Source organism: Bactrocera oleae, chromosome 2 (genome assembly GCF_042242935.1).
Source record: "Bactrocera oleae isolate idBacOlea1 chromosome 2, idBacOlea1, whole genome shotgun sequence".
In the NCBI taxonomy this organism is placed as follows: Eukaryota; Metazoa; Arthropoda; class Insecta; order Diptera; family Tephritidae; genus Bactrocera; species Bactrocera oleae.
The window spans coordinates 70,365,951-70,629,972 of NC_091536.1; the positions used below are offsets into that span (position 1 = coordinate 70,365,951).

A 264,022-nucleotide genomic window follows, 5' to 3' on the forward strand; every position below is an offset into this window, starting at 1 on the left:
ACCTCTTAAAACAACCTGAACAAAGGGAGTTCGATTTAATGTTAAAGATCTGTCTATAACGAAACGTTTGTTCTCAGAAAAATACTTACTGCTTTGTCTACTGGTGGAAAAATTTCTCCAAAAGTAAACTTGAAATGTTCCCTCTCTTTGGTTCTAAAGTTATCGGATGGTTAACGTTTCACTTTAGTCTTTAAAAATACCTAAGGGGTTAGGACAGTTAATGGTCATAGAAAAAGGTCTAATTTAAGAAAATTATGAAAGTAAGGGAAAAGATTCATAATTATTTATTTCAGGTTTAATAAAACATATATTTGGATGCAATAAGATATTTTATACTAGCGTATCGATAAAAAATAACGGTTAATGATCTAATCTTCGGAATCACATTGTTCAAGAAGACCTCGACGGACGACGCTGATTCTAGGGACTCGGTATTTTTGAAAACAAATAAAAATTCGATCTTAAACTAGACAATTTTAGGTAAAAAAAAATTTATATTCTTTGTTCTTATATTATTTATTATAGAAAATGCTAAATTTTTTACTGAAGAAATAACAGCAAATGGTTTATAAAAAATTGCAATAGCACTATGCAGCAAAATCAATTTTTTTTTGGTTTTTGGACCAGACACATTTTTTCGAGTCCAAGTGATTTCCTCGAAGCTGTTATACTCATATAAGTTTGGCTAAAAATAGTTTACTAGATAATGTTATTGTAGTTACAATAATAATAAAATTAAAATGCATCGAATTGGAGAGGTAAAAATTTCTATAGTCCTGACACCAATTGAATAATGTGCTTGGAACACTAAAGTGTACTTTAAGCCAAAATATTTAAATTTTCTCTTAAACTGGACTAAAGTGATTTTACTTTCTTTAACTCAGTTCTAATTTTTTTTTCAGCGGACTCGAAATTATTTTATCTAGGTTTAAAGAAACCGATATTTTTGGAAAATTGTATTTCGTATAAAAATAAATTTTATATTTTTAAATTATAGGCGTTAACTAGAAAAATATTATAATTAAAAAAAAAGAAATATATAAATATTCTGTAAAACATAAAAGACGGTTTGAAAAAAGTTCACAAGTTGAGTATTTTATTTTACTTCTTATTTTTTTCATGTTTACGCGTTTATTTTATTTTAATTTATTATATGAAAATACTATTTTTTTTCTAAATAACGGTGTTTATAAATGCAAAAGCTTTGGCTCATTAAGCAACTTTACAGGAATATATAGAAAATATTATTTCTTCTTTAGTGCACTACACTACACTACAGTCTTATTTAATTTTAGTATTTAGAAAAAATTTTAATGAAATGAAAACCATGATAGTATGTAGGAAGGATATATATCTGTCGGTCTATACATCTCACTTCAAGGATATTAATAAGAAGTTGTCTTGCTCGTACTTAAAATATTTTTATTTTGTAATTTTCTTCAGTGGTTATATAGATATATCATGCATTCTCTTATACACTTAAAAAGAATTTCCACGCAGCGACTGATGCTTGCAAGTCGCTCTCACGCCCACATATCGATAATGAGGTTAATAATTCAAAAGGCAAACATACAAGTTAACACAATTAAAACCTCTGTACGTAAACTTAATTAAAGAAAGTTCGTTATTTGTCAACGTCGAACGATTACAACGGCACATAATTTGATTTGGTAACGGTAACACCAACCAATCCCACTGGCTGAGCGCCAAGGTAAAGGATCTTCGCAAAATCGTCAGTTGATGACAGTACATCAAAGCTGTCGCTAGGCTATAAGAATCCTTTACGGGATAACAAACTATAATTTGAAGACTCTGTGATTGAGTGGCAACAGTTTGGAGAAACTCAAAATATTTGTAGTTATTCGCATGTAAGTGCGTACATACGAGTAAGAGGTTTTAATATCCCCCGGGTTTACAAAGGATAATGCAGAACGCAATGTACGAGTATACACCTTAAACCAGATATGTCTAGTGTGAGTGTGTGTCTGTTGCATGTGTGTATGCGTTGAGTACTTGAACTGGTTAACAACCCGCACTATTTATTCCTTTGTGTATATTTGTTTAAGACTTTGGCCAAGCGCCTTAAATCAACAACGGAGCAGCGCACCAACAAAAACATCACATGAAACTATTTTAATGTGTTGCAATTAAATTAACATACGAAATAGTGCTCAAACACATACAAACCGACATATGTATCCTGTACCCACACAAAACTATTTTAATCCTTTGGGCGTGCGGCGCCACCCCTAAAATCGAACTAAAAAGCAAACGCTTTTAACCAAAAAAGGCACATTTCCATATCCTGCCTGATGAAATGCTGATGGATTGCTGCTTAAATGTCTCAAAGCAACAACCGCTAAGCCATCACCTCGGAGGCGTTTCATAACACAAATAGCATGTTGCATGGCGTACACCCATGCAATTATCGCCAAGTCGCTGGTCTTGATAAACTCACGCATCACATAATTTGATAATAGTTTCATTATAGCTATGTACCATACATGTGCACATATGTATGAGTGTTTGTGTGAATGAAGCCGCACAAGAGGCGGAGAATATTTGATGTTTATTGGCGCATGTTTTTGGCAGAATAAACACAATTTCGTAGTTAATTATTAGTTGCCACGGTGAGTTTAAAACAATCGCACACAAGTGTGTGTATTGCATATAAGTATGTATATATGGTATGCCTGCTTTTTTACAAACAAAGTGACATGCAAGCGACGGAAACGGAAGTGTACAGTTTTCTAGACACCGTTGGCAAATAACTGATTACATAGTAAATTTCAGTTTATTTTATTAAGAAAGAATATTGAAAACCTCACATTAAACCGTTTTCACTGACTCAGTTACTTAATTTAACCATTTATGTTTCACTTATTGGTTTCACTAATTACACTAACCTAAGATAAAAAATTGCCTATTTATTAAACGGTTTTTTTTGACATGTTATGCTAGAAATTCTGATGTCAACACGTTAACAACATTTCCATTAAATTAAAATTTTAGGTTAATGAAACGTAGGAACTGATTTTATCAATTTTTAGCAGTAAAGAATGTTTAGTTTCCCCGCTTAAACAAGGGGTTAAGGATAGACGGATCAAAAAATGTGTTTTGTATTTTATAAATTCTTAGTAAAACTATTAGATATAATAATTTAGTTTTTAACAAAAATTTCTACTCGTTCTTTCGTTGCACGCCATTAAAGCCATTAAATTTTTTTCAACACATTTTTTCAAAATGACTATTTTTCAACTTGCGTACACGCTAGTTTGAAAAGCTTTCCACCAATCATTTTGATTTGATAATTGGCTGTTACTTTCTTCATAGTATTGCGCTCTATATACACTAAAAATCGTAAATATCATAATCATTATTTAAAATGTTTTGTTTTGCAAAAAGTTGTTGAAAAGACGGCAAAATTTCAATTTTTTTAGTTTGTGCGCCTCTAAAAATATTTATATTTTTATTTTTATATCCTGAACAAGATATACTAAGTTAAGTTTGTAACACCCAGAAGAAAAGTCGGAGACCCTATAAAGTATATATATATATGTAAATGATCAATGTGGCGAACTGCGTCGATTTAGCCATGCCCGTCTGTCTCTTTGAATATACGCTAACTAGTCCCTCCGTTTTTGAGATAACAATTTGAAGGTTTGCACACGTCTTTTTCTTACCAAGAAACCGCTCATTTGTCGAAAATGCCGATATCGGATCAATATAACATATAGCTACCATACAAATCAACTTATACAAATGCCCATTGTTATAGTCTCATTGTGAACCTCAATATGGCGTCGCGTATTATTTCGGTTGGTGTTGTTTTCAAAGAAATTCTTCCAAAATTTTATAGTCCATATGTATGTATGTATTTAAATATATCGCCCACTAACTACAAACGATTTACAACTCAAAAATTTTTCAAAATCAATTTTTTGCAATAAATCAAGTCGTAATACTATCTTGGAAAACCTTGTCTAGTATCAACTAAAGAGCACTATTTATAGTTGTGTCGCCATTGCTAAAATAAATCGTAAATTTTCTGAAGTTCTGTCTCTTTATCCGATAAAAAGGAGTTTAATCTTCTGTATTATTCGAAATTGGTCAATTTCGTTGAATTAATTGTGATTATCACACTGTTTTTCGATGTCTTAACTCAAAAATGTCTCGTTAACTTCTCTTATAAACTTGAAAATCAATCATATTTGATTAAGACGCTCTTTGAAGAAGATATTCTACATTATGGACGACGGTTTGACTGTAAACTTTTAATAGTTTTTACATGAAGGGTTTTTTACTCTTTCTGAATATTTGTCACTTTTCGAGTTGTGACTCTTTTTTGGGCACACAAACGCCCTATATAAAATATTTTTCATATATAATATAATATTTTTTCAGTAGATTATATTCACTTTTTTTATATTACAAATTTCCTAATCGGGTATATAGAGAATGTACCAAAGTCCACTAATTCACTTAATTTCGTTATCATGTCTCACATATTGACTAATCTATAAAAGAGTTTTGGGGGACAAAAAAATATATGAATATTAGTTAGGGCAAAGTTATAACTTACTATAGACACTTTTTGGGTTAAGTTCTATTCCGATATCTTCATTAATGATTAATTTATCCTGTGTAAAGCGACAAAATCTATCTATGTATATAAAAATGAAACCCGTTTCCCGTTGTCACGCCATAACTTGAGAACGGCTAGACCGATTTGGTTTTTTTTTTTATAGTTTTCTAATACTCTGTAGAAAATGTCTCAGAAAGATTGAAAAAATACATTTAATTTTGCATATTTTAAAAAATGCGCGTAACGAATGTCATCGTCATTCACAGCCATAGACTATATTGAAAGGGCATCGTTTGTACGGAAATATGGTTCTCTAATCAAATTCTATCGCACTAATTTACTAATTATAATAAATGTACCGACTTTGACGGTAATATTAATAATAGCAGTGATGATTTCATTTTAATGTAAGTACGAACCAAATACGAAATGCCCTAAACTTCCAGCCAATTTCAGCACTATTGTACACGGACAAAATTAATTAATTGTCCGTATTTTCCCAGTCGCACAAAATAATTATTTAGATCTTAACTGGCTCGGTATTCGAGCTATATAGGCAGAAAAAAATGCTGAAATTAGTTTTAATAATAACTTTATATATATTACTAAATTAAACTGCTTACTCTATATAATTTAATTATACCTTAGCCACTACACGGCGTGGATTGCGTAATTTTTTAAGTTGTAATAAGGATATCAAGAGATTGCTATATAAAAAATTCGCTTTAGATTGGTTCTAAAATTGCTAATTTATGGGACTCAATACGAATCTCCAGTTCTTTAACAGATTATTATGAAGCTAAGTTTGGTTAACATAGCTTTAGGAGTTTCTTTAGATATATTAATTAACCCTGTTAGAGGGCGGGATCAAACTGTGATTCCCTGTACTGAATTAAAGTTTGGTAGCTCAGCTTATGTCTTGTAACTTAGCTTGTAGCAAGTTTTTATGAAGAAGTCTCAATTTTTACTAAAGTTATCGTTTTTTAAAATATTGTATATACAAATCCATAGCTCTTAATCTATCTCGATTAGTTTTAGGTGTTACAAAATCTTGCAGTTAGCAAGGAAATTCATGCATTATAATCTTTATTATTTAAGATACATTTATATATACTCGTATCTAATTATATCTTTATACATTATAAGCATACTAGTCGTAAGAAGATTTAACTATTTGACTTTCCTATTTAACCCTTGCTAAAAATTTGCGAGCTTTTATACATACAAGTATATAATACACATACGAGTATATACATCTATGGTAGCTTTTGGGGCATATTTTACATAACAGCATACTTTACCAACACTTCTCTGAAAAAAATTCCCCTGGTTACTCCCATTTCTATTGGTCCAAGCTTTGACATATTTTCCAATGTTAACATTTTGTTTACACACATTTACAAATATCAGTGTCAAACATGGTAAAATCCATTCGCAAAACAAAATTACCAGTCGCCTGGTGTCTTCCCACATTTATAGGCTGTATCTTTGATTTATAGCCAAAGTCTGTTTGTAGGTTGGCTACTCACGGACGATTTACGACACGCATACAAAGGCAAAGTGCAGAGGATGGATCAATGCAAATGCGGAGAAGTTGGCTTGCTTTGTGTGGAAGATAGAGGGGGTGGGCATTATATTTTGTTTACTTGGCCATATTTGCATTGGGTGACACTCACGTGTGCGCACCGAAGAAAGGGCGAATCGGACAAAGGAAAGGCAGATGTTAATACTGCACCCTTTCGAAGCTGTCCGATTATTGTATAAATATTGTTAGCCCCTTATACGAGTATACGTGGTTATGTATGCATGTAGATTGAAGCATTTACACTGTTCACTTTCTTGCTCGGCCTGAAGGTAGTAAAGCTGAATGGTTTATGTGGAAGAAAGCATAATATGGGGGAGCAATTGAAAAGCCTGTCCGCAAAGACATTAGCCGCTGGCGACTTCTGTGAAGTTTTTAGTTTTATTGCCACTTGCCACAGCCTAGTTACTCTACTCGTTTATTTATTGGCAATATTAGAAGAAGACGACCACGAGCTCCATCTTTGTACTAATTTCAGCGCTCACGGAACTATGTAGTGTCTTAAGCAGCTATATGTACAAGTGCGGTCTGATAGGTACTTAATCGACAGACCATAATATCTCGATAAACTTGACAAAGTAATGCTCTAACGTCCTTAATCCTTCCGAAAAATACGTTTTCTGTAGGTCTCCAAAGTAGTGGTGTCAGAACCAACCGGGCCATTATTAATTCGACAGACCGTAGACCGTTTTGTCCTTCGTCAAATAGTCGATGTAAAAGTGTTTAACAGTTGCGCTTGTCATCCGAAGAGAGAAAGCGCGACACCCACCGCGCCGACAGTTTTCTCTAAACCAATATTTCATGCAATATATTATACACGCGGTATTTTGAGATGACTACTGTCGCAGCAGTATCGCACATCTACAATTGGTGGTTTGCCAATACAAGATCTTAGAGCTCTATGATGTTATTATCTGTGGTAACAGTCTTCAGGTCACTTGGCGTCATTAAAAACTAACGTACGGCTAGTGGCGCTATCGGCGGGAGCGGCTAAGTATTTATCGAACCGTCCTCGTAAATTTGAAAGACAGTCCTTCTCACTTGCGATCCTCTTAGAATCGTTTCATTCACTTAACTAAATGAGTTGTCGTAATTATAAGAATGTTACACTCCACTTAGAGATTTATGATTGTTCAGTTGTTTTCAGTTTCTTGCACTTCTAATGGCACTTTTTTCAGTTGATTTAGCTTTCATAGTTTCTTAAGTTTATTTCTCGTATTCCCTATTGCTTAATTTGTTATTAGCTTCGTTATAACTTTTGTGGAGTTTTGATTAAGTATTGGTAAAGTCCAGTTTAAGCGAAAGTACTTCATACTCACACCTCTTCTTCTTCGGCTGTCCACTTTTGGGTCAAAGTGTGTGTATTTTGGTTTTTGATTAATTGTTGCACATGTGTTGTTGGTCATTTCTGGGATTAATTTAACGGTTAAATTCGTGGTCACAAAGCCGTTATTTAGTCTTGAAATCTTCTGCATTTTATAAATATATATTTGCTCTTAGTAATTATACATTTGGATCACCATTAACCGAGCCAAGTAATTGGTAATTTCAGTGTCACTTGTGAATATTGCGCATCGTGACTGGCATTTTCATATCTTAATTTCTTTAAAAGGCATTTGCGTTTAAAGAATTTCAAAAATGTTTATTGTTTAATTTCGAAAGTACAGCTTTTGGCTTCCCAAACCATAAATATCGACCCTTTCCGTTATCGCCGGTTATTTTACGGAATTTCAACCCTTTCATAGTTCAAATGATATAACGGTAATTAAATACCAGAAAAAAGCGAAAACTTGGACGCAGTTGACCATTACAATTACACTTACTTCAATACCATTTGAATATATGGTATATTTGTATGTGTGCACACATCGATGTGTGAAATTCGCTTGAAGGCCGAAAAAGGCGGCAGTTGCCAACGCAATTTTCTGGACGCGTGAATTTTTAATTAGTATTCGCCAGAGGCATCTCATAAAATTCAAGAGTCAACAAAAAACATCTTAGATATACATATATGTATGAATATGCTATTTGTTTGATGTTTCCGAAAATAGCTGACCTAAGGCTCAATAAATAACACCCTTTAAAATCAAAACGCTTCATGGTTTGATTAACTAATTGTCAGCATATCTTAAAATTTCCCATTCTCACCTATTGCGTCTTTGGTTTATGGTATAGAGATCTTCCACAAGCTTCAAAATAGCTGAGATATTCGAAGTATGACTAATTTGTATGTAGAAAAAGGTAGAAAACAATTTCATGATTACTAATTTTCTATGGTTTGCTGATTTTAATTGAAAATTCATTTTTGGGAAAAGGGGTAATATTTTTTGAGGTCGCGTGGCACGATTGCCAAAACAAAAGTGTTACCAATTGTTCAATTTTTTTTTATTTAAAGCATTTCATGGTGTGCAATTGTGAGTCCTTTTTTATTCTTCATGACATTTGATTTATGCTGAAGGTGTGTGAATTTATGACTTTGTAACTAAAACCTCATAAATAAAATTTATTCAGGAGCTAAATTATTGTAGCCAATGCATGAAATTTTTTTACTACAATTTTTTATGACTTTTATATACTACGATATAAGTCTTCTAGTCACTATCCATCTGAGCTGAAGCGAAACGAAATCAAATGAAACAGTTAAGTTGTTTTCAGAAATTATCTTAAAGACAATTTCGAAACATTGGCATCGTTTTTGTTAACATATATTGAATATTGGCGGTTCATTATGAAAGGGTAACAGAAATGGTATGAATTGCTTACAAACTTATCAAAGACATAAAATAATAAAGTAAGAAGAAAGCATAGGAACTTTGAATACCACTAAGAACAGTCACTAACCGGTAAATACTACGTCGAGGACGCCGTGTCAGTACTCTTGTATGTTCATAAAATATAAAATGAGTAACAATATGTTCATAGACCATGTCGGATTGTGGTATGTCAGCCTCATCTATAAAACAGAAAGGCGAGGTCTTTACAGGTTGATAGCTATAACAGTAATATCTAACAGACTACGTTCAAATATTATATGATTATACGATATATATTACGCGATCCAGTTTATTGACAGATTTACAAAAAGGAAAATATCAGTAAAAATTCCATGAGCCCATAAAATTGTACAGTTAGTTAACTTCAGCACTTCATAACTTCAACTGATAAGTTTGCTCCCTCATGTGCTTGCTTTAATCTTATAGAATAGATCAATCAGCCCAATTCGAAACAAGAGCATAATAAGTTTTTTGACAGATCAATACTGAGACCTTATTTACCTAAACCGGGTATTTCGAAAGTTATTTAAGAAAAATATATTAAAAGTATTTCAATTTCATAAGAAAATTATTGAATCATGTACTTTGGTGAAAATCTGTTTCATGTGTTAACAAGACACAATTTTTTGGTGAAAACTAGTTACTGATACCAAAAAATGGCTTGGCTATCGGGGCTCTGTGCCAAAGGAAAGAAGAGAGGTAAGTCCTTTGCCAAATTCCGTATAAGCATCGAATACGATCAACCAAATAATCGCCAATATGGAAAAATTCACCAAATTATTTTGGCAAACATAAAAGTGAGAAATGTTAAAGGTATCGTTGGAAATTTCAGATTGCGAAAAAACGGTGCAAATGGGTACCGTGTGAACTCACAATCGACCAATTTACACAAAGTTGGAATGAAAATGGAAGCAAATCCTAACAATCGTATCAGAAAAATGTTATCTGTTGAAAGATCGCTAGAATCAGTTTCACCTACATATGTTGAATGATAAAATCGGATTTTGACAACAAAATATGCTTTGTTTTAAAACGCTTTGAACTTCAGGAAGTGTATGAAGTGTTTTTCTTTTGATCTACTTAAGAATCAACAGCAAACTATTTTGCTTAGCGAATCCTACAATTTGTAGTTATAGAAAGAGTAAATGAGAGATGACTTATTCGAAAGCAACTGCGGCTGATAAAATTATAAGCTTTTCTCCAAGTATTTAATAAAGTGTTTAATAACTTAACATAGAGTGATTTTTTTCAAAGAAAAAACTCTTAGTAATCGATTTGCTATTTACGTACTAGTTGCGGTGAATACAAAAATTCTTCAAAGCCGTATTATTAAACCTTTTTAATCCACGTTCGCTACTATTTTGATATTATTTGCTTTTCGAGAAAATCTGACGAGAAGCGCTATTTTCATAGATATTTTCGAAAATTTTATAAACCCAAAAAAAAATTACCACATTTCGTTACGATTAGCTTGTTAAAGTCCTAAAAAATTGTTTGTAATTTTAAACCCAATTATATGAAAATGGTAATGGCATCCCATCTGGAACATACACCTCCCTCAAAATACATGTATACATCTGTGCTTACATACGGATCCACTGAAATGACTGTTGCGGATTGTGTAAAATGAATCCAATCCGAAAATTTTGACACATGCAGTAAATATTGGAAAATTTGTCAATTTTCAATTGGGGTTAGCAAATAATGCGATTACAGAAATTTTTTTTTGCCAAAAAATAGATGAAAAATGGTGAAATCAGACGAACGGCAACCAAGGGAAGCCAATATGTACGATGACAGCAAGGCGAGCTATAAAGGGAAATAAGTAAATATCACCCTAAATGCGTACACCTCATATGTGACACTTCGTTGTACACAAAGGGCAAAAAAATTTATTAAATTTAAGTATTTTACGAATTTTTACTACACTTGTCCGAGCAGTGCGGGTTTTTTGATTTTTTGGTGGAAATTATTTTTAGTGCTGTCATATTTGGCACATTTTTGACGAACTGACAAATTAAAGGAAGGTAACTTAAAATGTAAAGCGACCACAAAGTATAGAAAAATGCACGCATAAATATACTAAAATACAAGTATGTATGTATATACAAACATGAATATGTTGAACCTTTGATGTTGCATCTGCCCACAGGCCATTTCGCCTATAATAAAATTGATTTATTGTGAGAGAATAAATGCCTGCGTGCGGTTGTGTACTTTACATCACATAAAGCTCATCAAAACAAAAGTTATTTGAAAACAAAAAACACGTAAGGCATGCTGTGCGAAGGGTGGGGCACACTTTTTGCTCATTACTACGAAATTCCGCTTATAACGCAAACGTAATTGAAATTGTCGTATGGTCACTTTAATTTTTGAATTATTAACAACAAAAGTCTATGCGAACAACAACAGCATTGACAACAGGAAGTGCCATAAATGCGGCAGAAATGTGAGAAAAGGGATGTCCAACAGCCGCCACAAACACACAAGCACACTACCAACTTTTTTGCCACACAACATTGCATGTGAGCATGTGAATTTGAGTTCGTGCTGAAGTGTTGCAAGGAGGTGGGTTGAAGGATGACACCCAGCAGCATGTGTTGGCGGAAGTGAATTATGTCATTCGAATATGAGGCATTGAGGTGGTGTAATGATGTCAATGGTACGAACTCACATAACACACACACACTCACCAATCACTACACAAATGAGGGTATGCAGGTATGTGTGTGCTAGCTTTCACTTTCGCTGTACAGTTACAGTTTCACTTTAGCCCCATGGTGTGCTGGCTTGCCACGCTGACTGTACTTTTGACCGCGCACACGCGCTTCGGACGGAAGCTGGAACCAGTGACGCAACGCCGCACACACGTGTCCAACAATAAAGCTCAAGCTAAAGCATTGCTTACCTGCACATTGAAAAATCAACCCTCTATATCGCTTCTGCAATTTGGTGAGGAGCGCGATTTTTAAATTCTGATTCTAAGCAGCGGGAAGCAATCGCACACACTTACAGGCATAGATATGTATGCGTATAGAGATGTGCTAGGATTTTCATGGACATGCTATTGGATTGCTTGAGCTGCCCTTTTGATTTGTCGTTACGTTGAGGAATTTCTGAAGTGGATTTAGTGTCAGATTATAGTTGACATTTGTAAGAGGCTGTGTAGTCGAGTAAGTGCGAATGTTGAGTAATGTACGATCTCACTATATTGACAGCAGTTATCTATTGAAAATTTAGAAAAGCTTTTATGCTCGTATGTTATGTACATATATATGTATGCATGTAAAACATTCTAAATAAGTTACAAAATTTTTTATTTGGAAATGCTAAAAATACCAATCAGCACCATACGATTTGTCCCCGGCTTTTTTACAACCTAACAATTTCTGGCACTGTAAAGAAAAAATTGTAAAAATATTTAGAATTTTAGTTGAAAAATGCCATTGTTAAAAAGTTTAATGAAATTTTTAATATACATAGATTTCTAAGGTACTGAGGTGCTATTTAAGATAATAATGAAAAGAATGAGAAAATCAGAGTAGTGCAATGACAATGATGATTTCATTCGATTATTATTTGTAGTTTCCCTTTCGTTACTAAAGTTTTCTTTTCCTACTCCAGTGGAGCCAAAAAAATATGCGGAAGCAGATTCGCTGAAGTAAGAGATCATAGCTATAGCAATATATATGTATGTCTCTCGGATCTATTTCACGACTAATCCATGAAAACCTGAATTAGGTGACTTTACGAAGGTGCACTGAACGGAACGCAAGATGACAATGACATTATGAACGAGACATGAGTACCTTCACATACTAGCCCATCAGCTTTGCAGTCACCCGCAATTCCACAACTACCAGGCAACCAAAGAGGTCTGATGCTATTTTTAGTGAGGACAGGCACTCCTTGTCTAACTTTGAGCGTACAGTTAGCGAGGTCAGCGCTAGTATTGCTGTTCTGCGGTTGAAGTGAATGATCACCTTCCTGAAAGAGGTTGCATTTCGTAGCAGTACGTCTACTGCTACCTAAATAGCAGCCACTTTTGCCTGAAAAATATAATATTACAGTGGTCTGGTAACCTAAAGCTAAGCTTGACGAAGAGCTTCTTACAGAAAACTTCCCCTCCAACCTTTTCTCCTAGCTTCGCAAAGGCATACAGCGGCTCTTCTCCACATTTGGTATCAAACAAATTTTGCATTATATTCGAATTGAAATAGAAATTATTACAGCAATAAGTATATATATATTTGACTCTAAGTATATAAATAAGTATTTATAAATAGTGATTTTCAATCGTCATACTAATAATTAATGCCTCTCCCAGAGACTTCGAATGCTCGTAAAAGTTATTTGGCTGCTAAGTTTTAACCTACTCGGGTCAATATCAATACTTATCCTTTTATTTTTATTGAGAAAGCTTTATAACTGGAAATAAATTACATAAAGTCAAGAAATATGCCAACATTCTTTCATTTTTTTATAAAGACTAGAGAACACTAATTGTGATCTACTTTTGGAACAAAGTTGCCATATATTTGAAATAGTGATTTGTGCAAGTTTCCTTGAAACATTTTTTGGTAAAGTAAAAGAAGTTGACGGGATTCAAATTGGAGTTAATGGAAAGATTATATGCGCTTATTTTTAAACTTTGCGAAGAGATCGTAAAGTAAAGATCTAGAAATATGTTTAAAAGATATTGATACGACTTTTTAACATTAACTATAACATTCCAACAGGAGTAAAGGAAAATTTGTAGAAAACTACGTAGTTTAATACAAATAATTTTACGATAAAAAAGCAGTTTCAGGCTAATACATTCATCCATTTCTTGGATAACATAACTTACACACCATTAATTGAATAGGAAGTTAAAGCATCTAACGGTTAGCTATAGCCAGTTTATAATTTTTGTTGCTAGACGTCATGAAAGTAAATAGAAATATATTGCTTCATGCAAATATAGTGACTTTCAAAGTTTGAAATCTTGTACTTAATTCTTCACTAAACTACAACACATCAAATCCCAGCAAACACTGAACACTTTGCGGATCTATCAACGTCATAATTATGCACATCAAACTTTGATGCTTACCTCAACCACTCATTTAACAAGTGATTCAAACAACCATCGAACGACACCACAAAACCACCGAAAAGGATGCAATAAAAACAAAAACGCCAAACTAACCCCAAAAAAAAATCAAGTGGCGCGAACAGTCGCCGTCAACATAACAATTACTCTGAAATGAAGTGAGCACTTAAAATTAATGTAAAAATTCTACGACTTTGTAACTAATTAGTGAAAACCATAAAATTCAGAACGCGCTTTCGCTTTCCGTTTGCCGTTCACCATTCAACATGGCAGAGCGAGACTTTTCCGGCGGAAAAACAAAACTGCCAAGCCAACCGAGCCAGTCAACCAACTGATAAGGCTGAGGTTGAGGTTAAAGATAAGTGCGGGGCAACAAGTTGGTTTAGTGTTAGTTCGGGGAGGGTGGGAACCGCATTATGACAACTAACTGTTTGAGTGGAAACGTCAAGTTGAGTGGCGCTCTAACGAGACGTTTGAAGTTATGTGGTCGGAGGTGAAAGGCTATAAAATCAACATAGAAATTAAAAATGTTTGCGCGTATAATCATAAAGTTAACAAAAATGAAGAACGTGTGAAAATGTTCACCAATTCTTCTAATTATTGTGTTTGTGTGTGTGTGTGTGTTTCAAATTACTGCCCATTTGATGAAGTTCGTGCAGCCTCATTAAAATTACTGCCGAAATTAATTCGCAGCATATTTGCCCCGCTCTAAACCGGTTCCACCAGAAATTTAATTAGAAACAAACAATTCTTAAATAATTTTTAATAAAGCAAACAAATTCTTTTTTTTTATAGTACTCACACCACCAATTTTCCGAGCGCGCAAAGCCGTCACGGCCTATTATTTCAAAAATTGTTTAAAAAAATCGTAAATTATGCCAAAAGATTTGTGAAATTAAAAAAAAAAAAAATAATGTGTATTAAAGCAGCGTGGCGTTCGACATATGCCCGGTGACGTAAGGTGGTTGTAATTTATGCAAATTAATAGGAAAATGTATCAGACGTCAAAAATCTGTAATAAGGGTAAAAAGTCACACGCCACCTTCGCGCTATAACAAACACACAAACGAAAGCGAGATACGGATATGTTGCCAGGGGTCAAATGGCCAACCAACAGCGTAACGGTGGCAACAGTAGCCACCAGTGAACAAATATTAGGGGGAGGGGTGCATCATGCTCTATTAAAAAAGCGACTGCCCGGCGCAGCTTCTCAACTACGCGCACCCAAATTGTAGGCGTGCCCAAAATTTAGTGCCTTTTTCGCTTTTTTTTCTGTTTTTTTTTTCATTATGTATTTTTTGTTGCCTCTTATTATTTTTGGTCATGTAAATGGGTCGTAAACAATAAAGTGTAACATTTTTGGGTGGATTATTAGAAAAATATTGTTATGTTTTGATGTTTTATTGGTAGCCCAACAGCAGTGGTTCGGAATAGTAGGGGTTGGGCTATTAAAGAAGCAACATGTTTGTGATTTGGAAACAAATGGCAAATTTATTTGTTTTGGCGCACTTTTTTTGTAATTTCAAAACGTACCCAGCTGTGCCGTCTGTCATCGAAAGACGCTAAATTTTAATATAAATATCCGTGTGCCAACACCTTTACGTTAGAAGCTAGAAAATTTAAAAAATTATTAGTAAATGTAAAACAAGTTGAATTACATCTACAAGCAAAAGTTCAAAAGAGAGAGAGAGAGAGGAAGAGACTAAGAACTCAGTAAGGATAAATTTCGGAAAAAGAGTTGGTATGAGGTTGACTTTGCACGTAACAGTATCCTTCGCAGACCTAAACTTTCCGAAATTTCTATCATTACTTGAGCTCCGTAATATACAGGATTCAACTGATCCAGAAGCTTAAAGTTACAAGCGACAGCGACAGTTATGTATACTTTAGAGTCTTCAGGGATTCAATAAACTCGTATTTAGGGACTAAGACTATAAGTACCAAGGAGTCCGATAAGTTTTGCTCTTTGCTGTAGTTAAGAGATCACTGCTAGATGTTTGCCTGTTGTAAAAAAGGCGAACAACTGCTGGTATTTATGGTTAGAAGATTATCTTTTGAATTTACGTCGTACTCTTCCTATATCCACAAGAACTCGTACCAGTCTCGTCAAAGGATTGCTATTTGATTTCAAAATCATATATTATCAAACGGTAAAACCCGAGCTCGAGTTTGGTTCCAAGTTTGTCAAAAAATTATTTGACAGCATCAAGCTTTGAGCTAAAGTTAGCAATATAAAATAAAGTGGTATCAAAGAAGTGGGGATCGCAAATAAAGCTGCAAGGCTTTTCAACAATTTTTGAAGATTTATTGGGCTCAAAGCAGGAAGCTCTTCACGACGAGCTAGCGTGAATAGGCTTTATGTGCATGTAAAATGCATAGAAATGAACTCGACGTTTGGACATACTCCTAGGGACCAGCTCTTGCTACTGATATGAAAGCACATAAAAGCGTCTCGGTCACAGGAAGCATTTAAATGTTGAATGAGCAGCAGTAGAATGTGAAAACTGGCTAGACCCTTAGTTTACCTATCCTCTGGAAATTACATGAGTATCTCTTAATTGTACAGGCGATCAAGAGTTATTCCACCATTCCCAACTATCAACACCGCAATTCTATCGACATATAGACGCTTTTTTTAGTTAAGCTGAGAAACTTATATTTCCTTGCTGCCAAATTTGAGCTAAGCATTAACGACTTTAACACCAATTCCCATTTTACAGTAATCAAAGTCGCCGTAATCACTATCAACAACCAAAAAAAGCATACCTCACACCCACTTGCCATTGTGTTGGCAGCAGTCTGACCTAATCGAAATTACGTGCTCTGTTTGTCTTCGTGTGAATATCAACAGGACAACGCCGAAACGCAATGCAGCATAACAAGAGAAATAATCACACAATCACTTACTTGTAATGAGGACTCGTTAACACATTTGATTGATTGAAAATGAAGGCGACGCATGAGACCCATACATAACTAACATTGAGCTGGGGGCACAGACGCAATGCCCGAAAAACACTTATCACTCCCCTGATTGCTGCATTGCGACAATGTACCTGCTGCAGTGCACAAACAAGCAAAACTCATACACACACATGTGTGCATGCGGACATGCGGACATACACCTACATACATACATATGCGTACTTGCTACTTAGTAATGCTTCGTAAACAGACAGCGAAATGTCATCGTCATCTCAATTTTGCGCACCACGCACACACATTAGTGGCGAATTTCAAGCGCCCTCGCGCAACAACAACAATAGTTAGTGTTACATGTGAATTGAATTTAGTTTTTTCAACTTTTGTTTGTTGTTCGTTTGCTTTTTGCTGCAATGTCCGGAACATGTGTGACGATCCCTAGCGGATTAAAGAATTACAAGCTCATCTTCCACATCCTTTGCTTTGGAGCGACAGCAACACCAAATGGCCACACATTAATGGTTTTACAGCAGTGGCGATTTAAGGTGACTTTAAAGCCTTTTATTGTTCTGCTTGAACTGTGTGCTGGAAAGCAAACGCCGGTGACAAGCGATTTTACTCAAGATTGCGCTTTCAATCGGGGACTGCGGCACCATGGCTGTTTTTTCACTTTTCTCAATAGTCTAACCAATTATAATATTAAATGCAGATGTTGCGAAAATTCAACTTTCCTTTCAAGGAAATGTGCTTTTGTCTTTTGGAGCAAGCTGAAAAGTTCGCGACGCATTTCGGCTAAGCTGCCTTTGCTGCGCAGAATTCCGTCCGCCATAAAAATTGCCTTGTCATTGTTTTCTTTTTTGTTTTTTTTAAAGACATTTTGCTTTGCCAGTTATGCTGCGGAGAAAGGCCGTCAGATCCGTCGCTGCTCGGACAAAATTGCAAGCAGTATACAATTTGTATGTATGAGTGTGTGTGTGTTGAAAGGATTGAAATCTGAAAGCAAAATATGCGGCCGCGATGCAACCTTCAACACAACGCATTGTGCTCTTAGATTCTCACTTTTTCTTTGTAAGTGCCTGCATCAGTTGGCATTTGTAATATGTACAAAAACAAAAAAAAGTGAAAAATGCAAATTTTATTGCCACTTCGCTGTTATATTCTGTGCACACACGCACACATACGTATTTATTGTTCTTCTATAGCTATCCAAACGTCCGTTATTTGGTCGGTTTCGGTGCTCGTGCGACTAATCCGAATTTGTGCTACAGCAATAAATTTCAAAGGAATTAAAAATTAAACACAAATTAACTTGGCTTATAAAGACTGGCTCTCAGAGGCTTATTCCATGGCATACTTAAGGGCGTTTAGCTATTTGTTGGATTAGAAACCATTTCTTTCTTAAATTTACCTCGTTTATTCATTCTTACAAAAAAAGCTAATAAATTTTACCTGTAAGTATGGTCGTATGACTATGTAACAACGACGCTCGTGTAGATTTATAGCGCCGTCTTCACTTTATTTTCATGATAAACTGACTGTATGAGCATGGCGAAGTTAATTAGTGAGATTAGAAAATATTCTGTGAAATTGTGGAAATGACTACAAATTTTTACAGTTTATAAATACATGGTTCACCATCCTTTTTTGCAAGGTAAATTTTTGAATAATTTTTACACTTTTTATAAAACTGAGTTTTCATTTTCGAACCGTGTATTCAGAGCAATTATAAATGAATCGTTTCATATCGTAACAACGCGCCGAAATAGTGATTGTTTACATCACGTTAATTTAAAGTGCAGGCACAGTCGTGCACCACTACCGTTATTTTGGTGTAGAATTTTTTGAGCACGAAAGAAAGAGAGATCGTCAACATACAAGTTTGTAATTTCAAATACGTCCAGAAATTGATGCTGGAAGAGGGATTGTTGCCAAAGATCCAAGGAGAGCAATAGATCCACCCTGCTCAGCACTTTAACAACAAATGTCGGAGATCCTTGGAAGTATATATGTAATGAGCAGCGCGATAAGCTGAGCCGATTCCGCCATTACCATTTGTCCGTATACACGCGAACTAGTAACTCAACTTATCGGTGCAAAGAAATGTTGGCAATAAACACAAATCTCTTCTCTTTAGTACCCTACTCAGAACGGGTGGATGTTTACCTGACCTTTAGACTTGGACAGTGTACGCCAAGAAAGTCTTGAGTCTTTATTTAGTTAAACGAGATTTAACGGATCATTGTTTTATTGACACTCATAAGATTCGGCAAATAATTCTACCAAACGAGGTTACAGTAAGGAAAATTTTGCAGTTATTAGTAATGTAAGAAATTGTGGAATCAAAAAATAAACACTAACGCGAACCATAAGCATTAAAGTAGTTTCATACTTAGTTTTATTGAGTAATATCAGTTGATACCTGAAATATGCATCTTCAAAGTCCACTGGACATGCTGTACGCCACTTTTATATACATATAACTTTTAACAAGCACTTTTCTTTTAATTCCAAAAAGCGTATTCAATATGTAGATGAGCGAAAGTGAGTCAAATATTATTCGTTTACATCATTTCCCATACACATTTGTACACAAAAAAGGCACAGCGAGTCAAGGAAGCTGAATAAAATACCTTTAGCTAACTCCTTGGAGAGTATTATGCCAAAGTAAAGCAAACAATGCGAACCAACCACAAATATGGTATATACTATTCTATAAGGACAATTCAATTAACTTGGCATACATTAAGCGTTTTACACGATTCTTACTTATGATATTCATACATTCCGATTGTTTTGTATACAAAGTAGCTACGCAGCTTCTCCGATATGTTGTCACGACTCCTTTTGTCTTTCCGTTGCCAGCAACGAATCAACTTTTGACAGAATGAAAATAAATTCGATATGCTTTTCCAGCGTTGCTCATTACAAAAGTACACTTAACAAATACGCTTATGAATATTTTACATTTGCACGCCTGAGTGGCGAAGATTGTCATTGAAGCATCAACTTTTCGAGATTAGTCAGTCAAACATACAAATATACGAGGGTATACTCTTACATTTCCGGACATACTTAGTCAGCTTACTGTCAGTTGTCTATTTGTCAGCTACGCCGTTGTATTTGTACTTGTATTATAGCTGTGTGACAACTGTTATTGTTAGGATTAGACGGCTTGACTAGGCAAGCGATGCTTCAGTGATGACAAACCGCTCATCTGCTATTTATTTCTAATGCCGAGCACTCATAAAGCCAAATCTTTTGTATATTTGTTATTTGTGTAGCGTTTATTTTTTCTCTTCGTTGGTTAGGTTGTATATATTACCACGCCTCCAAACAGTTTGGCGGTAGTTTCTCAATCGTTTTGAAAGGTTTCGGTACCCGCGAGAATGCCCGCCAATGCGTCGTAAATCTTTCACAGATGTCAGAAGTAACCATAATTTCCACAGTCTAATATTCACTCCATTTTTGGTGGCTGTAAAATGCAAATCGAACTAAACAAGCGAGGAAAATTAAAATGTTCGCATGTGATTAAGCGTGGAAGTGGCAGAAAAGTGAAAACGTACAATGGTTGGGAAGGGTGTGGGGAAACGAAATGCGTACACTTCACACCACCACTCTTAGCTATCCGTCTTCGCTCGTAGTGCTCCTCTTAAAACTGTATAGCGTATCCGGTAGGTGTGTCTGTATTGGCTTTGTTGCTGGGAGACTTCGTTTCAAGTCGCGCGTGTTTTTAAATTATGACTTTTTCATAAAAAAAACAAACGTTCGCGCTTTCGGATTAGCCTCGGTGTGAGCTGATAATTTACATGTACTTTTAAAGCATCTTGAATTTCAAAGCAATAAAATTTTTTTTCCGTGTGGAAAATGGGGAAAATTAGGTGTTGGCCACTGAAATTAACGACATGTTGCCATGTTGCATGCAATTGACCTGCTGTAACATAGCAAAGATTTGTGTATGGACCGTGCGCTCAATTGCTATTAAGAATGCTAATAGGGTATTAGGAAGCCGTTTATTAAAAAATCGAAAGGACGAAATGCGACATACATAAAAGAAATAGATGAAAACCGAAAGCCAAAATACATTTGTAAGTGTGTGTGAAATTTTGTATCTTCTAGGTATAAGTATGTTAGGGAGAAAATACCAATTTCAAGACTAGAAATTTTGAAGCACGATAGTTTGGTAGAAACAGTGTTATTTCGCCAAATTGTCATTAATGAATTTTGCTATATTAAAAAAATTGGTATTAAGATATATTAATTGCAAAATGTAGATACCTAACTGCAATTGTCATCAGTAGGGTCGTTGCTCTTATTAATAAAAATGCTTATATCGTCGTCCAGAAAAAAATTCAGCAGTTTTAAGAAACCCCGTTTCCAACAGGAATAATGGAGGGCTTATCTTTAGCAGAATCCTACAATACAATGTCAACGAATGATACCAGATTTATATATTATAATATATGCCATCATTCCACTAAGAGTACTGGATTTGACAGCTTGAAAGAAGCAAAAATATTAAGATTTCATAACGAGAAAGCAGCTGTTTCCAATTGCGCAACTAAAATCTTAGTAATAACAATCGCCTCTAGCGCTTAAAAAGAAAATTCATGACTTCATGATGTTTGTCAAAACTGAAATTCTCCAAATTTTTCTTAGAGCAAATCTCGTAAAAATTTTAAACTTCAACTTAAATGAACCTCTTGTATACAGTGTTTCTAGAGGAGCAGCTTTAGTTTAAAGAACACTGGAACAATAAATTGGAACCTTTTGAAAATAATGCTGAACAGGCGAGGCTAAAGATAATGCACATTATTCTAAATTAAATATAATTGCATGACTTATATTATATATATTATATTCAAAAATGTAAACGACTATGCAAGAAGTAAAGGCTGTAGGCAAGAGGTAAGATTATTATAGTGGCTCGTTCCCACGATAGTCGGATAGATTTTCATACGACTAAGCGCGGCACATTCCTCAAAATTGTTAGGGACTTGTTCTGCAACTTCAACAGCTGCAAAAACAGCAATATAGAGATCGTGTGTCTTAAAAATTTGCCTTGTGTTTGTTGTGTTGGTATCTAGAACTCTTCTGTATTTAAGGTGTAATAACTCTATTGTTTTTGAATTAAATAGAAAGTTTTATTTAACATAAATAGAATGACCTAATTTATGTCAAAGATGCAGCATTTTGTTCGATAACTTGAATATAATCTCATAATGCCACTCTCATAGAAACCCTCGTCCATATTGACCAAAAGCTGGGATATTCGTCATTGAGAGAAACTGGTAGTAATTAGCAGGACCTGACTATGAGATGGATACATAAAACCATCCCAACTTAGCTCTCGGAGCTTTTGCGCTGTCACTTTCGATGTGTGTGCCTGATAAAACAAAATGCCTGTCCTATTAGTCAAAGCTAGTCGCTTTTGGGCTATTACTTTCATCGAACGGCACAGTTCCTACAAATACAGGACTTGTCGGACCGTAAATCCTGCCGCGATTCATCGAGCTTCTTTTGGTATCCAGCCTTATTTAAATGGTTCTAAATGGTCTTTAGTGCAAGATTCAGCTCCTGTACAATCGAAACAGTACTCACATGACGGTCAGACCAGAACGGAATCGATGAAACCAAAACTGCAAATGATCGACCATAAACACTATTCATATTATCAACTACCTGCCTTGCGCTTTCACTTTTATTCAAGGAAAACTGCAATATGACGTATTTTCTCGACATGCACTTGAATCATACTGCGTTAAGCAATCGACAAATTCTCTGAAAAGTTTTTACTACGAAATCTTATCTTTCTACTGCCATAGAGAAATTTTTATTGATGAAGAAGCAAAACGACAAAATATACGCAAAAACTTCCTAAGGCGCAAAAAATGTTGTTACAATAGTTCTACGTCGCCAACATCTTTTTCTACCTACTTCTGTGAATAGAGGGTTACAACTGTGGCAAAAGTGTACTAGCATAATGTTTTAGAAGGCGTGGTAAAGTAATTAAGCAATTCGCTCTTGGATAGAGAGCATTGGATGTTGTTGTTGTTGTAGCGACAGAATTCTGCCGAGTTGACAGTCCTTGGCCGGAATAAATCCGGGTCCGTTCCGGTTACGTAGACCCGACTGTCGTGGGAACGGATCTTTCAGCAAGACTCCAGCAAGCTGCAGTGCACAATGCACAAACTACACAGCAGTGGCTTACAAGCAACTTTCATAGTTTTATAGCCGTCTGGAAGTCTAAATTAGAGTCTATTGTACATATACAGTTTGTAGGGGAACATGGCCTGTTGAATTCCATACAGAAAGAGGAGAGTCTCAAAAACGCTTTGGTTCGAGCAGCGTCGGCAATACCAATAGAAACTGTTGATCAATGGCTGCATCGTTTAAGGGGTTGTGTGAAAGCAAAAGATCACAATTTCGAATAAAATTTTGTACATCGCTCATTTAATATATGCATTATTAAATACAATTAACTTTATTAAATAATGTATTATAGTTTCATCTTTATAACGGCCTACACTTCTAACAGAACCTATGGCAGGACTAAGTATATTACGGATAACATCAAAAGTAAAGTAATAAAAAGTCTTCCACCTTAATTACTATCTGCATTATTACAATTAGTTAGTTTTAAATAATAAACCATCCTCTGGCTTGCTTTTAATATAAAATTCCTCAACATTCAATATAAATCATTCTCTGTTTTAAATACAATATTATAAAAACAATTAAATATAATTTATGTATTCAAATGATATTATATATTTTCCCACCGACTTTGCTTTGAACTAGCTTGTTGCCTTAATAAGTCAAGCACACTTTATTTAATTATCAAAAAGACTTGAAGCCTTATCATCGCTCATAAATATGTATTAATACAATTAACGGCTTCCTGGCAACGATATTGACATTAAAATATCAAAGCCATTTAATAATTAAAATATGTTGGATTAAAAATGCACGACATGAAGGTGGAGAAAGGCGGAGCGCAAACGAACCCCTTCAATAGAAGAATAACAACAACATCTAAACCGGCGCTATTGGTCTACTGCACTGTCCCTCTGCCGCCAAAAACAATCAACCTCACTCCCTAAAGACAACTTAAACGCGAATTTGCCACTGTGCTGAGTGAAAGTTTCCATTCCGTCCGATGAGATATTAACACCACGGGATATAGACGCATACGGATGCCAGTTACTGGATAGATAGAAGTAAGCTCAAGTGTTGTCTTACCCAAAGAACGCCTGATTCCCTATCTCTCACCCGCGCACCAATCCATGGGGAGATGATTTTGAATTTTTCCAACAGGCCATTAAAATTATCGCGCACACTTTCAATGCGTGTACATAAACACGCAAACATACATACGTATTGTATATGCAAGGCAGATGGCGGTGGACCGTCATTTATGTATATTTCGTTGGCAAAAACACAGCGTTCGCTCATTTGCATAAACCAACAGAACGTCCTTAATTTCATACTAACCAAAATTCATACAACAAAGTCACTGTGTGTTAATATCTATAAACATATGTATGTACATATGAAGCTGCGTCTGCAGTATTTTCCGCCTCACTGTACGTGTAAACGCTGCTACATTTCAGGGCCATTTTTATGGATCTTAATGAATTTTCGACGAAGATATTGTTTATCGTTATTACGCGTTGAGAACTTAGCCCAAAGGGTTTCACCCACACAACACAAACACACATCCTTTGCCAAATATGTTTATATATTTTACATAGATATATAATATTTTGGTGCGCTGATATGTTACAGCGTGTTGCGCCATTTCAATTTGCATATGGCTTCTACGCATATGACATAATAATTTAAAAATTATATCCTTAATTGCAACCACACGTACACCCACATGTACACATACACATATTTGACAGTGGGTAGATAAATTTATACTTAAATAGAATGGTTTGGGTAACCACAAAACTGTTCCAAACGATTGCGGTCGTTTTTGTTAATAATGGAAAATGAACATCGGAACAGCAGATAATGTTGGGTTGATGTTTAAATATTGTATAGAACAAAATACTAAGTATATGGTAAAGTTTAAATAAATATTTGCAATTACAATATATGGAAGTAGCTAGAACGGATTGAGACTGATAGTCGAAGACTTCTATATGACCTTGTAATACGGTCAAACCAGGCTGTCGACAAATTAGCCAGAAAACAAAACAGTTATAACTAATTTTTCTTGCCGGAAATTGAACTAATCTGAAAAGTATTAGATATAAGCCATTTATTTGAAAGTTGGTTCAGAAACACGATAAAGTGCCGTCGGCAAATTATTATTTTTTCAATAAAACGACGGTTAACATGATAAAAATCCAAATTAATATTATTCCTGATTATAGAAAATGACCTAGACACTTATTTATATGTTTTTAACTCGTACTTAATACAGTGATTAAAGATTACTCATTTATCAAATTGAACTCTATATAAAACAAGTTTTTACCATAGGATGGAATATCATGTCATTTGCTTTTATCGCGTTCGCTTTACAGGTGTGGTGAAGAAATTCGCACAAGGTCATCATATTGCATTTAGCATGTCGGTTCCTCAGAAGACTCAGAAGACAACTCACGACAATCTTGCCACATTTGCAATTTTCCACACATTTTGCCATCTTGGTATTTCGAAAGAATTTTTGTAAAGGCGTTCATAAAAGTGAAGATCGAACAAACCTCTGCGCAAAATATCCTTGTATACTGTTTAAAATTAATTGTGTTAATTCTGGCAAAAATGTACATAACTTCATAGTCTTTTCTTTTACTAAATATTTTATTTTTATGTTAATCAAATGAGTAAAAATTTCGTGTTTTTAAAGAACATTTCGTATTCAAAGTATAACTCTAACTTTAGAAATCATGTCGCATCTAGCAAACTCATTTCTCAGGATTTACAAAGTCCAACATCGTTTGCATTATTTTTACTGCACGAGGTGAAAAGCCCTTAGCCAAACTTTGATGTTTAAGCACCCAAAAGGGCAATATAATATTGCTTAGTTGAGGAAATCAATGAAAATATGTTATATCTTTATGATTTCTGCAAAAAACTGGCTAAGCTCTCACCTACCGACGATTGCCTTTCCGCGCACTTTGGAGAACTGGTGCCTATGTAAATAGGTACAATCTTTTTTTATGTTCGTGTGAAGTTTGATCTCCATATGTCAATTAGTTTGTATTTGTCAGATATTTGTTTACGAAAGGTTTTTGCAGAAATGTTTTGGGGAGTGTACTTTATCACGAAGATAAGTATTTGAGTGGCACAAAGCATTCAGTGAAGGTCGTGAAACCGTCGAAACCTCTGTTCATGATGATAACATCGAAAAACTTAAAGAAGAAGTGCTTTAAAATCGTACTGTTAGTATCAGAGAGATAGCAGAGATCTCCACGTCTGTTTTGGAGCGACTCAACCGATTTTGTTTAATTATTTGAGTATGAAGCTTGTCAGTAGTAAACCAAAAGATCTCAATAATTTACAAAAACGACCTCTACTCAAAGGTCAACAACGTAGTTTAGGACCCTTCATTAATCAAACGCATCTTTGGTGCCCCAAAATTTTGTTTTGTTTTTTTCTTAGTCCGTGTTAAATTCGTTTTTATTGCGTTTTATCTGTATCAGAGGTAACGTTACTTTGAGACCAATAAATATTATAATTGTTATAAATTGGATGAAACGTCATGAAACTTCGATAGTACTCTAGCTTTGGTTAGTACTCCAAGACAATGGTAGACAATTTTGTTTGGCGCTTAACAAAACTAATTAATTTTGCCAGCAAAAGTAAGTGAAGAAATCTTTAAGCTTATTCATGTCAGAAATACATACATAAGAAAATAAAAAGAAGTAGTTTTTTTTATATTTTCGAAGTAGTTATTTTATATTATACATTTCAGTTTGAATGCATTTATGCAGAAAATTAATTACTTGCTAGAAATCTCTTCTGTTAACAAAAAATTTAAAAAAAAATCAGTTTGCGTTAAAGCTGCTTGAGGATCTCTCTTAAAACAATTTAAACATATTAACACCAGTATAAGAAAACAAAAAATATTTAATGTACATGTAGCACAATTGGTGGAAGACAAAATCAAACTAAAATAAATCAACAAAAGTTGATTGTGTGATTTAAAAATATAAATTTCTTACACACGATTAAATCGTTGGATGGAAGCTGTTAGCAAGCGCAAATTTGAAATGTTTTGTGCGTATAAAAACATTAATGGCTGAGCCACCCCAATAAAAACGAAAAATCATCCTTTCGATGAACAAAATGGAAAGCAATACAATAAATGATGTGAACGAATACAAATAAATCATATAATGCGCATTTAAAATAGTAAAGTGTCCTGACAATGGCAGGAATGAGCTATATTAAGATGTGTATATATATGTATGGGAGTGCGCGAGTAACACTTTTGCAATATGAAGTCTTATCAAAGCACTTACACACACGTATACTTACATACACAGATATACAAATAATTCGACTATCAAATAATATATACTAATTTTTATATATATCGACTAGTGGCAAATATATATTAACCATATTCATATACAAATACGTACACACATACATATGTGTCAATAGCAATTTGGGCAAAAATTACTGTAATTTATAAAGCTTTGCAAACAAATTCCTGACAAACGTACGTCACCCCTTCACTTCGCCATTGTCTCAATAATATAGTCCGTCATAAACACCCTAATGTGTGGAATTAATTTCAGCCCAAAAGCGTTAGCCTAAACACAGAGAAATATTTGCTCCAATCAAATGGAATCAAATATTGTTGTTTACACAAAAAAAGAAAAAACAAAAAAAATGCAATATTGCGATTTTTGTCAAACAAAACGCCACGAGTGCACAAATTGCTTGTAATGATGAGCGTCGGTTTCTATTTTGACATATTTTCGGGCGTGAAGAAAGGACGAAATATTGTTATCAATCGCTCAGTGGATGAAGCGTGAAGAAATACACAAATTGTGCGCAAATATCAACATATATTGAAACGAACTACAAAGTAAGAAAAGCTCGTAAAATATGTGCATACATACAGACATTAGTTCTTGGTACTAATATGAGACTGTTGTAGTTTGATTTCTATATTTTGTTGAATAATAAAAATAGCCATTGTCTTGCTTGTTTTCCATTTGGACAGCTTTTGATGTGCCATTTGTTTTTTATTGCACTTTACTTGCCAGTTATAGTGTTTTGTATTTGGTAAAAGTTGCGTAATGGCTCAGCACCGAAGACGATTGTTACGGACAAAAATAGTATTACTAGAATCCATGTAAATTATTTTGGATTCACAGTAAATGAGGTTGTTCGAGAAACCTGTCTGTAACTGTAACGATATCAAGTCAACGTGTTAGACATAGCTTTCGTCAATACTTAGATATACGAAAGCTCCATCCAAGTGGTTACCATACGAGATTACTATCGATGGATTCACCATGCTACAAATGAAAGAAAGCGATTGTAAAATTGCTAAACTGGACTTCAAATTGCTTCTGCCTCGTATTATATTATATAATATTCTCTAGACCTAGCCACCACCAGACTTTTATTGTTCTCAGACCTCAAAAAAATGGTCGCTGAAAAAAAATCGCCGACATGTGTAATATTTTAGATCGATATCTCAAAAACTGAAGGACTAGTTTGCGTATATATAGACAGACGGACGGACATGGCTAAATTTACTCAGCTTGTCACGTCGATCATTTAGATATATATTTTATAGGGTCTTCGACGTTCCCTTCTGGGAGTTACAAAAATCGTGGCATACTTAATATACCCTGTTCAGGGTGTAAAAGTGGAGAATTGCAATAATCGATCATGAAAACACTTCTCCTTAAACACAGAAGGTCTTCGAAATCGACTGGTAGAAGCTTATACAGTAAGATTTGGGTCAATCTTCATGGAGATAAACTCTCATTAGCCCCAACTAATTGCGGTTAGACTCGATAAACAGGCTGATATTCATAAGACCACGAATAGTCCCACTTGAAAAACTATAGACGCCTGTCCGTTGAGATGCCAAGAACTCCTAATTCGTCTGGTTCGTAGAAGGCATGACAATCGACATGCTTCAACCATAACCTGGCGAAATTTGGGCAATGAAGGAGAGAGTGTCTAGATGTTTCCACATTATTTTCTTTCATGCTTTACAGTTTCCAGCGATCTGCTGTGACTAGCTACCAGACAAGTCTAATATGGAAGTATCTCGATGCTACTGCTAATGTGGTCTTGCACTCTTTTCTTATTTTCCGTTGTCGAATTAATATTTAGTTCGACGCTACAAAACGCAGGAATGCTTTAAAAAAACTAAAAACAATTAGTTACCCTTAACTTTAGAACTTACACTATCTTTCCTTACTTAGTTTAGTGCGAATTTTCATACACTTCTTGCTCTCACTACACCACTGTGCGGCAATAATCGAGACAAATAGTGTACTGAAGTAATAAGTAAAATAGTGATATTACAAAATGAGGTGTGTAATGTGCTGAGTGAGATATAAATATTATTATCATTTTGCATGAGCATTTTTGGAATACAATTTCGTATGTCTTTACTACGAATATTTGCATTCATTCGTCATCATGAGCATTTCGAACACATATTACATTGCTTTCATCCCCTTATGCATTTTTAAATTTGCACTTAACCTAACATTTTATTAAAAAATCACTTTTATTTCACATTGAATGCCTCAATATCGACACACATAAATTTCTAATAAACCACTCAAAAGTTGGCTAATAGAATTTGTACCTACTTGAAGCCAGTTTTATTAAATTATGTGACAATGTGCAGTCGAGCAACAATAATTTCCAAAGTAGGAATAATGCATAAAATTCATAATAAACAACAATCACTGCGTAAACAAAACATAAAAATCATATTCAAAAAGGCATTGAAATAATTGAAATCGCATGTCGACATATCCCTAATATCCCAAATCGCACGTTATCCACACCATAATGCATATCGCTTCAACTATTGATGCTGGCATTATTGTACGCTTGCATTGTAATCGCACCCAACCACGATTCAAATGCCCATAACTATTCATTATTGGGTCATTCAATGGGTGCGGCGACAAAACGTGCGTAAAAAGGTCACCATCGAGCCAAGCGACGCGATAGCAGCAGCAACAAAATGCCCAAAAATGTGAAAATATGAAAGAAGATGGCACTCAACACGCTCATAACTTCAGATTTTCATTTTAACTGGCTTTTTTTCCATAAAATACTTGCATTGTTTTTGTAGCCGCTAGTCTCCAGCGAAGGGATTCTCACAAAAGAAAGGGATGATATGCAGTGAAAGGGTTTGTGTTCGGTGTGTCACAACGCACAACTATCAATTTCTAAAGCAATGATATTTGCAATAATTTAATATTGAAACTATCAAAGATTTATGGAGGTGCGAGCGTTTCCGTTGTTGGCTGACAGCCGCACGACCACGGTTTGGTGAAGTGTGAACGCTGCGGATGCGCTGGACCGATGCAACATCTTTTCTGCTTAGACCAACTATAAGTATTTTGATACGCACATTTATGTATGTATGGTATATACAAGTACATACATACGTATTTATAAATTTGTGTGGCTAAAAGCACTTTGGTAACGTTTATTATTTATTTATTCATTTATTGGCACTACAGTTTTCTCTCAGTAACCTTAAAATGTCAGTTAAATGGATTTTGTAGACCACATGTTGATTATCAATAATATTGTTTATTATAATTTCAGTATTCTGCGAAAGCCGAGTATGAATATCAAGTTTACCGAAATAAAGCTTTTGATTTATATATTTATAGAATGAATATATATATTTATAAGAATGTAAAAAAATGGAGAACTCCAGCTGCAAGAAACATTGCATATGTGTTACAAGTTTAAAAATTAGACTGTTGCTTAGCAAAAAAATATAGTAAATGAATTTAAAACTAGATTTTGAGAAAAAGTGCGAGAAGTCCAGTACTCAAGTTTTCTCGTTAAACGTATATGTACATGAATACAAACAATGTAGTTTCTATGGCTTTCTGGCATTTTCAACACGCTTTTACTGCGTATATAACGCTAAAATATATATGTAAATATATTTGCTTACCGCTTTCTTAGAATCACGAACTTATAGGTTTGGACTTCAACACTTTGAGATTGAGATTCGCTTTTTCACTTCAAACCTTTTTATTTATACTGTGACATGTGGAGAAGTAAAAACTGCCACGATTACCATTGCCAACAACGTACAAAGATTCTAAAAAAAATTGGGCCAATTGCTAAAAGCGCCAATGCTAATGAAATTAACCAAAATGACAGCGAAAAGATTTATTGTATTTCCAACAATTAAAATAGTCCGCTCAGGGAATTCTGAGCTTAAGAGTCAACAATAACCGCATTCACGACGGCAGAGCAAGGCGCAGAAATGGAACACAATAGAATGTGACTGACAGTTCACCCCGCACAAACCAAATGCCGTCAAGCATTCGCGATATGAAGGAAGCACAACAATGTGCTATCATTTCCTATTGACAAGCGGAAACGGAAGACGGCGAAAAGTCACAGCGCCTTATACCTCTCTATGTGGCATAAAACTTTATTATTATAGAAAAAGTTAAGTTTTGAGTTAGAGAAAAGTATAAAATATTTTCCCGTTTATACTTCAGCACTTTTTCACTAAAGTACACTCACATACACATATAAAAGTACAGACCTGACTACATACATATGTGTACATGTTCACATGTGCATTTATAACAATGCATAAATTTCATTGCAAACAAATTGCGTCACTTTCGATACACCAGAGACCTAGCTGATGAGCCCATTGATAGGCCAAAGGTTTGAGTAACCCAATCGATGTTGACGTCGCGAAGGTGAGCGTATGTACAATACATACATATTTACATACTTACAATATATGGAGTGCAGCGTTAATAAACATGATTTTTTATAAGCTGTATAGGGTTAACGCGAAATTTGCATAACGCGACCGCGTGTAACAACTCGACAAGGATAACACCAAAAACTTGGCAATTTTAAAGGAGTATGTTCAAATTGATAAAGAAAAAAAAACATTAGCAAAGCTATAGAAGGGGGAGTTGATGTGTTGCTTGTTACTTTCGAGGCATAGAAATTTATTGCAGATTCTATTAAATTTGATTCGAGTAGGAAACGCTGCGTTGAGGGTGCGTGTGCTTGTTCTACGTGTTGTGTTAGAGTATATAGTCGACAGTTTAGAAGCAATTTTGTTAAAGTAGCTGTGATAAGAATACAATAATGATAAGCTTAATGTAATTTTGTTAGAACTTTAATATATGGAATTTGAATGGATTTTATTGTAACTACGATGTGAATTTGCTTAAACCTGTTCACATAGTGCCTCTTTTTAAGTATTATATTTGTGAAATAATAAAATATCACAATTAGCTTGTTAGCGATTTTGTGTTTGACTTACCTTAAAACTGATTGCCTTTTAAAGGCACCTGCATCTAATATAATGGATCCTTCAAGTATTATCGGCGCTTGAAAGTATCTTCACCGCACAACCTTAAAGTGGTCCAGTAAGGCGACCTGAAAAAAAAAAACGTCTCCAATGTTCGGGTTTATGTAAGCGGCCGAAGCTCTGATTTATTTCCGGCCAAGGGCTGTAAACCCGGCGGCATTTCTTAAAATTTTGTGGGGAATTGGGAGCTCTCTGTCGGCTTTCCCGTTCCTCAGTTGTGTGGCTTTTCAATGAACATACTATTTTGACTACAAATAATCATATGGAATCAGCCACAATGAAATTCCCACAAACAATTCTCACAACAGCCGGTTAACAGAATTGACCCAGATTTTATCCGGCCAAGGGCTGCTATTTCGACGATATAACCCTGTTTGGACCGGTTAGTTTTAGTTTAAGTTTGTTGTCATTAGAGCAACGCTTAGCAGCAGGGTTGCTCCGCATCCTCCTGACCCGTGCTGGCATCGAGTCCAACCCCGGCCTTCTTCTTCTGCTGTATTTGCGCTAAAAGGCTCCATCCAAACTCCACCTCAGTTAGATGCAACACATGTAATGGATGGAGCCATCTTAAGACCTTCTCAGGCCTTAAGATTCATAGAGAGTAGACCACGATTACGTGGCGCCATGCTGCCAACGCACTACTGCGACACCTGCCTCAACGGCTATGCAACCTGTACCATGTTCACCCATTGCGCGCCACTCCAGTCGAGTGGCCAAGAAAGGACCTCCACTGGTCTAAGGAGCTCCGACAGGCAGCATGACTCCCAGTCTGACCAATCCCCCCCAAACCTTCATCCCGCTCCAGTCCTCGTGCGAGAACCACTCAGCAACTCCTGTTTCCTCGCACAGTCTCTGGTGTGGTGAGATAATGTTAATAAATAGAGAAGGCGCAAATGTTAAAAAGTACTAAATTGAGATTTTCACAAGAGGGAACATCGAAAAATACAACCTCGAATCTTTTGAAATACACCACACAATGTGCGAAATGCTATAAATAGACACAACGAATATTAATAAATGAAAAATCGTTGCGCATACCTATTTTGATTTATGTTTTCAATTTCTATGATATGACTATATTTATAATTATGAAAAGCCTTCTGAATTAAAAAGCTGTATTACCGGTAAAAACCCCAGAATTCATAATAAAATAAACATGTAACAGGCAATTTTTCCAACTTATGTATGTGTGTTGCGTGAGCAATTGCTTACTGAGCAAAAGATAACAATAAAACGGTGGCTAAACGGCTGCGTTTCCACTTTTGTGGTGGGGGCCCTTAAATAGCCCAGTCTCGCACGGAGCTTACGGATACCTGGCGTCAATAAAAACAAAAAGGAGTCCGGACCTCCTTCAAAAAGACCGGAGGGAGCGAGTTGTTCTCAGAGGAGAGCAGCGTTTGGCACGTGGTCGACAACAGCCAAAGCGAGGACAGGAGCGAAGCTTGGTCCTGGAGCAAAGGCAAATACTAAGGGGGCAGAAGCCAAGACTGGCGCCAAAAAGCAGCAGCGCTGGAGGCAGCCCATACCAACCCCTGTAGCCAAGGCTTGGCAGCTAAGCAGGAGAAGGAGGGAGACGCCAAAAGCGATGCTGCCAGTAGTGGGTCAGCCAGAGATTGGCCTTCCTTTAAGATTGACGACCCAGCAAAAGCGAAGTATGCAGAGAGGCGACGCGCTGCATACCTGCTGAAGAAGGTGAAGCTGCAACCGCCAACCAATGAGGAGCTCCAGGAATCTATTGATTGCGCGAGAGCTGTTCTACCTAACTTCAAGCTAGAAGCGCCGGTAGTGGCAGCTAAAAGACAAAGGTCAGCTGAAGAGGCTAAGCCGTCAGCTAAGAGACCGAAAACTAAGGGCGTGACGCCCGCAAGATCTTTTGCTGATGTGGCCCGGAACCGCATTGTCATTGGGGTGCTGGATGAGGGTGACACCGAAGGAAAAATCCCCAGAGCCCAATCGAAATGGGTGCAAGCCGCACTGACGAATGTGGCTTGGAAGTGCTACTAAGCAATCCAGGTCCACCCCCGTCATGTTTGGATGCCGAATGGTATCAAGGGCAGATAAAGATGATAGCGTGTGACGACGAGAGATCGGTCCAGCTATATAAGGCAGCAATAGCTAAGGTGGGGGAGGTCTACCCCGGAGCCAAGTTAGTAGCGGTAGACAGAAAAGACATCCCATCCCGACCGAGGGCAAGGGTATGGATCCCGGCTACACCATCGCAGCCGGACCAAATAATGCAGCTCATAAGAGCCTGCAACCCGAATCTGCCTACTAGGGGATGGAGATTCGTCAAGGCCTTTGACGACCCCACAGCGGAATCTGGTGTGGAGACGAAACGAGCCACAATGCAGATTCTGTTGCTTCTAACAAAAGAATCCGTAGAACCGCTAGCAAAAAGTGGCGGAGAGATCAACTACGGATTCACAAAAGTGAAGGTCAGGACCTACAAGTCAAACGCCGATGCAGGAGAAAACTTGGCATCGGAATCGGAGTGCGAAGTCGAGGAAGATCCAGTGGAGTCCTCCAGAGTGAGCTTTTAAGCGACTCTCATGGTGATGCAGAGAATAACTAATGCGTCTTCTCCAAATTAATCTACACCACAGCACACTAGCGTCTCTAACCCTAGTTAACCGCATGGCAGAAGAACGGCCTGACTTCGTCCTCATTCAGGAGCCATGGGTTAATGGAGGGCGTATTTGCGGTCTGAGGACACCAGGATATAATTTATACGCGAATGGTTGTGTAGGTAAGCCTAGGACATGTATATTGGCTAGCAAAAAGCTTAATGTCTTTTTATTACACAGTTATAGTAGTAACGACACTGCAGTAATAAGCTGGGAGACGGGTGACACATGCCGTACGACGAGGTAGCAGTACCATCGCAGCTGTTCAAAGAGCTGGTACGAGACACCGAAGAATCCAAGTGTTCGATTATACTTGAGTGCGACTCCAATGCGCACCACACACTATGGGGAAGCAATAGGAAGTAAGCTTTTGCTATGTAAGAAAGGTAGTACGCCAACATTTATAACCAGAAACCGACAGGAAGTATAAGATATAACACTGGTATCGGAAGAACTGGTGAATAAAATAACACATGGGAGGGTATTGGAGGAACATTCCTTCTCAGATCACCGCTACATTGAGTGTATAATTGAAGAAAATATAGTTAGGAAAGAGAAATTTAGGAATCATAGGAAAACGAACTGGCAGATGCACATGCAGGAGCTAAAAAAGCGTATTCCTATGATTCCACCATTCCAACCGGAAAAGAACGAGGACCTAGACATCCTCGTTAAACGATTCACAGATTCTTGTTGTCAAGCACTAGAGGTAGCTTGTCCATTAACGTACAGTAGGGGAAGAAATATACCTCCTTGGTGGTCTCCCATACTTAAGAACATGCAGAAAAATTGCAGGAAGCAATTCAATTTTGCCAAATTATCCCAAAAAGATATAGAGTGGGATAACTACCATAACCACCTACGGACATACAAAAAGGAGGTAAGAAAAGCAAAAAGAAATTCGTGGAAATCTTTTTGTAATGACATCGAGAATACGGCAGAAGCGACTGAGAAAGATAATGACACAGTCGAAACATAGCATCGGATACCTTTAGAAGCCAGATCACAGCTGGACGGTATCCAGTAAAGAGACTCTAGGCCGACTAATGGATACTCACTTCCAAGACAAGTCCGAGAACCTCATAGGGGAACATATAATCGAGAGTGAAGTGGGCTCAGAGTCTCCTCCGCTAGACATAGTGTCAGATAGCAATGTTTATTGGGCAATAGGCAGCTTCAAGCCTTATAAAACGCCGGGACCAGACGGGCTATTCCCGGCTTACAGCAGTCCCTGAGCTACACAATAAACTGGTCAACAACCATGTTTAGAGGGGCACTGAAATTAAACTATATTCCCTCGATATGGAGGGAAGTCATATATATATATATATATACCAAAGGCTGGCAAAAGCTCACACATTAATCCATTTTAGACCAATTAGTCTTTCATCATTTCTTTTAAAAATGCTGGAGAGACTAATAGAAATACATATAAGGGTCATACTAAACCCAGGAAAAATGGCAGTTTCGCAGCATTCGTACTCGAAGGGTAGATCCACAGAAACGGCATTAAGCTCAGTGGTAACAGAGATTGAAAAGTCTCTGGAAATAAAAGAATACACCCTCGTAGCCTTCCTAGACATAGAAGGTGCCTTCAACAACATTCAGCCGAAGGTCATATTGAGCGCGCTTAAAGATCTGGGCATCTCTGAGCCTTTCCGGAAATTAATTGAACAGATGCTCTTGGGCAGGTCAATTATTTCAACGCTGGGAGCTTCAACGATGCACAGATCTGTTCGAAGGGGTACACCACAAGGAGGCGTGTTATCCCCACTTCTCTGGATCCTGACAATGAATAAAATGCTTGTGGGTCTAGAAAATAAGGGGTACATGTTGTGGCCTACGCTGATGATGTGGCAGTCTCGGTTAGGGGCAAGTTCCCGAACACCCTCGCTAGCCTTATGCAGACAATATTAAACGATATTAATCGATGGGCCGTATCATGCGGACTGAATTTAAATGCTAGCAAGACGGAACTAGTATTGTTCACTAAGAAACACAGTACTCCAGAAATCACGCCGCCATTTTTAAATGGCACCAGGCTAACGATAGGAGATAAAGCAAGCTACTTGGGACTAATTTTGGACAGGAAGCTTTCTTGGAAACAAAACTTGGAAGCGAGGGTAAAGAAAGCAGCTACAGCGCTTTACATATGTAAAAGAATGGTGGGGCCCAGATGGGGACTGACACCTCGGGTGGCTCACTGGCTGTACACAGCAATTGTAATTGCCGATCATGACCTACGGTATAGTAGTATGGTGGCCAATTACAGAAAAGAAATATGCGATTAGAAGCACGGAAAGTATACAAAGAGCAGCTAGTATTTGCTTCAGCGGAGCTCTCAGAACTACGCCAAGCCAGGCACTCAACATAATTTTACACTTGCTGCCAACAGATGTGTATTGCAAGCAGATGGCAGCGAAGTCAGCTCTGAGACTGAGGGAATCCTCCCTACTAGTCGCCAGCAACAAGGGGCATGCTATGATACTCAGAAAGTTCCCGTTTCTTCCCATAACTACGGATTTTCGCAATCCTATGGAGCTGAACCTAAATCCGGTCCTCAATATTGACTTCTCCTCCAGAGATTAGTGGGAAAAGGAATGTAGTGGACAAGGAAACAGGGATAAGCTTCTATACGGATGATTCCAAACTGGATAACCGAGTAGGCGGCGGTGTCTTCTCGACTAAACTAGATACCAAAATCGCCTTCCGGTTACCAGACCACTGCAGTGTCTTCCAAGCGGAGGTCACTGCAATTAAATAAAGCCTCTTGTACTAACAAAAAGTGTAATCACAACAAGAAGTGTATTTATATATACAGACAGCCAGGCGGCTTTGAAATCTCTGATGTCTCATAGGATTTCGTGGAGGACAGTGAAAGATTGCTATGATCTTCTAGCGGATCTGTCATTCTATTTCACGGTAAATCTGCAATGGGTCCCAAGACACAGTGACATCCCTGGGAACTGCCTAGCAGATGAACTTGCCAGAACAGGCACCACCCTACAACTAGATCCTGATAAAGAGCACATAAATATGCCTCTGGCTACTTGTAGATACTTAATCGAGTGTCAGTGGAATCAGTCCCTGACCTGCTCAACTAGCAGGCAAACGTTTCAAGAATGGAATAGGAGCCGCACATGCCGACTGTTAAAATTCAAGAGGAATGATATAAGAACTCTAGTAGGAGTACTAACAGGCCACTGTCTAATAGGCAGACATGCAAGTAGACTTGGCACGCCATATAACGACTATTGTAGAAGCTGTCAGGAAGTATAAGAAGAGGAGACCATTAAACATCTTCTATGCGATTGCGCAGCACTATATAGGAAAAGAATCGCAACCATCCGTCGTGGGTTTCTTGACGACGGCTCGGAGGTTGCACGGATAAAACTTGTCTCACTGGTGAAGTTCATCAGAAGTACGGGGTGGTTCAGAGAGGAACCAATAGAGTGAGGGGATCACAGTCCCAGTGGGGCCTCCTAAAGGCCTAAGTGTGTCGAATGACAGCCACTTTACCTACCTACCTAGTTTAAAAACGATTGTAGGTATGAATTTATGTGTATTTATATTTTTACGTATCTATTAATTATATTACGTCAATAAGTCATTAATGCATTCGTATTTTTCAATACAAATTAAGCAACATATTAATATATTATGAGCCCTCACTTGACACGCCTCTGTGTATGGTGGCAAGCCAACGAAATAACGGCGAGTTCGCGCGGACATTGTGTTGTTGAAAAAACCGAATGACGACTTTGTCGACAAACATACATACGTATCAGAGAACGTAAATGAATAGAGAAGGAGCAAATGCTAAATGAAATCGTTTTGAGTACTAATTTCAGAGAACGTAAATGAATAGAGAAGGAGCAAATGTTAAATGAAATCTTTTTGAGTACTAATTTGTAATTCCAAATGAGGGAACATCGGAAAATATAATTTCGAAAAAGGAAAATACACCAACGAATATTCCTAAATGAAAAATCGTTGCGCATACCTATTTAGACTTATGTTTTCAATTTCTGAATTAAAAATCTGTATTACCGGTAAAAACCCCAGAATTCATAATAAAATAAACATATAATAGCAGAGAACGTAAATTAATAATTAATCATTTACGTTCTCTGATAAAGAGCATAAAAATGAAAATGTACAGCGCCATCTCATCGTCAAATTTTACATTTTTAATGTGGACAGAAACAAAAACTCAAATCAGAGAACGTATATTATAATATAGTGCCATAATATACGTTCTCTGCTCAAATGGTTATTACGAAAAAAATAAATCTTAAAGGATAGATCTGGTAAGCCTAAACAAACAGCTGATTTATTAAATTAAAATTCAGCCCACACCACACAGTTCGCGTAATACAGATATTTATGAATAAAGTGCTTTAGCAAAGCCAAAAAATGTTACAATTTGCTAGAATTGCTATAAGAAGTGGTAAATAACAATTAAACACTTGTGTAAAAGAATAGTTTTCATTGATATTAATTGCAGTTGCTGTCAACCACCGGACGGCCGTAACCCCACTTTTAAACAGTTCAATAACTCGGCGAAATTTTAGTGCACCTGTGGAAAATAAAGATGAACCCATTGATATACCTAACCCATTCGAAAAAGAGCGCCGTATATGCATTCTTTGCAAACACAATATAGTTCCAGATTATAAAAATGTTAAACTACTATCCCAGTTCCAGTCACCTTACACAGGTCGTATATATGGTCGGCATATTACTGGCTTGTGTAAACAAAAACAAGAACAAGTAGAGAAAGCAATTATTCGTGCACAAAATTGCGCTATGATGCCGACGTACCACAAGGAAATGGACTTTATGCAAGATCCGCGTTTGTTTGATCCTGAAAAACCGATACGCCCCCATAAATACTAAATGACGTAAAGCAATTCTTAGGTATTTAATTTTAAAAGTTTTAATTTTCGCTAACCGCATTAGGAAATAAACATCTTGTTAATTCTGAAAATGTGTGTAACTTTGTATGTATTTATGTAATCTTGTTTTATTTAACGAATGCAAATGTATCTTGTATTTTTTCCAGAGCTCTTGCAAAATCTGCCTTCCACTCTTCTACAGCCCGATTAAGTTCCGCAATACGTTGTGTGTGTTGCTTACGACGTTCAAGTTCCTCTTGTACGATTTTTATTTGCTCCAGTAAAGATTCCTTTGAAACTTGCAAATCTCCATCTTGTTGGGATTGCACTATACTTTCCTCGTCTTTATCACAAAATTCTGTCGGAATATTCAGTTTTACAACCAATTTTGATCCAGGTGTCTGAATGTGTTTAGACTTATCTTTCATGGATGTATTAAGTTTTATATCTTCCATTTTTAAAAAAGGAGTTCGGTTTTTCGTAAGCCGTTTACCGATTTTTTTTTAAATAGAAATTAAAAAATACTAAAATTTTTCCGTTGAAATTTAGCAAATATTGTTTGGAAAATAATTAGGAATTGATTGAAATTAGTTACTTTGATTTCTCTAGCGTTGCGTTTAATGTCCTTTTATTCTATCAAAAGAAAGATACATGAAGTATATATAAACAAAACTTTACGTTTTTTTTGCTGTTGATGTACAATATCGTTTTTTACGAAACCGATTAAAATTTTAGTTTGTTTTTTCTTCATTTTTCTTTTGTCGACTTTTGTGAAAAAACTGAAAAAAAGAAAGAAAAATGCAAAACTTGTATAAATATAAATAGAAATTCTTGCCATAAACCAAGAAAATGAAGTCGATATTCAATATAATTGACTGGCAGGTATTTATATTTCGTGTACACCCTTTATTACAGGTTCCATATTGTCATTCAGCAAAACTGCTGAGTTTCAGAGATAAACTAGTCATCTGTCAAAATAGCACCTGACAAGCGAAGATAACAGAATAACTAACAAATTTTAACATAAATTGAAGGAATGGTGCGGTGTGTGGAACAGTAAATTCTTAACACTATTTCCTTGTTACTAAATATTTCTGTTTATTTGCGTTTATTTATTAATTTTGCGGATATTGTAGAGTATTTTTGTGCACGAATTAACAGAATAAGCAAAAAACAAGGGTGAGGTCGAGCAAGCATAATTCGTGACGCGAATACCAAAGTGACGGCAATATTCGACGCCATTTTTTAACATATGTATGTAAGACTAATTACCTAAAAAAGTGGTTGGTAAAGCAAAGTGCTGGTGTGATCAGAAGAAAAGCTAAATGAGCTTAATTAATTTCCTGAATTCCAAACTAAAGCCTTCCGTAGAATGCGAAGCTCTATGTGAAGATGGTTTTTCTGCAAACAATTTGATTGCAGACGATGCAGAACAACTTACACGGGGCTTCTTGGCGTATGCTGTTTCTAAACCGCCTGTGGAGATTGTTTTCGACTTCCCCAAAGCTGTTGAAGTGAAGGTAATCAAGTTATGGAATAGCAATGGTGCTCTACGTTCGACCGCTTTTGAGCTACATGGCAAGTTCGAGGGTATTTGGGAACGTGTTGCTTATGCTCGTGACCTTGCTGAGGGCGTCGATTCTGTAACGTTTTGCTATCAAAGTGATTATAATTCGCGTAGTAATGCGGAAAGTGCAGCTACTCAAGCTCAAAGCAAAAAGGCATTTTTCTTTAAGACAGCGCACCGATTACTCGCCAACGCCAGTAGTTTAAAAATAATAATTTGTGCTACGAAGCGATGTCCACCAGTGCTGCGAAAAATCGAAGTATGGGGTTTGCCTTCACGATCATTGGAGAAAGCCGATCGTGAACTTGTTAAAACAATCTGGAGTGAGATAGTCAACCCGCATGGTTTTCAAACGCCACAAGACAGGAATCGTCGCTCACCAACACGTAGCATACCAGAATTAAATGAATACTCAACATTGAAAATACCAGAAGAGTTTCTGGATGAGATCACCTGGGAGCTAATGGTTGGTATTATAATCTTTTGCTATGAGTTTTTAATGTCATATTTTTTATTTTCCTTTCAGATTTTTCCTACTGTACTTCCCTCAGGTAAAATCGTGGACCAATCCACAATAGATAAGCATTCTGAAGTGGAGTCTAAATGGGGCCGTCTGCCATCGGATCCTTTTACTGGCCTTGAATTTACCTCACAACGCAAAGCAATTCTCAACCTCGCCCTGAAGGCACGCATAGAAAAGTTCCTTATGGAAAATTCCGAGCACTTTAAAACAGTACCACGTTCACTAGGGAGTTCCTTTGTTCGACGCAGCAAAAATCGACATGCCTCACAGTTTGCAAGCTTTTGCCAACGTCACAATTCCAGTATCGGTACTTACTCATCATTATCGGCGGCATTTTACAAGTCTTCTTCACAAGCTTCCGCAACAGCTACATCATCATCAATACCGCCGCCAAAACGAGCCAGACTTACTGATAACGCTACATATCGGCTGGAAACATCCCTTACCTCTACAACAACACACACCACATCCAGTACTCCGTTGTCACTTTCCTCAAAGTCAATGCCATTTTCAATGGCAGCTTCATCAGCCTTATCGACAGCATCTTCCACCACAATTCCAACAGGCATCGATCAAGCCATTCAAGAAGCATTAAAAAATGTCACACGCTATACATGTACGCCCGCAGAAACGAAGCCACCAGTCACATGTATAAGTTGTAAAACGGAACATTTCTCATATGAAATTATTACATGTGGGCATCTGGTATGTCGTGCTTGCTTAGTACAGTTAACAAAGGACGAAATGTGCACATGTAAAGCGAGCTTTCGCACGATCGATGTTGAACGTTACCATAAATTGTAAGCGTTCACGTATTTGGCGGTGTTAACGTTAGAACTGATTAATGAGCATAAATGAAGTCATTAAAGTGCTAGTTTGGTTTTATAATTTGCCTCATGTTTGTTCGGTCACTGTTATGAATCGTTGGCAAGGTTAACTGTGCGGTTTAGCGACACAGAGGCTTGTACAATTTTTGTTAACGTTGTCCAAGTGAAAGAAATTAAATATTGTTGCAAAGTATTTCAAAATGCTCATTTAGAGTATTATTAAAAGGCTTTAATGAAACAGATTTTGTGATTCATATGATTCATACGCTTATGTTCATAAATACATTGATATTTTTTATTATTTTGTAGTTTTTATTTTCCAACGATTTGTAACAGAGCTACTGAATAGTTATTTAGTCTCAGGCTAGTTTTTAATAATACTTAATCACATAAAAATAAACATGAAAATAATAAAAAAAAACTGGATTTCATTACACAATGACTAACGCGTTATAGCGATACATTTAGCGTTGGTTAAATATATGAACTTGAAATTAGCATTTACATACATGCATTAGAATGTATGTAGCTCTGTTCCATTTGTGTTTTAAAAGTTATTTGAATTATCGAAAATTTGGTTTATGAATCCAATATATATTCTCGGCTTATATATAATTGGACATACAATAATAAATATATGATAAGACAAAAACATATGTATATGGACTATAACATTTGCAAACATAAAAATATATACTCCACATTAAGAGGTAAATATGTGCGTATACTAATCTGGAATTAAACCCCATAAAAATATCCAAATAAAAATATTTACATTGAATAAAATATTTCAAATTAATAAAACATGTTTTTGTTTCAATGAAGGGCTTGAAGATAATTGTAATACTATTTACATTAACACATTTCATGTAATTATTTATACTTTTAATACTTTATTGGTAAACATGTTCTCGAACAAGTACAAGATTACCTCAATTTAGTTTCCACTTAGTGATTTTTCGTATTCATACTTCAGCAAACGAATTTTGCGTGTTTTTCCACCTCCATATTTAATATCACCATTCTTTGACACCACACGATGACAAGGTATTACTATAGATATTTCATTACTACCAACAGCTGTACCTACTGCTCGCACTGCATTAGGGTTTCCAATTCGGTTAGCGATATCTCCATATGTACATGTCTGACCAGAGGGTATTTTTAACAATTCATTCCACACAGCCTCTTGAAACGGAGTACCAGATACGACAACATTGAGAATCATTTCTTCTTCACTAAATATTCTATTCGCCAGAACTCGCGCTTGACTCAAGTCTTCCAAGAGCAGAGCATTTGGCCAACGTTTCTGCAGGAGCGACTCATAATTGTTTGTTATATTTTCCTTGTCTTCACTTTTAGCAAAGTGTAAATAGCAAATAGCGTCATTCGCATCTTTAAGGAAACCCAATACGATGTCGCCAAATTGACTGTCAACAATGCCATATGATATTCTAACAGGTTTTTTATTACCAAAGGATTTAAGAATAACTTGTTTAGATCCTAGCATTCCGATGATATCATTAGTGAAGTAATTGAATAGGTTGTTTTGTTATGATATTTGCGTTTTTTTTTGCTTCTGCCTGTTTGGTGGAGTTGCCGGACATTAATTTAAATACTTTTTATATATACATAGATATCAATTATTACAAAGCATATGATTAAGTACAACAATTTTCATATACTCAACATCCATTATTTAAAAGTTCAAATGAGTAAACAAATTTTATTGAAACATCCGGGTGTCAAGAACTTACCTTCTTAATGAAAGCCTTTTGAATATATAAAACAAAATAAAATACTATAACATAAATTTTAACACGCATATTAAAACGCTTCTGCCATTATTGATGGAAATTGGTAAGTCTCATTCTTTTGCATTCAAAAATTTGCATGATGAATGTTACAACAGTTTTCCATTAAAAAAAAAATTGTTTGAATATGTAGTGAAATTTTACAAGTATGTTAGGAATTACCACCGCCTTGTAAAGCTTGTTGTTCTTTAAAAATAAAAATAATAATATTTAACTATTGCAGCACCAATAATAGTAAGTAAAATCCATCTCCTTGTGGCAACTTTATTAATAACGGGTATTGTTTCATTTCCTATGGCGGACGATTTATTCCACTTAGTTGTTTCTAACACAAAGTGGAGAAAACATCATTAATTGTCAACATGTTTATATTTTTTTGCAATAAATGTTTTTGGTCAAAGACTGCGGAAAATTCAAGCAAATTCTATTTTTCGAACTGCGGTCACGTCTTCTGTCAGTCCTGCACGCCAACGGGGCTATGCCATATTTGCAAGGCACCCTACGTAGCCAGGACAATCGACGCCAATATGACCAAATCTATGGCCGTATATTTTGAGTCGACGGTAAATGCATTTCGTCGGTTTCAAAAAATCGTTCAATTTCAAATCATGCAGGATTCTTTAAACGCGCATTACTACGTCAATTGCTTGCCGCTTCAGATCAAAGCTGCGCAAAAGAAACTTAAAGGCATGTTGCGAATCGATGCACATCTGGATGAGAAATTAGCGCACGAAACCACACGCATTGAGAAATTAAAGGCTTATTTAGCTTATAATAAGCGAAGTTTACATGAGCGACATCAGCGTCCGACACGCGGTCGCTCTGCAACGTCGTCCGCATACAGCAGAGTTAGTAGTCAGAATTCACGCCCTGAGACACCAACAATAAGCACTTTATCGGACGTTACAATGTCCAGCGCCAATTGCACAAAAAGTACAAATTTAAGCGATCAAAGTGACTCATTCTTAGATCATGTTCGGAACGATTTCACTATATAAAGTTTGAAATGAAATTGCTTGAATATTAATGAATAAAACTCAAAAAACTGCAAAATAGCTTTATCTTACCAACTGAATATATAACTTTGTGTGTAAACTTAATTTAATTATAAGTAACTGTATGAAGTTACACTGGTCTACAGTGTTTTTTTTAACCGTAGATATATACTCGATTTTGGATATATATATTTGTGCTCACAATTTATGAAACTATTAATGATATTTTAAAATTTGCTCTCGTTTATTTTTAAATCTTCATTACAACCTGAGCAGGGTATACTAAGTTTGCCACGAAGTTTGTAACACCGAGAGGAAAATTTTCTAGAAATTTTTTAACTTGATCATTTATTCAACCACTCAGTTTGTTTTGAGAAAATATGGCAAATGGTATAGATGTTTCATCTTCCCATTCACTTCCACGAGTAGAGTGTACCGTTTTCTAGAAATTTGGTACATCATATTTTCTGAGGGCGTGTGAATTACATTGTGAATTACATACTTTTGAAACGAAACCAAGATTTTCATTGAGTAAAACAGGACATTTTGTAAACCTTTGTAAAACCTTAAAACCTTCCACATAAACCATTTGCTCTCGCAACATAATGCTAGTTTTCGCATATATCATATTTGGTAAGGAGCCTAAGGGTGGGGATCACGATAGGTGCGCACGACTGGAAAAATAAATGTTATCACTAACAAGCCGGTAATTGTTCAAAGAATTACAAGTATATATGCATCCATCATAAAAACAAGAACTCATTCAATACTTTTGTGCATAAATCCGTAATTTGGAAACATCAAAATTTGCTAACATATCCAGGGCAACAAAATACAATTTTTTTGTAGAGCTGCGTTATAATTATGCTTAAGGTTGAATTGAATAACGCTTTAAATTCAATTAAAATTAGTAGCGGCTCTTTGAATATCTTTAGCTAATAGCTGGTATAGCGTAAGATTAATATTAATACTCATGCTTTGGAGTATTAAATTTGTAAATATTAATAGGGTATTAAGATTCTAAATTTTTTACAAGCTTTTTTGTTTTAAATGAATGCATACTACTTCAAGAATGTCGTATATAAATTTCGCTCCTAGCAAAGTTGTGGAAGTTATGGACATTTTATGATCGGATCAGATTTCAAAACTTTAAGCCGTTTTCCTCACAATTCACGTTTTGTATTTGGAAAACTATTTCTATACATAATTTCCGAGGTAACGCTGTTTTGCTTTTTTAATTTGTTAATTTTTTAATATACTTAATTTTTTAATAACAAATTCACCGATTTTTTCGCAAAATATCGCGTTTGTTAGTTCAAAGTGTACCTAAAAAGTAAAAAGTTTAAATTTCGAAAAACCTCCCAGCATTACTTGAGCAAAGCGATTATCTAACGATCTAATTTTGATTTTACGAGTTAAGCGGGGCACCACAATTAAACTTTTTTTTCGAAACGCTCTAGTATAACTGCTGCTTATTAAACAAAAAAACAGGCATTTTTTTCACGAATTAACCCTACTCTCCCCTTGAGTAACACGTGAACACTTCTACACCTGATTGTTCGGCATGTACCCAACTTCTCAGATTCAGCGACACCTAATAAAAGCTAATCAATGTGCCAGGCGTAAAACTCGTGTATGACAGAGCTAATACAATAATAACATATAGAGAATATTTTTTAATTGATAACATCCATAGATCCTTTATAAGCGAAAAAAGTAAAACGTTTTAATAAATGTATTAGATTAGCTCAGCGATAACAAGTTCAACGTATACTACTTGTATATAGGCTATAAAATAAGCTTACTTCTTTTGGAAAATTTAAAATAAATTCGGTAATTGCAGCGATTTGTTGATTAGTTGTGGTCAAACGTGTAATTGAGAGGTATTCAATATTGAAGTGAAAATGTGGCGGCTTTTACCAGTAGCTTTCCTTGCTGTTTGTGCGGCGGTGCTTATTCCAGGAGTGCCACCGGAACTCGCCTCTAACGACATTGTGCTCTCTGCCATTTCGAGTTGGTGACTATTCGGCAATAAATTGAATTGTTATAAAACATTTTTTTATTCCATTGTTAAATTTAAACATTCAAGAAGTAAATTAAACTAAATTTAAAATTTTTATTAAAAATTTAATTGCAATATGAGCACTTTTATTTGAATACTTGTTTTTTTTTGTATTAAATTTAAACATTTAATAATTAAATTTAATATGAGCTCTTTAAGTTAATTTTTTTTTGTTAAGTAAGTTGGCTAAAATCGTACGGAACCGTGGCTTACAACACGTGACGGAAAGCTCAAAGTACTTTCGGTCTTTAATAATCATTCAAAAATGTATACCATATACGAGTATGTGTGAGTGTTTAACAATGCGCACGTTTTACCGATAATGACTGATCAGCATTCAGAAACAAAGCAATTATAAAATTAAAACAATAAAAAAAGTTCTCAAATTCACACGCATATAAAAACATGCTTTTCGATAAGCTGTAAATTCAAATTTTATTTTACTTTTAGATGAGATTGCACAAAAGTTATCGGATGAATACATAAAATACCTCAAGACTGGAGTGGAAACAGCAGCACTACGGCAAATCAGTGCACAGCTGGCAAATGCGCACAGTAAAAAGGACCTTTTCACCAAAGAGCTGGATCAATTGTCTTTAGCTGATCAATTTGTTGCTTGCACCACCTGTCGTGCAACGGTTAATGTTATCGCGCGTTCGGTTCGAGAGGAAGATGGTCCGGAAGCTGATGAGAAGCTGAAAGGCATTACTTTGGACGCATGTAATAGGCTGAAATTACAAACTCCAGAAGTGTGTGAAAACCTGATTGATTTTAATCTTGCAAGTGTTATCTACATAGTCAAGAATACGAGGATCGATTCTAATACATTTTGTTCGTTATTTATGCAATTCAATTTCTGTAATGTGCAAAATGCCGATTATAATTGGACGCTCACAATTGATGGCGATGGCGCGGCTGTTACGGCCCCGAAATCGGATTTACCCGCCAAGAATGGCGATGAATTGAAAATCTTGCATTTAACTGACATTCACTATGATCCGCTGTATGTACCTGGTGCTTTGGCCGAGTGCGATGAGCCACAATGTTGTCAGCGCCACGTCGGCAATACAACGAGTGACAAGGCGGCGGGTTATTGGGGCGATTACCGTGGTTGCGATGCACCTTGGCATATGATTGACGATGCATTGAATCATATCAAGAATACACACACTGAATTCGATTACATTTATCAAACCGGTGATGTTGTTGATCATATGGTTTGGGGTACTTCTGTTGCGAAGAATAATGACAGTTTGTGGAAATTCAGCAATCGCTTAGCTGAGGTTTTCCCCGGTGTACCAGTATATCCCTGTATTGGCAACCATGAACCACATCCAATGAATCTGTAAGTTGCAACGTGAATATTTCCAATCAATAGTAAAGTAATTGTAACGTTTAAACCTAGTTTCAGTCCAGACGATGTGCCGGAGAATATCAATACCCGTTGGCTTTATGAACAATTATATGAACAATGGTCTACTTGGTTGCCAGCCGATACAAAAGAAACCATTCTAAAGGGTGGTTACTACACAGTTTCACCAAAAGCCGGTTTTCGTGTGATTGCGTTGAATAACAACGATTGTTACACCTCAAACTGGTGGTTATACTACGAGGGCACGAATAAGATACCACAACTGCAATGGCTTCATGATACCTTGTTAGCCGCTGAAAAGGCAGGCGAATATCTACATATACTGGGGCATATTCCCTCAGGGGATGGTAGTTGTTGGTCCGTATGGGGTATAATCGGGTAGGTCACGCGATTGGTGTTGCTTGGAATGGTGGCGCACTAACGACATATTCGGATAAAAATCCGAATTACCGCCTATATTATGTGGAAGCGAAAAGCATGGTAAAGTAGTTATACGACGTTAAGACGCATACGTGTTAATAAAAAAAATGTATATTTTTTTAATTAAGCAAGTTGTAGATCACGAAACATGGATCTTCAATTTAACAGAAGCCAACGCTAATGGTGACAGTCAAACACCAAAATGGTTTAAAGAATATGAGTTCTCCGCTGAGTTTACGGAAAATCTAAGCCCAGCGGGCATCAATACTTTGCTTGATGAAATGGCTGAGAACCCAGACATTCTTAGAAAGGTACAAAACGTATATTTTAATAACATTTTCATACGCAATATTAAATATTCTCTTTTCCGTCGCTTCCATCCTAGTTTTGGACGTATAAAATGACTACTGCCGATCCGAAAATGAAAGAGGGTTGTGATAGACTTTGCCTGCTCTCCACGATCTGCCGCATAGCGATACCTGTGAATACTCAGAAAGCGCGTTGTGAAGAGCTGCAAGCCAAACTGAATATTGCTGTAAATTAATCCATTAACAAAGTGTAATTGCGGTCCTAAATATATTACAATTCCATTTTCAGTTGGACAATGAAACTACTACTACAAGTACCACCACTACATCGCCTGCCGCAACGGCATCGCCCGGTACAACGACAACCACTACCAAAAGTCCTGGTGGTGGCGGTGCGGCTTCCTTAGGCATCTCAATGGTTAGTCTTGCACTAGCGGCGGTTTTGTCAATCATTCACTATGTTTGAAAACCAAAAAATGGATGTTTGACAAATTATATTTTCTCCTTACGTATTTATTAACATTTTACTACAATCAAAGCATATTAGAAAGTATTAAGTTCGTGCGGCCTGGATGTTAGAAATAAATTAAAAAAAAAACAGTATCAATAAATCAAAATAGTTAAGTATTGTGTTTCATTTGCATTCCTGAATTCAAATCCTTGGTCGTCAGTGTCAATATTCGACAGAATACGGTACGTCTTGAATACGTAAGAATTTTTCACTAGTTTTCGTTTAAAAGCTTTGGCTGAAATGTTGGTAACTCATGAATTTTATTACTTTTAAATTTAAAGTTCTGCTTTGCTAATCCCATTTAGCCAAGTCCGTGTAATTTTCCTCTCTTTTATTGCAAATAAAATGAAATCCTTCGAAGGTCAGCTGTCACTTTTATTCTAACTTATTCCTCTTGCTGTATAATCATTAATGAGCTTTAGTAAAATTTCGTAATTTGCATTCAATTGTAATACGCTAAGGATGATTTCTTGGTTACAAAAAGATGCGCATATGCAATGTGAAAATTATAAATTGGACCCCAACAATTTATGAGGCGAAGGTTGCACACTAAAAATATAAAATGTTAATGTGGTATCTTATTATGCTAGCCTTTGCTGTGCGTCTCTGCATGCGTTTGAATTTCCACTGGACTTCATCTGATTTAGTTGCAATGTTCACGGTGAATTATTTCTGGTGTAATTAAATAAGATCCGTTTTATTTCTAAAAACTTGGCTCAAAATAGTTAAATTAATTTCTATCCACATTTTTCGTGATATTTTTAGACAAAACTTGTTTTGTTTTTTATGTACTATATATTGCGACAATTCTTATTTATTTATATACTAAGATAATTACTTGCAATTTGTTATAAATCATGAGCTTTTATATGTGTATGAGCACAATAAAAACCAAGCTTTTAAAAACAATCCGTTTGAGAATCTTAACCTATTATAAATCAAATCAAGTACCAATACTTCAATACATAAGTATATACATATATGACTATTATAAACAATAACAGAAATATTTCTTTTATTCGAAAAAAGTGATAAGAAAAGTACATCGAACCGGTAAACAGAGCCGAAATAATATAGCGTTAGTCTATATCTGTACTTACCGTATATATGTAATAGGGTTGATACTCAGAAAAATAGGTCCTTAGTCATCTCTTAGAAAGTCTCTCAAAGTATCAGCTGAGTAAAAACACGTCAAGTGGACCTCCCATTTTCCACTTGATCATCCAATTTGAATGTGAGTATTTTTCATAAATCAGTCACCATGAACAAGGAATCCCTCACTCAGTTTTTTTAAATTTTAGTTTTAACAACAATTTTTTTTAATTGAATTTTTTTTAAAAAATTAATAATTAGAAAACTATTGGTGATTTTTTAATGAAATTTTCAGAAAGTTTAATACTTGTACTTTGAGAAAATATGTATGAATTAAATTTTTTTTTTTCATATTGATGAAAATTTTCTCAAAACATTAAAAAAAATTTTTTCAGTATTTGGCAATAAACATTAAAGTAACGAAATCTGCAAAAAAATTTGATTGATCGCGATTAGATTAAGCAAAAAAAAATTTATGACGGGCGGTCAGAGCTACCGGTATAGCGCGCTACTGCGTGTCAATGACTTATCTTTAGAGTTACTTAGTAAATATAAATAAGGAATACTACTTAATATTTTGATTAAAAATATTGTTATTTCATGACGATTGTTATATTATGAATATTGTTATTTATACGTATTTTTTTCCAGTTGTCACCATTCGTTTGGAAACTTTAAACTCTCTCCTTATCATTTTAATCGACCAATCTGTAGGAAGCGTAGTCAAAACCGGAATTTTATCAGCTCTAGTAGTTTTACCATTGAAAGCAGATTTAAGGTTATTAAGTAAAAGCTCTTTTGGATCAATTTTACTATTTATATTGTTGATATTATCCGTAAATTTATACACAACATTTGTTAAAACTTTTTGACATTCTTTATCACTTGAGACTCTCTTCATTTTGATTGGAGGTTAACCAATTTCCGTTAAAAATTTATTAACCTTATCAATTTTTAATTGGTTATCTACCGGTTTGCAATGGAAAGTAGGATCTTTTTCTTCGTCATCTTCAATCACATCATTTGACTTCTCAGGCTTCAGGATATTTATTCACCGATAATTCACCAAGAATTTCAGGTTTTCGGCCTGAATAAATAGTCCGTTCACATGAATTGCACATATAATTCCCAATAAATTCTTTAAAATCATGAATGGCTCGAGATAATCCTTTGTTGTTCACATAGACACTGGGACATAAAATATTAAGATGCTATCATATTTATTTCTTTTAACCGCAAAGGATTTAGTTCGAATATCATTTTATTTAAAAAAAGAATTGAAATAATTCAAGGATGTTTTATAATGAATAGAAAAAAATAAAGGTTTTTAATACTTAAAGAATAGGAAATTCCAGTTATAAATTTGGCCTTGAAATATTAGTAGCGGGTATTCAATACATTCTGGTGGATTAAGGAATTCCCGTCTTTATTATTTCTCTGAAAGCATTAAGTTGCATATTGTTTTACCACAGTCATGGTAATTCATTGCAAGCAAAATGTGAGACCATCATCCCAACATACAAGTGAAATATGCAACACACTCTAAGTGTCGCGTTGCCGAACCGCACAAACCTTTGCGAAAATTTTATAAAAAGGAACGACAGAAAAACTCGATTCGAGTTGCACAGAGCGACACCAAAAGAGAATTTGCCGATAATGAGGGTCAAAAGAGTCCCCATGTAAACGCAGTATGTACGCGCGGCAGCGCTGACCGCCCGTCATAAAATTTTGTTTGCTTAATCTAATTGCGATCAGTCATTTTTTTTTTGCGGATTACCTTACTTTAATGTTTATTGCAAAATACTGAACATTTTTTTTTAATTTAAGTCATTAAAATTTTCATTAGTTACCTTAAAAGTTTATTAACAATATGAAACAAGTAAGGAAGGGCTAAGTTCGGATGTAACCGAACATTTTATACTCTCGAAAAGTCAAATGGTATACTCGTTTGATGCCCATCTGCAATACCAACCGTCTCACGGTACCAAGAAACATGTCTACCAAGTTTCATAAAGATATCTCAATTTTTACTCAAGTTACAGCTTGCACAGAGGACAGTCACCCGGATATAAACTCGTCTCTTCATCCTGATCATTTATATATACCTATATAACCCTATATCTAACTCGATTAGTTTTAGGTGATACAAACAACCGTTAGGTGAATAAAACTATTACACTCTGTAGCAACAGGTTGCGAGAGTGTAAAAAAACTGAGTGAGGGATTACTTGTTCATGGTGACTGATTTATGAAAAAATACTCACATTCAAATTCGATGATCAAGTGGAAAATGGGAGGTCCACTTGACGTGTTTTTACGCAGCTCTTAATTGTAATGGCAAAGTCCTGCCTTAGAGTTTTCTATCTTTTTCTTCTTATCAGATAGAAAAATTCATATCTTGCTTCCAACTACTTGAAAAAATATCTCGTTTCATAAATTGTAACTTTCATTGAATGAAAATGTCCTACAAATCTATGAGTTTTGCAATTTAAAATGACTTTTTCAATTCAAGTAGTTGGAAGCGAAATATTAAGTTTTCTATCACTATACACTTGGATTAACATTAAAATGCTTAATTTTAATGAAGGTTGGTATAAATGACCAAAAGCTCAAAATTTTTAATCCGTGGTTCGGATCGAAAGACATTAACTGCAGTCTTGCTACTCCCCATCTAGATTCTCTGTACTACCAGTACAGTAAGACCTCGCTTAACGCTGTTACGGTTGAGTGCTCTTTTATTTCAAATCGGTGATCACCGAAATTGTGCATCTGCGAAAAAGCGTTATATAAAATTTTAAGGCTTATTACTTGCGGCTAACACGAAAACAGATGTTTGAAAAAATAAAAGTAGATGTAGATGAGAAGCAATTTCAGAGAATTTTGGAAAAACTACAATACCATGAATGATGTAGAAAACAAAAACCTTTCTAGTAATGAGATAACAGAAAGATATTTAAAAGTATTATGACAGGACATTTAAGTAAGAGCCAAGACATTAGACACTCTGTCGATATGGATGAAATAGTGGAATTAGCAAAACAAACCAGCCTAAAACAGTCTTAGTTGAGGAAGATGAAAACAAAAATATTGACAGTAGCGATTTAGAAGAAGAGCAAAGAAACTTTCCATTGCGTTTGTCAAAAGGAGTTTTACCACTCTAGCTGAAATTATGCACCAATTTATTGAAAATGGGGTGTTATATACCATATATTTTATCTACTTATCAACAACTTCGAATGGAATGCAAAAGGAAAACACAAACTACATTAAACGCTTTCTTGACAAAAAGGTAGAAAATTAGAAACACAAAATAGACTGAATGATCTGACTGACGTAGAATTATATTTGTTTTGTAAGTATATTCGTTTATATTGTTTTTATTTTGGTTTTAATACCTAACCAATTTTCTATCAATCTTCTCCTTTCTTCTCTACTTCGAGGAAACGTATCCTACACATTAAACTGGCCTTACTTGATTTTCGATATTTTGAAAAACGATGAGTTTAATGTTTGGCCTTGCTGTCTTTTCATTGTGGAGTCTCATTATCAGATTTGCGTTGTACTTTGGCACATGTTTAACGACGCTTTGTATCACATTAACATTACATATGTCAATCACATAGTTTGGAGCACCTTTGATGCGAAAAATAGTGATATTTTGAAGAAGGTTATAAAGATCGCTTAGCTTTAGTATTTCCAGGTGTATCAAAACATCCTTGCATTGGTAACCACGAACCACATCCATTAAGGCTGTTAAGTGAAATGGTATTAAAACGCCTTTCCATCTGAATAAATGCTTACTACTTGGTTTTCAGGTCCAGGCGATGTTCCGGAAGAGGTTATACTAGCATTTATACAATAATTGGTTCGCTTGACTGCCAGCGGATAGTTTCGCCAAAGTGGGGTTCCGGGTAATAGCGTTGTACAATAACGATTGGTATAGGGAGAATTATTTTAAGATATCAAACTACAGTGGCTACTTGATGGCTAGTGAGCCGCTGAAAAGGCAAGTGAGGATGTAATACTGGGGCATATTCCCTCAGGGGATAGTAGTTCTTGATCAGTATGGGCGCGTGAATTTAGCAGTTTGGTTGAACGCTTCAGGAACACAATTAGATTCTTTATCAATAAACATTCACAATGCTTTTGTATTACTCCGCTAATGGACGTGCGGTTGATCGGTTCAGAATCCAAATTACCCTCAAGTTCCACCGCTAAGTCTGCAACAGGTACCAAATCGAGTTGGATAATAAAGTAGCTTGATGATATTTGTAGTGAGGAGAGACATTCCTGAGCAATATGCGAAACTGTACAAATAAAAATGAATTGCTATACCTCCAAATAACTCTGCATATAGGGTATTAAATACACTCAAAAGGCCCGATAGTCACAGCAACCTATTGAGAAACGTCTGCCATCGATTAAGCTTATCAAGTGGAAAAAGCCTTAAACAAAACAATGCGTACTAATTGCGACTGATTATTAATAAAAAAGTTTAATCAATAGTAAATTTAAAGAAAGGTGCTCATTACAAAGTGCTTTGAGGGAGTTACTTCTAGTTCACGGATAACTTTTAACGAACACTATACGTGCATCTATTTAGCTGACGATAATACGACATTATATTGTTTCAGTGTCTTGAATACTTAAGATTAAAACTGTTGTTTTTACTGAATATTTATATGAACTCATAAAAGCTCCGAAGCACAAACTTTGGTTCGAATTTAAGTAAACCGCTTTAGGATCCGTGAGTTAGTACGTTCTTTGTCAGGGTCAACAATCGTCGAAACCAGCTCCGGAATGAGATTTCTGTTATTATTTACAGGACTTTTGGCTCTTTGCAGTGCCTTAAATTTGACAGGTGTGCCATTAAGTTTTACCGAAGAGGATGAAGTGCTTTCATTGATATCAGGTGCGTAAAAATACCGACGTAAAAAGTGTGAATTTTAAGACTGTTATTTAGTGAGACACCTTATATTCCAGGATAATTTTTTAACTTTATCGTACAGTAAAATGTTTAAATAATTTCCAAAACATTTTTTTTGTGGCTATTGAATAAATTATTCCACATTACAGCCATTAACTAGATTATATATTTATAGGTATATTTTACTTATCTGCCCACGAAACCGTTATACAAATTATGTGATTTCGAACAGTAGCTTCCAAGAAATACAAACTCATATCCCATATGTGGTTATCTGTTCATAGCAGTGATAAAGTGCTCCCCCAAGGCCTTCCCTCTTACCAGAAAAAGGTTTTATTTTTACTCATAGTTATCGAATACTAGGGCTTATCAACAATTGCGAATTTAGTGGTTGATATTTGCTCCTGCAGTAAAATGAAATTTATTGACCCAATAAAAACCAATTAAGCAAGTAAATTTATTATTACGAAAGCTTAAGTATTTAGTAATAGCATGTCAATGTCGCTAAAGTTCTACGGTTATCGATGGTATATTATGCATTGATACATGTACATATGTTATAACATAACATAAAATTAAAAAAATAATGTTTGAACTTGAAATTTTTATTCAGAGTATGTATGCCTTTAATATATGCATCCGCATTTATGTACTCTCCACAGATGAAGTCGCCCGCAAATATGCCAAAGAGTTTAAAGCTTACCTGAAAAGTGGCGTCGAGTCGGAAGTGTTTCAACAGATGTCCAAGCAATTGGCAGCCACACACTCACAGAAAGAAATTTTCACACGCAATATCGCAGATTTGCGTGCCGCCGATCAATTTATCGTTTGCACGACTTGTCGCGCCACTTTGTCGGTGTTGGGCGATATGTTTCGTGAACCCGAGGGTGAGTTAAACGGACCAACAGCGGATCAGATAGCGAAGAAAGTAATGCTTCACATTTGCAATCGTCTAAATTTACAAACTGAAGAAGTTTGTTCAGGACTATTCGACTTAAATTGGCCCATCTTGAATTATACCATTCACAATACTGTGGCTGAGACCCGCAGCTTATGTGGCATATTACCAATCAGTTTTTGTCAAGTGAAACAGAACGAATACAATTTCACGCTGACGATCGATGGGAATTCTGTTGGCGTTGATGGCCCTAAAAGCAATATACCCGTCAAGAGTGATGCAGATTGGAAAATATTGCAGTTGACCGATATACATTATGATCCTGAGTATGCACCTGGTTCGTTAGCTGATTGTCTAGAGCCAATGTGCTGTCAGCGTAGCTCCGCATCCGGTACGATTGAAGTTAGTAAACAGGCTGGTTACTGGGGTGATTATCGTGACTGTGATACACCTTTACATCTGATCGAAAATGCTTTCGAACATATTCGGGAGACGCACGAGAAAATTGATTATATTTATCAGACCGGCGATATTGTGTCGCATATATATTGGGCCACAACTAAGAATGGTAATAAGGATGTATTGTCGAAACTCAATCAATTGATTGCAGAAAAGTTCGATGGTATACCCGTATATCCGAATGTAGGCAACCACGAATCGCATCCCTCTAATGTGTAAGAGAGTTCATTAAGATTATATTTAGGAATTTATATTGTACAAATATTATCTTCGCATAGATTTGGCGCTATCGATGCTCCGGCCGAATTCAACGTTAGGTGGCTCTATGAACATCTGTGGTCGATTTGGTATCGTTGGTTGCCGACTGATGCCGAACAGACAGTGCTCAAAGGCGGTTATTATACCGCTTCACCCAAACAAGGTTTCCGTGTAATATCAATAAACAGCAATGAATGTTTTCTCTACAATTGGTGGGTCTATCATAACGGTAGCATTGCGGTTGAACAACTGCAATGGTTGCACGATACTTTGCTCGCTGCCGAGAAGGCTGGTGAATATGTTCATATATTGACCCATATACCGTCAGGTGATGCGGACTGTTGGACCGTGTGGGCACGTGAATTTAATCGCATTATAGAACGTTTCAATCAAATAATTGGCGGCATCTTTACTGGACATACTCATGTGGATGAGTTGAATGTGCACTATACGTCGAAGGGTCATGCAGTGGGTGTGTCTTGGAATGGAGGTAGTTTAACGACTTACTCCAACAAGAATCCAAACTATGTCGTATATCAGGTCGAACCAGAGAGTCTGGTATGTAGATATATATTTTAGTCTAAAACAATATGATTATATATTTTTATTTCCTCATAGCAAGTAGTTGATTATGAAACATGGATTTTCGACTTGGAGATAGCAAACTCACGAGGCTCGGGCGCCAAACCTGAGTGGTTTAAAGAATACAGCATCACTGAATTTACAAGTGATCTTAGTCCAGCTGGTTTAGATGCGCTATTGGATCAACTAGCGGAAAACCCAAAACTCTTAGAAACGGTAATAATAAATAATTGTGTCAGAAATAATCGATTTTTGGGCTCTTCATACATTTCTACCTAGTTTTGGCAGTACAAGCACACTTCAGCTAATCCACGTGTAAATAACGGTTGCGATAATAAGTGCTTGTCTAAAACGCTATGTCGCATGGCAGTAACTGTCTTTGATCAGAAAACGCGCTGCAATCAATTGAAAGCGAAGTTGGAAAGCAATGTGAGTATTTGAAAAGCTATCTAAATATGTAGTAGGATTTTTCGAGATTTTTCTTATACCTTATCTTATTTTAAGACTTAAAAACTTTTCAAATATCGCTATCTCGGAAGAACTTGGAAATTTTAAATTTCTACTTTTATTTTATATTACAAAGCTACCGGCGATCACCACTGAAAGCCCAACAGCTGGACCAAGTACTGGAACACCAACAACACAAGATCCAATTACCACAGAGAAACCTGGGGGCGGTACAGCTTCTTTAATTTTTGGCGTGCAACTAACAACGATGACATTTATTTTGCTTTTTGCTCGATTTCTTTAATAAAGTTCCTATGCACCAAATTGATTACAATATTTTCAGGTTAGATTCAATAAATATTTTATAACAAGCAGTGACGTTTTTCTGAAAAGTATTTTTATACTCTCGCAACCTGTTGCTACAGAGTATAATAGTTTTGTTCACCTAACGGTTGTTTGTATCACCTAAAACTAATCGAGTTAGATATAGTTTTATATATACAATATATAAATGATCTGGATGAAGAGACGAGTTGAAATCCGGGTGACTGTCTGTCTCTCCGTCTGTGCAAGCTGTAACTTGAGTAAAAATTGAGATATCTTTATGAAACTTGGTACACATGTTTCTTGGTACCGTAAGACGGTTGATATTGCATATGATTGCGTAATCGGACCACTGCCACGCCCACAAAACGCCATTAATCAAAAACAAATAAATTGCCATAACTAAGCTCCGCAATAAGATACAAGACTGTTATTTGGTACACAGGATCGCATTAAGGAGGGGCATCTGCAGTTAAAAATTTTTTTAAAGTGGGCGTGGTTTAATGTACATATTTCCTAAGCCGCTAAAGCTATAATAACAAAATTCACTGGAAGCAAATGTTTTTAGAACCTCTACCTATAGTGTGAAAATAGTTGAAATCGGGTGGCAACTCCGCCCACTCCCCATATAACGGTACTGTTAAAAACTACTAAAAGCGCGATAAATCAAGCACGAAACACGTCAGAGACATTAAATTTTATCTCTGGGATGGTATGAGATAACTTTATAGGAACCGCGTTCAAAGTTAGACAGTAGGCGTGGCACCGCCCACGTTTAGGTGAAAACCCATATCTTGGGATCTGCTTAACCGATTTCAACCTAAATTCGGTGTATAACGTTCTTTTTATATTTCTATGTACGGTTACATCCGAACTTATCCATTCCTTACTTGTTATTCTTATGGTATGTATAATCGGTTATTTAAACACCTGTTTCGGGTAACTCCCGTTGTATTACTAATAAATAACTAAACTTTGATATAGGAGCCTCAACAACACACGTGGGATTATGGAACTGATCCATTTGTGGACACGTTATGCCGTTGACTTTGATACCTCTTTTTGTAATTGATGCAAAAATATATGATCAGGGATCTCCGCTAGTCGCCGAACCAAATGCACATTTTTGGCATATAACACCTTAGCCTACTGTGGCAAATATTCCCAATTTGCCTCTGGATAGGTTACTGCCTTATAGGGTCACTTATATTTATATATTTTTGTCCATAGTGCTCAAATAGAATAAAGGGTCTTAACAAACAAATTATAATCAGATTTATTTATTTATTTGCTAGAAATTTAATTTCTCCCCACGAATGACCGCTTTTCTGCGTTTTGTTTCGACTTCCCGCCTCCTTGAGTTGGCTGGTCTCTCGCTTACTTGAGGACTTCAGCTTAGCGCTGTTCTAGTAATGTGAAAATGTAATTTTTGCAAAATGTGGCCGATCCATTTCCAATTATGGCCAGAATACCCGAATTATCATTCGCAGACATCGGTTGAGAAAAGATTAGAGCAGTACAAGGTGTGTTCAAAGGAACAGGTGAATTTTGATTTTTTTTTAAGTATTTATTTATTCATAAATATCTAATTTGTCACCTTCAAAGTAATTCACCTCGGATATAATACACTTGTACCAACGCTCTAAATGTGACATTGCTTTTGCTCAAAATTTAGCAATTTCGGAACAAACTTCACTGTCACACAATTAATGCCCAAAACATTCGAGAAAATTAAATTGTGAATTTGTAGAAATGGGGTTTCAGTAGTGTTGATGAAAACAATTTTTGGGTTATACTATGAGTAGGTTATATCCTTCCAAAAATAGTTTCACTTGAAGTCCAGACAGCTAGAACTTATTTCCTATGCCATAACACTATAACAATTTCCGCTGAGACTCTTCATGTGAAAGTTGCGATGAGCTATAGGAGCTTTGAGAAAAAATGAATAATATTACAGACTCGTCTTAAAACCAATTGTTTGGTAAAAACACTAATGTAAAATGGAATACTATTTTAAAAATGTGGATTGTTTGAAGACTGGAGTGCGTAAAGCTGTAGACTTTTTAGAAAAGGAATTGTTAGTGGTAGTCATTTGTAGTTCAAATGAGTGAAATACAATAAACGATACACATTAGAATGATCGAAAATTCGATTTTTAGTAATCTAACTACTGACGTTCTAAAATGAAGTGGTTTCTAGACCAAACAGTGGTCTATTTATATGGTTATTATATAAAAATAGCTTGAAAAAGCTAATTTAGAATTTTAACCTTAATTTTTTATATAGTTCCACATGGCATCCACATATGTCATATACAAGTATATAAGTAGTGCAATGCAGTCCCAACGAAAAGGATTATTTACGGCTTCAAGCGTCATTCTACGAACAAATTCAATCAATAAGTGGTAAAACCCTGTATATAAAACGAAAAATGAGTTAAGTCTTTTATTTATATTGAATTGCATTTTTCTTCTTGCTTTACTATGAATATTTTTTTACTAACTTTACATTTAAGTACATACAAGTACATATGTAATATACAGGCGCTGAATGTCTCCAAATTTTCGGAAGCAAGCTGTTAGCACGGTTACTACACACAATTACGCAAAATACATTAATAAATTGAAACTTTCGAAAGTAAGTATGCATATGTACAATAGCTTCTAAGTACTAAGTACTAAGATGTGTAAACAATTAAAATTTCGAGCAAACAACTTATTTTGACTGATTCTATAATTTATTTTATTATTGTATTTTACTTTTTGAAATTTTTGTTTTTTACTTTTTCTGTAGACAGAGCTCAACAAATACCCCAATTGAAACAGGCAAGCTTATTATATATTATATATGTATAATTGAGTGTCGCATTCTATTACTTAAAAAGCTGGTCGTAATTATTTCCCGCAAAATCTTTACTTTTTATCAGATTTTTTCCCTTTATATTGAAATTTATAGCGCACAAACAAGTGTGGCGATGTCCAGATCGGTTTCGTCAGCTTTGCGTAGCATTACGGCTGCATGGTTCTGATATCGGCCAGTGGAGATCAAACGCACCGTGGTTACACCGCAGAAGATTGCCTGCTCGGGACCTGATATAATAAAAAGATAAAAGCAGTTATGAAAATTGAAATATTTATTTTGTTGCAAGTATATATATTTTTTATTATTATTATTATAAAGTACCTTGCTGATCGGAGTAGCCGCAAACATCTGAAGACTTCTCCATTGCGTACGCATCCAGTCCGGAAGAGCCACCGATCTCTAAGCGATCCTCATACATGCCACACTGTGAATTAGGCACGAGTTATTTCAAAAACCACTTAAATATAAAGTGCTAGCTTGCTTTACTAACGTCATAATTAACTTTCTCGCCACGCATGTTCTTGCCGCCAATTTTCAAACTGGCCACTGAGACAGCGGCCGGGAAGAGTGCTGAGAGTGTGCAATTGCGTTGCTTACCGAAATTAGCCATATTGAAGATGGCGGTCGTGTCTTGCGCCAGCACGTTGCAAGCTGCCTCAGGTGAAACGCAAACAGAAAATAGCAATAATTACTTACCATTAGAATAATAAGTAAATATATTTGTGGGTGCGTAATACATAAGTGGCATGCCACACACACACACTTACGCTGTGTTATCTTGTGAAATCGAATGTGTGCAATGAAGGAGCCGCGGAATGGTATGCGATACTGCAGCAGCGCTGCATTTTGACTCGAACGGAAGAATTTCTTATTCGCAACACGTGGCCTGCAAGCGTACAAATGTTAACTTATGTGTTGCAATCGTTGTACGACGCTTGCCACAATGCCTTGTGGCACGACCAACCAAATACGTACCATTGTTTATAATTGTTGCAAAACTCGATGACACGCTCTTCTAGCTCGCGATGATGATCCTTGATGCCCGGAAAATATTCACCATTCAACTCCCAGCCATCGACAAACTGTAAATGAGAAAAGTGTATAGTGAAAGCCGATATGAAAATTGCAAATTGCATTAAGCGTTGGCGAAAATTCAATTTAGCGAATAATTTATTCACTTCATCGATGCAACTTTTTGCTATTTTCTTGTCATCACTTTCTTCTAACTTATTTTTTTACTTACAGCCATTAGACCGCCGGTCGCACAATTGACATCGTAGTGCTTCATTGTTATTTCAACAATCGTGTCGGGCTCGCCAATCACATAGAGGCCACACACCTCCGACGTAGACTCTTCTACAGCAGCTTCAACCAGTGTCGTTTCCTTTGTGTTGGCCACCAACTGTGGTATCTTTTTAAATACATATTCGCCGGGTTCGGATGTCACATGCATACAATCTATATGAAGTACGAAATGTAGGAGAAACAAAAGTTTTACAATGATTTAGTATCTTGAATATTGAATTAAAATGTTTTTAACAATACGAGAGAGCTCCGATAACAACTTAGCCCACAAAAGGAGGACCGAAAATTTTGGAAAAATCTGGGTCTATTTCTTAACATGATCTTCTTTTAGCGTGACCTGACACAGCGATGCTCCACATTTTTAACTCGTTTGAAAACTACGTTTTCTGGAGGGTTTCGAGGTAGACCTCCGTGGAGCGACGTTCCAAATTTTTAACTCGTTTGAAATGCAAGTCGAATTTCTGCGAGTAAATTTTTCATTTTTGGTAATAAATATCTTTAGGATACGGTAGTTCGGGCTTCAGTTCGTAATTTATTTCGACCAATTTGTCCGCGGTGACGGCGAAAGTGTGAATCCTTGACATGGTGGAATAATATTTTTCTCATCGTCAAATTGGGTCGTTGAATATTCTTAATATTTAAATGCAGGACTTTCCTATGAGTTCGTTTGAAATGCGGTCTGTCAATACAAGATAATGGACTTGAAATTTTTAATTAATTTTTTAGTTCGAACGAAGGGTAAGAGTCACCCAAAATCAGCATCTAAGCGCCCGATAAATTCACTATGTGATTCCCCTTACTACAAGTAAAACAAGAATCAAAGCCCTTACTGTAGTTGTTCTTTTTCGATTTTCTAAAATCAGCGGACACGCGATATCTGGCGATAAAGGAAGCCGCCGGGCTTTGAGGTTAAGTATTTATCCGACTGTCCTCGTATACATATAAATAATTGACCAAGTATGTTTGAAATCGGCTTTCTACCGCTCTCTGAAAACCAAACTGTTAGAAAACTGTGATTGCATACTAAGTATAATATTATATATAGGTATATAAGTAGATGTGTGCATAAAATATGAAGAGGCATATACATATATAATATATGCATACAAATCTGCACTCTTTCTCCTTGAGCACGTTTCTTTTGTTCTCTTCAAATATATAGTAACATATATATGTGTATATTCATGTATACAAGCTCTATCTTTATCTAGTTTTATTAACAAACATTCACACGAAACACAATTTTATTGTTGATTTATGGCTTCTAATTTTATTGCAATTTCGGCGACAAACTTTAGCTTCCCGTTTCTATTTCTATGCTTATTGCTATTTGTGTACACATGTGGGTGCTTTATTAGTTTTTGACCAATTAAATACAATCATTTTATGCTTATCACATATTGTGACGTCATAATATTAGTGTGAAAATGGCAAGGGATTATTAATAAAACCCGGGGAAAACTCAAATAGATTCATCATATGCTCCACTTACACTAAAAAAGGACAAGTAAGGTATGTACGAGTTCGGAAGATACCAATGTTAGATGCTACACGTGCTGAAAAGTCTTTAGCATAAAAGTAAATGAACGTTTTGTTTTTGAATGAAAAAATAACTCTATTCCTCGACATTAACTACATCTAGAGTAATACATTTGTTGTAAAGGCTCTCCAACATTTCAACACCAGTTCGACAGTGTGAAGCTCCCGAGGACTTCAAAATAAGCGTTTTTCATCTTGACTTGCTCATTTCAGAGAAACTCTTTTCCGAAAAGCTACTTTTTGAGTCCGGAGAAGAGAAAATAGTCACAAATCCGAAAAATACGTCAGGTGAGAAACTAGTTCGTATTTCAGGAAATAATGTTGTATCAAAGCGCGAAATTCATTTTTTGCCATTGTTAACAAAAATAGCAGAGGTAGCGTCACATTGAGACCAATCACTTGAGAACTACAACTTTTCTATATTTTTGTACGATGATGTAAAATTACTTATTTCTACAGATATTTAATTCAGCTTTATACCTACTTGCGATGTGAATCTTGAAATTATTCGATAAACGTAGAAACTTTTTGTTTTTGTTTTTAATACATTTGTGAATTTTAATACATTAATTATCTATATGGCAGAGTATGGTTAGATATCCAACTTTTTACTTGAGCTTTCGTGCATACTAGTTCGTGAGCGGACATCTTTGCCTCTTAATATATTGTATAAATATAAGTTATAAATACTACATGCCACATGTTGCAGGGGTATAAAAATGAAATTATCAACAGCTGTTCATTGCCACCTCGTCTGATACCCTCGTGACTGAAAATACACTTCATCAAATCATACATTTCATCTCACGCAGTTTTCACGTGCTGTTTGCGTTTTCGCTTACTGTGGCTTTTTCACTGGTTGAAGGCCACATTCGATGTGTTAACGGTAGAAGTGGAGCGTTAGCAAGAAGGCGGTTGAATCACTTTTTATGACCAGTCCGTCCTGAATTCCACTTACATATATGTATGTACAATATTACTGCGAATTTATAGACGCTCTAACAAATATCCATACGAATGTGTAGTTTACTAAATTATTTGGGATTAAGTTTGTCACTGTGTTGATTAAAGCTTTATGTATCACTTAGCATTAGTGATTTGTAAATACTACCTCATGCGTGATGCCATAATTGACTTTGCCTGTTGGCTATTTGTTATTTCAATTGAAAATGCTCTTCAAAATCATATAATAAATGTTCGTTACAGTAGCACTTTTGTGGCCGTATGTTGCTTTTATTAACTTAGCAAATGCTTTGAAGGATTAAAAGTGAATAAAATCAATATAGGGTTCACCAAGATTATTCCAATGAAAAATAATATATAGGCTTGGCGAAAAATTTCTGGAATCATAGCTTTAGAGCCTTCTAGAAAATCGTTACATTGTACGAATTTCTAGTGTAATATAGTTGAATGAATAATTCTGAGAAAAATCGAATAATTAAAATATTTTGCATTTCAGGCCAAGAATAAACATTTTACAATAAATGAAATCTTGATTAGAGATATGTTCAGCAGAAAGTAACGGATCGGAACGGTTTAAGTAGAGAGCAGGTACAGGTTCTATGGATCCAATATCCGGAAAAACCTCCTCATTCTCCATTAAGGCTTGAACGGTTACATTATAGTTAGCTTTTAAACTGCCACTTGTCACTAAGATCTCTCCAATAGAACCTTGAATTTGTTGGGAAGACAGGTGAAGACAAGTTTAGAAATAGTGTATTAGGAAAGAGGGAACTTATAAAAAAGCAGAGCAGGAAATATTTTAAGGAACCAATGTTTTATGTTGGTACAGTTGGTTTTCTTCGCTGCGATTACCGACTGGATAAGTATTGAGATTGTAAAGCAGAAGAGACTCATTCGTTAGAAAGAACAATCTAATATCTAACAGTATGGATATAAAATAAGTTATTTTTACCTGAACTACTACAATTGTCTACACTATCATATGCACTAACTTAATCTTTCGTTTGAGTTTTTTATCGAACCGTCTCTATAGAATCGTTCAGAGTAGCTATAGGTGTAGAAACCACCTTTTTATACTCTCGCAACCTGTTGCTACAGAGTATAATAATGTTGTTCACCTAACAGTTGTTTGTATCACCTAAAACTAATCGAGTTAGATATAGTTTTATATATACAATATATAAATGATCAGGATGAAGAGACGAGTTGCAAGCTGTAACTTGAGTAAAAATTGAGATATCTTTATGAAACTTGGTACACATGTTTCTTGGTACCGTAAGACGGTTGGTATTGCAGATGGGCGTAATCCGGCCACTGTCACGCCCACAAAACGCCATTAATCAAAAACAAATAAATTGCCATAACTAAGCTCCACAATAAGATACAAGACTGTTATTTTATACAAAAGATCACATTAGGGAGGGGCATCTGCAGTTAAATTTTTTTCATATTTCTATGTTATATAATACTTGTAGTGCTAAAATTTTAAATTCCATCTGATTCTTTCACTTTCCTTATGCAAATTAAGCAAAAATGATTGTATCGGGGTAAAACTTGCGTGAATAATGCATTTAAAGTGTGCCACCTTGTGACTAAAAATTGTCTAAATCGAACTTAAACTGTTCAAGCTCCTAGGTACTGAATATGTGGACCCCAGTGCCTTTAGTTGACTTTTTACCGAAAATATCGGTCAATGTGTAAGATATATAATTGAAATTCATATAATTAAATAAATAAATGAAACCTTTGATAATAGTATGTTTTGTGTCAAGAATGGGATGAATCGGAGCAATACTTTCTTTAATATAAAATTTTGCCAACACCTGAAGTAATTACCGGGCTTTGATCCTTGCAAGTTGCGAGAGTATAAAATGTTTGGTTATACCCAAACTTAGGACTTCCTCACTTTTTTTTTTTTTTTGTCATTTTCAGTTTATCTTCGAATAATTCGTAACTAGCCTACTCACTTAATTCCTGCTTTCATAAAGTCGATGTAGATTACATCGTGGAAATTTAACACCGATCATGTTGAGATCTTAAAATTTTACATCGATTATTTTAGAAGGATACAATTGTACTCAAACCTAGAACGTTTATAAAGTAGATTATCGCAGACTGAAAAACTGTGAGTATTTTGTTTTAATATTGTGACTACCCCTTGTTTATCCTCGGTATAAACTTTGGTTTTCTTTTTATAGTGGCCAGTCGTGGCGGCTAATTGCTTGTAGAATCAGAAATTGGAACTTTAGTTTCCTTCTAGTGCGCACAGACAATTTTTTTAAAGCCCAGCAATAACAGCAAGAGACTTGATAGAAAGAATAAACGACCAATGTTGCGAATAAACGACCAATGATACAAAATTCAAACCTTGAATTGGAATGAATTTCAAAGTCCTAAGAAAAGCCAATGATACCAAATTTATACCTTGAATTGGAAATGAGCCGATAATTTGTGAAGATCAAAATTATTACTTTCCTTTCCCTCTCCTTATAGTTATTGAAATTAGTTGGCTCAGCTTGGAGAGAGCACTAAAATATCAGTATAGGGTTTTAGAGTTGTTACTAGTGGTCTCGCAAAAAATATTCTTTCAATACTATACATAGGCCTCCCTCTACTTCGTACAAAGTTACACTATCTATATAAGTATCTGTCTGGGTGCCTGGCCACAGTGGAATCGCCAGAAATTGCAAATCCGATGAGCTTGTAAGAAAATACATTTATACTCAAATTCCATCAGCATGGGAACGAGCAGGGGTTCCCCTGTCTTCGTGCTCTTGGGAGCTGAATCTATGGGCTTTGCGCCAGCTCAGCAAGCTTTGGTCAGCAACCAGCACTTTTGGGGTTGCGAAAGCCTTCTAGAAGAGAGTGGGACGTACAAGGTCCATTGAACTGCTAGCCCTTAGCCATGCTCACGTTGCCGCAATGATAGGCGTCCTAACTGGATACAGTCTCATTGTCACTCACGCGGGTAGGCTAAAGATGTTGGAGGACGCAATTTGTCAAAGCTGCAATGAGAAAGATGAGCTGGAAACATCTAGACACTTTCGCCTCCACTGTTCGGCTTTCGCTATCATAGCTGCCATACTTTGTACGAACCCGGCGAATTGGCTGGAATTGATATTAGCGGCCTCAATAAATTTGTGGCAGGCTCTAGGCGTTTTGTCGATATGCGATGGTCTTTTTGGTCCAAACCTAGAAATTCTGGGCATCACAACGGACAAGCGTCTCTAGCAGTCCAAGTGGAGTTTTTCGTGGCTTCTCGAGAAATCATTTATCTAACCTAACCTTACCTAACCCAACGCTATGTAACTATTAGAATAGATATATGCATATATTTTCTATACAATAATTTTAAACTGTATTCCCTGTATCCTACACGGAACTATTCTCTTACAAACTTATGCACATACGTACAGATGTATGTACCTATAAATATATGACGTTTTATGATTGACAACGGAAGAGTTTTAGAATACAAATTTGAAGAGTTATTTGTTACTGTTGTAACTTGAAGCTCTTGAGACAGTTTAAATAGAAAGAAGGTGAGATGAAAGCTTAATACATATATCATATTTATACATAAATGTAACTGTATATGTGTGCTTATGCTTACAAGAATGTTTACTTTAGAACTTTTAATTGCTTGTTTTCACAAAACCTCAAAACCAAGGGAAAGAAAGGAAAACGTTATCGAAAAATTGCTTTAATTAAATCACTCAAAGCCAACGCATGAATACTGAAGCGAAAACAATGAATCAAGTTGACTTACCTGAAATTACATGAATGTTATTGAAAGCTTCATTGGCAAAAAGGTCGAAAGATTTCTTCACCATTGGCCAAGCCTGCAAAAAAGCAACAACAAAGATTAAAGCTGAAAGAATAAGCTGAAGAGTATAAGAAATGCTGCAAGATTTCACTTCAATCTGTTTGCTTCACAAGCAATTTGATGAAATTTACAGAATAATATGTGCAAATTTAAGTGCCTTCCCATAATTTATGTAAGCAAGTTTGTATATCGTCGTATCTGAAGACATCTGCTTTACAAAAAGCCTTTAATATCACTCGAACTCGCTGTATTTGGCTTATGTAGTACTTGTGTAGTGTGTGTGTAGTTCAAGTGGTTGCTGTACTGCCGTTAGTTATTTGTTTTAGCGCGACTGCCAAAGCAACTTTGCCAATGGCGAAGCCGGAAGTCAATAAAAGAATCATAAACTGTACACGAAATATCTGGTAACACATACATACTCATACCAACACAAGCATATCCTCTCTTTTGGCACTGGCTGCGGTCGCGATGACTTGAAGTGGTGTGATTCGCAGCGTGAGTTTTGAATATTGACCTTTTAACTGTTGCTCTTGTACAAGCAAATATGTACATACATATACATATAACATATAGTACCTAAGGATCTCAGTATTTTTAAGTATACATATATTTATAGGTATACTTATGTACGTCGCATTATATTCAGCGAGAGTATTGCCTATAATGTCATTAATGCTTTGTATATTAAAAATATGCTCTCATGAAATTGTATATGCTTTCCAACAAAGACGTCGTTATTTTTTTTTAAATCTGTCGTATCTATTCATTCATTGATTGAATAAGCCAATTGAATGCAACGCAACAAGGTCCTTAGTGACCATTATAACGGAAAAGTTTTGTGTAGTTCTAATCTCTTTACTGCTAATGTGCTAGATTTTCTTACGGAAATAGCTGCATGTGTCATATTTTCAAAGCGTATTCAAATTTTAAAACATTATAAGCATTTTTGTCGGGATATTTGAAAACAAGTGCCGATTGTGTTAATGTATATGTATATCACAGATACTAAAAGTTCCAGTTCAACTTTCAGCAAGCAATATTGCTTTGTTGATTGATTGACGAAGCAAAAAAGCTGAATGAAAAGTATCTTCTCGCGATCAGCCGCATTCCAATCATCAGTATTAAATTTGCTCAAGATTCAAGAATAGAGCGTTATGGACAATGCTTCATCTTAGTCGATTTAAGTCAAACCAATCGCAATGCATTCGGTTTCCATTGCCAGGTAAATATATTTGTACACGGTATTAACATGCTTTTTAAGGATAATATTTATATATCGTACTAGTCCATCATCCATTAAAGTAAATTCAATTCTTATCCTAAATAAGTATTATTTGAAAGCGTTAAAAGTTCGAAGCGTACTGTTAAACCAGGAATGATTTATAGCATGATATTTTATCGGACAATAAAATAGTATGAAGCGAATGGCACAAAGTCTCTTCAGTTGAATAGAATGGCTTCACATTAAAACAAAGCACCGATAAAGTGACTCATTAAATTGAAAGTTGTGATTCAGTTGCGGTAACTTGGAAAGTAATGTGGCCTATTCTACATTGTCTCACAACGTTAATAAGCAAAATTATCGTATTTTTGGGTAGAGGAAATAAAATCGAGATAAACAAAAGATCAAACCATAGCTGTTTGAGACAGTGTTTTCGGTGAAAATCGATATTATGTCAAACGCCACAAAATGTATTGGTTGGTATTGTCTTCAACATTACGTCGTGTGATGTCATCCTGTGAATAGAAACTGTCTTTTTGCAACATATATTCTTTTAAAAGCTGATTTCAGAAAGGAATGACATTGATATACGTCTCCTCTGACTTCTTTTTGGGTTAATTAATTGACGTCACATTATATGTATATTCCATAGATATACCTAAATACAGATAGTATATTTTAAATACAGAAAGTCATATAAAGCAGAAATATCTCATATTTATATATTATATATTATATATAAATATTTTTCAAATTAATCAATGTTTAAATACCGTCTATTATACCCTAATCAGATTATATACTGTTTGGCGTGAAATGATGGACATGAGGAGCTGAGTCGATTTAGCCATGTCCGTCTTACGGTTCGACTGTATATCCGCGAACTAGTCCCCAATAGAGTATAGCTGCAATATAAACTAAACGATCAAAATCAAGTTCCTGCTTAGAAAACTTTTTAATTTATTGGGATATTTTCACGAAATTCGGTATAAATTATTATTAACAAAGTCAACGCTACAATCATCATACAAATTTTTCAGATCGACCAACTATAGTATATAGCTGCCATACAAACGGACTAATGAAAGTTAAGTTCTTTAACGTTTTTTCTTATATAAAATATATCGATTCAGATCCTTCCTGTTGAAAAGGCTAGTCACATCCCTCAATTGCAGCAAATGTATACTCAGAATAAGCAAACATAAAAAAAACATATACATAAGAAAACGCAAAAGCAAAAACTCCTTGGCAAACTTTTATCAGCTATGAGCAAACAATATTTTAATAAAAATGTTTCAATATCTTACGACACTCAAATGCTTAACGATCAACAGTGTTGCCATAACAATTTAATTATAGATTTATTGCATAACTCAAGTGGCGGGGAAAATAGGGTAAATGCAAATGAGTGAAAAATGAAAAGAAAAAAACAGACCAAAAGCGAGACACTTTCCGTAGTAGTTTACATTTCTGTACTTAAAGCAATTAAAAGCAAAGTTTGTGGAAAAAGAAGGTGGCAAGAGGATAATTCTGCCAAGAAAACGTTTGTTTTGATTACTCTCAGCCGCAGCAGTTGCTAAGTGTTGTAAAAAGAGTTGCATAGTATTTGTGGAATATAAATGCGTGTAATCTGGTTATGTAATATTCCGACTTTTCATAAAGCCACAGCAGAAAGTAAATTCGCTGCAAACTTTTCGCTTAAAGTGTTTATTGCAAATTCAAGACAAATTATCTTACAAACTGTAACCATGCATTATAACACTTTATTTAACATAATGTGAAAGGTGACTAGGTGATAATGGCAAAAGTTGAAAATTCAAGAAATTATATGCACTGGTTGCCATAAATCACGCCAGCGAGACGCGGACTTTTGGTAAAAAAAATAAGAGGAATGAGAATAAGTTACGAATTACTTTAAAATGAAATTAATATAAATTACAATAATTTTGTTGTAATTTAAATTTTATTAGAGCGACCTCTTAACGACGAAAGTTTTAAAAAAGTTTGCCTACAACTTTCCTTTGCTTAACTCAAAAATATGCGGTTTAATTACAAATCGATTGAAAGAAATTGTAAATGTAAACAAATCGAACGGTTAATTGAGTTGTCGGCACAAAACTTTGTCCATAACTAATAAACCTCAATAGCAGTACATGGCGTATACGAAACATATAGTAAGATAAGTATGTAAGAAAGATAGACACAAAATATAGGTACATATAAATCTATAATGCCGGAATAATTTTATATTAATTAGCACATAAAATGCAATGATTTCAATGCTTTATTTGTCTAATAATTGGTTACATATATTTGATACTTTGTTGGATATCTAATGAATTGGGATAGACATTTCTATTTAATTGGCTATAAATGCCATTATAATTCACAAATAACAACTATAATAAGATATCGCCTGCGGCCTTGACAATGCAATTGTAATTCAATTATAGTTAACTGCGACCAATAAAACCACAGGAATATAATATATATGTCTGCATACTCTTAAATACGTACATACATACAGATGATTACTGACACAAAAATACTTTCATTGCACTGTTGACATCGGAATGAAAACGTAAAAAAAAGCCATGCACACTGTTATCTGAGTGCAGCGGTGACCACTTTGGTTTGTTTGGCAGCTTTTTTTGACTGTCACATCTGATTGTCATTCAAATCTGAAATGACTGGCTTATGGAGTGATAAAATAATTCCAACTTGACTATAAATATAGGTACAGTGCCTGGGCTTGCAGTTCATTTTTATACGAAAGGGTTGAGGTTTGCGATAATGCAAGCAAAAAGTTCTTTGGAATTCAATAAAAGGTCAAAGGTGAAAATCGCGGTTTTGTTGTATCATGTATCATGTGTACAAATATGCTTATTACTTTAGCGCGTAAATTAGGCGTTTAAGTATTTAAGAAAATTATATAAAAGGGAATGCAGAAAATTGCAGAGCAACTGGAGTCGCCCGTGCAATGGGTGACACCAAAAGATAATTTGCCGATTATAATCATTAAAAATTTCCGTATATAAACCCAGACTAATACCTTTCTGGTGATCTATGTGTATTAAGAACAGAATTCTCACTAATTTTTACTGGTGAAATGAATCGACTACTCTACTGTAATTCGTATAATAAAAATATACCCTATTCATTTCATTCAATTTAAGAGACGGCTTTTAGAAAAATTTCTTATACTATTAATACAGGTATTATTAATATTCATATCGTAATTTTTTAAGTTACTGCAAAGTGATAATTGGTGTTAATCCGATGATTTCTGATATACCTCTATTCTACATTCTTATATAAAAATTGCTTTAGGCAACAAAAATCATTCCATAAATTTCCACTTTAAAATTAAAATTTTGCACAAAGCTAGATAAACTAGTAACACTGTAACCCGCCTGGAGTCAATAATGCGCTCCGCTGTTTTGGTCACTACTTCACAACAATATTTGCATAACAATGTTTACAAGAACACAATATATTCAATTTTCTACTAAAAAACAAAAAAATACAAAGAATTTCTCTTTCAAAAAAAGGACTCAAATATTTGTGGGGAGTGTGAGTACTCGCCGGTATTGATTACATTTTTTATTAAATTTACATTTCGACGACACTTCATTCCGTTGTACCATCATATTTCTTGAGTGAGTGTTTTTCATTTAACCTTTTCCGTGCACTCAATAAGTGGCATAAGCGGGAGTAGTGGTTAGCTATTAAACGTATATACTTATTAAGGGCATAAATGCGCGTTAATGAAGCTTCGACCCCGACTGTGATCATAAATTTCAGTACAAAGTATTATTATTACCCCTATAAGTAAACGATAATTGCCGCTTGATTTTTTAGCTATTTTTCTTGTTACTATATTTCTTTAAATAATTTAGAAAAAAATTCTCCAATTAGAAAGGCTTATAACCTATAAAATAAATAAAGAAAAAAATTTAATAAAAGATAACAAAAATTATTTTATATAATTTTTTTTTTTGTAGCAACTTTTTGATAATTCTTGGTTATTAGGTGGCACATCTTAAAGGCACCATTCGTCCAAAATTTTTATCTCGATGTATTCTTTGGTGTTTGATTTGTTTACTGGAAAGTGAAAAACTCAGATGGAATTTTAAATTTTGCTATATGGAAAGTTGGCGTGATTTTTCTCAGATTTTTCCCATTTTCACACTGTGACATGGAAATATCAAAATAATGTTATTTATTAAATTTGGTTGAAATTAATCTAGTAGATCCGAGATATGGGTTTTATTGTCCGATTTTGATATGCACTCTTGAAAGGCTTTTTTGCATCATCTCGGGTGCATGATTTTGTATCCCTGGTTCTTTTATTTACTGAGTTATGCCACCTTTAGTAGTTTTTAACATAATCGTTATATGGGAAGTGAGCGGGGTTCTAACCCGATGTCAACCATTTTTACACTGCCAAAGAAGATACTAAAATGATTTACTCTGAGTAAGTTTCGTTGATTTAGCTTAGATGGTTTGGGAGATATGTACAATAGATTAAATCTATTAAAGCGCGGGATATAACCCACTTTTTTTAAATTGGTTTATAAACAATTATAATACAGCTGCAACAAATTACAGTTTTGAATTGTTTAATTTGAAACTTATTTATAGTACTTTATATGTTTTGGATTAATGGCGTTTTGTGGGCATGACAATGGACAGATTTCGTCCATCAATCGTCCGTCCAGCAATACCAACACTGCTTGGGCGCCAAGGTACAAACGGACGGACAGGTAGTCATCGGATTTCAACACGTCTTGTCATCCTGATTTTTAATATATATAAAACCCTATATTTATTTCGATTAGTTTTAGGTGATATAAACAACCGTTAGGTGAAAAAAACTATTATATTATACTTTGTAGTAACATGTTGCAAGAGTAAAAATTAGACGGTTTGTTCTCATTATCAATCTCAAGTAAATCTATTAATTAGAACCTGAGATAAAGTAAAGACCGTATTGAAAAAAATATTGACGAGGCCGGTTTGGTTTTAGTGAGATAATATATCTAAATTATCGACATAATAAAAATTCTTGTCCATAATACCTCTATAATTCTTATATTAATATTTCAATGCTTGAGAATCACATACTTGCTATATTTTATTAAAACGATTTTTTCAAACATTCAAAATAACCTTTTTGCCGTTTCATAATAAATTTGAAATTTATTTGCTTCATTATCCGCTATTTTTAACGACACTATAACTCAACAAATTTTTAATGTTTCCAAGTTTGTTATTTACAAATCATTGTATGACATTCACTGACAGCTGACGTATTGAATATAGCTTGTTTACAATGATGATGATTTCCCTTGGCAGATAAAGCTAATGACAATCTGATGATGGCAATACGACTGTTGCTGTTTTGATTGCCGAAATCCCTTCATATTTTGCATATATTTAGGCGCAATGGCGTATGCAAAGTGGTAAATATACACACAAATACATATTGGTGCAAAAAGGAAATTCCGGATGTATGATGTAAACATACAAAACTATATATACATATATTTGTCTACGGTCTACAATATGCATTGGAATTCTAATGCAATATATAATCATTCTAACATAGGAATCTGCTACACAGCAATTTACGTCTTCACCTTAGGCCACATTGTATATGCAATTTAATTTTCTTGATTGTCCAACGGTCTACAATATTGGTAAACACGAACGCCTATGGAAAACAATTAATCGAGCATAATATAGCAATTAAATGACAAAACTAAATTTATTTGCTTTAGAGATTTTGGAATTATACCAAACTAATATGAATAAGTAGATTGGGAGTTTAATAATCTAGTGCTGTTCATGGTTGCCTTCCTAGATTGCCTTAAAAGTACAATAAATTAATTGCATAAGTGATTTAAGAATAACATGGCATTTGGAACATTGTAAGTAGTCTTTTAATATGAGTTATCTTAAAGTTGACTAATAAAACTACCTGTCTATTTAAAATTAGAAATACTATGAAAGTTAACAAAAGTTCATGCTGTTTTTTTTTGTTTGGAAAAAAGTATTTTTGTTATTTTTACAATCCTCAACAACTTGTTAAGTTCAAAGTATATACAGTTATACATATTTACCCGCTTAGTTAAAACAGCTTAGTACTACATGTACTTGACAACGTTGCTAATAATACAGTTAAGTATCTAAGCATTAGCATATTTTAAAGTAAAATGCTTTTTAAGTCATAACGAAAATAGAATCTTGTTTGCCATTTTAGGAAAAGCATAATTCAAATTTTTCATTTGTGTGTGTGTAATGAGTTTATCTTGAATCTATATTAATTAAATCCGAAAAAGCTAACAGCGTAAAGTCAACAAACCAAATGTAAAATATACGGAAAATGCACACCTGTTGGAGCTTTGCAAATTTCAACACAACTTTATACAAGTGAAATTGGGACATTTTAATTTCCTAAAGTCGATGTTACTAAGGAAATGGAACATAACTTGAAAGTGATAAATTACGAAGCAGTTGGAGTAGAGCAGAGTTTATGTGGATATCTATTTTAAATTACGTTTTACATTTAAGTAATATATTTTTATGTAATTGTGAATTTATTAATAGTTTCTTCTATTCTATTTTTAAGTCATGGTAGAGAGATACGTATGTACAAAATCTCGTCAGGTGTTTTGTGAGATATCTAATAAGATATTTCTTTATAACATTAAATTCAGTATCTTCAAACGCTCGCCCGTTTTTTACTTTGATCTTGATGGTTAATGTAGATGGTTCTGAAGAAAATCATGCATATATCTTATTAGATAGGAAAGGGAAGGAAGTTATCAGCACCCAGAACTTTTCTTATATTCTACAAAATATTCTAAAACCAAAACAGGCCGTTTCAGTAATTTCATTAACATTGTCTGAAAAATTTTTGCTACTCCTGACCAGTTAGAGTTAATGGAATTTACATTTTCCAATAAAAAACTATTTAAGTGGCTCACTTCAAATAGCATACTATAATTCTAAATCGATATATATCTCGTTTTTCTGAAAACCATTTTTTAAATTTTCTTCAATTATTATTTACCATCAAATACGATTAGTAAAATGGGTTTGAAAGTCATTCGGGTGGACAAAAATCACTATAGACGGTATAAAATATAATCGTACTTTTTGTTTACTTTTGATCGCTTGTGGAAACGGCTGTGCCCGCCAATTTTAGAAAAATGAACAAAGATCAAAATCGCTCGATAATTTGATTCTTCTTTTTGGAAGGTAAAATGAAAAGACGGCCGCCAAAAATTGGTTTTGATTTTTGATGAAACTGGCTACAACGGAGTATAACATGACAAAATATATTTATTATATTGGCAGATTCGGCGGTCTTTATTAAAAGAGTCCCACCTGAGATTTTGAAAAAGTACACTCCTCAAGGTATTAATTGGCAATTTAGCTGGAACCTATAAATTTAATTATGAAGAATTCATAACATTATTAATTCCAATTGAAGCCGTTCTCAATTCACGGCCACTCATTTCACTTTCGCAAGTTCCATCATGGTTTCAGCCGCCGACGGAAAGAGGAGTATTTAAAGGACCTCCATAAGAGGTACCGATGGAAAACTCATGAATGTGTAAGAATGTGCCCATATTCATGACGATTGGCCAATGGCATTATGTTAAGTGACATTACGGCAGCTGGTGCGCGGGATAGCTGAGCCTACGTTGGCTATATCCTCTATACAATATTAGACATGAAACAGCTGAGCGTTTTTTCACTCCAGACAACTGGCGCAATCCGAAAGAGTTCATGCATTACATTCTAACCTAGCATACACAAGAGACAAAGGAATAGTGGACTTGAACTTTACGGTGACTACAGTAATATCGGGACGAAATGCTACGGTAATTGCTTTCTGTGGTTCACGAGACTACCTGGAGAAAGGCAAAACAAGTATAGAGTCTACCTTGCCAAAACGGCCCCATTTGCCAAAAAAATAGGGATCGTTCACCATAAAAAAACATATTTAAAAAAAATTTTTTCTTAATTTCCTATTCTTTTATGCTTAAACTATTTTTGTCCCAGAATATTCTAATTTGGGAATATAAAATTTTAATTTATACGTATTAATTAAACAAATTTTTGTTCGGAAATTTTATGCTTTTCCAAGAATATTTGATCCTTAAAAATTTAAGAAATTGAATTGTGAACCATTTTATTAGATGATGTTTGCACAAAAATTAAATTTCCTTTACAAATCTTGCGTCACGAAAATATTACTATAATTTTGTTACTAGTTGTAAGCAATAACTTGATATTTACTTTGTCTAAGCACAAATTCAATAACCCATATTTCGCATTATTAAATTTTGTTGCACATAATTGGTCAACATTTGATCAAACCAGCTTAGTTGTTGGTGTACACACATATGCTAAATAATCAACGAAAAAAACTAATAAGCGAGGTACTCTTATAACAAGAACGTATTACGGCTTATCCTCCACATAGAACCGCACAATATGTAGATATGTATGAGTTTGATACATGAGCACCTTGTCCGATGGTTTTCTTTGCGTACCCACTATCTGTATCGAAATGTTGCTTTGTCGTCAGCGGAGTACTTTCGGCCATAATGACGTGTACTCGCAGTTAGAGATATTTATACACACAAGACTGTGCTTGTCAGCTTGTACTCTGTTAGCAATTTGTATTGTAATATATTTAATATTAAATCCTCCAATATATTATATTTTCGAGCTCCGAAGCATGCATATTTTATTTGCTTAGTATGAGTATGAGTAAAAATGGCGATTTGGCGAGCAAGCAAATAAAAAAGTTAAAGAGAATGAGTGTGTGAGTGTATGTATACTTTACAAGGTGCAGGTAAATAATGTTGTTCAAAAGCAACTGTATGTTTTGGTGCATACTTAAGTATGTGAGCAGCTGTTTGTTGACACAAGAATCTGCTCGTGAGGTTATGAGAACATGCATGCATATGTAAGCGTGAGTAAATATGAGCACATATGATAAATTTTCAAAAATGTTTTTCGTATTCCTTTGTTATATTTCGGAGAAGTTTAAAATTAATTTCTAATGAAAATTCCACTATTCTTGTTTGTGTATTTTTATAATAACATATTTTCACATACTTATGAAATTCAATAAACTTCTTATAAACTTTAATGTTTTTATTACAATGCATATTTAATTTTTATACTCTCGCAACCTGTTGCTACAGAGTATAATAGTTTTGTTCACCTAACGGTTGTTTGTATCACCTAAAACTAATCGAGTTAGATATAGGGTTATATATATATAAAGGATCAGGATGAAGAGACGAGTTGAAATCCGGGTGACTGTCTGTCCGTCCGTCCGTCCGTGCAAGCTCTAACTTGAGTAAAAATTGAGATATCTTTATGAAACTTGGTAGACATGTTTCTTGGTACCGTGAGACGGTTGGTATTGCAGATGGGCGTAATCGGACCACTGCCACGCCCACAAAACGCCATTAATCAAAAACAAATAACTTGCCATAACTAAGCTCCGCAATAAGATACAAGACTGTTATTTGGTACACAGGATCACATTAGGGAGAGGCATCTGCAGTTAAAACTTTTTTTAAAAAGTGGGCGTGGTCCCGCCTCTAATAAGTTTAATGTGCATATCTCCTAAACCGCTAATGCTATAATAACAAAATTCACTAGAAGCAAATGTTTTTAGCACTTCTATTGACGGTGTGGAAATAGTTGAAATCTGGTGGCAACTCCGCCCACTCCCCATATAACGGTACTGTTAAAAACTACTAAAAGCGCGATAAATCAAGCACTAAACACGCCAGAGACATTAAATTTTATCTCTGGGATGGTATAAATTGGCTTTATAGGAACCGCCTTCAATATTAGACAGTGGGCGTGGCACAGCCCACTTTTAGGTGAAAACCCATATCTTGAGATCTGCTTAACCGATTTCAACCAAATTCGGTGCGTAACGTTCTTTTCTTGTTTCTATGTTAAAGTGCGAAAATGGGCGAAATCGGACTACAATCACGTCTATTTACCATATAACACCATTTTCAATTCCATCTGATTCTTTCACTTTCCACTATGCATATCAAGCAACAATGATTATATCGGGGTAAAACTTTGCGTGATTAATGCAATTGAAGTGCGCCAGCTTGCGGCCAAAAATTGTCTAAATCGAACCAAAACTGTTCAAACCCCTAAGTACTAAATATGTGGACCCCAGTGCCTATAGTTGACCTTCTACCGAAAATATCAGTCAATCCACAAAGAAATCTCAAACGAGTATACCATTTGACTTTGCGAGAGTATAAAATGTTCGGTTACATCCGAACTTAGCCCTTCCTTACTTGTTCATATTGAATTTTTTACACTCTACATTTATAACTGGGTGATATATATATATATATATATATATATATGTCGATAGAGTGTGAAAAATTCACATACATACATATATCACTTAGTTTATACACTCTTAATCTATTATGCTCAAGTAAATGAATAGAAGGTGATTGTTTGTGGTGGCTCTTGCATGAAACCCTTATTAAAATTTTGTCTTACCAGAAGGCAAAACTTTGTGAAAAGGGTTTGTCACGGACAATGAAGGTTTTACATCGAACAAATACATGGATTCAGATCCCCAGATTCACTGCAACTATTTCTGATCATTAAAACTATTTTGGTAGTATCAGTCGCGGCGATTACCCCATAATTGACGCTAAATTCTCTATATAATGAGCATTCTCTTGAGGTCTGCAAATAGGAAAAGTCGCCAAGAGCCGGATTTAGAAAGAAGGTCGACGTTAATTTCATGACCTATCCATGCAATCCTATCATCATTGTTTCTTTTGTGACGCCGTGAGAAACACCCACCACATTCGTTTAATACCTTTAGAGTATCGATTATCTCGCCTAACCTCATTTTATTGTCATCCAAAATCAATTATGGATTTATTGATGTTTTCTATGGTAACAGTCTTCTTCGGACATTCATTGGAATGATTATCTTTACGATGTCATGAACCAATTGTTCGAAAGCTGAAAATTTTTTAAAAACATCTTTTCAAGGATATATTATATTGGGTTCTTTCTCACACCAAAAAGTAACGACTGCTGTGGGTGCCGGTCTATTGTGAGTCCCAAAACTTTTAGATATGTATCAACAGACCCTTATAGATAGAGTAAGTGTTTTAAGCTTACCACATATTTATTAAAATGTATAATATCAGTACCAGCCACTTCGCCATGTTCGCCAAAGTTGTGTCCACCGAGATGTTTCAACCTCAGTCTTAAATTAGCTGGACATTTGAGAAGAAGATGCCTAGTTGATTCCATATATCTTTGAAAATTTCCTCCCAACAAAATATACAGCCTTAAGTCATATGAGCCTAATGGACAGTGTCCAGCCAAAGAACCTACCGTTGCGGCGAGATGAACCTTACTAAGATCAAGTACTTCAAAGGACCTCTTGTGTTCGACCTTGAGCCAGAACCATCACGCAGCCGCACAACTTCTGCTTGTTGATAAGCGCTTTCCCAGACCGCGGATGCCAATAGTCCAAATCTAAATCTAGAACGTGTGACAAGCGGAGTATCAACGCGTTCTCAATCTGATTAGATCATCGACTTTACAATTTTCATAGATATAACTGCAAATACAGGGATTTAACACTAGTAACGCCCCTCATAGAAACGATACGAGCTCTCAGTCAGTTTGATACCACCTGGTGGACTGTGGGTTAAATTCAAAGCCGACATAATCTCATATTAATGAAAAACAAATAATTCGACCAAAAACTACATATATTTCTGCTGAACTAACAAAAAAGTAACCAATGTCGGCCAGCATCGAATGAATGACGATTATTTCGAAAGTTTCGAGTGAGCCAGCGCAAGCCAGAATGAGCCATTGTGATGCTGTTAAAAGTCAAAGTGGGCCAAGTGAGCTACGGCGTCAGTATCCTATAATAAATGGCTTTTATTCGGGATACTCTTGAATTCTTCGATTCTTTTTTTAGAATATGAACTAAACTAAACAATGACGAAGTGTTGGTAAAAAAGAATATAATTAGAGCTCCAAGCGTCCATAACAATCAGTTATTTGAACTCGCCGAAATCTCTACCACAATTTCCAATTCGTTTGCCGTTTATAAATCGAGGCGATTAGTATTTGGCTACATTATAAAAAAATTGATATAATACTATATAATTAAACCCTTTTTTTAACAAAGTAATTCTTATGGAATATGCTGTCAAGAGCTAAACGTTTAGGACATTTTATTTTTGGTCCTAAATAATAAGGAATCATGGTATGAATGCTTGCAGGTCTGTGTCCGTAGAAAGTTTGTACAAACCGCATAAAACAATCAAAATACTTCCGTGTTAAATGTGCTCCGTTGAAGTAATTAAATTTACGCTGAAACTTCCGCCGCAAATCAAAGCGAACGGTCACTTACTTCTCTGCGTTTAATTGAAATTGAGCTTTACCGCAAATACTTTTTTTAAGTTTGCCGGTTAAAATTAGTTGAAACCTTTTCTGTTGTTGTGTTTTTTTTCTTTTTGCGAATAAGCCATATGGCGAGTGATCCCTTCATACGAAGCTGCATTACCATTTCAAAGTTCATTGAAGCCAACTAAATTATATTTGCATAAAGCCTTTGCTGTTGGCGGGCCACTCGCATTACATACTGTACTTGGCGCTCTACATCACTCATACGCACTGTTGGCCACCATTGAACTTGTCTGCGTGCTTGTATGTGGGTATGCATATACAATGCAAGTATAACAATTGACGTCGATCTCGTTGACACTTCAAATAAAAAATTAAGTCTGCAGTGCAATGTGTTACTTAAATACATGCTGTTATATGTCTATGCGATTGTTTGATTACAATTAAATTGGCTTTATTTGTATAATAAAATGAAATAAGGGCGCACAACGGTGTGGATGTCTATTACTTATAAAAATTAACGGTTTAAATAGGTGTTAAAAAAAAAAAAAATAAAATCCCCTAAGTTTTTCTCCATAATTTCATTATTATTTTCTATCGCTTATGTACTCATCTGGTTATATTTATGTAAAGGTAAGATGTGTCTATATGTTCGCCCTATTTTTACATTGTAAACAGTTATCTTGTTTTCAAGTATTGTGCTCAAAATGTGTTTTTGAATTGCTCTTTAGCGGTAACCCTCTTTATGTTCTTATCAACATTAACAACAGATGCACCTCTGTTGCGCTTTTAATGCGCTTTTACAGAATTCATTTTTATATGTTACCAAGGGTCAACTGTTTTTTCATGATTTAAGTACTTCAAGTACACGTAAATATAAATATTTACTTTACGGTCACATACTATTATATAGCGCCCATTTGAACTCATATAGCACACCAAGATCATGATGAAATATGTGATTAGTTGCACTTGTGACAGGAAATTAGCTACACCTGTTAGGCTGCCATTGCGGTTAATAAGCCATGTCATGCATTGCGTTCAATTGACTTCATGCTCACGTCTTACATGATTATATATATATATATATATATTATATTAACCTTATTTAAGGTATACACATAATCAAATATTTTCTTATTATCTTTAAACTCGCACGTATTTCAAAATATACAACAATAATTGTAGTTCAAAGCTAGCCAATTTCTTGCCACTTCCAATTATACGAGTGATATTTAAAGTTACTACAAAATGCTTCTACCTAGAACAATGAAACCAATATTCTTCCATAATCCTTCGAAAAGTTTGCAATATTATTACTTAATATAAAATGTAGCATATGAGCTCTTTGATGTTATAAAAAATATTTGAAATCTAATCCGAAAGGATAATAGTTTTTATGATAAGATTTCCTTTATCGGTTTTCGAGGAGCGCTAGTAGAAGAAACTCTTATAAAAAGATGACACTAGGATCTGCGCCAATTACCCAGAGCTGAGTTTGGTGGCCAACGCGTACAAGATCCTGCTAATAAATTGTGTAAAAGATTGAAACCACTTACTAGCAACCTTATTGGATCTTATCAGAGCGGTCTTAGACCTGGTCGTTGCGAAATGGGTCTGGCGGTTAAGAGGAAATATACTCGTATGCCGGCTACCAGCAGGATGTGAAGGAGAATTGCGCCACCAACAACAGTAATAATGATGCCAGCCTGGAGATCCAGCGAAGGTTCAAATATTGCGATTCGCTGCCATACAGACTCAATAAGCAATTAGAATGTAGAGCTCTCTCTCGACAGAGGTTTAGTTACGCTGCTTCTATGCGGCGCTGTTCAAATGTAATGATTTGGCGGTTGGAGTGTTCGAGACAAAATTCCTTTGTAAGATTTGTTGATCATGTTGTGATTTATTGGTTTCGATGCAAGAGTCGGTGGTAAAAGACATAGAGATAGACCACACCTCCGGTGGAGTAACCAAGTAGCAGAAGAACTGAAGAAACTTGGTGTGCGAAATTGGAGGTGGAATGCTTCAGACCGAATCCCATTATGGTTGAAGGTTAATTAAAGAAGAAAAACGTCGTATATATCATAAGACTTGATGTCTCCCGCGCGTCACCTATGATTTTTGGGTTAGCGCCATTTCTTCCAAAGACCATGGAGAACTTCTCTTCAAGAAATCTCGAATACTTTCATGAATTAGAATTTTTAGAACCTTCCTAAACTCTCACCGTGAGTAACATCTAGAAAGTTATTTCACAAATTATCGCAGATAAAGAATACGAGTTGCCTTGCGATATGACGGCCGTAACAGCCAGTTTTGTGAAACTTCACTTTGCTGGCGTAAATAGCAACTACTTTTTCCTTACCCTTAAACAGGGTTTACATTGCCGTTGCAACCGCAATAATCACTTTTTTTTAGTTATAATATGCAATCCTCTACAGAAATTTTCATGATCTCAACTGAACTAATTATGCGTAAAAAGCGGTACTAGAATTATCATTTTACTGTTTTTCTGGAAATCAGTTTACAGAAGAATAAGAGAGGTCAACTAAGTTGGCAAAAGCGGAAAATCACTAACGAAAACCTTCATTGTTTTTAATTTCAAGCACAATCAAAGTCTTGCTAAGAAAGGGAGCTAAAACGTGTTATATGAAGTTATATAGTATATACATACATATGTTAGTACAAAGTTTTCACAAAAACACTCGGAGCTGCTATTAATATAATGACATAAGTTGACAATTCACTTATAAAAAGCGAAAACTTCTTCTAAGTTCTCACTGACTTGTTGCAAGCATTTCAAGTGCGGTGGCTTCTAAGCAGCGTTAGATGAAATTGAATTGATCGTATTAGCGGAGCACTACAAGCGTTGAATCCATGAGAACGTCAATTAATTTCCGGTGAAAATTTCTAACAAACAAATAACTACAAACTATAGCATTTTGTGGGGAAAGTATTTTTTTGGTGTCGACACGAAATTTTCTTTGATTATTTCATGGAGTGTGGGTGTGGAGGTGAGTGTGGGTGTGGGCGTGCGAGATAATATAATATTAGAAAGATGATAAACGGTGGAGGTGCTGGATGAATGAGTTTCTGCAAAGGTTGCGCAAAGCATACATATTAGCGCTAGAAAGCATATACTTATGTATGCATATATGTTTGTGTATGTATGTATGTATGTGTGTGTATATAGCACATGTGTGCATGTCAATTTAACTTTTGTTAGTGCGAGGAAAGTTATTGTAGGCAGAGTCACACTTGACTACCGTCTGATTGTTTCAAATGAGAATCTGTACAGAAGAACAGCCATACAAATATATATATGCGTGTGGCACAAAGCGTTGCTCGCTCAAGCTACGTATTTGGCTGACATTTCGTCATGGTTTCTGATTTTAATTTCCTTCGTGGAAAATCCAAGTCAATAATTCAAAGTTCATTGATGCGTGGAAGCTGAAATATAAATAGTGTAAGCTCGTGCACTCACCAAGCTAATGTAGTTAAAATGCATAGCACTAATTTAACGGTGTTTAAGTATTACATACAAAAACTTGCATACTTGCTATGTGTGTGTATGTCCACACTTTAGTCTGTCAATTTGTCACATTTGCCACACTTGTTGTTGTTACAGCAAATCTTTACACCGGCACAGAGCAAACATGAGCGGAAGCAGCTATGCATACTAACTAACAGCGTTTGCTGACTGGCTGTCATCAACTGCAAGGGTCTCACTTTGGCTGCTGCATCAGGGCGACCCAACACTGCGGCAGAAATCGTATTTGATATGCACCGAAGGTGACATTTGATTTGTTGCATTCCTAATGACACTTGTCCGTCATCCGCTTCCGCCCGCTTTAACTCCACTTAACGCCCGCTCAGCGGATGATAGCAACTAGTACCATACATTTGAGAAACTCGTAGACAAGCAGGCCTCTTGTGTGCGATTTATGTTAAATTTAGCCGCAATGCTGCGACGAACTGTCATGAATGTTCGTGCTTTAAGAACACAATTGTGAAGACTTGTGACTAATGTGGTGCTTTTATCCATACCAGTGTATCCGGCTGTATGATCTAATGTAAGGTGAAATTATTGCCTTGTGGCACAGAACTGGCAGAATTCTGAAGAGGTCTTGCAAATAAGTGTTGTCATTAAGTTTGAGACATACTCATTTATTTTTGTGAGTTCTTTAACAAACATAGCTCTCTTACAAGCAAATTGTTGGAGTGATTTGTGGGTTCAAATCTGAAATTACGGAATTCAAATTCTTTGTTGAGTTTATCTCGACAGGTGTTGTTAACATTTCACAGTATTTCTTACATGCAGGTTTCTTCTGGTGTCAGATATCATAAAAACATATCCCTCAGCTGCGAGAAGTAGCTCGGTCAAACATTTATTTTAAGTGTAAGTCTGTCAATTAATGTACCTAATGCTTTTCATATATGGTAAAGAGCTTCAATACTCAAAAGTTTTTTTATTTTTTTGTGAGGAAAATATATAGCAACTAGCGGACCCGACAGACGTGTTAGGATAATTATGTAGGTTTGAAAAATTTTATGAAGAATTATATAAAATATATACTTCAAAACAGTAAGAAATTTCAAAATAAATAGTTTTAAGAAATATCCGTAAGAAGAAAGAATGGATATACCAAAAAGTATGTGTTCAGCCAAACTACACCATACACATGTCTATAGTCTTCATAGTTTAAACTATACTTATGCTATCTTAGAATCTGATATCTGCGTCATCTACCATACTCAAATATACTTTTGAATACCTGACACGACTGCAGCGCAGTCTGTGGGAATTCTATTTAAAACGTTCTAACGTGAACAACAATAAATAAATAAATTCATTATTAAAGCGTTATCTAGTTAATCGAATTGTGAATCTAAACCATTCTCAAACCCCCATGAATGCACACAAAAATTTTCATCAGAATCGGTCAAGCCGTTTAGAAGAACTTCAAATACAAACACACGTGCAGAAAATTTATATATATAAAGATTTGTGGTAACAAATATATTTCGTTTTGAGAAATTTTGTATACCATTTTTACAATTGAAAATAGTAATAATATTAATTTGTTGTTCTGAAAACTTGCACCCACAACCCAGTTGTACTTTAAGTTGATTTTAGCGATTGTTTCTTAAGGCGATACTCGTATACGAGGTGTGTTCAAAGGAAAAAGTGAATTTTGAACTTTTTTTTAAAAGTACTTAGTACTTTGTCCCCTACAAAATAATCCACCTCGGATTTAATACATTTGTGAAAATGCTTTTTCTACAATCCTCGAAGAACTTCTGAAGTGCGCCTTTCGGTATGGCCATCAGCTCTTTCTTCGATTAAGACTTGATCTCAGCAATTGTGATAAAACGCATTTCATTGGTTTCTTCAGTTTTGGGAATAGAAAAATGTCACATGGAGCCAAAATGAGCCGTTTAAGCAAACCCGAGTCGTTGTTGACGTCATCCAACAACTCCTGAGCGATACTAATTCGACATTGCTTTTGCTCAAAATTTAGCAATTTCGGAACAAACTTCGCTGCCACACGTTTTATGCCCAAAACATTCGAGAAAATTGAATGGCATGAGCCGATTGCCAATTTTTCTCATTGATTCTATGTTTTCTTTGCTTGTTGACGTGGTCGCACCTCCAGGATGTTCATCGTCATCAACATCTTCTCGGCCTCGTACATATATACCGTGTATTATATTCGGTCTGGAGGCCAGCTGGCAGCCCCAGCTTAGGATAGGGATTACCCAATGTGGCCATATACCCCTTTCAGGAGTAACAGCAATAAATATTAAAAGAAATACATATTTTATTTGCAACTTATTAAAATTATAAAAATATGTCTCAAACCGAATTCGAATGCCCGAAGTATGAATCTTAATTGCGAAATTTATTTTATCATAGTTGGAAAAATCTACCCAATAATATATTTACTTCAAACTAAAATATCTTTAAACCCATTATTTATCCAGCATGCATACTTACTCCATCACAGTATTTTTATATCTCTTGATGTCAGTATTTGTGGCAGCTATATGCTATAGTAGTCCGATCTGAACAATTTTTTGGACAATAATCTTTGCCAAATTTTGTGAAGATATCTCCTTAAATAAAAAAGTCGTACAAGGGCATGATTTTGATCGTTAAGTTTGTATGCTATAGTGGTGCGATGCCGGTGAAGTCAAATCGCACCATTTTCGTAGCTAATTCAATATAATTCAAATCTAATATAATATAAATATTCAGAGCTCTCAGTATATATGATTAAAAAATTGTAAACGAAGTACGAACGACAGAAATGTGACAAATCTATGTTTCGTAGCAACTTCATGGATATTCATTTTATATTGCATATCATTTGCTAAAGTGTGACACGAAATTAGCTATTTTAAAGAGCTGTTTTATCACAAATATTAATTAAATTTCGTAAAACCATAAATAACAAACAGGAAAATGACCAACTGATGTACTCTACTCATAAAGCCTTTCACAACCGCACTTATTTATTACTTACCTTAGCGCTGAGCACAATCAGAGAGAGTGACAGGAAGACGGTCGCCTTCATTTTCTTGTTCACGGCGAAAGGGCGATTGAGAATACGTAAGGACGAGCAAAAAAAAAATAATAAAGATGCACGGCGGCAATCAGCGTTTATTGTTACGACGTGTTAAAAGCGTATAAATTGAGTTATGGAAAATCAGCAGGACTGAGGAGAGTGGAAAATTATTATATTTTTTACATACAAAATTCGACCATTATAACTCACTGAGCGCGGCACTTCACTTACTCGTTGCTCTTATGGGGTTTTGAGTACCCTTGCGTGGGTGACTCTGGTGCGTCCGGTGCTTAAAAGCGGGACAAGCGCTGCAGTGGCGGGCGTTAAGAAACGTGTTAGGTTTCTAAACTGTTACAACTTTTAAGTGCTTGGTAGCTGATTGCAACGGCTGGAGGTAGAATGTGGAGAAAAAGTTCAAAAATGAAAGCAATGTAATACGAGCGAATGCCTAAAGAAGGAAATATGAAGGAAGTTAGTGTTGCCGAGGCGAGGCGGTTTAGTGAAAACTGACACCGAAATAAAAACTGAGTTGGCACATGTATGCCAGTCGGCAGGCAAGCACACAGCCTACACCATAATGTATATTTTATTAAATAAAATTAACTGAAATTATAAAAAATTTAAAAGAACCCCAAGAGAAGAGCGTACTGTTTTTCAATGATTTACCGGCGATTTTTTGTTTCCAAATAAAATTACTGTCACTTCACTATTTTCAAACAAATGATTTCTGAGATATTTTTTCAAACGAAAAACCGTTACAATACGCGATTGCTGGAAAGTCACTGTTGAGTTGGCTAACTTTTGACGACAACCGTTAACTTTGCTAACCGTCCGTACAATGAATACGTTATCAGCGCGACATATCCTTTTATAGCGCCATCGGGAAGTATGCAAAGCCGATGCTGTTGCCGAAGTATGCGGTGTTGTCCGCTTTAACGACATAACTTTGTATGCATATGTGTGCACTTAACTGTTTTGCGGAGTTTTCATAACAGTTATTTGGATAACGTATACAACACTTGTTGCCGAAGCGGCATTTATGCTTGCATGTATGTTTGCGTGTATATGGATATTCAAATATGCGAGAATGTTTGTAAATTCATAAAAAAGGAATATTATAATATTGCCACAGGTTGAATACTAATACGAGAATGGCGAATAACAAAAAATAATTAAAATTAAAGAAATACATTTTTTATATTTTATTTATTTTTTTTCTTACTCCTTAGCGTTAGTAAGCATATTTCTACCGGCTTTCAGAGAAAGCTCATAAAAGCTCCACCATTATTGCTCACTACAGTGCTTTTCTATGAACTTCTACTCGCTGAGAATAGTTCGAAAGCTTTTAAAACTTTGGATTATAGCACCTAAGTGCTTCGATATTACCACAGTTAATATTATTACTCTTGTATTTTAAAGCTGTTTACCGTAGTTAAATAGAACGAAGAGTTATTCATGTAACTTTTTCTTATTTCAGAGACTCAGCTTTGTAGCTTAGATATGAGTGCAAATTTCAATCACGCTTTCTCTAGAACCACGTTTTCGGAGAAAAAGTTTAGTAAGTAAGTAATTGTAAGAGATTTAACCGCATTACTATAATCGAAAAAACTGGTAAGATACCAATTGGCTTTCTTTGTAAGATTATTTTCTTTGAGAATTTAGATCAGTTCGATCTTCTCTGAATCCACGTGTTCGGAAAAAAAATTGCCAATACAAAAACCTTTTAAAACCTGGTAAGCGGCCAATTGGCTTTTTTTAAGGCACTTTGAGTTCTTAGATCAGTTATTTAAAGGAGTAATCGAAGTATGATCGGTGTCGAATGATCAAAGTTTCGACGAAAATACTTCAAACCAAAATGTGCTCTAGGAAGAACTTTTGCGCATAACGAATAATTGTCAATCCCAAACCTGGCCGGCTTGGCGCGATAAAGAGAATGATTATATATGTATGTATGTATCTAATTTGTATAATTTAAAATAAATAATTTTCTAGTGTTTATTTTTTAATATTTTTATTCTAAGTCACAAAAACTTATGCTATTATACTCCTACTATATATTTTGTGAAATGAATTCATTAAAAAACTAATTTACATTTATACTTATTTACTTAATTTTATAAAATTATCTAATCAATTCTAAAAAACTTGCAATGTTTTTATTATTTCTTTAAGCCCAGTTCCTCGGTAACTGGTGGGGCTATAGCAAAACTTGCCACTTGTCTCGGATGATGTGGAGCATCGCCGCGATCGTAATAGCCGTAATGTTCGCCCGGCACATGGTAGAGACCGTAATGTATGCCGCTATTGGCGACCTGTGGCAATGAATTGGAAGGATGAGAAAGCTACCAATCAAATTTTTATTAATTTTATTTCTTAATCGAAGGAAAATTAATAATCAAATTAAAGATATTTTGCTCTAAAGAAAATTTTGGAAAATAAAATTCAAAACATTCGTTTCACCTTCTTGAGGCCATTGATGGAAGCTAATAGCAGCGCCATTTTCGCCAAAAGCAAAGCTTTACCGCTCACAATGGAGAGCATCTGAAAGCCCATGGGTACAAGCACAGCACCTAAAGCGGTGACACCGAACATCATCGTTATCATCATATTGTAGCGTTGGCGACGATGGCGGGCGGTGCCCAGTTCATCGGCAACCAACTTCTTATTATTTGCTATGTACAAATACACATAAAACACAGACCAATAATAAACACAATTTAAGTTTCACTTAAATTTCAACTGACCATTCTTTTCTAAAGCTCCAATATAAGCGTCGGTTAGCTCCTGCAAGTTCACTTGCAAAAAATGTGTGCTCAACGTTTGTGCCAGCCGCATGGCGAGTTGATCGAACCAGGTGAGATGTTGTAGATCCTTGCGCTCATAATACTCGCTGAGGCCTTTCGCCTCACTAAAGTAAATCAGTATATTAGTATATGAAACTTTTCGTGTGCGATATTTTAAATTTAATTTACATTTCGTTCGTTACATTCAGCGTTGTGAGCGCGCGCACCAGGCGAACTCCGGGCCACAGGGATATAATATTGGAGGACAGGATGTCATCGAAAACACGTACACTACTCGTTTTAAAGCAGTTCCACATAGAGTCGCTGGTTTGCTGTTTTTTTTTTTTTTATAAGCATTAAAACTACTCTTCACTTGTTTTCGTACTTTTTATTCTCACCTGAACGCAGTGCTTGATGTGCTGCCGCAGTTGCTTCATCTCCTGCACCCACATAATGCGCTCATTGTTTACTTCTTCATTGGACCCATCAATTCCGGCACTAAATTTGTGATTTTTATGCAAATTTAACTGGAAAGACCCTCCTTTAGCACTTGTGAACCATATCACGCAGAGTAGTAGTGCACACCACAATACATTTGACTTAAAGGACATTTTTTTAAAATTTGTATATAAATTTTTTTTATTGTTTCATACACTTCCTCTAATATTATCCTCTATATTTTCACAAATATTTTCGCACTGAGTTTATTTGACCCGCAAGTTCGATTTTGCTATATTTTATGTACGCACCGTCACGTCAACCGTCACTGAGAACTTCACTGCGCCGATACAGCGATATTTATACGACATAGTGCACTCTTGTGCCAGCTCAGTGACTACTTTCAAATAGTCCATTTTATTAGCGAACGCTATAATTATTCGGCTCCATTGCATTGAACGTTGAATTGCGGTTTCGGTTCAAACGATGCATTCATGCAGCTGCATATGTACATAAATACATATGTATATGGCTAGGTGCACAGTCGTTGTAAGTTTGGGAACCACTGCCTTGAACTTGGCAGTTGTTTTGTTTGTATATGTATTTGAATAGTTGTTTACGGGTGACCCAATACACTCATTATAGTTAGCGGAGAATTGTCATCAATGAGGTTGAAATCGAATGTAATCGATTCACATATTTATGAAAATTTGTAAAAAAGGGAAAGAATTATTATTATAATTATTATGATAGTAGTTAAACCTTTTGAGCATATATATTTTCGACCATTATGCATTCAAAAGGTATGTTTGCAAAGTTTTAAGCTTCTAAGTTCGATTTGCTCTATAATCAATACTACCGCAAGGTAATTTCGTGGTATGCTTTGTATTGTTGGTGTTCCAAGATCTGAGATTTTGTTTTAGCAACCATTTTTAGGGTATTTTAAGTTTGACACGAAGTTTGTAACACTCAGAAGGAAATGTCGAGGACTCTATAAATGATGAGCGTGACGTAGCGATGTCCATCTGTCTGTTTGTCTCAATTTTTGAGATATCGATCTGAAATTTCATACACGTACCCAAGAAGCTGCTAATTTTCCGTAACCACTAACATCGAATTAGATCAAAATCAAGTCCTAGTATAGAAAACTTCTTTATTTTACAAGATATCTTTACGAAATTTGGCATAGATTGTATGTGGCGAAATACTTCATTCTACGCTAAATTGAAGAAAATGATTATACCACTTTTATGAAAGGTCCGCCTAGTCTCTTGTAATACAACTCGCTAATTTAGTTGCTGCTTTTACATGTCAATTTTTGACAAGAGAACAGCGCCCAAAGATAACGTGCAGAGAAAAGGCAAATCCAAGAGTGCCAACATATTTTAGTTAACTTGGAAAGGCTTAACGAAATTTTGGGTGTTTTAAATTACATATGACCCTCTTCCAGTGGAGAAGTTTTAGTCAAATATACTTGCTATTGAATTATTTTATAAGCAATATGTTCATACACTTATTCTTCCAACAAACTACTCTCCACTGTGATATTGTTAAATGATCTAGAGGAATGAGAGAAATGTTTTCGAAGTTCGCGCCTGCAATATGAACAAACGAAAAAAACAATAAGGAAAGAAGTGAAGGGCTATCACAGTACCAATTTGTGAGGTTAATTTGTCCCATAAAAACATAAAAGAATTAAAATTAAATGTCGATTTATTCCCGCAATTTTCTTTCTTTTGCGAATAAAATTAAATTAAATTTTTCTTATGGATTGAAAAATTGTAATATTACATTTTCTTCATTGATATTGCTGTGTGATACGAATACCTCTTATGGGGAATCGTTTTTGGAAATATATAAACTTCTAGCATACCAAGACACGTCGTGAGCCAAAGATTGAGAAGGTATAACATAGAAATACCAAAGTATATACATATCTCTAAAACGGACTCTAAAGAAATTAAGAAATTGAAACTATTATAATATTTATTTCTAACATTCTAAGGTATATATGCCTATACAGATTTTTACCATTTTGTACTCACATTTTTGGTTCTCACAGTATGAGAATAGTAGTGCTTCACTACCGTCAGGTAATTTGTCGAATGTAACGTTTGAAAAAAATCCTCATAAGGAAAAAGCAATTTGTTTACTGTTTTTAAAAGGTTTTACATTTGTTCTAATAAATTATTTTATTCTTTATTTATTTTTCCACTTTTAATTTATTAAATTTACTATTTATCATAATTTCATATTATATATGTCTATATGTATGTATATATTAATTTGATTTATAACAATTCATTGAAGTTTTAAAGAACTTCTTAAAAGAGTGCAAAGTTCGTATAATTTTCTAACCTGTGATTTATTTCTATTTATGTTTCATTATTTATTAGTTCAAAAAATCTAGTTTTTATTTATTTATTTTTTTTTTTTCTTACATAGATTCGCACATAGCGAGAGGTCACTCAAGAATTGTACGAAAACAATTTTACGGACAGTATTTTATAGCTCTTCTCTACACAATTAATAAATAAGTTACACTGTATGCTATATCTTTTTGAGTTTGTTGTTGTTTTTTTGTTTTTCGTTTTTTCTGCATTTGATTTCACTTCGTCCTGTATGTGTAGGTGTGTATGATTTTCTGAAAAGTTGGCAAAAGTGTCTTCTCTAAAATACACATTTACTTATTTGATTTTGTTTGTTATTTTTTGCGTGTATCTCCTGCTTCTTTAAATATATACTTATACTTTTCATATATAAAATGTGTACTGTTTCGTTTTATCGCCTTTGAAAATCGTTGAAATATAATATATGTTTTCATAGCAAAAAATATATGTATTTATGTATATTTGTGTATGTGTCTTCTTTAATATTTGCTCAATTGGTTTATTTTGTATAATTTTTTATTTGCATGTTTTGGTTTAATTTTTTTTTGTAATAATTGCTAACAACAAATGTTTTATTTTATAAATATTTATTAATTAAAATTTATTTAACGATATACTTATTTGAGAGCAACTACTTTTCGACCGCTAAAGGCAATGCCAACTCCAACTGCTTTATCACGAGCCTGGTGTGGTCGTTGTGCTTGTCGTTCCTCGTCCGAAACGTGGCAAATAGAGGCCGAATTTCGATTCAATACCATTGAGCAGCGGCACAGCAGCACGATAGCCACCAATGTGGTCTGAGTTTAATCTTTGTGTGGTCTCGTCGAGAACCTTTGGCTTGGTCACCACCGAACCGGTTGGGTGTGAGCCGCCGAAATCGACATAGAAGAGACGCTGCAGCAACTCATAAGTGACCAAGGTTACACCGAATTGTGGCGAAGAACGGAAGACACGAGCTGCAATGAAAGTGTGAAGATTTTTTAATACATTTCTCCACATAGCTGTGCTTAATTTATGCACAGTTTCAAAACTTACCAGCAGTTCCCTTCCAGAAGGCGCGTGGTCCCTCTTCGGCCATGATTTTCTTTGTGGCATCCCACACGCCCGTGTAAGTGGTCTGACCTGAACGCGCCACGACCTGCAGACGAGTTTTGATCACATCCGCAGGCGTTACGAGCGAAGCAGCGGGTACACCAGCAATAGCACCAGCCGCCAGCAAGGTTAATGGATGATTATAGCTAATTAGTGAGATAGAAAAAACAAAAACAAGTTTTATTTCCGAAACGCCTTACAATTAATGCCCGACATGACTCACCCATCTTCGTCGGCGAACAGTGATTTTGTGTGCGCATAAGCGGGGAAGTAGATAGCAGAGAATGGCACATCGCGCAGCAAGCAGGCGCGTGCACCTTTGTACAAGCCAAACAAACCCAGATCACGAACAACAGATAAGGCACGTACTTTAGCTCCGCCTGCGATTTCACCGGCAACTTGGAGACGAATTTTGACGATTTCCAAAGGATTGGTGAACACCACTTGTGAGCCACCGGCCTGAAAGCAAGCATATAAAGTAACAGTTAGCCAAGTTAATATTTTCCTAAGTAGTACGGTCAAAAAAAGCTCGCCTGAGTACGCATTCCGTGCAAGCGCTAAGTAAGCTTAGGTAAGCTCTTATCTCTGCATGTGGAAATTATGAAAAAATGCTTTGCAAAACTCTACGCGTTGTATTGAGACAAGATTTTTCGACTACTTACACAAGCGCCGGACATAATTTCGGACCACAACGGTATCACACCCTGTTTATCGGTAAACTTGTCACGCACTAAATCATTCACAGTCAGCTTGATAGCTTTCTCCGGAGCCACGCCCATCAGCTGGGGCAACAAGCCACGATACAAGCCGAGTACACCCTCGTGACGTATAACCTATAACGGTATATTAAATAAATAGAACAAAAGTCCTCAAAACACAAATCTCAAATTATTCATTTACCTTCTTAAAGCAATCCCATGAGTTTCTGTAAGCGATTTCTCCAATAAAAGAGCCTGTGCGTTGATTTTGCATGCGTGTCTTTACCAAATCAATAGGGTACACCACAGTAGCACCAACAGCTAATTGGATAGAGAAATTTTATAAGTTTCATATATGATATGTTTAATAAAAAGTATTGCTCACCGCCGGCCAGCGAACCGAGCGTGAAACGATAAGTGCTCTCCAAAATCTGTATGCCCAGCGAACGATCCGCAGGACTCTCAACGGCCTTGATCTCCGCCAAACGGGTCGTGATATGCTTTGTATAATGCTCTGGCGAAATGTTGTTCAGATCATTATACACGATGCGCCTGAAGATAAATAGGGTGTTATTGATTGTTTTTCGAAGTGTTTTGAGAAAACATATTTTAAGTTAAATAACAGTGAATAAGCGTAGAGGTATGATATATACATTTTAATAAAAAACGGTCAATATTAGAGGGGAAAAAATTGCGGAAAGGGAAATTGTATATTAAAAAGTTTAACGATCAAATTATATATATGTATGTATATCTGCAATTATTGTGAATTGTACAAAAACTATATTAAAGATATTGCAAAGCTCCACTTGTTTTCAAAACTTATGATGACAAATGTGTCTGACATATCTAAGTATGTGTGATATTAGAAATAAAATATATTTTTTTCAATATAAATACATACATACAAACACATATACATGTATATGACGTCATAATAGGAAAGAAACCATTTTTGAAAATAACTAGCAAAGGGAAAACGTAAAAAGAACACGCACAAATAAACACCACAATTGCAACCGTTCACTTGCCTATTGGGATCAATCTTTTTGCGTCGCCACCAACTATTTTTTATAACAATACACAATATGGTTATAACATAATTGATGTTAACATTTGAAGAGAGGACGAGAAAATAGAGAGACAACACGGGATAGTTAATAATATTTCAATCAGAGAAATAAATTTACGTTTTTAATTCTAATGTGAGAATGCGATGGACACAAATGTAAATCCTGAATAATTGATGGACTTGTATATGTAAATATTTATGTATGTGTGCAAATAAAAAGATAACTACCTGATGTACCTTATGCCCACAAATTTCCTACTATTATATTTAAATACAGAGTTCCAGTAAAAATTTTGAATTATTCAATTTCATAGCACCCAGACTCTTCTGTCGCTTACCGTGACGGAAGGCGCAAAATAAAGTTTAAGAGTTTCCCGACTCACTTTTTCTTAGTAGAACATGAGTACAATCTCCGTTCGCCTGTCCGTCTGTATATACGCGAACAATTCTTACAGTTTTAGAGATATCGATATTAAATTTTGAATACGTCCTTTTGTCACCAAGAAGCTGCTCATTTAAAATATATTTTTATCCAAGTCATCGCTACAATCTCCGAACAAGTTGTTCAGATCGAACAATTATAGCATATAACTGCCGTACAACTGACCAATCAAGTTCAAGTCCTTGTACGGAAAACTTTTAATTGACAACATATTATATATTCACGAAATTGGGCATAGATTATTACTTAAAGCATCGCTACATTCCCTGAACAAATTGTTCAGATCGAATCTCTATAGCAAATATTTGCTATTGAACCTGACCGATCAAAATCAAGATAAAAATCTTTTTATACCCTTTTATGCTATAATAAATGCAGTTGTGAAGTGTATTATAGCTTCGGTGCAGCAGAAGTTAACTTTTTTTTTTGATCTTCATCTAAACATTTTTCGTTGGACAAATTTGAATGTTGATCAATATACTTAGGTTGAATGATGTGGAATAACTTTATTTTTTCCAAAATTCGCTCTTGTATTGCATATAGAAAGTTATAACAAAAAAGAACATTTAGAATTCTGGCTTTCCTTGACAACTTTTATATTGTTAAATTTCTAGACAACAGATATAGCGAACAAACAACTAGCATAAATCAAATAAGTATAAAATATAAAGAAATTATACCATTTTCAATTGGCATCCATACGATAAGGCTTAATATCTTACTGGACACAAATTGTCAAAGTTATATGGGGAAAGGTGAGGTAGAAACATCCAAACACTTTCTACTTAATTGTCTAGTTTTTGCTAAAACATCTGGGCAGTCATACTTTGGCGAAACAGGAGAGATACTAGAAACTGATATTAACAGCCTCAGAAATTTGTGATAAGCTCAAACAGCTTTGTTTAATTATGAGGCCTTTATGATCATTATATAGGAGTTTTGGGTGTCACTATAACAGGATTGGCTTTTTTATCACTTTAAGGCCATATTCACATACAGTTCCATAATAAATTTCTATCGATTTTAATCAAATCTAACCTAACTAATACCACCTTAAGGTGTTACTCACATATAGTTCTATAATAAATTCAACAAGACAATTTTCTTGTTACTATCACAAACAATATTTATGGGGGAAGAGCACAAATAATTTAAGATCAGGCTGGCAAGCAGACAACGGACATGCCTACTGATCTCCCACAACAGCCGGTTCTACGCTACCGGAACTGACCCGGATTTTATTCGACCAAAGGCTGTAATTTCGAGTATCTAACTATGTTTGGATCTTACTACCGATCCATATGTATAATATTTGAAAATAAATGTTATTTCTTATTATTATTAATGAAGAATATAAAAATCAGTGCTGGGAATTTTCTAGAAAGCTGCTACATTGAATTATTAACAATAGGAAATTGAAGAACACCTACCACTATATCCTGTTTAGTGCAGATAAATAAACGGAGAGATGATTACAACTATTACTATTTATCTAATTTCTCTAATATATTTGGATACTGAGTCTTCATATGTATGAGTAAATATGTTTAAATACAAGTTTAATTGGTGGTGGTGTTAACTAAATAAAGTGGCTTATTCCCTTATTTATTGACCGTGGAGCTTACCCGGTTTGATGCAGCGCACCGGTTAATTGAAAGAGTATATCAATTTCTAATGGCGTTATTTGACTCATTGTTTGTGCGGCGTAAAGTAGTTCGTCCTTTGTCACGGGTTCGTTGCGATTACCTTGAGTGGCGTGCAAATAGATGCGTTTAATCAATTCCATATTATTGAGCAGCGAAGTAAATGCGATGAAGTAGGGGAAGCTCACTTTGTGACCTTCGGTGACCTATTGATGCGAACGAAGCGTAAGGGAGGAAATAATTAAAATTAGTTTATTGCAAAACTTGTATTGTTGCTTTGCATGTCACTCACCGCTACTAGATTATCCTTGACGACGGGTGTGAGTAAATGCCTTTTCACTTTAACAATAACATCCTGAAAATCTAAGGGTGAGATGTATCCAGAACCAGCTGGATCCTTACTACGGAATGCTTCCATTGCATATTCCTCATGGAAATCATGGAGTAATTGTGTGAATTCCGCATAACTTATGGTGCGGTTTTTTTTCTAGACAATAACAGCAACAATTAGATTTAGTAATTATTATATATTTTTGAGAGGTTATACTCACTTCACCAAAATACCGCTTGATAAAGGAACTATCTAAATTAAAAGGTATCTTAGAATGCAATTCAGTTTTTTGTACGATATCGACGAAATCGGCTGCAAGTTATGTAATGAAAAATTGATAAAGTGGTTAATGAAAGTTTTCCAGTGTTATTATTATGTTTCATACTCACAATAATGAATTGTGCCATTGCCTTTGCGGTCGAATAGTTGGAAAGCGGTTTTGTAGAGCGCATCTGGCGTGCAGAGCAGCCCCTCAAAGGCTTGGAATTCGACAAATGAGATCAACCCATCTTTGCTGGTGTCCGCTATGCTGGCTAACAAACGCACAGATTCCTGCAATATACACATACATATATTATCATGTAACGGATTACTAAGTACGAGGTCAAATGATGTTACTCGACTCACTGAAATCACACTACAATGATTAGCGTCAAGTGACAGAGCACTTCATCAAATATTTGCAAATACGTCACGGCGTTTGTGAAAATTTGTATACAAACAATAGAAACATACTTGTAGCTACATACAGACATATGTATTGGCCAGTGTGCATTAGGTTTTTACTCGTGCATACTTGTTTAGAACGACGCTATTTATAGCTTGATTATAATTTAAATTTCTTTCACAAATTTTTGTTTTAGTAATAATTTTTGTACGTATTGTTCTATAACTGAAATTCAAATAGACCACTTGCCGGCTAAATAAGTTTGAAATATTTTGAATGATAAGCGTATATTATAGCATATATACGAGTATATGTTCATATGTATGTAGCTGGGTTTATGTGTGAGCAAAGTCAAGTTGCCGCACTCTTTCGCTATCTCCGCACTCCACAGATGGTTTGGGTCGTTGAGATAAACACGTGATGACCAAGTGATTGCTTAGTCGGTTTGTTTTAGTGTGCCACTGTGTGTTGGTTGTCAATATTAATAGAGTCTTTTTGGTCGCATAGAAATTTAGATAAGTTAATTTGAAGTAATCAAGTAAGGTTTTTATGCAATGCCTTAACATTTATTAAAATATAATTTTCTGAAATTGAAAAAAATTTAAACAAAACGGTGTGCTATTTTAGATTGAGACTTAAGATAACAATTAATTAAAAGATGTGGTAAAATATTTTGTACCATAGATTTCAGTAGTATTATATTATCAAAGCTTTATATTAATATTTAGACCACTTTTACGGTTTTCACACTGTATGGACCCAGCAGTAAAATAAGATAAGATAAGATAAAAGATAAGGGCTAGTAATTAACTAATTTATTTCGATAAAGTACTTATATTGGAACTACAAATCTTTGAGGAGTTCCTAACGGTTTAAATATTGCAATTAGCTGCATTAGAACAAACTATTTTTCAATAGAAGCTAAAACTAAGAAAAAACGGTTGCACAGCAGCTATAATACCCTTAACATTCAAAAAAAATTTCCATACAAGAACTTGATTTTGATCGGTCAGTTTATGTGAACAATTTCTTCGGAGATTTTACCATTGTTTTGAATAAAAATCCATGCCAAATTTTGTGAAGATATCTTGTCAAATAAAAAAGTTTTGCATACAAGGACGATTTGTTTGAATGGCAACTATATGCTATAGGGGTTCCTTAACGGCGGGTATAATGAAAATTAAATATTTTCATTTATATCCATGAAAAATAGTAAACTAACACTTTATTTACGAATTTACATTATTGACTTTAATAAGAATAATTTTTCATAGCAGTAAAACATTGGAAAGTTTCCTACATCTTGGAAATGGCAACCGCCATTGAAAAATCAATTTTTTAACAACAACTGTCAACGTAATGCTCCTAGATGCTTATACGCTGGATACTGGGTTATATCAAGTCTCAAAACCTAAATATTTGGCTTCCCTTTTGCCAAAATAAACAGGTCGCCACTCTCGGTTTAAATATATAAGCGAAAATTTCCATTATTGTATGAAAACGGCTATAATTAAGCAATGTTTCTCTTCTCACTAGTCTGCAACTAAATTCTTTGAGTTCACTGATGGAAATGATGGAAAATAATTGAACAAGTGAAAATGTGAGGGACTTGCGAGTATATGTCTGCAATACTCCGTATAGGATGCATAGCTGTGTTCCTATGGAAGAATATCTTAAGTCGGATCATGTAAATTAGAAATAGTTCTGGTGCTAAAATCCTTTTCCAAAAGTAGTATTTTGCAAAGAAAATTTGAAAATTTTATCACACAGTTAATTCTCCTTTTCACTTCCTAAGACCACAAATATTTATATGTATGAATAATATATAAGTTGTTAATGTTCATAATGCTCGTATTATTTAACATTTTATTTACATAACGACAAATTTTTATTTTTAAATGCTATTTGCTCCACAAAAAAGTTATTTACTTTTTTCAAAGTTTCATTTGTACTTTTGCATATGTGTGGGAGTATGACAAAGATTAAAAGGAAAAAAAATTAAAATAAATTAAAAACAAACATGAAAGTTTGACGTGCAAAAAATTTGTATATGTATATGTACCAGTACAGAGACAGCGAAATTTGGTATAATCTTTTCCACATATGAGGTGTGTTAAAAAAATAACGGCAATTAAAAAAAAAATTTCGCTGATTTGGATAGTCCAATTGTCAATTTTTTTTATGATGTTGATATATAAAATTTTCAACTGTTTCCACTGCTTAAGATTAGACGTGTTTATATGAGCTTGGCGATTTTTATTTGTTAATAAACCGTGTGACTTTTTCCTATTTCCCGAAAAAAAGGGAACCTTAAAGGGTAGATGACATTAAAAGCGCAGCGCTGCAAGAGCTAAAAGTTATCCCAAAAATCGAGTGGTTCATCGATTGAAACAAGCGCTGGCATGGGAATTATTTTGAAGGCGATAACATTAATGTAGATGAAATTAATAAATATTCTTTTCCAAAAAGCGAAAATTCTCTTACTTTTTGAACAAACTTCGTACATAAGTGATTATGTATGTCTACACTTATTTTATTGGTTTGGCATCTTCGATGACGCACATCATAAACCAAATGATGATTATATTTATTTTGTAATAGTATTTCTTATCAATTAAAGCCGGAATACTATTTAAATTATTAATGACTTTAGCCCTTCTGTAATAATTAATTGATCTGTATATACTATATAAGTGTATATGTACAAGTATACTCACATCATTGAATGTAGCATCGGTGAAGAGTCCAAGAAATTTTCGAACGAAATCCTCGCTGGTCATGTAGTAGTCGCCATCCTTTTGTAATGAGGCATATTTTAGGAAGACTTCGCGGAGTTTATCGGTGCTGGCACGTTTTAGAAACGAAGATCCCTGCAACAACAATAAAAAAGCAGTTTATATAATTTTTATAAATTAAATATTAATTAATTAATTTGTATAAATTAAATAGTAATTAATTAATTTATATAAATTAAATAGCGGCAAGCGAGTTGTATTTTTTTGCAATATGACATTGAAATACTTATGTACATATCTAAATGAGCAAGAGAGTCTTCTTATGAACACAAATAAAGTGTGCTCACTCGCATTTTTAGTATCTCAACTACTCATATCTCTTCTAGATATACTTATATGTACTTTTGTTTATTCGCACATAAGAAAAATGCCAACGCTTCCAACTGGCAAGCTCTTCATGAGCTTATGCCTGCCTAGATATACTTATGTATATTTATGTAGATATTAAATGTACATATATACATATGTATTTTTATTATTATATATATATTGTATTAATATGTAAAAAGTCACGTACAGACTGTGGCATTTTGCTTTACTTAGAGAGTTACTTCTTCCTGTTCTCGTAGTATTAATATTTATTTCTGAACTTGGCAATTACTTGCGCTATTTTACTATCGCACTGGTTAACTCTCACGCGCTTTTCTTACTCTTTCTTTGCAAAGCGTTTCAATTTCACTACCGCATCAGTCGTTCGAAAAATAGCAACTGAAATGTATAAAACATCATCGATGCTTTTGATCGTCACTACAGCCGGCTCAACTACGTTGTCGTTGGTCGGAATTTGCAAGTAACTCAATTTGAACATTTAAGCGTGTGTACAGAGTAGGAGACTACAACACTACAACACTAAAATGTACGAAAAGTTAGGGTGTTCACGTGATAAAAAAAAATTCAATTGGTTAATTTATTCTTCTAAATTGTTGGTATTACACATATTTTGAGTAAAAAAATAAAAAATATTATACTCGCAGCTTTCCGAATCGAAGTACATTTCCAAGACGAACTTCATAAAAGTTCGTATCTTTCTCAGGATTTTATGCTTTTTTTGCAATTATAAAGTTTAATTAATTATTCTAATTAATTATTTAAACGAAAGAAATATTAATTAATAATTAGATAATTAATCAAAAAAAGTAAAGTAAACGTAAACATAAAAAAGTAAAAGTAAAATCAATATTTAAATAAAATATATAATTAATATTTAAGTAAGATATTTTCTCAATAATTACTTAAATAAAAATTTTGTTTGACGTTCCTTAAATTTTTTAATTAATTTGAATTATTATTTGAATTTATTTTATATCTATCTAATTTGTTATAGAATTCTTATTTTTGTTATCAGTAAATATGATGATAAAAGGTTATGGTTTTAATAATGTTTTCTAATATATATTCACAAAACTAATACAAACTCGGAAATTATTCGCAAAAATTCAGCAGGGTTAACATCTTTGTTTGTACGCCAAAAAAGTCGTAAAAATGCTGAGAATGGCACGTAATCCAGTGGAAGAGTCTTTGGGGTACATATGTATATCAATATAACTTCCCCACTTTTATCTATAGGAGATATCATATCAACAACAATGCTATTGAAGAAATTTTTTTGATTAATTATGATTGATTTTAATAACTTATTTTTCATATTTCTCCGATATTCTCTCGCCCCATTCACATTCTCATTATGTGCTTTCACAAGACGGATCGTCAGCGTGACCCACTGCCATTGAGGCTTTCGGCATAAACATATATACATATATGCATCGTTAAATGCATCGGTTGGTTCACTTAATCTTCACGTGCTCCAAAGTTATTGAAACTTTTTTCTGGTAGAGCAGTAAAGAGCTTGAAAGAGCGATTTCATACACATAAGAGTCCACATTTAGTTGAAACGCCAAAATCAGTTGACTCAACCAGAGCGCGAAGTATGGTATATAAATAATTAATGAATAAATGAGTGTTGAGAGTAAGCATATTACTATAATAGCAACCGGAGTGAAAAGTTTTGCTTATACGTATTTGTTTCAATTATTTTCCAGGGTTTCCAACATTTCAATTTTATAGTATACTCCTATTATGAAAATGTATGTGTAGAAGCTATAGCTTTTGACATTTTCTCGATCGGCCAATATACATAAGTATAATTCCAGCGTTTATAATTGTTACGCCATAATTATTATACTTCCTTTTAGTATACTTCTTGAAAAGTACACTGTCGTTTTAAAAAATGCTACTTCTCTCCGCACTGTGTTGGTATATTTATATCAGCTGTTCGTATGATTCACCAACTTTTACAACTCTCATGTGAAAGCAAGAACAATCAGGATATGATTTCTAATCTCACTCTTCTACTTGATTATGCCAGTTTAATAAATATATATCAGTTCCTCATTTAACTAATCACTCTCCAAGTTTGGTTAAAGGAAAATATATACATATATGAATATACATATGTTATGTATACCGTCTCTCAAAACTGTTTCAAAACTGAGACAGATACTATTGCTAATAATAATGATAGTACTCAAATTAGTTCTTTATATGTCATGACAAAGTCGTGGAGCAGTGAGCAGATGTCTCTCGCAAGATCTTGGCTCAGAGTACTATAATAGAATTGTACAACAAACTGTAAGCTTTTAGGCGAAATCAACCAAACTTGCTGAAAAAAAAATCCTTCAACAACTCCTCTTACTCTTGGTAAATAGATGAAATCAGATAACAACCACGCCCACTCACCATATAACGGAAATCTACAAAATGGTGCGGGAGGGTTGCATAATACCCTGTGTAAAAGTTGGATAGTGGGCATGGTACCGCACACTTTTATGGAAAATTGAATACCTCAGAAACTAATCAACTAATATCAACCAAATTGTCACGGTGTGTAAATGGGCGAAATCGGCTTACAACCTCGCCTACTTCCAATATAAGAAATATGTTAATTCCATCTAATTATTTCACTTTACAGCATGTAAATTAAACACCAATTAAACTTCGCTACAAAGCTTTTCAAAAGTGGTACCTTGAAAGTATGCCATTTTTTATTCAAAATGGTCAAAGTCGGACCATAAATTTTCTAGCCTGAAATACCGTATATGTAGACCTCAGTGTCCACGTCTGATTTTATACCGTTAATATCGGTCAATCTGTGAGATATATGAATGAAATTCAGAGAGCATTTAAAAAATTTTCGAACTTCCGATTGAAATTTAAAAAATACTCCAATAAAAATTCAATATTTTGCCTTTAGCCTAAAATTTATTTTATTTTGTCTGCAACTGTATTTAGTAAATAATGTCCACTATGTTTGTGAAATAATTATGGAAACACTTTGTAAGATGATTAACTTACTTTACTGATAGTTATAATCTTCAACTATATAAGATCCAATATAGTAAGTTTTTCTAAATATATAATATTTAATATTTTATTTTAAATTGTGTGAAAATAACCCCTATCCTTATACATACATAACTTAAGTACACACTTGCACACTTCATATTAGTATTAATGTGATTCTAATTCGTGTGTTTTCTAGTATACTAAAATATTATCTAATAGCAAATAGCAAACTAATCAGCAAATGTTTATATTTATGTAAATAGCAACAGCTGTGAAATGCAAATATATGCACATATTTTTTATTGTTGAATATATTTTAAATACATTTATTCGGATATTTCAATTTAAGATTAAAATAAAACGAGCAAAAAGTTGAAGAACTTGAACTTAAAACAAGCAACTCTTGTTAAATATTTAAATATTAAAATTATTACGTTTTTGTGATACATTATTGTGCAACGTACAGCTATTTGAATAATATGTAGAATTTTGTTTTATACAGGAAGTTTAATCGATTGACACATTCATTGCTGTCAAAATTTTGTGGAATGAACCCCTGTTGCCAGCTCAACGCCAATATGTACCTATGTGGAAAATATAATATAACCTTGCAGTAAAAACAACTAGTCATAAAATACTTTACAACTATAATGAACCACTAGTTTAATAACTAAGTACTTCACTAAGTAATTAATAAGCTGACAGCATTTTTTCCATGTAAGCAACAGATCGATTTTACTTGCTGATGTTAGCGAGCAGTCAATTGTCAGTTTATCAGTCAGATATATAGCAGTTCCATACCAGTTACAAATTACAAAACAAATACAAATGTTTACCTTATTTTGTACACTCAGAATTAAATTAAAATTATTTTTATTGAATAAAAGAACTATGCTCTCTCTCTGTATAAAATTTCGAAAAACAAATTATATAAATTTTGTGCTTTTCTGACTCATTTGCAGACTACCGTTTTTCCTGACTAGTTGACTCTTTCATTGGCCACATGTTAGTATGTTTTACATACTTGTACATACATACTTATTATATGTACATACATTTATGTATTTATATACAAATAGAGTACTGCAGTTTCAGAAAATATTTATTGATGATTTTGGTGTGAATTTCCGCTGACGTAGAAAATATTGCGTAAGCAATGGCATAGTCAAAGAAAATATGATGAGCAGTTTTGTAAGTATAAACACACGCATACGAGATAATAATCTATTGGTGGTCTCGGTATATTGTTTGCATATGGTATATACTTATTCATGAACGAGTATATATGTAGGTATAAAGTGTATAGAGATGTCGGTAATGTGACTAAGAGGGCAGTGCACTGCGAGACGTTCATTGTGATAATGCGAAATGATGAAATCGGAGACACTAAAAACAAATTCAGTAAGCGAAATTATATGTTACATTTAAAAACAACAACAGGTTGTTTACACGAAGTAAGTGGTGTGTAAAATGTTGTATGTGTGCAATTGTAAAATATATGGTGTGTTTCTAGGCAGAAGGTTGGAATGCCCTGATGAGATGTTGTTTATAGACCTTTAAATAATACATTTCTACATTATAGCTATAATAGGAAATATATAATGAATACCTAAATATATTATTAAATATATGTATATAATTTAAAATGTTTATATTCTAAGATCTTACATTATGATATAGGTACATACATTTTTTCTTTGTATTTGGATTATTAGTAAAAAATATTTTTTTTTATTTGGAGTACCCATAATATTGGGCAACAAGTGCGGTCTTTGGCTCTGCGATTTAACGTTTGATCGATGTTTTTAAAAAATACCTAACCCTCTAATACAGCAGCGCTAAGGGCACTGAGTTACTGACCATGCTCAATATTATTTAAACTTTTAAATAAATATACTCAGAGTGCTTTCACCTTTGTATATGGACATATATATTTCAATAATTTATTACTGTAGTATTTTTATTAAAATATTTATAGGCGTTGAATTAGTTGGTAAATATATTGCTAATAAAAAAAACTAACTTTATAAGCAACACTGTGTATTTGTCTCATAACTGATTTTCTTTTACGGTTCGATGAGTACTTAACTTCACTGCCTGATGGCACCACTATCACAAGAGAAATTTACTATCAATATTTAGAATATCGGACTAGTATTTTTTTTTAGACCGCGTATGGAAAAGAGAGAGAAAAAGAGAGAGTCGGTGAATTTAGAAAAAATTAAAAAAGAGCAATATCGGTCTATGATTCGATTCTTTTTTTTTTTTTGAAAAAAAGATATGGTAGTGAAATCAAAGAACTTTGGATGCTGTTACCCAGCACCCTTTTTTTTTGTTTACGACAGGTTTAAGGTCAGTCGGTCAGCTGATGATCACCGTTTTCAAGGATTCACATGGGCAAAGTGAACACATGGCTCTGCTATACCGATTCGACGGCGAACCATAGAAATAAGTGGCGTAGCAACAAGTTATTATAATCAACTGCAACCGCACTTGGCGCTTATTTGTCGCTATAAACAATTGAGTTTTCACTCAAACGAGATCTTTATGTAGGTGTAAATGATATAAACTTATTTAGAAGGCGCGAATAAACTGGATATAAGAGGTTGTTCCTTCATTTAGCTTATCTAAATATGCACAACTTGTTAGATTTGCTAAATTTGCAGAAGCGCCTAAATTCACCTGCACTAAGCCGTCACTCCGCTATGTATTATCAGATTTATCTACGAGTATCTCAACATGTATGTATGTATATATAGCTGTAAACCAAAAGTAAATAACACAAATGAGCGAATATGCATATCTGCGGTATTTATATATGTACATTAGGGTATGTCCGTTATTTTCCAAGTAGATTTTTTTTGCAGACGCCATGGCGTATAAGCAACAAATAATTGGTATGGTGCTTGTACATTTGATGAATAACTTAGTTATGTATAACTAGAGGAATATTTTTATGAAAAAAAATACAATAACTAAGACCTGTTTTGTAGATTAAAAATGTAGTAATATAATATCTTTCTTTCAAAGCTGTAGGTTTACTTGCCTAATGCAAAATTTACAAAAAACTGCCATTTTAGATATATAGGAAAGAAACATGATTTAGGTACGGATTAAATTGAACTCATTATATTCAAGTTGGATAATTTTTTACCGCAAAAATTGGAGCTTCATAGCGCGTTTGCAAAAAATAAATCAACTAAGGAAATAAAAAGCACCCTAATGCACATACACATCCATACATATTGGCCAACGTGGAAGGGCACACGTTGTTGTTTTTGCATGTTGCATTTTGCACGCCAAAATGTATTTTGCTTAAAATATTCAGACTGTGTCAGCTGTTTGCAAATACACGTTTGCAATTTATTATTGTTGTATTTTATTCTTGTTGTTACGCCGTGCGTGTCGGTATGTTTCTTTTTTGTTATTGTTGGCATGTCTTACTGCAATTGTGATTCTAGCGGCATTTTGTTGCTATTGTTGTTGTTATTGTAACAGGCGACATAACATTATTACACAACAATAACAACGACAACGACCTTCACAGCGCGGAGAGCGGGTTGCGCGAACAGGAACTTGTAAATAAAGAGAAGCAAGTGTGTAAATGTGTGTGTTTGAGTGCATCAAAGCCGACATTGGATATAATAAATACATACATACATACACATGAGTGTAGCGAATGCGCTCGGAAAATAATATCGTCGAGCTTTTAAGCAAAGCAAGCGCTGAACAGACACAGCGAGTTAACAAATGTACACACCGAGTTACTACCGGTTGCACCAATTCCTAGTGAAACAAGAGGTTGGTGGGAAAATATGGATATAATATGGAGGGGTCAGTTGATGGAGATATGATGAAATTTAAAAATACTGAATAATGTTTTTCATGACATAATTATTTTGAGTGGAAAAAGTAGCGGTAAACTTTTTTGAAAAATTATTTAAGACGATCTTATAGAAACTATAAAATATTCTCCTGATGATTATCGACACACTTTTTCGTTTAAACTATTTTTCGAGACACTTTTTCATTTTTAATTGAGGTATGGGATTTGACAAATTAAATTAAAAATCGGAAGTACTCGGTCCACACACAACTGTTGCTCGTGAAGTATAGAAACGTATCTCACTTCGTTATTCAAACGACTATTTCAAGTACAGAGAATTATCGGCTATGTATAAGCATTGAAGAAGTAAATAACCTTCGCAACATACATATATATATAATATACATATATTATATAATATATAAACTTTTCGGGCCTAAGAGACCAAGTTTCATCATCGTCGGGTTAAATATACGAATCTCATGAAAGTAAAGTGATTAAATGGTTATATATTATATCTGGATAGGTATAAATTGAAACGAAATGGATACAAAAAAAATAATGAAGAGTAGATTACTTGTAAAAGGATCTCCGGCCCTGCTTAAGCAATATTAAACCTATAAGAGTGAAAATGTATGGTCTATCTGTAACAAAAGGGGTTTTGTGACCCCCTAAGTCAGACCGATTTTATATTGCAGTAAAATTGTATTTATACCATAAGCCCACATATGTAAGTATATATGTAGCTATATATATGTGATGTATACTAATTCAATGTAAGTATGTATCTGTATGCCGGTGGCAAAAACTGCTGAGCTCTTTCACTGCAACAGCAGGTGGTACACACCCATTTTACTTGTCAGCGGGTTTGTCTCGTGTGACTTTCGCAAAAGAATAGACACACAAACACATGTGTTTTTATGTATATACTATATACATATATACATAGTATATTGTCTGCTCTGCTCTGCATATACTCGTATCTGATTTATTAACGTTGTGGTAGTGGTGGTTTGAGTATGAGGGTGTGTGTATTTGCTAATTTAAATGTTTGTATGGTGTATGCGTCTTTGATATATGGCGATCCCCTGCAGTAACGCTGCAGATATGCAGGGACCATGCAACTGTCGCATTTAGCACAATTTCTACATCCGCCAAACCAATTTTTATGCAAAAACAAATTCAAGTTCAGCAAAGTGTACCAACACACAAGGACATTGTTAGGTGCGATTGCTATAAATTTATTAACCACTTTTCACAAACTTTTAAATAAGGATAGATATAGGTCATTATTTTTTTCAAATTAAAGTGGTAAAAAGATGGATTATGATTACAAACTGGTCAGATAAAATAAGATATCGAAAAAAGTGAATAAAATATTTTTTGCAAAAATTCTTGTGACTATTATAAATATTACTAAGTATCTTTTATCTTTGAACAAGCTAGCAGAAAGGATCAAATGACTCATCATGTAATGGCTCCCACCTACGCAACGGTCTTAGAATAAATTTTTATAAAACAAAATTTAATTGCTATGAAATTCCCTGTGAAGCGTGAATTGTTTGGCTCCCAAATGTGTGCTTCATCAGCCACCAAGAGCGATTATCCACTACGCAATTTTACCTTTTTTGAACGAGTTACAAAGATAGTTTTTTCAAATTTGTATTAGTACGAGTAACAGTGCAAATCGTTAAAATGTGTGGTATTGCTGTGCAAAATTGGGAAAGTTGGCAGATTTGTGATATCTTCAAAGCAGTGTAGCGAAGCATGAGGTTCTTTTGATTCACGTCTAGGCGTCTCTTGGTATCAAAAAGGATCGGTGTTTCAATTATTTATGTTGGATCGTTGTGGAACAACCCCGATATCTAACCTGACATATTCTTTCTATGAAATTGCTTTTACGGATTGTGCGGACAATAAAATATTAACAGCTTTTTAGCTTACTGAATCCATAAGTAATAATCTCTAGCATAGAATTGGTTAGTATGAAAATGGATATCTTACTAAACATTCTGTATTGTTTGGCACCGTACAAATAGGAGTGAATAAGAGAAATGTTTCGATTTATTTGCTTTGGAATGGAAATGTATGAAAATATATAACGTACACGATCGTAGAGTTTCCCAAAAAGAAAAGTAAATGATCTTTTGGGGACAATTAACCATGAAACTACTGGTTTGATTCAGATAATGTAGAAAATAGCACATGTAATTGCACTTTGTACAGCATATCCTCCGATCAAACTGGTCCTGACCTGGACGGTCCATTTATACTGCACGCGTCAAACGAGTCTATACATTTTTTTTCCAAAACTGGTCTTATGTTCATATGAAGTTTGATCTCCATATGTTAATTAATGTTTGTTTGGCAGCTGTTTGTTTACGACGCATTAACTTTGTGTGACGATTTTTAGCAAAAAATTAACAATGAGTTTGTTTAAAATTGTATGTTTCCAATGGAGCCATGGCTACGGAACCATTGAATATGTTGCAGAAGCATTTTGGGGAGTCTACTTTATCATGAATACAAGTACGAGTGGTACGAAGCATTTAGTGAAAAAATATATAAAAAGTGCTTGAAAATCAGGGTGTTGGCATCAGAGAGATGCAGATGATCATAAGACCTCTTATGGATCGACTACGCACTATTGTTTAATGTTTTGGGTAAGAGGCATGACAATATTAGACTCTTATTAAAAGAATTGAATCTTTTGCAAATACAACGTCGAGTAGAGGTCGCAAAACAGTTGCTCGATGACTATGATGTAGCTGAGGACTGGTGCGTTCGAGTTACGTAATAATTGCAGCAGTACAGCTACTGTGTTGCATATTTGCTGATATTCTCCTGATGTGCAGACAAAAATTTAGTATTGCCGATTATTTGCAACACTGCTGTCGCGATTACCATCTCGAACGCAACCGACCTTACATTCATCAATGTCATTACTACTGGTGCCAAGATGTGGTTGTATCAATATGACGTCGAAACTATCCAACAATCTAGCGAAAGACGAATATAGTTTTTTGTTTTGTCAATCCAGGTCAAATTTGATAGTAGTTATGTACGTCATTGTAAATGACACAGTCTGCTGAATAAAGTACGAACAAAAAAGTACGTTGTTGCCCATTTAATTTAAAGAATATAATTTAAAAATGAACTACTATATATTAAAAGAACTTTGGATGCTGTTACCCAGCACCCTTTTTTTTTGTTTACGACAGGTTTAAGGTCAGTCGGTCAGCTGATGATCACCGTTTTCAAGGATTCACATGGGCAAAGTGAACACATGGCTCTGCTATACCGATTCGACGGCGAACCATAGAAATAAGTGGCGTAGCAACAAGTTATTATAATCAACTGCAACCGCACTTGGCGCTTATTTGTCGCTATAAACAATTGAGTTTTCACTCAAACGAGATCTTTATGTAGGTGTAAATGATATAAACTTATTTAGAAGGCGCGAATAAACTGGATATAAGAGGTTGTTCCTTCATTTAGCTTATCTAAATATGCACAACTTGTTAGATTTGCTAAATTTGCAGAAGCGCCTAAATTCACCTGCACTAAGCCGTCACTCCGCTATGTATTATCAGATTTATCTACGAGTATCTCAACATGTATGTATGTATATATAGCTGTAAACCAAAAGTAAATAACACAAATGAGCGAATATGCATATCTGCGGTATTTATATATGTACATTAGGGTATGTCCGTTATTTTCCAGGTAGATTTTTTTTGCAGACGCCATGGCGTATAAGCAACAAATAATTGGTATGGTGCTTGTACATTTGATGAATAACTTAGTTATGTATAACTAGAGGAATATTTTTATGAAAAAAAATACAATAACTAAGACCTGTTTTGTAGATTAAAAATGTAGTAATATAATATCTTTCTTTCAAAGCTGTAGGTTTACTTGCCTAATGCAAAATTTACAAAAAACTGCCATTTTAGATATATAGGAAAGAAACATGATTTAGGTACGGATTAAATTGAACTCATTATATTCAAGTTGGATAATTTTTTACCGCAAAAATTGGAGCTTCATAGCGCGTTTGCAAAAAATAAATCAACTAAGGAAATAAAAAGCACCCTAATGCACATACACATCCATACATATTGGCCAACGTGGAAGGGCACACGTTGTTGTTTTTGCATGTTGCATTTTGCACGCCAAAATGTATTTTGCTTAAAATATTCAGACTGTGTCAGCTGTTTGCAAATACACGTTTGCAATTTATTATTGTTGTATTTTATTCTTGTTGTTACGCCGTGCGTGTCGGTATGTTTCTTTTTTGTTATTGTTGGCATGTCTTACTGCAATTGTGATTCTAGCGGCATTTTGTTGCTATTGTTGTTGTTATTGTAACAGGCGACATAACATTATTACACAACAATAACAACGACAACGACCTTCACAGCGCGGAGAGCGGGTTGCGCGAACAGGAACTTGTAAATAAAGAGAAGCAAGTGTGTAAATGTGTGTGTTTGAGTGCATCAAAGCCGACATTGGATATAATAAATACATACATACATACACATGAGTGTAGCGAATGCGCTCGGAAAATAATATCGTCGAGCTTTTAAGCAAAGCAAGCGCTGAACAGACACAGCGAGTTAACAAATGTACACACCGAGTTACTACCGGTTGCACCAATTCCTAGTGAAACAAGAGGTTGGTGGGAAAATATGGATATAATATGGAGGGGTCAGTTGATGGAGATATGATGAAATTTAAAAATACTGAATAATGTTTTTCATGACATAATTATTTTGAGTGGAAAAAGTAGCGGTAAACTTTTTTGAAAAATTATTTAAGACGATCTTATAGAAACTATAAAATATTCTCCTGATGATTATCGACACACTTTTTCGTTTAAACTATTTTTCGAGACACTTTTTCATTTTTAATTGAGGTATGGGATTTGACAAATTAAATTAAAAATCGGAAGTACTCGGTCCACACACAACTGTTGCTCGTGAAGTATAGAAACGTATCTCACTTCGTTATTCAAACGACTATTTCAAGTACAGAGAATTATCGGCTATGTATAAGCATTGAAGAAGTAAATAACCTTCGCAACATACATATATATATATAATATACATATATTATATAATATATAAACTTTTCGGGCCTAAGAGACCAAGTTTCATCATCGTCGGGTTAAATATACGAATCTCATGAAAGTAAAGTGATTAAATGGTTATATATTATATCTGGATAGGTATAAATTGAAACGAAATGGATACAAAAAAAATAATGAAGAGTAGATTACTTGTAAAAGGATCTCCGGCCCTGCTTAAGCAATATTAAACCTATAAGAGTGAAAATGTATGGTCTATCTGTAACAAAAGGGGTTTTGTGACCCCCTAAGTCAGACCGATTTTATATTGCAGTAAAATTGTATTTATACCATAAGCCCACATATGTAAGTATATATGTAGCTATATATATGTGATGTATACTAATTCAATGTAAGTATGTATCTGTATGCCGGTGGCAAAAACTGCTGAGCTCTTTCACTGCAACAGCAGGTGGTACACACCCATTTTACTTGTCAGCGGGTTTGTCTCGTGTGACTTTCGCAAAAGAATAGACACACAAACACATGTGTTTTTATGTATATACTATATACATATATACATAGTATATTGTCTGCTCTGCTCTGCATATACTCGTATCTGATTTATTAACGTTGTGGTAGTGGTGGTTTGAGTATGAGGGTGTGTGTATTTGCTAATTTAAATGTTTGTATGGTGTATGCGTCTTTGATATATGGCGATCCCCTGCAGTAACGCTGCAGATATGCAGGGACCATGCAACTGTCGCATTTAGCACAATTTCTACATCCGCCAAACCAATTTTTATGCAAAAACAAATTCAAGTTCAGCAAAGTGTACCAACACACAAGGACATTGTTAGGTGCGATTGCTATAAATTTATTAACCACTTTTCACAAACTTTTAAATAAGGATAGATATAGGTCATTATTTTTTTCAAATTAAAGTGGTAAAAAGATGGATTATGATTACAAACTGGTCAGATAAAATAAGATATCGAAAAAAGTGAATAAAATATTTTTTGCAAAAATTCTTGTGACTATTATAAATATTACTAAGTATCTTTTATCTTTGAACAAGCTAGCAGAAAGGATCAAATGACTCATCATGTAATGGCTCCCACCTACGCAACGGTCTTAGAATAAATTTTTATAAAACAAAATTTAATTGCTATGAAATTCCCTGTGAAGCGTGAATTGTTTGGCTCCCAAATGTGTGCTTCATCAGCCACCAAGAGCGATTATCCACTACGCAATTTTACCTTTTTTGAACGAGTTACAAAGATAGTTTTTTCAAATTTGTATTAGTACGAGTAACAGTGCAAATCGTTAAAATGTGTGGTATTGCTGTGCAAAATTGGGAAAGTTGGCAGATTTGTGATATCTTCAAAGCAGTGTAGCGAAGCATGAGGTTCTTTTGATTCACGTCTAGGCGTCTCTTGGTATCAAAAAGGATCGGTGTTTCAATTATTTATGTTGGATCGTTGTGGAACAACCCCGATATCTAACCTGACATATTCTTTCTATGAAATTGCTTTTACGGATTGTGCGGACAATAAAATATTAACAGCTTTTTAGCTTACTGAATCCATAAGTAATAATCTCTAGCATAGAATTGGTTAGTATGAAAATGGATATCTTACTAAACATTCTGTATTGTTTGGCACCGTACAAATAGGAGTGAATAAGAGAAATGTTTCGATTTATTTGCTTTGGAATGGAAATGTATGAAAATATATAACGTACACGATCGTAGAGTTTCCCAAAAAGAAAAGTAAATGATCTTTTGGGGACAATTAACCATGAAACTACTGGTTTGATTCAGATAATGTAGAAAATAGCACATGTAATTGCACTTTGTACAGCATATCCTCCGATCAAACTGGTCCTGACCTGGACGGTCCATTTATACTGCACGCGTCAAACGAGTCGATACATTTTTTTTCCAAAACTGGTCTTATGTTCATATGAAGTTTGATCTCCATATGTTAATTAATGTTTGTTTGGCAGCTGTTTGTTTACGACGCAATAACTTTGTGTGACGATTTTTAGCAAAAAATTAACAATGAGTTTGTTTAAAATTGTATGTTTCCAATGGAGCCATGGCTACGGAACCATTGAATATGTTGCAGAAGCGTTTTGGGGAGTCTACTTTATCATGAATACAAGTACGAGTGGTACGAAGCATTTAGTGAAACTAAATATATAAAAAGTGCTTGAAAATCGGGGTGTTGGCATCAGAGAGATGCAGATGATCTCAAGACCTCTTATGGATCGACTACGCACTAATTGTTTAATGTTTTGGGTAAGGGGCATGACAATATTAGACTCTTATTAAAAGAATTGAATCTTTTGCAAATACAACGTCGAGTAGAGGTCGCAAAACAGTTGCTCGATGACGATGATGTAGCTGAGGACTGGTGCGTTCGAGTTACGTAATAATTGCAGCAGTACAGCTACTGTTTTGCATATTTGCTGATACTCTGCTGATGTGCAGACAAAAATTTAGTATTGCCGATTATTTGCATAAATTGCGTGTAAAAAGTGACAGTAGAATGTGATGCTGTCGCAATTGTTGCCAAAAATTAACGCAGAATGTAATACTTTGACAAATTTGCAACACTGCTGTCGCGATTACCATCTCGAACGCAACCGACCTTACATTCATCAATGTCATTACTACTGGTGCAAAGATGTGGTTGTATGAATATGACGTCGAAACTATCCAACAATCTAGCGAAAGACGAATATAGTTTTTTGTTTTGTCAATCCAGGTCAAATTTGATAGTAGTTATGTACGTCATTGTAAATGACAAAGTCTGCTGAATAAAGTACGAACAAAAATGAACTACTATATATTACATCTTTAAAACACAAAATATTTCAATTTTGTCAACTGTTCCACAAACTTATATATGTTATAAAAGGGGCTACAAATTGTGAAATAAATAAAAGCTTCATGAAAAAAATCGAGAAAAGTGAAATTATTTTTTAAATTATGAAAAGTAATCATATAAAATTGGTTAATAATCACATTGGAATTTTAATAATTGACTCACCCATAGCCCTAGATAGGTATATAACTGTGTATGTATATACAAATATTATTATAAATATTGTACTTAATATATACTCATATATATGCACATATATTATATAGAATTGCATTAAAGAAAAGGCGTTGTCTTAAGTGATCAATTGGGGTTCTATAATATACGATATAATATCATTAAAATCTTAATACAATGTTAGATAATAACTTGTTAAAAATATTGTAGTTGTATAGAATATAAATTTAAAATTTGAATAAGCTCGTTTAACACTCGTCTAAGTACTTAGCTTCCCATTTTCCAAGTACTTTGAGATTAGTAATTGCACATGCTCCTATTTATGCAACTTTGTGCAATTAGACAGTGCAATGAATAGCTAAAAAGTTATGTTTGAAAATAGAAGAGTTTTTTATTATATATTTTTCATTGTTGTAACGGATACGGTAATGATTACATAAAGTGGTTAACTACATGTGCATCTAACTTAGCAATCACCCCACTGTCAAAGGGGAAAGCAATTAACTGGAAAAACGCTAATTAAAACCGCACCGGTATCGTTTAGCAACAATGATTTGTATTTTAAAGTGTTTGGTTTGGCATGCGTTTATGTGTGCGTGTAAATATATATATATGGATGTCTCTTTGGTTGTAATACCATTATTTCCGGCCAAATGGAGCAGAAAACGATAACATGACTTTTATCGAATACAATTTTTTTTCACTGTTCCGATAACACGATTAAGTCGATCATTATTTACGATCTATCGAACCCCACGAAATTTCTAGTAAAATACTTGCTGTCTCGATATAACCGAAAAATGGTTCAGTTCATGTGAAGAATATAATATTTTGGAACTTCAAATTAAACATTATCAGTGCCAAAAAATATTTCCTTTTAAAACTCTTCAGATACATATAACTATTCTCCCAAATATGTTAATCAGCCCGCAGGTAATACAGTGTTAATACCGAAAATTCCAAAATACAAAGTTCTACACCACTAATTTTGAGTAAAGGCCTGAACTGCTGGACTTCTAAGTAAGAAATTTTTGAAATATAAAATGACGGAGATATAATGGAAACTATGGGAAAAGAGCCCTAAGCTGATAAAACAAGATGCTCAAACCCTCAAAAAGTTGGGTACTCGATTTGATCTAATGGTCGTGTCTGATACCCAATTTACACTAAATTTCCTATTCCGTAAACATCGGAACTCCTTTTCCGCCTGTTAATGTAGAAAGCGTGGCATTATTCCAGTTTATATCATATATTATACTTCCTTTATTTTAAATAAAGAGCCCATATAAAAAATTACACCGAATTGGAAATACAAAACGAATCGCGGTACTAAGGATTGTGAGAAAAATCAAAAGTTAATAAAAAAACATTTTAATGGCAATCTTCTCTCGATTAGACTCAATGATCTCAACTCTGACGTTCATCACATAGTGGTTTATATATTTATCTATGAGAGACAAAAAAAAAACAGAAAACAAAAAAACGGTGATTACTACATTCACATGCCATTAACTCAAATACAATTTCATAACACCTTCATCATAGCATGGCTCATCCGCTCCGAACTAGTAACCGTTAACTGTCAACATGTGAACAATTATTAATTTTTTATTCAGGTTTTACATCGGTTTACAAAAGGTGAGATGCTGTAAACACTTTTGATAGCATGTAACACATATAAATTGATAAGATGAGATATTTTTTTTGAATTTTTTATTGTTATCAGCGAGTTTGAATGTATGAATTGAGGAGTAAAAGTCAAAAATTGCATGTTTTAAGACACAAAATTATATCAAACTTGATTTAATTAAAATGAATTCACAAAATTATATAAAATAAAAAAATAATTTCGCATAAAAATAATTTTTTTTTAAATAATGTACATTTAGATTTTATTTTTTTTTTAACCAAAAGAAAAAGAAAAATCATTTTCTTCGCCTACCTCATTCAATTCCTTCTTTTCCACCATTTTTTTCGACTAGCACTTTTTGTTGTTCTAGGTATGTGTGTATGCAAAAAGGAAGAATACGTATTTATTTATAATTTTTAAATTGCTTTAACAAAAATCGACGCACAAATATCTTTCAATTTTGCAAAATTCTATATTTTTGCCAAATTTCCGATTTTCGCACAACACACCCACGTCAATTGCAAAACACTATAATATATGTACTCCCTAATATGCATGTACCGTATGTACATAAAGGTGTAGAGTAATATATAAGTATGTAGCTATATAGATTCGTCTGCACACTTTTCACTTCTACACCGAGCTCCACACATACGAGTCAACGCTGAATGCTATGTTTCTAGCGTCGCGTTAATGTCAAATACCGAATTACGACTGAGGATCGTTGGACTAGCCAAACACCCGCAATGTGGCGATTTTGTGAGGATTGACGGCATGCTACTAGAACAAATTGCGCCGGTATATGTGAGCAGATTATTTTCGATTGTGCGTCAAAGAGCCAAGGAGCGTAGGCAAAAATGTCTATGTACGATTATTATATGTACATGTATGTATGTATGTATATATATGTTGAGCATTAAGTTAATTTGAAAGCTTATTTAAAAATTATGCGGAGTATACATTTTAATCAAATGCAATTATATTTACTTAGCATTCATTATTTTTTGATTTGCAATTACACACACAAGAATTGTCACACATTTTCCTCATTCATATGTGTTTTCATTTAAAAGTCGCTCTTTATTTATATACTCGTAGCTGTGCGCTAATTTGTATTTGTTTAGTGATTCAGTGAGAACTTTTCGCCACATTTTCCCGACGCCCAGTTCCTAACTTTCTACGCTTCTCCAAGCAGCATTCGAAAAAGCTCACAAATCTGCTGTGAATGCTCGCGGCCGCAGGAATACGTATGCCGTTTATTTGCGCATAGTGTTGTAGAAATCTGTATATTACTGAGTGTAAATATAAACAAATTCATATATTTTTAAATAATAATTATATAAATTACTTTTATGTGAATGTGACAACAAATAATTTCTCTAAAATGTATACAAGTATATTGTATATTTTAATGTACAAGGTGTGTCCTAAAAATAACCGAACTGTTTGGATAGAGAATAAAATGCACATTATATTATCTTTGAAGGTTATTATTTATTCAAGATAGGTTCCATTAGTTCCGCAACAACGTTTGAAACGATCAACTTGCCAATGCATAGATTTTTTGTATGTCAAATATAATAATCTTCTGCAGGACCTCGGCTACGGCTGCTTGAATGGTTGGTTGATGAGAGAAATGTTTAAATCATGTGGAACAAAACGCGCACAGACTCTCTTCTACACAAATTTTTGGCCTTTGGTCGACCATTTAAATCCTCTCGACCATTTTGAATGTGTAAACCACGCATAAATTTAAGTACGACTTATACAATCATCAATATAAACTTTATTCATCAATTTGAATGTTTCTGCGGTTTTATTTTTGAAGTTGAACAAAAAAAAGTATATTTGCTATGGAAAATTGTATAATTTTTCTCTTATTGAAATGGTTGTATGAAGTTATGTGCGTTTGAAACAAGATGAACATATCTTTTTAATGCTGCTAAATTTCAATAGATGTTGTATGATTTAAATATAAATTTCGGTTTAGTGGCTTTGTATCTGCATTTTTATGTACGCTGATATACTTAGATATTTACAGTTGTATATATAAACCATATGAAAAGTTTGTTTTGAATGTCATCAATACCGAAAGTTTGATAAATTGCTTAGAAAGTTTTCGGTACTTGATTTTTACAAGTACTATTTGTAAAATGTTTATATACTATATGATTATATACATACATCCATATATATACCAAAGCCAGTGTATATAAGCCTACATATGTAAGCTAGGTAGATAGCCACTTGATATTTTATTTGATTTTGATTTGGTGTTAGCGCAACATTTTATAAAAAACAAGTAAGGAAGGGCTAAGTTCGGATGTAACCGAACATTTTATACTCTCGCAAAGTCAAATGGTATACTCGTTTGAGATTTCTTTGTGGATTGACTGAAATTTTCGGTAGATGGTCAACTATAGGCCCTGGGGTCCACATATTTAGTACTTAGGGGCTTGAACAGTTTTGGTTCGATTTAGACAATTTTTGGTCACAAGGTGGCATACATTAAACGTATTATTCACGCAAAGTTTTACCCCGATTTAATCATTGTTGCTTGATATGCATAGTGGAAAGTGAAAGAATCAGATGGAATTTAAAATGGTGTTATATGAGAAATAGGCGTGGTTGTAGTCCGATTTAGCCCCTTTTTAGCAATATAACATAGAAATATAAAAAGAACGTTATGCACCGAATTTGGTTGAAATCGGTAAAGCAGATCCCAAGATATGGGTTTCACCTAAAAGTGGGCTGCCACGCCCACTGTCTAATTTTGAAATCGGTTCCTATGAAGTCGTCTCATACCATCCCAGAGATAAAATTTAATGTCTCTGGCGTGTTTAGTGCTTGATTTATCGCGCTATTAGTAGTTTTTAACAGTACCGTTATATGGGGAGTGGGCGGAGTTGCCACCCGATTTCAACTATTTTCACACCGTCAATAGAAGTGGTAAAAAAATTTGATTCCAGTGAATTTTGCTATTATAGCATTAGCGGTTTAGGAGATATGCACATTAAACCTATTAGAGGCGGGACCACGCCCACTTAAAAACAAAAAACTTTAACTGCAGATGCACCTCCCTAATGTGATCCTGTGTAACAAATAACAGTCTTGTATCTTATTGCGGAGCTTAGTTATGGCAATTTATTTGTTTTTGATTAATGGCGTTTTGTGGGCGTGGCAATGGTCCGATTACGCCCATCTGCAATACCAACCGTCTCACGGTACCAAGAAACATGTCTACCAAGTTTTATAAAGAAATCTCAATTTTTACTCAAGTTACAGCTTGCACGGACGGACAGACGGACAGACGGACGGACGGACAGACGGACAGGCAGTCACTCGGATTTCAACTCGTCTCTTCATCCTGATCATTTATATATATATAACCCTATATCTAACTCGATTAGTTTTAGGTGATACAAACAACCGTTAGGTGAACAAAACTATTATACTCTGTAGCAACAGGTTGCGAGAGTATAAAAATATATATTTAAAGTAAAAATAAGTACTAGGTCGTAAAAACAACAATTAAACTGCGCACATGTTGGACGCAATATAACCGGCGCACATTAATCAAATATATATATATTAAGTATTTGAGTTCAAATGCAAAAAAACAGCCTAAGTCGGCTTAAATCAAAGGGAATACTTTGATTTACTTTTAGCTGTTTAAGCGAGACATGCAATTTTCCTTTATATTAAGAGAATATATTTGAATACCATAGTTTGGTATCGAAATCTTCGAATAAAGGTTGAACAGTAAGATTGAACATAGTATCCTTCACAGGTGCCTTTTATATAACAGATATATATCTTTCTAAACCTATTTAATATAAGGAACCTTCAAGTCAAAATAAGTTTACTAAACAAGGAAGAAAGATGTTGAATTTTATCTGTCACTTTCCATGGCAATGATATGCTACAGTGGTCCAATTTGCGCAATATGCTCGGAGATTGTAACGTTGCTTTGTATCCGTGCCAAATTTCGGGAAGATATCTCGTAAAATAAAAAAGTTTTCTATAAATTTTCATTTACATACATATATATACACTTCATATGGTGTTCTCTCTCTGTTCAGGCTATGAAAACAATACTGAAACAAAAGTTTAGGCACTCGTAATATCCAACAAAATCTTCGCTTTCCTGTCCTTTTGGATAATATTACCCCGATATAGCTGACAATAAGTTAATATAAAGTAATGTTACACATAAGAAGGTCAAATTGGTAAATGTCTTCTCCAAAAACTTATATTACGGTTTTCTGATATCCATAAATTTGGCTAAGTTTATTGCATAGATGGGTCAATAAGTCTAATAAATGTGTGCGAAATGTTGAAAAATGTAAATTTGTACCCAAAACGAGTGCAATTTGTATTCACCTACCTAACTTATAAATTATATTTATATGTTAAATCTTTAATTGAATATCTATGAACAATTTACAAAACAACTTATTTCGACTTAGTATTGTTATTACCTCAATATTTTTATACATTTTTTACTAATTTTCAATACAAATCTTTTACTTAAAAAGTGATTTAAAATATTTATTTTCTAAGAAAAATCAATTGAAATGCTCGCAAAAGAAAACCTCCTAAAGCTAAATAAGTGGGCGTGACATAAGTTGACAGATATTTGTTATAAAAACAATACGAAATACAATATTTTTTATACATAGTTCCCAAATTTAAATTTAATATTCAATAATAATATATATTATGTAAAATGTGGTTCAACCGAAAATTAGCCACCTTTACTAGGCATATTTTGACAGAATTTATATATTTACACATCAATTATAAAAGGGTTTTTATTCAATTTTATTTATTAACATCCAGCAATAGTGACAACTGATAACGTTCTTCTCCGTCAAAGGCCTATAAATGTGTTCCACAATAGTGCCAGCAAACAAGTATGTATATACATACATTATAAAGAAAAAAGAAATAAATTTAAAAGAACACTGCGAAAATGTAAATTATCTCTGCTCCAACTTGTCATGTACATATTTTAATGTCTTTTTCAAGCTCATGGTCATTGGAGGCAGAGTAAAAACAAACAAAAGCGACATACAATCATACACAACAGTAATTATTACATATGTATGGGTGGGCACTTGTATGAACAGACAGTCTGCTTGTTTACATGAGAGCTTGATTACGTTAAACACGAATTTCAATATACAACAAAAAGTTTATTACAATTTTTTGTGGAATTTTAATTCATATCAACCAAACGAAGTGCATGCTTGTACATATATTACATTGCATCTGCACGTGCCAGTAATTTATGTAAAAAAACAAATTTATATATGTACACATCCACTATTCATAGACACATATATTTTCACTCATATAAGTAGAAATTATAAGCCCACTTAAACAGCTGCTTTAACGGAAGTCTTATTGAAAGTATGTTACTCATACGTCACGTAGTCTCACGGGATAATCACGTGGAACATATGTATAGACAATTTGTGTGTGTGCGTGGAAATTACTTTAAAAATAGATTGCAAAATTTTCTATACACATTATATTTAACGTTAAGCTTTCGCATATCTATCTACAAAGAAATATACATATTTACTATACGAGTACACATGTGTGTATTATATAAATAATTTGTAGATATGAGTATATATACAAGTACATATAGAAAATAAATATTTATAATTGCTTTTTCAGTTTCATTTTCCAGCTTTTCTTCGAAATCGTTTCTCCTATATTTTGCATAATACATGCGCAATTAAAATATTTGCTTTAGAAACTTAAGTGTGATGTTGGAAGCGGAAAACGAAAGTTTTACGGAATTCATAATTTACAATAGCAGAGTGGTAAATAATGAGTTAGAGATATTCTGCTTTGCAATTTGAGTAATGGAGATGTAAAAAAAAATATATATATATACATATATGAGCTTTTTGATTACACTTTCGAAAGTTTATTATTAATGGTTCATATTTCAGAATAAGGGTTAAATAATAACAGCAAAAGAAGAGAAAACCGTAACGGTACGAAATTCTGAATGCACGTCCATTCGTCCGTCCTTCCGTACAAGCGACAATTTTAATAAAACTTGAGATATATTAATGCAACCAACCATATTTTTATAGGCACTCGGGGCGGGTATACTATTGGGCGATAACGGACTACTACCACGCCCGTAAAATATATTATCAAATTCTCTCAGTTTCTATCACGTTACAATATATAAATTAAGCAACAATTAAGACATAAAAGTAATACTTTGAAGAAATACTATAATCTCACTATCCATCTGCACTATCCATTCACTTCCAAAAATAGTCGAAACGGGATCATAACTATTCAAGACCCCAGATACCGTTTATGTACAGCTCAATGCCTATGACAGACTTTTTACCGTCAATGTTGGTTAATATCACGGACTTAGTAATACAATTTGGAAAGCATCTATTTCTGATAATAATTGAGTCCTGGTGTAAAAAAGGATAACATCGATTCAATATTTTCACTAGTCTTCATATACCTAATATAAGGATTTTCATACTCCCGGTTGACTTTATACCGTATATATCGATGAATAAGTAAGATATCTTACCAACTTTGTAATCCTGAACGTACAATAGTTTAGTACCGTAAATTGGGCAAGTTCGTCATATTTATATTACACAAATATAATTATATTAATACCATATATATGTGAGTTGGGGTAAATTAAGGATTTTCGTTATTCTAGCGGACTTTGTGTAGAATACAACGGTCAAATTATGAGTTATCTTAATAAAATTGAGTAGAGATATTTTGCTAATCATACCTTTTCTTTATATAGCCAATTTATTAAGATTCGACTCTCTTAGTTGGCAACTGAAAATTATAAATATATATTTCTGCAAATTTGACCCTTACAAATTGCGAGTTAGACTTCTTTACTTGTTATTTTTAAAATTGTTAAACAAAATTGCTACATATGTGAGTCGTTACTGCGAAAAACTATTACATGAATATCATAGATTTTGAAGAGTAAACTACATAAATACTAAAATCTTACCCAAAATTATTCAACTGACTATTGTAAAATATAGAAGGTTTTCAAATTTTTAAAAAGACAAAAATTACTTGACTTATGAGGGAAAAATTTAGTACTCCAATAAAAAAGTATTCACAACAAACATGTCTATTAATAAAGCCAACCGGAAGCTTGAAATCCTTATGTTAGATATGTATTGATATGAAAGCTATGGCTTTATGTGTAGTATTGATTCGATTAAATCAATTTTTGATAAAAGATGCCCTTTTTTTTCTTTATATTCGGTATATGGGAAATACTCCCGTATTGACACAAGTTTGCCCATTTTTGACACAAGGGCATGCTGCTTTCATAAAAGTATTCTCTCAGAAGTTGAATACAGGACCTCACAGATTGACGGTAAATAGTTGGTCAAAAGCACACAAGATCACATATTCGATATATGGGGTCTTCAAAAATTATAGTCCGATTCGACAATTTTTAGACGTCAGATCACATACATTAAAGACACTATTTCTGCAAAGTTTTATTCTGATATATTCATTGGTGCTTCATTTGCAAACTATTATAAAAAGAAAGAATCAGAAAGAACTAAAAATTTGTGTCGTATGAGAAGTAGGCGTTGTTGTCATCCGATTTCGCTCATTTTCATACACTTTTACAAAGAAATGCCAGAATAATGTTATGATTAGAATTTGCTTGAAGTAGATGGAGCAGTTCTTAAGATGTGGGACTTATCCAAAAAGCGGGCGGTGTCACGCCCATTGGACATTTTTGACAGGGGCATCTATAAAACGCTTTCGTATCATCTTGGCTGTGAAATTTAATGCCAATATAACCGTTATATGGGAAATGGGCGAGGTTATCACCCTCTGTAGTAACATGTTCCGAGTGTTTCAAAATTACAATAAGAAAGAAATGACTCGTATTTATAACAACGCTATAAACATACTTATATACATATGTATTTACATATCGTATATATGTATGTGTATTTATTACATATGCGAACATGTAAATATAGAAATGTACGGCCACTAGATGACACTTACATCTTGACATTGAACTGGCTGCAATATCCAATGGCTCGGACAGTTTATATTCATTATAACCCAAAAGGCACGCGCCGACTAGATTGGCAGGCAGAAGGTATGTATGTACTTCTATGTACTCTGTTTGGCTGAAGCACTTAATTTAACAGCTGCACAGTTAGATTTTGCACTCTTCACCACCACCACCTGGGTCACTGGTAGCCCGCCACTTCACCACCAATAACACTTCCCCACGAGTCACGAATGCTGCTTTCGCCCTCCTTCGCTGCTCACTCTCTCAGAAATTCTCGATTTGCGCTCGTCACTCACGCACACCACTCTGTATGTTATTTAAATGTCACACTTGTAACTGTTTTGGTTTAGCAGCAACAGCAACAGCAACAGCAAATCTATTAACTCTCTCTTAACTTTGACACGTAGGATAATTCACGATATTGGCAAACACTTTAATTAGTAGCACTTCTATCCAGAAACTTTCGCACAAGCTTTCCACCAACAACAACAAATGCAAAGATTGGAAATTATTGCCCACTTAGCAACACTATCCGGATGATTATCACTAGCATTAAGTGAAAATAATAATAGCAACAACAAAAGAGAGATCAGGAAGATATTTTAAATGGGTGCTGGGTGTAAACGGTCGCGTAAACGAAAGGAACAAATCAATTTCCAAGTATGCGCGGCAGAATGTGAGGACAGCAGCACAGCACCTCTCGCCTCCGCACCTCACCGTAGCGCTCGACGACGTCAAAGCACACCGAACTGAACTTAACCGTTTCGCTTAGCTGCACCAGTCTTCAGCACCTCCTGCTTCTACGTTCTGCTCGCTATTTCACGTGTTTGACCTTTGCAATTTGTATACGAAAATTCTTAATAGTATGTACGAATGTGTGCGGTCAAGTCGATGTAAAAGCCAGTAGGCGCTGTGTAGGAAATCGATTTTTCATGAAATTCTAATTAACAGCCACTTTTCACTGTTTTATTGTATTTTAATATAAATATAAATTTTTTCTTTTAAATGATTTTATTTTTATTTTTTTATATTTTTTTTTATTGACTACGCTTTGCTATTTTTATCTAACTCCAGTTGCGCTCTTTCACATTTGACCAACTACGAAGAACTGAACTCGGCGTAACCATGGGGAAGCACACCGAGCAGTTGGAGAATTTTTGCAGCAAATGGAAGCTCATGGAAATATAAATGCAGAGAGCAATGTAAGGTATACTTAGTTGCAGGCGTACAAATATACATTTTTACGTACTTACATATATCACCATATGTTTTGTGGTGAAGTGTAATTGTGATTTTCATTTTAGTTATATTCGTGCTTTTTGAAAAATTTCTTCGGAGACTGCACCAAATGAAAATGTTTTTCATGCAAGCACTTGATTCCGATCGTTCAGTTTGTATGACAGCTATATGCGATAGTGGTACGAACTCGGCCATTCAGACAAATGAGCTGAAACTGCTTAGTGAGTAAAGTACGGGTGCAAACTTACAGATCGTTATCTCAAAAACTGAGGGACTAGTTCGCATATATAAAAATAGATGGACAAACGGACAGACAGATGGACATGGCTAAATCGACTCAGCTCGCCACGCTGACCATTGGTATATATGCTTTATAGGGCCTCTGCTCTGTCAGTCACAAAAGGGTAGAACAAAACCTTTACTCAAAGAAAACTAATATTTAATGTTTGTATCCCTCAAAAGGTCTAACTTTGACAATCTTTTCTGGGAGTGAGGAAAATGAAACCAAATTTTTCTCTCTCAGGCTCAGGCAAGAAAACACGTTAACTTCGGTTGCACCAAACCCTTCACGATTAGTTTGTATAGCAGCTACAGTGGTCCGATCTGAAATATTTCTTTGAAAATTGTACCATTGCTTTTAAATAATCTGTGCCAAATTTCGTGACGATATCTTGCCAAATACAAAAGTTTTCCACACAAGGAATGGAATTTGATAGATTAGTTTGTATGATAGCTATATGCTAAAGTGATTCGATCTGAACAATTTCTTCGGCGATTGTACCGTTGACTTAGGTAATAATTCATGACAAATTTCGTGAAGATATTTTGTCAAATAGAAAAAATGTTTGTACAAGGACATGATTTCTATCGCTCAGTTTGTATGGTAGCTATATGATATAGTGGTCCAATATCCGCTGATCCGAAAAATGAGCAGACGGGCATGACTAAATCGACTTGGTTATAGGGACGTTTCCTTCTTAATATACTCTGTTCTGGTTATAAAAAGTATATTGATATTTTTTTACAAAATCTCAACCTTCAACCTTCAGAATCCCTTTTTTCAGAGAGACCTCTACGAAAAATTAGTAGTTATTGTTACTGTGAAGCTACAGATACAATTTCGTTAAATGGGTAATGTGGACGATTGCCACACGTTGCCTTTATGTAAAAAACTCGGTTAAAGTCTTATCTGCTGAAGCCGACAGTTTCGAGCGTTTTAATACTACAGCTGATTGAACAGAGAATTTTTTTTATTTTTTTCTACTGTCAAATGAATAATGTTTTATAACCTAAAAATGATAATCATCGATGGCTACAAAATTAATAACCATTATTAGACGTTGACTCAGAAACGTTGACAATTTTACCAATGAATTGCATGATCAAACATATTTTATTCTGTACACTAATGTAATTTTCAAATGCTGTTAAATCTCTATAAGAAACTCACCACTGTTATAGTGTCCTTGCGGAAGCGCAATGACAAATGGGAGGCTTTTCAGCAAAGAGAAAAACTTTGCCAACTACGCTCTTGACTAGAAAAGAGAACCTGACATTACAATTGACAGACGGCTTATAGATGTCAGTAAGCGGCGTAAGGTTTGAACTGTCCGTTTATTTTCATTTCATTAGAATGCGAAGTCAATAATGCCATTTTCTTCATTTATTTTGATTTAGCTCTTTGTCATACATTAAGTTATTGTAACCATTAGTCGTTAGATTATTAAAGTCATTGTTGCTCAATTTTTGATAAATATTTTGTATACATATTTACTTGAATTATGTGTTCTTTGTTTTTTTGCTTTTATGTAATACAATAAATATATTCTTATTTTGCATAACTTTTCTTAATATATCAATTTTTTAATATATTATAACTATGTTGTATTACTTTTAATTAATTAATTTATTATTTAACCTAAATTCAAGTTGATAAATAAGCCAACAATAGAATCACATTTATGTGTGCAAAATGCATTGCTAACTAAACCGTCTAGCATAATACCAAAAAATATTAATAAATAAGTAAATAAAGCATGTTACAATTATTTAAAATTAATTTTTCTACATCTATATAGCTTTTTGTTTAAATATTTGCCATTGGAAACAAGCATATATATATATATTAAAGGTCTTTCGCTTTACTTCCTCAACCGCCTAATTTTATGTTGCAAATACCAAACTGGTTTCATATAAATATACGGCTTCTGCGCAAAAATGTCTAAAAATATGTATGTATATTTTTATGTCTGCATTATGCGCATATATGTATGCGGGCGGTTGTTAATACTACAACTTTATTTAATCAATTTTGGTGCCAATCTTGCGTGCTCGAATATTTATTCAAATCGTTTTTGCTTACAGCATAATAAAGTAATTCTTTGCTTACACTTGCAATTGAACACGCACTAACATAAAGCAGAAAATATATGTATATGAGTATGTATGTATTATTGATAAATTTATTACAAAAGGAACTATTCCAGTTTTAATATATATATTTTGCCTACAAATAATGTGCTTTTATCTAATGTTGTCTTCTTTTCTCGTACAAATGTTGCATGTGATTTTTTTCTTAGCAACTGCTTTTAATATTTTTCCCCCTTGTAAATCTGTTTCTGTCATTGTTTACCCCTAAAAATTCAGAGAGCTGGAAATTGCTTCGGTAATTTTACGATTGAGCTATCTACTAAGTTTGCCTAGTGAAAAAGTAAATTTTTCTACAATATAATATGTTTCTCGCATGCAACATTTTTAACTAGAAAAGCAAACGCCATTATTTACACTTTTTAATTTAATGCTATTTAAATTCGCTTGGCGACCCTTTTCCTCTTTCTGCTTTCAATTATATAATAAGGCCTCTTCAAACATAAAACTCTACATACTATCTTCGCAGATCGACCACCTGTATCTTCCTTTGAGCATCGAGCTGAATGTGCTGTGATTCCTGCAAATATTATAATATATTTTAATTTAATTTCAAACACATATGAATTTATATATGTATACACACCATATACAGTCGTGGCTCATTAGGATGTGGATGAAAACCTGTTTGCCGGCATTGTGCAATATAATCCAGACCATAGTCAGGTGTTAATATGAAGAAACCAGTGCTGATAATGAAAAATTTAATTTCTCAATAAAATGTATATAGTTCTAAATGTATAAACATTTGACTTACGTCTGATACTTTGGCGCACAAACAATAGCAATTGCCTCAGGCATCATCATCTGATATGAACAGTGTGTATGCAAATCCACCGATGAGAGGAAAGCTGTCTGGCTTGGATGGGTCTGCAAGCACATAAAATAATATGTATAAAAATTTACGAAACACAACACAAAATCTACATTAAAAGGATTCCAAGTCACAGGGATCACACAACTATCGTATACTACAACTTACATGAATCCAACCGAGTGTTATAAGATTCTGTTGATCTTGCACATCGAATATCTCTTCCTCATTCATTGTATTACAGCTATCAGGTGTACCTTGTTGCTTTGGTATTATAATATGTGTGATAAATAGACGGTTCTGCGCCAAATGACCAGCTAGAATGCCACAAGTTTCGATGTTTTTCAAAGTATTGCTTTGCGCCAATTGCAAGAACACTTCCATTGTATTCTCGGGTATGATCACAGTCCTCAGTGAGCCCGCCAGTAGGGAATCGGACCGTTCGTAATGTGGCTTTTGGTTACGATCGAAACTGGGTGGCTTGCTGTGAACAATGAAAATATTTGAGAAATTTTAATTTGTTTCTGATAAAAAAAAATATTAACTTAAATAAAGAAATTTATTTAAAATAAAAATGTCATTTTGCTTAAAAAGAAAAGTGTAAACAAACCTTATTGATTTTGCGCCTTCTTTGTCCGCATCACCGGGCAAAAGCAGCCCCGAACCGACACGATTTGTACCAGTTGGAAAATCACTTGGATAAACTACCTTATCTAACAGTCCCAAATCAGCCGCACTTGGTTGCATGCTTGGATCGATTTGAACATGCAGATTAGTTGGTATATGAGCTCCTGCACCACCACTAGAACTTCCGCCAGCTGTCGCACGTCTCTGACGCTCACGCTCCAATTCACGCGCTTTTTCCGCCTCTTTGTTGGCTAAAAATTGTTCATACTCTTTTTGGTAGCGTTCTAGTAGTTTGGTACGCAATTTCTCAGTGGTCGGCATTATTTCTTCCTTAATACGTTTATTGATTACTTTTACTTCCGACTTGATTTTCGGATATTCAGGATGTGCACGTATTTTCTCAATGAATAATGTCATATACTTCATGTAAAGAATAAATGCGTTTTCATGATTTCCTTCCGTGAGGTAAACATTTGCCATGCGTAGCATTTCTGTGCCAGAGCGATAGTATCTGAAATTTGTAATATGCAATCAACCAAGAACATAAAAAATTTAATTCAAAGTTTATTCTATTATTTTTTAATTTGAAGCCATCTTCCTCTTAGTATTTTTGTTTTTGTCAATTTAAAAATATGATTTCCACTTCTGAAGGATAAATAGTAACAAAACATAAATAACACAGGTACAAGGACTTTTGAGAACATTTACATACGTACTCAAGGGCATTTTGCATAAGCTGAAGTGAAGGTGATTAATAGAGATTATGTTTTGTCATTAATTAAGCTTATTGTTGCTTTGTCTTTTTTATAACTATTTTATTTTTTCAACCCTTGAACTGACTCACCGTGTAACTGGAACGTTTGTGTCCACTTCTATAATATTGCCGTGATTAGATAGGAAGCGCATCCGTTCCTGCGGCTCCACTATTGACATTCCCATATTGTTCACCGCCTTTGCCATCGTCGTTGGTTTGAAGACACTACCGCTGTTGAAACCCTTTCTAGTTCATTCACTTATATTGTTTTTCACTTTTTTTGAATTCCTACTAACTTTCGCTAATAAAAACTTAGGGAATTTGCAATATTGTCAAAAGCAATGTACAGCTGATCGGCCAATGTTGCCATAAAATATTTAGTAGTTACACTCTTAAAGTGGGACGTTTTCTCCCCCACAGGAACAATGAGGAATTGGAATATTTATAAAACAATAACAATAGAACAACGCAGCATTTAAATTTTGTTTTATAAAATCTAACTAGACTAAACTAGTAAAATCAGGTTTAAATCTTTTAAATAAATATTTCATGTATCAAAATATCCAAAAATCTCGCCTTATTCTTAACATATTTTTAACGAATACTGCGACGTCTAAGATAGTATTTCTGAATTAAATTTTGGTGGGAAATAGTGTGTAAGTTATTTCACTGCTAAAAATTAATAAAGACGGTTCACATCGGTTCTATTAGCTCCCATTTAATTACTAAATTGATTTTTGCCCGTCTGGTGACTTTAAGGGGGATAGCTCAGACAATAAGTAAAAGAACTCAATAAAATAAAGTAATATACATATGTACTAAATGTAAACAAGTGATTACCTTATTGCTACCAAACAAGAATAAATCTTAAATTCGGTTGCACTGAAGCTAGCCCTTAAAAGAAGCACTTCTCATAGTATAAATTGGTATAAAAATCTTTATTTTGATTCAGGTCAGTTTAAGTAACAGCTACATACTATAGTGGTCCGATCTGAACAATATGTTCGGAAATTTGTGGCGTTGTCTTGGATAATAATTTACGCCGAATTTCGTAATATAATTTGTCAAATAATAAAGTATATATACATACAAGTATAGTTTGTATCGCAGTTATATCCTGCAGTGATCCGATATCGGCGGTTAAGACAAATGAGCAGCTTCGTAGAGAGAAAAGAACGTGCGCAAAATTTCAAAACCCAATCTTAAACACTGAGGATCTAGTTCGCGAATAAAAAAGCACAGACAGGCAAACGAACATGGCTAAATCGACTCAGCTCATCAAGCTGATCATTTATACATATGTATATGTACTTAAAACTGTCTCCGATTCTTCCTGGGTATTACAAACTATGTTGCAAAATTAATATACCTTGTTCAGGGTATAAAATTGGGCTAAATCGGGTTACACCCTTTCCTATTAATAATGACAATCAGAGTATTTCACACTCCTTAAAGTTTCATAATTTACGAGATTTAAAAAGTTCTCTTTCGTCCAAATTCGTTCTTACTTCCTTACCTAAAATAGTGTTATTGTGAATTTTTTGTTACAGGGCCATCCACTCCATTCCCACGAAAGTTAATATATTATTTTTTTTGGATTTATAGCCTAAATTATTCAGTAAATAAAACTTCTTCACTATGTTTATATACAATACATATACATACATATGTATGTATGTATGTAGATAAATTGTTTATATAAGTATATATGGTATATAACAGTTTAATCGCGGAGATAAGTTCAAGTGCTCTATTGCCCAAGAATAATTCCAAAATAATCGAGATAGGAATTGGCTTATGCAAACCATTTAGTAAACCATTTAAATAAATAGTTGCTGTAACAGTGATTAGTAGAATTCGATACGGTACTGTCGAAGTTATACTGAAATTAATTGAAATTAATTATATCGTTGAAACAAGTACAAATACAACGTTACGCCTGAAAACAATTTTGAAAAATATTTTGAAGTATAAATAATTAATTTCGATTTAATACTGCGGAAATTTGAAATATCTATACGAGCTAAAATATATGGTATGTACATATGTTAATTATAACCTTATTTATATGGTATAATTTCAATAATTAAATAACAGAGTAAAGGAAATTGTTTTGGAAAAGAGTTTATTGTATTAAAGAACTTTAATATTGACGATATTATAAAGTTCATTTCAAATAATAACTATAAGAAATGAAATCGTGAACGCGTTTATTTAATCGCAAATTATGGCATTCTAAATTAATCAATCGGATCATAAAAAGATTTCATGTGAGAAACTAAGCGTGTTTGCACTTAAAAACATATGTACATATACTATTATAACATTAAAAATTTAGATAAGATATTTATGTCTTGTCCTTTTTACACACATATGGTATATGGACTATACAAATTTTTTTGTAGGTTTAGCAAACAATTTCGAAGAAAAATTTGAGTATAACTTCAAGAAAGCTAGAAACCTCGTTAGTCCATCATCGACCGAAAACTCAAAATGTAGCAGTACCTTGGAAAAAGTCATGATATTTGTTACATAGGTGGGATTGCAAATTCATCTACTTTTCATACGTAAGAAACTCTTTCCATATTTTGTTAGTAAAAAGACTTCGAATGAGGCGACTCTCCCTTACTTTTTGTTGTAATATTTCAATATAAGTTTGATTTGACATTTAAACTTCTAGCAGAGTTGAAGTCTCTAATTTTTGTGCTTCAGGTATATTGGCAGTTAAAACTTGAGTACCACCATTCAGTTAACTGAAAATGCTTATTTTTTAAACACAGGTTTGCAATTGAATGACCATGGTGCCGGTTCTAATACTACTATTGTAGATTTTGCAAACGTCGGAGTGTAAACCCATTTTCTTTACTCCTTATAATCCCTCATAATTTTAAAATTTTATAAGCATTACCTATATCCGGTGAAAGATTAAACGAAGTTTAGGTGAAACAATATTTTACAATGAACTTTCAATTTGAATCTCTTTTGTAATTAGACCTAACAATCAACGATAAACAGGTGTATATGGTAAATTAAAATTTGATTTGAGATACAGCAATTTGAGTTGCGTGTAAAAGAGATAGTTGCTGACGATAAAAAAAAACATTACTCTTTGATACTCAATGATGATGATAATGATAAAATGTAATCGAGAAAGCTTACACTCTACAGAGTTGGTTTAGGGACACCTAGTGTGAAAATCAAAAAAATTAATTTAAATTTTACTACATTTTTCGAATTGACTGCAGTTGTAACTCAAAAACAAGAAAAAAAGTTAACTAGTATTATATAAGTTAAGCAATTATAATATAATGACCTTTACAAATACAAAAGATTATTTACAAGAATTTAATTTTGGTCGGCCAGCTTGCAGCTTGTATGGCTGCTATATGCTATAGTGATACGACCTGAAAAATTTCTTCCAAGATTGCATCATTGCCTTAGGCACTAACCCATGACACATTTCTTAAAGATATCTCATCAAGTTTACTCGCTAGAGAAAGTTTTCTGAGGACATTCGGAAGAATCACATTAAATTTTTATTAACAATCGTAGGTCACAGATTAGGAGCTTTAATTAAATATTATTTTTTTGAAGTTCTTTCTGTATATTCACTTATTGTAAATAAGTATGCACCAAAAATTTTAAAACAATACATACAGTAGTTTTTTTTTTTTTAAAATCACAAATTTGAATTAAATTTTGTCGGACAATGTGTTTTTATTTCAAACACGATTAAATCGTCATCACAACTAACAATTACACAACACAAACATAACTTAAACCCCAACAAAATAAGAATACATATGAATATAAGTGACAAGAGAAACAATCATATACCCAATATGCGCACAAAACAAAATAGCCCAGTGAACAGCTGTTCAGTTAGCAAAACGATATGAAGGCATGACCACGGAATTAAACAAAGAGTTTTCGCCATCAACAATGACCATTCTCGCTAACGCTCCCGCTTGCATTTACCCACACACACACACATACAAACACCTAAAAGCACCATCAGCAATATCCGAGCTCAGCTCACCCAGAGAACTTCTTGTATGTTCCCTGGCTCAACTATGCTAAGCCGAGCTGAGCAGGGCAGCTAGCAGACAACGCTTTACGATTTCGCCGCTAAGTAGAACCGTTAATGATCGTTAAGCACCGTCGACGATGGACGCAAACTGCGTTGCAACAGACCACAATTTCATAAAACGTCGACGCGCCGCCGTCAGAGTGGGCGACTGCGGTCGAACGGCGGCTTGCTCCGCTATGGCGCTCAGCTAGGCCGCGCAAACGGTCGCCAACTTGGACACAAAGCGGTCGCTTTGAAACGCGCTCGCTGTGAAATATTAAACAAGCAACGCACTAGCAGTTAACTGCTATGCAAATGCCATCGAGGGTGCTGCAATTGGACTAGTGAATTAATAAAAACGATTAGCAGACATAAAATGTCACAAAAATATAAGTTATAATTCGTTGTAGCGCGAAGAGTGCAATGCAAATATTTAAAATCAACATAGAAATAAAGTCAGATAAAGTATAAATTAAAACAAATACATAACAAGAAATCGGTAATCGGTGAATGATTTTATGTCATACTTTCAATGTCAGATCATTAGAAGAGACCACAGCAAAGTTGCGGGCGTGTTTGAATAGCATTCGGCCCTTGCGGGCGGATATCACATACTAAAAAATATTTGTATTCATATGTAACCGATTATCTTTTGTATTGGCTTTGTAAGCGCTTATATACATGCATAAATAAATAATTAATTTATCAGCGTTGATGCAGTTCAGTTGTAATGGTGATAACACAAACGAAATTTACAGTGAAAAATTTGTAAGCGCATTTGTACTAGTAGTAGTTTGTTGGTGCTGAAAATATACATATGCTCCATATGCATGTTTCTATGCATTGCAGGCATATTTATATCCAAGTGTGGTTACTTACACTGATTATACACGTATGTGCATTGTGGTTAATTGATTATTGCGAAATGCGGGTTAAATAAAAATTCTTTTATATAAAAGAAACTATATGTAAAGATAAATCTGGCCGCCAATTTTTAAAAAGTACATAACTATTAAACATATAACATAAGAGTACTATATTAAAAAAAAGTTTAGTGACAAGACTATATATTAAGGCTTGTAGAGCCTTCCAAAAAGTCTTACTTTGAAGAATTTTTGAGAAGTAAAGGAAAGTTATTCGAATTTCTGTCGTTTTAACTTTATTTTGCATATATTTGAGAGTATAAAAAATTATAATGACTTTTAAAAAGGTTATTACGGACGATGGTGATTCTACAACCACTTGCTATCTAAAACTTAACAAAAAACGGGCGTAAGCCAGTTTAATTGTGGACTTGTAAAAAATAAGCCAAATTTTGATCGAAAATGTAAATGGTTTACAAAATTGCAATAATAATAAAAAACATTACCATGGATAGTATATTATATTCCTCAGGTAAAAATTTTTTAAGTAGATACGTGCTAGATTACCGCCCGATTTAAGAAATGTCGCTTCGAGTAAATCGCATAAAAACTTTTATGTGCTGAAGCTATCTGACCCGATAATAAAGCTAATTGGAGAGGGAAATGATGTTTTTCACTGTTATATCAATTGAATGACGTTTTTAGGACCGACCCTAAAGTGTACTACACGCATAAGCCGTGTTCGTCTGACTAATCTAATCTTTTAAGTGTTTATAGCCTCTTGTGAATTTTAAAAAAAATCGATTCCATATATGTATATCGAATGTACCTATATTTGAGAATATTCCCGAAATATTTGAAGTTAATGCGGAAAATAGTATCGGAGATAAGTGAGAATTTGTAAAAAAAAAACTTAACGTAGTGTAAACGGCTTCCAAAACTTCAAACGCATTTATCCCGGAACGCTGTTTTCAGAGTGGTTGAGGAAAATTTAAATTGAAATTTTCGCACGACCTTCTTAGATAAATTCTTCAGTATTAATCGAATAAATACAATTTTTGATGATAATGTCGATTTTTTAAGCCACTGTGAAGTGTAAATGCTATCGCAAAAACGATTTTTTATGGGTGTTCATCATTTTGTAGGCAAACCAAATTTTTACTGGTCCATCCATTATTACCTATAAATATCTATAGTAATAATATTTTGTTTTGGGTTTTTGAATATGCGATAATTTTAAGCAGAAAAATCTTCCTCATCGTCTTTTTTCGGTTTAGGTTCTCCTGGTGATCGGCTACGGGATCAACGTAATTAGAAATTTTTCAAAATGAATCGGCGCTTATTAAAGTACGTTAAATTCTGTAAATATACATTTTTATTCTTTTATTAAATTAAATGCCTCTTCAGAAAAAAAATTTCCTTAAATGAGTTAAAAAATCAAAATTCTAACTAAACAAATTAAAATAAATAAATTACGCAATTACTAAAGTTTATTTTTGTGCAACAGAATGCACAGAAAACCAGAAAACATTGTAAATATGTATCAAATGAAATAAATTTTACAACAGTTCGAAAATCATTAAACAAAAAACTACAATTACATAACCTCACTGTGCCTTTTTTAAAGACTACATACCCATATACCCAGTGCAAAGCGAAGCTTCAAAAATATTTCATCTCAATTCGAAAGCAAACCACCAAAACGACACTCGGCATACATACAAATACACATACATCTGGTAGATGTGGAAAGAGAATAATAACAAGATATCAAAAGATAAAATAAAATAAAATGAAATAAATAACAGTACAGCAGCGTCGGCGCGAAAATATCGCATTTAATAGGCCCCAAATCGAGTCACAAAAGCCAGCATCCAATGCTCATACGTACATCCGTAATTTTGTTCAATTGAGTAGCCTTAAGTAAACGCTGCAAAATCACACTTACCACATATACTTACATACATATAGGTATATGCAAACCTATAAATATATGTATATGCATACTCGTATATACAGATGCGAATAATCAACAATAGAGTTTGTAAACCAGTGAGTTTGAGTGTATAAGCGTACGAATGGGTGTAAATAAAAGCTTCAAATAAGCATCATCTTATACAATATATAATAATGTGTCTGCATAGATGTGTGTATTTATGAATGAGCGACTTAGCCGGTGTCATCAATTGCCGGCGTTGATGGTCATGCCACCTGCTATGGCGCTGTGATAAGGGAGAAGTGACGGGTGGTTAGTAAAAAGATGCAACGAAATCAAAACTGAGCGTTATGTGACGTTTGACATTTTTATTTAATTAATTGTTTGTATATTTTACAACAACTTAGGTGCTCGTGTACTTGTTCTGTTAAACTATTTTGCGAAGTTTTAGGAAATTAGAGAAAAGTTGTTTCATTGTAAAAGTGAATTATAGGTATATCTACATATGTATTTAAAAATTACTACACTTCGAGCAATAAAACTTTTTTAATTATAAGTTCCTCAATATCATATATGAACGAAATGATTTGATTTCCGTCCTCAAGAATTTCCAAGAGTGTTAGTGGTTATATGCTGTTTACAGGTATGTATTATACTTGTAAAACCAAATATGCATTTGCTATTGTGTTTGGCGAATTCAATAAAAATAATAAACAGAATTTATCTCGTTTATCAATATCGAATCGTATTTTTGAATAGAGAATTAGAGTCCTGATCGGGCACTCATCATTGCTTTCGTTTTGTTATTTCATTTAAAGAACTAACTATAATATTTTAAAAACACTTTGTGACGACGGAAGAAGCTTAATATGGCTAAAACCAATTTTAAATTTTCTCATTTTACGAGTTTTTCCACAAACGAGTTTAAGGTTTCGTGTAGTGATAAGTATATTCGCGAAGTTCTTTAAAAATATATATATTTAATTTAAAATGACTTCATTTGTAAACTCTATTTATGTGGTTTGTGAAGAGATGGCGTAACTTGATTATTATTTCATTGTTCCAATAGAAATCTCCCATGCTCGTGCAACAATAATTTTTTTTTTCACTCATATACATATGTCAAACTTTGTACCTGAGAAAGTTTTTTTTCGGGGAGTTTTTCTTCATTACATTATTATGAAGAAAATCTTAGCCGAGTCTCATCTTACTTTCGTAGAAGTTTATGGTGAACGTGCGTGTTGTTTAACGAACGTGCTAAAAGGTCCTGGGTGGTCCAACAAGTTTAAATATTTATATATTATATTTATATTTATTGTTATAGCCCAGACCATGCCGCTTCTGACTACGATTTGTATAGGTCAATGCAGTTCTTTTGAGATGGAATCCACGAATTGCCAGAAAAATGAGAAAATGTTATAGCTCTCGAAGGGCAATACCTTAAAAAATATATAGTTAAAAGCATTATTATTTACTAAATTCCATACGATGTGTAGCATTCAATACCAAATATTGAAATTACTACAGCTTTAGTTAATGTAGAAGGTGGACATACCTTGAAGGCTGTTATATAAATAGTTCTCGTATTTCAAAAATTTATGATAAAATTCTTAATTTTTTTTTCTCTAAATGAAGTGTTTTAAAAGTCTTAAATTCCTGCCGAACATATATAAGTTATATTCGTAGGTCTGAGGTACGGGTTTAACTTTTTTTAATCTTCAGTAAACATTTAAAACCTCCAGAACTCAATTATCAATTTTACGGAGGAAAAATCGATTGGTTGGGGTCCGCAATCATATAGCTTTGATAAGCTGTTAAGAGAACGGTGTGTGCTTTATTCGAATCTATAAACTGAGTGCTGAAATATAATATCCCCTTGGAGTCTGGACGTCAAAGTCCCCAAATGAAGCCTCCAATAGAAAGCATACGTAATAATTATCCGTTTGAATCATTTTAAACAAATAAATCTTGAATGAATAAAATACCCTTGCATATATTTAACTTGTAAACTTCACTCAGACTAAAATCGGTATGAGTCTCTCAAATAAATCCCATAAAATCCAAATTCATTCAAAAAAACTTGAATCTGCGAATAATATGAACATAAATTCATTTCATTATACATAAACTAATCCTCGCGGCGCGAGATTATGTGACAAGCTTGGCACCCATTAGCACATTATCCAAAACAAGTATTCAATGTCACCCAACTAGGCTTAAATTTATAAATTAAACAAAACACGAACCAACGAGTTGAACTTTGCCTTTTAAATAGTACAAATGCCGGTGCGAATTACACGCTTAACATAATAATTAAGCTAACCTTTAAGCAGTAAAAAAAATTACAATGAGAAGTTATAAAAAAAAAAAACATAAAACTTGCAGAAGGCGCGCGGTTCAAAAATTATTCCAAACACTAGATTTGAGTGTATATGCAGTTAACTTGGCCCAGCACTCATGTGTGACTGTTAATAATGTATATACCTACATATGTATGAATACATATGTAAATATCGCCTTGCGTGTAAAGTTAATGCTATAAATGTTCAAAAATTATAAAAGTCAGCTTGAAAATGGGAATTTTTCTTGTTAGGTGTCACAAAAAGTACATACATATGTAAGTGCATGACTGCATATGTAGGTATATGTAAATGAAGGTATGAGTTAATCGTTAAATCGAGCTATAAACTGCTCTTTATATATGTATATGGAAGTGTGCGCACTTTCAGAAACAGTTCTGCTATATTTTAACACACTATGAACATACCTTTTGATGTTGGTCGAAACAATGATCGAATCTGGATCTTGTGTAGCGGTAGTACTTATATATGTATACCTCTACTAATTACATCAAGGTAGTTACACACTAAAAACATATACTAAGTATTTACTATATTACCAACGTAATAATACATTAAAAGCGGTTTGGCCAATCACTCAACTGACTGCTGCAGCATTTTCTAATTGGAAGTTATTATTGCTTTGTTTGTTATTGTGGCTAAGTTGGAATCACAAAGTAGAGATTTCAGCCGCTCGAAATACGACTCGTTAAACAGCGAGTATAGCATAACTGGGGCAATTTTAACCAATTTTTTACCTTTTGCTCAAGTTTTTCTTTTGTAATTGTTATTAATTGATTTTTATTTTAGAATAATTAGTTATTTTATAACTTTTGAAGAGCATAACACTTCGTAAAGATTTTATTCAGCACTCGGTAATTTTTAGCAGTTAAGTTATGATTTTGAAAATAAACTAAAATTTCTTTAAATCCTGACCTATTCCAGTCAAACTGCTTTTATCCTCAAACTCCACTTAGTTGAAATAACTAGAGATACCTTGGCTTTAAGAGGTTATTTTTTATATTCATAATGAATATTTGGGTGTTAGGGTGCTAGTTCAGATACCATAAAGTGTTATGGCAAATCTCACACACTTACCATGTTAGTAGAAGTCAGCTTAATTGCTTGAGAGCGCTTCTCTCTGATATATATCACTTATAAAATTTCGATTAATATGTTAATAATAAGATTTTCTCCTCTACAAGAATGGTATGTATAATTTCTTGCTTAAGTTAAGTGTTCGAGATATTCGCTGTCAAACATCAATCTATCAAAGAAAAACACAAAAAATAAAACGATAAAACGAAAAATGTTTTCAAGTAGTTGAAAGCGAGATTTCTATATCGATAATTAGAAAAAAATAGTCAACGGTAAAGCGGAGGACCTTACCGCTACAATTAAGAGCTGATACTTAAAGAGTCTTTCTTAGAGGTGTCTACCAACCAATTTTTCGGAGTATCAAGCGAAAAAAAAATACATTCGTTTCTTTTGAATATAATATAAGTATATATGCTATATATAACATTTCGAGTTTGTTACTGCCGTCAGACCCTATAAAATGTATACATAAATGTTGCGCGTATTAACATGTTTATTTATTTTAGTTTCTGAGATATCGATTTGAAATTTTGCACTTGTTCTTTCTCTTCAAGAAACTGTTTATTTGCCGGAACCGCCAATATCAGTTAAGCAAGTCGTTGTATGAAAAGTTTTTTATTTGAAGATACAAGTATCTTTACAAAATTTGGCATAATTTATTGCTCAAGGCTACAATCTCTGCTACGTGCTTAGCATTAAATTGTCAGCCAGTTGGGCACTACAGTTTTTTAAAGAAAAAAGATTATACATTATATTTTACCTGTTGCATGCATATATTCTATGTATATGTGTATGTATGTATGTGTTTATACACTTTTCCTTTTATTTCCACATACAAATGCATTTTTCCGTTCATATATACATACATATGTGTGTACATTTAATCCGATTTCTGAAAGCAAATTAGTAAACTGCGCCATTTAGCGAACATAAGGGATGATGATGAATTTATTTAATTGTATTACATTGAAAATAAGAAGGTTACTTTATTGTTTCCATTTTCAGTTGTCGTAGAGCAGTAGAGAAGGGAGCAAGCGAGTAAATGCACTTCCATTAAATTTTTATATACATATATTTCAACTGAAGCGGTGAAAAAACAAAGGAATTTTGTGAAACAAATTGAAAATAAATAAAATTCTTTGGAGATAACAAAAATGCATTGCCAACGAAGCGTAATCCTCGTGGCGTTAGTCATACTATGTCTCAGCGGTGCGATGTGGAGCTGTGTCAATGCTTATCAGGTGGGAGTGGGACGTGCTGATTGTACGGGACCACCGGTGGAAATACATTTCGTAAGTATGATGAATTCTCTTTATTATTCTTCGATATTTAGTTACGTATAATAATTTTGCTTGGTATTTCTTATCATCAAAACAACAACTTTTCTTATATATAGTTTACATTTATGTATTAATTTTATTTCTCAGATGGGTTTCGCCAACCTTAAACAAGTGGGACGCGGTCTGCACTTGCGTCAATTCGCGCGCGCCTTCGTCGTCGAGGATGAAAACCACAAGCGCGTCGCCTTTGTCTCCGTGGACGCGGGCATGATGGGTTACGGCGTCAAGCGCGAGGTGAAATTAAAACAAAAATATTAAAATCTATGATAAATTTAGCCACTTTGTATTTACATATGTACATTGAAGGTGGTAAAGCGTTTACAAGCGCGCTATGGCGATATATACACGACGGATAATGTGGTTATCAGCGGCACGCATACTCACAGCGGACCCGGTGGCTTTCTCATGCATTTATTGTACGATATATCGATTTTGGGTTTTGTGCCGCAGACTTTCGAAGCTCTTGTACAGGGTTGTTACTTAGTGAGGCTATCAACTTCTTCTAATTATTTTATCTAAAGCTCCATATTTTACTTTCTCAGAGTATCAAGCGTGCCACCGACAATATGGTCGAAGGTAGGATCTTTCTATCACGAACCACTATCCTAAATGTGAACATTAATCGATCACCAACCTCTTATTTGCGTAATCCCGTGGAGGAACGTGCGCAATATGAACACGATGTGGATAAGGTGCTGACGCAATTGCGTTTCGTCGATTCGGAGAATACTTTATTGGGTGCCTTTAATTGGTACGCGGTACATCCGACATCAATGAATAATACGAACAAATTGGTGACTTCTGACAATATGGGTTATGCTTCACTGCTTTTGGAGAAGGAGTACAATACGAATAAAGTGCCCGGAAAAGTATGTTATACTAACCTTCACATAGTCAATATATTCAGAAAACGTATGAGTTTAAAATTATTATTCATTCGACCATGTACAAAAATTCTATCTAGCTAGGGGTAGGGTACCTTTCCAAAATATCTATATTTGAATTTGAACTATTTTTAAAATCATCGACAAAATGTTTTGCTTTGTAAAGGGTTTCAAGAAAAAACTGGTTTTTTCTACTTTTTTCAGGGTAAATTTGTTGGCGCATTCTGTTCATCGAATTTGGGCGATGTGTCACCAAATATTATGGGTCCGAAATGTTCGATTAGTGGAAATGATTGTGATCTACTTACTTCAAAATGTCCGCAAAAAGAAGGCGAATGTTTTGCGTCTGGTCCAGGACGCAATATGTTTGAAAGCACTGAAATTATAGCAAGTCGCTTAGCTGATGGTGCTTTGGTGAGTGTCATAAATTTCTGCTTTTTAATGAGAGCAACATGAAAGGGAGTGAGGAATAAGACTGATGACTCAGTATCTTGTTAGATTTGTTTTGTTGTTTTTCAAAGTCAAAGAAAAAGAAGTAGAGAAAATGGAAAAGATTAATCGAAGTGTGAAGTCTTTAAATAGTCTACCTCACTCCGAAAAAGTTCTCGTAAATCTGAAAACACTAATTTCGACATACGGCTGAGAAAATGACACTAAATCGAGTATATTTTACGTTTATTGTGTTACCCTTTAGCGCTTACTAAACGATAACAGTCAAGAGACGACAAGCCGCGAAATTGTAGGCGAGTTGTCCTATATTCACCAATTCGTCGATATGCCTAACTACAATGGCTCCACATATAACCCACTACAAAGAAAACTGGACAAGATACGTGGTTGCCTGCCCGCCATGGGTTACAGTTTTGCTGCTGGAACCACGGATGGACCGGGCGCGTTTAGTTTTGAACAGGGAACCATTACCGGCAATGCAATGTGGAATGCTGTGCGCGATTTCATAGTACCGCCAACACAAGAAGACATTAGCTGTCATTCACCAAAGCCTATATTGCTGGCAACTGGAAGGGTAGGTTTTGTAGTAAAAGTTAAAAACTGACGAGCCAATTCTCATATTTCTCAGGCGACATTCCCCTACGAGTGGCAACCGAAAATTGTGTCTACGCAGCTGTTGAAGATCGGGGATCTGATATTTGCCGCTGTGCCTGGCGAATTCACCACAATGGCTGGACGTCGTTTGCGTAATAAGATTAGCGCCGTGGCTGTGGCAACTGGTGGCAAAGATACAGAAGTCATTATCGCAGGTTTATCGAACATTTATACTAGCTATATCACAACACCGGAGGAATATCAAGTGAGTACGATGAATAAAATGTGTTTGATTTAATTTCACAATTATTTCTTAGGCTCAAAGATATGAGGCAGCTTCGACAATTTTTGGTCCCAACACGCATACCATCTATATGGACGTATTCGAGCAATTGACCAAAGCAATGATACGTGGCGAGCGCCTGATACCTGGACCCGCACCACCATACATGAACGATCGCATGCTGTCGATGAACACTGGCGTTATTTTCGATGGTCATCCGATCGGCAAGGATTTTGGTTTCGTTAAGCTGCAGCCCAAAAAGATTTACCAGATCAATGAGACTGTGGTAGTCACCTTTATTGCGGGTAATCCGCGTAATAATCTATTTCATGAGAAGACATACTTTGCGGTAGAGCGTAAGATCAACGAAGAACGTTGGAAAGTCGCCTACACAGATGCCAGTTGGGAAACGAAGTATGTTTACACTAACCTTCCCTCAAGAGAAATATTTTCATTCATCAAATATTTGTACACTCTAATACTTATAGATTCATTTGGGAGCGCGTTCATCTGATACTCGGCTTTAGCGACATTCACATTCATTGGACCATCGGCACCAACACTCTGCCCGGCGAATACCGCATTCGGCATTTCGGCAATTACAAATATATTTTAGGTGGCATTTTCCCATATGAAGGCATTTCCAATTCATTCTTGGTGACGGAAGACTAATCGCTGCTTTATATGTATGCACACGTAGAAGACGACGATTGGATTACTAGTCAGAGACTGCGCTCATCAGGTTTTACTGTTTCTCAACTACATATATAGTACATATGTAAGGCACATTCATTTTAATATGTACAATCTGTGTGGTACAGTGCCATAAAAATGATACATATACACATATTTATTTGTTTATTATTGTTAGTTGTGTATATATAACGGAAATGTAAGAATAAATCTAGAAACGACTGTTGTACTAATATGTAATTGTAGTGATGTTAGACCTTCAGGTGTTTTAAATCAAATGATTTGATTGGGCGAAATCTTATCGTATCAGAAAGCGTGGTTCAGTAACCACCGTTATGTAGAATTTTTACAAGAAAAACGAAAGTTTGGAATGAGGGGGATTTTTCAATTTATTCTCTCTTAAACTCCCAGCGACGTTCGAACGTCTTTAACCCGTTTAAAAAATATGTTTTCATGGAACTCTGTATGGTGGAAGAGCACATTTTTCGTCAAATAAGGCCCTTTTTTGCACAAGTCTGTTTTCCCTTTCCTAATATGCAGTCTTCTGCTTATTATTTCAGCTATTTCGGTAGTCCGCCAATACGAGATCGTAGACTTTTGTTATCTTCCGTGTTAAAAAGGCGACAGGAAATTACGTAGATCAACGCCCATCGCCAATGGAAAAAACGAATCACCATATACAGCATCCAAGGCTTTTTGTTTCACTGCGCGATGTCTCTCTCAAAAATATCTTTCGAAGAACCGACCGCTTTGTTCTTTTTCTATTTTCCTAAACTCCTGCGACACCATGAATGGTCTTCATTCTAATAAAATTAACTACACAATAGTAAATTTTTCATGCACCTATACTTGTCGGGAAGCCCTCGAAATCTTACTCCAGCTAAGTATTGGAACTTACGATCCACTGAGTACTCGAAGCGATTCTTCCTCAGATCAAGTATAAAAGCATCACTTCCGTTTAATACATATTCATATCCGCTTTACTGACCGCTAGATGTCTCTCTTCTGAAACTTGGTTAAATAATAAATTATAGCATTTTACACCACGCAAGCACAGTGTTGCATTTTTCAGCAGTAGTAAGCCCTTTCTAATACTACCTTTAGGTGTTCTTAAAACACTTTTAAGATTTTAATAATTTTTGAAAAATAAAACAAAAATGCATTATCTCCTTAACCTTTTTTATTTGCGCTAAAAACTGATTTCCGTATCGAATTTATGAATAAGAGTTTTTTTTTTAATAAATTATTTCACAAAAAATGTAGAAATGTTGATACTATTTCAACTATTGTGGATTATTTAAAGAATAAAAGCGTTTTTAACACCAAGGTAATTTTTTGAATTAATTGAATTTCTCAAAGTAAATTTGACTTGAGCTCAAATGTGAGTATGTTGGATATCAGTCTGAGAACTATCATTTTTTTAAATTTCCAAAGTAAAAGCATATTTTTAGGATGGAGTTCCAAATTGACATGAAACAATATCTTTCTTAGTTTTGACTTTTGACATAGTTCCTTTTTAGTATTAGTATTAGTTTTTGAACTGAACAACTCAGCAACCCCATCAGCTGCTCAATGCTATAGCAACAAATTCTTATGCTCACAATAACTGCAATACTTTCGGCCGCCAAGCAAAACTACTCTTTTCTATTCGATATATTCACCATATGTATGGTGCATCGAAGAGAATTGCTTTGCTGAAATTCACCACACACTAAATTTGCCTTGTAAATCTCAGCAACTTAAATAAAAGCCAGCACAATGCGCGACACAGTCCAAGTGGGAAGAAGTTGACAACCGCGTACAATTCGATTCGCGTTCGGACCGTATCCAGTAAATAAATTAACAGACGAAAAAGAAAAGAATTTCACGCGTTAGGAAAATTTAATATTTATATCAGTGATATCGGCGAACTAGAAGTCAGTTGTTAGATTACGTTGCAGGGTGAATAAACGCGAGTGCTACTGGATGTTACATACGAGTACATACATACAAGTATAATATATACGTAAGTGCAATTGGTGATTAAGTGGATGTGCGTCCGGCAAACGAGGACAGTTCCTGAAGCAACAACAATTACAATAAAAAACATAAAATCTATATTGCTGGTACATTAATTGTGTTCTGACATTACTCGGCACTGGTCAAGTGCAGCGCGTGTGCCAGGAGACAAAATCGAAACTAAAGATACTTTCAACAACAGCAAAAAGGCATACAAGAGAGCACGCAAGGAGAGCTGGGAAGAAGCAAACAAAAGATACGCGAGTAAACACCAGCGGGCGAGAGAACAACGAAAGTCGCAAAGAAATTTGTAGGTACAAAGAAAAGTATGTACATACATATGTAAATATTATAGAATTTATCCGGTAAATTGCGTGCGGCCAAAACAAAATACGAAAAACACGCAAAGCGCAGTTACGCAGAAGAAAGTCTGGCAAGAGTCAAGTAAACGCTTATCGATTTGCTTATAAGAGTTAGCAACGCCTTGCTTTATTATTGTTTTCTGATATTATTTTGTTGGAACTTTTGTGGTGCCCCAATAAGCGTTAAGCGCGTTTATGATTTCCATTGTTTTTACCCTACTGCTGTATCGGTGAATTTTACATTTCTTTTTGTATGAGCATAAAGGTGCATAAGTATGTAAATTGTGTTGTGCTGGCAGATATAGCTCCGTTTGCAGTAGCTCAACAGAAAATTTAACCGTAATTCCTCGATCGACAGTTTTTACGCTTGTGCAACCGCAAATATTGAAATTTTCATAGAGGTGCCCTACATTCATACAAATGCATATGTATGTATATGAGTTTGTGTAGGTATGTAAACAGATATGTATGGGTATGTACGTATTTGCTTGAAACTGTAGATTTGAATCTAAGCAGTGATGGTGATACATTAACAACTTGATATGTCAGTAAGAATCTGATTTCTGTAGGGTTTGTCGAAATTTGGAAACACATTTGTGGAATAGCTAAGTTCTATAAGGTTTTCAAGTGATGCAAAGCTTAACCCTCACTTTTACATAGTAGATATTTCCCAAAACCAAGTAACGACGCCTAAGTTCGGATGCAAAAAACATTTTATACTATCGCAATCTTCAAGGATCAAAGTTGGAGGCATAATAATTTGGAGGTATTGGCAAATTTTTTTCTATGTACATGTGTATGTATGTATGTGATTTAAGCTCAACCAAAGGGGCGAAATTTCATATGTACATATATACTGAGCATATTACTAAAACATTAAGAAGATTAGGGATATAAGGTTTAGACCAATGTTTAGACTAGAGTCTAGAATAATTTCATTCATATTCAGTGTAAACTATATTATTTTTAAGAAAACTTGTCCGCTTAATTTCATTAAAATATCATATGCATAAATATTTGTATGTATATTAGAGCGGGTCGATTTTCCTCAAATAAATCACGTATGAGGGAACCTACACATCATATGTATTAAATTTCATTCGAATATCTCAAAAAATAACGAAGAAAATTATATAATTATACAATATTCCGGACAAAAAACTTCATTTAAAAATCGCTGGCTCGAAATCGGTTTTAGACCTACAAGTATATTCTCTTAGGCAAAATGTTCAGAATGATCCGTAGAACATTTCGAGCATACGCGATTAGTATAAAGTAAATCGAAAGTTTGAAAAACTTTATGTTAAGAATAGGAGGCTGAGATAAGCTTTGCATCGATTTTATTCATTTTTGGCGCAAGCGTATATGGTGTGATTATCAAAAATATATAATACATATTGACGTGTATTTTCGGTAAAATTTCAGCTTTAGGCACCAGGGTTCACATGATTGTTATCTGGTGCTTGAAAAGTTATGACCTGGTTTTGATAATTTTTAGATTTAATTTGTGTGAAATGGATGAATCTGATGGAATTTAAAATGTGATCTATGCGAAACAGTCGTAATCCTTGCCCGATTTTTGATAGAAGAAGGTACTAAAAATATTTGTCCTGAGCCAATTCGGTTGATATAATTTTAGTGGTTTAGAATTTGATAATAGGCCTCCTCCTAAAGCATAGGTGCGTTGTCAGACAGCCACTCTACCTACCAGTGTTATGGGAGATATGTACATTAAACATATTAGTGCGCGAGGCCATGGCAACTTTTTAAAAATGTTGCATTTTGTGGGCGTAACAATCGTCCGATTCCGCTCATCTACAATACCAATCTTCTCATGGTGCCAAGAAATAAGTGTACCATGTTTCAACAAGATATTTAAATTATTACTCAAGTCATCAATTGAACAGTCGGATGGACGGACAGTCACTTAAAATTCTACACGTCTCGTCATTCTGATTATTCATATATACTTAAGTATGTATATAACCCTATATCTATATAGATTAGTTTTAGGTGACACAAACAACCATTACGTGCACAAATTTATTATACTCTATAGCTGCTTGTTGCGAGAAAAAAATAATAATCTGATCAAATGGTCAATTTATAGTACCCACAAATATTAAAAAGGAACCCTTAAGAACAACCCAGTAAGTGGCTGAAAACCAAAACCAAAAGTTCCACTACATTCTTTGAACCATAATTTTGGAAAATGTTTTATCTAAAACGGAGGCTGTGCATATGTATGTATATATTTCCGTCACATAAAATCAAAAATAAAGCTAAATATATTTAAGTATATATGTACATATATACTATTGTACATATTCATGAACATATGTTTCGGATACATATGTAGATTTACAATATGCATACATACTATATACATATGCTATGAAAACATAAGTATGTATAATAGTAAGTGAAATATATTGTAGTCCTTAAAACGTAGAATCTTTTTATGGTTGACAATTGGAAAATTTTATGAAAACCTTGAAACCCCTTGATCTATACCCGCTCATAGGTTTCTTTGCTTTCTTCTACGACGAAATTCTAAACAACATTTTGAAAGCATCTGTATATACATATATATGTATGTATGTATTTCACAAAAATAAGATGACATACAATTAATTTATTCTTTTTAAGATAAGAGTTCACCTATGCCACTGTTTGTAGTATAAAAAGCTTACAGGTTTGCACATATTTTTAATCTGAGTACTCTGCTCTTAATAGTTATTTGGGTTAGAAAAGCTTTGTCATTCCGTCAAATTCAGTACTCGAATATTTCAAAAATCTCGAAATCATCAACAAATTTTTATTCTTATGTGTATATACAAGTGAACACATTAAATGTATGTACAAGTATATTTAGTTTAGAACTTGTGAATTGTATAGGAATCATGGACAAATTGTATTTAAATTTCCATGCTGGTTGACAACGAGGAAGATGACGACAGCTGCCTGACTGCACTGTGTTGATTGAGATGAATGCCTCTACAAGTGTGTGCTGCATTCGAGCGCGAATCGACTAGTATATTGTTATGGCTGTAGTATATACATAAGAATATATGTACATAAGAATATATGTACTTATGTATACCTATATGGTGGTTTCATTTATGATCATATACACAAGTTTCTATTAATGTGCTCAGTGACACGCGATATCAGTTGAAGTAATTATTGGACTTTGTTGATATTTTTGCCGATACTTGAGAAAAAATTCAATTTTAGAAAGCTTTAGTTCTATAAGAAATTTACTAAACTTAACATATGTACATAGTTTGTATATTGAACCATTGTAATTTATTTACTATATATATATGTGATTTTTAAGAGATATCGCCAAAGTTTAGCTAAATCAGCGAAACCAGCGAAAACATGAAACCCCGTTAACTTCGTCCGCACCGATGCTATAATACCCTCCACAGGGGTCTTTCTTATAGCATAAAAGGGTACAAAATGATCTCTATCTTGATTATGATGGGTCAGTTGGAGTGGCAGCTACATGCTATACTGGTCTGATCAAAACATTATGTTCGGAGATTGTAAAGATTATTTGTGAAGTGAAAAAGTTTTCCATACAAGGATTTGATTTTGACGGGTCAGTTTGTATGTCAGTTAATGCTATACTGGTCCGATATCGGCGATTCTGACAAATGAGCAGCTCCTTTGAGAGAAAAGGACAGGTGCAAAATTTCAGATCGACATCTTAAAAACTAAGTTACTAGTACGCGTTCATACGGACAAACGGATGGACAGACAGACATGGCGTAATCTTCTGAGCTAGTCACGCTGATCATTTATATTTCTACTTTGTAGGGTCTGCGCTGTTTTTCGGTGTTAACAACTGCGGGGCCATGTTCAGGGAATAAAAAAAGCATGGCTTTTCCTACTGTGTAATACTTAACCCCAAAGATAGGCACATAATTGTGTACTTGTGTATGAATATTTAATGTTAATGCCAGATCTTGCAACGGTTCTATTAAAGTATTAGTGATGTGGTGATAACACTACCACAAAGCATCATACATACAATATCTTTATTGTTGTTGTATGAGGATGCCTGCTAAAGCTTTGTAAAGCTAATGAATTATATTATTAAAGAGCGTAAATGCTGGCGTTTGAAATTTTGCTTTTGTTTATTTTGAGATACGCTTTCTTATATACACTATATGCTTACTTATATGCCATACATACATACATATGTCTATGCAAGTCAGAATGAAACATTTGATAGGAAAGTCACGTAGACACTGAGTACAACAGTGCAATTCTTAGGTTAGAAAATTGTGTTATATTTTTGTTTTGCTCTCTATTCTTTATAAATATGTATATGTATGTACATATGTCTATAGTATTTACTAGTACTTTACGACTTTTTTTCTATATTGTACAATTTTGGCAAATTTAATTTTTACAACTGACTAACTGTTATATATATTAATATTTTTATACTACAAATGTTGCCGAGTGAGTCAGTTTCCAATTTTTAAAGACACGCTATAGCAATAAACATTCGTTTTACTTTGACGGTGAATTATTAACTGTGGTGGCATTTAAATAATCAACCGATTACTTTTGCAATTAACACAAATAACCAGCAAATAAAACATTTGGCCAGTTCAATAAAACATAATCATCGATTGAGTGAAAGTGCTAATTGGTTGTGTCCTTGAAATACGTTGACGCTTATATTTTTCTGCTCTTATATGTGTCCATAAATACATTACATATGCATGTATGTCGTATGTTTGTGTAAGGATGGTAATGATTATATAAGTTAAAAAACTTTTGTTATATTTTTTATTGAAAAACATTTTTTGGGAGTTATGCTCCTTTATGGAATTCAAAACGTGAACTAAAAGTTACAATTAATCATACTTAACTCTGAACCTAAGTTTGTCGCTGCAACGGAGATGGAATTCGCTGACCTTGCGCTTCCCATGTGTACTGCACCTGTCACAATTTCAGCGATTTGATTGGTGTCATATCGCATTACTTTGCATCGTATGATAATAATGCAACGCCCGAAAATGCTCCCAAAGTACTCAGTGCGCCTAAAAAACTAAAAGCAAACCCAACTCAACTAAATGCGTTGTCTGAATCTATTAAAACCTCTCGTAAGTGTCGTGGTACACATATTCAAAAGTACTGAAATATATTTGTAATTATAGTTTGTTAGCAAGGTCATAGCGACCCCTTATGGTATCACACTTTTAACATAATTTTAAAAATTTCTAGTTCTAAAATCTTACTAAACTTGTATACACATGCAAATACATATAGTATATTTTATATTTCCAGAATATAACATGTCAGTTGGTGAATTTAAACCAAGAATACAATGTTTCCAAAACAGACAGGGTGCGCAATATTTTATATTAATATATTGAACATGATCGAAATAGTAACATGTTACATTAAAAACAGTTTGGATAAGCAAATAACCCATTTTCGATTTATAACGGCGTTAGGAAGCAAAATTACTACATTTTTTGAAGAGTAAAAATCGTTTAAGTTACATGAAACGCCAAAGGGAACCAATGAAGCATTAATTGATTTCTATTGATTTTAGCTCAACATATTTGTCTTTAAATGAGTGAAAGAGTTACAGGTTTGAGCTAAGCAATCACATCTTGCCTAGTCTCTGAATAACCGATAATTTTGTATTAGAAAAAATGCCCAAATAACTTAGAAAGGGTCTAATTAAATGAAAATATCTCATATATAAGATAGTTTTTTTGTTCAAAGTGAATCAATGTTTACATACTGACAAAAAACTGTACACTGTATCTAGTTCCTTATAAACCGTGACTCAATTTGCACAGACCCTGAGTTAATGCCGATTTGCTTAGAGAAACAATGAAACAACAATACATTAATATCTTAAATTGTTACACGCTTTATCTTGTTGTAAATTCAAGAAAATTAAATCACTTTTCAACATCTAAATTATCATAATTTGCAGGAGACTATTGACGAAACTGGTTTCCCAGATATTATTTACCTTTAGTTTGAACTTGAATTTGCAAATAGATTTACATTGTCAGTCATAAATTGTAGAATAGGCTAATAAATTAACACGTGTGCAATTGTAAATAGAAAAAATAAATATATGTATATATATTGTATATATATGTGTATATATGTTCGAATATGTGAAGCCATTCTAGAGTGTTTTAATCGATTTAGCATGGCACCAGATAAGCACAATTTCTCAGAAAAGAAGTTGAAAGTCATGTGTAGCACAAGCATAAAAACATTTTTACTTTTCTAGTGTGAATATAGACACTTCTATTGTTTAAAGACTAGGTTTGGTTAGACTTTTGTAGATTATTCCCGGCTGGATATCAAATGTACACAATTTATATAAACAAATATTCATAGTTCTTGAAGTTCGAATGAGTATTCATAATACGAGTATATAACGACAAATCGTCTTACTCTTTACATTTAGGTTAGATATGTATGTGGAATCCGTTGGGCGGCTGAAGACGTGCAAATCAAGGTGCTTCAATTTTTGTCTTTCAAAATCGTAGAAAGGTTAGATGATTCCATAATCGCCAATTTGTTCACTTTCGAATAAAAAATCATTCGTTACGCTTTTAGATAGCGTATATAAGTACAAGTAAGATGTAAGTATTCAAAAGCAACTTATGTAAACTACATACCCAATACCCACTGCAAATTAATATACCAAAATGCAGAAACACCCATAAAATGTGTAATGCACATATCAATTAGTTTGCAAATGGAGCAAAGGCATTAAAAATAGCATTTATGAATCGCAGAATCTCGCTTCCTGAGCAAGGGGAACAAATACAATTATTCGAGAGAGAATAGAAGATGAGTGACTTCATTGCTTTGTCGCCACTCTCAAAACTATACAGTGTTAATTTGCAATATTACAACTTATGTGCGAATATATTTAGCAATATACTTGTATGTACATATGATTACATTTGAGAGCATATAAGTGGGGATAGCACCTTCAAGTTAACATACTAATTTTATGGAGTGCTATAAGTATATATAAAAAAGTATAAAACTGTAAATAATTTTAACTTAAAAAAAAAAATTACTTACTCAGCAAAAAACGTTTGCAAGTCCTTACCTACATAAGTATATTAAGAGTACCTACTCTTTTATGGTATAATAATAGTAACAAATAATAATCATAAATTTAATCATATAACTCTTACGTGAACTACAAATTCTGCAAGTTTGAAGCTTCTTCAAAGCTTTCGACGAGTAAATCTATAAATAAAAGTCCGCTACTAAGCGTTGCAGAGTTATAAAGGCATTTTATATGCTCATCAATAATTTATGAGTGCTGCTTCTGCTCTGTATCTGCATGTAAATATCTGTGTATGGCAGACTAACCACACAAGTACTGTTAACCGGAATGAGGCAATTATTCAATAACAGCAATTGTTGCCACTACTGCCCCACACGGCATGTGAGAAAGGTTGCTGCAACTCTTTGCAAGGGTAAGGTGTCGAAGTAGAGCACTGAATGGTGCACTGTGGTGTGGTTGCTGTAAATGTGTTAACATAATGTTGCTGTTATTATTGCCCAAAAATTTGATGTAATTAGAATAGTTTGCAGAAAATATAATACAAGAAACAGATAATTTAAATCCCTTAAGATGTTGATTTACTGAGACAAAAAATACCCATTATTTTTTACTGTTCTGTAGTTTTCGAGATATCGTCAAAAACGGTTTTTCGACGGTAAAAAACAGATCACTAATATAAAAAAAAATGTATATATGCTATAGAAAATACAAACCAACTTTCTTATTTTTTAAGTTTTTTAACTAAGCCTATTTACCAAAATATATGTATAAGATGAAAAATGAAGAAAAACAAATAATGGATTTACATGAAACTCATAACAACATCCTTTTGAAAATTTCAAGAGTGATGTGTGTCCTCTAGCGTTATTTAATAGATATAAAGAACATTATCGGACATGTCATAATTAAATCATCACTATTCCTTATTTTCCAAGCAGACTAAAAGTAAATATTTTATATAGAAAATTAGCCTTGGGCTTACAAGTAACTTTTTCGACGTTGAAAATTTCTTGTGAGCATCAAATATCCAATAAGTGCCAAAGTTAGGTATATTTGAGGTTAAATAAATTCGTTTTATATAGAAAACAGCTGATCCATTTGACTTTATGAGCTATTTTTTTTCGATTAGCTTTCAAATTAATTTTGAATTTACTGTTTCTGTTTTTCTCATTCTTTTCTAAATTAAATATCGAAGATTTTGATGGTTATTTTCTTTCTCTGGAGTTTTATTTATTTCTAAACATTATTAGCATTGTGATGGCATCACAATACAATATACTCAATACCACTTTAATTTGTTGTTTTATAATTTTCTTCAAAGCAGCTAATAATTAGAAGCTCCCAACCACCAACAAATATGCTGTGCGCAGAGAAGAATTTCAGCAAAACAAAAACAAAAATATCATTTTGCAAAATCGCGTGTTATGCAGCGGGTACATTATTTTTCCACTATCTCTTGTTTCATTCATTGCATATTGACTTGTCTTCTTTATTGCAATATACACATTGCACATCCTCACATACATATGCACATAAGCAAATACCGAAGAAAGGCTAAATGACATATGTTATATTTCTACAAATATGCATGATTTTTAGAAGAAGTCTTCATTGTACGCTTAAATGAAAGAGAAATTCACTTTCGCATTTATACTGATAAGGCAACATTGCAGCAGTTCAACCGGCGCCTACACTGGTCTTATTTTGAGCCTATCCAAGATGACATACCCGCTGAACAAGTTGGTACGTATGCGCGACTTAGTACCCAGCAGTCGTGAAATCTGTACTGACAATGGGACACAATGATGAGCCGGTTAGTGGGAACTTGAGCGACTACTCAATATATGTAGATATGTGTATGCCACACAGTCGCTCAAGTTCCCACTAACCGGCTCATCATTGTGTACAAACAGTGACATCGACGTCACGACGGCAAACAAGCAAACAGCAAACACGTTTAAATTGTTTGTGTTGTGAACTCGACTCTGGTTAGGCAAAGCAATTCAAAGATCGCTTATTGGAAACCTCTGATTAATTTTTTTTTTTGCTTATTTGGCTTTTATTGAAATCGAAAGTGTAATATTTTGTTCCTAAATTAATAATTACACGAGTATGCTAATTTCAGAGCTGCGAATAAAGTCACCGATTATTGATTTGTAGACACAATAGGCATGAGCTTAATAGCGAATTACTAATTGAATGAATATTCGAAACACCTATTCTTCTTTTTCCTGTTTAGCGCTGTAACCTTCAAATCTATTTTAGCCGAGTCTTACACGTTTACGTTTCATGAGTTAACGGTACGTTCGAACACGAACCGAAGTCAAATTGTCACCCTTTAGTCTCTCCAACGCAAAAAAAAACTTCCAGTGCTAAAGAAACTGAAACTGAATCCAGTCGGACCGAATTTCTTGTGTTCGATTTCAATTTGACTATAGTTTAACTAAGAGCATCTACAAGGGGAGCATAAAAGTTCAGAAATTTTTCACAGAAGTCATCACAGACAAACAAAATCTGCCGTGGAGTTCAATATTGTTATTGTGTTAGGATTTGATTATGATGTCAAGAAGGAACAGATTATACATTTGTATGCATCTCCAAGATAGACATTATTTATTTCTTAATTAGCTGATCTCCTGAACATTGTACCGTCTATCAAAAGGATTATTGAGACTTGATAATACTTTCTTTTATATCCTAAACAGGGTATATAATTTGCGACGAAGTTTCTAACACCCAGAAGGAAACGTCGGAGGCCCTATAAAGTATATATATGTATAAATTGTTAGCATGCTGTGCTGAGTCGATTAAGCCATGTTCGTCTGTATGTACGCGAACAAGTCTTTCACTTTTTAGATATATTCAAGATATTTGGCAAGGACATTTATCAAAGCAACGGTACAATCTACGAACAAATTGTTGAGATCGGATCACTATGGTGCAATCGAAGTAAAAGTTTTTTTTTGTTTGTTTGTTTCATTTTGCACTTTAATTTTTATTTCGATTCGAGTTTCTTTTTATACTTGCGTATCCTTCTTTTTAAAAGCATTCTTCCCATATTTTAGTAATTAGTCTGCTATTCGGGGACTAATACAACCAATCAGAGATCTTGAAAATCGGTCAAGCCATTGTTTTATTATATTTCGAGTAGCTAACCCGATTTTGTTTGATTTATACATACATATAATTACGTAAGCTTGCGTAGATGAAAGTGTCATAATTATTGTATAAAGCAGACCAATTGTAATCATCATTATTATTATGTACGAATAACATGACTCGCATGGATTTTCTTTCTTGCTATCAAACGGATTGGGACGTTTCCCACATGCCGGTAATTCCGATGCCACGCTACTCGCAAATAAGCAATCGACACATACGCTCCATATCTGCTTTCGAGAAACCCCAACTGGTAATGCTTGTACCGTTTTAGACACACATACTTACATTTAAATGCTTTCAAACAACTGTTTGTCTTTCCATAAACTTCATTAAATGGCTAACGTGGTTTAAATATATTGAAAAGTGAAATTATAAATACTCGTTATCGATAATTTTTTTCGAGCAAATACTAGTATATCTTCACACGGTCACAAGTACATACCAGTTATGTGGCGAAATTTGCTAACGAAAAAAGCGACCGAAAAATCAAAATAAATATATTATGGAAATGTTCGAAATGTCTAATTAAGAATTCATTAGTATATAGATGAAAAAGTGATTAAAAAAATAAAATTCTGAATGTTTGAAATCTTTGAATGTACATACTTACATACAAGTACATACATTAGATGTATATTGATAACAATATATTTAAATTAGAACTCGAACAATATTAACTCGCTTATGTTTCATGTAAAACAATTTTAGCAGAAACGTGAACTTTATTCATCTTATTACCATAATGATTTGTAGTTTTTTAATGCAATCTTTCAGAATATATTTTCTAAGTTTTAGCGCGTCATTGCTTACCAATAAGGATTATAATGTATACCTTAATTCGATTTGAGCTTCCTTTTTATACAACCACAGATATGTGATATAATATTATACAATATATAAGTATACCTTGTTTTCGAATAAAAGTATTTTTTACAAAATACTATTTTTAACAAGTAAGGAAGGGCTAAGTTCGGATGTAACCGAACATTTTATACTCTCGCAAAGCCAAATGGTATACTCATTTTAGATTTCTTTGTGGATCTTGCCGCCTTGTTCTATGTTGACCGATATTTTCAGTAAAAAGTCAACTATAGGCACTGGGGTCCACATATTCAGTACCTAGGGGCTTGAACAGTTTTGGTTCAATTTAGATAATTTTTGGTCACAAGGGGGGATAGGGTTTCAAGGTAAAAAATTACTTTTTTTGCGAATTTTTTTCTTGAATATGGATTGAGTAATTTTATTCGGACGTTTTGTACATTATTGAGCATACTTTCGACAATATAGGGTAATTTTTTCATGCAGAAATATTGAAGCATAAGCCGGTAACAGAGCTTCCACAGAACGTCTTGAGAAAAAAACTTGGGGTGTTCACCATAACTCGGCTGGAAATTATCCGAAAAAAAACCAAGAAAAATTAGTTAAATTATTATTTTCATTTAAAAATTTTTGGGGGGTATTTAAAGTGTAAACTGTTATTTTGCACTAAAAATTTTGGCATTTTGGGCGTGGAAAACACACTTAATATAAAAATTTTTTTTTTTACTTAAATAGGGGAGCGGTATTTTATATGTCAAGATGTGTATGCAGTTTGAAATGAATCGGTCAAGTAGTTTTGAAATGACAGTGAACACGGACTTGAAAAAGTAGTTTTGAGAAAAACGCGTCTAAAGTTTATGTACTATTGGTTGGAGCGTTAAAGGCCAGGAGATTAATAAGACAATAACTTTAAGAATATTGCTTCTATCGACCTAAAATTTTAAGGACATATTCTTGAAATCGATTTTTCGAAAGTAAAAACTATATATCTATATGTCGACTAGTGCGTTAGAATCTGCTATCCTTTATCGACTTCCAGTAAAAATTTCATGACATTTCATCTATTGGAAGTGAAGTTATTGAGTTTTAAGTGTCAGTCTGTTTTTGTCATCGGTGCGAAAATGAGCTTCGAACAAAGAGCCAACATTAAATTTTGTTTTAAAATTGGTAAAACTTTTCAAAAGTGAAGACAATGCTGATTTGTTTTTATGATTCCAAGGGTATTGTCCACAAAGAATTTGTTCCACCCGGCCAAAACGTTTATGCGGTATTCTACCTTGGAGTTTTGAAGCGTTGATGAAAGTTGGCGTTTGTTGCACGATAATGCACCGTCTCATTGATCGACGCTTGTGGCCGATTATTTGACCAAAAATCACATTTTAACAATCAACCACTCCCCATATTCACCTGATATGGCACCGTGCGACTTCTACCTTTTCGGAAAAATGCATTTGCCAATGAAAGGAAAGCGTTATGCAGACGTGGATGCCACACCGGGCAACGAGCTAAAACACTCGTTCGTCATGCTTTTGGACCGTGCAAAAAGCTGTATTAAAGCGTCTCCTTTTGCATAAAATTAATTGATTCTGCCGATAAAACCATTTGTTCTGTATTTTTTTTTTAAGTCCTGTTTACTTTGGAACCTTGTAGAATTTTATTATTTGAGAATCCACCATTTTCTTAGATGTGATCCATTTTAAGAAACACTGTTTTACTGCTAGCTTTTACTTATACAATATTGTCAACGAGAACTGTCCATTTTAAAAATGTCCGTGATTTTAGGTACCTATCCTAGATAATAAAAACTCCTTTATATTCCCAAAGATCTGGTGAACTGCACCAAACACTCGTTAACGCTTTATCTTGCGGTTTTTACTATTCAGTGAAGAAAACATCGGTGAAATGAACCTTAGTACAATGTGGGTGTGCATATATTTTCAAAAATACGGTAAAAATTATTTCAACGACTCTAAGCTTTCATTTTAAACTGGGGTGATCTTTTAAAACAATAAATTTTGTTTTTTACTAAGTTGTTAATTTAGGTTTAATAATTGAAAGTGTTATGCCTCTTTTTAATTTCTATTATTAGGCACAATAGCTTTAGTCAGTAATATGTGTTTACTAAGCTCCAATAATTTTTAATATTTCCAATAATTTTTAATGGCACTTAAATGTCGATAGGTTAAGCTCTTAGATAAAGTACTCACAAACACTTACTGAATTTCAATTCGTACTTGAGAGGGCTTACACACTTTGAAAGTAAATTTTGTTTTGAAATTTGTCGTGCATAAAACCTTGGCTTGGTTTCTATCTCATATTGCATAAAAACCTTAGCAGTTCAGAAATACGCAACATTTTCCTCGCATGCGACTCTGTAATTATGCGAATAAATATCAATTTAACCAGGAAAATAGAAGTCGAAGTCATCCAATCCAACCATAACGACTCATCTAAACATTCGAAATATGTGGACTGCAGATATTTTTGTACTTAAGACCTATTTCATTTGTTGGTTCAAAAGCCTAGCTGTGTCAGCCAGAAAAAGTGTGTTAAGAAAAAAACGCTGGCGTCGAACGAAAGAAAAAACGAAAGCATAATCAAAACACAAAATTGTAAAAAAAAGTGCAAGATAAACAATAAAAGCAAAGCATTATAGTAAAGTGGATACCTGGTTGCATATATACTATAAATATATGTATATTCGTAAGATAATTCCAATGAAGAAAAACATAAAAAGGTTTGAGGAAGTAATATGTGACAGTGTGAGAAAAATACTCCGTAAAAAATTGCAGGTTGATCGTGTTCTTTTACTTTTTTCATTTGTGGCAATTGTTTAAAATGTTGTTGTTTTCGTTCAATTAAGTAAAGACTTAATGGTATCTATCTAAGTACATATTTGGTAGATAAATGGGTATATGCATGCTTCTCATATACTCAAACACATGGATATTGTTTCTAAGAAGTCTTGATATTTTTGTAAAAGTTGCCGAGTTCCGGAATAACAAAACTTACATAATTCAATCTATAAAAATTAATATATATTAAAAGCTAGATATTTGAGAAAGTCATTAAATATTAAATGTATATAAAAAAGTTTTATCAGGGTTGTCACTTTCACACAAAATTAAAATTAACAAAAGACATATATTTTACATCATATGCTACTATATTCGTACAAAGCAGTAGGTATTTAGGAAAGTTTCGCCATAAAAAATATTAAAACAGATTTGCCATTATCTATGAGAAGAATAAAATATATAAATAATAAAATTTACTAGCTATGATACGGAAATAGGCAATTATAGTCAGATATTTGAAAACATACATTATATGTACGAAAAATATGTAACCAGAGTTGCCACCTTTTATTTAAGGAAAAAAATGGAAACAAATTATTTATTTAACATTCCATATTATAAAGTAAATATCCTAAATACTTATTAGAGAAATATTCCGGCTACAAAAATAAACAGAGTTGCCATCTAATACAAAATACAGAAATGCATTAGATTGGGGTTGACGTTTATTTTAGTATGTTGTATAGAAACGTGACGTAATGACATAAAATCATTTACAGACTAAAGGACATATCGTAATTATGATATATTTGTAAGCAAAAGTTCCTCCAAAAGTACTTAACTTAAAAAATATTTCACCTCGAACTGCGCTTCTATTTCTATTAAACAGAGTATGTATATGTATATCAATTTGCCTTTAACTGTATGCAGACGACAGGTAAAGTTTTTGTCCCTATCTTTTTCAACTGAATTTTTAAATACCACCTTATGTTGGTCAGCACATATGAGAAATTCGTATTGTACATACATATTTTCGTAAATACGTACGTAAATTATACGAAACGAATTTTGTAATAAGATGCTCTATAGCAACACAATCTTAACTTTGGCAATCTACACAGGCATATACACCTATTACTTGTATATGTATGTGTATGAAAGCATAGCTACAAAGCCTCAATTATGTTATTTTACAGTCTCTTTGTTTTTCCTTCGATTTCTATTTTAGAGAAGTTTTACAATCGAAAATTCACAACGAATAGCCTAGTTCGTGTTGATTGTGGAAAAAAGGTCATAAAAGTCTCCGAAATGGAGTCAAAAAGTAGTGGCAAAGAAAAATAATTAGAGATGCATACATTGCCACATCAATGTATGTATTTATGTTCATTGTCTAATTTGGCAACACCACATAATAAGTGTTCTTACTTTACCATACAGCGTACACAGTGGCTACTTTGTGGTTGAATTTTAGAGTGCTATCGCATAATTGACACAAGTTGTACAAGAAAATTAAGAAAATTGATGAGTCTGTTCAGGTTTTTTTTCTTTTTTGATGATGATGAACTGATTTAAGCCTTGAAGGATGACAATAATGGCTCGTGCTGACAAAGCTATCTCAACAGCAGGCAGAGTTTCCAGTGTACGTTCATTTAGAAGTGAAAGTGAAGCTTCTAATTCTAAGCTGGAGCCCGGGAGCATTTACTTGAGCCTTGTAAAATCGTTTGATTTTTGCTGAACACAACTGTCCGCGGAGTTTATCTGCTTCCATGAAAGCATAAGTGAATCTTCGTGTTTTTAAAAGATAAAATAAATATCAAATTTCCTGCAGGGATCTACTAAGCGCTATCCACATATCTGATAAATAAAATGGCTTGATTTTTTTCTTGCTTAGGGTTAACCGCGCGATTCTGTGTCAACTCTGTCACTAAAAATTATATAAACAAATAACAAAAAACACTTGTTGCTTGGCAGTTAAAAGCTACCTGTAAATTACTCATATGTCGCGTTGAGTTAGAAGTGGGTTTCAACACCTCTGACCCTCATTTGCTGACAGCGCAATACAGATGGTTGCGCTTTGTTCATTTTGTTCGCGCATTTTGAATTTGCCAAAATAAAAGATTTTTTAATATTATTATTATTTTTTGACCGTTTGTTTTTGTTGTGAAGCTCGTATTTTTACTTTTGTGTGTAATTGACTTTTATTAATTTCATTTTAATTTTAAACGTCAAATCAGAGGCTTTTGTTTAATTGCATTCACATCTACGCTTTGTGATTCGTACGTCAGTTATAATTCGCCAAAATACGTAATTAATCAGTAAGTCTTTGTGTAGTATGTAATTTCATAGCTTTTTAATGGGCGGAATAACCTTGCGAGTCGAGAAAAAATACCTTTGGAAGTCTAATATGTGGAAATTATATTATTTTATCTAAAAACAATGAAAAAGAGGGAGTTTCAGCTAAGTCTGGCTCTGAATGGAACTTTTCACAGGAGATTTTCCTTGCCAGGAAAGCTTGTCGAAGGTAATGATTTTTATTAAAAGAATGTTTTACGGAGGCTTCTTATTGTCTGTCGGAGGATTACTGCTGTTTAAAACTATTTTCTCTATCATTATTTGTAATTGATAACTTCGGTTATAACGCAATATATAGCTTTACAAATAATAAAGAGTTAGAGTCTGCCATCAGAAGCTTAAAAGTTCGTACTATAAAGTAGCTAGTACACGTCGTTATGCCAATCAGCTGTACGTCATTGAACCCTCATCGAAGTCATTAACAAATAATTGTAAAAATAGTTTTCGTGAGGTTTTTATATCTCACATCTGAATAAGCTCATCACTATTAAATTTATACGTATTTCAATAAAATGCAAGCATTAACAACTTCAATTATAGGAAACTGACTATATTTATGTAAATTAGTATTCATGCATACTAATAGATATTCTTGCGATTAATTTGCGCAAATATATATACACATATGTATGTAAATAAATACATTTTATGTTCCATAACTATGAAATATACACATATTCACAAAGAGTGTTATTAATTACATTGCCAATTCCCGCATCAAATATATGCCACTATGCAAGTGGACACAACTATGTATGTGTACACATACTTGTATATTTGTTTGTATATACATATATATGTATGTACATTCATATAAAGACTGTTTTTGGCGCTATAAGATTTGTAGTTAATATATCGTCTTTTCGAAAATTTCATTTCATTTAATGTTTGAACTAGAAGCCACCATATCTGCGAAACCACCTTCGATGCCTTCCAGTTTTCACCAATTTCCCGACTAAAAATTTTCAAATGTTGCCATTCCATTGGAGAGTCGAAATTGATGCAATAGCGATAGATAAACACAGGTAGTAATCACTTCGCTCGGACTACAAGGTACATGCATAAGAACCTGATGAGTTACTATCTGTATGTGGCCTGACATTGTCCTGATAGATATATATTTGACATCAAAATTACCGGAACCGAATCGAAAAAACCAAAATTACGCTTGCTGTTAAATTATCAAAACTATAAACAATATTCTCATTTTCAGTCGCCTGACTTGGGTTTCGCTTTTAAAAAGAAAAACTATAAAATATGGCGTACTTTTTCTTTGCTGATACTTATCTTAGATGTGTCCACAAGCCACACTGAGTTAAGAAATAAAATAGATTTCAGAGAATTTTTTTAGTACGAAGTCTTGTTATTCTAATGCCAAATAGCGTAATTGCAATATATAAGGTTGTTATATATCTCCCTTCCGCTTTTTTGCTCTTCATTCAATGCTTTATAAAAAGTGTTACAGTGATCGGATTTAGTTAAAATATGCGCCGTTTTGTTCGATGATCTGTTTCCATCTAGACGGCAACTTCATAATACCTTCCTCGTAGAAGCCCCCCTTCTTATTTGCGAAGAATTTGGACAGCCACTTTTCACAAGCCTCTTTTGAGTTCAACTTCACACCACCAAGGGCATTCGCCATGGACAGGAACAGGTGGTAATCACTTGGCGCTACGTCTGGGCTATATGGTGGATGCGATAAAACCTCCCATCCGAGCTCCCCCAAAACACCATTAATCTCACGGAACGTTTCTCTAGCGGATTTGCCTTTAACTAAGGAAAACTTTAAAATAGCGCGAATTTCGGCGTTAGTGAACTCCATGCTTACACGTCTATAACTGTTGAACGCAATATCCAAACTAATCATGCATAGCGTTGTTTTGTAGGTTATGTCAAGACCTTTCAAATTATGTATAGTGTTGCCAGATACGAGCACTGTAGCGCTTTGTACATAGCCTCGAAATTCAAAAGACAAAAAAGCGGAAGGGAGATATATGACAACCTTATATGTTTCAATATTGCTATGCTTTCATTCGGTCTCGTGGCATTTTACATCACCTCCTGCAGTATAGGTGGTCTAATCTCGCCAATGTTGTTTTCAGCAGTGGGCTTCATATACAGTATAAGAATATAGTGTCTTTCGAAATGTTATACCTCTAAAAAGACAACCCATAAATAGAAACATATATACAAATATTAAATAATACATTGAATTGAACGTTGTATTTTTGGCGTAACTGTAAACTTTTGCATTGCATGCGCTCATCACTGAGGTTTATGTATACATGTGGTATATATGTATGTACTGCTGTGCGCTTTTATAAGTAAACATGTGCATTTGAAGGTGCAATACAATAACTAAGCAATAAAAAAATTACGGTATTCACAAGTAACACACAAATTCACACCTGCAACTTAATGTTGCATATCAAGTTTTCGTAGTCATAATCAAATGCATTACGTAATAGCGCGATTCGATCATTATGAGTGAAATTAATTAGGTTGCACTAATTAGTCGTATGAGGAAATGGGTTGAAGTATATTCCCCACTGAAACTCTACTAACAAAGGTGGCAATTCAATCTAGTAATTAAATGATTTTTGCGCATGGTATGCCTCATTATATTCCAATTCATGCGGCAACCCAATTTGGAATTAAAAATTCGTTAAAGTGCTACATACATACATACATTGTGGCTTGTCAATACGTAAAATCGTCTATATATGCTTGAAAGTGTCATGTATTTCGTAATTCAAACCTAGACTACACATCATTATTCAATGTAAGCTTTCAACACGTTAAATTGTTTGTGTTTTTGCCTCCACTTGCGGTGGCAACACGATTATGCTTCTGTGCGATTTTCATAGCGGCACCTTAGTTGAATGGTATTTTAAACACATTTGCCATTTTCTTCATTGCAATAAATTATTTATCAATACTATTGTGTGCAACTGCAGGCATTCACTTCTTAAGCGGCTGTGGCTTACCCATGTTGCACGTTTCTTCCACATAAGAGTGTACTCTCCCATCGATTGTCAGTGGTAAAACAGTTATATAAACGTATGCATGTGCCATTGCAGTTATTCTTAGGGTACAGCAGTTACATTCTTCTGTAAATACTAATATACAATACATAATCGACATTCAAACAAAGTATGCGGCAACAAACTAGCGCTAAAGTAAATCGTTTTGACCCGCCAATAGTCCATACTTGTATTATTAAAACGTCTACAATAATTTAAAGTAGTAACTGTGGTTGATAAACCGGCTCATCTTCTTATGTCAATATAGCCCGCTACTCTTTGGAGAAGAACAACCCACTTTATTTTTAAAATTGCAGAGACTAGTACATAAGTACAAAATTACATAATAATATCTACTTTTAAAACCTGATCAGGTTATATTATGTTTGCTACAAAGTTTATAGCACACAAGCAAACGTCGCAGACCATAGAAAGACATACGTATATAACTGATCAGCATGACAAACTGAGCCGATTTAGCCATGTCCGTCTGTCTGTCTGTATATGGGTGACTAGACCCTCAATTTTTGAGCCATCCACCTGAAATTTTTCTGACGTCCTTTTCTCCTCAAGAAGCTGCTAATTTGTCGGAACAGTCGATATCGGACCTCTATAACATATAGCTGCCATACAAACTAACCGATCAAGATCAATATATCTTTATACCCTTTTCTACTATAAGAAATGTACCTTTGAAGGCGATTATTGCTTCGGTGCAGCTAAAGCTAACGTCTTTTTATGTAAAATTTTTTTTAGGTGCGCTTCGGCTGGGAAACATTGTACACACATATCTAAACAAAAGCCTGACATTTCTAAAGTCACGTTTCGCGAAGCTATGCGCCCAGCCAGTACAATCAATAAAACAAAAATTTGCAGAAGATGTTATAAATCAATGGTTACGTATTATTACAGGGTGTGCCATATTTATTGCAATGTGAGAAAATTTAAAAAATTATCGATACTCATAAAGCTATGAGTAGTTTTGACAGAGTTACGTTATCTACAATTTATTTCAACTAGTTTTTAATACTTTATCAATTCAGTGATCTTTCGATTATCTTAAAATCATTTAGTAGTTTTGATAAGAAAGACCTGTGAGTTGACGGTACACACTTTGAATAGACAAGTCTGGAGTTTGAAAAAATCGTTTGATATAATACGAAGATATTGCTCTCAAGAAGAGAGTGTTATGAGTGTTTTTCTACCTGCAATGTATTTGTTCTCAAAATTTTAGTTCATATACACGTATATAGATATATTATAGTTTTGACCTGATCGATGAATGTATTAATGGAAAACGTTAGCTCAAAACACAAGAGCATTGGCATTATCAAATTTAGTTAGGTTTTGTAGGTTTCTGATACTAAAATCGATATTCTTTCTTAGAAACGTCAAAATAGTCTAGGGATCCTGTATAAAAATATCACATATCTAAAAGGATTTATTTGAATTTTGTAAATTTAATTAATTTTTATTCGCTTGGTTTTCATTGCTTTTCAAAAAAAAAAACATTGGTAATGTTATAGCTTTAAGCGGCGTTCGAGCTCAGTTTAAAACTTGTAAGCCCCCTTTTTTGACGCACTCAAATTAAATATCGAGATGAAGAGTAAAGCAGCGATCGTAGCAGAAAACATAAGAATGAGATCGCCTACACTTTTTACCATTTTTTTTATTTGATCATAATTTGCTCTACTCTCTACCGCATGCTTAATCTTAAGAGCGTGAGACAATTTAAAAAGCTATCAAAAGTTTGTAAAACCTAACACAATTAAAAAAATCCGCTAAGTAATTGACTACAGTTCAGCTTAAACGTGTAACTTGACTAAATAAAAATAAGCCAATTAGTATTTCATTAAAATAAAAATAAAAGAAAATTAAAATAAAAAATTAATAATTAACAAATAAAGCTGAATTTGTAAAACCATGAACCAGTTTTTGCGCAAAGCTTGCGTTTCTTGCTTTTCGGTTTAAAATAAAAAGTAACAAAAAAAATTTCTCTGATAAAAAAAATTAATTAGTTCAACAAACCGTTATATCTAGGCAAATGCTTGTATAAATAAATCACATTAAATTAAATTATTGTTACTTCTGTAATGCATTGTTTTGTAGCGATATATGTACATGTATTTTATTACATACATAGATTTATATTTTAAAATGCAAAGAATTGTAATTTTGAAATATAAATTTTATCCATGCAATTAATCATTTCAACTTATTGTGTTTTTTTAACAATTACTGTTCCGCTATTTTGAACTTTTCGCGTCACTCTATTGCCTCGCAGCTGTGTCTGCTTAATTTGCATCTCAAAAGCCGCCTTATATGGCTTACCATATGTGCACACATGCACACGTACGTAAATAACATACTTGTATATCAAAGTATATGTGTTAGCACGGCTTATGACCGTTTTGGCTGGCTGCTGAGTTAAACATAAAATTCGAAATAGGTTACTCTCAGTTCATTCACTCGCCCCTACATGCAGTTAACGGTTAAAAACACATTTATATAATGTGGCTGTTGAACTTTGATGTCAATGCTAACAACGGTAACGGTATCATGTTGACCAGCCTTCCACATTCGTTGGGATTACTTTGTAATTTTTATCATTTTTAATATCTATGCTGCACTTTATGATTCTCAACAGCTAATTTTGTATTAGAACCGGTAGTGTTCTCATTAAATATGCTTGTATAAACCTTGGAGAGCGACAAACGGAACAAATAACTGGTATAAATACAATAGATTGGTATAACCAAACAGTAACAGAATAGGTATTTTAATGAGGTATCAACACATCCTTTAACATTGGCTGGAGGTAGCTCTTCCTACTGGTGACTGAATCAAGCAACTAATGTAATTCGAAAAGACTGTCGCTATTTAATTATTATAGAATAGTAAGCTGTCATATCACGAGCAAAGAAGTGAACAAAAGAAAACGGTTATTCTACCATATTTTTCACGATATACTTAGTCTTGCCATAAATTGTGTTATAAAGTTTACAATGCTTGCGATGAGGACAATTCGCAGAATAAAGTGCCATTATTTTTTTATTATCATTTATATGCAGTGTATACTTATATGTACACAAAAATCAGTTCGGTGTTTGCTTTCGCGTATTAATACTGGAGTGGAGAGCTACAGCAAGTCGTATTGGGGTGATTACTTCAGATCAATGTAAAGGCTTATTCGAGATGATTTCCACATGAAAGCCTACCGTTGTCACCTTCTGACAACGCGCTTGAAGTAAATTAGGCTCCACAGATGTAAAGGGCTTCTTCAATGGCATGCAATCAACAGCTCAGAGCGTTTCCTTTTTACAGATGAAAAAATTTTCACTGTTGAAGAAGTTTTTAATAAACAAACGGCAAAATCTACGCAAATACTTTCAAAGAACCAAAAAATGTTATTGCAACGGTTCAACGTGGTCAATGTAATGGTTTGGTGTGGCGTCTCTGATAAAGTCTGTGAAAAGGTTTTAAACTAGGGTAAAAGTGTACTAGTATGATGTTTTCGAAGGCGTGATAAAGCAGTTAAGCAATACTATCTACGATCGATAGCATTGGATCTTTCAGCAAGATTCTGTTCTCAATTTAGGGCTTTTGTGATAGCAAAAGGTGAAAATTTAAAATAAAATTGTGCACATCGCTCATTTAAGATATGTATTATTAAAAATAATTTTAATTTTCAAACCAGCTTAAACTTGAAAAGAAGTTATGACAAGACTAAGTATATTATACTCATAACAAAGAAAGCAATCAATGGGTTTATTTAGTTCTCTACGAGCTACTTTTACTACTTGACATCAAGAATTCTCGAAAATAAATCGTTTGAAACGGTTTTCGGCAGTATAAAGTCGTTGTCAGCAATCATTCAAAAGCTATAAAAGTGACTACAACTATAAAATGTACTCCATATGAATAAGTTTAAGAGTTATTGTCATTAATCAGAACTTAGAATGAAGAGTTTATTTTTTTTAATCATCTCAATCAACCGTACATCTTTAGCAAACTGAAGGCCATTACAAAAGCACTCTTCAAAGCCATGGCTATTAAACAAGACAGTTAAATGAGTTCTTAGAATGAAATGTTAATAAGTCAAGATATGCCGTGCTGATTAGAAACGATGAACAGTTAGACATTTAATTTCTGTTTTTAGATATTAGAAAGTCGTTGATTTAAGCGAATGATAATGATTATGGTTGAGTTACGTGACTGAAAGCTTGTAAAAATAAAAATATAACACATATATATGTTTTTATATGACTTTCTACCTGCTAAATTTATATAAAGAACACTTTTCTATAAAAACTTACAAAAAAATATTTATTTTATTAAATTTGCTGTTAAAAATTTTTTTGCCAACATTTTTTCTTTAATTTTTTGCTGTTGAAAACTGGCTTCAATAATTGCTGTCTTTCTCATAATTTTAAAAAATATTAAGAGTCATGGTTGGTGAGCTTTTTTATGTATGTTCACAAAACGGTACATTATACTTTTACGTTTTAAGTACATTTTATGAGCATTTATATTCTAAAAATATAAATAAGTTTTATCTGCTGACTCGCATCTACCATATTTGCATAACAATTTCAGCAGAGTTGCTTTGGTATAATTGATAACCAATTGAGTGAACTGCATTTTTTATAGTTATTTGATAGAGCAACAAAAGCAACTTTATAACATTAAATGTTAAATGAGGTGAGCTTCATTTATAACACGGGTAAACAAAATTAAACTTTTTTGTTTTATGAAGTTTATAAAATATTTCTTACTTATTTGACCTCGCTCATTTCAAATCTACCCTCAGTTTCTTTTTGCAGCTCTAGTTTTAGTGATACAGGTACTTCGTAAATATCGTTACTCGGTTTATTAGAATTAATTTTTAGGGCAACAAAATATTAAATTTCATAAATAAATCGCTATGTCTACATTAGGAAGCACTTGTTTAAATGATCCGAATAGTTTTTGGGCTATTTATGATGGCCATATGTTTAGATATTGCCGTTTAAATGCGTCTGATTCTGTTAGAAAGACCTATTTGTATAGAGAAAATGAAGTACATACTAGAACGTAACTGGCTGATAGGCGTCGATCTTAAAATGCTAAATTTTCTTTTGGGTCAACAAGAGGGATATATCGAATACCCCTGTTTCATATGCTTATGGGATAGCCTAGCCAAGACAAAACACTAGACTAAAAAGCTTGGCCTTTGAGTGTGAATTTAGTACCGGGTAGTATGGTGAATGTCCTTCTAGTCGCCAGAGACCGCATTATATTACCTCTCTATAAATAAAGTTAGGTCTGATAAAATAGTTGGTAAAAGCTCTAAACCAGGAGAGGGAACGTTTGAAATATATCAGTAAAATATTTGCGAAATTGAACACAGAAAACATTAAAGCTGGTATTTTTGACGGTCCTCAAATTAGTTAACTAATAAAGCACCAACATTTATTCCATTCATATTTGTCCTTATCTGTCATATAATCAGTAAAGTATGACATATCTGAATGGATTATATGACAGATAAGGATAAATATAAATGGATTGAACACATAAAGAACAAGCAGAATGCTTTCATTAGGATATTCGTACTATGGAATAGCGATATCAGGGTCGTTTGAGTGCAAATATAATATAATATGATGGCTGGTTTCTGCTGGAGCATTCAAAACAAGACTGATGTTTCCACTCATGCAAGAAAAGCACATAAAAGAAATTTGTTTTATGTTAAGTAAGAGCAATATATTTTTTAGTTCTAAAATTGTAGTATTTTTAGCAACATTTCCAAAACTAGAGCTGCTATAGAAAAATTTACTACAGATTAATAATCAGCGTGACAAAATCATAAAATAATCGGGTAAGAAACTTCATAAAACAAAATAACTGTTTTCCAGTGTAATAGTAATCAGCTGTAAGTACTTGTAATTGCCGCTAATGAATATGCTGTGCGACGAGACTTGCATTGCTGATGTGATTAATTTAAATTCGTTAAAGAAGATGTATATGTTGTTGATGTTGAAATGCATTTTAATTTCCGTTTAGATTCAAAGAAGCAACAATTCGGCATGGATTTGTATGTATGTAGATATATCTCAAAGCAATGAGTGTGGCTAGTTTTGCTCGTATTTGAAGTTTTGTTTTCAATTAATTAAAGTTAACTCGGTTTTTTCTTAGGATTCTTCCTCTCTATAATCATAATTTTTTTCCAATGCCGAAGTTCCGATTGTAATATGTTTATTGGTAGTGTTTTTAGGATTTTTATTCTTAGATGAATTTAACCTTTTATTACAGCTTGTGCCTTTTAACGAATTCGCTAACAAAAGTTTTTATCTATAGCTGTCGATTCGCTAAGCATTGGAGAGTAGTCAATCGAACAAGTTTTACGAAATTTTCAAACCCACAAGCAGCACTTGTGGTTCAACGCCCACACTGACTCATACTCAATTGTGCTACGATTCTTTCTTTTTTCTGTGTCAAAAAACCTTTTAGTGAACCCAATTAAATTATAAGCTTTTAAAATCAAAGAATAAAAAGTAATTTGCGTTTTCACTTATCATTTGAGCCATACACAATAGTAAAACAGATCTAAAATATGCAAAACAAAACTTAGTTCAATTGTGTAGTACTTCTACTAGTTCCTACTTTCTACTCTTAAAAGAATTTACAGTACATAACTTTAAAACTCGTAGTCAAAATATGAAGTCTTGAGTTTGATGTTGGGTTAACGGTACAAAAGAAATGATATTTTACTTAATTTTTTGATGTACAATAGAAAACATTTATTTGCAGTTGTTTTCGATATTTTTATGGCTTGCAGTTCTAGATTTTCAACTAAATTGGGAGAAATTTGTTGGTTTATTTCTTTCCACTGTCAAAGTCTAGCTTATTGCTATTTTATGGCATTTTTATTTTGCTTCAACTAGATTGATTTTAGTTAAACACGTTTCAGTCAATGGATATTCCTTATAAAACAAAAAAAAAGATATTCAAATATTTAAAAATAAAAGGTATTCCTAGATGGGTGTGAAATAAATTATTTACATAAATTTATGATTCCTTTATACATATAAATACTTGTAGATATGTGTATATAAAATTATATATTTTTGCTTTCATCAAAACATGAATTAGCGTCAAAACCTGTCAACAAATTTTCAATCTAAAATGACAAAAATATTAAAATTAAAGCTTTACTTTGCAAGTTGAATGTCTCGTCTGTATAATTTTTCCATCGTATTTTTGATAAATTGGTTGAAATACAATGCAATTACAATAATTATAAAATTTTGAAATATAATTAACGTCGAAAAAACCTTTATGAGTGCTCAAACAGTTTATTTACAACCACCATTATACTCAACTCTATAGGTTTTAACACGACAAATCGTGTCGATGAAGCAATAAGCTCTGAAAATTTAATGCACGATTTGCACTAAGCATCATTAAAAAATAATTCACAAAAAAAAAATATTAAAAAGCGCATTATTTTGTCTGATTTCAGAAATCCCTTACGCCTTTAGCAGTTACGCCTTTTATTCACCACCGAAATGTATCCCAACCAAGGAGGCGTGACGATAACACACTTATCAAAACTTTTGTCAATATGCTTCGTGATCTCTACATTGACGATCCGTTGCACCAATTCCGAAGTGTATACGGCGTTAGCAGAGATGGAAGAACTGCTTGAGACTGAATCGGTATTAATAAATAGTTTAGATGGTTATCTTAAGGTGCAACAACAAAAGTTGGACTACCTCAAAAAGTGAGTATGGAAATATATAAACATTAGAATGCACATCATTATATAATTTATTCAAAACTACAAAATATACATATATACATATGTACATTTTGATTATTTATTTTCCGAAAAAATTCAGAGCAAAAAACTAAACGATTACTTTTTCGACGATATAATTAATTTAATGTGGTAATTAATTGCAAGTTAACCATAAAAAATGTTAACAACCGCAACGCGAAACACCTGCTACACAAACATATGCAGTTATCAAAACGTATAAACTGTTGTGATAGGCAATGACACTGCTTAAATGATGAGAGCATGAGAGCATACATTTTCGGAGCCACTAATAGCTGTTAACAATTATTTTATAATTATAACCAATTTGTTAAATAGATAAGCGATCATGCTGATGAAGCTTCGGTTATGACAAACAGTTTTAATATTAATTGAGCTTGAGTACAGTAGAAATACGGTTTAAAAAAATTGAGAATGACTTATATCATATTATTTATACATATACATATGTATATATATTCATAAACTAAATTGGGTTGATAACTTTAAAGTGGTATTAATCCCAACTGTTGTCCGCAGAACTCATTAAAACATAGATAAAAGATTTCATGATACTTCGAAAACTAAACACGAGATCAAGGCTAGGAAAAAGTAACAAAAGTGAAGATCTTAAATTTGTTCAAAAGGCAATTCAAAAATGATTCCCACTGTGATAGCTAAGAATGTCGGTCCATTGTGTCACCTAAATACTGCTAAGTATTGATCAAAAAGACATCGACAAAGCACTTTGAGCCTGCCTATACTAAAATTTTAATTCGCTAGCTTGAACTGATTGTCAATATATATATAGGTAAATTAGGCAAAGCGCAGAGCAACTAAAGCTTTTCATGACTACCATCTATCACGGTCCTCCGAAGTTCAAAATGAAATGGCAACAATTAAGCAAAGTGCAGAATTCGGTATTTTGATCTTAAGCATTCAGAAGGAAATGAACTTTAATGTACGATTTTTTTTTGGAAATGGCAGAGTCTTCGTGAATATCCAGTTTATTAAAACTAAATCTTTTAAACTTCTACTATATCCGTTCTGTATCACAATACTCAAATAATATATGATTGTATGTACATAAGTTTATAAATTGAGTTTCTACTTTGATAATACCCTACAGGAAAGTTCTTCGGCAACAAAATTGGTTAACTTTAAAAGCACTGAGTTTCAGTACTAGTACACGTTCTCGCACTTTCCATATGAGAAAATACCGCATTTAAGACTTCAATGTTCTAAAAAGTTTTTGTTTACATCCTTTACATAGTTTTTCTATAACTCCAAGCTTATTTGAAATTAACAATCTTTCGTCCATGGACGCATGAAAATACTCTTGCTCGACCCTAACCTCTTCGAGATTCTCGAATTAGTTAAGAAACCCATAAGCGGAATAAAGTATTTAAGAAATGGTTGATTGTTGTATAACCGTTATTTATTCTCATATTTTATTATCTTTTCCTTGAATTTTGAATATTATTTTAAATTTACAACCATTGTGATATGATTCACATTGAATATATAATACCTTAAGCGTTTACAAACTGTTAAGAATTTGTGTAATTTGCACTGGATCCTGAAATAATAAATATTTATTCAATCAGCACAATTTTTTTTCCTGCAGGGTATTTACATGCGCAGTAAAGTAGTCTCGCAAATACTTCTCCTTTAATAAAAGATTTCCTGTTGCATAGCACACACAACAAGAATATGTTTATAGGTAAGTACCTTTCAATAGTTTGAAGTCCTTTGTTGGCGCTGCAATTAAAAACACACAAGGACAAAATTATTAAACCCGACTGAAGAAGGGGAATCAACTTCAAGCAGCTGACAGCTGTTCACAAACTACATTCGAGTCCTTACAACTCCAATGTGTTTGTATTAATGATCTTTTTCAATATGCTCCCTGCCTCTGCGCGCTTCAGTTTAGCTCGCTGACTCCTTCGGCATTCTCCGTGTATACATAGTTGTTTCAGCGCAGCAGTTGTTTCTGCATGTATTGTCATTTTCCTTATGATTGTTTTTGTTGTTGCAAATATTACTAGTTTTGGCGCGTGCCTCCTGCCACAGCATAGGCGCTCTTTGTCTATTTTTTCATATCAGTCGCCTTTGGTTTGGTCTCCTTTTCTAACGGCTGCTTGATCCCATCACACCTTTGCATTTAAGTGCTTACATCTGTATGTATATAAATGATTGCCTCACATAAATAAAACCAACATCTTTTGCTTCATTGTTGCACATTTCTTTGGTACGTGCCACATATTGGCAACAACTGCAGCGAGGCGCTTTGCAACTTATTTATTCCGCCTGCAAAGCAAAATCAACGAAAATAGTGTAATATAGTAGAAATGATGTACTCAAGAGCTAAATAAGATTTTATGTTTAAAAATTTTGCTTTTATAGCAAAATTTGAGAGATTTCTTATGAGTCATACATAATATGATATACAACTTTTGCTTCAGACTTTTGACTTGATTGAAAAGTTTTTTCACATCAAGCCGAATCAAAATGTTGGGCAACTCTAATTTTTTTATGCATTGACAAGCATCAGTCGCCGTATTTATTAGAGAGAAGCACAAAAAACAAAAGGTTCATTCTGACATAACCTAGGAGGAAGGGTAAGCGAGGAAAGTTTTATTTAAATTAGCCATTATAAGAAAAATGAATGATTGTATAACTTTCGTGCCGTTTTCCAAAGTTTCAATTACTCATATCTTGGTTGGAGAATTTTTCAAGATTCTACACAGAGTGTATCCTAACGAAGTCCAAATAACGATACCGACATTTCAGCCACCATAAACAGCTGGTAGATTATTTAACCTTCAGCTTAAGCTCCGACATTATTCTCCCAATAGCAACCGTTTTTTCGAAATATTTGCTCATGACCCATCGACTTTCAATCTCACATTCGCCTTCTACATCTGCTGCTTCAACATAACATACTAATTAACTTGTACGCTTACTGAAAATTGAAGATTTGAATGGATTCATGTTTCTAAGTATAAACCCAGGAGTTATTCATTTTCTATAAATAAAATTACCGATTTTGAACCGATTGTTAGATTAATTTATGTTACCCAAAACGAAGCGAAGTTTCTGGTCTTTAGCAATGAAATTATTTGAAGATTATGATCTTTTCCGTTTTCATAGGAAAATCTACCAGGTTTAATTGCTTCTTCGCGCTCCTCTCCAAATTCAGTAGAAAAGACTTTCCCGCTTTATGTACTTTTACTTACGAATACGAATCCGATAAGAAAATAATGGAATCATATTAGATCGCAGCTTTAGATTTATTTTCAGGTAGGTGAAGTAAGTAAACTCAAAATATTTGAAAATGAGTTTTTATATCGAAATTCTAGCCTGAAATCATCTCTTCCATCACACCGTAGCCTCCTAACTGAATGCGAGTCCAATCTAGGGCGGCAGTAGAGTTCGCTTTGCAATTTAGTGCCAATGAATTCAAGAAAATATCCTTTTAGTTTCTTTAGCACAATGAATCTATAGCCACTAGTCAGTAAAACATTAAAAACTTAATAAACGTAGCATAAATTCTAATGCCTTCCCCTAGCCAACACAGTACCCATTTTCCATTTCGGTATGTTCATTTTATATTAAATGGTGCGTACAGGGCAGTCTTACTAGAGAACACCTCAACAGCCGATACATGAGATATTACAGCGTCCACACTTTTTTACCATATCATTAGATCTAGCAAGGTGGAAATAAGCCAGTATAATACAGTGCTACAATTTTTTTTGTAAATCGTACATGTTGGTAAGAATGATTCTACATTGTATGAAATCTTTCCCGTATTGCTCTAGATGTTTATACTGGTTCAAAGAGTAGACCAAACTAAGGTAGATATGCTATACAAACCGGGTAAATATGAAGATTATTCTAAATATTAGACACATGTCTGTATGCCATTTAAAACCATTCGATGGCTAAGGCGTGGGATCGTGGGAATGCTCAAGGTTTATGACTTTTGATGTGAAGTGTTGATGATAGATTAAAAGGGTCAATAACCCATATGACTCTAAATATCTACATATTATACATACATTTCTGCCATATGTACAAATGAAGCGTACAAATGATATTTCGAAAACTTTCTCAAGGTATAGATTTATTTCCAGGTATAGTTTACCAACTACACACTCTCTATAAAAAATATTGTTAGATTTATGTTCAAACACAGATTTATTTGTGAGATTGTCATCACCCCACCGCCTAATGTGGCATTTATTAACTGTAAGTAATTCGATGCCTAAGCAGTGTTGGCGGCTGCGCCAGCGTTTGCGGTAGCGCCTGCGCACGCTGATCAAATAACCGCATTAGTATCACAGGCTGACAATGCGCTGGCGTGAAACGGCTATTCGAATGATTTGACACACATGTATATACATATGTATGTATTTGAGTGTTTTCATTCAAATGCTTTTAGGAATATAAATATACTTACGTTTCCACCCCTTGAGCGTTGATAAACTGCGAGAGCGTAATAGAGAATATCTTATGCACGAACAGCTTATAATATCCTGAGGATAGAAAATACACTACTTAACATTGGCAGGGTTAATACTCAAATAAACGCGTTTACAGCAACAAATTGTAACGGTCGAATTTGTTTATTTTTGAAAGGAGAGTAAATTATATCAGAAAAAGCTGCGAGTGTTTGTAAATAAAACTACATACCTATATTTGTATTATTTTATGCGCTTTTGTAGGCTTATTAATTTATACTATATGTATTTATATGTGTATCTACATAATTATGTATTGTATACCTGTACCATATTTTGTTAATTTCAATTTGATAATAACGTTTGAGTTATTTGAATGAGCCGAAGTATGAAAAAGTGAATTTTAATTGGTTAAAATACAATGACCTCTTACTCAAGACTCAAGTTTCGACTGCTTGCCCATTGCAAAGTTTCTTCTATCAATTTATCGAATATTTATTGATTACATTACTAACCTCTTTGGAATCACAGTCTATGTTGGTTTCTACAAAACTCAAAAGGGCACATTGTCAAATGAACTAGGGATAGTCACCTTTAAGATTGCAAAACTTTTTATTCAAGCTACGGAAAAATTATCAGTGAGCAACAAATTTACTGTTATCTTTCGAAATTAAGTGTTAGGTGTTGTCTTTTTACTGCTGTCGATAATTACAGTAAATCAAAATATGCCAGTAAGATCAAACCAATACTAAATATTATTAGAGAAGCTCTGTACTGAATTCGCTGTTCGCGAATGAAAATCTAGAATATTTATCTCAAACCAGCCAACATTACCCTTTTGAAATGTTTCAAACGCAAAGACCATATGTAAGTATATATATATGTATATTATATGGTATATGTTTTACAAGTATAGTTAGTCCATTAAGAAACTAATGTAATCATTAATACATATAATTTATTATTAACAACAATATGGTATGTTTAAAAGCTCTAAACATGGTATAAGACTTCTTTCGGACTATTCCGGTTGGAAACTCTTAAAAGCTATACATTTTAATTGTCATTCGGTATAAATTTTAAACCTGCATATATATTTCGGTCATGAAAGTAGTTCTTAAAATATCCAAAAGTGCTTAGAATCCTGATATTATCGGATAAAATCGAACCGGTTATCATCGATAGGGAAAAAACCGTTCTCAAACTCATATTTGTAGGATTTACGCTTTATTGGAAAATAGCTTTTTCTAACCAAAAATTTTAACCGGCTCGAAACCTTGAGCCAGCTTCATATAAAATAACTACTCAACTCGTTTTTCGAGAACATATTCGTACTCGCTATTAACGTTAACGGTGACAATGAAAATGCTTTTTATAAACGACGGCTGCGCTTGCGCAAACAAAGCGTACACATGGCAAAGCTAGCGCCGGGGGTGGAAGAGTGATGAAGGTAACTGCTAGAAGAAAATGCTTGCGTACAAAAACTACCCTCTGAAGTTATGTGTGTCGCACGAGTCATTGACATACAATAGCAAAAACATATTATATTTACTATGTGAATACTATGTGAATACAAAGTTATTAAGAATTTTTTTTCACTGTACTAAACATGTACATATGCATGGATGAATGTATGTGTAATGTTGTGTTGGTAGACACCAAGAGTCGATCCTAGCTGGTGCCACTGGCGGTGCTCGTCAACTAACTGCTGGCAGGCAAGCAGCCGTTGCAGGAGCAGATGTTTCCAATTGAGGCGAATATGCGCGCGCCAAAGCAAATGCCACTGCATTGTCCAAAAGACTTTGTTGGTGTGCGCGAGTACACAAATGTTTGTATGTACTTTTGATAATCGGCGGTTCGACTCTGTCTCGCAGTGTTATTTAGCGCAATTATTATTACACTGAGGGCACACACACACAAACCACCACACCACCGGCACTAAGTATTATGGCACGATCTATAGAGGGGGAGCTGTGCGCCGTCGTCGTCAATTCATCCACACATGAGTGGTTGTATACACACACACACACACACACACACATACACAAATTTCAGTAGTCCGACAGAACCCAAACGGGGTTGCAATTCGTAGCTTCTACATTTGGCAGTTGGTCTTCTGACTTTAACGACAGTCTTCAGACTTCAGCAGTTGTGTAGAAGAAGTCGTCGCGTGTGGAAGCAAAAAAATTTCGGAAAAGCATTTTGAAACGTTTCAAAATTGAGTGAAGTGTTGATAGTTTCTTTAAAGTGAGAGTTAGTATGGTTCTACGATAAATATGAATTATTATTAAAAATCCATCGAGAAGTTCATTATTTCAAGTGTGCAAAAACGATTAATTAGAAGAAGTATCTTTAATTTGCGTTACTCAAACCACCGAAGAAGATCTAAAACTCGGTGAATAAAGACAAATTTAAACGCTGTAAACTTATAAACCTAGCGAAATGTCGCAACACAACTACACGAATCCGGCATTTTGTCAAGGCAGTGAATTCTACCCTACAAGCGGCATTGAATTGGACTCGGTGCAACAACCCGTCGAAGCGATCTACAATCGGAGCTTGAATATGTCTTATGGCGGACATTCGGCGCAGATAAATGCACGCGTTGGTCCCCTACGTCTTCAACGAAGCATGTCGACGCGTTCGGTTAACACGCAAAAACGCCAGAAAACAACAAATCTACCTGAAGTGCACTCAAGACGTCCACCGAAACCGCACCAATACCAACTACAACAACAGCAGCAGCTACAGCTACGCCAGAACCAACATATTCCACAACAACATTTCATAAAAAGCCAAGCTTCTACAACGCCTACGCACAAAACAAACAACTTTAATGCCGTTACCGAGCCAACGAATTTCGAAACGCGTTCGAATTCCGGCCGTTACGCGCTTGTGCCGTTGGAGGATTTGCCTTCGGCCGTAAATAATAATAATAATAGCCGTTACGCAATTGTGCCAGGTCCAACCGCGCCTCTAACAACGCTACATCGTTATGCGAAATCTCAGGATAACCTCGATTGTTATTGTTCTGAAGGGCGCTTAAACAGTGACGATGAACCCGCCTCATTTCACGAGGAGCCCAACTCATTTCATGGTCAAGCGTCTGAGGCGGCTTTCACGAGTCTACCACCAGTCTTTGAGCGTGGCAGAGCAGCACATTCAATTGCGAAGCAGCCACAACCGTTGGCGCCGAAGATTAAGCATGGTTTCTCAAGCGATTTCGGTAGTAAAACCTTTTTAATTGTGGATAAGAATAGCAATCAACGCTATCAAATGGTGCCCACTGCAGAGAATGAAGAATTGGTCGATGACAATCAGGAGATCATACAAATGCACAATGGTCGTGCGCATCGCTATGCGGTCATACCTACCGAAGAGGAAGAGGAAAACATGCTCACCGCAGAGGATGAGGAGGAAGAGACGTGTCTGAGCAATCCCGATTTAAATCGCAGCGAGAACTTCTTTATTGGCAATACCATAAAAACACCGAGAAATGCAACGCTACGCACATCAACACCACAGAAACTGCCAGCCACGACGCACGCACCCAGTGGCAATACCTCCTACCCTGGTACGCCCATGAAAAATCCCGCGGCTACTAAAATGTTGCACGAACTACTCTCGACACCACGCAAAACCCCACTTCCTCGTAGCTTAACACGACGCAATTTGTCGCCCATGGAATGCTTGCCGGAGAACCAACAACAAGAGCAACAGCGTACCAAATACCTTTATCGCAGCCAACAACAATTGTATTGCACGCCTAGTGAACGTCGCGTTGAACGCACCGCTCAGAGTTTACACTACGAATCTGTGAAGACGCAAGGTGATCGCACAATGGCGGTCATAACACCACGCATAACCGCGCATCAATCGAAGATTTATCCTGAAGTGGAGGAGGAGGACTGCAGCAGCATACACGGCAAGTCCACCAACACCACTATGCCCTATCAGCAAAAGGTGGCCAATGCGTCAATCACACTAGCCATAGTCTCGCTTATGATGGTGATCAGCAACAGCATGAATTCAGCGCTTATTATCTACATGATTGCTCATGTAAGTCCGATTTGTGGTGTGAGTGAACACAATATTAACATAAATATTTCTTTTCTCTCACACTCTAGTTTGGAAAGTCATTCTATTTACAATACAGCTTGGTATCCGCCTTTAGTGGCGTCGGTCTTGGCTTTCTAGGTTTTCGTTCACGACATTGCGAGTGGTTACCGAATCGCAGCTACATTTCCGGTTATATATTGTTAACGGTATTCAGTTTGCTTAAATGTTGTTGTCTTGTGGTTATTCTCGTGTTGGATCCTTACCCTGGACTGCCGCTGCACGATGTTACCACAGGCGTTATACTGGGTCTCTCGACATTCACGATTTTCTTCATCGGCCTAGGCGTAATCGGCTCACTTTGGTGTTACCGACCTCCACCAGATAATCGCGTTAATGTGGCTTAGGTTTTTGTATGCAACTTCATAACAAAATATTTTTTTTTTAATTTTTTATCACTTAAGTACTTATTTATCTTTTATTATTTATTTATTTAATTTAATCTGTATTTTTAGTTATTTGTTATTTATTTAGTTTAGTTCACAAATGTAATACAAAAATTATATTCACGGCTAAAATACCAAAAATAAGTAGAACAAGTTGTTCATCAATTTACACTGTTCGAAAAAAGACTGTAAATAACTACATATCTTTTGAAATATACAGAAGAAAGAGGCACACACAATCCAGTTTTAGTTCATAAGTTATGCAGATATTCATATATACATAAATGGTTGTACTGTTATATGGTTGTCATAGTGTTAGTTTTATAGTGATTATATAGGAGTTAAATTTTTTGATCATCTCTGATATAGGAAGCATTTAATTAGTAGACATTGTAAAAACTAAGACACAAGTTCAAAAATGTACTTATTTATTTATATATTAATCATTAGTTTTCGAATATATGTAAGTAGTTTAAGTGCATATGGTGCATTTTATAGCATCGCAGTCATTTGTAATAAATGTAAATCTATAAAAAAAAAATAATAATAAAGATTTTCGAAATCAAAACAACTTAGTATTATGTTATATTTTATTTAGCGAAGCTTATAAATTAATTCCAAAACTATTAGACCTATTAATTCTAAATGTATAAAGAAATATATTTATCTGGATTTTGTTTGGTCAGTTTGTATGGCAGATACATTGCCTTACCTTACCAAATTTCGTAAATAGGCCTTTTCAAATAAAAACGTTTTCCATACGGAGACGAGTTTAACCGATCATCGGGGGAAAATGACGTGTGTAAAATTTCAGATAAATATCTCAAAGGAACTAGTTTGCGTATATACAGGCGGACAGACAGATGGGGATTTCTAAATCGACTCAGCTCATCGCGCTGATCATTTATATATATAATTTCAGACGTTTCCTTCTGGGTGTTACAAACTTCGTGAAATCATAAATCCTTTTAGGTTATAATGAAACGTTCACTTTATTTTGAGATTTCGACTGCTCTCCGAGATATTGGTTTAAATTTAGTTCCTGAGAACCTGAAGTGATCTACTTTAATTTGGAACTTCAACCTTTTTCCCGGATAAATAAATAGGTCTAAATTTTGTTCCTGAAGAACTGAAAGGGGTTTACTTTATGTTGGAAATCAGACCGTTTCACAAGATATCGATCGCAATTTTATTCTTGAGAAATTGAAATGGTAATTTCTGAAGAATGTAGACAGAAAATTAATAATATAAGGATATCAAACAGGTCGCTGTGCAACATTTCAATCGAAATGTAGTCGTGTTGCCTCTTATCGAAAGTATTAAAACCGAAAAGATTACACATTTCTTTGCAGACGCCAAGTGGCCAATTAAAGCAATAGTAAAACAAGATATGTTAGAAGTTTTAAAATTTTGCCCCAAATATAATAAATTAAAAAAAAAAAACCTTGCAAAAAGTTTTAGAATTAACTAATAACCATACGATGAAGATGATCACAGTCATTTGGAGCATTGAAAATGGCCAATTACTTAATATATTTTCAACAAAATGAAATTTAAGGAATTTTAAAACTAGTAAAAATTTTGATATTTTTCATTTCTCTACCAAATAAGCATCTACCAAATAAGCATTATGTTCTATTATAGTCATATATCATATTAATTTTAGACAAAACACAATCCACAGCCTTCTTCGATTCGTCACTTTCCTGTTCGCTAAGTTTGAGATCTGCTGTGTTGTCAAAACGTTGACATGTGAAAATAACAGTAATGTTGCTCAGTTGATTTAATACAAAATAATTTATGGATATATACATACATAAGTATGTATATAAAATCGTATTATATCTTTGTATTCTATTTCTATTTGCTTTATGCTAGTTTTTCGTTAAACATTACGGAATCAATTTTTTTTTCAATTTACTTCTTACAGTAAGCTTGGCGAATACCAAAGAGAACATGAGGACGCAGCCACAGACATGCCGGCCTACGTCTCAAATCCAATTAACGCATATCTGCTGACAAAACGTTTGACTACCGATTGGCGGCAGGTGGAGAATTTAATGTCGCACGATGTAGGCGTCGGTAGGCTAAGTTGTTTAAATTTTCAAATATTTGTGCGTTGGCTAACCTTTGAGCATATTTTAGAATTCTTGACTAATATTACCAATTATCGACATGTTCTGAAGTTTCCATCAGATGAAGACTTAAATGGTGCGGCAGTGGCGTTAATGCGTTTACAGGACACCTATAAACTGGATACCTCTAGTGTAGCACGTGGCATGCTCAATGGCATACAGTACAGGTAAGGGAATATCAAAAATACACACTTACAAATATATTAAATGAATATACCATACAAATGTATTCATTTTTCTTATTTCTTCTAGTACGGCAATGTCATCAGATGACTGCTTCGAGTTGGGTCGCCAATCTTATGTAAATCACGACTACTACCATACAGTTTTATGGATGAATGAAGCAATGACACGCCTTCAAGAGGAACCACAAAATCAAACACAAACTTTTACACGCGCTGATATTTTGGAATATCTGGCATTTTCCACCTATAAACAAGGTACATACTTTACAGTTTTTGAAAAAATTATACTGATTATAAAAGAAACTAGTAGCGACCACAAAAACAAAAACTAATTGTATTGTCAAAAATGTTTGTGGTTTTATAAAATGTGTTCTAAATCGTGATCACCCTGTACTTCATATCTTTTAATGTATAGTATCCCAGTTTCCATTGCATACTTATAGGCTCATGTCAAGTCAGTAAGTCACTCATTGTTAACCCATTACAGGTAACGTTGAAAGCGCACTCACGATGACTAATGAACTTCTGCAACTAACACCCGATCATGAACGCGCTCGTGGTAATAAGGTATTCTATGAGAAGGAGATTGCCGAACTTAAAGCTGAAAGCAAAGTTAAAGGTGATGATGGTAGTGAGAGCACACCAGTCTCCGACTTGGTGAGTACTTTGTTTTTTAACTGAAGAAAACTAACAAATTGCTTTTATAAATTTTTTCCAACACCTCATTATTGCAGCCCATCAGCAAAGGTGATCCAAGCATATACACTTTCAACGAGCGCAAATCCTATGAAATGCTTTGTCGTGGCGAATTGAAGCCGTCGCCTGCGGATTTGCGACCATTACGCTGCCGCTATGTGAATAATAATGTGCCGTTCCTGCGCATAGGGCCACTTAAACTCGAAGAAGCCTACTTGGATCCATACATTGTGATGTATTATGACGTTATGCAAGACGACGAGATTGAGTTGATCAAGAAGATGGCACGTCCACGCTTCCGTCGCGCTACAGTACAGAATTCGGTGACTGGTGAATTGGAAACCGCAAATTATCGTATCAGTAAATCGGCGTGGTTACGCACAGAGGAGCATAAGATTATCGAGAATATTGTGCAACGCACGGAAGATATGACGGGTTTAGATATGAGTGTAGCAGAAGAATTGCAAGTTGTGAACTATGGCATAGGGGGACACTATGAGCCACATTTTGATTTTGCAAGGGTGCGTAAAAGTAGAATATAATTAATTCGTATGAGAAATAATTGAAATATTTTACAGAAAGATGAAATTCGTGCCTTCCAGGGACTCAATACAGGCAACCGCATTGCAACGGTGCTCTTCTATGTGAGTATATTTGAAGCACATACAAAATGTATTTATTGTTATATAACGGCATTATGAGAGAATGAGCTCGGTTTACTTTTAATACAAATATACCTATATCAATGTTCCTGGTACCCAAGAGTTACTTCTGTCCAGAATACTTTTGTGGAATCTTTAAAGAATGAGAGAGTACACATTGACACTCTAAATTATAAACGAACGATTAAATTTTACGGTAATTATAAAAAAAATGAGTCCAAAAAAGAGCTTTAGGAGAGGGAACATTTCGAGAAAGAAACATTTCGAGAATGAAGACATAGGTGTATAGGTTTCGATAAGTGAATATGGAGACTAATTAGGTCTTTATAAGTACTTACACTTCAAGCTGAAGATCTGAAGACTTATTAAATGTTTTTTTTTCATCCCTTACAGATGAGCGACGTCGAACAAGGTGGTGCCACCGTCTTCACAAATCTACGCATTGCTTTGTGGCCCAAGAAGGGCTCTGCTGCTTTTTGGTACAATTTGCACAAATCCGGTGAAGGTGATTTCAGAACTCGTCATGCCGCCTGTCCCGTTCTTACAGGCTCTAAATGGGGTAAGAAAAAATCTCAATATAATAATTTACAATATGTAATTTTCGATATGAAATATTTTTCAGTTTCCAACAAATGGATACATGAACGAAATCAAGAATTCCGTCACCCATGTGGACTTGAACCGGATCATGGCGAGTTTGCAATTTAGTGCAAGAATTTAAAAATTCATCACAAAACAACAATAGAAGCTTAAATCAGCAGATTGATTGGACTTGTTATTAGTACTTGCACTTGATCATACTAACTTATTTCACAAGCTCTATGGTTCAGCTTTACTTTCTTTAACACATTGGACTCGTTTAAAACCACTTTAGAATCTCTGCCGAAAATTGTGTGCAATAAACTCGTTTGAAAATTCGAATTTAAATTGAACGCGGCATTCAAAACATATTCACCTGCAGAGATGTATTTAGACAATATGAAAGGATTCATCTGAGAAATTCGATATGCCATTTTATAAATGCCGCAAATTTCCGGGGTGCTATCCGGACTGCATGTAAACTTAGTGAATTTAGATGCTTAGCTGTTAAGTACTTTTTTTTATTATATATGTATTTAGTGTTCATATGAAATTTTATAAATTATGTAAATATAGAAAGAATTAGAAATGTTTTAAAACAACTTTTGTTTTACTATGCTGGTACGCTGAGAGTAAAACCTGGCCCAGGGGTAAAAATTGGGTGCCCCCTCCCCACAGAAATGTTTCTAATACTTTAAACCTTTATTAACTATCTTCCCACTTACTACTTCAATGTTTTCGAAAAATACACTTCAAGCTGAAAGAATAGTAAGTCAAATACGACGTGGTGTTTTATGTTCTGACATCTGTATAAAATTTTTTTTTTTTTTGATGTTGGGTGGAACAAATTTCTTTTATACGTCTTTGAAAGGCAATAATGTATAAATCAGTTCATACAAGTACACAGAGTCAAAAATATTTTTTTCAGATTATGTCGGAATATATGTACATATGAATATAGGGACAGCAAGACTTGACAGTTAATAAGAAGACAAAACCATCTCATTCAAACATTTATTTATCGATCTGATTAATGAAAAAACGGTTCTTTTGAAATATATTATCTATCATGATTAAGTTGTTGAACATGCAACTTAAAATCCTCCAATCTTCAATTGTTCGGAACTTATTAGTGAGTTTTTCGAGCTTTGGTGACAGCGAATGCGTCAGTAATAGTCTGGAAATCCAACTTCTGGGCTAATTCTACCTCTAGATACAGCGTAGCTAGTCCTGAAATCATGCTCTGTGACGAGCATGCTCGATGAAAATTTTTGATCCTTGCTAAATCACTTGAAACAGAAACGGGTAAAGTGCAAATTATTCTCCAAGCGATGCAAATATATGGGAAAAGTTTTTCTAATTTTCGAGCATTGATGGCATTCAATACGTTGTATAGAGTAAGACGTGTTTCAAAAATTGCATTGTAAATATGTTTGAGGTGAATAGCTTCATTGGAGAACTTATCACATGCATCAACTTAATAATTTTTTTGCAAAATTTTTGCAGCTTCGTTGAGTTTATCTTCTTTCATATCATGGAACTGCGTTAAAAATGAGAACAATTTCTTTTGCATTCAATTTCTTCTTTACTGTAATTTTCATCCACTTCTTCATGTAAGTCGTTTATGTGTTTTTTTTGTTTTTGTTTTTTTTTTGCTGATGATAAAATCGTCTCAACATGATTTAAATTCTCTGTAGCAATTTTGCATTCTTTATAAATGGCTTTCCACTGGTAGCGCAGAATTTGCAAATCCACAAGAAGGATTTCTATATTTCTAACTTCAGCGTCGATGGTGGCATTGATCTCTGGAATCACCAAGTTTCTTCCATTGATTTACTGTAGGATTTTAAACTATAAGCAGGCCATAAAAACGGACTCAAATATGCCGTAAGATTGAGTTTTTTAACATATTTCAAAGCGTTTATCAATCGGGAAGATTTTTCGCAAATGGCTTGACGGCATCGATGCTGGCAGATCACTTTGTATTAGAAAGACAGTGAAGTGAATTGGGTATTTTGGATTTCAGAATTTCCCAACGTTGCCGGCTGCTACTGAAATTATAAACGACAGCAAAAAAAAAATTAATGCTTAAGAATAGCTTTCAATCGAGTCTACTCCAACCAAATTCAGCATGTGGGGTGGCTACAGTGCTAAAGAACTGCATACTTATTTTTACGTGAGATGTGATTTTACGCTCCTTCATATTTGCGGCTTATATTGCTACCATTATCGTAGTCCTGTCCACGTCAATCTTCTAATGTTTTTCAAATTAAAACAAGTGCTTTGTCGCTTTTTTCGTGACAATCTACAAAATCGCGAAAACTTTCCCTTATCGGTAATCACAACGTTTAAATATATGTTCGAATTAATCACTTGTCAAAAGCATTCGATTGTTTAACTATTCACTTAATTTTTTGGAAAATACGGGCCTCTTCGAGACATCCGTGTCCGTGAGGATTTACCCCCGCGTTTCATCCATTAACATCAGACCAGACTGAAACTCGTACTTTGGATTAGTACCAGATGGTTCTTTAACAATCGGAAACTTTGGTCTTAGTTATCTTAATACTTATCAACCCATTGCTTTGCATTACTTTTTTCTTTGAAAAATTACTCGTAGTTGGGCTAGCGTCACTTTGTAACCAATAACTTGAAAGCGATTGATGGAAATGTGCTGAAACTTTGACGGTATTTTAGCTTAGGCTAATACTTTAAGACAAGCACAGTAATTTTATTTTTGCAGTGCGAGCTCTCGGTATACATATATATGAATAGGTAGGTATATTCTCGTATAAATTTAAAATACATAAGTATGTATGCATTTCATAAATATAAAATCTATAAATTGTATTTAGATAAGTGCACATTGACCTATAAATTGGCTGACGTATTACGTATACCTATGTACATATGTACCATATATGTATCTATTGACATACATATACATACATATACATACCGGCTTTAAACAAACTGAAACACCTGCACATAGCTGTCGTGTGAATGACTTACTCTAAGCTACACTTCCCAAAATCGTAAAAATACTAGACTTCCTTCTCATTTCAAGAGCAGTATTGAAAGCGTCAAGAACTAAAACAACCAGCAGACGTGAGAAGAATGACTTTGCAAGCGCAACTTCAAAATAGAACCAAGCGAAAGCCTAACCTTAACGGTAAAATAGATACAACTCTTCACGGCTACTTTCCACTACTGTTCATCGCATTTTTATCTGTCACCTGTCAAGCTGAATACTTCTCATCAACCGACAGCATACCAGCGCTGGCAATCGCAGAGGAAGATTTAATACAGTGGTATAGGAATTTGCTCGATTCTCAGGCGGACGATTTTGCAGTATATCGCAAGTTGGTGCATAGTTATTACTAAAACCAGCTGTTTGGCATTACTAGTGAACTGTATAAATTAAATTTATTTCAGTTTCATAGAAAAAGTAAAGAAGGAACATGCATTGGCGCTAGAGGATCCCGAGGAATATCTGGGAAACCCTTTAAATGCATACAAATTAATTAAACGAACTGTTGTTGACTGGACTGTTATAACGGAAAATGTTGGGTATAACAAAGGCCTGAAAGGTGAGTGTTTGACGAATTTTATAGTTTGATATTTCCACGTTCATTAGTTCCTATAATTGGCTTCATCACACTAAATACTTCAGAAAGCCTATTAATTTGGAAAATTAGCGAATTATTTACAATAATTAATGTTTAATATATGAGAACAAAAATTGCTAATTGACGGATTTTATTGGCTGCCCAAAACACCTATACTACAATTTTTCGGCAAGGTTCTTAATATTGTACCGAAATTGGGTTTCGGGTTGACTACCTCTTTTATCATTAAATTATTAAGTTTTAGATTCACACTAGCGACATAATTAACATATGTAGCTTAAAAAATATTATCCAAAACATAGCACTTAAGGAAAACCTAACGGCGTTAACTGCGGATATTTCTTTTCCTGACGTTAATGAACTACGCGGTGCGGCCAAGGGTTTGGGTCGCCTACAGACCATATATAATTTAAGAACACCAGATTTGGCAGATGGTGTTATCAGTGGCGTTTATTACGGGTGAGTGAAATTGGAAACAAAAGTTTAATTGTGGAATTACAAAGTTAACATCTTCTTATTTCTCAAGTTCGGATCTCTCTGTACACGAATGTTTTGAAATCGGAAGCAATCTTTTCGAAGTTAAGGAATATCCTTTGGCAATAGAATGGTTACATTTAGCATTGAAGCTGATTTATAATGGTGAAACTGTGAGCATTAAAACTTCAGAAAGTGATTTTGGTGATAAAGAGAACACAGATGATGATACAGAGTTGAGAAGAAATGAAGCTGAATATGCCGATGAATATGACCATGAAGATGACGATGACGATGAAGATGGCGATGACGATGACTATGAAGATGATGAGATGGAAGATCTTATTTATGAACCACGATATGGTGTATTTGCTCCTGTAGTATTGTTCGATTGGGATGAAGATGGTAACATAATTACTGAAGATGATATTGAAAGAAATGACAACCGTCAAGAAAAATCATCTGCATCTGAACAAGACCCGGTAACAGAGAAAATATTAATCGAAACACTGGAATATTTAACACTCGCCAACTATGAGTTGAGCCAACAAGACGAAATGCAGATTTACATTAACGAAATATTAGATATAAATCCGGAACATGTTTTTAAAGACTTGAGAGTTTATATGAATACTAAAGAACCTCAAAATCGCCCCGCTTTCGACAGTTTCTTTGATTTGCAGCGTTTCGAATGGTTTGCGAACTACTCACGTTTGTGTCAAGGTCAACAAGTGAAACAAAAAGGACTACATCAACTCAAGTGCAAATTAGATACTCTCAATAAACCACTATTCATATTGGCGCCATTGCGAAAAGAAGAATTGCATGCAGATCCCGAAATTGTCGTGTACCATGGACTGCTAAGCGATAAACATATTGATGAGATACTTGATCAGTCCGAAGCACATATGGTTCGTTCACGTGTTGGCGGTGGAAATGAACATTTGGTTCGCGATGTGCGCGTCAGCCAACAAACTTGGCTAACATATCATAGTCCAACGCTAAAATACATCTATCGTACGGTATCGGCTATAACTGGTTTCGATTTAACGAATGCTGAAGATATGCAGGTGGCAAATTATGGCATCGGGGGGCAGTACGATCCGCACCACGACTATTTCGATAACTTTGTATGCAAACAAAAAATAATTTAAAGTCGAAATGTAGGGTTCATAATTTTATTTTCTTTACTCATTTGAACAGGATCCGACTGTTAAATCTCCATGGATTGGAAATCGCATAGCAACACATTTATTCTTTGTATGATCAATTATGCATTAACTGCTTCTTTGAATTCTTTTAACGATAGTCATTGTTACTAGGCTTCTGACGTCGAGCAGGGCGGTTATACTGTGTTTCCCTTCTTGAATGTTTACGCAAAACCCGTAAAGGGTTCGATGGTTATGTGGCGTAACTTGCATAAGTCTTTGGATCCCGACAGACGTACTTTGCATGCCGGCTGCCCCGTAATCAAGGGCACCAAGCGAAGTAAGTTCTAAATATTATACATACGCATTAGGAATAAATAAATAATATATTCATTTACTCCACAGTTTGCAATATTTGGGTCCATTCTGGATATCAGGAATTTAGCCATCCCTGTGGTTTAATACGTGACAACTACAAGTCGGCTCATGTCAAATAGAAATAATAAATAAATATATATATATATAATGTAGTTAAGTTAAAATAATTCATTTTTGTTTCTAAATAAGCTAATAAATATTACCATAAAATATCTAATAATTATCTCATGTATATGTATGGTATGTACAATACATAGACTTTTATTTATTTATTCTCTGTACACATGAGAACAGAAAACACTTATTCAAAAGAAAATATGTACATATGTTTGTGTTGGTGTTAAAAATTAGGCCGGGTTTGTTTATTTATAGTCGAACTTGTTTGTTAAATATGCAAACTAAAAAACTCATAAAAACATCATTATCATTTTGATGCCTAAAGCGCCAATTCACTTATATGTAATGTTGGCCCCTATTGCGGTTTTCAACTCAGCTGTATTTGATTAAAGTCTTGAAATTCGGTATTCTCGATATCAACTCAATTCGCAAAAAAAAAGTTTCGGTTGAAGTGTGGTACAATTTTTTGTGATATTGCGGATTTCAACTCTATGCCAGTGAGGTTGACTAGAGTATCAAAAAATTTCAACTGCTACAAAGCAAATTGAAAATATAAAGCTTGTTTACGTGGAATCTTTTTTTTAGGGACAAATACTGAGGCTTCAGAAAGCGCTTGCATAGTAAAGCCATTTTTTTTTTAAGATTTTTTCAGAATTTTTTAATGAAAAAACACAGTAGTAGTTTTAGTAAATATATATTTATTGAGCCTTTGGCTGTAATTTTGGATTTTTTTTTTTAATGCAATAAAATATGAAAAATAACAGGCACCCTAATATACAAGCATGTACTTATGTATGGTATATACCGGTATAGGAGCATAGTACATAGTATTGTAGAAAACTACGAAACTACTCTTTATATTCTTCGCTCGAGTAAAATAGGGTTTGCCATATTATGCTGCATCCTCTTTGCATAAAATAAAAACCAATCGATATACCAAGGACAAGTCGACCAATCGTCATTTAGAATTTATTAAAAAAGCTAAAAGATCCCACAGGAGTCATAGTACGTTTTCGGATTGTGCTCTAATCAACCAAAGCCTAATTCTGTGAACTTCAAAGTTCTCGTTTGCTAATTTTCCTAAAAAGAGTGTATTGATTGACGAATTTTTTTTATTAAAATAAATGATTATAGTAATATACAACTTTTTAAATATATTATATTAAAAATTCCTATAGTTAAAAAAAAAAACGAATGACATAAACAATTATTATTATACCCTGAACAGCATGATGAGCTGAGTTGATTTAGCCATATCCGTCTGTCTGTCTGTCTGTATATATACAAAATAGTCCCTCAGTTTTTAAGCTGTCGATCAGAAATTGCACCTGTCCTTTCCTCACTAAGAAGCTGATCATTTGTCGGAACGGCCGATATCGGATCACTGTGGCATATAGCTATCATACAAACTGAAAAATCGGAGACAAGTACTTGTATGGGAAACTTTTTTATTTGACGTAATATCTTCACGAAATTTGGCATGGATTATTATTTAAGACAATAATGCAATCTTCGAAAAAATTCTTCAGATCAGATCACTATAGCGATCGGAATCAAGGGCTTTTTTAGAAAACTCTTTCCTTTGACAAGGTATTTTCATGAAATTTAGCACGGGTTATTATTAACGGCAATAATGGAATCTCCGAAGAAATTCCATAGATCGGATGACTATAGCATATAGCTGCCAGATTAACTGAACGATCGGAAAAAGTGCTTGCATGGACAACTCTCTCATTTGACGAGGTATCTTTAAGAAATTAGGCACGGGTTATTGTTTGAGGCAACAATGTATTATCCACAGAAATTGTTCAGATAAGATCACTATAGCATATAGCTGCCATACAAATTGAACGAATCATGTTCTTGTAAGGAGTCTTTGTATCTGTGAAGGGTATTATTGCTTCGGTGCAACCGAAGTGACGTTTTTTCTTTTTTTTTTTAATATTTTATGTGCTAAGATAAAATCCACTATATGCATTTCAATAAATCGCAAAATTTCTAAGTTTCGTAAAACTCTAGTTTTGAGTTTCTTCTCGATCGGATTAAGATCGGAGCTATAGCCGTCTCCAAATATTTTGTTTAAAAAAAAAAGCGAAAACATGGAAACTTATCAGCTTGGTTATCTTTTACCATATGTAATAACTAAACAAAATAAGTAGAAAAGTAGCTTAAACAAATAGTACTGAGATATAGGATTTTCGACGTACGAAAAATGCTCCCAAAAGGATAGTAAAAGAATATGGTCTAAAATTTGTGAATACTTTTCCGAGCTTATAGTTCTATCAATTAGTGGCAGATCTTCGACCCCATATTAAAAGCTCATTCACAAATCAATCCGGATCCTCCTCTTAGCCATACGTTTTTTGAAACTTTCTCCGACTCTACGTCGCACGTTGGACATACTATCCGAACCAAAAAGGTTTATTTTGAATTCATTAAAATTTACCAATAATTTATGGCCAATGATTTGTATATTTTTGGACATTGTAGCCACAACGCATTTTAAATGTCAACATGTTTTTTTCTTAGCCGGCGCCCATAAAATTTAATCTCTTTAATTTAATAGGATCTTTGTACGGTTCAAGTGTTCATTTTGATTCCATCCGATTGGACACACTTACACCTTACTTCTTCTTCTACGTCTTGCAGTTTTAAATCGACATTTGACATGCTTAGGTGCTTCAGCATACATTTTTCCTGTTGGTTACTCTTCTTTTTCCTTTCAGTACCGCAGTTTCGCTTAAGAGTCCTGGTCTTTCGAAAATTCTTTAAAAAGATAAGCGAAAGAAAATTTACTTTAGCACTAATATCAGAAAGGCTTAATTTCTTTGACCTCGAAGCCAATACAGCACCTGTCATTGTCGATTTATTTCACTTTATATTTATTTTTCATTCACTAATATCGCTTCAGGAACACTATACCCAAACGTGAATTATTCAATTGATAAGAACAAAAAACTGATTAAAACCTTTGGACATCTATCGTGGGCACATAAAAGTTCGCACACAAAACCCATGTGTTGTTGTCTGATATAAAGTCAACTTGAAAACCGCGATCGGTAAAGTTCGGTATATGGAAGTCACCAAGTTTTGAAATAGAGCTCATGTGTATCAAAAGTGTAGATCCATTCAATTACAATCTGTATTGGTTTCCAAAACAATCCAGAATATACGAACAAATTGTGCCAACTATATTGCTAATTATAGAATAGGTACATACTTGTATATAATATACAAGTATACATATATGTACATATATAGGTATGTATACACTTGAGGATTCGAAATAAACTTATTTGAGTGTTCTATACTAGACACATTTGTATTTTCTTTTACTACGATATTTACTTCTCTCCAAATATTGAGTCCATACAAAGTTCAACATTTATATAACAGATAAAGTAAACAGTGCTTGACAACTTTCAAAAAAATACATGTTTGTATACTCGCATACATGAGTGTAAATTTGATAAAAATATGTATTACACACAAAATATACATATATATTTACCTATGTAAGTGCACATCGATCAACACATTGTTTCCGTATCACTTATCCATATTCATAGTAACTAAATGTGTATGTATATACAATAATATATAAGCCTTAAGTAAACTGAAACACCTGCACATAACCGTTGTATGAATGACTTACTCCGAGCCACGCTTTCCTGATCGTCACAACGGTAAGTAAAAAATACATTTTCATTTAAGGAATAGTATTGGAAGCGTCAAGAACTTAAGCTTCTTCAGACGAGAGAAAAAATCTGAAAAATGACTTCGCAAACGCAACTTCGAATTATAACCAAGCCGAAGCCCAAAGTAAAGAGTAAAATAAGAATTAGTCTTCACTGCTACCTCCCACTACTCTTCATCGCACTTTGGACTGCCACGTGTCAAGCCGAGTACTTCTCATCAACCGACAGCTTACCAGTGCTGGCAGTCGCAGAGGAAGATTTAATACAGTGGTATAGGAATTTGCTCGATTCTCAGGCGGACGATTTTGCAGTATATCGCAAGTTGGTACATAGTTATTACTAAAACCAGCTGTTTGGCATTACTAGTGAACTGAATAAATTAAATTTATTTCAGTTTCATAGAAAAAGTAAAGGAGGAGCATGCATTGGCGCTGGAGGATCCGGAGGAATATCTGGGAAACCCTTTAAATGCATACAAATTAATTAAACGAACTGTTGTTGACTGGACTGTAATAACGGAAAATATTGGGTTTAACAAAGGCCTGAAAGGTGAGTGTTTGACGAATTTTATAGTTTAATATTTTCACGTTCATTAGTTCCAATAATTGGCTTCTTCACACTAAATCAGAAAGCCATTTATTATTTTGGAAAAATAGCGAATTATTGAAAATAATTAATATTTAATATAGAGAATAAATATCACTAATTTGCGGATTTTATTGGATGTCCAAAATACCAATAATACAATTTTGTGGCACGGTTCTTAATACTGTACCGAAATTTGGTTTCGGGTTGACTACCTATTTATCATGAAATTATTATTTTCCATTCACACTAGCCATATGATTATATTCTCAAAAACATAGCACTTAAGGAAAACCTAACGGCGTTAACTGCGGATATTTCTTTCCCTGACATAAGTGATCTACGTGGTGCGGCCAAAGGTTTAGGGCGCCTGCAGATCATGTATAACTTAAGTACAACTGATTTGGCAGATGGTATCATCAATGGCGTTAACTATGGGTGAGTAAAATTAGGAACGAAAGTTGAATTTTGGAATAACAAGTTAATATCTCCCTATTTCTCAAGTTCGGAACTCTCTGTAGACGAGTGTTTTGAAATCGGAAGCAGTCTTTTCGAAGTTAAGGAATACCCGTTAGCAAAAGAATGGCTACAGTTAGTATTGAAGCTGCTGAATATTGGTGAAGATGCGAGTATTAAGACTTCATTAAAGGATTTTGGTAATGAAGAGAACACAGAGGATGAACTAATTGAAGATGAAAATATAATAAGGGAAGTAGAAAATGCTATGTTTTCAAATATGCAAAGTAATGCTGACGATTACGAAGATAACAGTGGAAATGATGGCGACGAACACTTAGTATTGTACGAATTAGATGAAGAAGGTAATATAATTTACGAAAATGATATCGAAAGAAGCAACAACCATCAAGAAAAACCATCTGCATCCGAACAAGATCCACTAACAGAGAAAATATTAATCGAAACACTGGAGTATTTAGCACTCGCCAACTATGAGTTGGGTGAACAAGAAGAAATGCAGATTTACATTAACGAAATTTTAGAAATAAATCCGGAACACATTTTTAAAGATCTGCTAGTTTATAAAAATATTAAGGAACAACAAAATCACACTGATTCCGAAAGTTTCAGTGTATGGGAGAGGCAGGAATGGTTTGCGAACTACTCACGTTTGTGTCAAGGTCAACAAGTGAAACAAAAAGGACTACATCAACTCAAGTGCAAATTAGATACTCTCAATAAACCACTATTCATATTGGCGCCATTGCGAAAAGAAGAATTGCATGCAGATCCCGAAATTGTCGTGTACCATGGACTGCTAAGCGATAAACATATTGATGATATACTTGATCAGTCCGAAGCACATATGGTTCGTTCACGTGTTGGCGGTGGAAATGAACATTTGGTTCGCGATGTGCGCGTCAGCCAACAAACTTGGCTAACATATCATAGTCCAACGCTAAAATACATCTATCGTACGGTATCGGCTATAACTGGTTTCGATTTAACGAATGCTGAAGATATGCAGGTGGCAAATTATGGCATCGGGGGGCAGTACGATCCGCACCACGACTATTTCGATAACTTTGTATGCAAACAAAAAATAATTTAAAGTCGAAATGTAGGGTTCATAATTTTATTTTCTTTACTCATTTGAACAGGATCCGACTGTTAAATCTCCATGGATTGGAAATCGCATAGCAACACATTTATTCTTTGTATGATCAATTATGCATTAACTGCTTCTTTGAATCCTTTTAACGATAATCATTATTACTAGGCTTCTGACGTCGAGCAGGGCGGTTATACTGTGTTTCCCTTCTTGAATGTTTACGCGAAACCCGTAAAGGGTTCGATGGTTATGTGGCGTAACTTGCATAAGTCTTTGGATCCCGACAGACGTACTTTGCATGCCGGCTGCCCTGTAATCAAGGGCACCAAGCGAAGTAAGTTCTCATATAATTTATACATAAAATCCATACTATCTTCATTTACTTCATAGTTTGCAACATTTGGGTGCATTCTGGTTATCAGGAATTCAGTCATCCCTGTGGCTTAATACGTGACAACTACAAATCGGCTCATATATGATAGAAGTAGAATATATGGTATACCTATACATACTCTACATGCATATGTATATTGTAGAGAAGTTTAAGTAATTCACTTTTGTTTCTGAGTAAGCTAATGAATATGTCCATAAAATACTTAAAAATTATCTCATGTACTTGTATATATTTGTACACTTTTATTTATTTTTTCTTTACACACATGGGAACAGAAAACAGTCATACAAAAGTAAATACATATGTACATACTCATATCTATGGTATGTGTTGGTATTGAAAATTATTTCGGTTTAATTTAAAAAATCGCCGAAAAACAGCATCATTACTCGTACTTCAATCAATATAAGGAAAGATATATATATATATATATATATATACCTTTATTACAGATATAGAAACATATAATAAATATATAAGAAAAGCACACAATGCGACCCCTCTCTCGCAACATGTTGCATAGAGTTTGAAACTGTGGTTATACTAGTATTACCATCATAAAAGGCTCTAAGTTTGAAAATTCGGTAAAATCGGACCACAACCACGCATACACCCTTTTTAAACATTGAAATATATAACTGATATAATAAACAAGAAAAAAATTAACTTGGGTTTCACCGATGCTATAATACCCTTCGCAAGTAAAAAAAAATCCTCACAAGAACTTGATTTTAATCGGTCAGTTTGTATAGTAGCTATGTATATGCTATAGTGGTCCGCTCTGAAAAATATATTCGGAAATTGTTATGTTGTCTCGGACAATAAAACTTGCCAAATTTCGTGAAGATATCTTGTCAAATAAAAAAGTTTCCATTCAAGAACTAGATTTTTCAGTTCGGTTTATATGGCAGCAATATGCGATAATGGTCCGAAATCGGCGATTCCGACAATTGAGCAGTTTCTTGGGGAGAAAAAGACGTGTGTAAAACTTCAGATCGATATTTAAAAGCTGAGGCACTAATTGACGTATAAGTCGATAGATATCGAACATTAAGTCATGAATCTACATTATACTAAAACGTAGTCCATACATATAAATTAAAAATGGAAGTAGCTCAAATAGGCATCTAGTGTCTAATTCCTCACTACTGCATCAAAATATCTCAAGTAACCAAATTGAACATTCTTAAAGAAAGAACTGAATCTTTAGATTTAAAACAAATTTTAAAGAATTCGTTTCGCTAAAAGAAAAGAGATTAGTTTCGCTTCAGAGTTAAATATAGTAAGACGGACCGGTTCATTTTGACTCTGAAATTGGGCTGAACTTCGAAAATTAATGAGTTCGAAAACTAAATGTTGGCATCAGGTAATCCAAAGTTTAGTCTATATTTTCGTCTAACCTTGATTGCTGTCGAATTAAAAAAATAGCTCACCTAGTCACTTTAATTTAATTAAAATTTCTAACAAAGCTGAATTGAGCTACTGAAAAGCTTTTCATACAGTTATAATAAATCTTTATTTAAACCTAAAAATCACAATAGTTGAGATAAAAATTCGTTTGAAAAAACAAATAACACAACATAATTACTTTTATAGAAGCAAATACTTGCTTCATCAATATAAAATTACATAAATATAAAGGCATACGAGTATTTAAACCAAATGTTTGTATTTTAGCGACATCTGGTGATCAGGTAAGAGACCACATGGACGGTCACGGTCCTGATTGCGTACGCGTACCCAAATATTACCAACTGAAAATTAAATACAAAATATTACGTTAAAATTTAGATTCCGTAAAGACTTAAAAAATTATGAATAATGTACGCACTCCACTTAGAGCCCTTCAACACCGGGCAGGCAGCATGGCGAGTGCGATAATCCGGCTCCTCGGAACGATGTAAATTATACCAGAGCAGCACGCTTCCAAGCTGCGGTTTAACAACCAAGCGAAGATAGGGAAAAGCGGTGCCGCCACCTTCCTCCACATCCGAGAGCTGGATCAAGAATTAGCGTAGAGAAATATAAATTACATAAATACATGCAATATATATTAAATAAATTTTTTTATATTTCTTTCATCGAACTTACATAAAATATGCCAGTGGCAATACGATTTCCCTCCGATAAGTTATAAGTACAATTATCCTAGAAAACAAATTATTTATGAAAGTCGTATTGAAGTAATAAAATCTTAAATACACTGTTCATTAATTAAATTATGTTTGCACATACTGTAAAAAAGTCGAAATGTGGTTCATAGTGTCCGCCGATACCATAGTTGGCCACCTGCAAGTGCTCGGCATATTTCATATTCAAACCCGACAAATCCCCCATATGTCGCAGCATTTTCTGCATTTGCCTACTCTCTTCATAAGCAAACCATGCGCTCTTACTGATGCGATAATTGGCTGACGACGCAGCGCTACCATCTAGATTCCGCACCTGCGACCGGGACATACGCGTTTTGGCCAACTGCTTTACGGCATCTGTGTCATTAGTGGAGAGTACATCGTATATTTGCACTACCCTCGGGTTCAGGTAGAGTTCTTCCACTTTGTACGGTTGTAGCAGACGATAAGGCGCATTATTACTATCAAAGCGACAACGAAGTGGACGCTCATCGGCCGCAGTGAGCTGCAATTCACCACGACACACCTGTTCGTAGCGCTTGAAATCATTGCTGAGCTAAGCAATGTGCGACACAGAAGAATTAGAATCAATTGACAGAGTATTTTATTTCCAACTCACATGATAGTCACCCGCCTGTGGTATCATTTCATGCATCAAGCCGGCCTTAATACCGTCGCTCACCATGCGCTCCAAGTAGTACTTGGTATCTCTCATTTGCTCGCGTGTCGCATCAAAGGACAAAATATAATTTGTCAGCTCCAAAGCAGTCTCAAAGTCACCTAATAAAAAAAGGAATGTCATCAAGTTTGGATCCATTAATTATGGTATTTCTCCAACATTTGCTTGCACTCTTATTCCCTCACCCATTTCGCGATGATAGGCTACAACTGTTTCAATAAAATCCAGCGTCACCGCATCTTTGGTAGAGTCCTGACTCTTGAGCATTTGCATTGACTGTTTGAGCCACGGAACGGTGTGATTGAAATCCTGTATTTCATATAGATGATGTCCGAGTAGGAAGCAATCTTGCCAAGACATTGAAGGACTATACGAAGTATTGGGATTTTTTGTATAAAAAAGGTGGTTTTCGTTATGACTTATAGTGGCTTGCTCACCCATATTTAATCCCATTCAAAATACCGCTCGCCAGTTCGGCAACATCCAGTTGGTAAGTTTCCTGTAGCCGGACTAAAGCCACCGCTGAACCAATAACGTCTTCTTTGGTGGGGAAGTCCAATGTCTGTCGATATGTTTCCATACGACTTAGGAAGTCTAGGAATAAAATATAAGTCCTTAAAATATTTGATTGACTTAAGCTGGGGAGATTTCTCGAGAAGTGATATTATGTTGGACCGAACTCTGATGAAAATGGTCAATGATCTCTAGTTCCTGAAATAATGAGTTCCTTTAAAATTGCCATTTAGTTTCAAGTATTTCTAAAGCGTTTTCTATTATTTTCGAAATTTTCCCTCTTCGCTTTCGGGTATTTACTGTTATTACTATTCACCTGAACACTTCGAGAATTACGAAAATTTCTATTGGCATGGTATCCAGAAATTGACAGAAAGGTGGTCAAAATGTGTAAACAGCAATTGGCCAATACTTTGAATAATTTTTGTTTTACTTTCCCATTCAAAATTAGTATTTGATTTTCACGAAAAAACGCTGATTTCATACAAGTACACCTGATAAATACGTACCCGCACGACTAGTATCCGCACGAATAACATCTTCAAATGTATTCCAGTCACTCTGCAGACGTTTAATAAGACGATAAGCATTTACTGGGTTACTAAGGTAGCCATCGACATCGTCAGCGGCGGCTTGTTGGTCCGAACGAATTGCGTCCACCTCACTGAAGAGTGGATAAAAATTATACAAAGACCATAGAAATACAATGATAAATAGTATAACAAATACACTATGCTTACATTAGCACACATATCCATATATATCTGAGAATAATCGAGTTATATACATATATGAACAATTAATTTTAGATCTGATTAACACAAAACATCTTTTTAGTCAAATATTGTTATCAACAATCTTCTAAACAGCATCATTTTCTTTAAGCTTCGACGATTTGGCAATTTTTTGTGCAGTTTTTGTAATTGCTTTCTATTGTTAATTAGACAATATTGGAAAAAGAATTGAATAGCAGCGATCTATTTGTTTCAATTCACCACTTTCAAAGTCATGTTATTCTTATATAAAATTTTTATACTCTTGCACATTTTGCTTTAATAGTTTTGTTCACCTAACGCTTGTTTGTATCACTTAAAATTAATCGAGATAGATATAGGACTATGTATATATAAATAATCAGGTTGGCGAGACAAGTTGAAATCCGGATGTCTGTCTGTCCGTCCGTGCAAACTGTAACTTGAGATATCGTAATAAAACTTGATACACGTGCTCCTTGGCAAAAAAGAAAGGATGAGTTCGTAGATGGGTTTAATCGGACCACTGCCACGCCCACAAAACGCCACTAAACATAAAGTTATAAAGTGCCATAAATCAGCTCTAAATTAAGATACAAAACTGTAATTTGACACAGAGGATCACAGTAACATAGCAAGGGGCACAAGTAGCTTGAAAATTTTTAATAAGTGAGCCTGGCTCCACCCTCTAAAAGGTTAAATGTTCTCCTTAAGTTTTTCTTAAAAAGGTTAAAAGCCATATCTCAGGACCTACTCGACCGAAATCGAAATAATTGGGTATGTACCTTTATTTTAACATTCCTATGTTCCGAAACTAGGCATATCAAGCACCAATGAATGTGTCTGGGTAAATCTTTGATCGAATAGTGCGCTTAAAATAGGCCACCTTATGAACAAGTGTTCAGTGCCCACAGATGCCGGATATGTGGACCTCAGTTCCCGCAGCGAACATTTTATCGGAAATATCTGTGAGTTTGAAATTGGGAAAAAATCCTTTCCTGAGTGTTATTATAAAGTTTTGCGAACGCCTAAAAGTAAGTAACCCGTTTTCATCCTTGCAAGTTGTAAGAGTATAAAATGTTCGGTTACACCCGTACTTAGCCCTTCCTTACTTGTTTTGCTTATTTAAGTCTTACCAGTTTACTAAATCTGCATGCAAATACATTTTCTCTGGCACCATTAATTAGTTATTTAGTATATTTTTGTTTTCTTAATTATTATCCAGTATTACGTGCGTTACTGCAGATGTACAAGAGCTGAATTTAAAATCTATTTACTAGTGAAATTTTTCGAAAAAGTTTCTATTTTTTTTTGAATTTAATAATTCTATAATTCTGGTTTAATGACAACACAATTTTTTGTGAAGATGACAGTATTTTTACGTAAGACATAAAACGGTAAATTCGTGGCTAATTATTATTTTATCTGAATTTTATATTATATTAAAGAGCAGCCAAGTATATGCAAATTAAAATCCGATATACACGAGATTATCATAATTAAAGGGTACCTTTATTTTTTACATTTTTTAAATACATAAATGTGTATTTTATTTTCATATTTTTATGGTAATTATATCTCATTGCACAAATAATGAAAAAAATTCTTGAATCATAATGAAACATGTAAAAAAATCAGTGCCAAAAACAGTAAAAATTCTGCTAACTTCTGTGAAAATCCATTAAAAAAAGTAAAAATGCATCACAGCCCCGCATAGGCCTACTTTTTAGTTAACAGTAAGCAAAAAATGCGACATCAGCAACTGAAGCAGCATTATTCCAGCAAAATAATCTCAGACAAGTTTCTAAGAAACCTTAGCCGAGCATGCCCAAGAGAAGACAACAGAATGACAACTCGAAATACACACTCAAAGCTTTGTATTGACAGAGTAACCAACGTATAACCTGAAAGTTCAAAACGAAATAAATTAGTCGATCCTAACGAGAAGTTTGCCACAATATCAAACAGCCCAAACAAACTTGGTTCAGCTAAGGCAAACAGCGCCGTAGCAGTGGAAGAATTGTTGGAATATATACTAATGCATCTAGAACATATTTTAAAATTATATGTAAATGTATATAATTTTATATACTTAAAATAAAATACATCTATTATGACACTGGTCAACACTCGATTGCATATTAAGCTCAACTAATGTTTTCGAGTGATTGAGTAATGCGTAACAGTCAAAAATTTGGAGGCTATGACTCAATCCTTCAAAAAAATTGATTTGGTCGAATATTAGAAAAGTAGTTACCGCTTTATTCAAATCTCTAATTGCAATACGGTTTTCAACCATTATTCACCTACAGACAGGTAAACCAGTTGTTGTTGCTATCATTAATATAAATGAAATGTCCGTCAAAACCAAAAACAAAAAATTTAAATATAAACGCCTTCACAATAAAGATATAAACAATTTATGAATGCATAAACATTATTGTTTCAACTCTATTATTTTTCTGCTTTGAATTATTAGTCTTCTGTCTATGTTCAATTTACTTTCTGCCACAAAGTTAAGAATCTAGAACTTTTGCATATATGTAGCTTTGTAAAAAAATATCGTGAAGTTTTGTCGATACGAACAAGTTATTACCCTTGAGTAAGAAGAAGTAAATTTAATTTATTTCATATTTCGTGAAAACATGTATATTTTAAATATTTAGGAAAATTAAAGTCTTCTGTGCTATTCGAGAATGCTGAATTTGTATTTAGAAAATTTTTAAGTAATTTTACTAAACATAGCTTATTGAAAGCAACATTTGTTGAGCGTGTGTAGATCATGTCATATATAATTATAATCGTTGGCGCCACATAAATTGCCGGTCTACGTCAAAATAAGCCTCTTACATTGAAGAAAAATACAAATTTATTAAGCAGATTATGAAAATGGTCGTCGATAGTCCGCTCGCCTTTCAAAAAAGTTTTGAATTAATGCTATAAATGCGAACATTTGAGCATACTCAAACACACGACCGTTTATAGGCCTTAAATGGCGCTGACAGTACCGCCAATTGCTTAAAATATTTATAAATATAAGAGAGGGGGAACATTAGCATAAGGGGGAACATTAGCATAATTTATTTAAAACCGTAGGACCATATCAGAGTTCATATCAGATAAATTTGTAGCTGACACCATAACTTTAAGAGTTGCGAATTTATGATTGCAGTTACTTATTTTTCACTATCAAAAAATTAATTATAAATTAAAAAATAATAGTTTTGTTCACCGAACGATAGTTTGTATCACTAAGAATAATCGAGTTAGAAAGGCTTATATATGTATATGTAAATAATCAGGATCAAGAGACGAGTTGAAATCCAAAAGACTGTTTGTCTGTCCGTCTGTTCGTCCGTTCGTTCAAGCTGTGACTTCAGTAAAAATTAAGATATCTTGATGAAACTTGGTACACATGTTCCTTGGCACTATAAGAAGTTTGGTATTTAAATTGGCGTAATCGTACCACTGCCACGCCCACAAAACGTCATTAATCGAAAACCTATGTCAAATCGGACTACAACCACGCCTACTATACCACAATTTTCAATTCCATCTCATTTTTCAGTTTCCAGTATATCAGGAAGCAATGAATAAACGAGATGAAACATTGCACGAATAATGCCCTTGCAGTCTGCCACCTTATGGCCGCAGGTACCGATTATGTGGACCCCAGTGCCTATAGTTGGCTTTGGGCCGAAAATATCGGTCAATGTGGGAGATATATAATTGAACTTCAGAAATAATCCTTTCCTGATAGTAGTATGTCTGAATGTCAGAAATAGGCTGTATCAGGTCAATACTTCCCTTAGCCCCCATATACCTAATATAAATATTTTCGAACTTCCGGTTCATTCCATACAGCATATATCGGCCAATATGTGACCTATCTTAGTAAAATTTAGTGAGTGTATATTTCTTATAATTGTGCATTTTTAAGCCTACATTAAGTAAAATCAGGTTAAAACTTGTCCTAGCCTCCATATAACTTAACACAGAATTTTCAAACATCCGGTTGATTTTACTCCATACATATTGGATATGGTGTGAGGTACCTTAATGAAGCTTAGGAAGCATTTTATTCTGTTAATAATATTTTGTATTGACAAAACTAGATAAAAATATATAATATCTCTCATATCCCTAATATAAAATTTTCAAACTTTCGGTTGGCCTTATGCCATATATATCAGTCAATATATAAGATATCTTAGCAAAATTAACTGAACGTATAATATTGAATATACTATAGTTTAATGCAGTTTTCTGTGGGAATATGAATGAAATTGGTCTAGACTTTGTTACAAACCTTATATCCCTAAAATAATGAATTGCGATCCTCTGGTTGGCGTTTTCACTTCAACTCATTATATAAAATTTAGCTACTTCAGTTGAGTATGTCCCATATATCTAATTTGATGATGATTTTAATACAATTTTAGCTGACGCGAAGTAAAAAATATTAATAAAAGTAATTGAGCCTGTGACCTATAATACGAGTATAACTTAATGAAATACCAAATTGTATTTCATGATTGTAATCCATTTACGATTTCGTCGTTTAATGAATGTTAAATTTTTTCGCAACATTTTTTAATATGAACTTTTACCAACACCTGAAGTTATTTCCCCGGCTTTGATCTTTGCAAGTTGCAAGAGTATAAAAAGTTCGACTGCACGCGAACTTAGCCTTTCCTTACTTGTTGTTTATCACTTCTTAAAAATATGAATATGAAACCGCGGAAATAATAATGAACAAAAATTCAATTATAAAGCAGACACTTGAAGACACTAACAGTTGTATTCCTACCATTCCCATTAACAAGCCTTGTTTTATTTTTGTCTTTTTTTCATCTCTACCACAAATTAATTTTTAAAAATTCCAGCCAATATTGTTAAGAAGAGCTATGTAGCCCACACAATACCCATAAACTTAGAGAAAAAACTGTTAATTACCGAAGCGTGATTTGCTTATCGTATTTTAAAACAAATTTAAGAAGCAATAAAGTAAAAGAGAAATAATGCCGAATTGTTGTTCTTGAATAATTGTATACACAATCAAACAGTTAATAAAACTTAAACAAAAAAACGGTAATCTTAATAAATTACATGGTATAAAAAACGAATTGTGAAGCCTTTTTTATTTCGAAGCTGTTTTGAGACTTTTTATTAAAATGATTGTAGTCTTTCATCAATAGAATGAAAGGTCAGAACCCGAAGTTGAGAGCAAATAGTTCCATGAAATAAAGAGAAAATTTAATTTCAATTGGAAGGTTGTTTATTTGCGAAAAAAAAATTTTTAAATCCGACATTTATGATTCCGGAATATTATATTTAGGAAATGAGAGAGACGCTGAAACATCTCTTATGCCTCTGTCCAGCACTATCTAGAACTCGTCTTAAATAACTAGAAGTTTCGCAGTTAAAGGGACTAGACGAAGTATCAAACTTAGATATCAAGTCACTCTTAAAGTTCGCAAAAAGCGTTGACGTCCTGAACACTTCACCTCAAATTAAACTGAATCACCATCTGGCATTACTAAAAATCACTAACCTCCCCTAACCTATGATAATTAAGAAGTTTTCGAAATGTATCTTTATATGAATCCTCTTCCCCACATTTTCAGGTAGAAATTGATTGCATTGTCCCAAGCAAAAATCATCATTACAGAAGTCACGAAATATACTTTTTTTAAGTACTAAATTCTAATCCGTTCGAGCTACTACAGCTGAGTTTAATTGAGTAAAATACTATATCAGAAGTTATCACAGGGTATTTATATCAGATATTTCAGCACTTAAAGTTAGATAGAGGGAAATCGGGTGAAACAAAGACTACATACCATACATATGAAACGTTAGAGTATTATCTTTGAAAGTGTAATGCTTTCACATGATGCCAGTCAAATATTTTGTAATTTTGTATAGTTCGGTATTTCAACACAAATTTGCCTGTTGGCGTTTTTTAAGTCCAACTGATGGCTTACTGCTTCTCCGCTCTATAAATCATTCGAAAACTTCCAAATGATATACCATAACTCATTTGCTTCTTGGAGTTAATCAAATAATTTTTTAATATTGATGAAACTTCCATGATAAGTAACAATACTTTGTAAATAACGAACGTTTCATTTAAGAACAAATGTCAGAAAAATAATGTTTCCAATAAATAAACAGAATAAAGAAGTTGAATAAATTTCGGTTTTTTATTTTCAGTTATGTGATAAAGTTCATTTATAACTGTATTGTGGGAGAGCAAGTGCATATAATGGTTAACGACTTTGTTGTCTATTTACCAAAAATTTATAGGTATTAAAAGTTTAGTTACGTTTGCTTTAATCAGCAACAATAGGAACAGGTTGTTCATAAAAAGTGATTTGTTAAGCAAATGTTCGGCTAATTAGGTATATTACTTATGTACATTTTCTGCTAACATAGATTAAAGATTGGTATATTTGAAAATTTTATGCATTTTTGTTTTTATTTATTATTATTTTAATTGTTTATTTTAATATTACTTTTTGTTTAATTCTTTGTCTAATTCCCAAAATATACCAAATTTGTTTATGATACCACCACTTGATTAAAGGGCTATATACACTTGTGAATTTCAAAATATTTATTTTGTTTTTGCTTAAATATATATGAAATGCACATATATTTGAGAGTATTCTTCGCATTTTTGAAGAAGATCAAGCAAAGGTTAAGAATATTTTAACTTAGTGTAATCGGTTCCCAAATTTTTAAACGCGTTTTTGTCGAAACGCTATTTTCTAAGTCGGTAGGAAAACATCTTCAACGGTTAGATCGATCGACTTGAAATTTTCATACGATCTTCTTTGTTATATTGGTGTGGTAATAATTGAAGGAACCAAATTTTCGATAATAAATTCAATTTAATTTAATTTGTAATTTATGAAACTTTTTCAAAACGACAATTTTTTTGTTTTTGGGAAGAGGACACCTTTTTTCGGGGGCCCTCCTGGAGGTCGACTAGGGGATCAAGGAAATTCTAAATTTTCCAAAATTAATCACCGATTAGGACATTAAATTCTGTAAACTCGCATATTTTATTTTAATTAAATAAAATGTCTCTTCAAACAAAAAAAAAAAAAATCACAAAAAGCATGGTTTTCTGACCTGCATATCCACTTGCATACTTTAAGAAGACGATTATGAGGCTACAAATTCTGATGATTGTAAGTAATCCCTCAAGCGTAACTCTGGATAATATTAACTAAAACCTGTAAGTTTTTTATGTTGATTTTTTATGTTTTGAAAGAGAAGTAAATAAGAGTGACAGATGACATTCTACATAAGGATACTCAGATACTATTTCCATCTAATTCAAGCAGAATAAGAAGTACATAGTTGATTTATAGTATATCTAATTAAATTGTTTCTGCCATTCATTAAGATAATAAAAATTCTATACGTATATAGACATCTACATATGTATGTACCTGTGTCGCCTACGGTTATTTTAACGCCACAATTAATTCTAAGCAAATGCCTATAGTTCATAACCGCCTACGACTACTTCATTATTGATTTTTCATTAATGCACAAACATATTTACATTATTTATTAAACATTATTCAATATATGGTATTCAAATATAATGTCGTTCATTGGTCAGCGCATCTTATGCGGACGGTGGCAGCATTCTACAAAATATTTACATATCATGGTGCGGTAGTGCTAATACTGTGAAAGAGGATCATTGAAATATGGTTCAAGAATATAATATTTAAAATTTTTATTCATATTTGAGATGTTATATGATCCTATTAGGAAGTACAATATGTTTGCAAAAGGTATACGCTAGGTGACGCTGTTATCGAGTCATACATATTTGTTGATTGTTGAATAGTTTTATATTCGAAGTACTTGTATGAACTTTTTCGATCTTATTTCTAAATATTTACTTTCTATTGTCAAAGCAAAATATCAGTTACTACTGATATCAATCACCGCTATGGTTTCGGTTAATATATGAAAATCATTGGGAAGCACATTGATACTTATGATCACCACACGGTAACAAATACAATACATATGTTACATAAGTACATATGCCATGTAGCAACCGCTCGGTTCAACTTAGCCGGAACGGAATCTAATTTTTAGTTCATGAAATTTTAATAATAATTTTATATATTCAAGCTAATACCCTTTTCGAACCTTTCGATTTTTATGTCGGTAGTGTTCTCTATTAAAAAAAATACTCAACTTATCCGATGTATGTATGTACATACTTACTGGTACTGACACCTTGTTCGGAATCAAATAAAAAGTTATTTTTAATGTCATTTTGCATCTTGTGTAATCAATTTTCATGTTCATTGCCGTTTTTATTGCACACAACGAAACGCTATTTTACTTACATATATTGTACATCCACGTGTACATCCGTATAAAACAGAAATATTTTATGCGTTTTTGTTAGGTGTCGGACGCTTCTCGTTGGTTCATAGTTGTGACCTTGAGGTTGTAATCACAGAAATAAGCGTGAAGAAAAAGAAGATTAGGAACTTAAGTAACTTGAAGATTTCTATCTTTTTACGGTAATTAAGCGAATTTGTTTATTTTATGTATGTGTATGTACATGAATTGAATGAGCTTTTTGATTTTGATTTCTTCAACAAAAAAATACATTTTCATTAAATGAAGTTTCGGGGTTATACCGTTAGTGAATTTAATTGTGTAATAATAGTTGATGCACGTATAACTAGTAATTTTACTTGAATGAATTGTGGCAATTAAACTATATTTTGGGAAAATATGATTTTTAGCTTTTAGAAAAAATTGAATTTCACTAGTTAAAATAAAAAAAAAATGGATTTAACTAGTACAAATTCCAATTTCATCTCATTCTCACTTTTACTTTGAATTTCTTGCGAGTTGCTTCGAAAACACCAGCGCTAGTATATTATCTACAACAAATAACAGAATATATGGTATGTGATGGATTATTTGACATCAGTTAATGATTGTTTGGTTGTCAACAAATCAACGAACAAGTCTTAACATGTATAATGCAATTCTTCATGCCAATATCTTCATTCAATATATTCTCTAATGATTTATTGTGCTAAACATTCGGTAAACATTTAACACCTTTTAGACATAAAACTCATTTTATTTTATTCTTGCACGGTTGATAAATCCAATTATTCCATCCTACTCATTCATTATAACTTGTGTTGACAGTACTAATATTAATAGAAATCAATTTTTTGCAACGTCTTTAAGAGAATTAAATTTTTTAAGCTTGAGAAAATACTTTTGAGAAGTTCTACTCCCACGCATTCGTTTCGTGTCTAGTTTAGAGCTAGTTTTTTGAGTTGTGGTAGAAATTTATATAAATAAGTACAGAGGAACATAAGGACCTAGTGGGTATACAGTAAGACTACTCATATGAGGATCGTGCATTTAAAAACCAGTTGGGAAAATATATGAAAGTATATAACCGATAATTCTCTTTTCAAAATAAAAAACATCTGTTAAAAAACTATTGATAGCTCAAAACTTATTGGATCCCAGGATACAAAGAAAACTACAAAATATATATTTAGCAAAGTTAAGGCTCTAATTTTAATAAGACATAACAACAAAATTATCCCCAATGATATTCGCAAAACACGGAATTTTTTCAAAATATTTCAAAACCTATCATCGAAAATTTTTTCCCAATTTGACTTGGTTTCTCAGAAACCAAAGTTTCAAAATTCGGACCATTTTTAAGTACAACAGTTACTGGACAAATCTTTATTGTTGTGGCAATATCAAAAATTTTAGAACTATTTCATTAACAACGAAATAACCGCTCTTTCATTGACTATCAATAAACAACATTTAAATTTAGCTCAATTCAAAACACCTTGATATCGAATTGATTAAAGTACCACGTTCTCTCTAAAACCAAACAATCCACTTTTTTAGTTCCAGCTTAATTATCTAGACTAAAAATAATCCACGTACATTTCCCCATCTCCCGGTAAAACTTATGTATGTGTATTCATTGGAAATACGGCACGTTTGGCATCGAGGCTTGCCGGAACCGAGCAATTGATAAATGACCTTCACTAAGAATAACATATTAACATGTTTCCTGATAGTTCAAGCTCTTTTAGTTGTACGGCTTTCAAATTAGATAAAAAAAAAACTTATTTCAGAAAAATGTTCACCAAAGATATCATTACTTTTGCAGAAGTAATTCTTGGAGACGTAAAATGTAGTTCCAATTAAAAAAAAAAAAATTTTACGGAAGAAATTTAAATTTTCAAGTCACAATGAGATATCATTCCATGTGCTACCTAAATAATCAAATTTAATAAAATATAGGTTATTAAATATTCCATACTTTTTATATAAAAATTATGTCTTCGATTATTCTTATTAAGGGGCAGACCTAGTCTGAAATTAAAAATAAAAATGTTTTTTTTTATGTTTCAATAGCTTATTGTATTTTTAAAAATACCCTACTAAAGTTTTTAATTGATATCTCAAGTAGCTTTTGAGTTACACCTTTGTAAACTGTAGCCACTCGGTTCAATCAGTTTATCTTTAAACGCCCTTTTATCAAAACTACATTTTTCAAATTTGCTTGAATGATTACTCGGAGACAAATTATCCGATCACTAAGCTATCTTTTTTTAGGTTAAAACCGACCAATATTTTTAATTAAATTCAACTTTTTTTAAAATGTCGACATTTGGTAAATTTTTGATTTTTTTTTATGCCGTTGGTCACAACGACCTATACACAATTTATATAAAAAAAGAGCTAATTTCTTTTTAGCACTTTCCTAATTATTACCTTTGCAACGAATCAATGTGTTCCTGCATTGAATCAATATAATTCTGTAACTCATCCAACACCACGTACTCCACCATTAGCAGTTTTTCCAAACCCGCCACAGACGAGAAATATTCTTCACTATTACTAGTAACATTATTACAAAAGCAACAAAACACTATAAATGTGCATAAAAATAACGGGAATTGATATTTCATCTCCTTGACTGTTTTTAAATGTATTGAAAAAAAAATTAGATTCACCGCCAAACACTTTCACTTTTCAATGCATCCAGTTACATAAGCGCTTACGAGCGACCTTCTAAGTATTCTATTCTAATTGCCTTAAAGCTCGCGCTCAATTTTCAAAATCTGCGATTTTTACAGCTTAACGTTCGGCATCAAACTGAACAGTAGAAATGGTCAGCGGTTTATAATATGAGTAATAATAATCGCCAACGCTTACACTGAGGCTGTCTTGATTTCTGGTTAAGTGCTCAAAGGTAGCACAACTAACACAGTTAACAGCTTGGCTTTGGCAGCGACACTGCTGCCTCCACCTGGCCGCGCTGATCGTGTCCGTTGTTGGTGGGTAAACGATGAATGAAACTTATTTATTCACATTTAGTCATTTTTATTTCACATCAAACGCTCTGATGCTTCCGAGCGTTGCGCATCATTCTTCCACTGACAGACTGACGGACTCATTTTTTTTCTTCGGCGAGGTGATTGTAACGCACTCGACGTGTGGAACTTGTGGCACAGTTTGAGGCAGGTCAATATGCTATATTTATATAGTATATATTTACACACTTACACAGATGTGCCAATATAAAATTGCTTGAGTAATTGCACACATTTTGAAATTATCGTAGCTGAGTTAGTTGAAATAGGCTTAATGATTGGAGCTATACTTTTTGCACTCAAATAAATTACTTGCAGCAAATTGGAATTAGAAAATATAGATTATAATAATAGGTCTTTTTTTTTAATTGTAACAACTTCTTTTATATATGCTAGATTTATGAATCTGTAAGATCATCCTTTTACTTTTAGAGCGCCTTTACTTTTTATTTGATAAATATAGGGTAGCAACCGGAGTCTTAACAGCTTTGATATACGATTTTTTATTGACAACCGAGACAACTTCAATTAAAAATGTTTTATTTCCATAGTTTTCGACTTTGCTAAGAATTTGGCACAGAAACCAAAATCTACTAAGGCGGTCATAGGTCACTATATTGACAAAATGTTCCACAGTATATAACCGTCAATCCACCGATTTTATCTATTTTTAGTTTACTTACATATTATTATCAGAAAAAGCTGCTCTCTGAGTTTCATTAAGGTACCTCACATACCATCAGAAATACATATATAAGGAGTAAAGTCAAACGGATTATGGGAAAATTCTCATATTGTATAAAGGCTAGGGCAAGTTTTCATCCGATTTTGTTCACTTTAGGCTCAGAGATGCACCGTTGAGAGCAAACCACGCTGACTTAATTTAATTAAGATAACTCAGATATTGGCCGATATATGGGTTACAAAGTCAGCCGGAAGTTCGAAAATCTGTCTTTTAGGTATATGGCTGCTAAGGGAAATATTGATCTGATTCAACCCATATTTGACAAACAGAGATAATATTATCAGGAAATGATTATCTTCTATCTCACACATTGACCGATGTTTTTGGTAAAAAGTCAGCCATAAACTCTGGGGTCAACATTTCCAGTATCTGGGGGCTTAATTTTATTATTGAAAAAATCACATGGAATTTAAAGTTGTTGTATAGGCAGTAAGCGTGGTTGCAGTACGATTTTCACGCTGGCGCAAGAGATATTGAAATTATTTCTTCTATGCAAATTTAGGTGATATAGCTTGAATGGTTTGGCAGATATATACATTAAACCTATTAGGGGACAGGGCCACGCCCATTTTTTAAAAATTCTCAAACCACAGGTGCTCTTTGTTATTACGATTCGTTGTACCAAATTACAGTTTTGTATTTTAATTTGCGGCTTAGTTATGACAATTTATACGCTATAGATGAATGGCGTCTTGTGGGTGTGGTAGTGCTTGTCACTTTTTTGCCAATAAACACGTTTACATCAAGATATCTCAATTTTTACTCAAGTTATCACTTGCACAGACGGACGGACAGACATCCTGATCATTTATATATATATAACCTTATATCTAACTCGATTAGTTTAAGGTGATACATACAACCGTTAGGAGAACAAATCTAAAATATGTACACATACATAGCCGCAAGAGTATAAAAATATTCAGAATAAAATTACAATTAGATTCTTAAAACAATGTTTGCCAAAATGACATAAAATTACCAATTTGCATAGAAATTAAATTTTTTTACTTGCCTACTGTTATATCTTATGTGATCATAAATTTGTTTACGTATATCTAATTTTTATAATGTGCGAAAAAATATGCTAATCTTTCTGCTTCTTATTAGTCAGCATAACAGCGATACCACTTACTTTCATTCTTAAATATGCAAAGTTCTACTTTGAGCGGAGTTCATAGCTAATTTTTCATCAAATAAGTTCAATGCTCGCTTTAATGCTCACACCAAAATAAATGATAAATAAAAAACAAACATATAAATTTTACGCATCTAATCTACATACCTACATATGCGCATAGTCATATTCACCGGCAAAAGAAACAACATCGGAGACCATAAAATTTGCATAGAGTGATGAAAAACAAGTGTGTTATATTTATTTTTGTTTGATAAATTAATTTCGTCGCTTGCATTCGGACAGCATCAACGTCAGTTATACAATACAAGTATACAAATTAAGTTTAAACATGATCACCATAAAAAATATATAAATAAACTCGTTCAATCACTAATCGCGCGGACACTTTAGCCGGCTGCATTCAAAAAGAAATTATGTGTCATTAAATAATATGTAATAAGGTTAGCTATGTTTGTGGCTGTGACTATTTACTTAAGCCAAGTGCTTTGAGTAAGTGATTATGAGATGTTGGTTAGAGGGTTCAAATCACATTCGAAGATGCCTTGTAAAATTACTGAAAGAAGTTTTTCCAAAAGCAATCGACTATTTGGAGAGGAGAGAAACTTCTCAAAAAATCTTTCTAAAGCATATTGAAATTTATATAACCTTCAAAATAATTATTAAAAATTAAATGAGTACACAAATTGTTCAGAATGAAAACAAAAATTAGAACTCTATTTAACTCATATTGGACCTATAAATTTCAGTTCCGTTTTAAATTAGGCACCGTTACTTGTCATATGTTTAAAGTTGATTAAATTACCTTCTTCTTTTTGTATATTTTCGTATTAAATAAACACAAACATATTTAAATGTAAAAATTAGCTGAGTTACTGGATGTTCTGCTATAACCAGTTTAATAAGTTTGCCAAAATACACTCGCATTTATTAATTTTTGGGGAATATGTTTGTTTGTATTTTTTACACAGCAGGCGCATGAGTATCATATGATATTAATTATCTTGTGTAAAATATTAGCCCGATCGTTCTAAAGTCAATGACATAGATTTTGAGCTGTTCTATTTCAAGGTAAGTGCAAGTGAAATTGGTTAGTAAGGGATTTTTCTGTTAAGATTTTGGAGAGTAAATAGCTTAAATATTAAATATAATTTCAATTTGTTTCATTCTAGACACCTTGTTTGGTATAAATTACCTTACTGTCGAAGTATTACTAACTAACAAGGAAGTCTTTAATGAAGAGCTTTATATATAGTATATGGAATAGCAGCTCCAGAGAATGTTAATGAATAGAGAAGGCGCAAATGTTAAAAAGTACTAATTTGAGCTTTTCACAAGAGGAAACATCGAAAAATACAACTTCGACTCTTTTGAAATATACCACGCAATGATCGAAACGGAGAAAAGGCTATAAATAGACACAAAGAATGTTCTTAAATGATTTATGCTGATTTACATTTGCATATTACCAAAAATCATAGTTTTTGTAATTTAAAATAATCCTTCAAATTATATAAGAGGATTATTGGCAGAAGCCGCAGAACTTACAACAAAATAAGTAGTTAATAGATAAGTTCTTCAACACATATTTGTGCGTTGCATGAAATCTAATCTCTGCATATATTGAACACAGAGCGTATAATTATTTACGTTCCCCAAAACGTTTTTAAAAATATTTAATTTATATTGAAAATTCAAAAAATATATTAAAATTATATTTTGCGTATTTTTTTTTTTCTAAACAAGGCAAAGTAGGCGCAGTATTTATTATTTATAATTTTCTTCAGCATTCATTTAAGTAATATATTATCTTCCCTTTTATTCACCAAATTTAAACAACAAATTATTAGTTTACACATATATATTTTCTTTATTTTTTATTTTTAAGATTCACACATATGTGAGTTTGTGCTCTTTTCCTCCACTACTCCCTCAGTATAAAATGCTACACTTTACCTGACAGTAGGAAAAGGTTTCTAACCTGTATATAAAAATAGTAGTATTTATAAAGCAGTACAAAATATTTTTTTTTTTTACAAAATTCTTTACGAAAATCTTTGTTATTTATATATACTAGATAGCGTATATGTTGTAACTTCGTATATACAATATATATGTACATTTACATATTTTAAGTAACAAAGCAGAAGTTTTGTGGGTCATCTATGAGATTTTTTAATTTACATGTAAGTACAGAATTTAATTTCGAGACTGTAAATAATCAATGGCTAGTTACAAAAGTTTAATTTATCACATTAAATTCTTTAATGGTGTCTTAATAGCAAAAGTTACGTATGTGACCGTTTATACATCTTTTTCCTTTTGATGGTAACTCTTCTCGGCCGCATTCAATAACAAATTCGTCATCGCGACTCCAGTGTGTTCGGCTAATTGTCGCAGAAAACCGTGAGGTCGTTGCAACAGCTCATATGGATGACCAAGTTCCACCATTTGACCAGCATCCATTACCAAGACACGATCACTTTCCATTACGGTGTGTAGGCGGTGGGCTATTGTTAGCACTGTGCATTTAGCAAATTTGGTGCGAATAGTTTTCTGTATCAGTTTATCGGTTCTGTAACAAAAGCATTTCAATTCTATAACAAATCTTAATATAATATAAAATTGTATAATTCTAACTTACTCTGGATCCACATTAGCCGTAGCCTCGTCCAATATAAGTATCTTGTTATTCCTGAGAATGGCGCGTGCCAAACAAACCAGTTGCCGTTGACCCACACTGAAATTTGCACCGCCGTCATACATGCGACACGCAATGCCGCCAATCAATGTCGATACATGCGCGCGTAACTCCACATCTTCCAATGCTTTCCACACTTCCGCATCACTGCGCTCCTCCATGGGGTCCAAATTATAGCGCAATGTGCCCGAAAATAATACCGGATCTTGTGGTATTATCGATATTTTACTTCTCAAATCGTGTAAGCCAAGACTTTCAATATCAACGCTGTCCACGAGTATCGCGCCCTCATTGCAAGCCAAACGAAAGAGTGACTGTATAATGGAGGACTTTCCCGCGCCAGTTCGCCCGACAATACCGATCTTTTCTTGCGGTGCTATGACAAAGTTTAGACCTTTCAATACATAAGAGTCCTTAGGCGAATAGCGCATATTCAGACCCACAAACTCAATGCGTCCTTCACTGGGCCATTCTCCTTTCGGTTTTTTACTTGGCTCTGTGTGTAGCGGCGGTTCCGGTGGCTGCTGTGTATACTCGAGTATGCGCTCCACGCTCGTCATATCATTTTCTAACTCCGCCGTCTGTCGCATACCCCACTGGCACATACCAATCATGGTCATTGAATGCAATATAGCCAAGCCGACATCACCGCTATTGAACTCGTTGTGAAAAAGTAGGAAACTGAAAGTCACAGCTGCAATGTAGAGCACGCATAAGAAGTCCGACCACAGCGCGAAGGCACGTGTGCAGGAGATGAACAGAAACCAGGCGCATGTGTTGCCATTCATGTAATCGTGAAATTCAGAGTCCAGTGCCGATTCAGCTTGTAACGCACGTATGGTGCTGAGTCCTTGAAATGTCTGGTTGGTCAGTGAATATATCGGACTTCGAGCTGTAATATGGAATTGTTATAATTATTCACAATAATCTAAAATGAAGTAAAAATGTTCTTACTAATCGACTCGATGCGCTTAACGCTACGGCTGGTATTCACGTAGATGTAACGGAAGAGAAATAGGAAAGCAACAATAAATGCTGCTGGCACTAATAGCCAATAATTGGCAATGGCTACTATTATAAGAACGCCAGAGATGTCAATAGCAAACTATATATTGTAGAAAAAATTTTAGTTTTAATGATGAAGCAATCCAATCTCACTCTAGCTTTGACTTACCGCTATACAGTCCAATAATGTGTGTGGCACATCAGTGTCCACGGTGCGTATATCCTTTGCAAAACGATTTAGAATCCTGCCAGATGAGTTGACATTGAAGAAATACATGCTGGTGCGTGTAATACCACGGAAAAGACGATCGTGCAGTTTGAGCGATATACGAAGACACATGCGGAAGAAACCGAATGTACGCAGAATGTAAACGATCATTGTGGAGCCTAGTATAATTGCATAGAAAGTGACCAAATCTTGACGCACTGCTTCCTCATTTTCCGCATCATTATGCACGTACGAACGATTGGCCATGGTTTCATTCGCCAATAAGGTGATATTATTTTCTTTCAAGCTGCTCATGGGCGTGGTACTGGCTATTGAAACCTTCTCTTCCCAAATAACCCTAAAAATTATTGAACGAGTTAGAGTGAATTTAGCAATTTTGTACTAAAAAATCTTTAGAGCAGTGTATAACTTTACTTACCACCTAGACAAAAAGTAGTCGACTCCTGTTAACATAAATCGGGCGCATATAAATAATCCCACAATTATGAAAAGTAGTATGGGGCTTTCTAAGGCCTTGAAGTACGACATGTAGACACCCAATTTCACGGAACCCACTGCCTGTTGCTCTTGATTTAAATCCTCGACTGGCGCTTCATCCGCGCGCAGCAACTGGTGATGTTCCATACTCTTCTCTGACTCACTGCGCGACATGCGGCTATCAACGCTAAGCGCATCTGTTGAGTCCGCAGTTTCATTGGGTGTTTCATAAGTAGCTTGCATTAGTAGGAACTGGCACTTTTCATTTTTCTGTAGATCCTGATATCTGCCTTGTGCCTCAATACGCCCCGAATTCATAAGTATTAGCTGCTCCACTTCGAAAAGATATTGCAGTTGATGTGTCACCAAAATTACTATCTTATCATATAGGAACTCTGTAATACAACGCTCGAATATATGTTTTCCCACATGTGTGTCTACAGCTGAAAGTGGATCATCGAGCAGGTAGATGTCTGCTTTGTGGTAAATTGCACGTGCCAAATTAACGCGAGCCTTTTGACCGCCACTCAAGCTAACTCCACGCTCGCCGACAATTGTTAAATCTCCATTCGGCATCAGCTCTAGATCACGTTCCAGCGCACATGCTTTTATTACTTTATTATAGCGTCGTTCATTGTATGAATCCACGAATACAATATTATCGCGTACGGTGCCCTCGAACACCCAAGGCTCTTGCGCCGCATATGATAATTTACCGTTAATCACAATTTGACCGGAATTAATTTTAACCTCACCCAGCAGCGCATTTAGTAATGTCGATTTGCCCGAACCAACAGGACCCACAATAGCTACCATAGCTCGCTCACTAATTTTCACATTCAAGTTCGAAAGTGCTACATTGCCCTTGTCATCCGTCGGTGTAGCTGCGTTCCATGTTGCGCTAACATTTCGTATATCGACACCCTTTCGTTCGGCGTGTGGATGTACTTCACGCCCGTTTGCAAGATCTAAGAAATTTTCGCCTTCACTCACATTGCCGTTAAGTTCCACTTTTTCATTGCTCTCATTATTATTCTTCTTCGCCAAATGTTTCTTATCTTTTTTCAATACCGGCGTTGTCGCCGCATCTCCATCTTGTAGGAATTCTCGCACACGTTTCGCTGATACAGTTGCCTCCGACACGAATGTGATCGCTAATGGCCAAAAGTGTACCATCGAATCGTTTAGCATGTTAAAATACGAAGACACAGTGTACACGCGCTTAGCAGTCAATGAGTCGCCGAGGTAAATGTAGGAAACCAACGCGAGAAAAACTGATAACGGTGATATCATAGAGGTACAACTCAATGCCGCATGTATATACGAGGTACCCTTAATAGCGCGCACTTCTTTATATCTTATATCCGCTATTAGTTTGGCAAACGAATTCTCCCACGCATACATTTTGATCACTTGTATACCCTGTATAATTTCGTTCATCAACTTTACACGCAAATCCGTACACTCGGCATTTCTTCGTCGGTAATAGGCCGCCTTCTTACCGACATAAGCTTGCAAAGGTATAAAGCTCAGCATGAATGCCACGCCAATAACTGCTGAGATACCAATCTCACGATACATAAGATATCCGATAATAAGTGACTCGATCGGTCCTTTCCACAGGTCATGCAGAAAAGCCAGCGCCACATCGAATCGCCCCACATCATTCGAGAGTATATTAATGGCGCGACCGCGCAACCCATCGTTACTGGCATTTTTAGAGATTTGTAAGCATTTGCGATATATTAGACCCGATAGGCCGATTCTTATTTTAGTGCCTACTTGAAATATGTAAAATATAAACGGATGAAAGGAAAAAACTGGTATCACAGAGCATAGCACAATGCCAGCAGCAAGTTTGTAAGCATCCAACTCGGTTGTTGTAGTCTGACCTTCGACAAAGTAGGCGACAAGACCACCCAGCAACAGCGGTTGTATAGCCCTAAAATCATGGAAAGTCATAAAAATTATTAGTTATTTATAAGATAGATGTATAAGTTTAGGACTTACTTGCAAATTGATTCAGTTAAGGAATAAAGCACGCCAAGTGGCAAAAATACTGATCCATAGGCGCGTCCAATCACGCGCAAAATACTGGGTTTTTTACGCAGGCGTTCATCTTCCCAAAGCTTACTAAACTTATCGGTAAGTAGTTCGCTATCTAACGATTGAAGATTTTGATAGAAATCCTCCTCTCTTAGCGGACCCTTTAGACCCAAACGAAAGATATCTCGCATCCACCTAAAAACAAAAAAATTATTTTTAATTTTTTTAAAGCACTTAGAGCGCGTTGTGCTAGAAGGGTATAAGCGAAAAAAAACAGAATTTGTTTATTTTCTACTACTCTGTGAGTGGCATAAATATCACTACTTAAGTAGTTAACCTAAAAGCGGCTGCAATTAGAAATCGGAAGCAATACTAAACAATATTTAAGAGCACACACTAAAGAAGTGAGCGAAAAACCGGTTGGAGAGCGTACGCACGTCAAGCGCAGAGTGCAAAGCGTTACAAATGTATATATATAAGACTGTTTGTAGAGGCCAATAAACCAAGTTAAATTTTTCTTGTTTCCAAATGTTTGTAAACGGTTTATTGGCACAACCTCGAAGTTATAAAATTGATTGTATAAATTGAAAGTATTTAATAATGACGGCTAATAAACGAACACTTATGTTGAGCGTTAATTGAAAGTGGATTTTTAAATATTTGCGTTATTTAAATATTTTACTGAGGATGTTTGAATAAAAATTATCTAAAGTTAGCTTCAGATCCCGACTTCTGGAACTCATTTATTTGCATTTAAGAAATAAGTATGCCCCTTATTAACACCATAGTAGTCCGGTATAGAGCTTAGAATAAAATATTTAGAATCAGTATTCATTAGGAACTTTTCAAATGGTTACCAAATTGTTAAGGGCCATTCGGCGATCATTGCAATGCTTCAAGATATTAATAGCCAAGAGACCACGTTGTACCAATAATTATTTGCAACTGCAATGATTGACACAAAAGGCCTGCCGGTGATTAGTAACCAAAAACGGTATACCATACATATGTAGATGTGTATGCACTTATATGTGTAGCTTCTGTGGATACAGTTACGGTTTAGAGAATTGAAATGAATCGGAGACCCTATAAAGTATATACAAACATATGTTTACATAAATATGTTGATCTGAAATTTTGCACACGTCTTTTTCTCCCCCAAAAACTGCTTATTTGTACCGCCGATATCGGATCACTATAGCACATAGCTGTCATACAATTTGAATGATCAAAATAAAGTTCTTGTATGGAAAACTTTTTTTATTTTAATACAAGGCGTCTTCACGTAATTTGCCATGGACTATTGCCCAAAGCAACGTTACAATATCCAAACAAATAGTTCAGATCGGAACACTATACTTGTAGTATATAGCTGTCATACAAACTGTCCGATCAACATCATGTTTTTGTACAGAAAAATTTTTTATTTGACCAGTTGTCTTCACGAAAATTGGCATGACATGGAAAATTGGCTTACCGTTTCAAAGCAAGTTAATGTATGGAAACTTTTTTTTATTTGTGAAGAGTATTATAGCACCGCTGCAATCGAAGTTAACGTTTTTTCTTGTTCAAGTAACTTCTAAATTTTATGTTTCATTGCCATGCCATTACGAAAATTATATACATATGTATGTACATATAAATATTTCCCATATGTCGCTTCACCTTAATGAACCTATAACCAATTCTCTATGTAAGTTTATAATTAATTACATTTCTTTATTCGATTTTTTTTTTAGTTTTATTAACATTCTAGCAAAGTTGGTAGGAACACACAATTAATTATGTAGTTTAGAATAATCAATTAGAATGTTCGTTCAAATGTTAGTATTTAGAAAGTATTGCCGGATTAAATAGCAGAACATATTTGAGGGTATCAAATTTATTTTAGTAATCGAAAACCTCTAGGCCTCTCGGAAACCTACATAGGTTTTTTCTTATTTTTTCAGCTTGTTTGGTAATTAGCAATTTCTGTTCCACAAGCTAAAAAACAGGTATGTATGTATGTACTACCTTATTATTATTAGATGGACAAATATGCCAAGTCATATGCACATCTCGGCATATACATACATATGTAAATATACTTATATATAGTGTTAATTTAATAAAATCATATATATAAGTACGACTATAGAATGTTATTTTTAATGAAATCATTAAGTATGTAGGATCAATTTCATATGAAGCCAAGAAATCTTCACACTAGTCATAAAATATGTATTTTAATTTTTTCTCATACAATTTTTTTCCGCATTTATAAGAAAATTTATATTAACCAATTTTGTTTCAATTTCCGTTGGTTTTGCTTAATTCTTTAATTATTTTTAATTACAATGCGGCAATCAGACACATACATATGTATGCATATGGTATATATATTTATGTATACTTATACATATAACTTCGGAATCTACAATCGACAAAATGTATGTACATACTACATGAATAATTTATAACAATAAGCACTTAAAAACCCAGCTGATACAATAGAAGCATATCTTGCTTTATTTATTCAATAAAAATGATAATGACTTTTTTTTTACACATAAATGAATAAAATGAAATAAAAATACACTAAAATCAATAATTAATACACAGATAAAACAAAGTTGCAGAATGCACGTGAATTACACAAAGAACAGAACACACCGTCTCCATTCAATACTCTACACATATGTAAATGATGTATGATTAATTGCAATTCTTACCAGAAACTGAAGCGCGAGAGCAAATTTACCGTTGGATATGGGTTTTTTGGACGTTCAATCTTTTTTCTAGTCCGGTTCATTATTTGATATTATTTATTACAATAATTTATTTACAGTTAAGTTTAATACTTTTGCTCTTCACACAGAATTGAACAAATTTCACTTTTTTTGTCGTGTCACAAACTTTACGTATAATTTCTTGTTACATATAATTTTTAATTAATTTTTTTTTGAAATTTTATATTGCACTTATCACTTTCATTAACGGGAAAGGAATGTGCTTATACAAATTATTTACTATTGCTTATGCGAATCTTATAATTTTTATCAACTAATCGATAAATATAATAGTGGCAGTAATTGTATCAGAATCCGAAAAAAAAACACAATAATTGTTATTATAAAAAATAGTATCACAAATCGCTACAATGTCCGCATATTGCTTGCCAATCAATTGCACACATACACATATAAAGAGGGAAACAACTTTGTAGAAACGTGTAATTATTTTTTTCACTTTTTTATGTTGTTGTCTATAGCGGCGTGTAGAAAATTTGTATTATTTGATGTGCTCGTTCGTTTTTCGTCTGGCCCGTTGTGCAAAAGTAATTTTAATACAGAACCCAAAAGTTATTCACAACAGAACGCAGCACACGCAAGGATGACATGATGCGAGACTCTCTCATTTTCGCTGATTTTTCTGTTATTCTCTTTCCCTGATTATTAAAATCAGGGAATTTCGAACAGCTGATGTCAAAAAAAACGGGATGCCAGAAATAAACCAGCCAAAAATAGCTAACAAAAGCAGTGCGAAACGAAATTTCAAGGAACGACACAAATACATTTGAATAACGTGCAACTAAATTTTATTTGTTAATTTAATTTAAAACGTTCATTATAAAACCATGATCTTTTATTATGACTTGTTTTGTTTCTTTGTTATAATTTTTTTTTATTTATATGCAATTTTTTTTATGTTATATGATTTTTTAAAAATTTTATAATATAAATACACGTATATAGGGATGTATATGCGTTATATAGGCCTACTCGGGGACGGAGCACCTAAAAATAATACTGAAATACAAAATACCCAAAAGTTTTTTTTATAATACCCAATCCATTTTCTTTCGACAGTGGCATGATTGGCAAATGTTATAAAAAATGTGGGTTTTGACAGCTCTCTCTCGATTCAAAGAGTCTCGCATCATTTCATCCTTGGCACACGCACAAAGTCAACTGAATCTCTCAACTCTCCAATGTGCTTGTTAAAAGGGGTGTTTATTTATACACAAGTGTACATACATAAGTACCAAAACGATTGAAATCAAGCAATACATAAGTCGACTCGGGCAAAAGTTGGTTTAAGTGCGTTGCAATTAACTCAATCTGACGTTGTACTTACTAAATTTGCGCTCAGCTTGTAGCTTCATAAAGTGAGATTCGTAAATATAATATTTTCTTTGTTAATTTGGGTGTAAATCAATTTTCAACTGTATTTTTATATAGCCAGCGGTGAAATGCGAAAATCTACTTGACCGTTTTTGCCTTTTAGCTCGCAAAACATTATTATTGTCTCTGCTAGAGCGCAGTCGGCAATAAAGCAATTATATATAAAAGCTAAACTGTGATAAGAGTTTTTATTTTGCTCTTTCATGTGTTTGCTCTTAATTTAAGCGAATGTTAGGTAAATATGCGGCTTTTGGAAATGTTATGTTGTTTTAGGTCGGGAAACCTCCAAAAAAATAATTTCACAAAGCTGTGAAATGAGTCACAATTCCATTTTAATTCATTTGATAGAACATATTATAGAATATCATATTTGTAATAAGATTATTTGAGATAAAATTTTTTGTTTGAAAAATTGTACTCATAAATTCATTTGCTTCATAAAGCCTATTTACTATATATTATATGTATGTATGTAAGTGTTTATATAAGTAAAATACAATCCATTTGTGCTAAAATAATAAATTAACAACATTCTTTGTGCTAGTTGCGATATCAGACATATTTCCTGTTTACAAATATAATATATATTTTGTACACACAATATTCTTTATATTGTGCAATTTACATCGAATTGCCGCCTATTTTCTTATACCTCCCATGATAGTTTCCTGAAATCAACACAATTATATATGCCTAAAATCTCTTAACGATAAGGAAATAAAATACAAACAGTTATTCGTGTAAGTATTAAAGTTCTACCTCTACACTTACAATTCTTACAATATAAAAACCCACGCATACTCATCCTATAAATGCGACGCTAACAACTAACAACTGGTTGTGCATTTTTTTTGTTTGAGTGTTCTGTTGATCAAAATAGACTCTTTGAAAGTTTCTCTCTACTATGACGTTTTCTAACTGTTATGATTTCATCAAAGAGGGGGACCATCATTAGATCACGTTTACACACGTATATTTTTGTTGCTGATTACCTTTACCTTCACACGGGCGACTTGAGTCCAACCACTCGGATCGAACAATTTTCTGCATTTCTTTTCATATAACATTCTCAAATTGTTGTACGATTTATTTAAGCGATACACAAAGTTATTTTCCATGAGCTAATTTTAGTAATTATTCACCAATTTCTAAAATAATTATAGTATATTAGGCATTTTTGCATATGCAAAATATAGATGATAAAATTAAAATTTTCAAATATATTGTAAATATTACTTTGAAGCCGAGCGCAATTGAAACCATACATTCACAGCATATATATAAACATAATTTCGCTTCAACCCTTCAAAAATATGCTTAGTTCAAACTGCTTCCACTGGGTGTTCTCCCAATAATCGGTACTACCTCAACGGTATCAACACAAATCTCAACTATAAACTTTTCAGCACTTTCCAAAAATGTCAAGGAATATTTTATGTCTCTACAACAACAACTTTTACTTCAAGTTTATTAATACTTACTTAAGATAAATAAAGAATTTTGCAAACCTTAAATTTCTTTATGTGTTTTATAAATTATTATATAAGCTCTTTGTATTCTCAGATAATTGCAATTCATCAGTCGGAACACTGCCGGTTAGTTTTCTACCGAAATTTTAAGAGAATTCAAAAAATCTTTTTCCTCTCTTTAGAGCATAATTCATTGTATGTATGGAAGTATGTAAGCACGTCAGCAATCTGTTGTGAAATTCGAATTGTATTGTAATAATTACAATGTATTGTAATTGAAATGTTTTTTACGATTTTAGACGTGTTCAAATATGCAAATATATACAATACATATATGTAGGTTTGTACATACATACATTATAATAAGATTGCTTAGGTGTGTAGGTTATATTTATGTAATAATATAATAAATAACTATTTGTTACTTAAAATTCTCACGAAGATTAGAAAACAATGAACATATTTTTAAAATTTTACACATTTGCATCTCGTTGATCGACTATAACAACAGCCTTGATTTAAAAGAAGAAAATTTTAAAATATTTGTAAAAATTGAGAACTCGAAACTCTGTAGAGAAAATGTATGATAGATTAGTACACTTTATCAAATGTTCACTGTATTTTGCTCAAACCATCAGCGCATTCGAAATTATCGTATTTTTGTACGAACTTAAGCTTTTGACATGCAAATTTACTACCCCTTCATGTAAAAATTCGTTAAAATTGTATTCATTTGCATCTCGGAAATCGCCTTATTTACATTTATTGACAAAAGTTTACATTTTTATATTCTCGCAACCGTCGTTGCCACAGAGTATAATAGTTTTATTCACCTAACGGTTGTTTGTATTATCTAAAACTAATCGAGCTAGATAATGAGTGTTAGTGAAATCCGGTTGACTATCTTGAAGTTACTTGGTACATATGTTACTAGGCGCCGTAAGACGGTTGGTATTGCATATGGGCGTAATCGGACCACTGCCACGCCCACAAAACGCCATTAATAAAAAACAAATAAATTGCCATAAATAAGCTCCAATACTGTTATTTGGTATACAGGATCATATTAGGAAGGGGCATCTGCAGCTTAATATTTTTTTAAAAAGTATCGGTTTTAAACTTTGCGTGAATAATGTGTTTAAAGTATGCCACCTTGTGGTCAGAAATTGTCTAAATCGAACCAAAACTGTTCAAGCCCCTAGGTACTGAATATATGGATTCATATAATAAAATAAATACTTGTAAATAAAACTCTCAATAATAGTATGTCTTTGTGTCAAAAATGGGTTGAATCGGATCAATATTTCCTTTAATATAAAATTTTGCCAACACCTTTAGTAATTTCCCGGTCTTTGATCCTTGCAAGTTGCGACAGTATAAAATGTTCAGTTACACCTGATACTTGTCGTTCATATTTTGTTCCAAAATAGTTGCGATTTATGGTTTCTATTAATATTTATTTGATAAATATACTTAAAGAATAATTCCAAGAACACGTAACTCAAAAATTTACTTTCAAATTGAGTGGGCCGCCACCAGATGTTAAAAAAAAATTTTTTTTTGTCCAAAAATTTTTTATTTTTATAATCTACAGATTTTACCCTCAGGCTAAGCAAACAAAAAAAATGTTTTTCGCTCCACCCTAATGTACATACATATCTCTTTTTGAAATAAAAAATCACTCTTGGTCCACTCTGTAGTTCAGCTTCTTGATATACAATTTAACAAATTTCTCATCTTTTTAATCTCTACAATTACATCTCTTATGATGGCAATTGTGTTTCCTAATTGTAAACACTGTAGCAAATCAACAACAATCTTATCAATTTCATCATATATAGGAACTAACCCATTTTTACGCTAATACCTTTTATGAATGGAAATAGTATATTCTTGTTAAACATATGTACGTTTAATATGTGTTTGAAGCATTGAGATAAGGAACACTTGAAAATAAATATGGGTTAGGAGGTGCAAATTAGACTGATGTAATTATTTTGCAATTGTACAAAGCTTTGAAATAGGCACGCGCCAGTTGAAATATATTTAACTTACTACTCAAATTTAATTTTATCATATCTAAAAATACTTTAGACGGCACTTGCAGAAATTATACTAAGGAAAGGTTTTTTAACGAGGAAATATTTCATTTGTTAAATTTTTATGTGACTAACTTTCCCATGTTCTGAATCAGTAAACTTTTGGAGGTTAATCTCCAATCAACGCTTCAGCTCTTAAAATTTTAAATTTGTATCTGTAGGTTCTTACATTGTCGAACAACTCTAAATAACTGTGGTTTTGCTTTTTCAGCCTTTTGGTGATTTGATTTTAATTAAATTGTTACTGACGGGTATCTGATTTCATCTTTTTCTAAATGTAAGTGAGAAATTGCAACACCTATTTCTAGAAATTTACTAAAAATGTCCGATCGTTCCGTACAATAATTTCAGCGATATTAACACCGTTTTCTGGTGCGACAAACACAGTCTAATAGTGATGTAGTTTTGACATATACTTGAATAACCACAGCATAAATAGGTAATCTTGAGTTAACCATTTCATAGCCAAGACTATATTTGACCTAACGAAAATTTAGTGCGCGTTTGTTTCGTTTGAACCAAAGTCATTTGTCTACTACGAATCCGAAAATGGCAAAGCTTTTATTTTAAAATCCCCATCCGATCAAAAATAGATTAACAGAAGTCATATAGTTTGGAGTACTTGGGAATTTCATCGAATTTTTATTCGTTATACATACTTCTTTCAAGTGTGAGAGTTCATATTGTCTAGTTAAAGCAATTATATTTGTTATTTTTACTAAACAATTGTAGAATCTATTTTCCATTACTAAACAAACAGACGACAACTTATCAATACAACTTGTTAAGTTTCGGGAATGTCTCGTAAGTGTAAACTCATACTGTTACTCCCGTGTTTTGATGCATCAGATTGGTTTTATATTCGGAGAAGAACATTCTTGAATGTTTTATACCGCTACAAAAACAATATTTTCTTAGATCATCATTTTCGATCGTACAAAATTTTACTGGCACTCATTGCAAAATGGTTTTGACTTTTTTGTGACCGTAAATAAAGAAAAAAAATTACACTCGATTTTTTTGATGCTGAAAAATATTGCTTAATCGTCACACACCATAATAATTTCATATGATCGATCCAACAAATGAAATATGTGCAAGCCAACCCCAAACGATTTAAAAAGTTTTATGCTAAGTACACTATCTCATACATGGCTTGGAAAAGTGTGCATTTTATAAGGAGCATTCTCCTCTCCGAAACGGTAGGCCTTTGAAAAAAGTAGTCATACATTTTTTATAAATACTATAATCTTATTTATCTACAATTTCCATCTATAGTAATTTTTTGTTACAGCTGACCGTTGCATTAAAAATCGCCAAAAAAATTTTGAAATCTGGCCTCGAGTTTTTTTACACATACTGGATATTTTTTTATCATGTTTTAAACATACATATTTTCTTACTTTCTACTTGTTGTAAATTTGTGTAACTTCACTGATCAGACCCACAAAATTATTTCGGAAATAATATTTTCACAAATATCTTTATAGTATGGCTTTATTTGTCTAATTAATTTTATACAAATTTTATATAATAATAGTAATAATAAGTATACATGTAAGTACATAATTACGTTAAGTATGTATTTGTAAGTATAAAATTTTCAACATCAGATCGCGCTTATGTAAATGAGAAAATTATCGAACTAAAAAATAACTAAAGATAAGTAGAACGTCCCATTGACTAGAGTACAAGGCGGGATTACTGACGATATGCTCAGCTCGAAGACGAAGGGGCAAAATAAACATTATACAAATACAAAACACATAAATGTATGAATAATTTTAAAATCTATTAACGGTGTCTGGGGATGTTTTTAATTCTACTACAGCACCAGCCTTAATTGAAGAAAGCAAATACATGTGAATTTGCTAAATTATAACTTAAGAAAGTCAAGGCAAATATGTGGAACGATCTTTGGAGTTTTAATTTAGAAACAACCATCAGTCAATTAAGTAAGTACACAACAATGAAAGAAAATTCGAGATTTTGCTTTAAAATATATAAAATATTAATATTTTAAACAGTTTGGTACTATAAGCTGAGAAAATTCTCATATTATTCTATACAATTTGCTGCTATTACAATAGTTTAAATAAAGTTAGTACACCTACTTAAGTGACCGATTGTATATTAGAAATATTTTAAAAAAAACTTAAAACTGTTTACACTAATAGTTCTTTATAACGCATAAGGGATCATAAAAACTTGAAAACTAAATTTAATTTGTTTATGCGTGTTTTTGTATTTTTTTTTTAAGCTTTTCTTCTATTTAATGAATATCTACATATGCATATTTAACTGTTAAAACTTACAAACTTTTATAAATTTATTTTAGTTAAAACTCGTTATCCATTGTTTTGTATTTACATTTTGGTTGCTTAACAATGATATAACGGTCAACTTTTGTTAAACTTACAAACTTTAATGTTAAATTTGAGCATTTCAACCAAACTTTTGTCGCTTAATTTTTGCTTTGTTGTTGTATTTTTATTTTGTTTTGTTAATTTTTAATTAGTTTCTCGTAGTACATGCACATATGTATGTATGTACACCTATATAAGCCTTTTTCTATCATTTACCGATGTTTTCTTAACATTTGCTCGGCTAATAATCACTTTCTCTCTTTTAGTGTGTAAAAACTTTATGTTACTAGTGTTCTTGCTAATAGAATCGCTCCATTTTGGGCTTATTAAGTGCACAAAAATAATACCCTGAATAGTTTTGTGATCCGGGTGAAGTGTAATCGTTGATGCCATAGCTGCTATAATCATAATTACTGCTTGGTATATGCATGTGCGGATGATTGTGGGCGTGGGCGTGAGCATGGGCGTGGGTATGGGTGTGTGCGTGTGGGCCATGTGAAAGGTTGTGAGCACCGTGGGTGTATGGAGGATAGTAATGTTGAAATGCGGCGCCACTTCGCGCCTTTTGTCATGTCAACAAATTGCTACCACCATTGCCATTGTTATTGCCGTTATTTTGATTGGTTCCATGCACACGCATATGGCGATTCAAATTGCCGGATTGTGAAAATCTGCGAAAATATAAATAGTTTTTGTTGTGATTATTTGCTTATAAGTGATTTTTACCCGATAATATTCCAACAATTATAAATTTATACAAAAAATTGCAAAGAAGTTGATATTTCAACCATGAAAATAATTGGTGTTGCTTGTTTTTGATTCATCTCAACTTATCAGAACGAATTGCAAGACTGCTTGTATCATTATTGTTGTTTTATCAAATAAACTACAAATTTAGATATACCCCAATTGAAGATTCTGGTTAACAGATTTTTGGCCACGTTTCCCCTGTAAGCTGTTCCAAAATCGTTTAAATAGGAGTATGTTTTAACTTTGTCTATAAATCGTTGGTTCTTAAGAATTCAACGTCGAACAATCACAAAGGAAAAATGGTTTCTTACCGTTAGAGGCTGTGGGTTTCTTGACTTATTCAGCCGCTCATCGGTTTTTTCGCTATTGCCTTATCATGTATGTTAACATATCCAAATTGATTCTCATTTACAAAAATTTAAGTTGATCAGACAGTTTTGTTATTTTTCTCTCTTTCCAAATCTAACTGTTGTTGAAAACGCCATTAAATATATCACTGTCTACAAATCTTAATTTATTTAATGGCCTTTACTTTGCTTTTTAAATTTCAAAGACAATATCAATCTCAATACTTTCGGATGTTTAAACAAAATATCGATAAAAACTGTGCATCCTTGGAAGTATCATACTAGAAGTAAGTTAAAAAAAGAATAAGAGACATAATTTGCTTGGTATCACCTAAACCGGTAATAAAAGAAAACTTCAATAATTGTGCCATTTTTCACATTGTTCTATAAATGAAGGGTTCTAGAAGTGTAAGCTGCTTCTTCACAAAGCTGATAAGAGAACCTAAAAAACATAACCTTATTTTGTACACTTCTCTAACTTATTGGCGTATGAGAAATCAATTATATGGTGGATATGTTATTATTTAAGGGTCATTACACATCTAAATCTTTGTAATTAATAATGCTCGTGAGTTTGCATGCGAGTATATTTTTTGCGATTTGTTTAGAAGCTCAGTCGTTTTTTCCTTACCGTAGCTCTTCCAGCATAAATTCGCTGTTTTCAATACTTTTTTCAATACACGCTTTTCTGTTATTCTGCTTATTTTTTAAACCACCAGTCTCGACCCATGCATCATCTAGACAAGCTCTGGGTCTAGCTAATACTATACCAACATAGGACGGAATTGATACCGCTGCTATATTTAAGATCGATGAATATTTTGGCAGTGTACGACGACAACGGAAGGCGTGTTGATTATTGAACACTGATGATTTTTTATTACTGCTTTTTTTTTAAATCATTTTTTTACTCTCTCTCTTTCTTTTGATTTTTAGTATTTCTAAAATTAAGATTCAAATCTCGTTTCAAAAAAGAGCTATAGAGTTTCTTCCAAAATTTATATGTTTCTCTATTATATATTTTTATTACATATTTTTTTTCTAAAAGCTTTTTTCGGTGATTTGTTATCAATTCATAGTTAACTCCTACAACTCACTTGTTTACCATAGTTACCTACATATTGGTATATATGAAATACTCGTACATACCTGAGCAAACACAATTTACATTGATATGGCTTCTCGCCGCTATGTATACGCAAATGTTTTGTTAGTGTGGAACTGTCCGAAAAGGATTTCTTGCACGAAGAACAACGATATGGTCTTTCGCCCGAGTGGGTGCGCATGTGCGTGGTGACGCTGGAACTTTGTGAGAAACGTCTATCACAAATTGGACAGCGGAATGGCTTTTGTCCGGTATGTGTGCGTACATGTGCCGTCAAATTGGCGGCCTGCGAAAAGCTCTTGTTGCAATCCGGGCATCTAAATAACATCGAAGTCAATATTGGATTTTCAAGAAATAAAAGCTAATAGTTTTATCCTTACCTGTAGGGTCGCTCCCCCGAGTGAGTTCGCAGATGTGTTTTGAGCGTGCTTGGGCGTGCATAAGTTTTGCCACAAAGCCTACACAGATTGGGCTTTGAGTCGGAGCCCTCCTCGTTGCTATCCTCATCGTCATCGTAAGGACTCTTCGTTGGTGATGCAAAGGCAGGCGCAAGCTCTGTGCCAGCGGCGAATAGATGACGTGATGTATCGCTTGTCGGCGACGGTGAATCCTCCTCGACAATGACGGCATCGTTGAGTGCAGGCAAAACACCAGCTCCTGGACTCTGACTGGATTGCTGCAGCGTTGGTGTGCGAAAATCGGCGGTGAAGGAATATGTGGCCGCGGGTGGATAATGTGTTGGGCTGAGTAAGGGCGGGTAGAGAACATTGACGGAAGAATTTGTATTTGGTGGCGTCCACTGCATCTGAAAAATATTCAGAACTAAATTATAGCACTTGTATTTATTAGCACTCCACACTTAGCACCCACCTGTGAACATTGCATGGGCACCGTACCCTCCGCGCCGTAGCCATGCATTGTCATATTCATGCTGACGTTCACACTCATGCTGGGATACATTGGTGGTGGAGGCGGCGCAACATTTGTATTAATATGTTGACTGCACGTATTGCCGCCGGACGCAGATCCGCCTATCATGCCACTACTGCTGGGATCATAATAGCAAGGTGTTGGTGTGCCACTAGAACTGAGTGAATTGCCATGTTGTGTGCTTTGCGTTTGACTCTGGGAATGATGTGAGACTTGACCGCCGGGTGAGACGAGCATCTGATGCGGATGGACGGTGTAGGAGAGCGATGCTTGATGCGGGTTTGTGGAGAAATTATATGAGGCACCGCACGGTGAGAAGGGGAAGAGGCTAGGCAAGGGATCGATGTCTAATGGCGGTAAACCTGGGAACGATGAAGCCATCTCATCGGTACTCCAGTAACTGACCGCGTTGTTGTGATTGGCGGTAGTATTCGTACTGCTGTTACCAGCGAGACCCACTTGCTGTTGCTGTTGTTGTAAGTGATTTTGTGTGGACCCAACAATACCGACACCGGTTATAGCACTTGACGTCGAATCGAAACAGGAACCGCAATCGAAGTCGTTGGACGTCAGCGATGAGATGGGCAAAACAGTATTGCCTTGACAGGACAAACAGCCAACACAGGAAGATGCAGCACACTCTTGCTGTTGGGGCGATTGAAAAAAAAAAGAAAATACAAAAATACTTTTGAATTAAAATTCGAATTTTTTTTTTTTAATTACATAATTTTTATACATTTGTTGATTTTTTACTTATTTTTTACACAGGGTATTTTAAATTTGCCACGAAGTTTCTAACACCAAGAAAGAATCGTCGGAGACCATAGAAAAATATATATATAAGTGAGCAGGATGTCGAGCTGAATCTATTCATCCGTGTCCGTCTGCCGGTCTGTCTGTATACATACATGCTAACTGTCCTCAGTTTTTATGATATCGATCCTTTTTGTTCGATGTCCTTTTTTCCTTAAAAGCGGCTCAATTGTCGAAACTGCCGATATCAGACCACTAAAACATATAGCTGCCATATAAACTCAACAATCAAAATGAAGCTCTTGTATGGAAAAATGTTTATTTATGAAGATTATTCTAGCTACGGTGCAACCGAAAATAACGCTTTTTCTTGTTATACATGCTGGTTCAGAGTATAGTTGTTTGATTCACCTTAAACTAATCGAGATAGACAGAGTTATATACATATAAATGATCGGGATGACGAGACGAGTTGAATTTCGAGTTGAATTCGAGACGAGTTGAATTTCGAGTGACTTCTGTCCGTAAGTGCAAGTTAAGATACAAAACCGTAGTTTTGTTCAACGAATTGCAATAACGAAGGGCACCTGTGGTTTGATCCGATTTTAAAAAATGGAGATTGGTCCTGCCCCTAATAGATTTAATGTGCATATCTCCCAAACCTTTCAAGCTACATCATCTAAATCACTTCGACACCTCTTGCGACTGCGTGAAAATAAATGAAATCGGATGATCACCGCGTCCCATATAACGATCATGCTTTAATAAGAAAAAATTACTAAAAGTGCGATAAATCAATAACTAAACGCGTGGTTCGTAGAAATATTTTGACATTCCGATGTTGCAGTGCGAAAATGGAATCGGATTACAATCACTCCTACAATCCATACAAGTATAACACAACGTTAAATTCCATATGATTTCTCACTTTCCAGTATACAAATCAAGCACCAATTAATATATCGGAATAAAACTTTGAACGAATAGTGCCAGTTTCAGTTATGCCATCTCAGGTCTGCAAATTGTCAAAATCGGGCCATAACTATTCAAGCTCCAGATACCATAAATGTGGTACCCAGAGGCAATGGCTGACTTTTTACCAAAACTATCGGTCAATATGGGAGATTTATAATTGAAATTAGAAGGGAATATTTTTCTGATAATAGTATGTTTGTATCAAATTGTCAAAAATGGGTTGAATCTGGTAAACATTTCCCTAATTAGGTATATGGGAGACCTAATAGAAATATTTTCACAGTCTCGGCTGACTTTATACCCCATATATCGGCAAATATATGGGTTACCTTAATTAAATTGAGTGAGCTTGCATCGCTGATATGCCTAAAATGGATAAAATAGGGTAAAAACTAGCCTTAGCCTAGGATTTTCAAATATGCGGTTGACTTTAGACCATATAAATTGTTTATAGTATGTAGAGGTACCTTAATGAAACTCAGAGAGCATCTTTTGTAATTCCAAAAATATATAAAATCGGGTCAATACTACACCTATCTCCCATATACCTCACAAAAGATTTTGAAACTTCCCGTTGGCCTTATACCGTATATACCAAATTTGATTGTAATCCATTTATGATTTCGTCGTATAATGAATGTTGAATTCTGTCGCAACATTTTTTGATATGAAGTTTTGCCAACACCTGAAGTTATTTCTTCAGCTTGCATCCTTCCACGTTGCAAGAGTATGAAACGTTCGGTTACACCCGAACTGAGCCCTTCCTTAAATGTTTTGTTAATACGAAGATAGAATTTAAAAAACTTTATTTACCGATATATATTTTAACTCAATCTAGGTAAAACACTCATTTCTTAAAATTTTTTTTTACACAATGTATTCTTATGCCACTAGTAAATATTGTCCAAGTCCGCTACATAATTACACGCAATTCAGATATTAATCTCAAGTAGCGTCGGTAGAACACTTTGGAGCTTTTTCCTTTATTATTTATTTTTTCTAACAAAGATTTCAATAAAGTTCATCTTTACTTTGTATGTAGACAAATCTATCTTCAATAGTCTTCGTAAAGCTTTACGTTTAATATAATTAATTATTAATTTGAAAGCTTTGCGCTTGCCGCGATTATTTCAGTTTTAACCGTTATCGTACCTGTGGACTATCCAACGCCAAACCGAATAATGGATTGTTGGGCACATATCCCGTTTCTGGTTCCACTGGACCGCCATTTGAGACATCGCACGATATGTACATAGCTCCACCCTCTTGATCTTCCAGGGAATCTGTAAAGAATATATAGCAAATGCATACATAAGTACATACAAACGCATTGAGGAATGCATTATTAAACCTATTATTCATTTGGGGATGCTGTGGACAGCTAAATCAACCACCCTGCCATACAGGTGCAAAAACTTATTGGCATATTTTACTACAAGTATATATGTACCTACATGTAGATATTTTTATATAAAATGTATACGTTTTCCACTCGAAAAAAATAATTTTAGAACTAAAAAATGCAAATGTAAATAAAATTTTTTCATAAATTAAATTTCCGAAAAACTTTTCTTCCTCCTTAAAAAAAATAAATATTTCACTAAAATATTATATTATTTTGGTAAAAAATCAAATTAAAATAATAATATTTCATTAAATATTTATAATTTTAATTTTCATAAATAACTGTACTACATTTAGCCCATAAGAGGCTAAAGAAATTCCAAAATTTCTTCATTTTATCACTGTACTATTCCAATGTCGTTAGCTCCGCCCCAAATACATACCCTTATCGATTGTAAACCTCCAACAACGATACACATGCACAAGTATATGTGTATGTATGTTTTTGTTGCTTTTCCCTCGCGAATTCGTTAATCAAGCGCGGCGCAATGCACAGGCGCAAAAAGAAGTGGAATCCACACACACACTCACACAAGCGAATATCATCCAACTCATATATACAGATATGCACAGTAGGAATTACGTGGCTAATTTTTTTTAGGTAACGGTAAGATATGGATAGCTTCAAAAGTATACAATAACACATGTGCTAGGAGGGCAATATGGCGTTTAGCTTTACTTTCGGACTTTCAAAGTTATAGAAATTGTTTGAATTTTATTATGTAGTTTCGCATTTCGCTTTTTTATACCTAGTGGGCCGTAAGAAATTGAGCTGTTATGCACTACGGCATTTATTCTTACTAAACGAGTGAAACTTCATTAGGGTGGCGCGTATTTAATTTAGCTTATATTTGCAATATGCATTAAAAAAGAATTTAATTATAGTAGCGTTTGTGTCTGACTACCACCGCAAACTAGTTGGATGAGAATCAAAAAAAATTGCAATTAAAGAATTGCAAATTGATTTCCCAATCTTTATTGTATAGCATATATTATTAGCTGAAATATACATATGTTATATAATGATTTTATTAATTTAGATTTATTAAATTTCATGGTAAGGAATTTTATAATACGGTCAGAATTTTGAGTTTATCAAAATCTTCGAGATAATGTACTTTTGTCTATTATATCGTTTAGATAAAAATATTTCATTGTTTATTTAGTTTTTTTTCGATGAATGCAACATTGGATACTTTCGTCATAAAAAAGATTTTAATGAAATTGTGTCAGTTTACAGAGGCAATCAATCTGCAATCGATCTATCCATTTTCGATTCGTCACTTCTTTGTTGGCTAGGTTTGAGTTGTGCTCCCTTGACAAAAATTGTATGTACGAAGCAATGATTTAGTTTAAAGTTTTACGAACGTTTTATATCAATTTTAAAATATGCCAGTTTATTTAATTTATACCAGTTGTTTGTTCAATTAGTCCCTAAGATTTAGAATTTATTAGAAGACTAGAATTTATGTAGCAGCCTGCGAAAATACCGACTTGCTCTAACCTAGAGAAGAAATTTAGACAACGAAATTTTTAAGGTCCACAAAAACTGAAGTATAATCAAGAGGCTAGTACGAATTCAAAGCAAATGTAAGAGTCTCATTGAGGTCGTTTTGCTTCCCGCGGAGCGATATATATATATATATATATATATATAAATATTTTTTTTTTATGTAGGTATATATTAAGTTATTTTGACTGAAAGATTATTCAAGATTTCTTCAGAGAAGTGGAACTTTGCTTTGTTGTTTAATTTATAACTTTGTAATAGTTGAATTTTAAGTTTCAACAATCTACTTAAGTCATACAGTTGCATGTTCGAGTTGCCCCTCTTTTTATGCTTGGACGCATATGTGAACACTTTTAAGTTAGTTTTAGAAGAGTCTCAGTTAAAAATTTTCAAAGAAGTATAAATTGTACATATGTAATATTAAAACCACAATATTTTACTTTTCTTTATAACTATATTTTATCATTTGATAATTCTCAGCCACCCTAATATTCACTTATGAGCTTACATACGTCCATACATCGAAAAAATCATGGTGGATTTCATGGCATTCGTTTTGATTATTACTCGATACAATGGCCGCTGGAATTTGTAGAAACCATAGGCATAATAACGAATGGCTTGACAGGAAATTCTAGTAAAACACATACATACTTGTACAAACGAATTAAGTAGAGCACATCTAACATCCTTTAATGCATTCTATTAATAGGTAAAAATGTTAAAATGCTTACACTCACCCAGAATTATATTCAAGAGTTTGAAACTTTTATATAGCAATCCCATGACATGTTTCCTCCTCTAGGTAATGTGATTTTTTTGGTGGTTTTATTTCTAGTTTTTCTACGCTTCATTTTACGTTGATTTGTGCCGCCTGAAATTAGATATATAAATTAGTAAATAGTTTGATCGATTTTAAGGTTTAAAGTCGCTAAGCTCTAAATATAAAGTATATATTTATTTATCGGAAATAATTTAAAGTACTTATTTTATAAAAAAAATATACTTGTACGCTGATTTAACAACTTTGGGAAACAATATAACTGAATAAAACGTGCTTGGATCGTAAGTTTTTAAATAAATTGTCGACCACGCCTTCAGGCATGTTCCAGAAACTTAATAAAACCGATGTGGTTTCGTTTTTACAGACCGAATGATTTCAATTAAAGTGTTCTGCAAACCGAAAGGCTTCATTTATTTTGAGGTCTTTCTATTTTACATCGAAACATATGTTTAAATTAGACATTTGTTTTCAAGTGATATGTAAATATTTATTTTTAAAAAATTTTAATTTTCTCGAACCAACAGGCGTGTTGCCGTGAGAGTTTTGTAAAATAATGACTTCGCTTTGCAGAAGATTGGAATAAGGCTTTTCAAATCTGCTAGTAGTTGCTGATGTACTGTTTACATACTTTTATTGTCTATTTTAGCTTTGTAGTTAATTTTGTAGCACAATTCCACTTTATCATAAAAAAATTATTCGAATTCTGGAACGGGCAAACTATTCTAAGTGGATAGTTCACCTAGGCCGAGAACCAAGCTATTTTAACCTTAGATTCGATAAAATGGCACAATAAAAAAGAAGTTATTGGAATAGATGTACCTCGCTATTTTCCAGACAATTTCAACATTGGAGTAATTTCTATCTCACCATAAACTCTTTGCAAGCGCGGTAATTTTGATGGTAGACCAGTGCTCACTAAAGTCACGAGAGGTCTAGCTGAAGAGATGAAATTGGCCTTAATTGTAATCATAGGGACAAAAATTGAAGAAAACTGTCACACAAAAAAATAAAAATAAACTAAAGTCGTTTGATACATAACACTTTATAAATATTTGTTAGGATTTATATTTTTTAAATAAATAAAAGTTTTCGATTTTTCAATTTATTAATGGTTTCAAACAAAATCATATAAAGATGACAATTAGAAGAGATTCATTGTGTGATATTGAAGATTATTTTTTATTATTTACCACGTAAAACATTTAGAAAAAATAATAAAAATATAATACATTAACTTGACTTCATACATTTATTTATTTTAAAAAATCTTTCATTTATAATGTTTCAGGAATACCATCATTTGGTATAGTTTCTTCTTAAAATTTGGCGTAATCTTCAAATAGTCAAAAATAAAGTTTGATTTTAACATTGACCTGAGGAGATGCTATGCCCATTGGAAAAAAGTTTTCTTTAAACTCAGCCTTGTCTCTCTCTTCTTTGTGGGATCTGACGCTACATCCTACACCTAAAGTTGAGTACTTAAATCGCATTACTTTGACCCACTGTCTAAATAAATAGAGCTTTCTAATATCAGGGACTGAAAAGTATTTTTTGTATTTCAACTTAAAATATATATAATATATAATTATTATAAGGGTGGGTAAAAAAAACGAAGGTTGTTTTTTTCTCTTCCAAGTATGAGCTCTTATTGTCAATTAACCAATTTGTCAGAGTATCAAGCGGAAAAAAAACATTCGGTGTTTTTGACCCACCCTAATATACATATATTCGAAGTTAAAGAACAACGTTAGTTCTTCCCTTTAGACTTTCTATATAAAAATCCAAACATTTTTGATTCACAAAAGTCTAAGTTGTGCTATTGATTAAATACCGGCGAAGCAAAATTATGATCGCATGTGTTTCAGACAGATTGCATGAGTGAAAAGAAAATTTAAAGTAAAAATTGTTAATTAGTAAAATTTTTGTTTCAAAGAAAAAGTGACAAGTCGGATTAATTAAATAAGGATTTTTAAGATAAATTTTAAAACCTGTTCACGCCATGTATAATTATAAATTATGTTTTTTCGACTTTTTAAATTCAAATGAATATATAATAATATACAGGTCTTCAAAAAGTAATTACAATTTCTAAAAAACAATTATATCAGACACTTTAATCAAAACGTTTTGCAAAAAAAGGTAAAATATTATCTTAGAATTCATTTTGGATGTCCATTAGAGGTCTTCAATTTATAATTTAAATTTATTTTGTGTTGAATCGTAGTCACATTCTCCAAGCTTTTTGAGTCATTCCCTAAATTCGAGTTTTCAGTAAAATTCTACTTCTGGCATTATGCTTCAATCATTAACTGAGCTCAATACTTAGTTCTCGTGTTACTCGCCTCTTTTTACATTGATTTGTGTGCTGGAAACGTTATTCTGAAATCGTGGGATATCAGTAGCAGGTTTTGGAAATTAAAGATCTTATGTATAAACTTTTTTTTAATAAAATCATAATCATGAATGTAATTTCAAATAATTCTCACTGGTGATCTGAACATAGGCCCACCATGTACGAAAACATGAACCCTTTCGTTTTCTATTAAGGCTATGTTTTAACTATATAGCTCATTTTAATGACTTTTGCGTATATTTCCTTTATAAATGTATTAATAAAATTTGTGACAGGTTTAACCAAACCTTAAAAAGCATATCAATGGTAAAAGGATTAAGAATTATGTCAACTATTACGGATCCCTGGTCTTCAAGAGATTATATCCATTCCCTTGATCCGCCAACCGATCTCCAAGAGCACACTCGTAAAAGGGAGTCTGGCGATAAGAGAGAGTTTTCTGCACATTATTATCTCAAATCGAAAAACCTAAAAATAAGTATTATTATTGTACTTCAGAATAAGGACTAGCAAAAATTTGATTTTTGACCAAAGTGGTTTTTTGTGAGAACATTTACACTTAAGAGTGGCTTGAATAAACTTTTATCAAAAACCTTACTACTTTGATTATTACCGGACAAATATATCTCAGAAGGTACTATGAAAATTTCATGCCGATCAGTCCAGCCGTTTCGGAAAAACAAGTTTAACATTTTTGGATCCACTTCAAATTTTTAAAGACTATTCTCAAATACCATATGTACATTCGCTATATGTCCTATCCATTTTTTTAAATTTTGGTATAAGTGAATATAACCGCTTAAGCAAACATGTGGTAAGAATACTCTATATAATATGGTAGATCCAACTTGTTTTAAAACTCTGATAAAGCGTAAGAAGAAAATCAGAAGGACAAAGCCGAAAGCCTCGAAAATTAGTTTTAAGAGGGGACTCTTTAAGACTTTCACAAAATACAATACGTTTATACTTTCCTTGGCGCTAATGTTTAGCAGCTTTTAATAATACAGGTTAGTCATTTAACCATTCTGGATACTATTTCCTTAAATATTTTTCAATTTAAAATTTTTGAATTTTATTTATGATGATTTCAACTTCTAAAACAGTTTTTTATTTCGGAAATTAAATCGTATTGAAAACTAACTGAAAACAAGAGAATTAATTACTTAAAACTATTTTGAATTAAAATATTAATTTTTTATACGCATGTTTGTTTTTTCCACAGAAAATTTAAAGTTTCATTAAAAAATGGTTTTCACTACTTTTTTATTTTAACCATATTCTGCTTTTTCCATACCTTTGAACGAATTTCATAATAATCATGATCGACGCGTATCCTTTATTTGTATGCCTTGTATCCTTTAGTATGAATATGAACAATGAAGGTATATTTCATATAGCTTCTCTAATACTATTCACTAACAATAATTTTTTGTGCACAAAAGAGTATAAATAATTTGAAAACTTTCATAGATGTACGTATATTTTATTTTTTATTTATATATGTACATATGTACACAATATTTTTCACAATTTCAACCGATATTTCCAAAAATTTTATATTATGAAACAACCGTACGACCGGCACCACGTCAACTCAAGACCCGCAGAGTTGATACTTAATTTAATTATCCTTTTTGTAAAAAGCGACTTGTAGCGTTGAACGGAGAACTGCAACTAAAACAACGCAATCGGGCGGTGCCGTGTCATCCAATAAAGAATATCATCGAAAAACTGTATAAAAGTGGCAATGTGCGAGAACCGCAAAAAAAACTGACATACACTAGCAAATGCATAAAAAAAAATTAAATAAGTAAATGAAAATAACAACCACTAAAAGCCAAAAGGCGACAAATTAAAAGCATAACAAGACAAAAGAAGAAGAAAAGCATATGCAATAAGCAACTAAAGTGATGGCATAAGAAACAAATACAAGCTATAAGGGAGAAGGACCACCCCTTCTATGCGCATCGCCGCCAGTTGTCTTCACTGAAGTGTTGATGAGTGTCTTGCCTTTGCTCTTCGCTGCTACACTTCACTGCTGTGGACTGAGCCTGCACTACCCCCAACGCAGAGCCAATACGGCAGCTCGACGGTAGTACGTACTTTGCTTACTTGTCACCCAATATCAGCTCATTACTTACAACATAACCTGCCCACGACCGGTAACTACATACACACAAGCACACAAATAAGCAGGCACTCATTTTCACAAACGCACACACATATGCACAGAGCGCTTAAGTGAATGAGTCGCTGTTTAAATTAGCATTGATCGTGTGCATTCGCTGTTGCCGCACCAATACAGACGCAAATCTATCAAACAACACCAGCAAACGTGTTCACAACTACCACCAAAGCGATATTGCTATTTGTTGTTGTACTTTTATAGATTTCCATTTCGAATGTCTCGTCCATTCACACCAACATTTGACCACCCCCTTCTTGAGTGCATTTTACTTTCAATAATACAAATACGAAGAGGAGGAAGTGATATCGACGCTGTTCCCCTTATTATTCCCGCCTCCGCCATAGTTGGTGTCATTGTGGTCATTCGTTCACACCAGAGGCGCGTTTCAAATATGTGTATGTATGTGTGCGTGTATGTGAGTGCTCTAAGTAGGTAATAAGCATTGTACGAGTACTTTGTAGATACAATTAAATTACCGTTTCAAACAAAACTCAATAATAACTCATTTCTATCGAAAATGTGCCGCCAGTCAGCCAATGAGCGCGTCGCTGATATAGTTGCTTTACATATCCACACATACACATGTGAGTATTTATATTTCTTTATATTGCAATAAGTAAACTCTTAAGTGTGAATGTTTGCTTGTATGCACTTTTTTCCCTCTTCCTGTCTGTTATTTGGCAATATGTTTTGCCATTCACTTTACGGTTTGTATAAATTGTTGGCTAATTTCATTTATTATTTTATTACACATCTCCACATACTGATTTGCGCTTAATTTCACTTTTAACTAAATAAAAAATATTATGGGATACAATTTAATTTTATTTTGAACTACTATCTAATAGGATTGAATCAAAACTTACACTCTTTGGTGTTGTAGTTTTGTTTTGACCGGACGTAGAGTGGGATTATCTGTGGATTTTTGAAAAATGGAGAAAGAGCACTATCAATTTGTGACTAGGTTCTTGTTTTTATACGAAATAGCGTTTGATTGTTGTATACTATGACTCTTCTCCTTCTATGGCAACCGTTAAAAAATGTATTAATGAGTTTTAACGTGGTCGTACATCGGTTCTAGAAAAGCCAAGCTCAGGTGGCATGAAAACTGCTATCATGGAGGTTAACGTGACAAAAAAGCAAAAATCACACAGCTGATAGGAACGAAAGCGAATGACTACCGTTTTTTGGGACTCAAAAGGTATCACACACCTCAACAGGATCTCCGCTCACACGACAATTGGATCGAGGTAATCGAACCGACCAGGAATTATATCGGGTGTAATTCCTTAAAAAAATTCTCAAAATAATTTATAGAATGTTTTCTACCTTTATAACAACAACAAATTTCGCTGCTCCCTAAAAACTGGTCCTTAAGCTTAACGCTTGGAGCCTTTATGAAATAGAAAAACTTCTCTACAGTCAACATCAATACCATAATCCTCTTCTAGTGCATATTATTGATCAAGCCCCGGTTATTTGTCGTCTATCGCAATGTTGAGTTTAACCATCCATGTACCTGATATATATATTACAGCTTGATCCATACTCTAACAACAATAACAATTTTGACCGCACATCAATATTCTTAAAACGTCTCATTGACGCTTTGCGATCAAGCGTTGATAACTTTGAAACCTTTTCTGCTATCAACCTCACTCCTAGAATCTAGAGGTAGATCATACGAGTATATCATCAAATAAATTTTCAAGACTTGAAACCTCTATAGTATATATTCAAGTCGGCTTCCTCAACCTGAGTGTTATATTTACATACACATATAGTATATATGTATATACAAGGTGCTTTCCAAAGTAAACAGGACTTTTAAAATAAAAGACAGAATAAATGGTTTTAAAATAGTCTCCTTCTGCTTTAATAAAATTTTTTGCACGGTCCAAAAGCATGTCGAACGAGTATTTTAGCTCGTTGCTCGATATGGGCGGTGCAAGCCTTTTGATTGGCCTCCCCGTCTGCATAACGCTTTCCTTTCATCTGCAAATGCATTTTTCCAAAAAGGTAGAAGTCGCACGGTGCCATATCAGTGAGTACGGGGAGTGGTTGATTGTTAAAATGTGATTTTTGGTCAAATAATCGGCCACAAGCATCGATCGATGAGACGGCGCATTATCGTCGAATACGGCGCAACAAACGCTTCAAAACTCCAACTTTGTTACTTTTTTACTGTTTACTTTGGAACGCACCTTGTACATCCAACTACTTTGTTAACTAGTATTACTTAGATTCGATAGTTATCAAAGCTACAAAGAGCGAACATAGACAAAGAAAATCGCAATACACGAGAGAATATGCCATTCGATACATGATATTGCGGTTTGGTTAAGTGAGGAAACTACATGCAAAACAACAATCACAAAAATATTATTTTTATGCAAATATATCTCTCTTAGAGTTTAGAATTTTTAAGCTCAACGATTACTGCCTTCAGAATTTAAAAATGCTCGAAGTTATTCTCAAACAAAATTGTCTTCAGACCGAAGTAAAATAACCCACAATGAAGAGATACGCAGTATACCAATACGTTCATTGATAAATTTGCAAAATTCGGCTGATTCAACTTAACCTTACATCATAAGCCGAAACAAGCAAGGAAATTTAAATACATACTTGCATTTATACATATATGTGTGTATAGCGGTGGTATTCAGTTTCAAAATTGAATTCAGTATTCATTCTTACTCATTACATATCTATATTCATACATTGACTTTAGATCGCCAACATGCATGTTGCAACAATTTTTTATTGCATACATATGTACATGTTGCAAGAAATTGGAATGTTGCAGAGGCGCCGCCGAGCAAAGAGTTGCATGTAGTAGCTACGTGAGGGCAGCAAAAAATGTGGTCACACGACGTACATTCGTATCAAATTACCGATAGACAGACCGGCTTATATGCCGATATGGACACATGTACTCACAGATATATTGTATCTATATATGGTTTGTGTATGTATTAAAAAATGTAAATTAAAAGGGTAAGTGTAAAATAAGGAAAGCACTTAACTTTTTTGTACTCTTTCGATTAAAGATAACTAGTTTAATAACTATATGGGAGTTGGAAATTAGTTGGCTAATCAGTTTTTGAAATCGAACTTACAAATAATAAAATACTCCATAAAGTTACTGAAGTCTGTACCAATATGTCAGAATCGATTGATATCGTCTAAAATCAAGATCGGTCAGGTTCAGCCATGTCAGTAAGGAAAAGTCATTTAAAAGTGAGCCAGTCGCAACCTTTCCACATTTTTTGGTATTTTGCGAAATGATTTAAAAACTTTTTATTTCTGCGGGTAACTCCATATGATCCAATGCCTGACTGATCGCCTTTGAGTTTTCTTGCACGATGATAAACCATATTAATAAATACGTCTATACTACTTACTTTTTTGATATATACCTGCTGCTCAAATTTGACAACGTAGCTGAGGAACCTACTACTGTGATCAAATAGTAAGGTGAAATTAATTAAAACTTCCGGGATTCAATAAGATATGTGAATTGTTTTTCTAGGTTGGTAGGACTGTCTATAACATTTCGTTCATTACGTCATTATTGGTGATGAGTCGAGAGTTTGAAAATAAAACGTCGAAATTGCCCAATAATCTAGCAAATGGCGCTCCAAACCGAAAAAACCAAAATTCGCTGAAGACACTGAAGGCCAACTCAGTCGAGATTTAGAACCAATGTACGGAAAATTGGTTTAAGTGTTGGCATGCTTGTATCAGCTTATGAGCCTATTTGGAAGGCTATGATAAATATTTATATTGAAATGCGTTAAAATATATAGTTTGTTTGGTATGATTTCTTTGCTCCTAAAAAAGTTTTCTTCAATCCATCATATTAACAAAATCCGAGTCCTTATATTTGTTTTGGTAATAATATCTCTATTTCTCTAAGGTCACCTTTTTTCTTTTAGTTATATCAATTTTTCTTTCGTTTATATATCATACATATACAATAATCTGACTTTGGCGCCACCTAGCGATATTTTTTCATCATCTCCTAATTAACAAATTCTGTTCGAAATCACATACTAAGCGACCAAACAAATTTTTTGTATAGTCTGTACAAAAGCCGAATCAAAACAAAAGCGACAAACATTTTTTTCTACACAATTATGTGTACATAAAATACTTAACTCCCAAGAAATGTCATCGATACCTGTGTGCATTCTAAATTAATATGTGTATAAGCAAAAAAGATACACGTACTTAGTCTGTTGTTTCTCTTCATTTTATTAAGCCAAGTGGAAAAAATCCGAACTGTTAATTTCCCAAGACATCAGCTCATCGACTTTAATCCGTTATGACAATCAGAAGCATACACTAGTTACTGCCGCAGTCATTGCTCTGTCGGACACTTATGTTGTTGTCGTGTAACCAACATTTACTCAATTTGTAAACTGCTTCTAAAAGCTATGTTTACAAGATATAACGTAGTAATTAGCATATATATGTATATATACATGCATACAATATATTTTCATTTTTAGCTTTCGTTTGATTACATATTCAATAAAATTATTATAAAATGTACAACATTATTTATAATATAAAATATAATTATATATAAACTTTATTATTTTAAGATATGTACACTTACTTCAATATCAATAATTTTAAACATTTCGATTTTAAGAATTTTTAAAAATAAATAATCGTTTTTTCTGAGTGTATGCTAGCCAGCGAGTATTCTTCAAAAATATCCTGTCGAGGAACTGTGATTTGTTGGTGATATGGCGCATGTTTTGTCACACAAGAAACTGCACGGTCAGCTAGTTTGTTGTTTCATAGGTGTAAAAAAAGAATTCCCATAATGCAATCTGATATGCAAGCAATTGCGTGTTGACAATTTATTTGTATACCAGCATACATATGTACATGACCATGAGCAGCACAATCACCATGAGAATACCTTTACGCTCCAGTGATTTTAACGAAATCCAACGTAAACATGAAAGGACCTGTGAGAGAATTTTAAATAATGTAAGGTATACAGTTGGTTTTTGTTTTAAGAATTTTGGAAACACATTTTTATAAAGATTATAGAATTGTAAATGTCATTTTATCATTTTGATTTTATTAATTATCGGAGATAGCGACTTCAATGTCAATTTTTCATTTGAAAATAAAATTTTCGCATATTATCCCCATATCTACCTATAGACCGACACCTTAAAATACAATATGTATAAATATTCGCTTTATATCTCCACACATAATATGATAACGGTAAGGGTTTATCGAATTTTACCGTCTGTTCAGTGAATATGGACAGAGAGAAACTCAAATCAAAAAGACAATTTTCTCCAAATGAACAACATGCAATGATTTGGGTGTGAGTTTGTATATATGTACTTCAACTTGACCCTTAGACAGACCCAATATTTTGGTTTTTTCATATTTATACAAATCTGTTTAGACAATGTATTTGCTCCATCTGACATGCTTCCAGATCTACTTCAATCTTTTTAGTTGGTCTGATTTATTGATGTTCTTTGTTACACTGTGGTTGGAAATTCGGGATATCGCATTAATTTGCCACCGGCCTTGGTTACATTTTCTATTTTTGATTGATTATTAGTAACGTTTTACAATATGTCTGTGATACTTCCGATTCGGGATAGGCAGACATTTAGGTTCTCATATGATAACCATCCACTTCGGATCTATTCTTGTAGACAGAAAGAATGTTTTCGTTACCATGTTTTTATTTCTTCTTCTTCTCCGACCTATTCCCGAGGGAAACGTCACTTAAAAACTTAAACTACAGTTGCTCTCTTTAGAATAAAGTTTGGTCTTCTTTTGAGAAAAATATTCACCATCTCACTTTGAACATATTGTCTTTGCTTCCCATATCCCAGCCTTTGCTTCAATCTGACTCCAGCGCAGGGGATTTTGCATGTATGGTTATCAATAGAAAGCTATCTCAAGATCAAATTTAACTAAGTTTTAGTTTCTTTTTCTAAGGGTAATTCCTTTGCTCTCTCTACGCTGTTTCCTTTGTATATCTTCCAAATTTATTTTATACTTGTAGGTATAAACAGCTGTCTGTATGTGCTCTCTCTCCTCAGTTATAGCGACGCTTGATATATCGATTTCTCATTATGGTGATGAACAACTTTAGTTTAGTTTTGTTAGGCTTCATGATAGGTAAATCTGTCAAAATTGGAACAGTAATGCAACTTTCTAAATCATGGAAAATAAATCTCAAACACGAACTACAGGATACAGAAACTATCACCTTCAATTATCAGAGCCACAACCCACAAAATTGCATATTAGCCACCCCTTGAGGTGGTCACCAATTACTTAGTCAGCTAGTGTCAGTCAAAAGTTATTATAACTCTGACACATATGCAGGAATCTCTTGCATGTTTCAGGAGTCAGCTGAGTAAATAGATAATTTAACGAGTTCAAACAAACTAATTTAAACACAAAGTTTCTTATTGAAGTCAGATTTAAAATATACATAGAATTTGTTTAGAGCGAAAAATCGCCAATATAATAATACTGGTTGTTAGGCAAAATTAACACAAACATCTCATTTAATACAACAGCCAAAATGCTGTACAGCTTGCAACGTTGCCCACGCACCCTCCCTTCAAATGATATGTGGAGAACAATTGATTAAATCACACGTAACAGAGTAAATACATACGCAAACATTTCATCCAACCCACAACAACAAATTGAAAAGTGAGTGCAAACAATTTGTTTACAGCGAAAAATCACTTTATGGTTGACTTACCATGTGATACGAGTACCTGTTATAGCATACAAAATTGCGTTTGCCACACGAAATAGAAGAACAGAGGTTAGGAAACACGTGGTCATGTTTGCAAGAAGGATTTCCAGGTCTGTATATACTTTTGATTACAAAAATTAGAGGTTAGAAATGGACAAAAGTGTAAAAATAAACATAATTAAACTTTACTCTTCTTCTTACTAAGTGAAATTTGATCAAAAAGATAAATACATGCATATATCATTTAAGTATATTATTGTATATGTAAGTACATATATATGATTGTGTATATGTAGTCATACACTCGTGCCACCAATTTGTCCATTTTAGTACAGCTAAAAACACGAACAGCCGACATCTTTTAATTTTCCACACTCGTAAGTTCGTAAGACATCCCTTGCCCGCCACCCACTCCTCCCCCTGCAGTTATCCAATAGCAACATTTTCCCCCAATTATAGAGGCTTCAAAAATCAATGAAATACTTTTCTGGCGGCACTACTGGGGCTTCTTGCGGCCAACGTCGACAATCCGACGTCTTTAACAACTTTTGCACCAAACCGAAATGTACAATTGTACAAATGCAAATAATAAACGGCAAATGCCATCCATCGTGAATGGCGAATGGAAATAGAAAATTAATACATATGGGTGTGTGTATATGTATGTGTGCATATCATATATTCAATGGAAGTAGAAAATTACACGCATACATATTTATTTACAGAGATACTTTACTATACATACATATATTGCATTTGCGTGTACATATCTCAAAACCGTTGATATGGATATTACAAAATGGCAATGGTCATTGGTCACAAATGATTAAATTTTCTTTTTGTAACATATGTATGTACAATAGTATCAATGAACTCAACGAATGCCCCCCATTAGTTCAGTTCTATAAATTTAGGACGTGACTGTAGAATACAGAATTATCATAGAGAGAAAAGTTAAAAGTTCCCACATGCATACACGAAACAAGTACCATTTGAGATAACGGTTTACATTTAAATCTTAACTTTTATACTCTCGCAACGTGTTGCAACAGAGCAGAATAGTTTTGTTCATAACGGTTTTTTGTAGCACCTAAAACTAAACTAGATAGATATAGAGTTGTATACATATATAAATGAGCGCTTGACGAAACAAGTTAAAATCCGGGTAACTGTCTGTCTAACCGTCTGTCCGTCTATATGTGCAAGCGACAACTTGAGTAAAAATTGAGATATCTTGATGAAACTTGCTTCCAATGTTTTTCTTAACACACAAAAGAGGTCGGTATTGCAGATGGACATAATCGGATCACTGCCACGCCTTCAAAACACTATTAAACGGAAACCTATAAAGTGCCATAACTAAGCAATTAATTAAGATACATAATTGTAGTTTGGTATATGAGATCGCAGTAAGGAAAATCTATTAGTTAACATTTTTTAAAGTGGACGTAGCCCCGCCCCTAATTGATTTAAAATATTTATCTTCCAAACCGTTGAAGCTAACTCAACCAAACTTGCTGGAAAGAAGTCTTTTTAGCACTTCCTCATAGACTATGAAAGTGGGTAAAATCAGATAATGACCACGCGCACTTATGTTGAAAACTACCAAAAATGCGATAATTCACTAACTAAATACGCCACAAGCACCACGAAGATGGTGGAGAAGAACTTAGTAGGAGCAGGTGTAAAAATTGGATAATAATCGTCGTACCGCCCACCATTAAGTGAAATTCTATATATCAATAACCAATTTCAACCCAATTTAGTATTAGAGGTTACCCAACCATTCCTACTATGCACTGTGAAAATTGGCAAATTTGGATCTGCTGCCCATATAACAACTTTAAATCCCATGTGATTATTTCACTGCTTACATGTATACACTAAAGGCAGATCCGTAGTGACTGCATAGTACATACACTAGTATCCAACATCGAAAAAAAAGGTTCTGGAATATAAAGAATACGCTCTGGGAATGTTCCTGGACATTTTTGAAACATTCAATAACGTGCCTACGGAATCTATGTATTCTGAATAGTATCGAGTCAATAGGTGTTGATCATGCTATACAACGCTGGGTCAGAAACCCCTTGATCTCTCGGAAGATATTTAAGAGCAGAATGGAACGACGCTAAAATGACCTAAGAAATCTGTAGAGATACTCCACAGGGTGGAGTGCTATCTTCGCTCCTATTTATTTACATAAGACATTGCCACTTTAATAAAGAGAAGGTGCCTACACCATTAACTGTATTATGACTACCACTCTCAATACAGTCCATAATTGGTCATTGCACGATGGTCTGGGGTTAAATCCAGAAAAAACTGCTTCTTTTCACTAGGAAATACAAAATCCCTCCATGGGGGATCCCTTCGATAAATGAGCACCACTATCTCTCAAGGACCGCACAAAGAACATTGGTGTAGTCTTGGACAGCAAATTTCTGTGGAAGCACAATGTAGATGAAAGAGTAAGGAATGCCAGCAATGCCTTATATGCATGTAGACAAATGCTCGGCACAACCTGGAGGCTTTCTCCCAATGGTATTACACAGCGATTTTAAGACCAATTCGGTTCACTAGTGTGGCGTAGCAAAATCGGCAGGGTGACTACTGGCGGCAGAAAAATTTACCACTTTTCAAATGGGAAAGAAGGTCCAGAGCAACCATAGGAAAAGATGGTTGGCGTAAACGCATGCTTGCTGCGCGTAACACATTAAACATTTATAGGGATGGCTCGAAAATGGAAGACGGAGTTGGTGGAGGGTCATATTGTCCAGAGTTAGACTCCCCCTGCGGGTAGGGGTAAGAATTTATCCGTGGTAAGGCATGCCTGTCGTAAAAGGCGACTAAAAGCCAAATGCAGAGTTAGACATAAAGCAACATATTAAACTGCCACACTACTGCAGTATATTTCAAGCAGAGGTTTTTGTTATTGGGAAAGCCACGGAGCTAGCCTCTAATACATCAGCAAACAACTCCAGAGTCAACATCTACGAGGACAGCCAAGCAGCAATCAAGGCTTTAACCTCGTTTTGCAGATGCATATATGCATATATGTACATATGTATGTTAAGTACCTGAAAGCACAGTATCATTCACACCATCTGTCCACTATAACTCGTTAGCACATTGCTACTAATACGGAAGCAACGGAAAAGTATCAATGACCATTCTAAAAACACCCACAATCTGCCACTTGACTGTGGTGACAGCTGGTCTACTGCGCGCATTGCCTTTAAAAAGAAAAATACAAACAAACAGCAATTATAAAAGAAACATAGAGCCATTTAAAACCGCAATATGTCCTGCCTGATTAGGGTACGAGCATTTCTTCGTAAACAACCGACAACCAACAAAAAGCGCAAGACAGTCTTATTTTAAAATACACGGCGCATCAAAACGTCACTTCAGCATAAATACGACAAAACAAAGTGACAGTTGAAAAGGAGCTGTCAATGTCCGCTGCTCGCCCGCAAGGATATGCGTCGGCCAGTAATCGCGCTTCTCAAATTACATCTTCAACCCAACTTGGGGCAATATGTCGCTGCACAGTTCAGTTTATTACGCTCTGTGTACACTTGAAAGGAGCACGTTAAATTAATTGCAATGTGATACTTTCGGCAATATAATATACTTATATATTATATATATAGTGAGGCATTTCAGGTCTATGTAAAGTTTGTATATTGCGCAAATATTTAAAATATAGAAATAAATAAATTTCGAGATACACATGAAGTATCTTAAGCTCAAAATAACTGTAATAACTTTTGCAAATATATGCCGCACGCTTTCATCAAGCGGCACACGCTTGTGATAAGCCATTAGCTTCTGTATCCTTATGTTGTTCATCATAAGAACACATTTTATCCCGCTAATTGTTGGCTTTCCGGTACTTATGATCTTAATGCTAGCAATCTAAGCATACATACTCTATAATTTATTGTACAACATTCATCCTTGATTTCTGCGCCAAACTGCTAATTTTGTAATCCTTTAAGAAAATATTAAATTTCAATTACACTCATCAAAATATTATCTACCAGCAGAGTGGACGGCTAATATTAAAAACAAATACAGTACCAAATACCAAACCATACCGCCCACTTCAATACGAATTCATTTCTGTATATCTCATAAATACCGTTAGCCACGTGCCGCTACTGTTGTATTATCTGCCTCTCACTGCGGTGCGCTTGTGTGTAGGCACGATCATTATCGGTAATATGTAATCTACCGCAAGCGAGCTTGTATCAGCACTAATGTGACGACGTGTTGAAAATGGGCTGATCAATGCACCCCTCCGCGGTCTACTTTTACCAACCGACAAATTATGCGTGTTTATCAGATTAAACGCTCGTTGTCCTGCCTGCTGCTGCGTGTCTCATTTAATGTCCTCTGAGAATATTTGTCAGATTTTATTATGACTCGCAGGAGAATGAGAACCTGTATATATACATACATGTATGTATATGTACGTACTCTCAAGCTTGCACATATTATATTTGCACCGTATATGATACGAATTGTTGTTGTTATTCAACAGGTGTGGGAACTTTTGCAAGGACCTCGTCACATGCTTCCACTAATACTTACATACATTTTTCTACGTATTTGTAAATCTGTTTATAGACATAAGTAAACGCTCGAAAATTAGTTTTGGCTAAACCAGTTTTATTTTACCGTTATGGTGGTCAATTTGAAATAATTGCAGGTAACACTATCATATTACTTCCCTAAAAAACTGAAATGCGAGCAATTAAAGCAAAATGGTGAAACGAAATTCTCACGTTGTAAAGCTTGGCGTTTAAAATTTTTCACATTGAATGGAATTTTCGCGCCAAAATTTGTTATACATAGTGACTTAAGGATAAAGGTTACTGATTTCTTAATTAGTTACAATCAACTTGTTCACACACTTTAGTGAGGGTATTTTACATGAAAACTGATATTCAAAACATTCAATGTTATGAACCAATGTATTTTTGAGCATATTCGCCAAGGCGACTAATCGGTTGGTGGGCGGAAATTGATGGTCAAAAGAATGCCAGAAAGCAAGCGCCTGCCATTGTACTCCGCAGTGAGTCTATTAATGCAATTCTCTGGATTTAAAAAATTTCTTTAGCTATCCGATTTTTGATAGATTATAACTTTGGCTGCCGTCGAGGATATTCCTTCTCAACCGACTGAAAGCTCAGGGCATGTTCTGCATTCTACCAATTTCACCTTACCAAGTTTCTTAAGGTGAAATCTCGGTAGTAAGTACCCTGCGATGAGCGCTACCATATACTTGTATGTATATCGAAATAAATACATCGGATTTTGAAAAGTAGAAAATTCTTGGTGTGTCCACGATCCGAGCAACCCGGTTTTACCCATTTTCGAAACAAAGGAACATTATTATCAGCAAAAGATTCTCTCCGAATTTCGTTAAGATATCTCAACATGTAAGGAAGTGCTAAGTTCGGGCGTGACCAAACATTTTATACTCTCGCAACTTGCAAGGGAAAATTCTTCTCGAATTTCAATTCGGAATAGGGATTGGGATCCACTTATGCGATATTTGGGGGACTGAAAAGTTTTGGTCGGTTGGAAAAGTTTGGTCATAAGGTGCCACACTTCAAAGTCACGGTTCGAGCAAAGGTTTTATCAGGATATGTTGATTGATTC

The 264,022-nt window shown here is 34.1% G+C and overlaps 18 protein-coding genes and 1 long non-coding RNA gene across 37 annotated transcripts; 10 read left to right on the forward strand and 9 right to left on the reverse strand.

Moving 5' to 3' along the window:
- The first annotated feature begins 39,415 nt into the window (after positions 1–39,415).
- mRpS18C (mitochondrial ribosomal protein S18C) lies at positions 39,416–40,120 on the forward strand. Its single transcript, XM_014243448.3, has 2 exons — positions 39,416–39,576; positions 39,634–40,120. The coding sequence occupies exons 1-2, from the start codon at positions 39,543–39,545 to the stop codon at positions 40,023–40,025; spliced, it is 426 nt and encodes a 141-aa protein (XP_014098923.2). The 5' UTR covers positions 39,416–39,542; the 3' UTR covers positions 40,026–40,120.
- LOC138855744 (uncharacterized) lies at positions 40,032–40,852 on the reverse strand. The gene is made up of 2 exons (XR_011394819.1): positions 40,620–40,852; positions 40,032–40,548 (listed from the first exon to the last, which is right to left on the reverse strand). It is a non-coding gene; the product is annotated as an uncharacterized lncRNA (long non-coding RNA).
- A 148-nt stretch (positions 40,853–41,000) lies between these two features.
- On the forward strand, positions 41,001–43,002 carry LOC106623827 (RING finger protein 37). Its single transcript, XM_036368173.2, has 2 exons — positions 41,001–42,057; positions 42,118–43,002. Exons 1-2 carry the CDS (start codon positions 41,350–41,352, stop codon positions 42,916–42,918), a joined length of 1,509 nt encoding a protein of 502 aa, XP_036224066.1. The 5' UTR covers positions 41,001–41,349; the 3' UTR covers positions 42,919–43,002.
- A 146-nt stretch (positions 43,003–43,148) lies between these two features.
- On the reverse strand, positions 43,149–44,549 carry agt (O-6-alkylguanine-DNA alkyltransferase). Its single transcript, XM_014243446.3, has one exon. The coding sequence runs from the start codon at positions 44,449–44,451 to the stop codon at positions 43,879–43,881; it is 573 nt and encodes a 190-aa protein (XP_014098921.1). The 5' UTR covers positions 44,452–44,549; the 3' UTR covers positions 43,149–43,878.
- A 492-nt stretch (positions 44,550–45,041) lies between these two features.
- LOC138855745 (RING finger protein nenya-like) lies at positions 45,042–45,810 on the forward strand. The gene has a single exon (XM_070105589.1). The coding sequence runs from the start codon at positions 45,118–45,120 to the stop codon at positions 45,751–45,753; it is 636 nt and encodes a 211-aa protein (XP_069961690.1). The 5' UTR covers positions 45,042–45,117; the 3' UTR covers positions 45,754–45,810.
- A 1,717-nt stretch (positions 45,811–47,527) lies between these two features.
- LOC106623825 (sphingomyelin phosphodiesterase) lies at positions 47,528–50,741 on the forward strand. Its single transcript, XM_036368144.2, is given in 7 exon segments — positions 47,528–47,763; positions 48,263–49,157; positions 49,218–49,549; positions 49,552–49,664; positions 49,733–49,915; positions 49,990–50,139; positions 50,202–50,741. Coding segments are annotated over 7 exon segments (1,959 nt in total). The 5' UTR covers positions 47,528–47,654; the 3' UTR covers positions 50,379–50,741.
- Positions 50,742–56,063: 5,322 nt separating this feature from the next.
- On the forward strand, positions 56,064–59,460 carry LOC106623824 (sphingomyelin phosphodiesterase 1). The gene is made up of 6 exons (XM_036368143.2): positions 56,064–56,427; positions 57,105–58,014; positions 58,078–58,615; positions 58,676–58,855; positions 58,919–59,068; positions 59,223–59,460. Exons 1-6 carry the CDS (start codon positions 56,316–56,318, stop codon positions 59,388–59,390), a joined length of 2,058 nt encoding a protein of 685 aa, XP_036224036.1. The 5' UTR covers positions 56,064–56,315; the 3' UTR covers positions 59,391–59,460.
- Positions 59,461–61,830: 2,370 nt separating this feature from the next.
- On the reverse strand, positions 61,831–90,983 carry LOC106623823 (corticotropin-releasing factor-binding protein). Of its 5 annotated transcripts, none has more exons than XM_036368205.2 (10): positions 90,822–90,983; positions 90,387–90,543; positions 90,114–90,305; positions 69,849–69,921; positions 63,516–63,730; positions 63,248–63,354; positions 63,040–63,158; positions 62,763–62,923; positions 62,594–62,696; positions 61,831–62,499 (listed from the first exon to the last, which is right to left on the reverse strand). In XM_036368205.2, exons 3-10 carry the CDS (start codon positions 90,162–90,164, stop codon positions 62,360–62,362), a joined length of 969 nt encoding a protein of 322 aa, XP_036224098.2. In that variant the 5' UTR covers positions 90,165–90,305; positions 90,387–90,543; positions 90,822–90,983; the 3' UTR covers positions 61,831–62,359. The 5 variants fall into 5 exon arrangements, with proteins under 5 accessions (XP_036224098.2, XP_036224103.2, XP_036224097.2 ...); XM_036368210.2 differs by having other exon boundaries at positions 90,366–90,543; XM_036368204.2 differs by having other exon boundaries at positions 90,387–90,603.
- Positions 90,984–92,205: 1,222 nt separating this feature from the next.
- On the reverse strand, positions 92,206–93,724 carry Osi23 (DUF1676 domain-containing protein Osi23). Of its 2 annotated transcripts, none has more exons than XM_036368225.2 (5): positions 93,337–93,724; positions 93,128–93,270; positions 92,900–93,063; positions 92,616–92,827; positions 92,206–92,467 (listed from the first exon to the last, which is right to left on the reverse strand). In XM_036368225.2, the coding sequence occupies exons 1-5, from the start codon at positions 93,547–93,549 to the stop codon at positions 92,315–92,317; spliced, it is 885 nt and encodes a 294-aa protein (XP_036224118.1). In that variant the 5' UTR covers positions 93,550–93,724; the 3' UTR covers positions 92,206–92,314. The 2 variants fall into 2 exon arrangements, with proteins under 2 accessions (XP_036224118.1, XP_014098908.1); XM_014243433.3 differs by having other exon boundaries at positions 92,206–92,497.
- Positions 93,725–96,328: 2,604 nt separating this feature from the next.
- aralar1 (calcium-binding mitochondrial carrier protein aralar1) lies at positions 96,329–130,563 on the reverse strand. 3 transcript variants are annotated; one of them, XM_014243430.3, is made up of 12 exons: positions 129,502–130,563; positions 104,429–104,581; positions 101,434–101,596; positions 101,265–101,356; positions 101,006–101,200; positions 100,696–100,919; positions 97,942–98,108; positions 97,759–97,877; positions 97,521–97,691; positions 97,082–97,317; positions 96,802–97,004; positions 96,329–96,722 (listed from the first exon to the last, which is right to left on the reverse strand). In XM_014243430.3, the coding sequence occupies exons 1-12, from the start codon at positions 129,553–129,555 to the stop codon at positions 96,442–96,444; spliced, it is 2,058 nt and encodes a 685-aa protein (XP_014098905.1). In that variant the 5' UTR covers positions 129,556–130,563; the 3' UTR covers positions 96,329–96,441. The 3 variants fall into 3 exon arrangements, with proteins under 3 accessions (XP_014098905.1, XP_014098906.1, XP_014098907.1); XM_014243431.3 differs by lacking the exon at positions 129,502–130,563 and adding an exon at positions 121,750–122,147; XM_014243432.3 differs by lacking the exon at positions 129,502–130,563 and adding an exon at positions 105,024–105,221.
- Positions 130,564–132,401: 1,838 nt separating this feature from the next.
- On the reverse strand, positions 132,402–135,720 carry LOC106623811 (STAM-binding protein). Its single transcript, XM_036368179.2, has 6 exons — positions 135,466–135,720; positions 134,605–135,132; positions 134,163–134,478; positions 133,938–134,050; positions 133,767–133,869; positions 132,402–133,700 (listed from the first exon to the last, which is right to left on the reverse strand). Exons 1-6 carry the CDS (start codon positions 135,579–135,581, stop codon positions 133,638–133,640), a joined length of 1,239 nt encoding a protein of 412 aa, XP_036224072.1. The 5' UTR covers positions 135,582–135,720; the 3' UTR covers positions 132,402–133,637.
- A 1,575-nt stretch (positions 135,721–137,295) lies between these two features.
- CDase (neutral ceramidase) lies at positions 137,296–150,157 on the forward strand. 8 transcript variants are annotated; one of them, XM_070105591.1, is made up of 10 exons: positions 137,296–137,410; positions 146,686–146,972; positions 147,108–147,254; positions 147,327–147,503; positions 147,563–147,889; positions 148,109–148,318; positions 148,599–148,928; positions 148,983–149,213; positions 149,266–149,645; positions 149,720–150,157. In XM_070105591.1, exons 2-10 carry the CDS (start codon positions 146,835–146,837, stop codon positions 149,901–149,903), a joined length of 2,124 nt encoding a protein of 707 aa, XP_069961692.1. In that variant the 5' UTR covers positions 137,296–137,410; positions 146,686–146,834; the 3' UTR covers positions 149,904–150,157. The 8 variants fall into 8 exon arrangements, with proteins under 8 accessions (XP_069961692.1, XP_036224020.1, XP_036224023.1 ...); XM_036368127.2 differs by lacking the exon at positions 137,296–137,410 and adding an exon at positions 139,653–140,212; XM_036368130.2 differs by lacking the exon at positions 137,296–137,410 and adding an exon at positions 139,653–140,177.
- Positions 150,158–151,675: 1,518 nt separating this feature from the next.
- PH4alphaEFB (prolyl 4-hydroxylase subunit alpha-1) lies at positions 151,676–193,150 on the forward strand. 3 transcript variants are annotated; one of them, XM_036368165.2, is made up of 10 exons: positions 151,676–152,248; positions 179,027–179,287; positions 190,222–190,373; positions 190,437–190,593; positions 190,679–190,866; positions 191,099–191,268; positions 191,346–191,828; positions 191,886–191,951; positions 192,363–192,528; positions 192,592–193,150. In XM_036368165.2, the coding sequence occupies exons 2-10, from the start codon at positions 179,073–179,075 to the stop codon at positions 192,675–192,677; spliced, it is 1,683 nt and encodes a 560-aa protein (XP_036224058.1). In that variant the 5' UTR covers positions 151,676–152,248; positions 179,027–179,072; the 3' UTR covers positions 192,678–193,150. The 3 variants fall into 3 exon arrangements, with proteins under 3 accessions (XP_036224058.1, XP_036224059.1, XP_036224057.1); XM_036368166.2 differs by having other exon boundaries at positions 151,676–152,236; XM_036368164.2 differs by having other exon boundaries at positions 151,676–152,232.
- spdo (sanpodo) lies at positions 184,738–188,743 on the forward strand. The gene is made up of 2 exons (XM_014244195.3): positions 184,738–187,848; positions 187,917–188,743. The coding sequence occupies exons 1-2, from the start codon at positions 186,232–186,234 to the stop codon at positions 188,250–188,252; spliced, it is 1,953 nt and encodes a 650-aa protein (XP_014099670.3). The 5' UTR covers positions 184,738–186,231; the 3' UTR covers positions 188,253–188,743.
- Positions 193,151–195,599: 2,449 nt separating the features above from the next.
- LOC106624460 (prolyl 4-hydroxylase subunit alpha-1) lies at positions 195,600–198,426 on the forward strand. The gene is made up of 7 exons (XM_036368147.2): positions 195,600–195,910; positions 195,984–196,138; positions 196,480–196,636; positions 196,704–197,781; positions 197,855–197,911; positions 197,974–198,139; positions 198,205–198,426. Exons 1-7 carry the CDS (start codon positions 195,666–195,668, stop codon positions 198,294–198,296), a joined length of 1,950 nt encoding a protein of 649 aa, XP_036224040.2. The 5' UTR covers positions 195,600–195,665; the 3' UTR covers positions 198,297–198,426.
- Positions 198,427–202,008: 3,582 nt separating this feature from the next.
- PH4alphaSG2 (prolyl-4-hydroxylase-alpha SG2) lies at positions 202,009–206,538 on the forward strand. Its single transcript, XM_070105592.1, has 7 exons — positions 202,009–202,313; positions 202,387–202,541; positions 202,859–203,015; positions 203,082–204,123; positions 204,197–204,253; positions 204,316–204,481; positions 204,538–206,538. Exons 1-7 carry the CDS (start codon positions 202,069–202,071, stop codon positions 204,624–204,626), a joined length of 1,911 nt encoding a protein of 636 aa, XP_069961693.1. The 5' UTR covers positions 202,009–202,068; the 3' UTR covers positions 204,627–206,538.
- PH4alphaMP (prolyl-4-hydroxylase-alpha MP) lies at positions 206,156–222,293 on the reverse strand. 2 transcript variants are annotated; one of them, XM_036368175.2, is made up of 9 exons: positions 222,071–222,293; positions 208,375–208,529; positions 207,790–207,946; positions 207,538–207,719; positions 207,293–207,453; positions 206,777–207,229; positions 206,633–206,689; positions 206,373–206,538; positions 206,156–206,295 (listed from the first exon to the last, which is right to left on the reverse strand). In XM_036368175.2, exons 1-9 carry the CDS (start codon positions 222,133–222,135, stop codon positions 206,195–206,197), a joined length of 1,497 nt encoding a protein of 498 aa, XP_036224068.2. In that variant the 5' UTR covers positions 222,136–222,293; the 3' UTR covers positions 206,156–206,194. The 2 variants fall into 2 exon arrangements, with proteins under 2 accessions (XP_036224068.2, XP_036224067.2); XM_036368174.2 differs by lacking the exon at positions 222,071–222,293 and adding an exon at positions 219,439–219,844.
- Positions 222,294–223,766: 1,473 nt separating this feature from the next.
- rdog (red dog mine) lies at positions 223,767–231,744 on the reverse strand. Its single transcript, XM_014243521.3, has 7 exons — positions 231,093–231,744; positions 228,346–228,576; positions 226,277–228,277; positions 225,799–226,195; positions 225,579–225,729; positions 224,568–225,516; positions 223,767–224,498 (listed from the first exon to the last, which is right to left on the reverse strand). The coding sequence occupies exons 1-7, from the start codon at positions 231,170–231,172 to the stop codon at positions 224,228–224,230; spliced, it is 4,080 nt and encodes a 1,359-aa protein (XP_014098996.2). The 5' UTR covers positions 231,173–231,744; the 3' UTR covers positions 223,767–224,227.
- A 5,847-nt stretch (positions 231,745–237,591) lies between these two features.
- On the reverse strand, positions 237,592–251,119 carry gl (glass). Of its 2 annotated transcripts, none has more exons than XM_036368167.2 (7): positions 250,684–251,119; positions 246,993–247,126; positions 244,491–244,621; positions 241,551–242,255; positions 241,061–241,479; positions 240,725–240,997; positions 237,592–239,149 (listed from the first exon to the last, which is right to left on the reverse strand). In XM_036368167.2, the coding sequence occupies exons 2-7, from the start codon at positions 247,036–247,038 to the stop codon at positions 239,047–239,049; spliced, it is 1,677 nt and encodes a 558-aa protein (XP_036224060.1). In that variant the 5' UTR covers positions 247,039–247,126; positions 250,684–251,119; the 3' UTR covers positions 237,592–239,046. The 2 variants fall into 2 exon arrangements, with proteins under 2 accessions (XP_036224060.1, XP_014098995.2); XM_014243520.3 differs by having other exon boundaries at positions 241,061–241,485; positions 250,684–251,118.
- Positions 251,120–264,022: the final 12,903 nt, after the last annotated feature.

Excerpts from the sequence above, each read along its gene's own strand:
- mRpS18C (XM_014243448.3), top strand. The coding sequence starts at position 39,543 with ATGTTACAATTTGCTAGAATTGCTATAAGAAGTG. Across the intron at positions 39,577-39,633 it reads TAGAATTGCTATAAGAAGTG|TTGCTGTCAACCACCGGACG; the intron begins GTAAATAACAAT and ends TATTAATTGCAG.
- LOC106623827 (XM_036368173.2), top strand. The coding sequence starts at position 41,350 with ATGAGCTTAATTAATTTCCTGAATTCCAAACTAAAGCCTTCCGTAGAA. Across the intron at positions 42,058-42,117 it reads AGATCACCTGGGAGCTAATG|ATTTTTCCTACTGTACTTCC; the intron begins GTTGGTATTATA and ends TTTTCCTTTCAG.
- agt (XM_014243446.3), bottom strand. The coding sequence starts at position 44,451 with ATGCTAGGATCTAAACAAGTTATTCTTAAATCCTTTGGTAATAAAAAA.
- LOC138855745 (XM_070105589.1), top strand. The coding sequence starts at position 45,118 with ATGTTTATATTTTTTTGCAATAAATGTTTTTGGTCAAAGACTGCGGAA.
- LOC106623824 (XM_036368143.2), top strand. The coding sequence starts at position 56,316 with ATGAGATTTCTGTTATTATTTACAGGACTTTTGGCTCTTTGCAGTGCC. Across the intron at positions 56,428-57,104 it reads AGTGCTTTCATTGATATCAG|ATGAAGTCGCCCGCAAATAT; the intron begins GTGCGTAAAAAT and ends TACTCTCCACAG. Across the intron at positions 58,616-58,675 it reads AGGTCGAACCAGAGAGTCTG|CAAGTAGTTGATTATGAAAC; the intron begins GTATGTAGATAT and ends ATTTCCTCATAG.
- LOC106623823 (XM_036368205.2), bottom strand. The coding sequence starts at position 90,164 with ATGAAGGCGACCGTCTTCCTGTCACTCTCTCTGATTGTGCTCAGCGCT. Across the intron at positions 63,159-63,247 it reads TGCAACAATTATAAACAATG|GCCACGTGTTGCGAATAAGA; the intron begins GTACGTATTTGG and ends GTACGCTTGCAG. Across the intron at positions 62,500-62,593 it reads CGGCTACTCCGATCAGCAAG|GTCCCGAGCAGGCAATCTTC; the intron begins GTACTTTATAAT and ends TTATTATATCAG.
- Osi23 (XM_014243433.3), bottom strand. The coding sequence starts at position 93,549 with ATGTCCTTTAAGTCAAATGTATTGTGGTGTGCACTACTACTCTGCGTG. Across the intron at positions 93,271-93,336 it reads ACATCAAGCACTGCGTTCAG|CAAACCAGCGACTCTATGTG; the intron begins GTGAGAATAAAA and ends AAAAAAAAACAG. Across the intron at positions 92,828-92,899 it reads TGGAGCTTTAGAAAAGAATG|CAAATAATAAGAAGTTGGTT; the intron begins GTCAGTTGAAAT and ends ATTTGTACATAG.
- aralar1 (XM_014243430.3), bottom strand. The coding sequence starts at position 129,555 with ATGAATATAAACTGTCCGAGCCATTGGATATTGCAGCCAGTTCAATGT. Across the intron at positions 97,692-97,758 it reads CATGGGATTGCTTTAAGAAG|GTTATACGTCACGAGGGTGT; the intron begins GTAAATGAATAA and ends ATACCGTTATAG. Across the intron at positions 97,318-97,520 it reads AAATTATGTCCGGCGCTTGT|GCCGGTGGCTCACAAGTGGT; the intron begins GTAAGTAGTCGA and ends GCTTGCTTTCAG.
- LOC106623811 (XM_036368179.2), bottom strand. The coding sequence starts at position 135,581 with ATGGCAAAGGCGGTGAACAATATGGGAATGTCAATAGTGGAGCCGCAG. Across the intron at positions 133,870-133,937 it reads TGTGCGCCAAAGTATCAGAC|CACTGGTTTCTTCATATTAA; the intron begins GTAAGTCAAATG and ends TTTCATTATCAG. Across the intron at positions 133,701-133,766 it reads ATGAGCCACGACTGTATATG|GAATCACAGCACATTCAGCT; the intron begins GTGTGTATACAT and ends TAATATTTGCAG.
- CDase (XM_070105591.1), top strand. The coding sequence starts at position 146,835 with ATGCATTGCCAACGAAGCGTAATCCTCGTGGCGTTAGTCATACTATGT. Across the intron at positions 148,319-148,598 it reads GCTTAGCTGATGGTGCTTTG|CGCTTACTAAACGATAACAG; the intron begins GTGAGTGTCATA and ends GTTACCCTTTAG. Across the intron at positions 148,929-148,982 it reads TATTGCTGGCAACTGGAAGG|GCGACATTCCCCTACGAGTG; the intron begins GTAGGTTTTGTA and ends CATATTTCTCAG.
- PH4alphaEFB (XM_036368165.2), top strand. The coding sequence starts at position 179,073 with ATGTATCCCAACCAAGGAGGCGTGACGATAACACACTTATCAAAACTT. Across the intron at positions 190,594-190,678 it reads CTCAATGGCATACAGTACAG|TACGGCAATGTCATCAGATG; the intron begins GTAAGGGAATAT and ends TATTTCTTCTAG. Across the intron at positions 191,269-191,345 it reads GCACACCAGTCTCCGACTTG|CCCATCAGCAAAGGTGATCC; the intron begins GTGAGTACTTTG and ends TCATTATTGCAG.
- spdo (XM_014244195.3), top strand. The coding sequence starts at position 186,232 with ATGTCGCAACACAACTACACGAATCCGGCATTTTGTCAAGGCAGTGAA. Across the intron at positions 187,849-187,916 it reads TTATCTACATGATTGCTCAT|TTTGGAAAGTCATTCTATTT; the intron begins GTAAGTCCGATT and ends CTCACACTCTAG.
- LOC106624460 (XM_036368147.2), top strand. The coding sequence starts at position 195,666 with ATGACTTTGCAAGCGCAACTTCAAAATAGAACCAAGCGAAAGCCTAAC. Across the intron at positions 195,911-195,983 it reads GATTTTGCAGTATATCGCAA|TTTCATAGAAAAAGTAAAGA; the intron begins GTTGGTGCATAG and ends AATTTATTTCAG. Across the intron at positions 197,782-197,854 it reads ACGACTATTTCGATAACTTT|GATCCGACTGTTAAATCTCC; the intron begins GTATGCAAACAA and ends TCATTTGAACAG.
- PH4alphaSG2 (XM_070105592.1), top strand. The coding sequence starts at position 202,069 with ATGACTTCGCAAACGCAACTTCGAATTATAACCAAGCCGAAGCCCAAA. Across the intron at positions 202,314-202,386 it reads GATTTTGCAGTATATCGCAA|TTTCATAGAAAAAGTAAAGG; the intron begins GTTGGTACATAG and ends AATTTATTTCAG. Across the intron at positions 202,542-202,858 it reads GTTTAACAAAGGCCTGAAAG|CACTTAAGGAAAACCTAACG; the intron begins GTGAGTGTTTGA and ends TCAAAAACATAG.
- PH4alphaMP (XM_036368174.2), bottom strand. The coding sequence starts at position 219,635 with ATGAAATATCAATTCCCGTTATTTTTATGCACATTTATAGTGTTTTGT. Across the intron at positions 207,230-207,292 it reads CACAGGCGGGTGACTATCAT|CTCAGCAATGATTTCAAGCG; the intron begins GTGAGTTGGAAA and ends CACATTGCTTAG. Across the intron at positions 206,296-206,372 it reads GTTGAAGGGCTCTAAGTGGA|TTGGTAATATTTGGGTACGC; the intron begins GTGCGTACATTA and ends TTTAATTTTCAG.
- rdog (XM_014243521.3), bottom strand. The coding sequence starts at position 231,172 with ATGAACCGGACTAGAAAAAAGATTGAACGTCCAAAAAACCCATATCCA. Across the intron at positions 228,577-231,092 it reads CTCTCGCGCTTCAGTTTCTG|GTGGATGCGAGATATCTTTC; the intron begins GTAAGAATTGCA and ends TTTTGTTTTTAG. Across the intron at positions 224,499-224,567 it reads ACGGCTAATGTGGATCCAGA|AACCGATAAACTGATACAGA; the intron begins GTAAGTTAGAAT and ends CTTTTGTTACAG.
- gl (XM_014243520.3), bottom strand. The coding sequence starts at position 247,038 with ATGGGATTGCTATATAAAAGTTTCAAACTCTTGAATATAATTCTGG. Across the intron at positions 242,256-244,490 it reads TGGCGTTGGATAGTCCACAG|CAAGAGTGTGCTGCATCTTC; the intron begins GTACGATAACGG and ends TCGCCCCAACAG. Across the intron at positions 240,998-241,060 it reads TCGGGGGAGCGACCCTACAG|ATGCCCGGATTGCAACAAGA; the intron begins GTAAGGATAAAA and ends GATGTTATTTAG.